Raw genomic sequence first — 225,595 nt, forward strand, 5'->3', positions numbered from 1 at the left:
AATGTGTTCCTGACCTCCTGTGAGGATGTTTGGAAGGAACTTACACATATGCAGGAACACATTGGTATCTCCAGAATGACATTCAGACAGTGTAGTCTGAATTTGCATCCAGGAAAAAAAAAGTCTCCAAGAAAACAAAATTATCTTCAAAGAGATTCCCAAGCACTTGTTGAAAACAGCTTTTTCTTCCTTTAAAATTTTGTTGTTTTAATATTCTTTAAAATAATATATATAATTACATATAATTAATTTTATATATAGTTTAGTATTATAATTGTTAATATAATTACACAGAGCAGTTTAGCTTCTCATTAGCCACTCAAGAACCAGATTTTTGCATTGCCAAACATCCAATCATTTAACAAATATTTTGGGGTCAACTATGTGCTAGGCACATAGCAAAAACAAACCAACAGGGTCCTTACCCTTACAGTGCTTAGAGTCCAGAGGGACAACAGACATTAATCAAGATGTTATACTTGTACCCCACTGCAATGTGTTATAAGTGCTATGAAAGACAAGTACAAAGATCTGTGAGAGATTGAGAATAAATGGTTTTCCTCAAAACAGTTTCCATAATTCCAAGTGAATTTCTTAAAAAGACTAGAGAGCAATCCCTCCCCCTGCCCTATGAGTCTGTAAATAGTCTGTGAATGTATCAGCCCAGCCCTGGTCAAAAGAACCATAGAAGATCTAGTCCCCCTTTCAGAGCAAAACCTAGGGATACTGCCTTTATTTTCTCATTGTGTTAGTCATTATTGTTTTCAAAGCCAAATAGAAGAAGAAAATAAGAAAATAATTCAGTCACAATGTCCTAAAGAGGGCATTGTGGTGGTGCAGTGGTTAAGAGTCCGCCTGCCAATGCAGGGGACACGGGTTCGATCCCTGGTCCAGGAAGATCCCACATGCCATGGAGCAACTGAGCCCGTGCACCACAACTACTGAGCCTGCGCTCTAGAGCCTGTGAGCCACAACTACTGAAGCCCATGAGCCACAACTACTGAAGCCCGTGTGCTGCAACTACTGAAGCCCACGCACCTAGAGCCCATGCTCTACAACAACAGAAGCCACTGCAATGAGAAGCCTGCACACCGCAACGAAGAGTAGCCCTTGCTCGCCACAACTAGAGAAAGCCTGCGTGCAACAATGAAGACCCAATGCAGCCAAAAATAAATTTTAAAAAAATGTCCTAAAGAATAAAAGACTTCCATTTCAAAGGCAAATACAAATGGGGAGATATATTCATTTTCTATTGCTGCTATAATAAATTACCACACATGTAGTGACAATGCAAATTTATTACCTTAAAATTCTATAGGTCAGAAGTCCAACTGGGTCTCACTAGGCTAAAATCAAGGCACTGGCCTTTCTGAAGTTTCTAGGAAAGTATCAGTTTCTTTGCCTTTTTTCATCGTCTGGAGGCTTCCTTCATTTCTTGGAGGCTTCCTCTATCTTCGAAGTCAGCAACAGGTTGAGTCTTCATGTCACATTTCTCTAATGTACTCGCTGCCTCCCTCTTCCACTTTTAAGGACTCATGTGATTAAAAACAGATCCACCCAGATAATCCAATATAAGATCCCCAGCTCAAATTCTGTACCCTTAATTGTACCTGCAAAGTCTCCTTTGCCTTGTAACGTAACATACTCATAGGTTCTGTGGATTAGAATATGGACATCTTTGAGGGGCCATTATTCTGCCTACTACAGAAGGCATGGAAAATGTTGGTAAAGGTGAAAATAAGTAGAGATGCTTCATTCTGTGTGGACAAATAGATACAACGTGATGCCATTTTTCTACTTATGGTGGTTATCTCTGGGCAGTGGAATTATGGGTAATTTTTCTTTATACATCTCTGTTTTCCAAGTTTTCTACATTACAAATAAAATAATTTTTTAAAAAAAAGCATTATATTTTCGTTATTTAGGAGAATGTCTGAATTGTTAGGAAGGGCATGTTGAACTATTTCAGAGTATTGTCATGATGTCTGCAACTCACTGTCAAAAGTTCAGAAAACGTGGGGCTTCCCCGGTGGCGCAGCAGTTGAGAGTCTGCCTGCCGGTGCAGGGGACACGGGTTCGTGCCCCGGCCCGGGAAGATCTCACATGCCGCGGAGCGGCAAAGTTCAGAAAACACACAGATACATAGATAGATATGGCCAAATGGTAACAACTTTTACTCACAGAGGAGTATATATGTGCGTTCATTGCAATTGTAGTTTTCCTGTACATTTGAAATGTTTTATAATAAAAAGCAAAGCTTTAATGGACAGAGATTCTGTGTTGATTTCATATTATTCTAATTATCATTTTCAAGAATAACTTCAGAGTCTAAGAGTAAGAAGATAAGTCACAAAATCAAGGCACGTTTTCTTCGGCAACCATCTTTGCCACTGATACCAAATTATATAATTAGATTCCAGGAGCTAGAGAGATGGACCTGACTGGTTTCACTTGAAAAGGTCTCATTTCTATAGGGATGCTTGTTCGCTGTCAGTAGCCCACTAATTTCTCCTAGCATTTCATGTGTTGTGCTTGTTAACATGCTGGACTTGTACAGAGGAGCCTGGGTTCTCAAAGCAGTATGCCCAAGGTGGGACCAGCTCTATAATTTGACAGGCCCAGTACAAAGTAAAACTGAGGGACCTTTCGTTAAAAAAGTATTAAGAATTTCAAGACAGCAGAGTCCTCAAGCCCCATGTAAGGTCACACATTCATGAAATCAGCCCTACAGAAAGCCCAGCAGATTCCAGCAACAGTCTTCTCCCACCAAGCCTCATATGCTGAGCATGCTCGGTGGGAATGGGGGTGGAGGAAGAGCAGGCACTATAGACTCATTTTACTGCATAGTCTGTTTACTCCATTTCAACCAGTCGTCTTAGGGATGCTTAAGATCAAAGATTCCTGAGAAATCTATGAATTCTCCAAATTATAACCATTCAGTGAGATGCTTTTGACCATTATCTATGACCGTGTTGTACAGTTGTAGGAACAATGCATTTATGTGAAAGAAAAGCTCTAACGGAGCTTATCAAAAGGAAATACAAATAATTACATTAAAAAACGATGATTTTGGGCTTCGCTGGTGGCGCAGTGGTTGGGAGTCCGCCTGCTGATGCAGGGGACACAGGTTTGTGCCCAGGTCCGGAAAGATCCCACATGCCGCGGAGCGGCTGGGCCCATGAGCCATGGCCGCTGAGCCTGCGCGTCCGGAGCCTGTGCTCCGCAATGGGAGAGGCCACAACAGTGAGAGGCCCGCGTACTGAAAAACAAAAACAAAAGCAAAAAAAACCTGATGATTTAAAATGTTATAGTCTTGGGACTTCCCTGGTGGCACAGTGGTTAAGAATCTGCCTGCCAATGCAGGGGACATGGGTTCGAGCCCTGGTCTGGGAAGATCCCACATGCTACGGAGCAATGAAGCCCGTGAGCCACAACTACTGAGCCCGCGTGCCACAGCTACTGAAGCCCGCACACCTAGAGCCCGTGCTCCGCAACAAGAGAAGCCACCGCAATGAGAAGCCCGTGCACCGCAATGAAGAGTAGCCCCCGCCCGCCGCAACTAGAGAAAGCCCGCGCACAGCAACGAAGACCTAGCACGGCCAAAAATAAATAAAATAAAATAAAATGTTATAGTCTTCCTAGAATAAAGAATATACTTAAAATATTTTTTCAAAAACTCACTAGATGAACAAAACCACCACACAGAAAGTCTCTGATATTTTAATTGATAACTAAGTTATTTAAAAACAAACCCAAATGTACCAATAAAAATTCAGAAAGAAAATGCCTCATGTGGCTTTCTGACCCATCCCTTTTATTCTTAAGCATTTGCTGCATTCCAGCTAACATTCTTAAATTGATTATAAAAAGCAAGAGAACGCTTCCAGTAATCAAAAAGGGACTTACACAAGAGTGACAAAAATAAATAGAATTTCTTCTCTTCCTCTTCTTTCTCCCCTTGTCCAGGCTTTTTGCTATTGATATAAAGTATTTATCACTTTTAGGAATAAGACTCCTAGTGTTGATTTTCCCATTTCTGATAAATGATATGGTATTTTTTTAAAGGGCATGCCTCATATGGCTTAGAAAAACATCTGGAAGGATATAGCTAATAAACTGTTAATAGTAGCTAGCCCTAGGCTGAGGATTTGTGATGAGGATAGAGAGGATTTTTACTTTCCTTACTGTTGCTTATATGAATATATGCAATGAATATGTATTAGCTTTATCAATCAAAAAAAAACAAAACAAAACACTAAAGAAAATTTTTAAAAAGAAAAAAACGCAAACAACCCAGCACGTACTTTAGATCTAGCATGGTGATTTAGGATCAGTCACTCAATCTCTTTAAGCCTTAGTTTCCTTACCTATAAAATGGGGTTAATACCACACAGAGATGTCATGAGGAAAACGTGTGGTAAATACACCCTCAAGTGCTCGCTTCTGCAGCACATATACTAAAATTGGAACGATAGAGAAGATTAGCATGGCCGCTGCGCAAGGATGACATGCAAATTCGTGAAGTGTTCTATACTTTTAAGAAACGAAATTGAGTTATTTGTAGTGAGGTGGATGGACCTAGAGTCTGTCATACAGAGTGAAGTAAGTCAGAAAGCGAAAAACAAATACTGTATGCTAACATATATATATGGAATCTGAAAAAAAAAAAAAAAAAGGTCATGAAGGACCTAGGGGCAGGACGGGAATAAAGACGCAGACCTACTAGAGAATGGACTTGAGGACATGGGGAGGGGGAAGGGTAAGCTGGGACAAAGTGAGAGAGTGGCATGTACATATACACACTACCAAATGTAAAACCGATAGCTAGTGGGAAGCAGCTTCATAGCACAGGGTGATCAGTTCGGTGATTTGTGCCCACCTAGAGGGGTGGGATAGGGAGGATGGGAGGGGGGGAGATGCAAGAGGGAAGAGATAAGGGGATGTGTGTATATGTATAGCTGATTCACTTTGTTATAAAGCAGAAACTAACACACCATTGTAAAGCAATTATACTCCAATAAAGATGTTAAAAAAAATACACGTTCAATAAATGTACCTTCTCTGAGCCTCAGGTTCCTTGCCTGCAAAATGAGGGAGCTGGATTAGTTGTCCATGATCCTTTCGAGAGTTAATCTTCTGATTCCCTCTTTTTATTTTCACAGAAAAAGACTGCTGAATGAAAAATAAATGTCTTTACTTGTCTTCAGGTAATTGTTCTTCTTTTATTTCCTGAAGAACCAGGAAGCCAAAAACCAATGAGCAGTACCTCTGGAATGTCTGGGCAACTCCACCCTGGGCACCTGGGAAATTACAGAGTATTTCCACTTATTAGACTCTCCCTGATGAGGAGAGCTTTCCTTATTGTGAAGAAGATTAAACTTCAGTTTCAAGAAGCTAGTGTGTGCCATTAAAAATATTATATCCTCTCAATTTTAATATTTGACTACTCCAGTTCTCCTCTTTAGTTAGTTTACTTATACGTATTTGCAAACCAGATACTCTATTTAAGCAATTATGCAAGTGTTCCATAATTCATGATATCATATGTCATTGGTTAAAATCCAATTAGATGAGTATCACTTAGGGAGGGTTGCATACTGAATGAGTTTACAGAGTAAACTCTGTAAGTTGAGCTGTCTCTTACACATCTCAAATGCTAATGATTGCCTGTCTTTCATGGTACCAGGGTAATAATTTTACAATTCGTTCTTTGTTTTTCTTAGATTGAAAAGTAGCATGGATCATAGCAGTGGTAATAATGATCAGTTTATTAAAAAAGTAAAAACAATAAAGGAAGAGAAAGCTACCACATTGGGAAATACTATCATTCTAAATTTCTCAAAACATAACATGCTTTTTATTTAATTAAAAGATTGTATGGATACAGAATCGTAGAGAGGAACACCCACATGGCTTAGAATTCAAAATATCTCATGTATGAGATGTCTAATTTAAGCCTTTTCTGTGCCTACCAAATACCAGTGGGTGAGGAACGCCTTCATTGCCATTTTAGCATTTCCAGCACCCTGTGTAGCTTGGTGAGATTCTTTACCCTTCCAGGTTATAGCAGTCCTAGCTTTTCTTTGAAAAAAGTGTGAAAAAGCATATTCTATTTAACGTTAATTTTAAGAGATTGTAGTAGAACTCAACATAAAGAGACACTTTTTGTTTCCACATTTATGAACAAGTTTCTCCATATACAAATTAGAGACATTACAACTTGCTCCTTACTGTATGTGGAAGGCTGGAAGAATTCTTTTTTTTTTCTTTTAATTTATTTATTTTTGGCTGTGTTGGGTCTTTATTGCTGCACACAGGCTTTCTCTAGTTGCAGCGAGTGGGGCCTCCTCTTGTTGCGGAGTACGGGCTCTAGGCACGTGGGCTTCAGTAGTTGTGGCACACAGGCTCAGGCTCAGCAGCTGTGGTTCACAGGCTCAGTAGTTGTGGCGCATGGGATTAGTTGCTCTGCAGCATGTGGGATCCTCCTGGACCAGGGCTCAAACCCATGTCCCCTGCATTGGCAGGTGGATTCTTAACAACTGCACCACCAGGGAAGCCCTGGAAGAATTCTTAATATTAGTAATAATAATAGAAACTAACATTCTCTGAGCATCTATTATTTTCTAGGCATCATTATCGTATTTAATCCTAACATCATTTTATTTAATCCTAACAAGACTCCGTGGGGGTACTATCTACTTTTCTTCAAATGAGGAAATTGAAACTTAGAGAAGCTTAATAATTTATAATTTACAGTGCTTTTAAATGGTGATGTAATGTGTGATTCTGAAACCTTGATTTTCATTATTCTACTTTGATCTTCTAGGAGAAAGATGGAAATACTCCGAAGACCACTGCATTGCCTGCAAGTCCTTCAGCAACTGAAACCACTTTTCTGTGCCCTTCTTTCTTGACCACCTCTCCTTATGCTCCAGTAATACAGACCTACTTGTAATTCCCTTAAAGTCCTTTTCTCCCGAGTCTCTGGGTGTCTGTAATGTTTCCTTGGCCTAAAATTTCATTATCCCATTACTATCACACTAGCTGGCCTACTCCTACCCATTTTTCATCTCAGTTTAAACTATTCCTCCATGCTCCCATTCCTCTTGATAAACTCATTACAGCAAGAATCTTATTGTGTCATCAACTAAATTGTAAGTAACTCAAGGGAGTCTTTCTTTTTTAATTGTTGTATTTCCAGAGCCTGTCGCAGTAGCTGTTTCCCACATTCAAATTAAATATTTATAGAGTGAATGAATGACAAGAATGCATAAATGACTTATAAGTTCATGCACAGAACTCATTAGGGGATGTGGCGGGTTCTATATTACTTTACTCCACAGAAGTCTAAAAGTTACCACAAGTGAAAAATTTTCATCCTCTTATATTAAAACTTTTCAACATATCCTTATTTTTCTCCAGAATCAAGTACCTGGAAAGAAAGAAAAAAAAAAGTACCTGGAACATGGTAATAATTCAATACATATCTGCTGAAATAGTGAAGAGTGTTAGAAAAGTACACAAGGTCCTTATAATCTAACATATTCTCTCCAGACTCACTTTGTGCCACTCCTACTTTATCCTGTAATGAGTAACAGTATGTAATTTTCAATCACGTATCAAATATTTATTGAGTTACTATTATGTGCCAGACACATTGGTCCACCATTTCAAATAGCCTTATTCTTTTTCTTGCTAAACCTTCTTCCTGGAAACTTCTGAAGCCATTCATCAAATACCATATTCATTGCCGTTTTCCTACCAGCCTTGTTTCAGTTCATTTACCTCCTGTAGAAGGCCGTCTCTGACCCCTTTAGCACCCAGTGCTTGTTTCCAACTTAGCCTTAATTACATCAAAGTGAAGTTATCTCTGTTTGTCACCTTCCTCTCCCCATCCCTATCTCACAATACTCAGGTGTACTCTCAGAGGGCATGGATTGAGGTTTTGTTCACCTATGTGTCCCCAGGGCCCAGCACAGAGCTTAGGATAGGGCCCAAACCCTGTATATAAGAATTGAAATGCAAAGTAGTTACTCTTTTAGGAGCAAATGGATTACTACCTTGAATTCTCACAAGAAGTGAGTTAAGTATTATCTCCGTGTAATAGATGACAAAACGAGGATTGAAGAGGTTTAGAAACGTGCCCAAGGTCACAAAGTGGTGGAGCCTGTTGTCAAAGGAAACTGAAGAATGAAGCCACCACTGATTCTAAATGAGTAAGACTCACTCCCACTGTCTTTTCTTGAAATTTTCGTTTAGATTTTGCAAAATCTTTCCTTCTTCGGACTAATGACTCCTCATCTACCTTAATGTTTTGAGTGGAAGCAGTCCCCCTTTCTTCATATTAGAAATTGTTCGACCACTCTCAGGAAGCAACGTGATGTTAAACTTTATGAAGTCACATTCATTCCAGGGTTGAATCTGAGTTAGGAGCCCTGGGGTACAGGACAGGCCCAGTGAGAAGAAAGGTTGTTTGAAATGGAATGCAGGGACTAAGAAAGAGTGTTCCTCCGGGCAGGATAACACAGTGAAGACTTCAGCAAGGGGAGGGTAAACCTTGTTTTAGATGCACAAATCCCAAGGCTTGTGGGAATTTAGTTGCTCACACCTAAGGCGGCTGTGGGGGACTGTGCTGCCCACAGCTAAGATGGATGCTAATAACCTCTCCTTTGGATGGGGTTGTTCGCCTTGCTCAGTGGTATTTTCAACGACGACTATAGTGAATAAAATTTAGTAAAAGTAGGCGCCTTTTACCAAGACGCTAAAGTAGGAATTTGGCAAGTTAGGTTTAGAAAACCTTCAACAGGTCAAATTTTTTTCCTGCCCTTAACCAAAATGGTACAGGTCGTCCCACGGTGCTGAAGCGTCTAACCCTTAACTAAGATGGCGTTCGGAGGCTTGTTAAAAATTAACTTGCCCTCTTTTTCTGCCCTTGTCCATCATGGCTTCCGAGGCATCGATCACGTGACTTCCGGACTACGGCGCGGGAGAGAGGGTAGGAGGGCCCTTGAAGGGTGCGCGTTCCCGTGGCGGTGCACCGGGTAGGTTTCAGTCAGAGTCACTATGGCGGCTGGCGCTGGCAAGGTAAGCTGAGGCGGCGGCGGCAAGGGAAGCTGGACCCGTCGTGGCGTCCGGGCGCCCAGTCCCCGCAGCCCGTCCGCAGAGAGGTCGGCCGAGGTCGTGGCCAGTCGCGGGGGCTGGCTCGGGTGGGTTGAGAGGGGCGAAGGCTGAGGCGGGCGGGCACCGGCGGCTGACGGCCGTTTGTTTTCATGTTTGCCCCACCAGATCGGAAAGTTTTCTGCCTCGTCGGGCACAGCCTGAGGGTGTCCCACCGGCCGCGAGTGGTGGAGGCTGCGGCGGACCCAGCCCGGGGCCTCCAGGCCTCTCCCCCAACCTTCGGGCCGGCCTCCCTCCCCCACCTCCTCGTCAGCCCGGAGCTTCGGCTGCCGCCCCTGAGATGCGACCCTCGCGGGGGCGACCCTAAAAGGAGGCGGCCGGTGTGCTGAGCAGCAGCCAGGAGCCCAGGTGTTCGGGGACCAACTTCCTGCGGGTCGAGACCCCGGAGCCTCCCCCGGGTCGCGCCTCGCTCGGTCCGCACCCGCCTGCGGAGCCGGATCCCCGCCCTGGTCGCGGGGACGCCCGCCAGGTGCCCCGGAGTCCCGCCTCGGCCGCTGCCCGCGCCCCCGCCGGTCCCCGCTCCTCGTGCCAAGGACCTCAGCCACCGCCGCCTCGGCCCACGGCGGTCCGGGGACCCCGTGCCACCTCCCGGCCGGCCTCCGCGCAGCAGGGGCAATGCAGACTGTCCCGCTGGCCGTCTAGACCCCTTAGCCGCCCCCATCGCCTCTCGTCCCTCCACTCCCGAGGCCCTCGAGGACGGGCGGTGGCTGCTCAGAGGTGCTCAGCTACACCACCTTTCTTCCGCCCGAAAGGACCTTTCTGGCCGCACCGACCCTTTCTTCATGCTGCAGTGCTGCAACATTTCCGCCACCGAGGGGGGAAAGCGGCCGCGATCCCAAACAAAACACAAGAATTGGTGTGTGACTCATCTGGTTGTATACCTCCAGTCCTCAAACTGTCTTCCAGGAGTTTTCTTGGCCGAAGCTGTCCAATGTTTGAGCCTTTTCTTCCCAGGGAAGAAGATGGACTGAAAGCTGCCGGTTGGGGACTTTTTGTGATCAGGGCCCTGCTGGGTTTTAAAGGAGGTGATGGGGCTTGCGCTGGCTTGTCTTCCCACCCCAGTGAAGAGTTTTTGATGTTCACTGGTTATGCTTAGACAATGTGCAGTTTGCTTTAATTTAAAATTTGGGGGGGGGGATAGGGGTATAGGCTTGTGAAGGGCAGTCCGGATCCGGTGGAACTCCTCTTTGTCCCTGGTAGGAGAGACACCCCAAGTCTGTCCTCGATGCCGTCAGCCTTGGCCATCTTCACTTGTCGCCCGAACTCACACCCGTTTCAGGAGCGTCATGTCTACCTGGACGAGCCTATTAAAATCGGCCGCTCGGTGGCCCGCTGTCGACCAGCACAGAATAATGCTACCTTTGATTGCAAAGTGCTGTCAAGGAACCATGCTCTCGTCTGGTTTGATCACAAGACGGGCAAGGTAATGTCACTACGTTGTCTAACAATTGTTGCTTTTCGTTTCCCTTTGCCCCTTCTGCATAATGAATGTAGGATCCCAGGGCTTGCACCCAGAGGAGACTTTCAGCAAGGCCATGAAACCAACTTTTTGTGTGTCTGGTTCTAGTGGAAATTTGATTGAGGTGGTTGAATGGAAAACAGAGAAGGTATTGTTAATTAAATGCCTCGAGAGGGCGATGGCATCTTGATAACGTGGTCATTTCCAGTGAAATCCCAAACCCTAATTCATTTTAGAAAACTAGATAGCGAAACTTGGCTTCTTGCTTTCAGTCTTTTAAGAAAGGTGAATTTGCAGTTCAGTGCTTGATGAAGCAAGCAGCAGTTCCCAAAGCAATGCAGGGAATCTGCGGCCGGTATTACTCTGGGGCTCAAATGACTTAGTGGTGAGATATAGTTAACACAGTAGCTTTTAGTTGAGTTCAGATCAGGGCTTTTCTAGCAAGGACAGTGTTTGTGTAAATTTATTTTGGAAGATTTGATACATATTTACCTAGGAAGGGATAATTTGCAATTATCAAAGCCAATTTAATTAAGCATGAACAACTAACTTTACGATTTCAGAGTTTTGTTTGCAGGTTGGGTGAACGTATACCAATTGCTTTTGAAAATCACTTTTTGCTGTTCTCTTCAGCGCTTAATAAAAACACTTAATGCATACTTACAGAGGTGATATTTAAAAATCAGTGTTAAAAATTAATTTATTTTCTGAAATTATATCCAGCTCTATCAGTTATTGCATTACCTGGATGTGATAGCTTGAATTTAGCGCTCTTCATTATAAGTGACTATTTTAGCATTTTTATGTTGGCATCCTAATTAACTATACATGTGGTTGCTTATATTGTAAGAATACAAGAAAAAAATTGATTAAGACCCTTTCAATTTTTAAAACTATCTCTGTGTGAGGAGAATATACTAAAGAGCTCATGTTTGTGCTTAAACCTCAAGTTTTAGTTAAGCTACTGAATTAGTTCCAACTTAGAGTAAGTTATGTAAGACTAATAAGAATATCTCCGGTTTCACCTCCTGACTTTTTGGTCCCTCTTTCTGAGTTAAATGATTAAGTCTTTTTTAAAAGAAGAATTTAAGTCTTTTAGAAGAGTACTGTTTTGAAATGAAAGAAACCTGAGCCTCAAAAGGAAGAGAGAAAGCGTTACTTCTGAATTAAGGAATTATTATATAAATCATTTTTCAAAGAAAGGAGGAAAAGATTGCCCAAGTGCTGTGTGCTTGCGTAATATCTATATCCTACTCTGTATGTAGGATAAAAACTAAAAAGTATGTTAATTTTTCTGTACAACACCAGATGCTCATTTATTTACCTGTGGAACAGATCCTTTTTTCTCCCTGGAAAGTAAAGTTTGGGTGCCTGAAAGACCTCATAGGTTACCTATAGTAATTTAAAGAACTCATCTTTCCGGCAGTCAAAATCAAACATAGATAGTTGCCTTAATCAGCTTTTACATTTTTGTCCTTTTATGTCCCTGGGCAACAGTTAAGATGAAACTTAATCAGGTAATACGTTTCTTAAAGTACATTGCAAATGTACCTTCTTTGATTTATTTTGAGATGACTAAGGATAGATCAATAGTGAGTGTTTATTGTATAAATTGAAATATGTTGAAATTTTGAATGAAATTTGTTATTAGAAAACCGTGTCTTTAAAGGATATGCAGCTTATTTCTACCATTTGAACTTTTTTTTCTTTCTAAAACATACTCAGGATGTGAGGCCTTTACTTTAGGGGTAGATATAGCTATTGATTATTTTACCACCTACCACTTAGTCTATTTAAAACAACCTGTCAGATATTGCCATGTGATCAAATTGTTTTAAGAATTAACTATTTAAAGTTTAGGTTTGAACAGACAGTAGGTTGTTTTTTTTTTTAATCTTTTAATTTGTTCTCAGCAGGAGAAATAAGGAAAAGTACACCTACTCAGCCTTTCCTGAAGCATAAGTCCCTCTTCTATTATTTAAAAAAAATTTTTTTCTATCTGTCTATTATTTTTGGCTGCGTTGGGTCTTCCTTGCTGCACGTTGGATTTCTCTAGTTGCGGTGAGCGGGGGCTACTTTTCGTTGCAGTGTGCAGGCTTCTCATTGCGGTGGCTTCTGTTAGGGAGTGCGGGCTCCAGGCGCGCAGGCTTCAGTAGTTGTGGCACGAGGGCTCAGTAGTTGTGACTCATGGGCTCTAGAGTGCAGGCTTAGTAGTTGTGGCATTCGGGCCTAGTTGCTCCGGGCATGTGGGATCTTCCCGGACCAGGGCTCGAACCCTTGTCCCCTGCATTGGCAGGCGGATTCCTAACCCTGTGCCACCAGGGAAGCCCCAGACAGTAGGTTTTGATTGAGCATCTGTTCTGTGCCAGATAGCGTGAGGTACACAGTTACAAAGAAAACCCACAATTAGACCAAATATCATTTATTGTTTTCTCTGTAATAAATTTCCAGTATGAGGATTTGTTACAATTTTATCATAGCAGAAGTCCCTAGGGCCTAATATATTTTCCCAGCAAATTTCTTCGTACAACACTAGAATCCCCTCCTTCTTTAAGCATTGCCTCAGGCATGTTCTTTTTGTTTGTTTGTTTTTTTCCTCAAACATCTTTAAACTTCAGTTTTCTCTTCTGGGGATAATAATAGTACCTACTGTTGTTTCCAGCATTGAGATAATCATGTAAATCACTTAGCACCCTGTTCCTGGCCCTTAATAAGGGCTCAGTCCTTAGAGAAGAGGGTGTTTGGGGTCAGGGGGAAAGGGAACCATCTAGGCAGGTCTTTGCAATTTGCTGTAGTGCTGTGGAATCTCAGGAAGGTAATGAGACATTTTTTTCTTTCATGTGATGGCATAGGTGGAAGTAATTTTTTAAATTGAAACACGTGAAGAACTTTGCCCCAAATTGGCACCTTACCTGGGAAGTGGAAAATTGGGGTAATATGCCCTTTGGTTGACTTTCAATTTGTGAGTGTTGCATTCTGCATTCATCATTATGGGAGAACCATTAAAAGCTGGAAGAAATTATAAACACTTAAAACTTTCTGATTTTTCAAGTAATACATGTTTATTGTAGGAAACTTGCAGAGTGTAGGCAGATGGAAATCTATGTGACATTTTTTAATGCTAAGTTCATGGAATGTGTTATGGTACTTAAAACCTGCATGCTAGAGGGTGACAGGTTTGCCAGAGAGTGGAATTTAATAAGCTTCCCCAAATCATGTACTCAGGGATGTAGCAGTTGGATATTGCCCTGCTTGGTTTCTGGCCCTGTGTATCATCCTTCACTCCTTTTTGGAGGTCAGACTCTTCAAATTAGATGGCAGATTATAGGATGGTCATTAACCCTTCTATTGACTCAAGGTACCACTGAACAAGCAAATCTACCCATGTGGTGGTTACATAGAAGAGATAGTAAGTGGACTGCCTCCTTCTGATTTGGATGGCCCTATTTGATTTGAGGCTTTGTGGACCAGCGATAGTCTAGTGGTGGACACAGTAGTTTATTTCCAGTCTCACTGTAGTTTACCTAGTAGTAAGTAGTAGTAGTAGTTGTCTACTTCCAGGTTCACTTTTTTACTTAAATTCAGCACATATTTTTGGGCACCTGTTCTATCATCATCTGTTTCAGTGGAGAGCATAGTGGTGGGGTGGGGGCATGGGGGGAAAATGATGAGAATTGGTAAGAAATTGTTACTCCTTTTTAGGGGCTTATATTTGGATAGAGAGGGTGACTGAACACCTTGAGAACAGTTGATTTGAGATAAGACAGTGTTATATAAGTTCAGATGGCAAGAGAGTGATGGTGTTTGAATTAGACTTCAAAACAGGAGTGGACAGGTACAGGTTAAGAAAGGGTGCTTTTATGGGTTGTGTTTGTGTGTGAGGGGATGAGGGTGGAATAAAACAGACAGAAGCAAGCTATTTTGAATGATTTGGACATCTTCCAAACACTGAGGAAACTGATTTTGTTGGATAGAAGGTCTTGGATAGTAGCTATGGGTGAACATTCGTTGTATGTGGTGTTTTCATGTTTCTGCCTTGTTTTTGGAATTAGTTTTCAGACCTTGGAGGAGAGGGTCTCTGCCTTATGTGTGTTTCCTATTATTTCTTGTTAAGTAGATGTTGAGTAACTGAAGCTGAGTAGATACCCTGGTGCCAGGTTGTGGAATGCCTTTGTTGCCAAACTAAGGGCATGGACCCATGGGTTATGGAAGGCCCAGGAGAGTTCTATGCCGAGCATTGACATACCAAAACCATTATTTAAGAGTGATAAAACGTCCACGTGTAGAGAGGCCTGGAGCAAGTAAAAACGGGTAACTGTTAGCTTAACTAAACTTATTGTGTACATTGTACCATGCCCTGTTCTAAATGCTTTACGTGTTAACTTATTTAATACTTAAATATCTAAGATAGGTGCTTATTTTTCCCATATTAACATATGAGGAAATTAAGACACAGAGTGATTAGATTAGGTTAACTTGCCCAAGTTCATATAGCTAATAAATGGTAGAGGTGGGATTTGAACTGAGGTTTTCTGACTCTTGAATCCAAGCTCTTAACCGTTTTGCTATTCCAAGGCTTTGTAAAATTTTAGATATGATGTCATGTTGTAGGGGCGTGGGCCGGGTTAATAGTAGGAAAGAAAATGACTAAATGCCAGAAAATGAAAAAAGACAAATGTGTTAACTTGTCTGTTAGGACTTCAGCAAAGAGAGAAGGTCTGTATGGACTGGAGATTTTAGGAAAGGTTTCATGGATAGATGGTTTCATGGACGAGATGCAATTTGAGCTAGACCTTAGGACTTTTTGAATAGGGCAGAATGTAGATAGAGTCAGTCAGAAAGGAGTTTTGGGTGGGAAGAATTGCTCAAGTAAAGGCATAGAAGCAGGAATGATGTGGCACATTTCAAGGACATTGCAAGAAAGTCATTGCAAAGGAGAAATCTGCAGAATTTGACAACCAGGATTGTTTCTTCCTTCTTCCTTCCATATGACTGCAAAGATCCTGGCCTCAGCTTCTGGGGAGAGTGGCAGATCATACATTCATTGATTTTGTTTGTATTATGTTTCAACAGATATCTGTTTTTTTTGTTTGTTTGTTTGTTTGTTTTTTACAGAAGTTACAAAGGTCATTAAGAGCTAGTTTTTGTGAGAAAGACATGTGTTTGACATGTTATATTTAATGTGCATTAATGTAAACGTGTTCAGAAGGCCTGGTTATGTATCCACAGCACGTCATCATTTCCTTCTATGTTACTTTTAACAGTAGTGGAAAGTTAATGAAATATTTTGTCTATTATTTCAAGTTGTTAAAAATATGGTTGGTGTATACACTTAAAACATTTTTGTTCTACTTAGTTATTTGACTTTACTCCTTGGCTTAAATTTATTCTTTACCTTCTCAGGCTCCTGTTTGGTATTTATGTTAGAGCTTAGTATCTATTCTCTTTTATAAATAGGGAGGAGGGTGTCTGTCATTTAGAGTTTTAAGTGAAAAGATTGTGAGATTGGTTCTTAATGTATATCAGTTACTTGAATCCAGAAAAATGGTGGCATTTGTTAGCTGCAGAAATGTTCTAAGGACTCTTTCCTGCCCATGCTTCTCTCACTACCACTACCAGTAGATGAGCAGTTTATAAGCCTGCTCAAAATCTAGGTTGTTTGCCCCTTTAATTTTTTTTTTGCCCCATTAATTTTTAACATGATATACAAAACCTTCAAAATCGGCTCTCATTCCTTTTTTTTTCCAGCTTCGTTTTCTATTACTGCTTTTTTCCTTTGCCCCAGACTCTGTGCAGTAGCTATGTGACAGTGCTCATTGTTCCTAGAAAAAGTGCCATTTTTGCTGTTTTGACTTCCAGAATGCCTTTTCCCCTTCATCCCAGTTCCAATGTGACACCTTCCCTGACTCCCACTGAGGAATTAATTGCTTCTTCCTCTATACCCCCATAGAACTTTGTATATAATTTCGTTATGAGACACAACAAAAAATTATGACGCAAATGCACTATTGCTCTGGCAGATGTGAGCTCTTGAGAACAAGGGAATAGGCACTACATAAATGCTTGAATGAGTGAAATGTGAACAATGGAGCAGTTTCTGTTTCTGCAGACCCTGAGGAGGGTCAAAGAGCAGAAGGTCATTCGAGTTAGTTCTCAGTTTGAGATCATGGACTCAGTTTCCAATACATGGTGTTTGTATAAATCATTACTTATTGAGAATTTGTAATGTGCAAGACACTTTGCCGAGTGTTTTGGTATCTTAGATAATCTTGTGATTGGTGATATTATGAATTTTGAGCCATTACATATATATCCATTCTCATGCAAAATAATACTTTTAAGGGTTTAATGATATTCAGAATGCTTTTTTATTTCACTTGATCTGTATAACACTTAGGAGGTAGGTAGAGCAACCGCAGACTGGCTCCATTTTATGAAAAAAGAGTTTGCTGTTTAGAGGTTATTTGCACCAGGTCATCTCTTAGTAACTGTGGAGAGTTGGAACCAGAATCTAGATTGTTTCCCTCTCAGATAAAAGCCAACTGCTAGACATTTATTCTGAACTATCTTATTATGGAATGAACAATTCTTGTAATGAAAATCTGTCTTTTGCTCTCTTGAGGGGTAATCTAAGCTATTATTTTCTGGAAGTATAACTAAAAAGCTTGTCATATGACAGACTTTCAAAGACTGAGAGAATCTGAGTTAATTATTTCTCTGAGTCAGCTAGCATTTTTTAAACATACCCCTACTACTCCTAGCAATAAATATATTTTTTCTTAAGTTTGCATTCATGCAACTGATTTGGATTTGAGTGTTTATGCAAATGAATGAAACAGCCTTGGAAAAACTTGTGTGCCGTGTAAATTTTTAATTCTTTAAAGAGAATAGCTGACAGGTGTAAAGAAAAAAAGTAAAGTTTATATAGGCACTTGAAAACATGGAAGGCTTTGGTGATTCTGCTGTATTCTTTGTCAAATATGTAATCTGGGTTAGATTTTCATTTAAAGACATAGGAAACTTTGTTTTCTTATTTATTTGCATTAAGGTTTTATCAATACTTTCAGGCTTATGATTTTATCTACATTTATAACTACTGACTTATTCTAGCTGAGTCAAGTAGAAATGAATTTCCAATATGGACCTTCAAGCTATTCTTCCTTTTTTTATTTTTCACTTACAACAATAATGGATACATTCTCATAAAAATTGAAGCAATAAGGACGTATGTGGAGTATATATATGTCCTTCTTCACATAGGTACCTCTTATCCTCTTCCCTTCCTCTAGAAGTAACTTTTGTTATTAGTTTGGTATGTAATTTTCAGAGCTTTTTCTGTGCATTTGTCTACTTGGGTATGTAGATAAGTAAGGTTTTTTGTTGTTGTTACTTTTTTTTCATAAGCAATTGGATCATAATTTTAAATGTACTTTTTAGCTGATGATATCAAGTGAATTATGCTCAGCTTATCTGAAATGTGTTAATATGCTCTAGGTTGTGACCAGCATCCAGACTGCTGTAAAATTAATATCATTTTATTGAGCACTTACCAGGTGGTACACTGAGTTTTATATGCATTATCTCATTTAATCCTCACAACAGACTTTTGAATTTGTTAGTAGTAGTATCCTCAGGATGAGAAAGCTGAGCTTCAGGAAGGTGAAGGAATTTGTTCAGGGTAACACAGAGAGTGGTGAAGTCAGGATTTGAACCCCAGTCATCTGATTGCAGAATGCATGCTCTTGATCGCTCTGTTGCTTGCTACCTCAGCATCTCCGCACAGTTAGTCATTGTTAATCTCATCACCAACCAGTTAGTGAGCAATAGATGAAAAGAAAAAAATATATTGAAATAAAAACCTTATTGTCTATTAACTCATAGATATTTTGGTAGTAAATCTGTGTAGAGTTTTAATTGAAGATCAGTTCCTCAAACAATATTTATTTATTACTTAAAATTTTACAGTTTGAAAAAAAAACTTCTACATGTAAAGATATTAGAGTATCACTGTTCAGATACTATAATATACTAAAAAAGATACTCTTTCATTGGATAATTTTTTAGTATGCTTTATTTTTATTGAGGTATAGTTGATATACAAAATATAAGTTTCAGGTGTACAACATAGTGGTTCACAATTTTTCAAGATTATACTCCATTTAAAGTTATTATAAAATATTGGCTATATTCCCTGTGCTGTACAGTTTATCCTTATAGCTTATGTATTTTATTCATAGTAGTTTGTACCTCTTAATCCATACCCCTATCTTTTCCCTCTCCGCACTGGTAACCACTAGTTTCTTCTCTATATCTGTGAGTCTGTTTCTGTTTGTTATATTCATTGGTTTATTTTTTAAATTCCACATATAAGTGATAATATACAGTATTTGTCTTTCTCTATCTGACTTATTTCACTAAGCATAATACCCTCCAGGTCCATTCATGTTGTTGCAGATGGAAAAATGTCATTCTTTTTTATGGCTTAGTAGTATTCTGTTGTACATATATACCACACCTTCTTTATCCATTCATCTGTTGATGGACACTTATTTTGCTTCCATGTCTTGGCTGTTGTAAACAATGCTGCTATGAACATTGGGGTGCATGTATCTTTTTGAATTAGTGTTTTTGGGGTTTTTTGTTTTTGGCTATACACCCAGGAGTGGAATTGCTGGATCATATGGTAGTTCTCTTTTCAGTTTTTTGAAGAGTCTTCATACTGTTTTCCACAGTGACTACACCAATTTACAGTCCCACCAACAGTGTACAAGAGTTCCCTTCTTTCCACATCCTTCATTGGATAATTTCTAAGTATAGTATGTTTGGAGGTTGTATTTTAAATTATATATGTGACCTCCCCCTATAAGTAAATCTAATTTAGAAAAAAATGAATATATTTGGTTTTTTAACTTTAAATATAGAAATATTAACTGTATTATTAGATGCCAGTTATGTTTCCTTCCACTTCAGAAGTTCAGGGATAGAAGATAAGATCATGCTGTATGTTACTAGTATAGCAATGGTAGTTATGCTTGTAGAATAAACAAAATTTGTAGCTCTGAATTTTTTGGAAAATTTTGCATAGTAAAAAGGAATGATACAGAGTTATCATATAAGCCAGCAATTCTACTCCTTTGTATATACCCAAGAGAAATCAAAACATATGTCCACACAAAAACTTGTACAAATGTTCATTGTAAAAAAGAAAAAAACCAACCCAATGTCCTTCAACTGATGAGTGGGTAAATAAAATGTGGTATACTATATAAAGGAATATTATTTGGTAATTAAAAGGAATGAAATATTGATACATACTACAACATGGATGAACCTTGAAAACACTATGTTCAGTGAAAGGCCACATATTGTTTAATTCTGTTTATATGAAATGTGTAGGATAGGCAGATCCATAGAGAGAAAGTAGATTAGTGGTTTCCAGGAGCAGGAGGTAACAGGGAGTGTGATGGTTAATTTTATATGTCAACTTGGTGAGGCCATGGTGTGCAGTTTTTGGTTAAATACCAGTCTAGATGTTGCTGTGAAGGTATTTTAAAAATGTGATTAACGTTTAAATCAGTAGGCTTTGAATAAAGCAGATTACCCTCCAGAATGTGAGTCTTATCCAATTAGTTGAAGGCCTTAAGAGAAAAGACTGAGGTTCCCCCAAAGAAGGAATTCTGCCTTCAGAGAGCCATCTTACTCAAGACTGCAACAGCATTTCGTCCCTTCTCAAGCCGGCTGGCCTGCCCTGCAAATTTCAGTTGACAGCCCCCAGAATGTTATGTGAGCTAATTAAAATAAATCTCTCTCTCTGTATATATATACATCCTACTGGCTCTGTTTCTCTGGAGAACTCTGAGTAATGTAATACATGGAGTGACTGCTGAATGGGTACAGGTTTCTCTTTGGGATGACCAAAATGTTATAAAAATGATTGTGGCATTTAAAAAAATTTTTAAAAATCGTGGTGATGGTTGCTCTGAATTGTACACTTTAGATTGGTGAATTGTATGGTGTGTGAATTATATCTCAAAATGCTCTTATAAAAAAAGAGGACTGGGCTTCCCTGGTGGCGCAGTGGTTGAGAGTCTGCCTGCTGATGCAGGGGACATGGGTTCGTGCCCCGGTCCAGGAAGGTCCCACATGCTGCGGAGCGGCTGGGCCCATGAGCCATGGCCGCTGGGCCTGCCCGTCCGGAGCCTGTGCTCTGCAGCGGGAGAGGCCACAGCAGTGAGAGACCCGCGTACCGCAAAAAAAAAAGAGGACTGTTAGATGGAGTCATAGGTTAGTGAAAGCAGGTTAGTGTGGAGGAAGTGGAAGAATGTAGAGTTCAGTGTGGATAGTCTAGCAGAGCAGCTTTTGAAGTACTGTGTGGCTTAATTTCTGTCACTAGTTTCTTAGTGTGAATGCCTTACTCTTGGTTAGACTTTTTTTTATTGAATTTAATAGATGGTGTTTCGAAATTTAACTACATTTGTTGAAACAAAAGTCTAACCAAGAGTAAGATATGAATACTGAAGAGGTAGAGACAAAATTTTGGTATTATTGAGAAGCTCTAGTGCCAAAGTCTTAATGTGGGAGTTGAGAAATGGTTGGAAAGATGCAATTTATAAGTCCCAGTTTGAACGTGGGAATCTTAAGATATTAATTTTTCTCACCAGTGCATCTTTTGCATATGCAGGCCTATAGAGCATGGTAAAATATTGTTAGAATGAATGGTGTTGTCTTGACTAGAAGGAAGTAGTCGTTTAAATTATAGTTGAACTTAAACTGGGACCATTCCTAGTCCTTAACAAGTATCTGAGTGTCTCATGTGTGCAGTGTAGTGCCTAGCAGATAGTACTGAAAAATATAGTTACAAATAAGTCCAACAATAGAAGTATCTACGAATCATTGTTTCCAAGGAGCTAAGGAGTGATGTACTCCTTCCCTAGGATTGGGGGCAGCAAATATGGAAGGAATGAAGAGGGCTTCATAGACAAAGTTGTTTTTAAGCTACTGTATGAAGAGTGAGGGTTTACTCTCTGTATAAAATAGAGCAGGGCATTCCAGCCCCAGGGAATAGTGTGTGTTTAAGGCAGAAAAGCCTGAAGAGAATGATGTATTCTGGGAAATGCAAACCCAGAAGTTAGCAGAATTGAGGAGGGGAAAATAGAGCTGCTATCAAATCTTTGGGGTCATTGAACACTGCTGGTAGAAGTTTTAGGGTTGGGCTACCTGAGTTGGAATCCTGGCTCCATTGCTTGCCAGGTGTGTGACCTTGAGGAGTCTCTGTGCCTCAGTTTTCCTCATCTAAAAATGAGGCTAATAGTGAGATTCACCTCATAGGATTGTTGTAGAGATCATGGGAATTCTTGTAAAGCAGTTAGCAGAATGTTTGGCACAGAGTAAGTACAAACAGTCCCTGATTTACAGTAGTTCAATTTAGGATTTTTCGACTTCATGATGGTATGAAAGTGATAATACATTCAGTAGAAACAGTACTTAAGATTTTGATCTTTTCCTGCAAAATGTGGTATGATACTCCCTTGTGGTGCCGGGCAGCGACAGCAAGCCACGGCTCCCAGTCAGCTCTACAATCCCAAGGGTAAACAGCCAGTACACTTAAAACCATCTGTGCCCATACAACCATTCTGTTTTTCATTTTTAGTATAATACTCAATAAATTACATGAGATATTCAACACTTTATTATAAAATAGGCTTTGTGTTAGATGGTTTTTCCCAACTGTAGGCTAATATAAGTGTTCTGAGCATGTTTAAGGTAGGCGAGACTAAGCTGTGATGTTCGGTAGGTTAGGTGAATGAAATGCATTTTCAGCTTACTTACAATGGGTTTATTGGGACATAACCATCATAAGTCTAGGAAGATCTGTGTTCAGTAGCTTGTGGCTATTTTAATTTTTCTTTATATTTTTAGTTGGTGTGTTTGCACGGTAAGACGTGTATGCTTATTTTTTTTAATTGTTAAAAAGGTTTTCTTCTTCGAATATCTGCCTTTCGAGTCTCCTCAACTAAGTTATTTGATACCTTGAAACTTCTTTGAATGTGTTAAAGAAATAGTGTGATACAGTAAAAAAAAAATTTGGTCTTTGTCCCAGGTTCCTGGCTCACAGCTCCTAAAACTCGTGGAATCTCCTGAGTGATAAGAGTGTCTCTTGTATGCTAATAAGATGACTGGTGGCTGGGAGCCCCTGGATAGCTTCAGGATGGTACTGGTCACCAGAAGGACTAAGTGATTGAGGGTTGGAACTTTGGGGCCCGCTTACCAATCTCTGGGAAGAGGAGGGGTAGCAGGATGAAGATTGAGTTATATAAAAACTCTTGAACAGTGAGATTCAGGGAGCTTTTGGTTTGGTGATCACATCGAGGTGCTGGGAGGGTGGCTCACCAGAGAAAACATGGAAGCTCCTAGCCCTTTTCCTCATACTTTGCCCTTTGCAATTCTTTCATTTGACCATTCCTAAATTGTATCCGTGTTGCAAGTATCGGTGACAACCTGGGACTTTTGACTGGCAGTAGAAGTGGGGGCAGTCTTGTGGGACTGAGCCCTTTATCTTTGGGGTCTGACATTAACTCCGGGTAGATAGTGTCAGAGTTGAATTGAATTTTAGGACACTCGGCTTGTCTCAGAAAATTGGAGGAGTAGTGTTAGAAAAGACAGCCACACATTTGGTATCTGAAGTGTTGTGAGTAAAAGCAGTTCAAATAGTCTTCTGATTAATATCCATTGTCCAGTACTGCCAAGTTTGTATGCTTTCCCTGTTAAAAGGAATAAAAATCATTAGCATACTTGGCTTACCTTACTTGAAGATATGGAGTTAAAGGAGTTGAGTAAGTTATATGATGAGAATCTAGTTAATCAATCAGGAAACATGTAAGAGTGTATATGCTATATTAGGCAACATGGGGCATAATGAAAGTATTAAGATATCACTTCAGTCTTTGAGGAGCTTATAGTTTAATTGGGAAGCCAGACCTAGCCTCATAAACAGCTAGGGAAGAATTAAGTTCTAAATGGAATTAAGAGCTCTATGTGATTAAGGTGGAGAAGGCTTGAATTGGACCCTGAAGATTTAGGATAGAAAATAACAGGTGTCGGTCTTCCCTGGTGCCGCAGTGGTTGAGAGTCCGCCTGCCGGTGCAGGGGACACGGGTTCGTGCCCCGGTCTGGGAAGATACCACATGCTGCGGAGAAGCTAGGCCTGTGAGCCATGGCCGCTGAGCCTGCACGTCCGGAGCCTGTGCTCCGCAGCGGGAGAGGCCACAACAGTGAGAGGCCCGCGTACTGCAAAAAAAAAAAAAAAGAAAATAACAGGTGCCTTTGGTGTATAAAGGTCTGCATGAAAAGGCGTAAAGCCAGAGGGATAATCTGGAGGCAGCTGTGTGTTAAGGCGCTCTACTACTGGATTGAGCAGGTAGTTTAGGTTAAATGACAGAGGTGAACTTGTCAGGTTCCATTACAGGAAGGCTGTGGAGGTGGGGCAATAGGGCAGAAATCTTTAGGGAACCAAGTTCCAAGCCCTGGGATTAAGAATCTTGGATTTGTAGTTTAGGGGAAAGCCGTGCCTCCCCTTAACCCAGCCAAATAACCCTACTAACTAAAACGGTATGTTCTGTAGTGGGTTATGAAACACCCATCTGCTTTAATAAGCTGACTTTATAATAAAGTGATTGGAAAGTGGTGAGGATTTGATTCATAGTGAGTAGACAAAATTCGAAGTTTCCAAAGTATGATTTCTTATTTTCAAGATGGTTTCTCTCTTGGCATGTTAAAAGATTGCATTTGTGTGCCTCATTTTAAGGTAGACTTTTTTTGTCAGTCACTTTAAGTTCTGGAATAAACTTATTTAAATACCATTTCAGGGGGCTTCCCTGGTGGCGCAGTGGTTAAGAATCCACCTGCCAATGCAGGGGACACAGGTTCGAGCCCTGGTCCGGGAAGATCCCACGTGCTGCGGAGCAACTAAGCCCCTGTGCCACAACTACTGAGCCTGTGCTCTAGATCCCACAAGCCACAACTACTGAGCCTGCGTGCCAAAACTACTGAAGCCCATGCACCCTAGAGCCCGCACACTGCAACTACTGAGCCCATGCGCCACAACTACTGAAGCTCATGCACTCTAGGGCCCATGTGCAACAACTACTGAGCCCATGAGCTGCAACTACTGAAACCTGTGCGCCTAGAGCCTGTGCTCTGCAACAAGAGAAAGCACCTCAATGAGAAGCCTGTGCACTGCAACGAAGAGTAGCCCCTGGCCGCTTCAACTAGAGAAAGTCCACTTGCAGCAGTGAAGACCCAGTGCAGCCAAAAAAAGAAAGAAATTTTACTTCCCTGGTGGTCCAGTGGTAAAGAATCTGCCTTCCAACACAGGGAATGTGGGTTATATCCTTGGTCGGAGAACTAAGATCCCACGTGCCACAGGGCAACTAAGCCTGTGCACCACTACTACTGAGCTTGCGTGCCTCAACAAGAGAGCCCGTGTGCCACAAACTACAGAGCCCACACGATGTGGACCCTATGCTCCACAACTAAAGAAATGCCTGCTAGAGAAGCCCATGCGCCACAACTAGAGAGAAGCCTGCTAGAGAGAAGTCCATGTACCACAACTAGAGAGAAACCTGCATGCCACAACGAGAGAGAAGCCTGCACGCTGCAACGAAAGATCCCATATGACTCAACAAACATCCTGCTTGCTGCAACTAAGACCCCTCACAGCCAAAAAAAAAAATTTGTCTTTTTTTTTTTTTTTTTTTTCTTAAGTGTCTTGTTAGAGAATATAGACTATCTTTATGCCCTTGGTGTACGGAAGGATACCATAAATAATTCACAAAAAGAACACATTGAAGTAAAATATTGATAAATTCAAATACATTAAAATTAATTTTGTTCGTTAAAATAGAATGAAAAAAATGAAGAAAAACAACTAACAGAAGATAGTTATGGTACATACACTTGTAAAATATTGGTATCCAGAATATAGAAAGAACTTGTCCAAATTAATAAGGAATACAACCCAACAGAAACAATGGTCAAAAGAGACAAATAAGAATTTCACAGAAGAGGAAGAAAGAATGGATAATAAGATCAGCGTAACTAGGGAACTGTAAACGGAAACCTCGAGATACCATTTATACTCATTTTATTTTATTTTTATAAATTTATTTATTTTTGGCTGTGTTGGGTCTTTGTTGCTGTGTGCAGGCTTTCTCTACTTGCGGCGAACAGGGGCTACTCTTTGTTGCAGTGCACGGGCTTCTCATTGTGGTGACTTCTCTTGTTGAGGAGTACGGGCTCCAGGCACATGGGCTTCAGTAGTTATGGCATGTGGGCTCTAGAGCACAGGCTCAGTAGTTGTGGCACACGGGCTTAGTTGCTCTGTGGCAGGTGGGATCTTCCTGGACCAGGGATCGAATGCATGTCCTTTACATTGGCAGGTGGATTCTTAACCACTGCGCCACCAGGAAGTCCCTATACTCATTTTAAAAGTTGGACAGTATTGGGACTTCCCTGGTGGTCCAGTGGCTAAGACTCTGCACTCCCAATGCAGGAGGTCTGGGTTTGATCCCTGGTCAGGGAACTAGACCCCACGTGCTGCAACTAAAGATCCCGCATGCCGCGACTAAAGATCCTGCGTGCCGCAAAGAAGATCCCGTGTGCCGCAGCTAAGACCCAGCACAGCCAAATAAATACATATTTAAAAAAAGATAGCATCAAGTGTGGGTGACACTGTAGAGCACTGGGAACTCTCATACTCTATTGTTGATATGATCAGTTACATTGAGTTTTGAATGTTAAACCAACTTTGCGTTACTGGGATAGAATCCACTTCATTGTACTGTATTATCCTTTTATACATTGCTGGTTGATTGGCTTATATTTTGTTCAGGCTTTTTGCTTCTTTCTTCATGAAAGATTAGTCTTAAATGCTTGTTAGAGTTCATCAGTGAAGTCATCTAGATCTGTTTGTGTCTTTTTGAGTGTGTGTGTGGAATGTTTTAAACTATAAGCTTAATTTCTCTGTTAGCTATGTGGCTTTTCAGGTCTGTTTCTTCTCGCATTAACTTTGGTAGTTTTTGTCTTTCAAGAAATTTCTCTGTTTCATCTTATTTGTTAGATTTATTGGCATAAAATTATAACATTACCTTATTATCCTTTTAATATCTATAGAATCAGTGGTGATGTTACTTACCTCTCTTGTTCCCAATACTGATAATTTGTATCTTTTCTCTTTTTTTCTTTATCTTTTTGGCTAGAGAGTTATCAACTTTACTGATCTTCTTAAAGAATCAGTTATTTTAAATAGATTTTTCTTTATTTTTTTCTGTTATCTGTTCCATGGATTTCTGTCCTTTATTATATCCATTTTTCTGCCTTCTTCGGGTTTAATTTCCTCTTCTGTTTTTTAGTTTCTTAAATTGGAGACTTAGATCATTGATTTAATGCTGCTTCTTTCCTAATGAAGCATGTGATGCTATAATATAACCATTTTGATAAACAATTTGACATTGTTATAATGTTAAACTTGTATATACCTAGTGACCCAGCAGTTCTTCACCTAGATATATACTCTAGAAAAACTTTTTTACAAATCTGTATCAGGAGACATATTCAAGCATGTTAGTAGTAGCATTTTTCATAATAGCAAAAACTGGAATTAATCCAGATGTCTATTGACAGAAATATGTAGATACTTCTTTTAATTTACACCATAGAATACTGTACAGGAATGAACATGAATGAACAATAGCCGTATGTATCAATGTAGATAAATCTCAGAAATTTTGAATGAAAAAAGCAAGTTGCAAAGGAATACTTAGACTCTGTAGCCAGTTAGTATAAAATTTAAAAATCACAATTCTCATCCATACATCCATTTTACTACATATATAGTAATAGAGTGGTAAGCATATTTCCTTGTGAGGGTGGCAGAGAGTGAATACAAAAATAGCTAAATTTTACGTAATATATGCTGGAAAGTGTTAAATACTTTACGAATATATACTTATTTAATTCTCATAATTAAATGAGTACCTGCTGTGAAGCAGGCACTATTATTATTCTCATTTATTAGTATAGGAGCTTATAAATAAGAGTGCAGAAAACTTTAACTTCCCCAAATCATAATGCTAATAAGTGGTAAACCTTATAATCAAACTCAGGCAGTCTGGCTCTAGAGTCTGTACTCTTAACCCTTAAGCGTACAGCTTGCCTCATGGGAGGGGTAGGGAGGGGGTTCTCAAGATAGGTGTTAGGTACATGAATACTTCTTTTATTATTTTTTAGTTGTTATTCATATGTTTGTGTTTATTTTTGTATGTACGAACTACTTAATTAAAATTTTGAAAGAAAAATAACAAAGATCAAGCTATGTGAAATGGAATATAAGAAACATAAGCCCCCAAACTGTGTCCCAAATGGAAGTGTAGGAAGTCAACACTTTTAATTTTCTCTAACATATTTCCTAGATACTAATAGATTATGAAATATTAAAAAATCACGAGTGTGTTGGCTTAGTGGTGATTCATCAGGCTTATACACTTTTTATTTGTTCACTTATCTATAGGTGTTCCATACTTTAATAAATTCTTTATAATAAAAATATCAGATAAGATTTTTAAAATTCTAAATATTTTTTATTGCAGCAACATTACATATTTGTCTTTGTTGAGATGATCACAAGGGCATTATAAGATGAGTTATAAAGTAAGGCTGACTTTTTGAGATTCTGCTTCATTGTGAAGTCTATAAAAAGAATGAGGAATCTGTCTTTGTACTGATACGGAGAATTCTCCACGATATGTATCGTCAGGTAACAAAACAACATGATAGATGAGGCACAGAACAATGTATATAGTAATCTAGCTTTTATGCAAAGGAGGGAAAATAAGAATCTATATTTGTTGTTTATTTGCTTATGCATAAAGAGATCTGGAAGGATACAAGGGAATTAGTAACTGTGGTTACCTGAGAGTGGGTTCGGGGATGAAAACTGAGTTGATCTGAGATAAGGTGGCAGGAAGACTTTTCAGCGTATATACCTTTTTAGTTCTTTTGAAACTGTGCAACTATACCACCTATTCTAAATAAATCAACATCAATTTATTCATTTAAAAAGAAAATATGTTTACTATGGCTCTCTTAGGTAGATTCAGATTTATGTCCTTTTATTTATTTGTTGGCTATAGGATACTTCCATTTCCAGGAGATTTGGTTTTATAATCTCTTGAAATAGTAGAAATTTTGGGAACACTATACCATTAATTAATAAGGGTTTAAGTTCAAAGAGGACTTTTTCAATTAGATTCTCAAAGTCTTTCCAGAATCTCCCCTTTTCCAGTGTTAGTTCTTTGATTATCTTCTGCCTCTTTTGGATGTTGTACATTTATAGGCAGAACCTTCCTTATAATGAGGAGGCTTTTTAAAATAATACAACCTTATATTTAAACAGTTTTATAATTTATAAACTGCTTTGGTACTGTGACTTTGAGCTTTCTGACATCATTTAACTTAAAAACTAGAAAAAGTTAGGGCTTCCCTGGTGGCGCAGTGGTTGAGAGTCCGTCTGCCGATGCAGGGGACACGGGTTCGTGCCCCGGTCTGGGAAGATACCACATGCCGCGGAGCGGCTGGGCCTGTGAGCCATGGCCACCTAGCCTGCGCGTCCGGAGCCTGTGCTCCGCGACGGGAGAGGCCACAACAGTGAGAGGCCCGCGTACCGCAAAAAAGAAAAAGGAAAAGTTAGTGTTTAGATGGCCAAAGTGTTCCTTTTTTCCTTTTTTTTAATTAAAAAATTTATTTATCTGTTTACTTATTTATTTATTTATTTTTGGCTGCGTTGGGTCTTCATTGTTATGCACAGGCTTTCTCTAGTTGCAGCAAGCGGGGCTACTCTTCATTGTGGTGCACAGGCTTCTTGTTGTGAAGCACAGGCTCTAGGCACGCAGGCTTCAGTAGTTGTGGCGTTCAGGCTCTAGAGCTCAGGCTCAATAGTTGTGGCTCATGGGCATAGTTCCTCTGCAGCATGTGGGATCTTCCCGGACTAGGGCTCGAACCCGTGTCCCCTGCTTTGGCAGACGGATTCTTAACTACTGTGCCACCAGGGAAGTTCCTGTTATGTTAGTTTCTGTTGTACAGAAAAGTGATTCAGTTCTGCATATATTCATTCTTTTCCATTATGGTTTATCACAGGGTATTGAAATAGCTCCCTTTGCTAAACAGTAGGACCTTGTTGTTTATCCATTCTATATATAATAGTTTGTATCTACTAACCCCAAACTCACAATCCACCAGCTCCCCCTCGGCAACCACAAGGCTGTTCTCTATGTCTGTAAGTCTGTTTCTACTTGTAGATAGGTTCATTTGTGTCATGTTTTAGATTCCTCATATAAGTGATATCATGTGGTATTGGACATAACCTTTTCTTAATGACCTAATTTACTAATACCATTAGAGGTTATATGTTTTTTTATCCCAGTGCTAAGTGACTTTTTAGATTAGCAGTTTTTAAATTACTGAATTATGCATTTTTATGTGTTGGTTCATCTGAGTTGTTATTTGTCAGTTTTCTAGGTCAGCCATTCCTATAGGAACTGTTTAGGAACAATAACTAAACATTTGTAAATATGAACCGATAAGGAAGCATGTGAACTTTACAGTGCATCAGCTTGGACATCTGCTCCCACACTTCTTTCCTTTCTGGTTATCAAGTGAATATGTTGTAAGTAAAATGGTGTTATTGAAATCTTTGATAAATATATTGGGGAAACCTTTTAGAATAATGTTAAGATATTTTACCTAAGATCAGGTAAAATAGATGGTCATCAGATCTCTTCAACTTTTCTTTACAGTATAAGGTATTTTGATTTCTTCAGCTTTTTTTTTAAACAATATAAGTTATTTTTGTATTACATTTTAAAAATTTTCAGTAACTATGTAACTTCATTTGTTGGAAAATACATAATGGGTACTTACATAGTTCTTTCAGCAAACTATCAGTCAAATTTATCAGTCTTCTACTACCAGGTGCTAGAGATGAAAAAAGAAGTGTCTGCCCTCTTAAAATCATAAGTCTATTTGCATAAGACAATAAAAAACCTTTAGTATAATATTTTATAGTGTCATATGCCTGTGTATTATGATATTATAGAGGAAGAACAACTGATTCAGTGTGTTGATTAGTTTATGCTAGTTATACTGTGGTAATAAACAACCCAAAGAGCTCAGTGCCTTATAACAACAAAGATTTATTTCTTGCTCATGTTAAATACTTAGGTAGATGGCAGCTCCATCCACAGTTGTTCTCCTTTCTGGAATTCAGGCTGAAGGAGCAACTTCTGTCTGGGACAACATGTTCTGGTAGTAGGTATTAGAAGGCGAAGAGCTATTCAGAGCCATGGAATTACAGTTAAAGTTTCTGCCCAGAAGTGGTACATGTCACTTCCACTCACATTTCATTGGCCAAAGCAAGTTATATGGCCAAACATGACATAATTGGGCAGGGAAGTGTAATTAATATTCATTTAGGAAAAATCAGTGGAATAATTGAGTACTGTCATCCGTTCTGCTACACTCAGCTTACTTCCCAACTCAGTGAAAATTATACAGCCTTGGGAGCTGTCAAAGAAGAATGCATTTAAAAAAAAAAAAAGAATGCATTTTAGCAAAAATAAAGTTTTCTAGTCTTTTATGAGTAGTCTAATATCCATAAGGTAAATGGTTTGTATTTCTCTCAGAGAAGAGAAAATTAAGGCCTAAAGAAATTATAATTTGAAGTAGCAATCTTCTTTTTATGAGAGAAGTCTATATCGTTGATACAGTACTTAGTATCTTTTGTGAATAACTCTGACATTGAGTTATGGGGTTTAGTCATAAGTGATGTTTTTTTCCCAGACATCTATTCATCAACTTTATCTTGCCAGTTTATCTGCCTTGTCATGGACTGAATCTGTATTGATCATATTTTAAAATAAAACACTGGGATATATTAGTTCATAGGGTCAAACATTAGAGTATTTATTTATTATTGAGATATAGTTGATTTACAGTTTTATGTTAGTTTCAGGTGTATGATATATTGATTCAAATTCTTTATAGATTAAACTCTACTCAAAGTTATTATAAAATATTGGCTATATTTCCTGTGCTGTACAATGTCCTTGAAGCTTATTTATTTTATATGTAATATTGATAGTTTGTACCTCTTAATCCTCTACCCCAATTTTGCCCTTCTCCCCTCACCTTTCCCATTGGTAACCATTAGTTCTGTATATCTGTGAGTCTGTTTCTGTTTGTTATATTAATTGGCTTGTTTTATTTTTTAGATTCCACATGTAAGTGATAACATATAGTATTTGTCTTTCTTTGACTTATTTCTGTAAGTGTAGTAACCTCTAGGTCCATTCATGTTGTTGCAAATGGAAAATTTTTCATTCTTTTTTATGACTGAGTGGTGTTCCGGTGTGTGTGTGTGTGTGTGTGTGTGTGTGTGTGTCTTTTTATGGACACTTAGGTTGCTTCCATATTTTGGCTATTATAAATAATGCTGTTGTGAACGTTGGGGTGCAAGTATCTTTTTGATTTAGTGTTTTCATTTTCTTTGGCTATATACCCAGGAGTGGAATTGCTGGATCATATGGTAGTTCTATTTTTAGTTTTTTGAGGAACCTCCATACTGTTTTACATAGTGACCACCAATTTACATTCCCACCAACAGTATACAAGGTTTCCCTTTTCTCCGCATCCTTGCCACATTTATTATTTGTGGTCTTTTTTTGTTTGTTTGTTTTGCGGTCTGCGAGCCTCTTACTGTTGTGGCCTCTCCCGTTGCGGAGCGCAGGCTCAGTGGCCATGGCTCACGGCCCAGCCACTCCACGGCATGTGGGATCTTCCCAGACCGGGGCACGAACCCGTGTCCCCTGCATCGGCAGGTGGACTCTCAACCACTGCGCCACCAGGGAAGCCCTATTTGTGGTCTTTTTGAAGATAGCTGTTCTGACGGGTATGAAGTGATATCTCATTGTGGTTTTGATTTGTGTTTCTCTGATGATTAGTGATGTTGAGCATCTTGTCATGTGCCTGTTGGCCATCTGTAAAACATCAGAGTATTTAAAATAGAGAGCGACATAATTACATAACATTTGCTTATTTAACATCTTTTTATTAAGCATCTACTATGGCATGTTTGCTAGCTGACAGGGATAAAGGGGTGAAAAGATATAACCCCTGTTTTTAGGGATTCTGTGTAAGTGGACATGTCTACAAAAAATTACAATTCAGTGAAATAATTGCTTAGAGATACTATTCACATGGACTGCAGTAGAAATGTTGAGGATGGAATGACCAATTGAGAAGGCAATGAAGGAGGGAATGGCTTCTCCAGAGGTGATATCTGAAACAAATCTTAAAAGGAGAGCAGGTTTTAGCATGCAAATGAGGGGGAAGTACATTTTAGGCAGCATGAGTGATAGTTTTATTGGTACTGATAGGAATAAAAATAGTTGGCTTGTTTGAGAAACTGATTTTGTGTGATATCATTTAGGTGAGGAATAGAAGATGAGGCAGAAAAGACAGTTCAGGACGAGGCTGTGAGGGATTTTAATGTCATGCTCCTTTTTCCTTTAGGACAAGTGGTGAGGGGTGCCAAAAGATTTTAAGTAATAGAATTACACGGTTAAAACTTTGTTTTTAGAGCAGCAGTCTTAGTGACAGTATGAAAGACATTGGAATTGTGCTCAGAGGCAAGGAGACCCAGTAGAGTGATATAGTAGTAAGATCAGTTAGAGATAAATTCCCAGAGTGCAACCAAATCATCTGGATGGAGTGAGACAGATTTGGGAGTCACTACCCGATATAGTGAAGGCTGTAGGAAATACACGCCCAGGGAGGTTTGTACATCCTAGAAAAGTAGAAGCTAGGAAAGAACCCTGGGGATGATCAACATTTGAACTGCTGTGAAAGAAAAAGAAAAGAGAGTTGGAAGGGACAACCAGAGAAGTAGGAGGACCAGGAAAGATTGGATTTGTGAGGTACAAGGCAGGGAAGAGTTTTTGAGAAAATACTCGTGTCACCTTTTAAGAGCTGAAAGCAGTCCTTGGATTTGTCAGGTAGTAGTCTCATCAGTGACTTGAGGGCTATTCAGTGGAGTGGTGGGTATGGAAGCTCACTGGCAATGGATTAAGGCCCTCCATTAAATTTAGAGTGAATTTTAAACATTTATATTTAAAATGAACGGGACTTCCCTGGTGGCGCAGGGGTTAAGAATCCGCCTGCCAGTGCAGGGGACATGGGTTTGAGCCCTGGACCAGGAAGATCCCACATGCCTCGGAGCAGCTAAGCCCGCGTGCCACAACTACTGAGCCTGTGCGCCAGAGCCCGCGAGCCACAACTACCGAAGCCCACGTGCCTAGAGCCTGTGCTCCGCAACAATAGAAGCCACCACAATGAGAAGCCCGCGCACCGCAATGAAGAGTAGCCCCCGCTCTCCGCAACTAGAGAAAGCCCATGTGTAGCAATGAAGACCCAATGCAGCCAATAATAATAAATAAATAAATAAATTTAGTGGAAAAACATAATTAAGTTGCTTTGGAGCAAAGGGGTCAAATAAAATATTTTCATTTTCAGAGAGATACCCATTAATGGAAAGATAATAAAGATGTACTGAAATATGTATTTTAAATACATTTTATGAGTTCTAGGATGGAAAAAGTTATTTTGAGCAGGGGGTAGGGGAAGAAGGAGATTTTGGAGGAATGGCTTTTTAGGAATTTTGGCCCAGTGTAAGTATATAGCAGCAGTCTTACTTTAAAAAAATGTACCATTTTATTTAGCATATGTTGTAGTTCTCAACATTAGTACTTTTTTACTTGCACAATGTTTTCTATTGTAAAGCATGCATGTCAAAACCCAAAATCTGCACTGTCACTTCCTTAGTGTAAATCCGGCTTTGCTACTAAGATAATATGCCTGAAACAGAGTGTAAATATCTCAGGATCTTGAAAAACAATTTGAGAATGAAAAAAAAAGTTAAGGTATGATTAATTTTCTAGTTTATGACTATTTAAAAGTTCAGTATTTGCAGCATAATTTTTGGAAAACTATCAAGTGAACTCCTGTATCAACAGAAAGTGCCAAAAATTGCTTAAGCTTTTTTACATAGCATCAAGTTTGCTCAGATTAAATACTCTAAAATTAGTTTTAGTAATAGAAATCTCTCATACTTGAACCAATTTATGTTCTTTACTAAACTTTAGAGTTGACACTGATCTATTTAAAGACATACCTATTTATTAATGGAAAGCGAAACAACATTTCATCTCAAAATTTGCTTGTTCTTTTTTTTTTGGTATTTAAAAATTTTTTTTCTTATTTTTTAATTTTTTGACTGCGTTGGGTCTTAGTTGCGGCACATGGGATCTTCATTGCAGCTTGTGGGATCTTTTGTTGCGGCGCATGGGCTTCTCTCTACTTGTGGTGTGCGAGTTTTCTCTTCTCTAGTTGTGGCGTGCCAGTTCCAGAAAACCTGGGCTCTGTAGTTTGCTGCATGCGGGCTCTCTAGTTGAGGTGCGTGAGCTCAGTAGTTGTGGCGCTCGGGCTTACTTGCCCTGCGGCATGTGGGATCTTAGTTCCCCTACCAGAGATCAAGCCCGTGTCCCCTGCATTGGAAGGTGGATTCTTTACCACTGGACCACCAGGGAAGTCCCAAAATTTGCTGGATATTTTAGATTCAAATAAGGTTCTTAGTAGAGGTAAATCTAAGACAGTATTCAAATGTGAGAAATATAACAGGATGTTTTAGTGGGCTGTCTTTTTAGTGTGTTCAGAGGGAGTTGTTTGAACTTGAACTACAGCTTTAATTGCATGTCTGTTGCCCACAAGTATCTTTTTTAAAAAGAGAGGTGAGGTGAAATGAACTAACTAATGATATTTGTCATTATTCTAACAATAGAGTACTTTGATTTAAAGAACAAAATTTTGTAATAACTGTTGATTAAATGTTTAAATGCAACCTTCTTAGTGATATTTTTATTAAAAAACACCATTTGTTTCGTTGGTATTGATTTTACTATTTATGTGACAGGTATAGAAACTTCTTATACATGTAATGTTTTAAAATAAGATGTGTCTTCTTAACAATTGAGGTAATTTGGTTTATAACATTATATATTTTGCGTGTACAGCATTATATTTTTACTTATGTGTATACTACATTGTGCTCACCACCGAAAATTCAGTTTCTATCTGTCACCATACAGCATACAGTTGACCTTATCCATTTCGCTCCCCCCTTCCTCTTTGGTAACCACTACTCTGTTCTCTGTATCTACATGTTTGTTTTTGTTTGGTTTGTTCATTTATTTTGTTTTTTATATTCCACATATGAGTGAAATTATAGTATGTGTCTTTTCCCATCTGAAGATGTGTCTTTTTTTGATCCTCCATGTAAATTTATAAGTAAATTAGCTGAATCAGGCATTGTTAGAAATTGTTCTTATCGTTGTTATGGTGTTTATCACTGTCTAGTAGTTTTTTCTTGTCTATTATCCTGAATTGAATTCCTTTAAGCTGGAGGATTTTGTTTTCTTTCTGTGTTCATCGTTCTAAGTTTAGTTAGTATTGAATAGATTTTAACAGTTAGGTTTTATATTTTCTGCTTAGATCTCTTAGATAGTGGCTTTATCTATTGTATTTTACTTAAATCATATCTTTGTCTTTAGGGGATTTTATCTTGTGTATTGTGTGTTCCTACAACTTGACCATGATGAATTCTAAGCGTTATAGTTATTTTTACCATTTAAAAAGTTAACTCTTTAGAATTGTACAGACTCATTTATGTTTTTCATTATGCTGGCAATGTAAAAAATAAAAGAAATTTATGATTATGTTTAAGCGTTTAACAGCACAAGCAAGTTATGTAGGCTTCTTATCTGCCTCCAGTCAGTGTGGTATTTCAAGGAAAATTCTTTTCTTCCCTGAAGCTCTAGTTTTAGAGCTCAATTATCTCTGGCTCTTCATTAAAATTCCGTTTCTAGATGTGAAGAATTCCCTAATCTAGATGGGAATTCCTAAAATATATACACAGATTTCAAAGTGCTGTTGATTCATTTAGCCAATATTATTGAGCTCTTCCTGTGTGCTAAGCATTGTTCTAGTTAAACGAAACAAAGTCCCTGCCCCCATGGAGCTGACATTCTGGAGTGCAGTGTGCCGTCATCCGTTTTTCATCATCACCTCAGTCTATTTAGGACAAAAGGGAGTGCTTGATTTACTGACAGGGAATCCAACATCGTTCGGTTCATCTTGTCCTATAAATTTGCTGTGTAAAAGCAATATTGTTAATATGTATCCAAAGTATTCTGGTTAAATTTCAGTTTTGCCCAAAATTGCTAGTGCTCTACAATTGGTGAAGTCTGTCCATATCGCCTTCAATTTTATAAATTTAGACTGTATGTGTATTTTCTTAACCTTGTTTTTTATGTACTAAGTTAGATTGTTTTTTTTTAAAGTCATCAGGGAATCTCTTTAGATGAGTCATTGAATGATTTTGTTTTGGTTGTTATTTTTGTTTTCTCTCTACTCTGAAACTTACTTTTCCATTTTCCTCAGTGTGAATTTTAATAGAACTTTTCGAACTTTTGTTTGCATGACACATACTTTCCTAGTTCTTAATTTTTTTGACTTTTTTGACAGTTTTGACATTTCCATCTTTGTTTCCATTGTTTATGGTTTCCATAAAGACTTTACCTTTATCCTTTAGATTCCACGCCTCATTCTCTCTCTAAATTCATATACTTAGTCATTTTTAAAAAAATAAATAATTTTTTTTGGCCACATTGGGTCTTCGTTGCTGCACACAGGCTTTCTCTAGTTGTGGTGAGCGGGGGCTACTCTTTGTTGCGGTGCACAGGCTTCTCACTGCGGTGGCTTCTCTTGCTTCTGAGCATGGGCTCTAGGTGCGTGGGCTTCAGTACTTGTGGCATGCAGGCTTAGTAGTTGTGGATCGCGGGCTCTGGAGCACAGGCTCGGTAGTTGTGGCGCACAGGCTTAGTTGCTCCGCAGCACGTGGGATCTTCCCAGACCAGTGCTCGAACCCGTGTCCCCTGCATTAGCAGGCGGATTCCTAACCACTGCGCCACCAGGGAAGCCCTACTTACAGTCTTAAATTACCACTTCTAAGCACTTAATTTCAAAATTTATGTCCTTATCATGAATTTCTTAACCGTATTCTTTAGTTTATTTTTAGTTTTTTGATACACTTCAGTTGTTTTTAGTATATTCACAGAATTGTGCAGTGATTACCACATTTAATTCCAGAATATTTTCGTTGCCCCCAAAAGAAACTCTGTACCCATTAGCAGTCACTCCCCATTTCCTCTTCTCCCAGCTTCTGGTGACCACTAATCTACTTTTTGTCTCTATAGATTTACCTGTCTGGAAATTTCATATAAATGGAGTCATACAACATGTGACCTCTTGTGCCTGGTTTCTTTCATTCAGCACAAGTTTTCGAGATTCGTCCACGTTGTAGCATGTATTGGTACTTCATACCTTTTTATTGCCAAATAATATTCCTTTGTAGGGATATATATAACTTTTCATTTATCCATTTATCAGCTGATGGATATTTGGGTCATGTCTATTTTTTGGCTATTAAAATATGCCGGGACTTTCCTGGTAGCGCAGTGGATAAGACTCTGCGCTCCCAATGCAGGGGGCCCAGGTTCGATCCCTGGTCAGGGAACTAGATCCCACATGCATGCCGCAACTAAGAGTTCACGTGCCACAACTAAGAGTTCACAGGCTGCAACTAAGGAGCCCATGTGCCACAACTAAGGAGCTCTCCTGCTGCAACTAAGACCCCAGGCAACCAAATAAATAAATAAATAAATATTTAAAAAAGAAAAAGAAAAATGCCACTGTGAACATATATGTACAAGTTTTTGTGTAGAGGAAGTGCCAAACTGTTTTCCAAAGTGGCTGTACTATTTTATATTCTCACCAGCAATTTATGAAGGTTCAGTGTCTCTACTTCCTGTTCAAACTTGTTATTATCTGTCTCTTTTATTGTAGCCATTCAGTGAGTATTAAGTGTCTCACTGTGTTTTTCATTTGTATTTCCCCAGTTACTAACTAGTAATATTGAGCATCTTTTCATGTACTTATGGGCCATTTGTATACTTTTCTGGAGAAATGTCTGTTCATATCCTTTCCCTGTTTAAAAAAATGGATTACTTATCTTTTTATTATTGAGTTGTATATTCTGGATACAATTCCTTTATCAGATGAATGATTTGCAAATATTTTTCCCCATTTTGTAGATTGTCTTAATGGTGCCTTTAAAAAAGTATTATTGTAAGATACACATAACAGAAAATTTACCATTTTTACCATTTTAAGTGGTATTAAATACATTCACAATGTATTGCAACCATCACCTTCATCCATTTTAAGTACTTTTTTTTCTTCTCAGTCATCCATTTTATACACATCAGTGTATACATGTCAATCCCAATTGCCCAATTCATCACACCCCCACCCCCACCCCCTGCTGCTTTCCCCGCTTGGTGTCCATACATTTGTTCTCCACATCTGTGTCTCAGTTTCTGCCCTGCAAACCGGTTCATCTGTACCATTTTTCTAGGTTCCACATATATGCGTTATGATATTTGTTTTTCTCTTTCTGACTTACTTCACTCTGTATGACAGTCTCTAGATCCATCCATGTCTCAACAAATGACCCAATTTCGTTCCTTTTTATGGCTGAGTAATATTCCATTGTATATATGTACCACATCTTCTTTATCCATTCATCTGTCGAAGGGCATTTAGGTTGCCTCCATGACCTGGCTATTGTAAATAGTGCTACAATGAACATTGGGGTGCATGTGTCTTTTTGAATTATAGTTTTCTCTGGGTATATGCCCTGTAGTGGGATTGCTGGGTCATATGGTAATTCTATTTTTACTTCTTTAAGGAACCTCCATACTGTTCTCCATAGTGGCTGTATCAATTTACATTCCCGCCAACAGTGCAAGAGGGTTCCCTTTTCTCCACACCCTCTCCAGCATTTGTTGTTTGTAGATTTTCTGATGATGCCCATTCTAACTGGTGTGAGGTGATACCTCATTGTAGTTCTGAGTTGCATTTCTCTAATAATTAGTGATGTTGAGCAGCTTTTCATGTGCTTCTTGGCCATCTGTATGTCTTCTTTGGAGAAATATCAATTAAGGTCTTCTGCCCATTTTTGGATTGGGTCGTTTGTTTTTTTAATATTGAGCTGCATGAGCTATGTATATATTTTGGAGATTAATCCTTTGTCCATTGATTCGTGTGCAAATATTTTCTCCCATTCTGAGGGTTGTCTTTTCGTCTTGTTTATGGTTTCCTTTGCTATGCAAAAGCTTTTAAGTTTCATTAGGCCCCATGTGTTTATTTTTGTTTTTATTTCCATTACTCTAGGAGGTGGATCAGAAAAGATCTTGCTGTGATTTATGTCAAAGAGTGTTCTTCCTATGTTTTCCTCTTAAGAGTTTTATAGTGCCCGGTCTTACATTTAGGTCTCTAATCCATTTTGAGTTTATTTTTGTGAATGATGTTAGGGAGTGTTCTAATTTCATTCTTTTACATGTAGCTGTCCAGTTTTCCCAGCACCACTTATTGAAGAGACTGTCTTTTCTCCACTGTATATCCTTGCCTCCTTTGTCATAGATTAGTTGTCCATAGGTACGTGGGTTTATCTCTGGGCTTTCTGTCCTATTCCATTGATGTATATTTCTGTTTTTGTGCCAGTACCATATTGTCTTGATTACTGTAGCTTTTTAGTATAGTCTGAAATCAGGGAATCTGATTCCTCCAGCTCCGTTTTTTTCCCTCAAGACTGCTTTGGCTATTCGGGGTCTTTTGTGTCTCCACACAAATTTTAAGAATTTTTGTTCTAGTTCTGTAAAAAATGCCATTGGTAATTTGATAGGGATTGCATTGAATCTGTAGATTGCTTTGGGTAGTACAGTGATTTTCACAGTATTGATTCTTCCAATCCAAGAGCATGGTATATCTCTCCATCTCTTGGTGTCATCTTTAATTTCTTTCATCAGTGTCTTATCGTTTTCTGCATACAGGTCTTTTGTCTCCCTAGGTAGGTTTATTCCTAGGTATTTTATTCTTTTTGTTGCAGTGGTAAATGGGAGTGTTTCCTTAATTTCTCTTTCAGATTTTTCATCATTAGTGTATAGGAATGCAAGAGATTTCTATGCATTAATTTTGTATCCTGCAACTTTACCAAATTCATTGATTAACTCTAGTAGTTTTCTGGTGGCATCTTTAGGATTCTCTATGTATAGTATCATGTCATCTGCAAACAGTGACAGTTTTACTTCTTTTCCAATTTGTATTCCTTTTATTTCTTTTTCTTCTCTGATTGCCATGGCTAGGACTTCCAAAACTATGTTGAATAATAGCAGTGAGAGTGGACATCCTTGTCTTGTTTCTGACCTTAGAGGAAATGCTTTCAGTTTTTCACCATTGAGAATGATGTTTGCTGTGCGTTTGTCGTATATGGCCTTTATTACGTTGAAGTAGGTTCCTTCTATGCCCACTCTCTGCAGGGTTTTTGTCATAAATGGGTGTTGAATTTTGTCAAAAGCTTTTTCTGCATCTATTGAGATGATCAGATGGTTTTTATTATTCAATTTGTCAATATGGTGTATCACATTGATTGATTTGCGTATATTGAAGAATCCTTGCATCTCTGGGATAAACCGCATTTGGTCATGGTGTATGATCCTTTTAATGTGTTGCTGTATTCTGTTTGCTAGTATTTTGTTGAGGATTTTTGCATCTATATTCATCAGTGATATTGGTCTGTAATTTCCTTTTTTTGTAGTATCTTTGTCTAGTTCTGGTATCAGGGTGATGGTGGCCTCATAGAATTGGGAGTTTGGGAGTTTTCCTTCCTCTGCAATGTTTTGGAAGAGTTTGAGAAGGATGGGTGTTAGCGCTTCTCTAAATGTTTGTTAGAATTCACCTGTGAAGCCATCTGGTCCTGGACTTTTGTTTGTTGGAAGATTTTTAATTACAGTTTCAATTTCATTACTTGTGATTGGTCTGTTCATATTTTCTATTTCTTCCTAGTTCAGTCTTGGAGGGTTATACCATTCTAAGAATTTGTCCATTTCTTCCAGGTTGTCCATTTTATTGGCATAGAGTTGCTTGTAGTAGTCTCTTAGGATGCTTTGTATTTCTGTGGTGTCTGTTGTAACTTCTCCTTTTTCATTTCTAATTTTATTGATTTGAGTCCTCTCCGTCTTTTTCTTGATGAGTCTGGCTAATGGTTTATCAATTTTGTTTTTCTTCTCAAAGAACCAGCTTTTAGTTTATTGATCTTTGCTGTTGTTTTCTTTGTTTCTATTTCATTTATTTCTGCTCTGATCTTTATGATTTCTTTCCTTCTGCTAACTTTGGGTTTTGTTTTTTCTTCTTTCTCTCGTTCCTTTAGATGTAACGTTAGATTGTTTGAGATTTTTCTTGTTTCTTGAGGTAGGCTTGTATAGCTATAAACTTCCCACTTAGAACTGCTTTTGCGGCATCCCATAGGTTTTGGATTATCGTGTTTTCATTGTCATTTGTCTCTAGGTATTTTCTGATTTCCTCTTTGATATCTTCAGTGATCTCTTGGTTATTTAGTAACGTATTGTTTAGCCTCCGTGTGTTTGTGTTTTTTATTTTTTTTTCCCTGTAGTTGATTTCTAACCTCATAGCGTTGTGGTCAGAAAAGATGCTTGATATGATTTCAATTTTCTTAAATTTACTGGGGCTTGATTTGTGACCCAAGATGTGATGTATCGTGGAGAATGTTCCATGTGCACTTGAGAAGAAAGTGTAATCTGCTGTTTTTGGATGGAATGTCCTATAAATATCAGTTCAATCTGTCTGATCTATTGTATCATTTAAAGCTTCTGTTTTCTTATTTATTTTCATTTTGGATGATCTGTCCATTGGTGTAAGTGAGGTGTTAAAGTCCCCCTCTATTATTGTGTTATTGTCGATTTCCTTTTTTATAGCTGTTAGCAGTTGCCTTATGTATTGAGGTGCTCCTATGTTGGGTGCATATATATTTATAATTGTTATATATTCTTCTTGGATTGATCCCTTGATCATTATGTAGTGTCCTTCCTTGTCTCTTGTAACATTCTTTATTTTAAAGTCTATTTTATCTGATGTGAGTATTGCTACTCTAGCTTTCTTTTGATTTCCATTTGCATGGAATATCTTTTTCCTTCACCTCACTTTCAGCCTGTATGTGTCACTGGGTCTGAAGTGGATCTCTTGTAGGCAGCATATATATGGGTCTTGTTTTTCTATCCATTCCGCAAGCCCCTGTGTCTTTTGGTTGGAGCATTTAGTCCATTCACGTTTAAGGTAATTATCGATATGTATGTACCTATTACCATTTCCTTAATTGTTTTGGGTTTGTTTTTGTAGGTTCTTTGCTTCTTTTCTGTTTCCCACTTGGAGAAGTTCCTTTAGCATTTGTTGTAGAGCTGGTTTGGTGGTGCTGAATTCCCTTAGGTTTTGCTTGTCTGTAAAGCTTTTCATTTCTCCATCGAATCTGAATGAGATCCTTGCCAGGTAGAGTAATCTTGGTTGTAGGTTCTTCCCTTTCATCACTTTAAGTATATCATGCCACTCCCTTCTGGCTTATAGAGTTTCTGCTGAGAAATCAGCTGTTAACCTTATGGGAGTTCCCTTGTATGTTATTTGTCGTTTTTCCGTTGCTGCTTTCAGTAATTTTTCTTTGTCTTTAATTTTTGCCAATTTGATTACCATGTGTCTCGGCATGTTTCTCCTTGGTGGGTTTATCCTGTATGGCACTCTCTGCGCTTCCTGGACTTGGGTGGCTGTTTCCTTTCCCATGTTAGGGCAGTTTTTGACTATAATCTCTTCAAATATTTTCTCTGGTCCTTTCTCTCTCTCTTCTCCTTCTGGGACCCCTGTAATGCGAATGTTGTGGTGTTTAATGTTGTCCCAGAGGTCTCTTAGGCCGTCTTCATTTCTTTTCTTTGTTTTTTGTTTATTGTGTTTCACAGCAGTGAATTCCACCATTCTGTCTTCCAGGTCACTCATCTATTCTTCTGCCTCAATTATTCTGCTATTGATTCCTTCTAGTGTATTTTTCATTTCAGTTAGTGTATTTTTCATCTGTGTTTGTTTGTTCTTTAATTCTTCTAGATCTTTGTTAAACATTTCTTGCGTCTTCTCGATCTTTGCCTCCATTCTTTTTCCGAGGTCCTGGATCATCTTCACTATCATTATTCTGAATTCTTTTTTTGGAAGATTGCCTATCTCCCTTTCATTTTGTTGTTTTTCTTGGGTTTTATCTTGTTCCTTCATCTGGTGCATAGCCCTCTGCCTTTTCATCTTGTCTGTCTTTCTGTGAATGTGGTTTTTGTTCCACAGGCTGCAGGATTGTAGTTCTTCTTGCTTCTGCTGTCTCCATTTTCAGTACTTTTCCGTCATCCTGAACAGAAACTCTGTACCCATTAAATAACTCTCCTCTTCTCCCCGAGGCTCTAATAACTGCTATTTCTACTTTGTGCCTCTATGAATTTGCCTATTCTAGGTGACTTATGTAAGTGGAATCACATAATATGTGGCCTTATGGTGTCTTTGTTTTTTTTTTTTTTTTTTTGCGGTACGCGGGCCTCTCAGTGTTGTGGCCTCTCCTGTTGCGGAGCACAGGCTCCAGATGCTCAGGCTCAGCGGCCATGGCTCGCGGGCCTAGCCGCTCCGCGGCATGTGGGATCTTCCCACACAGGGGCACGAATCCATGTCTCCTGCATCGGCAGGTGGACTCTGAACCACTGCGCCACCAGGGAAGCCCCTTTATGGTGTCTTTTATAGCACAGAAGTTTTAAATTTTGAAGTTCAGTTTATCCTTCATTTTAAAAATAATTCTAACAACCCTAAAATTTTAAATTTATATTACTATTTGTGCTTTTGCTATCATGTCTAAGAAGCCATTTGCCTAATCCCAGGTCATGAAGACGTATTTTATCCATTTTTGAGTGTTCTCTTACTTGGCCCTCCCATTTGTATATTAAACATCAACCAATATAAACTGTCAGTGGTCTGTCAGTGGTTTTATGAGAAGGGTTTATTAGATGTTGTACTATTTAAAAATTTTTAGATCAGGATAGTGGTTTCAAACTTTAGAATCTCTTGAGATGCTTACTGAAAACAGGTTCCTCAGATCATTTTTGTACATTTGTAGTAAACATCTAGGAGACTTGGCATCATGTGGTTGAAAAGTGTGGAATTAAGATAGTCCAGCATAATGATAAAGAGCCTGGATCCTGGATTCTGACTAGCTGGGTGTGAATCCTGGCTGTGCCACTTTCTTAGCCATATGATCTTGGGCCAGTCACTTGTTGTCTCTGGGCATTCATTTCATCTCTCAGGGTTGTTGCAAGGATTAAACAAGCTAGTATCTGTGAAGCACTTAGAATAGTTTGGCAATAGTAAGCAGCACATGTGTGTTATATATTGTTATACCCTTTAACTCAGTAATATCATTTTCAGGGACTTAATCTAAGAATATTAACAGATATATGTATAACACTTTCATCAAAGACATTAATTGCAAGAAGTCTTCTATATATATAGTCAGAAGACCTATGGTTAAATATCTTAATGAAATTTATGAAATGTCATTTAGCCATTTAGTCATATTCAAAAAATATTTAATGCCTTGGGAAAATAGTGATTTAAGTGAAAAAGTCAAATTAATATACAACTACTTACAAAGTAGGTCTCTAAACTTCTTTAAACATATGGGGCAGGGCAATGGAGTGTTGGTCTTGTAATGCATATAAATAAATAAGTTAAACTGTTGACAATGATTATCCTTGGAAGCTGGGAGGAATAATTTTAATTTTCTTCTATACTTTACTGTACTTTCTTGACTTCAGTGATAAGTATTTTATGCTCAGAAAAACAAATTAATTTTGAAAAAGACCAGAAGAGGGGAAAAGCCCAGTGTGAAATAGGAAAAATGATAGGAAAATAGGAAAAGCCCAATGTGAAAGAGGATAATAGGATGATAGAAAAATAGGAAAAGCCCAGTGTGAAATAGGAGAGCATAATGGGAATAGGAAACCTGCATCCTAATACTAGTACTGTTATTAAATGATTTTCAACCTTGATTGAATTTTATCTCTTCCTTGGTGACATAGTTTCCTTATCTGTAAAATGAGAAATTGGACTAAAATTTAAAAGGCAGTATAGTAGAATGGTTAAGAGCTGCGAGGTCAGAAGTGGGGATTTAGGGACTACAGCTGAGGAGATCATTACATGGATTCACACGCTAGTTCTTATTTGCTTGGTGACTTCTGGCAAGTAATTTGCCAGAAACTCTGCCTCAATTTTCTTGTTTTTAAAGTGGGGTTAATAATAATACCTCACAGGGGAGTGGTGAGAATTAAGTGAATTAAATCCATGTAAAGGACTTAATATAGAGCCTGGCACACAGTAAGAATTCAGTAAATGTTAACCATTTTTACTGGTATGTAGATCCTTTCTAATGAGGTTATTTATTGCAAATATTTTGAGTCAAGTGAGTGATTCTTAAATTTGTCATTTGAAAGTTTAATCAGTTTTCTATATAGATATTTTTGAGATTGTGGAGGCTATTGATTTGTGAAATAGAATGTTTTAGAGGCCCTGGCCCCCACTCCCAGCTTGCCTTATTTGTTTTGTGTTCTTGTACGGGCAGCTTCTTTGAGGTCCTAAGTTATCTCATCCATGAGAGTATTTTGTAGACCATTTCAGGAGTAAAAATCTCATATTTGATTTTTTTAGTTTTTTTCTAACTCTTTTTGTTCTGAAGCTGATGTGTGCAGCTTAATCTGTCTGTAATTAAGTTGCATAGGCTGTTAGGTTGTACCTATTTTTCTTCAACTGATGTTTCAATTTTAAACTTGAGAAAATGGCATAAAGCCCAAGGGAATGTTACAGCTCAGTTGACTTGCCCATTCTAGAAAAAGCTAACGTTATATTGTAAACTCAGCTAGAAGTTGGTGGAGCATTACCTCTGGTGTAACTCGATTGATGCATAGATGTTATTTAATTTAATCCCAGAAAAAGAATACCCAAATGTTTTAAGAGGTAAATCTGAGTGTGAAAATCACTTTCAGAGTCAGCAACCACATTGAAATTTATTTTTGGAACCCTGAACAAAGACTACAAAAATAGATGACTTTTGTAATATTATATCATTTTCTTTCACTGACTATATGAGATAATTAAGTCTTTGGTGAATAGTGACTCAGCTATTCCATTGCTTGGGAAATTTTTGTCTGTGAACAAGTCACTCTGTGATACCTCAGTTTATAATGGCAGTCAAAATGAAGATGAAATTTGTATTTTAATACACTTATTCTTAGATCTTCAGAAGCTCTCTCCTTTTCTGCATGCAGTAACTGCAGTAGGCAACCCACCATGGGGGGCATTATTTCTGTGTTAGAGAATGAATTAGTAGAGTTAACATTGCCAGGAAGCAAAAGGCAGTAGTTTGACTGCCACAGTTAAGGGATACAATTTGTTACTTATAACAGATATAAGGTATTTTCCTCTAATTGTAATAACTTGTTCATTAAACATACCTAGCTATAATCCTTATAACAAGAGAGTGGTATGTCTTTTGGCTTGATGGGTAAAATAAGCTTGAGACAGCTTTGTGACTCACTGACACAAGAGTGAAAAATCTCTGCCTGACTTCGGAATTGGATTTTATTTTAGGATGAGTTGTTTCTGTAAGTATAGATATGAGAGAGTTCCTATCCTACATGTCTAATATCTTATTCTATCTCCCCATAGATTTAACTCAGTGCTTCCAAATTCCCGCAGCCTATACTTTTTGTATCTTCTGCCACTTGGTTCACGTTAATTACAAAGTGTTTGTATTTCTCCCTCCGTATTTTTCTTTCTGAATGTAAGAATTTATGAACTTTTCCATTAAACTTTTTAAAAATTTATTTATTTATTTATTTATTTTTGGCTGTGTTGGGTCTTCATTGTCGTGCGCAGGCTTTCTCTAGTTGCAGTGAGCAGGGGCTACTCTTCATTGCGGTGTGCAGGCTTCTCATTGCAGTAGTTTCTCGTTGTGGAGCACGGGCTCTAGGCGCGTGAGCTTCAGTAGTTGTGGCTCGCGGGCTCAGTAGTTGTGGCTCGTGGGCTTAGTTGCTCCATGGCATGTGGGATCTTCCCGGACCAGCGTTCGGACCTGTGTCCCCTGCGTTGGCAGGCAGATTCTTAACCACTGCGCCACCAGGGAAGCCCCCTTTAAAATTTTAAATTGTGTTTTGGGTTTGTCGATTTGTTTCAGTTTTTTAAAATTTCATTTTTTCTTATAGAAGAGACTAGTAACATATTTGCTTCTGTGGAGGGAAATTGGGAAACTGTGGGGCATGGGAAAGAAGATGTACTTTTCACTGTACCACTGGACTTTTGGAACCCATTAAATTTTTCTCCCATCTTTTTAAACTTAATTTTATAGAGTAGCATAAACACGTTTACAAACTGTTTGTTTGTTTGATGGGTTTTATTTCTTTTAAAGTTGAGAACACAAAGTTTCTTAAAGTTGACCATTGAATGTTCTGTTGAAGGCATAATAGTAAGTTTACAGTGCTCCTTTATTTATTTATTCATTCATTCATTCATTCATTCTGCTCCGGGTCATAGTTGCACCACGCAAGATCTTCGCTGTGGCATGCAGGCTCTTAGTTGTGGCATGCGGACTCTTAGTTGTGGCATGTGGACTCTTAGTTGTGGCATGTGGGATCTAGTTCCCTGACCAGGGATCAAACCCAGGCCCCCTGCACTGGGAACATGGAGTCTTATCCACTGAACCACCAGGGAAGTCCCTGCAGTCTTCCTTTAAGTGATTCACTTGATCCATAAACTTCAAAAGATGGATCACTGTAATAGAAGTGATGGCCTAGTTCTTCTAAAGGTGGTTTGGGATCAACTGTAGCAAACTAGACTGTGCTCTCAATTTCTTTCTTCACTTCAACATCAGTTTCCTTTCATTCTTCAACACTGGCAGTATTGCTGCGTGCTATTCTATCTCAGAGAAGCATAATAGGGTCACTGTTCTTACTTCTTGTATTTCTTCTTGTGTATAGTAACCGGCTCCAAGATCATGCATACTGTGTCCTTCATAATGTTGGGTCTGCAGCTCTATCAGTATGATCCCCTATACAGATCTGTAATAGGCAGCTGCAATCTTTGTTGCCTCCTGGACACATAGAGCATCCATTCCATCTGACCTAAGCCCAGGAAGAAAATTGTCTTTCTTGTAGTAATCAGTGATGGCTGCTGCTCTCTAAACAGATGTTCCCATTACACAGTGGTTTTTCTCACAGATGAAAATAAACGGTCATTTCCACAAAGTTGCCATGTTGTATGCTTCAAATATAAAGTCAAACAGACCTCATTTTTTCCATTATACAATTGGCCCTCCCTATCCATGGGCTCTGCATCCACCGATTCAACCAACTGCAGATTGAAAATGTTTGGGAAAAAAATTCCAAAAAGCAAAAATTGAATTTTCCATGCACAGGCAACTATTTACATAGCATTTATATTGTATGAGGTATTATGAGTAATCTAGAGATGATTTAAAGTATATGGGAGGATGTGCATAGGGTTATATGCAAATACAATGCTATTTTATATAAGGGACTTGAGCATCTGAGGATTTTGGTATCCATGGAACCAATCCCCCTTGGTATCCTGGAACCAATCCCCCTTGGATACTGAGTGGTAACTGTACTTACAGGCCAGACCAGTGCTCAGGGGAACCTGAGCTCTGACAATGCCCTGATCCCCGTAGAAGGCCTTAGTGTACATGTGTATTAATCCTGCTTTTCCTTTAGCACAACCTTCTCTTTGTCTTGTAAACTCTACAAATTTCTAGGACAGAAAGTCCACAAGTAAAACTAAAGCCATGAGCCCAGTAGGCTGTGATGAGATGATCTATGATTTTTATCCCGATCTCAAGTCCCCCACAAACTTCTTGACATTACATAAGTAACAAAAACCACAAATAACTTTCTGTTTGATTCCATTGGCAAACAGTCTGTATCATCCTGTAGAGTCTGAGTCTGTCTTCACTACCGAGCACTGTTGTGATACGAGGGCCCTCTTACTACCCATGAAGGTCACATTTCTTCATTTCAAATGTACCATCATTTGCACAGTTACGGGATGCCACCAGTGTTCTGCTAGCCATGACCCACAGGAAATGGTGAGAATCTTCCTCTTAGAGGATCTTCCTCCTGAGTGCAGGTCGTGGTGGTGGCAGCAGTGATGACATGCTCTATGCTGGGCCATAGGCACACAGATATTTTTAAAGAGTGCAGAATATTCATGGATGGGCTGCAGTTTTCTTAACTGTTCTTCCATTGTTGAATATTTACATAGGTTCCATCTTTTAAAACTATTATAAATTTTGCTTTGCTGAATATCTTTATACCTAGATCTTTATTTATGTTTTTTATTACTTCTGTAGGCTAAGTTCTCAGAAGTAAATCAAAGGGGACATTGTTTTAAAGCTCACTTCGTATACTTTGCCAAACTGCTTTCCAGACAGGTTGTGCCAATTTACACTCCCATGACCAGCTTGTGAAAATGTTTCTCTTATGTCACTCTTGAACGCACTGAGTGTTATTTAAAATACTTTCTGCCACTTTCATCAGTAACAAGCTGAATCCCTTAAATTTTTATATTACAAAGTTATTTCCTATGTGCGTGTATAATTTCATATATTCTTTTCATCCTTCCTCTGTTCATTAGCCTTTTAAAAACAGCTTTATTGAAGTAGAATTTACATTCCATAAAATTTACCCATTGTAAAAGTAAGTTTAGTTTACTTGAAGTTAATGGTTTTTAGTAAATCTGTAGTTTTGTAATCATCACCATAATCTAGCTATAAAACATTTTCATCACCCCCAGAAGTTCTCTTGTGCCTATTTGCATTCAGTCCTTGATTCCCACATGCAGCCTTAGGCAACCACTGATCTGTTTTCTGTCTCTATAGATTTGCATATACCAGAAATTTTAAATAAACAAAGTCATACTACATGCAGTCATTTGTGTCTGGCTTCTTTCCGTTAGCATTATGTTTTTGAGGTTCATCTATTTTATAGAATGTATCAACAGTTCATTCACTTTATTGCGGATATATCTTATTTATTCAGTGGTTGATGGGTATGTGGATTGCCTCCAACTTTTGGTTATTATGAACAGCGCTGCTAGGAACATTTGTGTACAGTACTTTGTGTCTTTTATTTCTCTTGGCTAGATACCTAGGTGTAGAATTGCTTGGAACCCATTACATTTTATATCATTACTTAGCCACAAAAAATGTTTCTTGTTTTTTTTGCGGTATGCGGGCCTCTCACTGTTGCGGCCTCTCCCGCTGCGGAGCACAGGCTCCGGACGCGCAGGCTCAGCGGCCATGGCTCACGGGCCCAGCCGCTCCGCGGCATGTGGGATCCCCCCGGACCAGGGCACGAACCCGCGTTCCCTGCATCAGCAGGCAGACTCTCAACCACTGCGCCACCAGGGAAGCCCAAGAATGTTTCTTTTAAAGAAAGGATGATAGCACTGTATTTGAGAAGAAACATAAGTAAATGATATAAAAGAGTTAAACTGGAATGATTGGATCAGGCAAGTGAAAAGTTCTAAGAGATGCAGTATGACTGTATAATAATGGAAACCCCTTCAGGATTTATTGGTACATGAGCAACTGCTAGAGCCTAAAACCAAGTGAAGGCAAAAAAAAAAAAAAAAAAAATTAATGAATATCTAAATAAACATTGATAACTACTTTGTTTCCATGAAAAATGAGAACAATGGAAATAGAACATCATTTGCATTCATTATGACAGCAAAATGAGTATATATAACACGCAAAATGTCCTTTGCAATATAAAAGGTCAACAAGATTTTTGTAGGTGGACCAAAGAACTATGCAGTCAGTTTGTTCAAGAGGAATATATGTAGTAAACAGACATCCTTGCTAGTAACCACAGAAATAAATATCTTACAAAATGGTTGTTATATTAAATTAGCAAAATGAAAAATATGTAGTGCTAGTAAGGTTGTGGTAGTGACGTTAGCTTTGTGTTTTGGTCTAGTCCAAGTGCAAAGCAGTGTGGCAGAGCTTGTCCACATCTGTGGAGTAGTAAGATTCTGGGGTAACCTCTGTTTTAGCTTCTTTGAATGTAATTAACATGTTTTAATAGTAAATTAATAAGGGAAGAAGTAAACCAAAAGATAACAGCCACAGATTTCTCCCATGTGCTGAAATCCAGTCTGGTTGTGCTTTTCTCTCTCTGCTCTCTCTGTGACTCACCTAAACTCTGGAGGCACTAACCCAACTCAGCTATTTTTCTCTCTGGCCTGGAGAGCTGCAGGTGATCTGAATCCTGCTTTTCCAGCTTTCACTAAATCCTGGATCCAGTTGTCCTTTAATCCTATGACTCACACCTTGAGAGTCACCCCCACCCCACTCCAAGAAAATGCTTTTAACTTTCTCATAGTGAGTAATAATTCTGTCACATCTTTTCTATGCTTTAATGATTTTGTGTTAGGTGCTCATTTGAAAATACGCTTCTGGTTGATTTTCTTTTTTTTAAAGTTCTTTGCAGAGTTCTTCTGTATGGGTGGGACCAAACACTTATGAGTCACTCCCAGTTAGTACAGTACAGCCATCCAAGAGTAAGTGATTTTTCAGTGTGACAAATTGTCTGCCAAAAAATTATAAAGTAGAGCTAAAATCAAGAAGCAGAAATTGATCCTTGCACTGTTTATTTCCCCCTGTATCTTCAAGTTATCTCTTTTCTTCCAGTGTCAAAAATTCTTTCCATTCCTGACAAATTTTTATTGTATTGGTAATATTTTTCCCTAAGTACTAGCATTATAGGTTTTTACATCATCCATACTTAAATACTTTTCCTTATTATATAAGGCTATGAGTTTTATTGTTGGTTGAGTTTATATAAAGTCGTGGGTGAAGTATTATGTAACAATCAAGAAGTCAGGCATGATAAAAAGTAAAAATTTTCCTATTCATTTTATTATACTTGACAACAATTTTTGGTTTATTAAGAAATACATCACCAATTTTCTTTGTATAGAGCAACCACAAATACTCTTCTACTAAAACTGTAAATACTCTTCTACAAGAGGTAGTGGTGCAACTGTATTTAGTTCTTTAGTCTTTTCCACTCAGATTGGCTTGACTACTTAGGGACCTCAGGAAGAGATGACCTGTAGATTCTACTAATTTTTGAAAAATTAATACAACAGAATTGGAAAGTCCAGACTGTTACGTGATTTGACTTGATTTCTGATCCCCACCAGTGTATTCAGGTCACTACACTATCTCTTTTTAAACTGGTAAAGGTGTTAGTCCTTGGCTGGTTCCCTGGCCTCTTGGTTATTTCTTTTCCTGATTTTTTCTGTAGCTTTTTGACTGTTTTGTCTGAAATTCCTTCAAGCATATTCTCCACTAACTCTCCATAAAGTGTTAGTGTTCCTAAAAGTTCAATCATTGTTTTCCTCATAAATGTTATTTTTGGATCATCTCATTTATTACAATAATTTTAATTACCACTCAGATGCCTCTCAGATATCTTGAGCTCTAAGGTCTGAGTTTTCTACCCATTGCCTGCTTACATTTATTCACTTGAATGTCCTATAGAGGCTCTAAAAACAATATACCCCAAATTGAAATGAATCATTCACCACCCCCTCCCCAGTATTTCCAAATACAGGTAATGGCCTTATCATCTGCTCAGTAGCTCATACTAGAAACTACTGCTTTTCAACACTGAGCACTTAAGATCTGTCCCTAAGCCCGTTTCACTGCTTCTAACACTGTCCAGTTTAGGACCTTGTTATTTCTTTATTTCAATAACTATAACTGGTCTCCCTGCCTTCAGTCTAGTACCCCTCAAGCTATTCCCTCCCTGAGTGAAATGTCAGTTTGATCTTAGTATTTACGTATCTAAACCCTATAGTGGCAAGTCCCCTATCATCTATATCATAAAGGTTGTACTGCTTGATACATCTTAAAAGGCTTGGTGACTGCTCACCTCTCCAGCATGATTTCCTGTAATTCTCAGTCTTGTGCTTCACATGCCACCCCCCCACTATGTTGTTTCTCACCTCTGTTTGCTCATGCTGTTTCAGTCCCCTCCCTTCTCATCTTGATTCACTCTTAATCAGCCTTCATGACTCAGCGTGGGACAGTTCCATCAGAAGCCTTTTCTGAATCCTCAGGATTGGGTCAAGTACCCTTGCTCTTTACTGGATTATTCTTGTTAGTACATGAAACAGTGTAATTTTTCTCATATTAAAAAATTATTATCTTGACCCCACTTTACTTTCTAGCTACTGCCCATTTCTTTGCTTCCCTTTAGGGCAGAACTCCTTAAAAAAGATTTGTCTATATGTACACTTTCTCATTCCCCTCCATCCATTTTCTCTTGAATCACTCTGGTGAGGCTTTCATTGTCCACTACATCCACAGTTCTTGTCAGGGTCATCAGTGGCTTCCAGGTTGCTATTTCCCTTGGTCAATTCTTATTCCTAATCTTCCTTGATCTTTCAGCATCATTTGACATAGTTGATCTCTTCCATGTTCTTGGAAACATTCACAATGTCTTCCAGGACACAACACTTTACTTCACTGGCCATCTTTGAAATTTCCTTTGCTTGGTCTTCATCTCCCTGACCTATAAACTTTGGACTGCTTCAACACTCTGTCCTTGGTCCTCTTGTCTATCTGTAATTGCTTTCTCAATGATTTCATTCTGTCTCTTAACTTTCAGTTCTTTGTATATGCTGATGACAACCACATTTTTATCTCAAGCCCAGACTTTTTCCCCGGACTCTAGATTCATATCCAGCTGCCTTTTTGACATTTTCACCTGATACCTAACATACACCTCAAATTTAATATGTCCAAAGCTGAACTCCTGATACCTCCCTAACCTCAATAAAAAACCTTCTCACATTCAGCCCTTCCAGTTCACATAGGGGCAGTTACAGTTGACCCTTAAACAACATGGGTTTGAACTGCATGGGTCCAGTTATATGCAGATTTTTTTCAGTAGTAAATACTACAGTGCTACACGATCCGAGGTTGGTTGAATTCCTGGATATGGAACTACAGATACAGAGGGCCAGCTATAAGTTAAAAGTTATATGGGAGTTTTCAACTGCATGGAGGATTGGTATCCCTAACCCCAGTGTTGTTCAAGGGTCACTTGTATATCCTTCTAAGTTGCTTGGGTCAAAAACTTTGGTATCCTTCTTGACCCCTTTTTTTCATATTTTACATCCAGTCTGTCAGGAAATCTTGTGCTGTACAAATATTATCATTTTCTGTGTGTGTTGTATAAAAGGTTAATGTTATGCTTTTCCAGTTTTATAGCACTGTTTTAAGGGCAGGGATCCTGAAGACCATATTCATACCAGATGCCTTGATTTGATTTCCCCCTCTCCCCCTCCCCGCCCCATAGAGAACTCTGGTGGGTTGCTGAAGCTCTTCCATTCAGAACTGAGTCCTGTAATCTGAAAGAACAAAGAGCAAGTGAGCTGTTAACCCTCTTAAGTACCTTTCATAAGTCAGTGATTTTACTTCTGAAGTGTGTTCTTGTGTCAAGGAGATGACTAGTTTATTAACCCTTTTGAATTTATTGAACTTTGATCTCCCTTGATGTTTAACTCTTTTTTTTTTCCTGGCAAATTCTGTTTTTCTGTGTTTTTCTCTCTTTGCATAGTTATATTTTTCTATTTGTTTGGGAGTTTGTTTTGTCTGTTTCTTCTTTTCATCTTCTTTCCACTTTCTTCCATCAAATGATGATAATGCGGAATTGAAGATTTGTTAGCCTTATTGAATAAAGTTTTATATCTCTTTTAATATTATTAAAGTTTAACTCTTTAAGATTTCTTTTTTGTGGAGATAAGCACTGTGAATAGTTTGTATACGTTCTTTCAGATTTTTGTTTTCTAATGGCGTATAAGCATGTATCTTTTTTTTTAAGATGAATCTCAATTTCAGGATATTTTATTTTATTATTTTATTTTTTTGGCTGTGTTGGGTCTTAGTTGCGGCACATGGGATCTTCGCTGAGGCACGCGGGATCTGTTGTTGCACTGCTTGGGCTTCTCTGTAGTTGTGGCGTGCGGGTTTTCTCTCTCTACTTGTGGCACACGGGCTCCAGGGCGCCTGGGCTCTGTAGTTTATAGCACATGGGCTCTCTCCTTGAGGTGCGCGAGCTCAGTAGCTGTGGCGCATGGGCTTAGTTGCCCCATGGCATGTGGGATCTTAGTTCCCCAACCAGGGATCGAACCTGCATCCCCTGCATTGTAAGGCGGATTCTTTACCACTGGACCACCAGGGAAGTCCCTATCATTCTTTTTATAAAAGGGATCACTGGGGCTTCCCTGGTGGCGCAGTGGTTGAGAGTCCGCCTGCTGATGCAGGGGACACAGGTTCGTGCCCCTGTCTGGGAGGATCCCACATGCTAAGGAGCAGCTGGGCCTGTGAGCCATGGCTGCTGAGCCGGTGCGTCCGGAGCCTGTGCTCCGCAATGGGAGAGGCCACGACAGTGAGAGGCCCGCGCACCGGAAAAAAAAAAAAAAAAAAAGGGATCACTGTATGTCTTGATATATTTTAATTTCAGTACCCATACCGTTATATTATTTTTGATGATTATGATGTCTGATATTTAATCAGACAGTTTGGCTGGGCATTAGTAGTTTCCAGTTTTTAACTTCTATTAACATGGCTTCGGTACATACTTAACGCATTTGTCATTGTACATGTGTGCATTTCATTGTTTCTATAGGTTAGATTCCCGGATGTGGAATTGCTCAGCCAAAGAATATAAGCATTTAAAATTTTAATAGTTGTTGCTGAATCATTTTCCAAAATGGTTGTAGCAGTTTACACTCTTATGCCCAGTGTATATATGCCCAGTATATTTCCCAGTATGTGAGAGAGCTGTTTCTCCACATTTTTATATTGCCAGAGCCAGGTATCACTATTCTTAATCTTTGCCAAACTGATATTGACCACTTTGATAATTGCCCATCTTCCTGAGCTTTTTGGTCTCTTGAAAGTTTTGGAGTTAGATGCTTGTTTGCCCCTTCCCATACATGTCTCTTTCTCTCTCTCTTTTTTTTTTTAAACAGAAAATTCAAATAGTATAGGAGGGTGTAATGGGAAAACCTCTGCCCTGCCCTAGTAATTTATATGCTACTTAGGTGTCCTAAGGAGCATTTTGAGTTTTGAACTGAGTGAGTTAATGCTTCTGGAGCATTATTCCATGACTTCACTGGATTTCCAACCCTGTCACTCACTCAGGGCCAGGAGTATAGTAGGGCTCTGGTTTAGAAATGGAATTATATGACATCTGTTAAATATCACTTGCTTAATTTATTCAGAAGCTAGTTCACACTGTCAAGTGAGCTGTAGATTGCTAACCTGTGCTATATATTCTGAGTGTATTTACATATATCTGAGGGTAGTAATTTCCTTTTGATATAACTATGATTAGGGAATTCCCTGATCCATATTGTGATGTGTGTTTCATATTTTTTATAAATGGTTTTCAGTCTGTGCTGTGAGACAGAGATTTAGCTGCTTCTTTGCACAGGTTGTGGTTATTTATGGTAATATTCATGTGTAATGGGGCAATGACATGCTATTTTTAACATCTGTATTTGTTAGAGTTCAGCTGTTACTGATTTATTTATATCTCTATCAGCTGTTTACTGTTTAAGTAATTAACTGGTAAATTATTTTTAAGAACTTTAGCTTAAGAAAGGTTATAAGGAAAAGGCATAAAGGAAAGTCTTGCATCAGTTCTCTGAAGAAAGTTTCAGTGATTACACGTTTATGCATATTCTGTGAATTTAGTAATAATAGCTGCCATTTGTTTAGCAGTTACTATGTACAAATGCTGTACTAAATACCTTACATGCTTAACATCATTCATTTAACCTTTACAACAAACACTCAGAGGTACATACTGATATTATCCCCAATTTATAAATAACCCTTTATAACTAAAGGGATGCTCAGAGAGGTTAAATAACATGCTCAAGGTCACACAGTATGTTAGAAGGTGATGGGGCTGGAATTCAAACTAATGTATGCTCTGTTCCATATAGCATATTGCTATTTGGATGTAATACAGTTTGGCCTATCCTATGGTAAATCAAAACTTTATAGCTTCCATTCTAAAGTATGAATTATTTCATTTATTTGAAATGTATTTTAAAACATCATTTGTTACTTGTGTCTATTGGAACTTTCTGACAGGGAATAAATGCTATAGTTTTAAAAAGATGGAATTGTAATGCTGTTCAGACTATGATTTGGACATAGAGGGTTGGGAGTTAGAGGCTTAACCTGGAATAAAGCCTTGAGTCTCTGGTTCAGGTGTAATATTATTTAGTGAGAAATGTTACTTGAACAAGAAATCTTATTTGTTAAGATATTTCAACTGGGGCTTCAGAAAGAAAAGGAGGCTTTTAACAAGTATAGAGTGTGGGTGGGTGGAAGCAAGGGCTTTTCGGGTCCAAGCACAACATAAGCAAGCATCGTACCTGGGGCTTGTGTAGGGAATTGCTAGTAGTTACGCAAGGATGGAATGGATGGTACTTTTAGGAAAAGTGGAAAATCCAGTTTGATACGGTGATTGAGGTCATTATGAAAGATTTTGAAAGTTATCAGAGCTCTCAGATTTAATTTTGAAGGCAAAGGGTCAATAGCCATTTTACAAAGGGAAACAAAATGGTCAGGTTTGTATTTTAGGAAATAAATCTAGCATCAGTGTAGAGGGTGAAGAGTGTGGAAGCATAGCCATTGTCTTTGCAAATGTTACGGGCCTGAGTTAGAGGAACAGTAATGGGGAGGGAAAGGCAGTGTGGAATTGAGAGATTATTCTGAATCAGAATTCCTAGAAATTGGTGACATATTGAATGCCCTATGGGGTTATTGACATTATTACTACTGATAGTATTTGTTGTTATTACTGTTTTGCACTTGCTCTAAGTGACTTTGGAAAGTCACATATTCCATTTTTAGCAGCTGATGGCTGAATTCCTATTCACAGATGCTCAGGAAATGGTGGGTAAATGATGGAATGAGTCGGGGCTATAAATATCACACTCACAAAATATTTATTTAAAATACTTGTTTGGGGCTTCCCTGGTGGCGCAGTGGTTAAGAATCCACCTGCTAATGCAGGGGACACGGGTTCGAGCCCTGGTCGGGGAAGATCCCACATGCCGCGGAATAACTACGCCCGTGCGCCAGAACTACTGAAGCCAGTGCACCTGGAGCCCGTGCTCTGCTGCATCAAGAGAAGCCACCACAATGAGAAGCCTGCGCACCGCAACAAAGAGTAGCCCCCGCTCACTGCAACTAGAGAAAGCCCACGTGCAGCAACGCAGACCCAACGTAGCCAAAAATAAATAAATTTATTTAAAAAAATAAAATACTTGTTTGATGCCTGTTCAGCAGGCATTTTATTAAGGGCTAGGGATATCACTTATCTTGATCTTCAAGGGATTTGCCATGGTCATGAGGTGTCTAATAGACCTTATTTGCCATTCTTACTTTCTGTGTAATCTTCGGGCATATAATTTAACTTCTTACCCTGTCTGTTCATGTGGGATACTACTTATTTCATAGTATTCTGAAGTTTAGATAAGGTTATGTGTATAAAGTGCCTAGCATAGTCCCTGCCATATGCTTGTTCCCTTTTAATCTGCCATGGACATGGAAGCTGGGAAACTCAAATTTATTAGGATTGTTATGTCAAATAGGTGGTAGAAGGTAGTGAATGCATTTCTGAAAGAAATTTTGAAAGTTCACTTTTCCTGATAATTTGGCATAAGGCCTGATTGCTGTTTTATGATTTTATTGTGACCGTAGAGAGGTTACTTAGATGGGTTGCTTGTGTTTCAGCCTCAACCTGCGGATCCATCAAATGAACAAAATCATTCCTAATTCATGTGATGGTTGGTAGAAACATTAGAGATAGTGGTTGTGAAATGACCAGACAAACATAAGTAGCATAGCAGAATAGTTGAGATTAAAAACTTTAAAATGGACATCTCTCCCCATTACTACCTTTGGCAGGTTAGTTAACCTATTTTAGTCCTAATTTCTTTATCTGTGGTATAGGGATAATAAAACATCTACCTCATAGGACTGTTTTAAAGAATAAGTGGAAGACTGCATGGAAAGTAGTTTATCCAAGCATATGGTAAGAACTCAAAAAAACTTGTGATTATTGTAAATTATGTGGTATCTTTTTGACACTGTTGAGCAATTAACTCTTCTTTGGCTTTGCTCTGTGTTTAAAATTTCTGTATACATAGGTGAATTCTGGATATAAGTGATGTTGCCTTTCATGGTAGTGAAAGAAATCAACAACGCTTCTAAAAGAAAAACTTCCCAGCAGCTTCACCTTTGGCCCTTAAAACCTTGGGAAAATGTTTAAGCCCTTGTGTTAAAGCCGTAGGTGGAGGTGGAATTTGAATGTGATACTACTTTCTGTTACTAAATTTCAGTTCAAAATTAAAAAAAGAATTAGTGACTCTTAATTGGGGGCATTACCTACTCATCCCGAGAAACAGTGGATGTCATGAGAGATATTGGGAAATGTCATGAGAGATATTGGGAATAGACTATGTTTTGAATATCTGAATCATGTGGGGGGCAGAAAAATGGGAGCCTCTGCACTATACTCAACCCCGTAAGGGGTTTATTTTCTTTGGTCCCAATAGTCATTTCCCATTGTTTCGTAAATTTCATCATTATTATTTCTATATATTCACTTATAGTCCTCAGTAACTGTTTTCTCTTCTCTTTCAAAGTAGAAGTATTATAATTTTTAAAGAACTCCCCTATGGATGTGTGAATTGTCAAAGCCTTGAGGAGATAAATCTCTTGAAGAATTAACTGTCACTAAAAACAGGGAGACGTGAGTAAAGAACAAGTTGTCTTCAACATTAAAATTATATGCCAACCTGAGTGGTTATGCTTAAAGAATAGAAAAGGCCATCATAATCATTTTGATTACTTTATTAAGCATTTAAAAAAGCTATGAATGTTCTTTTGGGGGGCAGATGTACTATTTGTGTCTTTTAACATTTCCATTTAGCTTGTTTGCCAAATAGACTGTTTCATGTGTGGGCAGTTTTTTGTTTTTGTTTTCCTAAATAAGATCTAGATTCCTGTTTTGCCAATTTTGCTCATCTTTAATGGAAAAAAATTAATTTCTCCTTCTCCCCTACCTCCTAGTGACTGTATAAATCAATATCAACTGTCCTTAGATTTAGCCCATAGTGTGCATTATTAAACAATATGTAGGGCTACATCCTTTAAATATAGTGACCTTGTTCTGTATTTCCCACAAATGTGATCACAATGATTTCCTTTTGTGGCAAACAAGACTGTTATTCTATGGGTGAGGTTTTTTAACTATCAGAGATAAAGAATGGAGGTACAATTATTTTATTGTTATTTCAGCTGACCTCAGGATGGTTTAAGCTAACATTTTGTGAGGAAAATAATGATCTATAAATTATTGTCAGAGTATTTTGTATTTAAAATATCACAATATCCCTTTGCTCTATCCTTAATATGCTAAAATATGTGGTATTTTAATAAATACATGTTTATTTTAGGTATTGACGTTAAAATTTTAACGTTTGAGGTTAAGACCTCTTGGGGTCTAAAAGATTGAGTTTGAGATCAGTATCTGTTCTTTAATTACCTCAGTAGGAGCTTCAAAGACAAAGAAGAATGCATCTTGCTGTGATTAACACACCGTGAGAGGAGAAAATAATCAGGATTTGCCTGTCAACCTATCAATTTTGGGTTATAGGAAATAGGTTAATCTCTTCCAAATTGGAATTTGGTACAGGCTTTCAGTAGCCTCACCTCTCAGAACTGTAGTGTTCTGATAATATGTTTATTTTGCATCTTGCTAAGATTCAGAAATCTAATTTACTTTGTCTTAAGTTCTCAGTGAAGGGTTGTCACAATTTTGTTTGCATATTTTAGAAGGGTGTAATCATTCTAGCTGTGTTTTATATGTTTTGTAATGTTTTCATTAAATTAAAAAAATTTCTCCTCCCCATCTTCTCTACTTCTGTTCTACATAATCGTATCTCTGTTCCTATGTAGAGAGAAATACTTTTGCTTTCTCTTTCTATTATGGACTGGCTCCACAAGAAAGAATTACTTTACAACAAATGTGTCTGGGATGTCACTTGGAGATGGAAAAAGTCCTGGCAATTTCATAACATTTGTAAGACCTTTGGGTGTATATTGACAAATTCATTCTAGTTTACTTGTGAGATTTTATTTTGGTGAGAACATTTTACCACTTTTCTATGTGTTTCCCTATGGCATGTGAATAAAACTTTTATTTCCCCCTTCAGTGGCACAACTTAAAAATTCCAGCCTCTGAAATATGTGGTGCTTTGCTAGTCAGGAAGCCAGGAAGGTTATATAAACAAATCCATATTGAACATGCTTATCAACTAAGTTTGTGTACTCTAAGAAATAACTAAATTGTTGGTGGCAAAAACGTACAAGTTATGGATCTACCTATTTCTAGTGACTCCCACTGTAGTTCATCCTACACACAGCTGCTAGATTATCAGAGCTGTTGGAATAATCTCTCTAAAACAGTATTTTCATCAAATCCTTTAGTAGTAGCTTCTGTCTTAAATCTCAACTCCTAAGTGCAGTGCTCAGGCCCTCTCTTTATAGCTTCACTCTATTTTATATTTCCCCACTTCTTCCTTTGTTTGTTTTTGGTTACCCTCTAGGGCTGGGCCTTAACTGTATATAAATATACTGTAATACCTGTTCCTCCTCCATCTCCTCCTTCTCCTTGCCTTTCATTCAGGTCACCTCTCTTACTCTTAAGTGTCTTGTTAGCAACTGACTGTGCCTAACTTTATTAATCCAAATCCTGCCTCTCAGGATTTTGGTACTTAATGCATACTCTCTTAATTTATTCTCAGTGTAGAGTTGCTCCGTATTTGATTTTATGGATGTGCAGTCTCTCCAGACAGGTGCCAAGTAAACGTTATAGATTAAAATGATTTGCCGTAATAGTGGAGTTAGAGTTGAGATTGGCTCTTCCTATTCTGATTGCTTCAGGAAAACTTCATAAACAAAGTGGGATTTCATAACTTTGGACTCAAAGACCAGAGACTGTTTAGTCTAAGTAGGAGAGAAGGAAGGCGTTGTGGAGGTTTTGAAGGAATAGCAGTGTCAAATCTGTGCTATCTGTGAGACCATGGCAATCTACTTAATATACCTGAGCCTCAGTTTCTTAATCTAGAAAATGGACATGGTAATAGCTACTTGGTAGGATTGTTGTGAAGATCAGAAGTGCTTGCACATAAAAGGCAGTCAATAAATGGTAGCTGTTATTATAGATTAGGGACTTGTGGAGTGATGCCATAAAAAATAATGGAGGAGGAAGCTCCAAAAATTGGTTTTCTTCACCAGGATGACTGTTAAGCTAGCATGAACTGTCTGAAGCAATTATTTTGGAACTCTGGAGTCTAAGCAAACACTTGCAGCATCCAGGGGAGTGCTCAATGAAGAAGAGGGTGATAAATTTCTGAGAATTTCAGTGTTTTGCACAGTGGCTACCGTTTCCATCACCTAGCCCTGTGGTGGGTAACTGTGGGTATGGTGGCCCATGATTCCTGGTGTGACTTTGCTTGTCTTTCAAAAATTGAGGTTGTATGTTTTTGTCACTGCTTTTTTTTTTTTGCGGTACACGGCCTCTCACTGTTGTGGCCTCTCCCGTTGCGGAGCACAGGCTCCGGATGCGCAGGCTCAGCGGCCATGGCTCACGGGCCCAGCCGCTCCGTAGCATGTGGGATCTTCTCGGACCAGGGCACGAACCTGTATCCCCTACATCGACAGGCGGACTCTCAACCACTGCGCCACCAGGGAAGCCCTTTGTCACTGCTTTTTATTGCTGAGGGCCTGGCACAGAGGCTGGCCATTGTTTCAAACCCCACAGACTAGAACAGCTTCCCTGGCATCTGCCAAGGGGATTAAAGAGACAAGACACACCCTTCCTGCCTTTTCTTATTGGATCCTGACATTTAAGGGAATCTCTGTTAGGTCACTGGATGACTATGGAGATGACAAAACAGAGAGTTCAGTGATGATACATGACAAAGAATATAGTCTTTGCAAAAAATTGTTTGGAAAAGTCAGTAAATAAACTGGTGACTGCAGCCTTCATCAAGTAACAACAGCAATCCCTGGGGTGAGGAGAGAACCTGATTTCTATAGTTACCACGTTACAATATTCAAGATGTCCAATTCTCAAAAAAAATTACAAAGCATATAAAGAAATAGAAAATTATGGCCCATTCACAGGAAAAAAAAAAGAAATTGACAAAAGGCATCCCTGAGGAAGCCCAGACATTGGACTTACTAGACAAAGACTTTTTAAATTAACCGTTTTTAATATGCTCATAATGCTGAAGGAAACCATGGACAAATTAAAGAAAAACAGGAGAACAATGTGTGAATAAGTGTGGAAGATCAGTAGAGAGATAGAAATTGTAAAAGTATTAATACAATAGCTGAAATAAAAATTCAGTGGAAGATTCAGTGACAGATTTGAGCAGGAGGAAGGAGTCAAACTTGAAGTTAGGGCAATTGAAATTACTCTGTCTGAGGACTAGAAAGAAAAAAGATGAAGAAAAATGAACAGTACCTAAGGGACCTATGAGACACCATCAAGTATACCAGCATATGCATTTTGGAAATCCCAGAAGAGAGTAAGAAAGGGGCAGAAAAAAATTATTTGAAGAAATAATGGCTGAGGAGAACTTCACAGTTATAGTTCTTACATTTACGTCTCTGATCCACTTTGAGTTAATTTTTGTATATAGGGGGAGGAATTTTGTATATTTGTATACAATTTTGTATTTTTGTTGAGGAAACTGTTCTTTTCCTATTGGATGGACCCTGTTCTTTTTCAAGATTGTTTTGCCTATTCAGGGTCCCTTGCAATTCCATATACATTTGCGGATTGACTTTCCCATTTCTACAAAAAAGGCGATTAGGATTCTGGTAGGGATTGCATTGACTCTTTGGACCAGTTTGGGTAATATTGACACCTTAATATTTAGTCTTCCAGTCCATGAACACAGGATGTCCTTCTGTTTACAGGCATACCTTAGAGATATTGTGGGTTCAGTTCCAGACCACCACAATAAAGCAAATATCGCAATAAAGCGAGTCACATGAATTTTTTGGTTTCCCAGTGCATATAAAAGTTATGTTTACACTATACTGTAGTCTATTAAGTGTGCAATAACATTATGTCTAAGAAAAACAATGTACATACCTTAATTAAAAGAAATGCTGTTGGAAAAATGGCGCCAATAGATTTGTTTGACCCAGGGTTGCCACAGCCTTCAATTTGTAAGAAATGAAATGTCTGTGAAGCACAGTAAAGTTAAGTGCAATAAAACGAGCTATGCCTGTATTTGTCTTTAATTTGTTTCAGCAGTATTTCGTAGTTTTCATTGTACGAGCTTTTTACTTCTTTGGTTAAATTTATTCCTAGGTGTTTTATTTAGATGCTATTATAAATTGAATTGCTTTCTTAATTTCCATTTTGGATTGTTCATTGCTGATGTATACACACGACTGATTTTTCTGTTTTTCTTATAAACTGCAACTTTGCTGAATTTGTTTGTTAGCTCTAGTATCTTTTTTATGGGTTCTATGGGATTTTCCTTGTAGAGAATCTTGTCATCTGTGAATAGACATAGTATACTTCTTCCTTTCCAATTTGGATGCCTTTTATTTCTTTTTCTTGTGTCTGGCTAGAACTTCAGTACAGTATTGTGTAGCAATGGTGAAAAGTAGGCTTTCTTGCCATGTTCCTGATCTTAGGAAGAAAGCTTTCAGTCTTTCACCATTGAGTATTATGTTAGCTGTGGGTTTTTCATAAATGTCCTCTATCATGTTAAGGAAGTTCCTTTCAGTCCTAGCTTTCTGGGTTGTTATTTTTTGTTTTTTTTTTAAATATCATGAAAGGATATGAGATTTTGTCAAATGCCTTTTCTACATCAATTGAGATGATCTTGTGGTTTCATTTTGGTTTTTTCCTTTTTTCTATTAATGTGGTATATTATATTGATTGACTTAAGTTGAACCACTTTGGATAAATCCCACTTTTTCAGCAAGCCAAGCCACTGCTTTTCCATCATGGGTGAGTTCTGAGTTAGGCTAAACAGAGGTGAGAGCCTCTAGTCAGACCTTCAGGTAGCCCCCAGACACGTTAGAGTAGACAGACACAATAATTTGCAATTTAGGTCTGCTCTCTCTGGAACTAGGTAACAGGGTCCCACAGTGGGAATTCAGGCTGATGTCTTCAAGGCTTCTGTTTTACAGGGGGAAGGGAGGGGACAAGGGTGAGGAATGCCACGAAGATTTCCCACTTTTTTTTTTTTTGGCTGTGTTGGGTCTTCGTTGCTGTGCACAGGCTTTCTCTGGTTGCGGTGAGCAGGGTCTACTCTTCGTTCAGTGCACGGGCTTCTCACTGCAGTGGCTTCTTGTTGCAGAGCACGGGCTCTAGGCTCATGGGCTTCAGTAGTTGTGGTGCGCGGGCTCAGTAGTTGTGGCTCGTGGGCTCTAGAGCACAGGCTCGGTAGTTGTGGCACATGGGCTTAGTTTCTTTGTGGCATGTGGGATCTTCCTGGCCCAGGGATTGAACCCGTGTCCCCTGCACTGGCAGGCAGATTCTTAACTACTACGCTACCAGGGAAGTTCCAAGATTTCCTACCATTTTTAAGTTGCCTTATTCTTGATTCAGTGTTCACATGGTTGCTGTAAACCTTTGCTTTCCAAGGCTCTGATGAAGTTGGTTCTGACAGTTTCTCCTTGTTTTTTCAGCCTTTGTGTGGGGATAAGAGCTTGGAGCCGCCTACTCTGTCATTTTGCTGATTTCACTTTCTTCATTTGTTTTGATTCCAAAAAAAATTCCTTCTTTTTATTTCTTATTTCTCTTAAGACATTTTTTGTTATATTTAGTTACTTGTGTCCTTTTAATTTTATACTCATTCCTGAAATGATTTCCCTTTTTTTTCTATTTCTTTTTGAGTTCTTTCACCTTTCCCTGAGTTTTGTAATTGTGATTTATATTTCTTTTTCGTGCCTTGAGTTATTTTCTTAATGTCTTTTAGCTTGTTCTGAAATAGTATAATTTTGATCTGTTCCCGAGATTTGTCTGTCATTATGTGTAGGGAATGTTATTTTGCTCTTTATTATTTTTTTTTAAAAAATAACTGTATGGCATGGGACACTGATATTTTTCTGTTGCTCATTTTTATGTGTAATTTGTTTTCCTGAACTTACAGAAGGGGGTCATGATTCAGGATAAATTTTCTGATGTCACAGAGCTCCTTCTTCTGTTGTTTTTGTAAAATGTTTAAAAATACGATGGCTTCCTTTCCCCTTTTCTACTTTTATCTGGGTCTTTTTCTTTCCTTGTCTCTATTGTCCCTGCCCTGATCAATTTTAGTTCCATACCCAACAGCTTTCCCACAGTGTGGAGCCCTATCCTTGAAGGCAGCTTTGGTTGGTAGGTTGGTTTTAAGAATTTATAAGACTCAGACTGCTCCAGCCTTTTTCAGGATCTACCTCATACTCACTTGTTAGTGGATTGGGCCGAACCTTTCCCATTTTCATCTTCTCTTCTCAAATTAGCTATCATATAGTCCAGTAAATATCTAGTGACTATTCTGAGGTTCTCAAGTCCCTCAAATCCTGCATTGTTTCCATATACACATCCTCCTGCACAGATGCTGATTTCATGAAGGTCTTGTGACTGTTGATGGTTTTCCCCGCTTGTATTTTGAGGTTCATATGGATAATTTGTCACCAATTTTTGTTGCAAACGTTGCCCATGGGATTTTGGTTTTGCTGTCTTAGTCACTTTTTTTGATTTTAGGTGGTGATTCAAGTAAATTAAAAATCTATGATGTATGGAGTCTTGCCCGGTGGTCCAGTGGTTAAGACTCCACACTTCCACTGCAGGGGACAGAGGTTTGATCCCTGGTCAGGGAGCTAAGATTCTGCATGCTGCATGGTGCAGGCCAAGAAAAAGAAAAAAGAAATATCTATGATGTAGTATCTGCCATCTAGAATCCAGAATCTACTCTGCATTCACATTTTTAAAACCCCCCTGTATGGACTTAGAATTTCTGGCCTCTGGCCTGTGGCACATCTCCTGGGTTTGTGCTTTGTTCTGAAGCTTTAATTCAAATGTTATTAATCTATTGGTGGTTGGATTTTTTTTTTATAATTACTATCATCATACCTGTGTGTGTGTGTGTATGTGTGTATGTATTTATTTATTGGCTGCATCGGGTCTTAGTTGAGGCGTGTGGGATCTTCACTGAGGCATGTGGGATCTTTTGTTGCGGCTCACGGGCTTCTCTCTAGTTGTGACATGTGGGTTTCTTTTTTTCCTCTCTCTCTAGTTGTGGTGCACAGGCTCCAGACTGTGTGGGCTCTGTAGTTTGCAGCACACGGGCTCTCTCATTGAGGGTGCAAGCTCAGTAGTTGTGGCACACGGGCTTAGTTGCCCCACAGCATGTGGGATCTTAGTTCCCTGACCAGGGATTGAACCCGCGTCCCCTGCATTGGGAGGCGGATTCTTTACCACTGGACCACCAGGGAAATCCCTATTGGTGGTTGGATATTGCAAAAACCTGTCAACGTAGAAAAGCTAGAAAGAAGCAGTTTATCATTATAGTGGAAATGAAAGCATTTACAAATTGCAGCGAAGCTGAAAGTGATGCAAAATGTATTTGTTTATGGAGTGAAAGAGCAGAAAACTTTCTGAAGGCCAAAGAGCAAATTATGCAACCTGTAAAGAGCTGTGCCTGCGTCTTTGAAGGTAATCGTAATAAGCAAGAAACAAGGAAAAGTGACTGATGGGGTAAGGACAACCTTTCAGTTCAAGGATCACCATCAGTGCTTGATTTGGGGGAGCTTAACCTTCAGTCAGGGGAAGGCAGGGAGTTAATTGAAGATAAAGCCTGAAAACAGTGAAAGTTGAACTTTGGCCACGAGCTACAGGGTTTTTATAAGTTCCGGGCTCCTTACACATCTGCTCAGCATCAAAGTGAATGCCCATAGGCTAATACAAACACCAGAGATGCTTGGGCATTCCTTAGGCTACTAGGAAATAAAGATAGTTAAAGCTTCAACAAGATTTGTTTTTTAGAGTAATTAAAAATTTTCTCTTTTGGGACTTCCCTGGTGGCACAGTGGTTAAGAATCAGCCTGCCAGTGCAGGGGACGCAGGTTCGATCCCTGGTCCGGGAAGATCCCACATGCTGCGGAGCAACTATGCCTGTGCGCCACAACTACTGAGCCTGCGCTCTAGAGCCCGAGAGCCACAACTACTGAGCCCATGTGCCACAACTAGTGAAGCCACGCACCTAGAGCCCGTGCTCCACAACAAGAGAAACCACAGCAATGAGAAGCCCACGAACCGCAACAAAGAGTAGCCCCCACTCGCAGCAACTAGAGAAAGCCCACGCGCAGCAATGAAGACCCAATGCAGCCAAAAATAAATAAATCAAAAAAAAAAAAAAAGCCTGATAGAAAAAGATGTATCAGCATAGAGGAGAAAGATATTTCTGGTTTGAAAGTGACAAAGGACCAACTGACATACCTGCTACGGGAGATGCATCCAGGGACTGTAAGCACTGTCACTTGCGAGTGCCTTGCAAATAAGTTGACTTATTTATACCTATCTAACCTGATAGTAAATAGAATAGCTTCTGTACAATGTAGACTGAATCTAGTGGCAGATTGTTTCATAGAAGGTGCAGAAACATTTTTAATAACAGTTTTTCAAAACACCAAGGGCAGAAGGTTAAATCAGTGAAAATATTTCTGCAGGGAAGTAAACAATTGCAGTCTAGCTATACTCAAGTGTGGAGGCTCAGGGGCATGAGTGGAGGTTAGTGTGGCTGAGAGGGATAAGGGAGGAAAATAGTGTGAGTTAATGAGTTTGGAGAGGGAACCAAGAGCCATATCATGTGGGGCTTTATTGGCTGTAATGGTAAGAACTTTGGACTTTCTTCCAAGGTGTTTGGAAGCCATTAGCTGGTTGAGAGCAGAGGATCAATGAGCAACTAACGTAAATGGTATGTTCAAGCTAAATGAAGGCCAAAGATACCATGGTGTGTTCTGGACATAATACAGACATGTTAGAATGAAAAGAACATGGGTTAATATTGATTAAAAGTTTTTTTAATTTGAAAATTTATGGTTTTAGAGTTAAGAGCTACAAACATGAGGTGTTGAGATATATGTGTGTGTATGTGTAAACACATAGAAAAGCACACACACATTTTTGTTTTTCAAACAGTTTTCTAAACAGTACTGAACCTCATTTCATATGTTCTTACTTTTGTTCTCTTAATTTTTTTTTTTTAAACCACTAGTAACAGCCCACTAAATTGACCTAGTAACACACTAATGGATCAGAATTTCAAGTTTGGAAACCACTGTAAATCTATAATCCCCTTACTTGGCTTGCCAAGGCACATATAACTGAAAATGACCAAACCAGAATTCAGATATTGCCACATTTCCCAAGAATATATTAAAATTAAAAAACAAACTCGTTTATACAGTGCAACAGTAGGTTCCAGTGTAGAAAAAATCTTGAGGATAATTGTTCCTACTTGAGCATATTGCCTGTGCTTATCTCCCTGGTGTGAAATATTAAGGCCTCTAAGTTTCAAATGGATTTGTAAAATATCAACACAATTTTCTTTATTAATGGTCTGTAACTAACTATATAAACTGCTAGCCAAAGTAACAGTTGGTCTCTTTTTGAATTATAAACAGAGACTAAGTCATTTATAGACAGCTTGGTGGCCTTGAAATTGTCACCTAGGAATTAATGAAAAGAAATGTCATTTTCGTATCTTCTGCAAATTGCTTATTCTTCTGTTGTGTTTCATTTTGGAAGAGGGTTTTTGGAAGGAGTGAAGGATAAATGAAACATAAAGGTCAGTGTGAAGTAATGGGGGAAAAATGTCCCTTTTAATTCTGTGATATAAATCCCTGCTTCTGTATTCCATAGCTTTGTGACTTTGGAAAGATACTTGCCTGTGCCCCACTTTTCTCACTTATAAATGGAAATAATATCTATAACATAGCTTTAATGTTAAGGTTAAATAAGGGCCTGGTGGTGCAACATGTATTTTAATAAATATTAGTTTTCTTCTTTCCTTTCTTCCTTAGGAAGGCATTCAGTGAAAATGTGTTGCTAGAATAAGCAGGGCTGGAGAGTGTAGAAAGATGCAAAAAGAAAGGTACATCTTTTTTTATTGGTTGTTCTTTTCCTAGTAAGTCTATTTTGTGTGATCCCAGTTGTTCCTAATTTCTCTTGGAATAGGTAGGTGATAAATAGGTAGGCTTCCTGTGCCTCCTGCTGTCCCTTCCCTTGTTAAAGAAGGAAGATTACCCAAGTGATGAAAGGCAAGTTTGGGGGGGCCAGGAAGTGGTACCTTCGTAGTTGATTCCTGTATTTTAGTTTCTAGTGTCTCCAAAATGTTTATCACAAAGAGTTTACTGAAGTGTTGGGCCTGATACCACGTATGTTAGTTAACTGATAGCAATTAATATAGGTGTTACCTAATACCAATTGTCCTTGCCTGTGGAATAAACAGCACTTCCTTTGACTTAACCCAGAAATCCTAGGAGCAGAGTTACAAAGTCAGAGTGAGATGGAAAGATAAAATTAGAGTTTTGTGTAGCTGGCTTAAAAAAAAGAAAATAACAGCTTTTATTGAGATATAATTTATACCATAAAATTCAGTCTTTTAAAATGAACAATTCATTGCTTTTTAGTATATTCACAGAGTTATGCAACCATCACCACTATCTAATTTTAGAACCTTTTAATCACCCCAAAAGGAAATCTTATACCCATTAGCAGTTATTCACCCCACCCCATCCTACCCTCTGCCCCAGCACCTCAGCCCCTTGCAACCACTAATGTGCTTTTTATCTCTATGGATTTGCTTATTCTGGATATTTCATATAAATGGAATTACATAATATATGTCTTTTGTGACTGACTTCTTTTACTTAACATAAGGTTTTAAAAGTTCATCCATGTTATAGCTTGAATCAATACTTCATTCCTTTTTATTGCAAAATAATATAATTCATGTGGATATACTATGTTTTGTTAACCCGTTCATCAGATGATGGGCATTTGGGTTGTTTCCATATTTTGGCTATAAGGAATAATGCTGCTATGAACATTCATGTACAAGTTTTAGTGAAGACATATGTTTTCAGTTCTCTTCAGTATATACCTCAGAGTAGAATTTCAGGGTCATATGCTAACTTTTTGTTTAACATTTTGAGGACCTTGTAAACTGTTTTCTGAAGTGATATACCATCTTTTCCAGCTGGATTTTAAATCACCCAGTTTCAGGGTTCTAATTTCATATGTAATGAAGGAGAATCTTAGCTGAAATAAGTGGTTTGAATTGATAGGGGAAAAAAATCTACCTGCAGTAGTTTGCAAAGTTGGAAGTATTGATACTATTTTTTAAAAGTAGGTTTGGAATTATTACTACTAATCTTTGGCTCTTTTTTTAAATTTTATTTTTGCAGTTTTATCTCCAAGACACTAAAAGTAGTAATGGTACCTTTATAAATAGTCAGAGATTGAGTCGAGGCTCTGAAGAAAGTCCACCATGTGAAATTCTTTCCGGTGACATTATCCAGTTTGGGGTAGATGTGACGGAGAACACACGGAAAGGTACGGGTATGGATCGATTTTTCCTATTATTTGTCTTGTTTGTTTAATTTTTTATTCTATTGTTTAATGTTACAAAACATTTCATGCTTGCAAAAGCAATTTAAGTACAACATTTTATGCAGTGAAAAGTTGAGTCTCTCACTTTCCCTATCGTTTTTCTAAAATTTTAAATTCTAAAATGTTAAATAATTTATATTCTTTATCACAGTATGAAAACACAGGGCACTGCTGTGTCAGTTAGAAAACAGTTGGCTGTGGTGATGCTGTACTCAACCAATAGGAGCTTAAACCATAAGGATATTTCTTGTTAACTTATTAACAACAAGCCTGGAGGTAGGTAGGTCCAGACTTTGTTCACTTGGCTCAGTGATGTTATCAGGAATCCAGAGGGTCTTACTGTCCTCCCATTCTGTTATCCCTTACATGTTGGTTTTTTACGCTTTTGCTTGTTGCCTCATGGTCTAAGGGTGATGGCTGCAGCCCCAGGCTTTATTTTCCTCACACCAGTGTCCTAGGCAAAAAAGACAAGGTGGGGGCAAAATGCCTTTTTGTGTGGCTCTCTTTTCATGTTTGAAAGAACAATCTTTCATAGACTCCTTCCAGCAGATTCTTTCTTTTGTCTCACTGGCTGCATGGGTAGGTCACATACATACCTTTAACTGTAGCTACAAAGGAGCCTGGGAAGGAAGTTACTTGGCAAAGGGAAGCAGGAGATCCGTGACTGGCATAGATCAATTATGATTTATCCCTTTTGTTTGTGTCTTCATTGTTGCCCCAAACAAAATCAGAATTCTGTAGGCAGCTACCACGAATATAAAATTTCATGTCTCAAGTATTTGAAACTAGGATTTCTCTAGCTAAATAAATTTAGATTAATTTTACAATTCTGAGGCTTTTTGGCCCTACCTAGTTCACTGTTTACTTTATGACCAAGAAATTATATGGCTGAATCATAAAACTAAATAAATAGGAACCAAAAGTATGCAGTCCCACTGTCTCAGTTTAGTATAGACAGTGGAACTGATTGGCAGGTTTCTCCTTTTGTTTCTCTGAGCACACTCTGATCTGATAATACCCTAAGTCATTAGTCTCTGGCATTTTGCACAGTAGATATGGGAACCCAGGGGGTGCTGGTGATGATAGTGTGTGTGTGTACACGTGCATATACGTTTACATACTGCAACTGCAGTATTATTTTTGCTGGGTTTTGTTGGCCTCCTCAGAGTGTTAGGTTTTTTGTTTGTTTGCTTGTTTGTTTTTTTAAGGTGTTAGGTTTTGAAATTTGGATGTGTGTAGGGCCAACGTCTTAGGAATTTTCATTTACAGTTTAAAATAGAAGGGAAAGTTTGTATTTTGATGCAAAATATTGAGTGCTCCTTACTAAGAGAACTCAACTTATGTATAAACATACTGAGAACAGCTGCAGTGGACACTCTGATATCTGCTGTTGCCACATCACACCTCCTCTGCTAGCAAGTCATTCAGCAAACATTTACAGAACCCCAGCTGTGAGAAGCCCACAGAGAAGACAGAATTTGATTACACTGTCTTTCTTTCCAAGGAATATCTATTTTCTTGGCTTGCATTTCTCAAAGAGAATTAAAAGGTGTTAATTGATAGAAGAATGAAGTAATCAAATACATTTAGGAATGCTTAGTTAACCAAAGATAGTAAGGACTTCTCCGACCTTATAACATGCTAACATATATGCAGATCTTCAAGGGGGTGACTGATATAAGATGTAGGTAAGTTCCAAACTCCTTCCCTCTCTTCTTCCCCATCTAGCTGTGGGGGCCACTTTAGAAAATGCTGTAGAAAGCTAAGAGGACAACTCTGAGATTCAGGGTTACTATTAGTACAATATTATTTTGACAACGTAGATTCTTGCAGGCTTCTTTGAAAATTTATCTTTTATGCCAACTTTAAGGAAAGTAAAGAAAAATTTCTTCATCATTTAAAATGTTGTTTCTTTTGGTATTTATTGCCTTCAAAAAGTTGACTTATATTACGCATGGCCTCTTGGGATACAGCTGTGTCACGAGTTGAGTGTTACTGTTTAAACATATGCTTTAAAAAATAAAAAAAAAGATGCTCTATGCTAAACAGTATTATGATAAGCTTTATATCACTTGGAAAATCCTACTGAAATTGTACAACACTACTGGATAACCCCTGGATCAAAGAAGACATCAAAAAGAGAATTTCAAACTATGTGGAAAGGAAAGGAGACTTTCATACCAAAATCCAGTAAATCCTTTACTCAGATAAAAATTCATAATCTTAAATATTTTCCGTGTTAAAGAAGAAAGACAAACAATGAAGGAACTTGGCACTTAGAAGAAATTAGAAAAAGAACAACAAGAAAAAGAAGTTGGGAAGAAGAAATAAAAAAGCAGAAATTAATGAAGTGAACAAAAAACTCTGAAAGGGATTAAACAAACCCAAAGGCTGGATCTTTAAAACAAAACAGTAAAATAAAATAGGTAATTAATAAGCCTTGATTCCTTTATTAGGTTAAAAAATATATAAGGAATGAGAAAGGAGATATAAACACAGATATGGGATATACCAAAAGAATTATTAGAGACTGTTACATGACAAACTATGACAAAGAAAAAAAAAAAAAAAACTAGAGTAAATTAATGTTTTCCTGGCAAAATTATCCCAAGATGTAGGAAACTTTTAAGTTGATTTCTTTAAAAGAGACTAAAAAAAGTTATTAAAGATTGACCAGAAATGGGCATTCACAGCCGAACTTGGTCTTACTAAAGAACAGATAAATCCAATGTTGTTTAAATACTCCAACATAGGTGAAGGTGGGAAGCTCTCAAAATCCTTTGAAGAAGCCAGCAGCCTGTCATTAGTGCCAAATTCTGATACAGATAAAGTACAAAGAAGAAAATTGTAACTAATTTCATTTGTGACAATAGATTAAAAAATCCTGATTAGGGTATTAATAAATTAAATTCAGAAATGAAACTATGTGAGTCTATTTTTGTTTTGTAAATAAGTTCATTTACATCATTTTTTAAGATTCCACATATAAGTGATACCATATGATATTTGTCTTTCTCTATCTGACTTACTTCACTTAGTATAATAATATCTAGGTCCATCCATGTTGCTGCAAATAGCATGATTTCATTCTTTTTTATGGCTGAGTAGTATTCCATCATCTATATAAACCACATCTTCTTTATCCATTCATCTGTCTATGTCTATCTGTCTATGGACATTTAGGTTGCTTCCATGTGTTGGCTGTTGTAAATAGTGCTTCTATGAACATTGGGGTGCACGTATCTTTTTGAATTATGTTTTTCTCTGGATACATGCTCAGGAGTGGGATTGCAGGGTCATATGGTAACTCCATTTTTAGTTTTTTAAGGAACCTCCGTACTGTTCTCCATAGTAGCTGCACCAATTTACATTCCCACCAACAGTATAGGAGGGCTCCCTTTTCTCCACACCCTCTCCACCAATTATTATTTGTAGACTTTATAATAATGACCATTCTGACCCACGGGAGGTGGTATCTCATTGTAGTTTTGATTTGCACTTCTCTAATAATTAGCGATGTTGAGATCTTTTCATGTGACTATTGGCCATCTGTATGTTTTCTTTGGAGAAATGTCTGTTTAGATCTTGGGCCCATTTTTTTGATTGGGTTGTTTTTTTTCTGTTATTGAATTGTATGAGCTGTTTGGATATTTTGGAAATTAAGCCCTTGTTGGTAGCATCATTAGCAAATATTTTCTCCCAGTCTGTAGGTTGTCTTTTCATTTTGTTTATGGTTTCGTTTGCTGTGCAAAAGCTTATAAATTTAATTAGGCCCCATTTGTTTATTTTTGTTTATATTTCCATTACTCTAGGAGACCGATGCTCTATAGTGCTTTTGAATACATTTATAATAAGGATATCAAATTAGATACTTGAAATGATAAAAACTAGTTTGTGGGGATCTGTGAAAGGATTTTTTTGCATCATTGTGCATAATACAAAAAACAATGGAAGGATAATTTTTATATTTCCCTTCATGCAGGTATTAAAAAGAATACATTAGTATTATATGAATTGCAGGGATTTCTGTAAGATATATTGTTGAGTGAGGAAAGGATTACTTTAGTAATTTCATTATTTTTAAAAAGTATCATCAGTCTCTGTAAATGTACATTTATATGCATGTGTTTATGTATGATTTTATGAACATGGGAAAACATGGAAGAATGCATACATACTAGTCATTAATGTGAGTCTTCCTGGAGTTTGATTGGAGAGGAGGAGTAAAGAAGAAGTGGGAGCCAAATTAAAAAGGGCAAGACTAGCAAAACTGAAATAAAAACCCTCTAGGATATATGACATTTATGTATTTGTATAAAATAATATATGTGTAAAAGGAAATTTAAAATATATATATAAAATATATAAAAGTGTTTTTATATTTGTTTGTATGTATATATAAATCAGGATTTTTGTTAAAAATGTGATGAATCTGAGGTCATTGAACATATCAGTTCATATTAGTGTGTCTTCTTTTCCAAGCTCTCCAAAACAAGCTGATTTTGATGTTTGGCTTTCCACACAGTGTGGCTTCAGGGAAAAGACTCATTGGTCAGCACTTTAGTAATACCCTGCCCTATAGATATAAAATGTTATTGCAAACAAATAGGATGACTTTCTAATATATATATATATATATATATTTTAATTTAATTTAATTTTTTTTTGCGGTATGCGGGCCTCTCACTGCTGTGGCCTCTCCCGTTGCGGAGCACAGGCTCCGGACACGCAGGCTCAGCGGCCATGGCTCACGGGCCTAGCCGCTCCGCAGTATGTGGGATCTTCCCGGACCGGGGCACGAACCCGTGTCCCCTGCATTGGCAGGTGGACTCTCAACCACTACGCCACCAGGGAAGCCCTCTAATAGATTTAAAAAAAAAAAAAGAAAGAAAGAAAACGAAAAAGGAAGGGAGAAAGCCAACCTATCAGATCCTCCTGGAATGGGAGCCTTAACAACCCGATTGCTGGCCACTCCTCTGTTCACAAACCCACAAACTGCTCAGATGGCATGAGTTTTCTGGGTCATACATTACAGTAACCCTCTGTTGCAAATCTTGGGACCATTTAGTTCTATAAACTTCACATATAACTCCAGTTAGCTGATCAGTCCAGGTCCCACTTTACCCACTCTGTTCCTAGGTTAAGCCTCTATGAACAAAGGGCCTGTTATGAGTAAGGCAAATGGTATCTTCCTTTTGCTTTGTGCTACAACTGCACTGAATTGCTTTTACTCCCCGCAGTAGGTCTTGCCCCTTCTGGCCTTCAAGCCCTTGCACATGATCTTTCCTTCACCTAGAAAGCTTTCTAGGCTGAACAAAATGCCCTTCCATGTCCCTGTTGCACACTGTACTCGTCCTCTTTGTATGGTTGCCTCCCTCACTAACCTGTAAGCTGTTCAAGAACAGGCAGTGTGTCTGTCTTCATTGTAGACTCTCCACACTTAACCTGGCACATATTGGTTCAATAAATTTTCAAACGTCTCATAACTCTTTATCTGCCGTTTTACAAAAGTTCTTTCTACCACCTCATCTCAACTAAGATTTTGACAACCTTCCTCCTAATCTGGAGGCTTATATGAGGATTGGGTATTGGCAACCTTCTTGTTACCCACTGCCCTTTTTATTCTGCTGTGACTCAGTTACCTCTCCTTAACCTGTCTCAGCTTTAATTTCCTCATCTTGTAAAAGGGGACTCATGATACTACTAACTATCTCAAGGTTTGTGGTATAATATTGAGTGTTCACATTGTGGCACAGTGTTCAATGTGAACACTGGAAGAGTGAACATAAAGTGCTTAGCTCAGGGTCAGGTGCTTTAATTATTACTGAAACCCTTGCCAATCATTTGCACCATCTTTTTTTGCCATCAAGTTTGCCCATCTTTCTCAGTAGCTTCAGCCCCAGGCTTCTTTACCCATCTGTCCTTTGGAACCCATCATTGGTATTTCAGAGGTACTCTCACCAACTCCTTGACTACTCCGTGATTTTTGGCCATGCTGTTTTGCTTATTTCTAGCTCTTGGAAACTTTCACCATAAGCTTTACATACTTCCACTTTCCTGCTACTAGCGGAAATCACAAAGCTGATTCAACACAGAATGTGCCAAATTTGCCAGATTGACTGAGAGAATCTGTCTGATGGCATGGCAGTCTTCTTTTGTTCATTTAAAAGATGGCTTCTCGGGCTTCCCTGGTGGCGCAGTGGTTGAGAATCTGCCTGTCAATGCAGGGGACACGGGTTTGAGCCCTGGTCTGGGAAGATCCCACATGCCGCGGAACAGCTAGGCCCGTGAGCCACAACTACTGAGCCTGCGCGTCTGGAGCCTGTGCTCCGCAGCAAGAGAGGCCACAATAGTGAGAGACCCATGCAACGCGATGAAGAGTGGCCCCCGCTTGCCGCAACTGGAGAAAGCCCTCGCACAGAAATGAAGACGCAACACAGCCAAAAATAAATAAATAAATAAATAAATAAATAAATATAAAAAATAAATAAATAAAAGATGGCTTCTCAACCCAGGATATGCACCAGAATTAACCTGCAGAGCTTTGTAAAGCTACACATGTGTGGATCCCACCCTTCAGCCCTAAGAAGGAGACTTGTTAGGTGTGGGACCTAGGCATACCTATTTTTTTCTTGTTGTTTGTTTCCCTTTGTATGTATGTATGTATGTATGTATTTACATCTTTATTGGAGCATAATTGCTTCACAATGTTGTGGTAGTTTCTGCTGTATAACAACGTGAATCAGCTATATGTATACATATATCCCCATATCCCCTCCTTCTTGTGTCTCCCTCCCACCCTCCCTATCCCACCCCTCTAGGTGGTCACAAAGCACTGAGCTGATCTCCCTGTGCCATGCAGCTGCTTCCCACTAGCTATCTATTTCGCATTTGGTAGTGTATACATGTCAGTGCTACTCTCTCACTTTGTCCCAGCTTGTGTTAGTATACGGTATTTGTTTTTCTCTTTCTGACTCCCTTCACTCTGTATGATAGACTCTAGGTCCATCTACCCCACTACAAATAACTCAATTTCGTTTCTTTTTATGGCTGAGTAATATTCCATTGTATATATGTGCCACATCTTCTTTACGCATTCATCTGTCGATGGACACTTAGGTTGCTTCCATGTCCTGGCTATTGTAAATAGTGCTGCAGTGAACATTGTGGTACCTGACTCTTTCTGAATTATGGTTTTCTCTGGGTGTATGCCCAGTAATGGGATTGCTGGGTCATGTGGTAGTTCTATTTTTAGTTTTTTAAGGAACCTCCATACTGTTCTCCATAGTGGCTGTATAAATTTACGTTCCCATCAACAGTGCAAGAGGGTTCCCTTTTCTCCACACCCTCTCCAACATTTATTGTTTGTAGATTTTCTGATGATGGCCATTCTGACCAGTGTGAGGTGATACCTCACTGTAGTTTTGATTTGCATTTCTCTAATGACTAGTGATGTTGAGCATCCTCTCATGTGTTTGTTGGCAATCTGTATCTTCTTTGGAGAAATGTCTATTTAGGTCTTCTGCCCATTTTTGGATTGGGTTGTTTGTTTTTTTTGATATTGAGCTGCATGAGCTGCTTGTTGATTTTGGAGGTTAATCTTTGTCAGTTTGCAAATATTTTCTCCCATTCTGAGGCTTCTCTTTTGGTCTTGCTTATGGTTTCCTTTGCTGTGCAAAAGCTTTTAAGTTTCATTAGGCCCCATTTGTTTATTTTTGTTTTTATTTTATTAATATGCAAATTTATTTATTTAATTTTGGCTGTGTTGGGTCTTTGTTGCTGCACGCGGACTTTCTCTAGTTGTGGAGAGCGGGGGCTACTGTTGTGGTGCGCGGGCTCCTCATTGAGGTGGCTTCTCTTGTTGCAGAGCATGGGCTCTAGGTGTGCGGGCTTCAGTAGTTGTGACGTCAGGGCTCACTAGTTGTGGCTTGTGGGATCTAGAGTGCAGTCTCAGTAGTTGTGGTGCATGGGCTTAGTTGCTCCACGGCATGTGGGATCTTCCCGAACCAGGACTCAAACCTGTGTCCCCTGCATTGGCAAGTAGATTCTTAACCACTGCGTCACCAGGGAAGTCCTATTTTTGTTTTTATTTCCATTTCTCTAGGAGGTGGGTCAAAAAGGATCTTGCTGTGATTTATTTCATAGAGTGTTCTGCCTATGTTTTTCTCTGTTTTATAGTGTCTGACCTTACATTTAGGTCTTTAATCCATTTTGAGTTTATTTTTGTGTATGGCATTAGGGAGTGTTCTAATTTCATTCTTTTACATGTAACTGTCCAGTTTTCCCAGCACCACTTATTGAAGAGGTTGTCTTTTCTCCATTGTATATTCTTATCTCCTTTTTCAAAGATAAGGTGACCATATGTGCGTGGGTTTATCTCTGGGCTTTCTATTCTGTTCCATTGATCTATATTTCTGTTTTTGTGCCAGTACCATACTGTCTTGATTACTGTAGCTTTGTAATATAGTCTGAAGTCAGGGAGCCTGATTCTTCCAGCTCTATTTTTTTTCCTCAAGATTGCTTTGGCTATTCGGGGTCTTTTGTGTTTCCATACAAATTGTGAATTTTTTTCTTCTAGTTCTTTGTTTATTTATTTTTTAATTTTTGGCTGTGTTGGGTCTTCATTGCTGCACGCAAGCTTTCTCTCTCTAGTTGCGGTGAGCAGGTGCTACTCTTTGTTGCAGTGCACGGGCTTCTCATTGTGGTGGCTTTTCTTGTTGCAGAGCACAGGCTGTAGGTGTGTGGGCTTCAGTAGTTGTGGCACGCAGGCTCAGTAGTTGTGACTTGCGGGCTCTAGAGCACAGGCTCAGTAGTTGTGGTGCATGGGCTTAGTTGCTCCGTGGCATGTGGGGATCTTCCCAGACCAGGGCTCAAACCCGTGTCCCCTGCACTGACAGGTGGATTTTTAACCACTGCGCCACCAGGGAAGCCCTGTTCTAGTTCTGTGAAAAATGCCATTGGTAGTTTGGTAGGGATTACACTGAATCTGTAGATTGCTTTGGGTAGTATAATCATTTTCACAATGTTGATTCTTCTAATCCAAGAACATGGTATCTCTCCATCTGTTTGTATCATCTTTAATTTCTTTCATCCGTGTCTCATAGTTTTCTGCATACAGATCTTTTGTCTCCTTAGGTAGGCTTATTCCTAGGTATTTTATTCTCTTTGTTGCAGTGGTAAATGGGAGTGTTTCTTTAATTTCTCTTTCAGATTTTTCAACATTAGTGTATAGGAATGCAAGAGATTTCTGTTCATTAATTTTGTATCCTGCTACTTTAGCAGATTCATTGATTAGCTCTCGTAGTTTTCTGGTAGCATCTTTAGGACTCTCTATGTATAGTATCATGTCATCTGCAAGCAGTGACAGTTTTACTTCTTCTTTTCCGATTTGGATTCCTTTTATTTCTTTTTCTTTTTTGATTGCTGTGGCTAAAACTTCCAAAACTATGTTGAATAATAGTGGTGAGAGTGGGCAACCTTGTCTTGTTCCTGTTCTTTGAGGAAATGGTTTCAGTTTTTCACCATTGAGGGCGATGTTGGCTGTGGGTTTGTCATATATGGCCTTTATTATGTTGACGTAGGTTCCCTCTATTAGGCATACCTATTTTTAAAAAGCCTTGGGTTGTTCTTTTGGACAACTAGGTTTAAGAACTCTGCTCTGTTAAGTTTATGGCAACTGTTTTATGTGCTTTCCCTTATCCTCAAGTCCCAGATTTCCCTTCTCATGTTGTCTGCTGTGAATCTCTACTTCCTGGCTCTGTACCTGTATTTCCAGCTGCTTGCTTGGTTGGTTCCTCTTGAATGTCCTACTTTCACCTTATAATTACTCTGTACAAAGCCTAATTCCCACCTTCAAACTAGAGCAATCCACTAACTTACCAATTTCATTTATTGCTCCAACATTCTGTAAACACTCTAGCTTAGAATATTGGTATCTTTTCTGAATTCTGTCTCTTCTTTACCTTTAGCAGTTGTCACCTACACCATTTGCCTCCCTTCCCTGCTACTACTTGTTTTTCCTGATGCCAACCTAGAATGTTACAGTAGCTCTCCACTTCTGGCCACCATATTTTGCCAACCCACTGCCTCCAGAATATTCTTCTGTTACAGCTTTATTCATGTCACTCTCCTGCTTTTAGAAGCCTTAAGTTGCTGTGTCATACTGTAGAATAAAGTCTGAAATGCTTACCTGTACACTTGAGACCCTCAAAAATGTGGATCCAATTCAACCTTTTGATTTTATTTCCCATTACTTCCCTTAATGTATGTTAAGCAACGTTATTTAGAGGCAAGAGGGAGAAGAAACTCTTTTTGAATACTAGCGCTGCCACTTGCCAAAATCGGATCTCAAGCAAGTTTAGCTTCTTTGACTTTAGTTGCCTCATCTGTAAAAACAGAACATAAAAATAACTATTTACGTGGTTTGTCATAAGTAGTTAACATGTATAGTGTGCTTAGCACCCTATACATGTTAACTACTGGCACCTAAAGGGCCTTGAAATATATTCTTTACCCCCTCCCGCCAATCTCCTCCAGCTGCCCTCATTAGATGTGCAGCTCTCTCACATCCTTCTCGTTTTCTTTTTCTTTGCTCATGCCACTCTCTCTGCCTTTCCATTTATAGCTTTTGAAATCCTATTCTTTTTTTTTTTCTTTACCCTCTTCATAAATGCCCCTGCCCTTGTCCATTTCAAATTCCCACAGTGCTTTATAGCATTTTTCCCCCTTTGTTGTTATGTTAGAAATTTCTAGTTCTGTCTACAAACTGAATTGAAATCTCAAGGACAAGGACCTGGTTGTAGTCCTCTTGGTTTTTCCTGTCATTCCCAGCATGCTCCTTTGTAGCCAGCATGTTTTCAGTGAATATTGAGCCAACAGGTAAAGCCAAAGAACCAACCAAGTCAAAAGATAAACCAACAAGCAATATCACTCCAAGAGAAATAAAGTAGCAAATTAATCCACATACCTAGAGAAAGGATTCCTCCCATCAAATAAATAGGTCAAAAGAGGACTTCTCTGGGAAATAGCTGACTCTGAATCTAGGGCAGGAAATGTATAAATTGAATTTATAAGATTTTTGTTATATCAGGCAGCAATGGAGTTCTCTAAGACTGCTGAGTTTCTGTTAGAAGGACTCAGGAATTAACGTGGAATTTTGGCTGATTAAAGATTAGATAATTTGAGTATCAAGCAATAATAAGAGCAGTGGATTGAAATATGTCAAATATGTTCAAATCCATAAAGTTACAATGAAACTAAAAAAGAAAAAAAGATTTGATCACCTCTGGAAGAACTTAGGAAACCCATTTCTCATTCTGAAAACAGAAGAATAAAGCATTTGTGTTACCTTTCCTGTAGGAATTATACCTGAGATAAACAAGTAGTGGAAGAAAATGTTTCTTTTAATCACTGAACTCCAGCTCACAAATGAAGACAGGATGATAGAATATCAATTCAAAAAAAGTTTTTCTAAGACAGTCTCTTCAGCAAGTGGTATTGGGAAAGCTGGACAGCCACATGTAAATAATGAAGTTAGAACACACCCTCACACCATACACAAAAATAAACTCAAAATGCCTTGAAGACTTAAATATAAGACGTGACACCATAAAACTCCTGGAAGAGAACATAGGCAAAACATTCTCTGACATAAATCGTACCATTGTTTTCTTAGGTCAGTCTCCTAAGGCAATAGCAAAAGCAAAAATAAACAAATGGGACCTAATCAAACTTATAAGCTTTTGCACAGCAAAGGAAACCATAAAGAAAATGAAGAGACCGCCTACAGACTGGGAGAAAATATTTACAAACGATGCCACCGACAAGGGCTTAATTTCCAAAATATACAAACAGTTCATACAACTCAATAACAAAAAAACAACCCAATCAAAAAATGGGTAGAAGACCTAAATACACATTTCTTCAAAGAAGACATACAGATGGCCAAGGGGCACATGAAAAGCTGGTCAGCATTGCAAATTATTAGAGAAATGCAAATCAAAACCAACAGTGAGGTACCACCTCACACTGGTCAGAATGGCCATCATTAAAAAGCCTACATGTAACAAATGCTGGAGAGGGTATGGAGAAAAGGGAACCCTCCTACACTGTTGTTGGGAATACAAATTGGTGCAGCTACTATGGAAAAACAGTATGGAGGTTCCTTAAAAAAAGAGTTGCCATATGGATCTAGCAATCCCACTCCTGGGCATGTATCTGGAGAAAACTCCAGAAAACCCATAATTTGAAAAGATACGTGCACCCCAGTGTTTATCGTAGCACTGTTTACAGTAACCCATGTACCGTAAACGGAAGCAACGTAAATGTCCATCGATAGATGAATGGATAAAGAAGATGTAGTATATATACACAATGGAATACTACTCAGCCATAGAAAAGAATGAAATCATGCCATTTGCAGTAACATGGATGGACTAGAGATTATCATACTAAGTGAAGTTAGTCAGATAGAGAAAGACAAATATCATATGATATCACTTGTATGTGGGAATCTAAAATATGACACAAATGAATTTATTTACAAAACAGAAACAGACTTACAGACATAGAAAAAAGACTTATGGTTACCAAAGGGGAAAGGGGGTGGGGGAGGGATAAATTAGGAGTTTGGGATTAGCAGATACAGACTACTATATATAAAATGGACAACAAAGTCCTACTGTATAGCACAGGGAACTATATTCAATATCCTAAAATAAATCATAATGGAAAAGAATATGAAAAAGAATATGTATGTATATGTATAACTGAATCACTTTGCTGTATACCAGAAACTAACAAAACATTGTAAATCGACTATACTTCAAGTTAAAAAAATTTTTTTTCTTAATTTGAAGAGTACTTGTCTATCCAGCTAACTTGCCCTGTCTCTTTTCTAACCTTAAAAAAAAAAAAACAGTCTTAGAATCAGAAGCTTTATGTAGCAAAAAATACCAGAATGAAGGTTTGGTAACTTTCGTTTTAGATTGCAGTCAAAAGGCAATTAGAGGGACTTCCCTGGTGGCAAAGTGGTTAAGAATCCACCTGCCAATGCAGTAGACAAGCATTCGAGCCCCAGTCTGGGAAGATCCCACATGCCTCGGAGCACCTAACCCCGTGCACCGCAACTACTGAGCCTGCGCTCTAGAGCCCGCGAGCCACAACTTCTGAAGCCCATGCGCCTAGAGCCTGTGCTCCGCAACAAGAGAAGCCACCGCAATGAGAAGCCCGCGCACTGCAACGAAGAGTAGCCCCCACTCTCCGCAGCTAGAAAAAGACAGAGCACAGCAATGGAGACACAAAGCAGCCAAAAATAAATTAATTAATTATTTTTTAAAAAGGCAATCATATGAATAATTTCCCATCCTGGAAATGTTAAAACCTCTCATTTGGGTCTTGTTTTTTTTTTAATGTTTCTGGAGTTTTACTTCCCGTTACTGCCGGTCATCTCAAGAGACCCTTCAACCTACTCAAGTAGATTGTAGTATTGACCTTCCTACTCAATGCAGGGAAGGAGACAGAACCAGACTCCAACATACTAGTAGTTTCAGTCTCCCAGTCCAGGGTCTTAAACAGTTTTTAAACTTATCACAGTGAACATTGGTTCTTTAAGTGGTGTATGTGTAAAGAGGTAATAGAAAAGGCTGACTGTATATCATAAAGTAAATATATTAACTCAAAAGCAAAATAAATAATCTGTATAAGATAATAGAGAAAGAACTCATTTAAATGGCAGTCAGCTTGTATAGTCTTAATTCTGATTTTTAATTAAGTGCCATAAATACAGCAGGTAATTGCAGATTTTTCTCTGCAGATACCTTGTTTTCCCTCGACACATGTTTTTCATGTTTTAACATTTCTGAAATTTGCATTTAGCTTACAATACATGTGTACACTTAACGTGGCAGTGTCCCTACAGCCTCCTTACCCCGCCCAAAAAACTTTAAAATTGTGTTTTACAATTAATTTTGGTTTTGAATCTTGGCAGTATGACAGTAATAATGTTTCTGGATGAATTTCGAGAGCAAAGTTTGTTTTAAAAGTGCTTCAAAAATGCTTTAGGGGCTTCCCTGGTGGCGCAGTGGTTGGGAGTCCGCCTGCCGATGCGGGGGACACGGGTTCGTGCCCCGGTCCGGGAGGATCCCATGTGCCACAGAGCAGCTGGGCCCGTGAGCCATGGCTGCTTAGCCTGTGTGTCCGGAGCCTGTGCTCCGCAACGGGAGAGGCCACAGCAGTGAGAGGCCCGTGTACCACAAAAAAAAAAAAAAAATGCTTTAGAGCAGTATTTTCCAAAGTAGTTTCTTCATAATACCATGTATACCGTGTATGTTATACCATAGTGCCAGTTCCAGTGTTCCTAAAAAGGGGAGCGGGGATTCTCAATGGTCAAATAAGTTTAGAAAACACATATAACCTTTAGAGTTTCATTATGGACAAAAAGCCCATTAAGCTCTGAGAAAGCCTGTGGTTTAAATAAATAAAAACTCTTTAAATGTCTTTTAACCAAGTATTTTCCAAACTCTGCTGACCCCAAAATCCTTTTTTGTTAATACCTGCTAGCACTCCATTTTAGGAAATGCTGCTAGGTAGAGTCATTAATAAAAGTATTAGAACGAAACATTTTTGCCAGGTTGCTTTAAATACTTGCCTTTTGCGAATTGAAAAGATTACTAACATTTCTATGCATCTGTTTACCTAGTTGTCACAAGAACCTTTCCAAAGGCAGGCATGACTAGACTAGATTATCAGCTTAGTCAGACATGATCTTTAACTGCTTTCAATAGTACAGCAACCTCGAACTGCCCAGGTAGTATTAGCCCTTGGTTCATCTCACATTGGTACATTGCACCACCAGGGAAGTCCCCAAAACCATCAACCTTTAAACTATGAAAATAATTTTTTTCTGTGGAAGAAAGAGAAGCTCTGTACAAGTACTGCTTTTGAGATTGAGAGGTTTTGTCTCTTGATATCTTCAGAAGAAGGAGGAAGTAAGAAGCAATGGTAAGAAGCTGTCTTTAAGACTTCCCTGGTGGCGTAGTAGTTAAGAATCCGCCTCCCAATGCAGGGGACATGGGTTCGAGCCCTGGTCTGGGGAGATCCCACATACCGCGGAGCAACTAAGCCCATGCGCCACAACTACTGAGCCTGCAGTCTAGAGCCCGCAAGCCACAGCTACTGAGCCTGTATGTTGCAACTACTGAAGCCCGTGAGCCTAGAGCCCGTGCTCTGCAATAAGAGAAGCCACCACAGTGAGAAGCCCATGCACCGCAACAAAGAGTAGCCCCTGCTCGCCTCAACCAGAGAAAGCCCATGTGCGGCAATGAAGACCCAACGCAGCCAAAAGTAAATAAATAAATAAAAAGCCTTTAAAAAAAAAAGAAGAAGCTATCTACAAAGTGACTGATATAATGTTATATAAAGACGTTTGGAGGTGGAGGAGGAAACAACCACCGAAAAAACAAAACCATAATTTTGTTTTATTTATTTATTTTTTTTGTGGTACGCGGGCTTCTTACTGTTGTGGCCTCTCCCGTTGCGGAGCACAGGCTCCAGACGCGCAGGCTCAGCGGCCATGGCTCACGGGTCCAGCTGCTCTGCGGCATGTGGGATCCTCCTGGACCGGGGCACGAACCCGCGTCCCCTGCATCGGCAGGCGGACTCTCAACCACTGCGCCACCAGGGAAGCCCCACAAAACCATAATTTTAAATACTGAACTGGGAACTTCAGACTTCAGTTCTAGCCAACAGCTCTGATACTTAATAGCAGAGAGTTGTAAAAGCAATTTAACTAGTCTGAGGTCTTGGTTTTCTTGCTCATAAAATGGGGTATTGAATGGCATATTCCAAGCTGTTATTATACAGAACTTTAGAGTTTTGTGAGGTATGGATAGGAGTTATAGGTTGGGGACAGGAGATTGAGGACTAAGGGCTAAATTTTAAACTGGGTACTAGTTGTGCTTAGGGTTTTGTTTTGTTTTGTTTTTTGTTTTTTTTGCGGTACGCGGGCCTCTCACTGCTGTGGCCTCTCCCGTTGCGGAGCACAGGCTCCGGACGCGCAGGCTCAGCGGCCATGGCTCACGGGCCTAGCCGCTCCGCAGCACGTGGGATCCTCCCAGAGTGGGGCACGAACCCATGTGCCCTGCATCGGCAGGGGACTCTCAACGACTGCGCCACCAGGGAAGCCCCACTAGTTGTGCTTAGGTTTTGATGCTAGCATATAGAGGAGAAAGTGCATCTCCCCCTCACCCCTACCCCGACCCTCAATTGTATTTCCATATACTCCAATGACCTTTGGTTTGTTGTTGCTATAGCATTGGACGTTAGGACACTTTTCAAAGCAATTTTATCTGTGATTCTGCCTTGCAGTTGTGATTCATTATAGATAGGAATGCATTTCTCCAGGGGAATGAATATTGTTAAACCACCAAAATTATTTTCGTTTCTGGAAGTTATTATATTTAAGAATAAAATATATGTTTAGACATGAGAGGTATGAAGGTATATATTTTTATACAATTATTTTATCCATCTTATTTGTTTGTTTTAACCAGTTACCCATGGGTGTATTGTTTCCACAATAAAACTTTTTCTACCAGATGGTATGGAAGCCCGGCTCCGCTCAGAGTGAGTATAATATAGAGCTATGAACTTTTTGTATTAATTACATTGGTTAATAATATTCTAGATGATAGTATACTGTTTATACTTCAGGATTATTCTAATAATGTTAGAAAATTGATGTAGTACTTTTGGAATATAATGTACTACAGTATAATTGCTTTTCACATTAGTTACAAATGTAGTAAATAATAATGTGTAAGGAGGCACAGTTATTTTGTTTCCAAAATTAACTTTATAACTTATATTTGCTGGAAAATTAGTTTTTTAGAATATTTGGAGTATGTAAGTTATTGATGAGTGATAATTGTATTCATTTTGATCTGCATTTCATATACGACTTCTTAAACTATGGTTGCCTCTGAAGCTAATGCCAGTGTCATAATCTTAAAGGACTTTAAGGATGTTGACACAGTTAGTAGTCTATATTGGTGGGAGTTTTTGGAGGGATTTTCCAATTCTGTATTTTTTTCTTTTTTTAAATGAAGCAGTGGAAAGGTCACTTAGACGAGGACAAACTTGAGAGGGAAAAGTTACTCATAAAATGCAAATGTTAAAATGTAAGCATAAATACATTTTGATCTTGTACTTTTCACAGATTATTATTATGAAGTGTTAGAGGGAGCTAAACAGTCTTTAAACTTAAGCAGTTTTTATTTTGAATAAATAAACATGAATATTGGATATGGTAGAGGCTTGTTTCTACACCCAGCATAATATTTTCTGTCCTACAAAAGCAGAAACAAATATCTGAGGGTGGGAGGTTGAGAGCAGCAGTAAGTTGAAGGTGAAGTAGAATAGTGAGTAGGAAAGAGAGAGGGAAAAAGGAAGCAGAGAGAGATCCTCTTATTACTATGATAGTGCTTTCATTAGAATTATTGTATATTATGCTTCAGTTGGAGGCTACCAATTTGTTTTTTTTTTAAACCTTTCAGGATATCTGAATAAAACAGAAAATTTAAAACATTTTGTGTTTTGGGGGGTTTTTTTGCGGTACGCGGGCCTCTCACTGTTGTGGCCTCTCCCGTTGCGGAGCACAGGCTCCGGACGCGCAGGCTCAGCGGCCATGGCTCACGGGCTCAGCTGCTCCGCGGTATGTGGGATCTTCCCGGACCGGGGCACGAACCCGTGTCCCCTGCATTGGCAGGCGGACTCTCAACCACTGCGCCACCAGGGAAGCCCTTAAACATTTTAAATTTAAAACGTTAATCTGTTCCCTGTTCTAAATTATAGTTTAATTATTAAAAATATAGTTAACTTTGGGAACATTAATGTGACTTAGCTTTTAATATGAGTTAGTCAAGAGTTAAGGTTTTAAAAATAAGAGTAACTATTAATCAACTAATAACAAGTGGCTTCTTAAAGACCTGGATGTTTGTATTTGATAATGAGATTTTTCTTTCATGGATTCAAAAGCTTTGAGCAGCTGCATAAAGGGCCATGTCTGTTCTCAGCTTCCATCCGATAGGGCATATGAATTTTTTCAAAGTCTACATCAGTGAATTGTGTTCCTATCCCTCTTGTTCCCCCAGTGCTTTTCATCTTTGTCCCTTTTTCCTTCTCTTTGTTTGGTTTTTCTTATGTGGTTAAATGTTAGCATCATTTAAAATTTCGCTGCCAGTTTCATTGTGTGTAATCTGGTTGACTTTCTGGAGAAGATGAATTTTGAACAGGCAATCCTCGAGCTGGAGGAAGATCAGAACGGTCTTTAGAGGTAGATAGTGTGGTTCAAAGCCCAACTCCACCTGTTCTCTGACTTGATCAGGCCTCCCTTTTCTCATTTGTAAAATGAAGTTAATAATAGTACCTATTGAGCAGGAATTTTATGAGGAGGATTAAGCAAGACTAAAGAGTTTAGTGTAGTACCTGGTGCATAATGAGCACACGATGAATACTGTTTCTTTTATTGTAATCTAATATTTTCTAGCAATCAAGATGCTTTTAAGTATGCCAGAATACCATTTAATATTTTTAAGGTCTTCAGTAGGTATACCGTTCTCAAAAAGCTGATTCTTTTTTCTTCCTTGATTTTTATTTTTATTGCACAAATAATTTTCAAATAATAAGAAACATAGAAAAATTGCCTATAATCCCACCACCCTAACACTAAATAAGTTTTCCTTCTACAGTTCCTTGTTGCGTATGAACTTTTTTCCATAACTCAAACAAAATACACCTGTATCCACAATAGTTTCTGTAAAGTACAAATATATATCAATTATGGAATGTTCTGCTAGATTTTTAGCCTTTTGTTTATCAACCAGATTTTCATGAGAATGGAAAATTTTGTACTTGGGTCACTGAGAAAACTCGTTTAAAAAAAAACAAAAACAAAACCTCCTGGGACTTCCCTGGTGGTCCAGTGGTTAAGATTCCATGCTCCCAGTGCAGGGGGCCCAGGTTCAATCCCTGGTCAGGGAACTAAGATCCCATATATTGCAGCTAAGCCCACGTGCCACAACTAGAGAAGCTCGTGCGCCACAACAAAGAGCCCAGGCACTGTGATGAAGACCCAGCACAGCCAAAATAAAAAACAAAAAGCTTCCATTAATACCATTTGCTTCTATTTAGACTTTCTCAAGTTCATTTCCCTGTATGTGCATATCTACAGAGAAAAGGTATATACCCAAAATGGCTATATCTGGGTGCTGGCATTGGGTAGTTTTTATTTATTTCCTCATGCTTTACTTCACACATTTTCCCTAGTCAATATGTATTACTTGTATAAAATCAAGAAAAAGAAACTTATGTTTAAAACGTCTATTCCATTTTTATGAGGCAGAGGAAAAAACACTAAAGCTGTATGTAATTTTTTAAACCTTCATTAGGCACCAGATTTGTTAGGGCCTTGTATAGGTTCTGGGGATGCAGAGGTGAATTGTTCAAAGTGCTGAGAACACAGATGTGAAATCAAAGGAGTAGAGCAGGGGATTATGGTCTCAGTGGGAGTCTCTACAGGATACCATGGGAGCTCAGAAGGGAAGTGAGGGCTAATACTTAATATTCCATTTTATTCACCATCTTAGTGTATTTGTGACTAATTAAATTGAAATATTCTTAGGATGTTTGCAGTTACTACAATGGAATCAGAATTGTCATCCCTATTTTTAAGTCCTGCAAGATCAGTTTGTCGGCAACTTACACGTGATTAACCTGTTGAATCTAGGAACTTTACCTAATCAACCATCAAGCAGACCATTACCAGATTGGCCTCTAGGATATGGAGTGAGGAGCAACTGGTAGGGGCCATGGGTGGCAGTCTTGCTCTGTGCTCCATCTACTCACCCTACCAACCCACATTACAGTATCTTACAGTGCTTGTTAAGACAGGAACCCTGGCTTCCTTAGCGGCTCTGTTCTCATGGGAGCGGTAGTAGTGATCAAGTGCTACTATGTCTAGGTACTTTTTTAAGCTCTTTACTTCTATTCACACATTTAATACTCACAGTAACCCTATGTGGTTAGTTTTATGATTATCCCCATTTTATGGATGAGGAAACTGAGACCTATAGTGGTTAGATAACTTGCCCAAGATTATATACCTGGTAAGTAGAGCCAAAATTTGGACCCAGTCAGTATAGCTTCTGAGCCTGCATGCTTAACTGCTACACTGTACTGCCTCTTATGTACTTTATAAGGCCCAAAAGGCAATTAATACCAATTAATACTGTGTTACTGTTTAGTTTTAAAGTGATATACTGAGTTAGATTCATAACTACATGTAAGCTTTCAGTGTGTGAGGTGGCTGGGTAGAGAAGAGTAGTACTAATGTTTTGGTTAGCTGAAGTTGTTCTCCACTAGAATGTATTTTCAAATTATAGCCTTCTTTACAGTAGAACTTTGCTTTTTAAGGCTTTCTGTATAGAAGTATTTAATTTTAAGAGAACTTAATTTACACATTCTAAAATTTTAAATGGATAATTTAAGGAGTGCTTCCTTTCTGTTTAGAAGTTCTTATAACCAAGGAATTCACCATAGCCCTCATTAATAGTAGATCCGGCAAGGGCATTTAATACGTTTTGGATTTTGAATTTGTGTTTAGAAATACATTAATGTGTAAAAGGTTTGTGTATTTATTACCTTGTTTTCTAACAATTCTATATGTTTATGAAGGATTAAAAATAATTCACATTCTTTTAATTATATGAAAACAAGTATGTCAACTTTGGGGTTTAAGATATTCTTGTACTGTCACACTCTATTTCCTCTATTGTCAGGAAGTTAGATAAAAATTCTAAATTTTACTTTTCAGTGTCATCCATGCTCCATTACCAAGTCCTGTTGACAAAGTAAGTTGCTAATGATTATTTTTTCCAAACTGGTTCAGCTATATTGCTTTTGAAAATGTTTCTGTTTGTTTGTTTTTAATATGCTTTACCTAGAAACTTATTTCTCTTTTGTAACAAAAATACAAGAATGCATATAGCTGTATAGTTATTCTAGCCTGATCTTCAAAAACTGGAGAATTTAGGATGGATGTTTCTTAGGACAAAGCCTTTGTTATCTCAAGTCAGTGGCTGACTCTAGACTAGAAGCATTTGTTTTGTGCCTAGCCAAAGGTAAGAAGTGTTAGTTACTACTTTTTATTCTATAATGCATTTCTGTCTAGAAATATTTATTAAAGCTTTGCACCCAGATAATTTACTCAAAACATACCTACACATGGAAATAACACAGAAATATGGGCTTACAGAAATTTCTCTTTAATTGTTCTTGAAGATCAGTTTTAACTTGATTTGGACAGAAACTTTGCAGTAATTACTTGTTAGAAAATATTTTTCTTTTGTTCAGAAATAATGGTGTATTAAACTGTAGATATTATTGCTAAGTAGCAAAAAAACAAAAGATCTCTTGTATCTTTTGGCATTAAAGTGTATGTTGAGTTTTCTCAGTAAAGTAACTAAACTATTGGGAAAAACATTTTACTTTTTTTTCCTTCCATTTGGATAAAGAATGAAAGCCTACCTGAAACTGAAGTTCTCTGTTAGATTCCTTTTTTAGAAGTAAAAGTGGTTAAACATCAACTTCAGCAATACCAAGAGTCATTTCAGAAGTAAATAATGGCCTTGCTGATTTAGGACTAACTTTTAAAAAAATAATGCCACCTCTCTGTCTTCTACTTAGCATATTAGTAAAAATAGACTTTCTGAGCTTAATAAGGAACGATGCTGTTAACATCACTAATAAGTTAACATATAAGGCTTGGGTAGTGTTGAGAATATGGAATGAATGATACAGCAACTTGTTAGTGCCTTTTTTTAAAAAAAATAATTCTGTGGTTCTATATTCCACACCCAGGAGAAACCCTTTATAGAAGTTATTTCTTCCAATACTCTTGAGTTCTAAGCATTTTGGCTGTGACTTTAATGTTTAAACACTATTATTTCCCATCTTTTTCTTCTTAAAACCTACCTACAGTTTAAAGGAAAAAAAAGAAAAGACCTTTTTTCATTGCCTCTGGCCATTGGACAAAGTATTGTATTTCGTGCCCTGCTTCTCCCCACGTGCCCACATACAAATATCATTTTGAAGATGGCTACTTCTAAACGAATTGTGACTTGTTGACATGTTGAAGAACTATTTGACAATGAATTTTAAAGGGGAAAAATGTAGATCTGTTGATTTAGCAGGTATTATTTCTGGGTAAAGAAAAGGCTGTATTGCCTTTGTGCCGTAAGTTTGTGATTTGGTTTATCAAGGAATGTTTTCATGGGTAGCACTTGTTGCACCATCCTGCTTGTAAATCCCAAACTGATCAGCATAATACAATACCATTTATAAATTCTAGACATGGAGCAGAAATATTTTGAAAACTAAAGAAAATTGTTCATTTGAAAAATAATTTTTATTTTGCATATTTCAGTAAATAGGCATTGCAAGGACTTGATTTGGCTTTAATGTCTTCTGCAAATATTCTGTGTGACTGTCAATGGTGTATCATTTTGTTTCTAGGTTGCTGCTAACACTCCAAGTATGTACTCTCAGGAACTATTCCAGCTTTCTCAGTATCTTCAGGTAAAATATATCTTGAGAATTCTTAGTCTTTAAAAGCAGAACTTAGATTTGATTTCGCTAGTTCACAAATATAGGCTAAAGAAATACTGGCTGGATACAAGTACAAAAGAAATACCTTTTTAAAGTACAAAAAAAATTTAAAATAGGTCTTATAAAAAAAAGGATTTAAAAAATCCGATTTTTAAGTCTAGAGAAGATAAGGTTCTGTACAAGAGAAGTTTTTTTCTTCACATATGAAGAAGTTCCACAGTTGTTCTTTATCCAAAGGTGACTTTTAAATAAAATTAAATCTGGACAGATTTTGGTTGTTATTAATGAATATAATAGCAAATAATATGAACTGTTAAAATATTAACTATTAATAGCAAATAATTATGTAGTACTTACTATATGCCAGACTCTAGCAGACTTTAGCACTTTACCTATATTAATTCATTTAATCCTCACAAAATTCCTGTAAGGTACATATTTTATTCCCATTTTTATAGATGGAGTAACTGAGGGTCACGGAAGTTTAAATAGTTTGCACAATATCACACACCGAGTTCTGTGGTTGAGCTGGGATTTGAACCCAGACAAGTCAGACCTAGAGTCTCTCTCTTAACTGCTGTTCTGGGCTGCTCAATCTGTAGAAAGATCCCTTGGTAGGGCAGATACTTAGAATGGGTTCCTGAAGAAGTTAACGCCATATTTAAAGAGCCATACAGATCTCTAAAAAGAAAACAAGTGGTTGTTCTTTTTTTTTTTTTTTTCCCCCTGAGTTTGGTAGATTTAGACCGGATTATGGTTCTTATTTTTCTAGTGAGGGAGCATGATTAAGGAAAACCCTGAATCAGGAGTTTAGAGATTGAGGTTTTTATCTTGGCTCCTACTCAATGAGTTCTGTGACCTTGGGTGAGTCAGTTTACATATGTAGGTCTTCAGTTGCCTTTTGTTTAAAATGATAGGACCAAACCAGTGATCCTGTGTCCCTATATTCTTTTACAGGTCAATCACTAAGAGCAGTTCTACCTCAGTTAAGAATGTACACATCTGTGAAAATTATCAATGCATTAATCAGATCTTACCTTCCACTGGGCATAATGTAATGGTGGATTGAAAAGTGGTTTTACACACTTGCAGTTTAGTAGAGTATTTACGAACGTAGGTAGACTCTAGCCAGAATTCCCTGGATTTGATCTTTGGCTTTAACTTCTGACCTGTTGGGAAAGTTGTTTGTGCCTCATTTTCCTCATCTATGATATGTGTATAATAATAGCACTTACCTCACAGAATTGTAAAGAATAAATGAATTAATGCAGGGAATTCCCTGGCAATCCAGTGGTTAGCACTCAGTGATTTCACTGCCGAGGGCCCGGGTTTGATCCCTGCTTGGGGAACTGAGATCCCACAAGCTGCAAGGGACTTCCCTGGTGGTCCAGTGGTTAAGTCTCCGAGCTCCCAATGCAGGAGGCCCAGGTTCGATCCCTGGTCAGGGAACTAGATCCCACATGCCGCAACGAAGATCCTGTGTGCCACAGCTGAGACCCAGCGCAGTCAAATAAATAAATACTCAAAACAAAACAAACAAAAAAAAAAGAATTAATACATGTAAAGCACTTAGAACAGTGCCTGGCACATAGAACGTATGCTGTAAATGTTAGTAGTTGTTTACCATTCAGTAGGAAGTCACATTAATTGACCTAGATCTCTCTTATTTTTTTTTTTAATTTATTTATTTTATTTATTTATTTTTGGCCGCATTGAGTCTTCATTGCTGCGTGCAGGCTTTCTCTGGTTGCAGTGAACGGGGGCTGCTCTTCATTGTGGTGTGCGGGCTTCTCATTGCGGTGGCTTCTCTTGTTGCGGAGCACAGGCTCTAGGCGCATGGGCTTCAGTAGTTGTGGCGCATGGACTCAGTCATTGTGGAACACGGGCTTAGTTTCTCCATGGCATGTGGGATCTTCCCGGACCAGGGCTCGAACCCGTGTCCCCTGCATTGGCAGGTGGATTCTCAACCACTGCGCCACCAGGGAAGCCCAATCTCTCTTATTTTTAGAGGTAGAAGAAAACTTTGAGATTAATCTGGTCTAACCTTCACTTTTCATATGAGAAATATGGTAAAATGATTTCCCAGGGCTATATACTAGTTACTAGTCAACATGGACTGTGAATCTAATGTTCCGACTCACTCCAGTACTCTTTCCAACTTTCTTGTCAGTTCTTTGAATATTCATAATGGCATAATCTTTCACTGTTCTTTTTCTAATTCTTTGAGGGAAAATTATACTGGATTGTCTTTTCTGTATACGTCTTTTTGAATTGCTGAAGTTCTAATATAAGTTGTAAATCTTTTGAATAAAAACTGAAATAGATGCATTTCATGCCTTAGCACTAAAAGCCCATTCCTGGAAGTGTTAGATTTCTGTTAGGATGTGGTTCATGGAGTTATGAAACTCTAAATGGAATTGAGTAAAAAAGGAGAAATTACACCATCTAGTGGAAGTAGTGGTTGTTTGGTGGCTTTGTTTTTAAGTAAAACTTTTTGCAGCATTAGTGTAACTTCCTGGATATTAGGAATGTTTTAGAAGTTTAAAATAAACTTGGCACCTAGTCCCTTTTAAGTGTAAGCTGTGTTTTAATGTGTGTTCTGAGGCGGAATGACTTTTATTAGATTCCTTAATCTGTACTTTTAGAGTTATATTAAAAAGCAGTACCTCTGGGGCTTCCCTGGTGGCGCAGTGGTTAAGAATCCGCCTGCCAATGCAGGGGACACAGGTTCGAGCCCTGGTCCAGGAAGATCCCACACGCTGCAGAGCAACTAAGCCCGTGCACCACAACTACTGAGCCTGCGCTCTAGAGCCCACGAGCCACAACTACTGAAGCCCGCGCGCCTAGAGCTTGTACTCCGCAACAAGAGAAGCCACCGCAATGAGAAGCCCGCACACCGTAACGAAGAATGGCAAGCCCGTGCACAGCAACTAAGACCCAGTGCAGCCAAAAATAATAAATAAAATAAATAAATTTATTTAAAAAAAAAAAAGCAGTACCTCTGACTCTAATTAGACCAAATTTTCCCTAATCATTATTTATCAAGGATGCGGAGAGCAACAAATGAATGCTTTAAACCTCAAATACTATGTTTGAAGTATATACTTCTCAGTTGAGGTGGCTCAGAGGTATTATGGTAGTAAATGTTCTTCTTGGGATAATGACAGAAATAGAAGAAAGTGAATTTAAAGATGTGCCAAAACCGCAACTGAATGCTGTGTGAGCATTTTCACCTTGACTTCCAGTGATGGAGACCCTCTTAACAGCTATCAAATGTTAACAAGTGACCTAGAAATAAGGCTTTGCTTGCCAGTGTCTTTCTCTGTAAAAATATTCCTTTGGAGCTGCCAAATAGTTATATAACTCTTTGACCCCTTAATTACATTGAACTAACACTTGGTGGACTCTTACTTATATTTCGCATATTCGACTATGGCTAAGCGTTTTACAGTCACAGAGAGAATTAGAACACCTGAAAATGGAGTAGACTGTGAGAATAAAGCTGTCTCTCTCTTTATATATATATATATAAAACACTGTGTTTATATAACACTTTTAAAAGGAAAAATTAAAAGTTATTTCTTTTGTACATGTCTACTGATGTAGCTAAGCTATTATGAAGTATCTTTGCTGCTAACCAGATTGTTTGGATTTAGTTTGGAATGAGTTTGTTCTCACCTCGCCCTCTCTCTCTCTCTCTCTCTCTCTCTCTCTCTCTCTCTCTCTCTCGCCATACACACACACACACACACACACACATACATCTTTTAAATGTGTATATGTAAAATGCAGGGTTAAAGCATTTGTCAGATTTTCTACTCTAGGTTTGTTTTTTTTGTTTGTTTTTTTTTTGCGGTACGCGGGCCTCTCACGGTTGTGGCCTCTCCCGTTGCGGAGCACAGCCTCCGGATGCGCAGGCTCAGCGGCCATGGCTCACGGGCCCAGCCGCTCCGCGGCATGTGGGATCTTCCCAGACCGGGGCACGAACCCGCGTCCCCTGCATCGGCAGGTGGACTCTCAACCACTGTGCCACCAGGGAAGCCCTAGGTTTTTGATTTTTTAGACTCTTGTTAATTACAAGTAAAAAAACAAAAACAGATGACCTGTTTTCTGTTATAGTGGAAGTTGCAACTAGAGCACCCCTAATAGCACTACTCACAGCTCAACAAATGAGGCTATAATGATGTGGCCTAAATATATTTTACAAAGTAGATTTATCAGATTTGAAAGTAAGATACACTGTGGGTTGTAATATGAGAATATTTTCAGAATGTGCTAAAAATTGATTACTCTTCAAAGGTATCATGCTGAGTTTATTAGAATTTCTTTTGTGATTTATAATATTAGGAGGCCTTACATCGGGAACAGATGTTGGAACAGAAGTTAGCCACACTTCAGCGGCTACTAGCCATCACCCAGGAGGCTTCAGATACCAGTTGGCAGGTATTCCAGTTGCCTTTATATTCAAGAAGCATTTAAGCACAGTTTAATATCCCTTAGCTGTTGATTAAGCTAAAACTAAAATTTTGTGGCAAGCAAAGTTATTTCCTAATGAACAAATAATGAACATTTAGCATTTTTCAGTGGATGTTGGTCAGCGTTATGATTTTAGATCTTTTCTGGCAGTAGCAACCTTTTTGATATTTTTTTTTTATTACTCTGGGATTTTACTGATATTTAATTTTTCATCAACAGGCTTTAATAGATGAAGATAGACTCTTATCACGGTTAGAGGTTATGGGAAACCAATTACAGGCTTGCTCCAAAGTAAGTATTAATCTCAAGTACATAAAGAAGAATGCGTAGTTTTTTTATGTGGCTTCATGTCTTTGACTGTCATTTTGAATACATGCAAAAACGTTTATACATTTTCACCATTCTTTTTAATCTTCTATCATTATGGGAAATTTCAAACATACATGTAAATAGAAAGAACTGTATAGTGAATACCCATGTACAGCTCTCTCTTTGTTCCATCATAGTTGATATTTGTTGGAGAAACTGGGTCATTTGTTCTGTATAATTTCCCTCAATCTGGATTAATATTTAAACATTCTTCTAGCTCCTCCTTCCACACCATAAATTCGTAGTTTGACCTACAGATTTAGATCAACTCTGATGTAGGCTCAACTTTTTTTTTCTTTCAACACTTCGTAGATAATATTGTGTACTTTCACCAGGAAGCACCATAGTGTCTAGTTGTCTTTCTTTTTGAGATATTAGCAGTCTTTGATTATCCTTTCCTAGATCCATTCTTTTATTAAGGGTTGCAAAAATCGTGATGTTGTAATTCTATCTTTCCTTCATTTACTAGCTGAGTTACTTCTATAAAGAGAAACTTCCCCGCATAAACCATTTTGTTATCCTGAGATACATTTTCTTTAGGCAAGGCAGGATAAATGATTTTCTCCCTTTATTTACTGGATTTCAAAATAATGGTTTGGTTCCTTTTCATCCACCAAAGAATGACCAATGAAGTATTTTTTTTTACCCCAACTTAGATTTAAATATATTTCATGTGTATAAACCTATTTCATTTGTTTTCCTTATTGATTCCCAGTTATCCCACCTTTGGTCTATAGGAACTTCTTCAGGTTGGCACCTGAGTTCTTTCGGTAGAACCCTGGTAGACTTTGATAGCTTCCTGCTGTCATATCAGACAAGATAGTCCATACTCATCTTTTACATTTCCTGCCTTAGACGTGGAATCAGCTTTTTCCACAGGGTGCTGTTATTCCATTTGGTTTAGTTATTATTTTAAAATGCTTGACCCCTTTAGAGGTAAGAGATTATTTTTGCCCATAAATGTAAATGTTGTGGCTTTCAGAGAATATGGCAAGTAGAAGAGTTCATTCATTTTGTATACTTGAGAGAAATTTTCAGTTTATTTCGACCTTTTTTTTCTGTTGGAAGTGTGAATTAATATATTTGTGAAGGCATAATTTATTAATGCAGCTTTTAAATAACAGCTTCAATTAATACAGAGTGAACATAATTTGTGTTTGGAGGTACCTTAATATAGAACTCAAAGAGCATTGCAATGTGTTGTTTTTTTAAATGGAAAATACTTTAAAAAATAACTTGGCTATAATTATAAATATTTTTTAATCCTAGAATCAAACAGAAGATAGTTTACGGAAGGAACTTATAGCATTACAGGAGGATAAACACAACTATGAGACGACAGCCAAAGAGTCCCTGAGGCGGGTTCTTCAGGAGAAAATTGAAGTGGTTAGAAAACTTTCAGAAGTTGAGGTATTTAAATTTAACAAATACTAAATAGTACTATGATTTTAAAATTTTAGCCTAAAAGTGCTAGCATTTCAGGACATTTCAAACTTGGGTATTATTATATAGCTAGAAAATTTTTCCTGTCTGTCTGGTGGGAAGGAGCAGTATGCTGTTTTCATTGTCAGGAATTCTCAACATAACCCTGTGAGTTCTGGTGCTTATGGTCTCTAGTCAGTGGTTGAGGAAATAAAAGCCTAACCAGGGAATTTTACTATTTGCACTTTGGTTAGGATTCAGCCTCCACACAGTGGACCACGATATGTGCCAGGGAATTGATCTCATTTCACATAGTTTTGTTTTTCTTCCAGTTGAGGATAGTCAGTGTAAGGTAGAGAGCAACACCACTATTCTTACTTTACCCATCCTCCAGAGAGGAAAATTGTGCCTGTTTGGAGGTTCACAGGGGAAATTATCTCTGAGGTCCTTTCTAGGTCTTTTAGGAATAATCAAAATGTGATTCTCATTGCTTTAAAACAACATAATTGATAATATGGGTTATTCTTTCGAACTACTGGAAAATTACCACAGAAGTTACGTGTTACTGGATTTAGTTAAAATGTCCATTGTAAACTAAATGGTAAACATATTTTAATATAAGGATAGTTTCTATAATGGCCCCATCCCGAAGTGACTGATTCACTGTCATGTCATTAATATGACATGCAAGGAAAGAAAATTGCTAATTGTCTTCTAATTTTATTAAATTGATTCTGTGCACATTATTAAACTTGCTTTCAAGAATTGATAGGCTTAAAATATTTTCAAGGCTAAAACTCATAACCAATGGCCTTTAAAAAGTGTAATTATGGGCTTCCCTGGTGGCGCAGTGGTTGAGTCCGCCTGCCGTTGCAGGGGACACGGGTTCGTGCCCCGGTCCGGGAAGATCTCACATGCCACGGAGCGGCTGGGCCCGTGAGCCATGGCCACTGAGTCTGCGCGTCCAGAGCCTGTGCTCCGCAACGGGAGAGGCCACAACAGTGAGACGCCCGCGTACCGCACAAAAAAGAAAAAAAAGTGTAATTATATAAAGTATTGTCCTTTTCTCCCTTCCCGTTTTTTGTTTTTCCAAATTCTTGGTATTTTCTGTTCTAGCATGTAAATAAAGTAAATTGAAATTCTTATGTTACTTAACTCAGCTTTATATAAAGTCCAGGGTAGATGCTGATTTAGAACAGCCCATAGAGTTACACTTTTTATAAATTGAATTTAGAATGTGCATTTATGCTATATCAATTGCCTGTAAATTTGAATTACAGCGAAGTCTGAGTAATACTGAAGATGAATGTACCCACCTGAAAGAAATGAATGAACGGACTCAGGAAGAATTAAGAGAATTAGCCAATAAATATAATGGAGCAGTTAATGAGATCAAAGATTTATCTGATAAATTAAAGGTAGGTATTTCTCAACCTAGAAGTATGTAAATTAATCGTCCCTAATACACTGGATAGCGTAAGAGTTAGTTATTGCTGAATAGTTGTTGATGTAAAATTTGGTAATGGTTTAAATTCATAGTAAAAATCAGGTGCCATTTAGCCCAAACCCCCTTACCACAGATAACTGAAAGTTTGTAAAAGCTGACATATTTCCTTTGGATGGAAATAAATAGTACTTCATAATAGGCATTTTAAAATATGTAACAGGAAATAGATGAGAGTCAGCAAAACCCAAGATATTTAGACTTTTGAAAAACTGGAATCTGCTTATCTTTCGGGTGTCCTAAAATCAGGGCCCAGCTATGTTAGTGCTAGCACAAGCCCAGAGAGAAACTTGGAGTGATTCCTTCCAGGGAGGCCATTGGCTTCACTTCAGCTGCATCTCCTTGTAGCTATAGGACATTTAGGATGAGGACAGACCAGACCATAGGTAATGCCAGGTTGGTCCTGTAAAACAGGGGTCCCCAACCCGCGGACCGCAGACCACTAATGGTCTGCGGCCTGTTAGGAACCGGGCGACACAGCAGGAGATGAGCGGTGGGTGAGCGAGCGAGCGAAACTTCATCTGCCGCTCCCCATTGCTCACATTACCACCTGAACCATCCCTACCCACCTCCATCTGTTGAAAAATGGTCTTCCACACAACTGGTCCCTGGTGCCAAAAAGGTTGGGGACTGGGACTTCCCTGGTGGCACAGTGGTTAAGAATCCACCTTCCAATGCAGGGGACGCAGGTTCAATCCCTGGTCAGGAAACTAGATCCCACATGCATGCCACAACCAAGAGTTTGCATGCCACAACTAAGGAGCCCGTGGCCGCAACTAAGGAGCACATGTGCTGCAACTAAGACCCGGTGCAACCAAAAATAAATAAATTAATTAATAATAAAAATAAATGTTTTAAAATGCTTTTTTTAAAAAAAAGAGGTTGGGGACCACTGCTGTAAAATGTTGGAACTGAGTTTGTGAAGACGCATCTTTATATAATTCAAACCATGAATTGAGTGGCTAGAAGATACACATTTGTTAGAGAAGACCAGAGCATACCTCCCCTTTGTGTGATTGGTTAACCTATAATAGCTTTAAATATTGGACTTGTTAAAAAGAGGTCATCTTAAAAAGTTCTTGTAATCATCATTCATTTAGCTAAACGTAATTTTGTTTAAAATTTCAGAATAAGTTACATTTTAGAACTTACAAACTAATTGGAACAATAGTAATTTCATGGGAAACCGTTATTTCCCTCTTGAAAAATGTGTTTTTCATTTTGACCCCTATAATCTCCGTATGTATTGAGTTTGCTTGCTTGCTACAAGTTTTTCTCTCCTAGGTGATATGGAGGCATGACACAGTGCATATCACTTTTGACATCATTTTGACGTTTACAGATATGTTCTATAATATAGAATATTCTCCTTAGAAGTTTATGTGAATAAAAGCAGTCCTGCTTTAGACCTCTTAAATCAAGGTTCGATTTTATTAAAACAGCTGAATTTTCTTTCTCTTTTTCAACAGGTAGCAGAGGGAAAACAAGAGGAAATCCAACAGAAGGGACAAGCTGAGAAAAAAGAATTACAACATAAAATAGATGAAATGGAAGAAAAAGAACAGGAGCTCCAGGCAAAAATAGAAGCTTTGCAAGCTGATAATGACTTCACCAATGAAAGGCTAACAGCTTTACAAGGTAAGTTAAGCTAATCCAGAAATAGATTTGATTTGATTTTTTTCTTTTTATCTGTGAAATATCTTTTTCTTGGACTTTTATTTACAGTACGGTTAGAACATCTTCAAGAGAAAACTCTTAAAGAATGCAGCAGCTTAGGTAGGTGTCACCAAATTTCTTATTTAAAGCTGAATTTTTATTATTAAATTTTTGATGTTTACTGTCTCACATTGGGTACTTATTTCTTTAAGAAGGATGTTTTACGTATTAGGTGTAAAGTATCTACCCTCTTTCCGAAAATTTCCTTTAAAAATATGCTTGATTGCCACCAGTGGGCACCATCGTTTAGTCCTTGAGATGAATGAAATTTCTGCCTCTGAGACTGTCTGCTTAGAGATATTTAAATAAGAAAAACACATCAACAGCAGGATCCTTTTTCTTTTGAGGTTCACTGGCAGCTTACTAAGCAGTTGTAGGTTTTCTCTGAGATGATAGAAAATGGGAAGTTGAACCCTTCTTGTAAAAATAAATTTAAAGTGTTCTATCAGTCTTAATGTAAGTAGGGATACAAAATGCCATGGTTACACTTGAGACCAGTTTTAAATATTACTTTCTTTGATCAGGCAATGATACACTGTCTTAATCCTAGGGACACAAGTTGATGACTTCTTACCTAAAATAAATGGGAGCACAGAAAAAGGTAGTGTAAAAAACTTAAATATTTTTCTTTCATGATATCCTTTTACTATTTAAGCAGGATAGAGAAGTCAGGGTTTTTAGGTTTTAAGTGTTTGGAATGAAAAGCATGCTGCTCATTGACTATTAAATCCCATCTTGTAAAAATCAAGCTTCCCTTTATTTTGTAATTCTTAATTCTGTGATCTATGGTTAGATATCCCTTGTTATATGGAAATTGCAATTATTCAAATAACAAGAAAATGATAATGTTCAACTTTAGTACTGGCTTATATAACATAGTATGGCTTTTTTCCCCCACTATATTTTCAAAGACGACACTACCATTTTCTTCCATCAAATACCGCTTCCTGGGGATAATTGGCCACCATTTTTTAATGTTTGTGCACCCCCTGCCCCCTGCCCCCTTCCTGGCCAGGAGTTTACTTCAGAGGCCAGTGAGCCTTTGAACATGTCATAGAAATTGCTCTCTTTATCCGTCTGTTTCATTAATCAGAGGTAACAGGGTCAGTCATTTCTGCCATCTGAAAAATAAAGTCTTTATTTGTTCTTGATACATGACCCTTCTTTCTGGATAGCTTGGGTTATCTCTTGCCAAAAATGTACAGCCTCTGTTGGTTTTCTTAGTGCAACATGGGGTTTCTACTCAATGGTTTCTATATTCCTTTAGTCATTAAGATTCTTCCTACCCACCCCATTCACCCAACGTTAATTGAGCACCAGCTGTATGCCAAATCCTGTATTGGTTGCTTAGAGTACAAAATGAATAAAACTGTTTTCTGTGTTTACAAACCTATGTGCCTCTCAACTCAGTTTTTATACAGAAGTTGGTGGAAGACATCAAGGTCGATACCCAAGAATTTCTTACTAAATACTTTTTCCATGTATCAGGGGATATCTTTATAGTTCTTGGGCAGCAACCAAACTCTGCTAAAGTTAGGAGATGCTCTTTTGGTTTGTTTTGATTCAGTTTGGTTGGTTGGATTTTAATCAAGAACTGGCATAATAGGCTCAGGTAATCATGTATATGTGAGCTGCAAGATCGAGAGCTAAATACTCTGTATATAACAAATCTTGAAACTCTAAATTTTAAAAATGTTTCATTAATCATTGTTATTTGCCTATTTTATGTATGTTTTGTGAAAATACATTGACATTTTAAAATTTCAGTTTGAGTTTCAATTTGAGACTTTTTAAAGGTGTAGTTTATATTCATTGCACCACTATTACTAAAGTATATTTAGCAAACATGTAAAAAGACTTAATCCTCATCTTCTAAAAGCTTCTCATTCTTAAATGAATTTATATTTTCTGTTGTCGTTACTTTGCCCTTTTTTCTCTTTCTGGCATGTACACTTCTTATTCAAATCCATCACCCTTTTGATTTGAGCATGTATTCATGGATAATGTTAGTGTTAACTCGAGCTGGGAACATTCTATTCCTTCAGTTAAGAATCTTTCTATATACACTGACCCATCTTTATACTATTTAGAATTGTCAAATTACTGCTTAAAATTTTTTGCCAATTCCAGTTGATTTAGATGAGAATAGTTGTAGACAGCTCCTTGATTTAAAACTGAATAAGGGGACTTCCGTGGTGGCGCAGTGGTTAAGAATCCGCCTGCCAATGCAGGGGACACGGGCTCGAGCCCTGACCCGGGAAGATCCCACATGCTGCGGAGCAACTAAGCCCGTGCTCCTAGAGCCTGTGCTCCGCAACGAGAGAAGGCACCACAATGAGAAGCCTGTGCACCACAATGAAGAGTAGCCCCCGCTTGTGGCAACTAGAGAAAGCCTGCGCGGCAACAAAGACCCAGTGCAGCCAAAAATAAATAATAACTATATTTATTTTTTTAAAAAGAATCTTTTTATATACATTGAACCATCTTTATACTATTTAGAATTGTCAAATTACTGCTTAAAATTTTTTGCCACTTCCAGTTGATTTAAAGGAGAATAGTTGTAGACAACTCCTTGATTTAAAACTGAATAAGGGGACTTCCGTGGTGGTGCAGTGGTTAAAAATCTGCCTGCCAATACAGGGGACACGGATTAGATCCCTGGTCCTGGAAGATCCCACATGCCACGGAGCAGCTAAACCCGTGCGCCACAACTACTGAGCCCACGTGCTGCAACTACTGAAGCCCATGCCTAGAGCCCATGCTCCACAAGAGAAGCCACTGCAATGAGAAACCCGTGCACTGCAACGAAGAGTAGCTCCCGCTCACTGCAACTAGAGCAAACCTAGAGCAACAAAGACCCAATGCAGCCCCCCCGCAAAAAAAAACACTGAATAAGATATTTCGGACACTTTAGGGTGCTCCTTGCTATGATTATTTTTCCCTTGCTGGTATTTGTTTTTCTGGTAGTGCTAAATTGAGTAGGGTGAGAGTGAATAATAGAATGCCTTTAAAGAAACTGAGTAGTAAATATCTGGATATGCACAGAAGATTCATACACTGGATTTAGTTACAAAGTGGATTTTGGAATAAGATGGGTCTATTCTGAATTATTTATGATATAGTAAGAAGCCAATTATCAAGTATTCAAATATTGCCAAAGTCCACAATCATAATGTGCTATCAGATATGATTTTAACTAAAATTACTCTTTAAATAGAGCAAGAACCAAGTATGGTTATAAGAGAATATTTCAAAAATGTCTGGAGAAATTAAGATTAATAATACTTCTCCACTAAATCCCATTTTTGAGATTACTTAAATCTAAAGTAGCTGCTATAAGCACAGTTTTGTACTGTAATTTTTAAAATGTTATAAGCATATTTTAAATATATCTTAGAAGGTATAGAAAAGCTCTGTCTAATAGAACTATTCTGAGAGCCACATACATAATTTAAAATTTTCTGGTAGCCACATTAAAATTATAAAAAGAAATAGGTAAATTTTTAGTAATGTATTTAATGATATATTTACTTTAACGCACTATATCCAAAATATTATTTCAATATGTAATCAATATTAAAAGATTGCAAATGAGGATTTCACATTCTTTTTTCCTTAGTAAGTCTTTGAAATCAGTATATATTTAATTTACACTGACAACACATTTCAGTTCAAACTAGCAACTTTTTAAGGGCTCAGTGGCCACATGTGGCTAATGGCTACTGTACTGGACAACACAGGTATAAAAAATCAAAACCCATAGGTAACTCATGTATAAATAAAACACATTTTAAGTGTCATGATTCTCTATTATGTTTCTGTATCTGCTTTTTCTTTACATTCCTACAGCTCTATTTAGTAGCACAGGACACACCCCCTCCCCTGCCCCAGTACTTTCAGTATCTGATTCTTGATTCTTGGTTTGGATTATCAGTGACATCTTTTGTAGTTTTTTGCAAAGTGAAATTCCCAAGGTCCTGAATTCAAGTAATGAAGTGTTAAAAGTGTCATGATCCAAATCCTTTACATGTACTACCTGAAAGACTTTCCTCTCATGTATCTTAGGAAATAACCTTTGTGAAAGTCACATGTATATTTATCTTTTTATATTAACCTTGCATTTTATCCAAACTAGTATAGTAGATATTTTAATGTAGAGTCCAGATAGTAAAATCAGAGTAGGTAAAAAGTTTGATTTTTGGCTTGGTATGTGATGGTGGGATGTCCTGCATTAATAAATTTCATCTGAAGTCTTGTGATGCTTCTCTGAAATTTGGTTTCAAATATATATTTTTTTAAATATGTTTTATAAAGTCCTTTAGTTAGACTAAAATTTGGTTTTACTGAGTTTTCATATTTAACAGTGATATTGTACAGTTTTTTTGAAAATGTTATATAGCTTACATAGGATTTATGTAAACAACTTTTTATTTTGGTAATTACTATTCAACTGAAGACTCCTGTTTTGGATTTCTTGGCTGCAATTGGCAAATGCTATTTATTAGATTTTTTTTTTTAATTTCTAATTTCTATTGCAGTTAGCCTTTTTTTCTCTTTTTCATTGTATTTCTGTATAACTGTATGTAGTTATATATATGTATGTGTTATATGTAGTTACAACTGTATATAACTGTGTATGTGTGTTTATATAGAAATATATATCGGCATACCATGTAAGTAGATAAAGGATAATGAGGGATTTGAATATGAAGGTAAAGAAGAAGGCCATCAGTAAGGGTGTCAAGAGAGGTTGTCCAGCCATCAGAGTAGGAGATGCCTGCCTCTTAAGCAAAGTTGAAATGATGAGGGGTGAGGCCAGGTGGAAGATAAAAGAAGCTTTTACAGTCAGAGTGGTACTGACTCGTCCTCTTTGACAGGTTTTTGTGTGTTTACACCTTCTAGATAGTCATCATGTTGGAATATATTTTTAACACTTGAACTTCCAATGTCTGTTTGGTAGTTTTGAAAGATACAAATACGTACTTGAAGGATGTTGTCCAGATTTAGAAGTTAACTCTTTGAATCAAAGTAAATAAAGCTTATTGTAAGAAAAGGGCTGAAACATTTATTAAACTACTGTGTTAGGTTTTGATTCTCTTTACTTATTGAAAAAAAAAAAAATCTGTTTGACCTGAGCGAAACCATTTACCAAGCTCTTATTTTAAAATGTACAGGCATTGATTTTAATCATTTAGGCAGAGATAACAATGTAATGATTTGATAGTGTATGAAGTATAGATTAAGTGACTCAAGGGGAAAGACTACTAGTGAAATGAAAGTGTAAAAATTAAAATATTATATCAGTTTCTTAAAAATTTTAAGGCATTTTATGGTATTCTTAAAATATTTACTGTTTGCCTCTTAACTAAGATGAATATCTTTGAAGGGGGACTGTTGGAGAACAGTCATTTGAAAATTAATTCAGTAAGAACAAATATAAAGTTTTTTAATTATTTAAGGGTGTTTGTTAAGCTCTCAAGAAAAAGATGTATTTTAAAAGTGGGAGGAGCTTTTTAAAGCAATATATTTCTATGGTTTTCTTGAGCTATTTGGATAGAAACTGCACCTTTAAAAGCTAACCATTTGGGGTACAGATTAAGATTATATGATTATAATTTTCAGTCATTTAACTTTAACTCCAAAATATGTCTGCTGTTAGTATTAAAATATATTAAACTTTTATTAATCTTATTCAGTTACCCATGTTAATACATTTTGGTTTTCCTACCTTTGCTGTTAGTTTTCAAAAACAGCAACAAAAACTGTATCCTTAAAGGTGTTTCTTTCTTTATTAGAGCACTTGCTTTCAAAGAGTGGCGGGGACTGCACTTTTATTCATCAATTCATAGAATGCCAGAGTGAGTACAGAGTATTTTTCACATTGATTTTAATGAAGTCAGGGTCTAAATTGAAAAATGAGAGGAATAATTAACATCTCAACGTGTTTGTTATGGTAGAAGTGCACAAAGGCCATCTTCAGACAGCAGTGGTTCTTTTCATACTGTTTCTCTCTTTTGAGAAAAATGTTTCTCTTGTATTTGCCTTCACGATGGAGGTGAGCATTTCATATTGCCCACAAAAAAGAGGCAGTTTCAAGCTTTTTAAGTAAAAAGCATTACTGAGTAGGGAATAAAATAGAATGTCAAGCAACGAAACCTCTGTCTGGATACTTAGGAGATAGTAATAACGTTAACCTGTTTTACTTAAGTTCTAGTTCTATCACAGATTTGGATTTTGAGATTCTTAGATAAATATCTTAAATGATTAAATGAAGTCACAAAAATAGTGATTTCGTTTGGACACTCAGTTCTGGAGATAGCCCTTAGGGTAGCAAGAACTTTCTAGAGAAGAAGTAGTAATAGATTGTCCTACAGTGTGACATCTACTACCTACCCTGGGGAAGTTGTACAAGGCTAATTTTAATAATATTTAAAAGATGACAGGTTGGCTTTTGAGGTGATTTAGAACAAAAGAATTCTGAATGCTGAATTCTGAACAAAAGAATTGTGTATTCCATCTTACTTGAAAATCATGTGACTGCTTAAATCCGTAACAATCACAAGGTTGTGTTATTCTCTTAGTTTCTTAGTAACAATTAAAGGTCACTCTGTGTAATAAAGATTCATTGATAAAATCTATACTTTTTCCTATCAGACACACATTTTGTCAGGCATTTTTTCCTTCCTGTTTGCTCTCTCTTTGAAATGAGTGGTTTTCCAAGTATTTATGCTCATGAATTCATTTTATGGGTGTGCATGCATGTGTGGTTACTGTTCCACCCTTTGCTCCCACCCTGCCAATCTCAAGAGCATTCGTGGATCGTAAGGGTCACACCTCGTAGTTATAGCAGGCACAAACTCAACAGATCACATGTTATACTCCTTAGAGATGCTTTAAGGAAACATGGAATTTCATTTAGTAGTTTTAGAAGAACTTCTGTTTTTGTCCATTTTAGAGACTATAATGTTGAATGTAAGTTTAATATTACTTTGAGCCAAATTGTTTAATAAATATGGCACATTTCTTTGTTTTTTCATAAAGCAAAGATTAGTGCATCTTTTTGTTACCTTCTGGTTACTAAATCTCATTTTTACAGTCAGCAGACACAGGGATTGGGGCAAAATAATTGGTACCCACTGAAACCAACTAAAAGTGGGATATGTAACCTAAAATATAAATCTTTAGGAGAAGGGTTTTATGCTTAGTTATGTGACCATTTTAAAATAAGTTATTTTTATTTTGAGCTTTTGGGATTTATATTTTGAGCCTAAAGAAATAAGAACAGAGAACTATCAAAATAATGTTTTACTAAGTTACTGTTTGCAAAAATCATTTAAAGTATTATTATAAAATGTTTAAAATATTTAGCTGTAGTTTTAACACAGAGCAATGTTTGTTTTAAATAAAGAAAAAGATGTTTGGAGATTTTTATTGGGTCATAGTTATGGGGGCAAATAAACATTCAGAGATTGAGCAGAAGTTATATAAATTACAGCAATCCCCTCAGTGAGGATATTAGCCAATAAAATAATGTTTACAAGGGCTATGTAATGGCATGGGTAAATGCTAAATGTGATACACAGAGGGGAAATGAGAATATAAAACCCTGTTTTTTTGGACAAAGAGTGAACCAAAGAACAGAAAAAATAAAATATAAGCATTCCTAGATGTCTGAATCCACTGGGTTCTTAAGTATAAATAGTGGAAGTTTGGGTTGTAAATTCAGGTAGCTAGGGATATAGCTTGTTTTCTGAATCTGTTTGGTTCCTGAGTTTTGGTGGCAAGTAGCAAGAGCTGTATCTCAAATTTTCCAAATCTGTTTGGCTCCTTAAATTTGGATAGCTGGAGCTGGCATAGTAAGGGTTACCTCTGGTTTGATTTGTTCTCATTTTCATTATTTTATGACATTTTTATTGTTTGATGACAGGGTGCCATTATTGAAATTGTCGTGCTTAATAAGTATTATGGCAAGCTAGGCAAATTCAGCAAAAATCTTACTCAAGTGAACTTTTGAAACAATTTTGGATTATTTTTTGACAAGCACACATAAACTTTTTTGCCATTATTTTCATTGATAGGCATCTTGAACTGATTTATGATCTTGACAATGAAGTGTATATTCTGTGAGCAGTAGTACTTCATATTTTTGTTTCGTCTTTTAAAAAGCAAATATTAAGTGTCTAGGTCTCATTATTTACTATGCTGTATAGTGTAAATTCACTTGGTGTTTTAAAAATTAGAAAGCAAGTAGTTCACTTCCATGGGAGTCATCATGCCTATTTTATTATTTTTTTATTTTTAAAATTTATTTATTTATTTTTGGCCATGTTGGGTCTTCATTGTTGTGCACGGGCTTTCTCTAGTTGTGGAGAGTGGGGGCTACTCTTCGTTGTGGTGTGAGGGCTTCTCATTGCTGTGGCTTCTCTTGTTACGGAGCATGGGCCCCAGGCATGTGGGCTCTGGAGCGCAGACTCAGTAGTTGTGGCGCATGGGCTTAGTTGCTCCGCAGCATGTGCGATCTTCCTGGACCAGGGCTCAAACCCGTGTCCTCTGCATGGGCAGGCGGATTCTTAACCACTGCACCACCAGGGAAGTCTCATCATGCCTATTTTAAATATATTGACAGATTTTCTTTTCAGTTTATGTGTATGACTCCGTAAGAGAACAATTTGGTTGTTGGCTCTCTCCATTTATAAGGTGATTTTGAAAAAATTAAATGGGTCGGAACACATTTCAATTTGTTTTCCTTTTATGGTAAAACAGATTGTTCCTTTTAATTCTCTTTTAGGAGAAAAGCTTTTTTTAAAAAGTATTTATTTATTCATTCATTCATTTATGGCAGCATCAAGTCTTAGTTGCGGCACGTGGGATCTTCCGTTGCGCGCGTGGGCTCCTTGCTGCACCGGGCAGGCTTCTCTCTAGTTGTGGTGCTCAGGCTCCAGAGCACGTGGGCTCTGTAGTTTGCAGCACGCAGGCTCTCTAGTTGACACACCAGAGCTCAGTAGTTGTGGCGCGCAGGCTTAGTCGCCCCGCAGCATGTGGGATCTTAGTTCCCCGACCAGGGATGGAACCCGTGTCCCCTGCATTGGAAGGCAGGTTCTTAACCACTGGACTGCCGGGGAAGTCACTAGGAGAAAAGCTTTTATTCTCTGGCATAGAGATTGGATTTTGAACAGATTTAAATATAACCTTTTGCATAATTCCAGAACTGTGAAGTAAATTTTCTATATAAAAATACATCATATAAAATCTAGAATTAACAAGTAACTTTAATAAAACTTACTAAAAAGTTTTCACAAATTTTCTTCTTCAGAGATTCAGGCATGAAGTTTGGTTTAAGCAGAACTCCACATACCATGTTCCCTGCAAATTTTAGTCACTCAAGGTTTACCATATAAACTTTAATGAATACATTGAGACTTTTGTATGCTTGCTAAAGATGCTTTCTGAGTTAAAAGTTGTACATCTCTAAATCTGTTTCATACATATTTTGTGAATTCTGCCACTTGATTAACTTGTATGCTGAGTGAAAGGATGAAGGGTGTAAAAGGTAGAGAAGCTAAGGATGTAGAGACCTGCCATCACTTGGTGGGCATGGAGTGAAAAACAGCCTTCTCTGGACTGCTTCCTGCCCCTTTGATTTCTCTTGCTACTGTTTGTCGGGGTGTCTGGGTGCCAGAGAAACTTTCCTCTGAGGTCTGCTTTGTAGAGACAAACTGCCCACTCCCCCAAGGGCATCTGCCTTTTGATGATGGAGTTAAGAGTCCTATGAAATAAACCTCATGTCTTTGTATTCTTAATCCGTGCTTACTATGCGAGTTAATCATTTTTACTATCATATTAGGCAAAAGTCTAATTCTCTTAATATTTCATGTCTTATTTTTTTTCCTGATTAAAAAAAAAATTCTCTCCCTGCCTCCCACCCCCATTTTGAAATTACAGTCACTATCTGTGTATGATTCTCTCATTCCATCCTCCATGCTCTTAGGGCTTTGCTCTCACATAGAAATTGCCTTATTTGGAGTAATGCATTGAATGAGTGTTGCTCTTGTGACTGTTTACTTTTCATCACTCTATGAGATCAGCCTCTCTAAACAATTTCAGGCTTATTCTGATTACATATTGTACTTGAAACAGAGTTTTAAATTTTCATCTTTTAAACTTTTATTTCTCTAAGCCAAAGCAGTTTATTTATGCCAAAGAATAGAAAACACTTGGTGTGGTTCCCTTCTCTTAGTAGTTAATGTCCCCATTACAGGAAAACTCTTGAGTTTAAACTAGATGTTGCTAATTTTTTATTTCTTTCTTCTTAGAGTAGTTGTCCAATGTAAGATATATTGGAGGGTTTTTGTTTGTTGTTTATTTGTACCAACCATCTCCCCAGTCAGCTAGCTTTCCAATATTTCTGCCAGATTTTCTTCCAGTATAATTGCACAGAAGATAGTCTTAAATTCATGCCAGTAGTGTTTTGGTATATAGACTGTTCCTTTAAAAAAAAAATCCATTTCTGTATTCTGGAAATTGGTTCATTTCGTTGAATTTTAAATCTGTCATTGAATTCTAATTTTTTTTTCTTTTGTTCTTCCTTATTCTTAGATTTTAAGGCAAACAGCCTCTGGAACTGTTTTTTTTTTTTTTTGGAACTGTTTTTAGGGAAAGGCAGATTATCTTCTGTAATAGGAATTGCTTTAAGTATTTTGCTGCAGAAACAAATAACCTTGTGAAAAAGTCTCTATTATTCACATTAGCAACCTCTCAGAGTCACCCTGTGCAGTTCTAAAGCTTCCTTTCTACTATGTGAGCTGCTATTCTCTGAAGGGAAATAAATTGTTGGCTTGATGTTGAATGCTGATTGTTAATTTTTACTTTGGTTGTATCTTGATGTTAATTCTTTTTTTTTTTTTATGAACTTATTTATCTTATTTATGTATTTTTGGCTGCGTTGGGTCTTCGTTACTGTGCACGGGCTTTCTCTAGTTGGGGCAAGCGGCAGCTACTCTTCGTTGCAGTGCAAGGGCTTCTCATCACGGTGGCTTCTCTTGTTGCGGAGCACGGGCTGTAGGCGCGTGGGCTTCAGTAGTTGTGGTACACGGGCTTCAGTAGTTGTGGTTCGCGGGCTTAGTTGCTCCACGGTATGTGGGATCTTCCCAGACCAGGGCTGGAACCCGTGTTCCCAGCATTGGCAGGCAGATTCTTAACCACTGCGCTACCAGCCCCTTGATGTTAATTCTAATCTCAGTTTCTTAGCTGTATTTCCCTTAATGACCTTCTAAGTAACTCATTTTCGTTTATGATGTTTAGAGGTGGATCAGAGGAACCTTTATGTGAATTCTGATTTGGTCCCTCATTGGCAGTATGACTCTGGGTGGTATGATCTCTTCAAACCTCATTTTTCTCATTTATAAAATGGGATGGTAGTACCTACTTCATAGGATTATGAGAATTAAATGAGATAATGTTTACTAAGTGCAATTCCTGGCACACAGAAATACGTGTTAACTAGAAGGTAGAAAACTTTTGCAGGGGCGTGGGGCAGAGTTTGGAGAGGGTGTTAGTGGGAGCTTTCATGTTGAAGTAACTTGTTTTCCTCCTTTTTATTCCCGTTTTCAAGACAGTGAAAGCTAATTGATCTAGCTTTCTTGCTCCTGTTAAAGTAATATGTTTCCAACAATCTAGGGATTGTCTAACTTTTAAATTACCAATATGCATGCCATTTTAAAAATTTGGTCTCAAGCACATTATTTTGATGCCCTAGTCATAACATTTTCTTTTTAATGAAATCTAACTTTGAGATTTAGAAATATTCTCCAGGTTGGCATTTACAACAGCAAATTATGCAGTTCTTTTTTATTCTTCTACTTTTCTAAGATCCCTAGGGAGCTGACATCCGTATATGATAGTACTGTTTGAGTTTATCTTCTGCTTTCAATTGGTTGTAGCTGTCATGTGAGGAAAATGGCTAAGAACTAGGCACACCTGTGCTCCCTTTGAGCTTCTTTTGTTTGCCTTGTTTATCACTTTCATTTTGCGCCACATAGTAATACAGATAGTATATAATATATTTTTATCAGCCAAGAAATAAATTTGGTTCTCTTCTATTCAGTCTTTTGACAATATTAGGCAGTTTTTGCAATTCTGTAATATGTTTTCTGACTAAACAAAGTGCTTTGGTGGTGGTTCTCAAATGTTGTCAAACTTATACCCATCAGTTCTTTTCCTTGGTAGGTTCCCTACAGAATGCCTAAACATGTATATCAGGCGCAATTCAAGAATGTCCGCAGCAGCAGTATTATTCACAGTAATTCAAAACTGGAAATAACCTGAAAGACCATCAGTAGTTAAATGGATAAAAAACACTGAGGTATATAGGATGAATAAAGTTCAAAACCACTAAAATTATATTATTTAGTCACACATATTTGAGTCGTATGACTATAAAGAAATGCAAGAAATTAAATACCACAGAAGTCAGGATAATGCTTACCTCATGGGACTTTGATTGGAAAAGGCAATGTGGAAGGCTTTGGAGGTGGTGGTTAGGTTCTGTTTCTTAGTTTGGGCAGTAGTCATACAGACATTAACTTTTAAAAAAATGTTATTAACCTGTACTTTTGTGTTTTATGCCCCTTTCTAAGTGTTGTTTCATAATAAATATGGTTTTAAAACAGGGGAAAATGAATAATAATATCTCCAGAGTAACCCTCAAAAAGAGGGAGTTTTAAAAAAGAAAGAAAATCTTGGGGACTTCCCTGGCGGTCCAGTGGTTAAGACTTTGCCTTCCAATGTAGGGGGTGCAGGTTCTATCCCTGGTTGAGGATTAAGGTCCCACATGCCTTGCGGCCAAAAAAAACAAAACATAAAGCAGAAGCAGTATTGTAACAAATTAAATAAAGACTTTAAAAATGGTCCACATCAAAAAAAAAGAAAGAAAGAAAGAAAATCTATCTTTCATTTGTGCTAAGGCAAATAGTTCTTTCAAGACCTGCAGTTATTATTATATGGAAGTTCTTTTATGTCTCTGAGGGGTCTCTGATTTTCAGTACTTCTTAAAAGAGTTGAGGTCTCCACCCCAAGTTTGAGAACTAGCGGTTAGAAACTTTTTTAAAAACAATATTCTTTTCCTTAAAACTTTAATCACAGGCCACTAATGATTCACTAGATTGGTAATATAACCTTAATAATTTAAATAGTGATAATAACAGCAGGTAATTATTATCTAGAGCTTAATACTGGTACTGTTCGAAACTTTTTATATGTATTTAATCCTTAGTTTTTTACAATGAGGAAAATATTCAAATAATTTTTCCAAGTTTGAACTCTTTAAACATAAATGCCTAATTCATTCATTCAGCAAATATTTATTAAGCATCTACTATGTATATACCAGGCATTATTTTAGCTTTGGGAGGTATAGAAATGAACAAGACAAAGATAGCTTTACCTTCATGGAATTTACATTCTCTTGAGGAGATAAAAACTAATAAACTAATAATATGTCAGGTAGTGATAAATCTGCTGAAGAAAAAATGGAAGGTTATAAGGCAATAGGGAGTGATAAAAGTATTATGTAGGACTTGAACAGATTTGGGACTAAGCTGAGTGAGTTGTACATGTGTCTGCAGAAAGAGTGTGTGAGATGGAGAGAAACCATATGAAAACCCAAGGCAGGTCTGAAATTGGAGTTTTAGAATAAAAATGCCTTTAAAAAATAAATAAAACGCCAGATAGTAAATATTTTAGGCTTTGCGTGTTAAAAGGTCTCTGTTATAGCTACCAGACTCTGCCATTGTTGTGGAAAGCAGCCATGGACAATATGTAAATGAATGGACCTGTCTATGTTCCTATAAAACTTTATTTACTGAGGCAGCAGAAGGCTGGATTTGGCTCTGTGGGGCCATAGTTGGCTTATAGACCTTGTAGATCATGGTAGGGACTTAAGATTTTATTCTAAAGGTGAGAGAGTTTTGAGCAATAAATTACTCCTAATGTGTGTTTATAATTTTTTAAATGTGGTACTTCAATCTTCAACATCCTAGAGAAAGATTGGAATGGCTTTCAGAACCTGTGTTTATACTATTTCATTATTTGCTATATTCATATAACAAGCTTTTGTGGAACCTGTATTATGTGACATAATTGTGTTGAGAATTAAATTATTAATAAGATGCCTCCCTGCTTTGACTAGACCCTAAATTCCTAGATTTATCACATTTATCTTGGTAATCCATGAAGAGTACCTAGTACTGTATCTTCTGCATAGTAAGTACTTGAAGGAATGAGTATATTCCTCAGAGAGTTTGTAGTATGTTGGGAAAGGTGGACATAAATAAATAGTTGTAGTATAGCTTAATAGAGATACAAATGAAGAGCTATGGAAGAGGAGAGTTACCAAATCCATATAGGAGAAAGGAAGAGAAGATAGATTCAGTTTTGAGGGGTGAGATTAAGTTCCTGTGGGATTTCTGGGTGAAGATGTTTGAGAAGCAGTTAGGCATTAGGGTTCTGGGGTGTGAGAGAGAGAGAGCTAGACTAGGCATCAACATTTAGAAATTATTCAAGTGTAGCAGGTAGTTAATGCTATTAGAAAAGAATTTTTGAAATCTCAAAGACTAATTTTTTCTTGCTTGGAAGAACTTTAAAAATTTGTATTCTGCTTTCCCCCAGTACAGACAAGTGCTGCATTGGAAACCTTTGTACAAGCCTCTCTCTTTCCAGTGTGATATACAGAAGAGGGGTTGTGGGGTCAACGGGCACGTGCTTTCAACATTTGGATAGTTCCTGCCAAATTGCCCTCTAAAAAAAAAAAAAAAAATGATACTGATTTACACTTCCACTGTGAAAGGGCACAAGATTACTCATTTATCCACTCCTCCCAGTACTGAATGTTTGCCAACCTGATGGGCAAATAATGCCGTGGCATTGCGTTAGTGGGTAGACCAAGAATTTTTCATGTTTACTGGACATTTGCATTTCTTGGCCTGTGAATTCTGTGTTCCTGTTCTTTGGCCTTTTTACTCTTGTGTTTGATTTTTTCTTACTCATTTTTGGAAGGTGTCATATCTTTGCTTTCTCCACAGGCTCTTTCCTCATTTCTTGTTTTATTTTTCTCTGTAACTGCCATCTGACATACTATTTGTTTATTTTTTTATTGCCTGTTCCTCCCCGCACCATTAGAATGTAAGAATCAGGAGGCAGGGATTTTGTCATTTGTTCATTCTAGTGTTTCCAGCACCTAGGACAGTGTCTGGCATATAGTAGGCACTCCCTAATTAATTGTTCAATGAATGAATTAATGGAGTGAATAATAACCTTTTTTTAAAATAAATTTATTTATTTATTTATTATTTATTTTTGGCTGCGTTGGGTCTTCGTTGCTGCATGTGGACTTTCTTTATTTGCGGTGAGCGGGAGCTACTCTTCGTTGTGGTGCACGGGCTTCTCACTGCGGTGGCTTCTCTTGTTGCGGAGCATGGGCTCTAGGCATGCAGGCTTCAGTAGTTGTGGCGCACAGGCTCTAGAGCACAGACTCAATAGTTGTGGCGCACGGGCTTAGTTGCTCCATGGCATGTGGGATCTTCCCGGGCCAGGGCTTGAACCCATGTTCTCTGCACTGGCAGGCAGATTCTTAACCACTGCACCACCAGGGAAGCCCGAATAATAACCTTATATCTGTTATTTGTTTTTCAAATATTTTTTCCATGTTTGCACTTGCCCTTTTCCTTTGTTTATGGTGAGTTTGATCATATAGAAAGTTTTAATTTATATGTCAAGTCTATCACTTTTTTCACACGAGGCTTTTGAAGTCTACATTTTGCCTACCTCCCCTCCCCCTTTTTAAACACTGTGTTCCCTTCATTCACTTCTCCCACCTCCCACTCCCCTCCTCTGGCCAGCCATTAGTCTGCTGTCTGTATCTATGAGCTTGTTTTTTTTTTTTTTTTTTTAAGATTCCACATATAAGAGAGGTCATATGGTCTTTGTCTTTCTATGTCTGACATAATTCACTTAGCACATTGCTCTTGAGGTCCATCCATATTGTCACAAATGGCAAGATTTTATTCCTTTTTATGGCCGAATAATACTCCATTGTATATACCAACCATAATTTCTTTATTCATCCATTGATGAACACTTCAGTTGTTTCTTTACCTTGGCTATTGTAAACAATGCTGCAGTGAACATGGGTGTACATATATCTTTTCAAGTAAGTGTTTTTGTTTTCTTCAGATAAATACCTAAAAGTGGAATTGCCGGATCATATAGTTCTATTTTTAATTTTTTGAAGAACCCGCATACTGTTTTCCATAGTGGCTGCATCAGTTTACATTCCCACCAACAATGTACCAGGGTTCCCTTTTCTCCACATTCTTGTTACTTCTTGTCTTTTTGATAATAGCCATTCTAACAAGTGTGAGGTGATATCTCATTGTGGTTTTGCTTTGCATTTCCCTGATGATTAGTGATGTTGAGCATCTTTTCATGTACCTATTGGCCATCTGTATTTCTTCTTTGGAAAAATATCTGTTCAGATCTTCTGCCCAATTTTTAATCAGATATTTTTTTGTCTTTTTTTTTTTCTTGCTGTTGAGTTGTATATACAGATTTAGATCATATAATAAAAGAAAGTCAGAGAAAAGCTGAGAAGGAAGGAATGAGCAGGCACATAAAAGAAGTAGAAATGAGTAGTATCCTAGAAGTCAAAGGAAAAGAGTTTTAAAAGGGAGGCAGTAAACTTTTGATTAAATATGGTGAATGGATCCATTCATAGTAAAATATTATAAAAGACATAGGACACAAGGACAAGGGGAATGAGAGTAGAGACTAATTTTAGAAATATAAAATGATCAATTGAGTGGTAAGAGATTTTGGAGGATGGGAAGTAAATTCTTAATGAATAAGAGGTTTTCTTTTGAGATAATGAAAATGTTTTGGAGCTAGATGAAGTTGGTGCTTCTATATTATTGTGAATATACTAAATGCCACTGAATTGTTCACTTTAAAATTAATACACTATGTGAATTTAACCTCAGTTTTTAAAAACAAGACCATATACTGAGGTATATGAAATTTAAGAACACCAGGGATAAAGAAAAGATTCTGAAAATTGCCAGAGAGAAACAAAGGATCTCATACTGTATTATTCATCATAATAAACTAAATTATAATGTAGCAACAAATAAATCCTGAAATCATAATGGCTTAATTCAACAAACATTACTTTTCATTTATGCTACATGTCCATGGTGAGGGAGAACACTCTGTTCTATATTGTTACTCAGGAATCTAGGCTAATCTGAACACATAGTTTCTAGAGTGGGGGGAGAACAAGTGTAGAAAAATCCTACTGTACTCTCTTTTAAATGCTTTGGCCCTGGCTAGAACCGGTTACATGGACCTTCCTGAGTGCTAGGGACTTGGAATGTGCAGTCTTCTCAGGTGCCCAGAAAGGACAGGCAAACCAGGCATTGCTGAGCACAAGAAGCTTCTACAGTGCATAATGAGGAACAAGAGTCAGACTGGCATTAGACTCACCTTCCAGTATGAAGCTAGAAGATAGTGGAATAATGCTTTGAAAATTCTGAAGGGGGCTTCCCTGGGGGCGCAGTGGTTGAGAGTCCGCCTGCCGATGCAGGGGACACGGGTTCGTGCCCCAGTCCGGGAAGATCCCACGTGCCACGGAGCAGCTGGCCCCATGAGCCATGGCCACTGAGCCTGCGCGTCCGGAGCCTGTGCTCCACAATGGGAGAGGCCACAACGGCGAGAGGCCTGCGTACTGCAAAAAAAAAAAAAATTCTGAAGGAAAATTATGTCCTGTAGAATTATGTATCTGTCAAACCAGTCAAATGTGAGGGTAGAACACTAACATTTTCAGAGGAACAAAGTTACAAAACATTTACCTTCTACCCACCCCTTATCAGGAAAATTATCAGAGGATATATTACACTAAAACAAGGGAATAAAACAGGAAAAGGAAGATTTGGGATCTGGGGGCAGGGGATCTTGTACAGGATACACCTCAGACTGGAGCAGGGAGATTAAAGGGCCGGGAGAAGGGAGAGACAGGGATATATAATGTGATAGACTGCCTGATATGTTTGAGGATATTGAGAGTTTTATGGTTCTATAAGAACTTGGGCTGTGTTTGAGATATACTTTTAAAAATTAGCAAAACAAAAGAGGGCATTGTAAGTTCCCAAAATAGTAAATGTTGTACAAGGAAAGAAATATAATTATCGCATATTATATGACTCAGGTATAGATAATAGTCATAATATAAATACTGATTACAGATGGACAAAATTTAACTCTTATGAGGATGATAATAGGATCTGAGAGCATAATCGTCTGTAAGAGATTGTCAGTAAATAATGCCTAAAATGGAAAAATTCAGAAATAGCAATGTATTATTTAGAAATATAAATGTAAATACCAGAAGAAATGGCTAAAAGTTAAAAGTTGTGTTTGTAGGAAGTGATTTTTCAAGAATGGAATGGAGTAGGACAGAGGATGGGTAAGACAGCTTATGTTACATACCTTGTAGGGTTAATGCCTTTTAAAATTATCTAAATTTATTACTTCGACTTCCTATTTTTCAAGGAGGCAGGAGCAAACAGTGCCACATGCTGCAAAGAGCCTATGTTAAATGAAAATTAAGAAAAGGAACCATGGGCTTTGGCAGATAGGTTATAGTGATCTTGGGGCCGTTTCAGTGGTTGAGTAATGGGTGTAGACCAAGTTGCAGTGAGTTGAGGGATAGAAGAATAGAGAAATTTCACATACTTCAAAGTGTAAAATGAAGGAGACCAACTGACATATAGAATCAGATAATGGTGTATACAGAATAGATATATTATCCTCCTGACTGAAAGGCAGAATATGAAAATCTGACCTTAAATAAATTATAAAGAAACTACATTATACATTTGCAGAGACTCCCCCATAAAACAAAAGCAAAAGTTTTTTTTAAATTTCTTTCAGTAATTAGCTCTTCTAAAATTATTCATTTTACTGAAACATGTCATATAGGCATCTCTGCTAAATTGTGTCAATAGGGAAAAGTAAACTGTTAATATAATATAATTTGTATTACTTCTTTATTTAAATGAAATACCTTCTCAGAATTCCTTTATTTCAACTTAATATCCTTGATTTAAAGAAGGTTGCTTTGTTTGTTCTGAGTCCTTTTTTTAAAGTTCAAGGCTTTTAAAATAAGGTGAAAGCTAATGAAAGCTGAAAGCAGTTCAGTTCCCTTACCCTCGGATTTCTGCATTAACCTGATTCATCTAGTATCATTCCAGTTCTCTTAGTTCCCCTTCCAGGTTCAAGTTTTTGTTCAAGCCTAGTCATGGGAGTAATGTTATCATCTTTAAATTTGGTCATGGAATGTGTTACACTGCCCAGCTCAGGGAAGTGCTTGCTACTCAGTTTGGGCTTCGATAGTAACGTTTATTTTCTTTGGCAGAGAAGCTGATCGTCGAGGGGCATCTAACCAAAGTGGTAGAAGAAACAAAGCTTTCAAAAGGTTCGTTTTCTGTGGGTTTCTGTGGCATTTTTCTGTGGGTTTTGACAGCTCTTTTGGATGATGAAGGTTAGTATACATTTCCAAGGTCATAGTACTTTAACCATCAATTTATGTCTTACAGCTCACAAAATGGCAATCTAGTAACAATATCAGATAATAATATAAAATAGTTGGAGTTCTGTTTTAAGAAGGATATGTTCATCAGAAAGTTTCTTTTTAAATGGGTATATATGTGTGGGGTTTTTTTAATGCTTGGAATAGGTTTCGTTAGGTATTAAAGATGTGTTGCAATCTCTCTGTCTCACTTCCAGCATTATTTTCAGCTTTGATCTCAAAATTTTAATCAAACGCAATGTAAATCTTTTTTGAAACAGGTGAAAAATGCTTGCAGTTCCATTTTGTTGGTTATCATACCTTTAATAGTCCTTATGATATTTAATATTATCTTAATTGTTAGCATTTCAATTTGACTTAAACAAAAGTGATTACGTAGAACCTTATATTTTTTAATGAACAGTCCTGTAATTGCTTGAAGTAATTTATTCTGTTGATTCTTTTCTGTTACAATTGTCAGGCTTAGAGAAGAAAAGTGAGTTTTAAAGCATCGTATTGTCAAGTCACTTTTATGTATAGGGAAATTGTGCAAATAAATTTAGTGGGATATGCTCATTATTCATTCTAGGACTTTCATCAGAAGAACATACCAGTATAAAATTTAAAACTAAATTAACAATCATTTTGGTTAGCTAAAACAATGAGTGATAAAAGTTTGCAATACTCCATTTCATTACATTTTGTTTTATGAAAGTAACTGGATCCACTTGGCTTTTAAACATATTTAAAAGGATAGTGTTATTTCATATATCTGGTGGCTTCCATTTGGAATTTTGTGCATGGCAGATGCCATATTTGGAGAAAGAATGCATAAAATATGCATCACTAATATTGTTCTGGCAAACAGGCATTGAGTTTCAGAACAGTGAACTATTTTTAGTACTTATGGCAATTTATTTCATCTTATTAAAGTGAGATGAGAACAGATTTTAAAATAGCTTTTACTTCACCACCTAAATACCTATTCAGATTAGTTGGCTAAATAGCCAATACTTTGATGTAGAAGTAGAGCCTTAGAAAAAAATCAGTGCTTCTTATAATTAAAGTATCTTGCTACCCAAGTGCTTCTATTTAATGCATTCTGAATTAGAATATATTTCCTTGAAATTATGTGATGTCATTATTGAAAATCTTATGATTTCCTTTTGAAATCTGGCTATAAAATATGTATTTAAAGTTTTAAAGAACATGCTTTTTGACCTAGCAATTTCACTTCTAAGTTTTTATCTTAAGGAACAAATTGGACAAATGTGCAAGCGCATTTGTTTGTGTTGTTTTAAAGGCAAAAAAAGGAAAACATAGGTGTCCAATAATAAGGGCATTTATTAAATAAATTATGGCAACTAACTCCATGCAAGTGAATAGAATACATCCTTTAAGAATGATAATACAGGGACTTACCTCGTAGCGCAGTGGTTGGGAATCTGCCTGCCAATGCAGGGGACACAGGTTCGAGCCCTGGTCCGGGAAGATTCCCACATGCTGCAGAGCAACTAAGCCAGTGCACCACAACTACTGAAGCCTGCGTGCCCTAGGCCCCACATGCCGAAACTACTGAGCCCACGTGCTGCAACTACTAAAGCCCACGCGCCTAGAGCCCGTGCTTCGCAACAAGAGAAGCCACCATAATGAGAAGCCCGCGCACCGCAAGGAAGAGTAGCCCCCGCTTGCCACAACTAGAGAAAGCCTGCACACCGCAACGAAGACCCAACACAGCCCCCCCCCAAAAGAATGATAATACAGGGAATTCCCTGGTGGTCCAGTGGTAAGAACTCAGAGCTTTCACTGACCAGGCCCGGCTTCAATCCCTGGGCAGGGAACTAAGATCCTGCAAGCTGTGCAGCGTGGCCAAAAAAAGAATGATAAAACAGATGTTTTATGTACCCAGAGATATTTCTATCAGCAGTCAACATTTTACTGGTACTTCCCACAGATAGCATGCAGAGGTACAGTAATCCTTGTGACAAACTAGTTGGCTGAAATAAATTACATTTTAAATGCTTTATATCTGGCTCTACAGTATTTGCTTTTGGGTTTGGCTGGATTGTTTTATTTTTTAAATGCTTTCATTGCTGATGTTTTTAATGGAATGATATTTAAAACTGATTTTAAATATCAGTTGTTGGAAATTGCCAATCACCAGCTGTTACAAGCCTTGGTGGTATTTCCTTCAGGTATTGCACCTAATGAAAAATGTAATCATAAGTTGCATATGCCTTCTATTTAAGTCCTAACTCAACTTGCAGTTTACAGTAGATTTCAAGGTGGAAGTAGAAAGAATACAGAGTAGGTCAAACAGTAGCTTTTAATTCCAGGTTCTACTAGTAACTAGCTATGTGCCCTCAGGCAACTTACTTTAGCTCTTTAAACCTCAGTTTCCTCATTTGTAAAATGGGATTGACAGTATATAACTTAGAGGATCTTGTGGGAATTGAATGAAATATTGCTTATAAAGCAGGAAGCACTGGTCCGTTGTCCAACAAATGTTAGTTCTCCTTTTTTTTTCCCCTTGATCCTTGACCTTGCTTTCTTTGCAAATAATGGTTCCAGTGGTGTAGGAAGTGGTCTGTGTTTGTCTTGCCCATCCGTCATTATGTCTGCTTGAAGATATAGTGAAAATATTCACCTTATTGTAGACTTGCCAGTTTGGGAACAGTTTTGGTATTGATGTTGGTAGCCGTTCCTCCATTTACTTCTATATACTATTGGTATGCATTTTAATGATTAAATACTGCACAGAAAATCAGCTAGTAAAGACTTTTAATACTGGAAAGTTGGGTGCTGCTTCGTAGCTGAAAAGTAGATGTTTTGAACAGTAGAGACTCTACCATTCATTTGTTGTGTCCTGTGTTTCATCTTGAATAGATTTTGTTTGCCTCCATATAATAACTCTAGTATCAGGACACAACAATGGTGAACCATGACTTGACTTACTAAAAACTTGCCTTCTTACTCAAAGTAAAATTGTGTTTCTAATGGTCCTCTTTTTAGCGCACCTACTATGTACTGTGCACTGTTCTATGCAATGGGATTATAGCAGTTAACAAAACAAAAATTCCTGTACTCATGGAGCTTATATTCTAGTAAGATCTTAATGGAAGATAGTCCCACCTCTAAGGCAATTTTACCTTCCTGGCTACTACTCCAAATAGGAAATAAAATTTCCTTCTAAGACAGAAGAATACTTTTGAAAATGCGTTCCTCTTGGTTTCCCTCTGTATCTTGATCATAAAATTGCCAAGAATATTAAAATTAGGAAAGAGTCATTTTTGTCTTTTCCTTTTTGTTCCCACAGTGGTTTCTTTTCTTTCTATATATAGACAAGATGTGTTAGCCTGCCTTATTTGAGACTGTAACTTAGTGATCAAAACTAGTACATTCAGAAATGTCTGACTATAGTACACTGTGAATGCACCAGAGGTCACAGATTAGATTCCCATGGACCTCAGTAATCAGTGACTTCACTTCTAATCAAAACTCACTGTCGGGGCTTCCCTGGTGGCGCAGTGGTTGAGAGTCCGCCTGCCGATGCAGGGGACACGGGTTCGTGCCCCGGTCCGGGAAGATCCCACATGCCGCGGAGCGGCTAGACCCGTGAGCCATGGCCTCTGAGCCTGCGCATCCGGAGCCTGTGCTCCGCAACGGGAGAGGCCACAGAGTGAGAGGCCCGCGTACCGCAAACAAAAAACAAAAAAGAACAAAAAACTCACTGTCTCTTCCCAGTTGGCCTTTGACTAGAAATGGCAGTGAGAAAGGAAGCAAAAGGCTTCTTGTAATCCATCACTCATTTCACAAGTGAAGCCATAAGTTCTAATGTATTCTTATATGGAATAGCTTAGTTCTTATTCTTATATGGAATAGTTCTTAATGGAACAAGTTATATTTTAATATTAATTATTTTGACAGTATTGGTTTTAAATATGTTTCTGACTTTCTAAAATGAAAAATATCTTTTGATTTAGTTGATTATGAAAACAATTATATGTTCGCTATAATTTTTCAAGCAATGTATAAAACAATGTGAAGTTAGAAAATAAATGTTCGTCCCTCCCTTCAGAAATGACCATGGTATCTCTGTTGTAGATCCTTCTAGACTTGAATGAATATATACAACAAAAAATTCATAGCTAAGTGTATAGCCATTTTCAGTCTAAAGGGGGTCATCTTATACATGGCTTAACAGACTTTAGTTTTACTTAATAGTAGTGAATATATCTTGGATATTTTCCATTCCATAATGAACAATGCTGCAATGAACGTCCTTATGTATATATACCATATGTTGCCTATTATTTCCTTAGGAAAAGTACTAGAAGTGGATGTACACATTTAAATTTTTGATACAGATTACCGCAAACAGTATAGTTAAGTGCGTAACATTATAAAAAGTAATTATATGTTTAGTGAATTTATAATCTCAGTAAGGAAACAAAATATATGTATACACAGAGAATGATATAAAATAGAACATGATTAATTATAAAACCCTATGTCCCAGAGAAGATAAATAAAAAGGAGCAACATGCTGGAGAAATGAAGACTTGCTTAGAGGTAATGGAGCTTAAGCTATATCTTAATATAGCTTGAATAGGCCAGGTAGTGAGAATGGTCCTTGAGTTTAAGGAAACATCAACTCAAGCAAAGAATTTCAGACCTGTGGTTCAGGTACAGTAATACTTTCTTTAGATATAAAAGGCTGTTAATTTTCTTGTTTTAAATGTTACTTTTATAAAAGACAATGGTGATTTTCTTAAAAAGAGTTTTTATCATGAGTATAAATATTACTAAGGCAACCTAACTAGTGTTTTTATATAATAGAATCCTTTTCTTTCATCATCTTCATGCAGTATCTACATTGTCCTGGGAATTTTGCTATATTTGTTGCAGGTCTCTGAATACTTTAGCAAAGCTTGCTTCATTTTTGTTTCCAGTTGGCCAGTGGACAGCCTTGAACAAAAGCCCCAGCCCTCCTCTACACAGCAATCATGATCCACATTATAATTTAATATGAGCTACGTGTAATAACCAGCATTCCATTTTGGACTAGAGTGGTGAAGAAGTAAGAGATTCAGTGACCTCAGTTAATTTTAAAAGTATTTTGCATACCAGTAGATTTAGAGCACTCATAGCCTGAAGCAGTTTTATTGATATAAGCTATTTAATTGTAAAGAGATTCTACTTTTATTTATTTATTTATTTATTTCTTCTTAGAGAACCAGGCAAGAGCAAAGGAATCTGATTTATCAGATACCCTGAGTCCAAGCAAGGAGAAAAGTAGTGACGACACTACAGGTGAGTTTTAACCTAATATTTATAAATCTGTAGATGTTATTGTTACCTACCAAGCAGTTTAGGTATGCAGGTTAGTGTGGGTGGAGATCTCAAAGTTTGTGTTTGGGGGAAAAAGCAATACTTCTATTTATCACGTCACTCCCTTGAATCTTGGATAAATTTAAAAACTACTTTCAATGATCCAAATACAATAGCTGTATAAATTTCAGTTTTTTATTTTGGTAGTGATAGCTTGCTAATAGAGTTTACTGTTTATAATTATCTTTTTTCCCCCCTCTGTAGACGCCCAAATGGATGAGCAAGACCTAAATGAACCCTTTGCTAAAGTGTCCCTATTAAAAGGTATTTTAACTTGTTTTTAAGACATTTTAAACCAGGGCATCAGATTCACCCTTTGCCACAAAATCATGTATTATATGATGTTTTAAGCTTTAGTTAAAACTAAGTTTTAACTTAAAAGATTAAGATAGGTTCTCTAAAGTATCAGGAACTAAAATTTAAAATGTTGATGTTGGTGCCAGTGCTTTAAAGAAAAACATTTAAGTTGTAAAATAGTTTGTATCAATCAAAGTTATATGAAGGCAAGGCAATAAGTGGTAGAATGTGAAATACAGCTGTGGTTTTTTTGTGTTTACCTTGATGTCTCTGATAGAAACTCATTACCACTTTTAATGTAAACTAAAAATAGATTAAAAATATTAACTTTCTTGAAAGAACTACCTGTTTGCTCTGTTATCATATGGTAGCAGTTGTAAATTTCCTCATTTTCTGGCCCTCCTCATTCTCCAGTAAATATCCCCAGGTTCTTAGGACTCTTCTAGAAATTTTGGGTGGGGCTAAGATGAGCAGTGCATATAATAAATTCTTTCACTTGTGTCACTTCTAAATAAGAAGTACATTTATTTGATATTTACTTGTTTAGAATGAAATGGGTAGGAATTAAATTAGCATTTATAAAAGTATTTTTAAAATAAAGTGTCTGGGGGTGGCTTATTGATAAATCTGTGATTGTCAGCATTTAGTCTCCTTTTTTTTTGCAATCATGACAACAGCTGCTACACCAAAGATTCACTTTTAAGTGTTTTGATCCATTTCTCATTTAGAGAAAATTATTATTATTTTTTACATCTTTATTGGAGTATAATTGCTTTACAATGTTGTGTTAATTTCTGCTGTACGACAAAGTGAATCAGCTATATGTGTATACATATACCCCCATATCCCCTCCCTCTCCCACCCAGCATTTAGTCTCTTTTATAATTGCCTTATTGTACACAAGAAAAGTTGACATATAAGTTCAGCTCACTAGGTTACGCATTTTAGTGGCAGTGGACCAATACCAGGCAACTCTCGGAAATTAGCAGCAAAAGCAGCCTGTGGAGGTTTCTTTGTATAGAAATGCCTTTGCTTCTGGCTGGGCTATTAAGGGATCTCCCAGTACAGACCCTAAGTTTTGGATTATATAAGGAAGCCTTAGTTTCACCCTGCATGATCCTGCTGCTCTCCTAGTTGTATAATGATTGGGATTGGGGTTGGTTAACCAAGAGATTACCCAGATTCTCTCGAATTCCTTAGTCTGGGCCTCATGGCCTTCTCTTTTCTCCCCCATGGATACTGAAGCTGACATGGCTCTTTGAGCCACCTTTGACTGAATTCCCGTACCAAGGGAAGCCCTGAGGATTACTGGCCCGGGCAACCAACTGCCAACCTGTTTTTAAGTATGATAATAGTTTCCAGTATTCTTACCGATCCACACTCTTCTCAGGTGACCTTTGGGTTTACGAGACATGCCTTTTTTCTAGTGTGGTAATAATAAATCTAAGTTAATGTGTGTACAGGCCAGAAATCTCATCTTGGAGCATTTCTGATTCTTCTCAGAAATGTAAGACCATTAATGCATAGAATGTTGTTGCTGATCCTGAAAAAGTTTGGGAACCTTGGGCCTTTGGGGGACACACAGAAACAAGAAGGGAGGTGAATGAGGAAGGGACACCCGTCGTAAAGAAGTAGCTGTTCTTATGATCTTTTTTTACTGTAGAAATCTCCCAGAAAGCTTTTCAGCAGCCAAATCCAGATTGATTTATAAGTAGTAATTTTTTTTTTTTTAGAAAAAAACAACATCAACAGGAGTTTAATAACATGTATACCTCCTGTATACAAGGGAGTTACCCAGGAAAACTGAGTAACTCCTGTAAATAGTGTTTATGATTGTGTTAATTATATTCAACTGCTTTAGTGCTTTTGTAATTTTGTGTGTCCGTCTGCTTTAGATTTTATTTTTATCCTCTTCCCTACCACAATGCCAGATATTTGGAAAAACTCAGATGTTTGTTGAATGAATAAATAATAGACCTCTTACATCAAAGTTATAAAACCACAAGAGCATTAGGAAAGTGACAGGCTCTAGCCAAGAGGCTAAGAGCCAAAGATCTCTGAGTTCTGACCCAGCTCTGCCATTGATTTGTGGGTTTTTTGTTTTTTTTTTTTACTTATTTGTTTATTTATTTGGTTGTGCTGGGTCTCAGTTGTGGCATGTGAACTCTTAGTTGCAGCATGCGTGTGGGATCTAGTTCCTTGAGCAGGATTCAAACCCGGGCCCCCTGCATTGGGAGCATGGAATCTATTGCACCACCAGGGAAGCCCCTGCCATTTATTTGTAATATATCCTTGGGCAAATTGCGTAACCCCCCTGTGCTTCAGTGTTTTTTCGTTTGTTGGTTTGGGGAAAACCAACTTCATAGGATTATTGTGAGGATTAAATGAAACAGTACAAGTAGATCACTTAATGTGTTGTTGGGAACATAACATGTTAAGCCCCATAATGAAGATACTGTTAATAATAATAATAACGATGGTGATTAACAAAGGCAAACCTATCTGGGGACTTCGCTGGTGGTGCAGTCGTTAAGAATCCACCTGCCAATGCAGGGGACACGGGTTCAAGCCCTGGTCTGGGAAGATCCCACATGCCGTGGAGCAACTAAGCCCGTGCACCACAACTACTGAGCCTGCCCTCTGGAGCCCGCGAGCCACAACTGCTGAGCCTGTGTGCCACAACTGCTGAGCCTGTGTGCCACAACTGCTGAAGCCCGCATGCCTAGAGCCCGTGCTCCACAACAGGAGAAGCCACCGCAGCGAGAAGCCTGCCCATTGCAATGAAGAGTAGCCCCTGCTCACCGCAACTAGAGAAAGCCCGTGAGCAGCAACGAAGACCCAATGCAGCCAAAAAAATTAATTAAATAAATTTATTTTTTAAAAAAAGGCAAACCTATCAGTTAAAGGGTAACTTTTCATTAATTAAATAAGATTGTGGGATTTAAAAAAGTATTTCCTACTTTATCTTTTAGGGAAAAGCAGTTGTTGGTTGTGGATCTTTCCCAATTAATAATGTATTAATTTGTTTATTTTGCCAGATGTCAGGGCAAAATTTTTTTTAATCCTTGAGTACAACGGGAAGGCTAAATTATATCTGTAAAAGTGCCCATGATATAGGCTAGAGAATCAGACTCAAGGAAGAGGGTATAAAAGGGGAAGTTGTAGGAGATAGAGACTGGAAAACACAAGGTGTATGTGGAAGGAGGGTGGGTGTACGAATGCTACTGGTAATTGCTTGGAGTGCCATTGATGAAAATAGGTTAATTTCCCTAACCTTGCTTTCAGTTAAGGTGACAAAAACAGAACCCAAAAACTTTCCTTACACTTCTGTATGATTGCCAACTTTTGTTTAATGAAGTGGTATTTTTATCAACACCTCTTGAAAGATTTTGCAGCTTGATTTTAAGAATAGAATTGTTGGGCTTCCCTGGTGGCGCAGGGGTTGAGAGTCCGCCTGCTGATGCAGGGGACACGGGTTCGTGCCCCGGTCCGGGAAGATCCCACATGCCGCGGAGCGGCTGGGCCCGTGAGCCATGGCCGCTGAGCCTGCGCGTCCAGAGCCTGTGCTCCTCAACGGGACAGGCCACAACAGTGTGAGGCCCGCGTACTGCAAAAAAAAAGAATAGAATTGTTAAGTCAATCAGTAATTAGATAAAGAAAAATCACCCGTTAGAAGCGGGAAATTTTAGAAGAGTCTCCAAGAAACAGTCATCATAGCCCTAATGGTTGTTTCATCCATTGTTTTTCTTTGTAAGAGTTGTGTAAATTCTTTTTTTTTTTAAATAAATTTATTTTTGGCTGCATTGGGTCTTCGTTGCTGCGCGCGGATTTTTCTCTAGTTGCCGCGAGTAGGGGCTACTCTTCGTTGTGGTGTGCGGGCTTCTCATTGCGGTGGCTTCTCTTGTTGTGGAACACGGGCTCTAGGCGCGCGGGCTTCAGTAGTTGCGCCTTGCATGCTCAGTAGTTGTGGCTTGCTGGCTCTAGAGCACAGGGTCAGTAGTTGTGGCACTCGGGCTTAGTTGCTCCGCAGCATGTGAGATCTTCCTGGACCAGGGCTCGAACCCGTGTCCCCTGCATTACCAGGCAGAGATTGTTAACCACTGCGCCACCAGGGAAGTCTTAAATTCTTTAAAATAATGTATTTACTGACATTTATGAGAAACACTTGGGTTATGCTTGAGTATATGTGGTTATGTTTTGTTGTCTGTGTAATTAGATTCACTAGACTGACACAATTTTTCTCTTAAATGAAGAGTATAAATTATTAGAACACAGTATTATTAACCTTGAGAGTTGTAGAAAGTAGCCCCTTTATTTTATTCATTGAAACCCTATGCCTGGCTTCTTGAACCATTATTTTCAAATTTTATTATTTCCTTTTTAAAAAACAGCCAATCTTTTTTTAGAATTATAATGTGCTACCTGTCATGTTAGTCATCTAGGGTTAGGAGAAGAATCTAAAGTAGATTAAACATTCACCATGAGATATTAATGAAATGATGATAGCAGTAGTAATTTTTCCTGAAATATTATTTTCAACCAATTTATGCCACTTTTGAGAGAAATAAAGCTGTGGCTTGATCCACAGGTTTTTATATGCTTGAAATCATTTCCCCAAAAAAAAGACAAAAAGGAGACTGGAATTCAGTCCAAGCAGTGTCTAATGCAAGTTTGCTCTATTTAGGGAACTGTGCCAGAGACTCCAGTGGTTTCAAAGTCTAATAAGACTCTCTTTGGGACTTGAGGAGTTTCTAGACAAATTGGCTATAGAAGAGGTATAGATGATAAGCTGTTTCTTGGTGGTTGTTGCCATTAGGAGTCAAAGAAAGGAGAAAGAATGTCCAGATTTTATATTTGTTCCTTTCTGTTTATCTTAGAAGATGGGGAGGAAAGGCGATTCATGGAAGAAGTATCATTTGATATGACCCTGAAAGTGTGTCATACCACATGTGATGTATTCAGTGACAAAAAACTGAACCTGAATCTGATCAAGATTCTAGATCCAACTGCCAACTTGCAGGACGTATAAATAACTAGGGACATAGTCTAAATGATGTGGTGGAAAGACAATGTGATGTTTTTAGTTTGGCACATGTTGAACAGGAAGGTTTTCCATATGTTCTGGTTTGCCTGAAACCTTTTTTTTTTTTTTTTTTGCCTGAAACCATTTATACCTGTTGTCCCAGCATAATTATTAAAAGTTCTTCCTTTCACGTTCAGAAGTTTTGTATTGTCACCCTCGGAACCAGAAATGCAGTTGGAAGTGTGATACAGAAACTAGGACTGGAATGCCATTTTCATTTAATTCTGTGACATTTATTGGCCCAGGAGATACAGAGATAAGACACATGTGGAGGCTACAGTCCTATGGAGTAAGGAGACATGTTGATAGTGTAATGAGTGTTTTAATAGGTGTGGTGAAAACTTTGGAGAGCAGAGCTAATTTCCTGGCTAGGGGCAGGGGAGGGGTGGAGCAGTAGTCAGAACGGGTTTCCCAAATGTGTTGGTTAAAGATAAGTCAGGGTACACCAAGAGGGAAAAGGGAGCCATGCCTTTCCTTAAAATAGTACTGGCATTTACAAATAGGATTAATGTTTAATGTAGGAATAACATTTACCAGTAGGAAAGTGTGGTACAACACAGGCTGTGTGGGGCAGATGTGAAGAAAGATAAGACTGGGTCAGAAAGAAGTCAGTAACAGTGTTTGGGAATTCTCTGCATAGGGATGGACTGCGATAGCAGGGGGAATTTATAGAGAAAGAGAAGAACAATGGGAAGGACAAAGGAGCCGACAAAAGACCCAGTTGTCAAGAAGGAACCCGGCTGGTCAGAAGGAATGGCAAAGGGGTGAGAATCAACAGTAAGAGGCTGCTGCCAAAGTTAAATTCATAGGCTACCACCTAGGACTATCTCACACGACTACACATATCCAGCAAGAAAGTGGTCTTCCTCCACTGTGAAGGTTCTCACCAACCAAGCCTGCAACTAAACTACCAGACTTTCCAAAGGAACGGGTGATAGTAGTAGAAAGAGGATGGCACCCACCTGGCCAGCTGCTTCTGCTAGGTCACTTCTGTCAGTTGCTGAGGTAACAGATGTTATGGCTACATTAGCCTTCAACAAACATGCACGTGCAAAACAGAACTCAGGCAGAAATGTTTTGATTTGGCCCTTTACCACGTGGTTCAGAGTATCTCACCCACATTTAAAGCAAAGGTCAGATTTTAAGTTAAATCTCCAGTCACTCTTCTGAAGAAATAGTGACAACAAATTTAATTTAGAGTATCACGTATTCTGTGTGCCACGGCTGGTTGTTTGGTGGGTTATTGTGTGGTGTAGACCTTTTTATAGGATTTAGCCTTAGTCTGAGAAAAGCTGGTTCCTGGCCCAGACTATACACCAAGCACTTCTAAAGACATGATTTGTGTTAAAAGGAAAGCAGATTCCGTTAATCTTTTCACCTCATCATAGTTTCTAAAAAACATTTATTTCCATTTGACTTGCACATCTAAATAAAATGAGTTTTTATTTAGCTCAGTAAGGCTTTCATTTATCTTCCTTTTTTAAAAAATAATTTTATTCATTTATTTATTGGCTGCCTTGGGTCTTCGTTGCTGCGCATGGGCTTTTCTCTCTAGTTGTGGCGAGCGGGGGCTACTCTTCGTTGCAGTGCACGGGCTTCTCGTTGCAGTGGCTTCTCTTGTTGTGGAGCACGGGCTCTAGGCGTGCGGGCTCAGTAGGTGTGGCTCTCGGGCTCTAGAGCACAGGCTCAGTAGTTGTGGTGCTCGGGCTTAGTTGCTGTGTGGCATGTGGGATCTTCCCAGGCCAGGTCTCGAACCCGTGTCCCCTGCATTGGCGGGCAGATTCTTAACCACTTCGCCACCAGGGAAGCCCCGGCAGTGTAGGTTCTTGATCTCAGTAAGAAAATTGCTCTAGTGTCACAATGCAATATAGAATGCAGAAGGGGAAGATAGGTTAAGGATAAGAATATAGGGAGAAATGATTGCTCCAAGATTGTAGCATTAGGATTGGTAATTTCAAGAGACCTATGAAAACTTTCAAACACAAGAAAAATTAAAGAATGCCAAAAACTTCCATATGTGCCCATCACCTAGATTCAGCAATTGTTAGTATTTTGCCATATTTTCTTTATTTGTTTATGTATATGTGTAGAAATTATTCTTTTGACTTTTTATTTTGATATAATTTCAGACTTACAGAAAAGTTGCAAGAATAGAACAAAGAACCTCATATACTCTTCATCCAGATTTTCCAACTGTTAACATTTCACCCTATTTGCTGTTAACATTTTACCAAATTTGATTTATCCATCTCCCTTTCCCTCTTCCTTCCTCCTCCCTCTCTCTCCCTGAACCATTGAGAGTAAATTGCAGGCCTGATAACCTTGCTCCTAAATATTTTCATGTGTGTTTTCTGTTTCTCTTCCATAACTACGGTATAATTCTCAAAATCAGGAAATTAACTACAAGCTGATATATTACTATTATCAAATACACAGACCTTATTCACGTGTTGTCAGTTGTCTCAATAATGTCCTCAGAAAATCCTGAGTCATGCGTTGCATTCATCTGTCATGTCTCTTTAGTCTCCTTTAATCTGGAAGAGCTCCTCAGTTTTTCTTTGTGTTCCATGACATTGACATTTTTGAAGAACCATGGTCATTTTCTAAAATGTCCCTCAGTTTGGTTGTATCTAATGTTTCCTCATGATTAGATTAAAGTTGTGCATCTTTGGCAGTAATATAACAGAAGTAATTTTGGGCATCGTATCAGGAGGCACCTGATGTTGAATTGTTCTGTCGCTGGTGATGTTAACTTTAAATATCCTGTTACTCCTCAAACATTTATCTTCTTAGCTCTAATGTCTCCTTATGATGATTGCCTGGATCATTTATTATAATCATAGTTGCCAAGTAGTGATTTCATAATTCTGTCATCCTTCTACATTTATTAGCAAGCTTTCTACAACATGGAAGAGTTTTCTCTTCCCTTCCCTTTCTTCTTTCCTTCCTTCCTTTCTTTTTCTATATCAGTGTGAATTTATGGATTCATGTTTTATTCAGTGGATTATCATCTGTCACTGTCATTATTTATTTTGATACTCAAATTGTCTCATGTTTGGCCAGTGGGAGCCCCTTAAGTCTTTTTGGACCCAATCATTCTTTGAGTCCTTTCTTACTTTCTGACACAAAAAAGATGTTCTACATTCATCTTGTACTTAGATTTAGTCCTGAAATCAGCCATTTCTTCACAGAGCCCTAGTTTTTTAAACTAGAGAATGGTATTTACAAACCAAGATCTGAGTATATGGTGTGTTTATTACTTCTAGGCCCACTTGAGTGGACACAGTTAAGAAATAGATGTATGTATATTCATATCCATACATACATGTATGGCTATATTTACTGCCTCACTTGTCTATATTTATTTCTATATCTGTTTATTTTTATGCATTCAAATCTATTAGAGTCTATTTTATACATTCAGATCTTCTAACTCATACCTTACACCACACAATTAATTGTCTTTCATATTTCCATATCTGTCATTGTCTTTCCCAATAGTGAGAAACCTGGATGCCATTATCTACAATTTATGAATTTTTAAAAACATTTTTAGAATATACAGAAAATAGTTTCAGAATTACTAACCAATGCTTCTGTGGGAAAGAAGCCTATGTGTAGATTTGTTTTCTCTTGGTTATAAAGTTATTAACATGGAACAGTAGTTCTCAAGGTTGGGCAATTTTATACCCCCAGGGACATTGGGCAATATATGGAAACATTTTTGGTTGTTACAACTGAGAGGCAGTGCTATTAGCATCTAGTGAGTTGAAACCAATGAACCTACTAAACACCCCGCGATCCACAGGTCAGCCCCAAAACAAAGAATTATGTAGCCCAAATTGTCAAAAGTGCTTAGAAAAAAACCCTAACATACAAGTAGGAAAATATCTACTGAAGGATATTATGTAGATATTTTTTGCCAAACCACTTGAAAGTAAGATAAAGGCATCATGATACTTGCAAATGATATTTACATATACTTTGCAAATGATGCAACCAACAAGGGCTTAATTTCCAAAATACACAAATAGCTCATACAATTCAATAACAGAAAAACAAACAACCCAATCAAAAAATGGGCAGAAGACATAAATAGACATTTCTCCAAAGAAGACATACACATGAAAAGATGCACATCATCACTAATTATTAGAGAAATACAAATCAAAACTATACCTCACACCCATCAGAATGGCCATCATTAAAAAGTCTACAAATAATAAATACTGGAGAGGGTGTGGAGAAAAGAGAACCCTCTTACACTGTTGGTGGGAATGTAAATCGGTGCAGCCACAGTGAAAAACAGTATGGAGGTTCCTCAAAAAACTAAAAATAGATTTGCCATGTGATCCAGCAGTCCCACTCCTGGGCATATACCCAGTTCGAAAAGAGACATGCACCCCAATGTTCATAGCAGCACTGTTTACAATAGCCAAGACATGGAAGCAACCTAAATGTCCATCAACAGATGAATGGATAAAGAAGAAGTGGTATATATATACAATGGAATATTACTCAGCCATAAAAAAGAATGAAATAATGCCATTTGCAACAATATAGATGGACCTAGAGATTATCATACTAAGCAAAGTAAGTCAGAAAGAGAAAGACAAATATCATATGATATCACTTGTATGTGGGAATCTAAAATATGACATAAATGAACATATCTACGAAACAGAAACAGACTTACAGACATGGAGAACAGACTTGTGGTTGCCGTGGACGAGGTGGGGTTGAGGAGGGAAGGACTGGGAGTTTGGGATTAGCAGGTGCAAGCTATTATATATAGGATGGATAAACAACAAGGTCCTGCCATATAGCACATGGAACTATAATCAATATCCTGTGATAAACCATAATGGAAAAGAATAAGAAAAAGAATAAATGTATGTATACCTGAGTCACTTTGCTGTACAGCAGAAATTAACACAACATTGTAAATCAACTTTTTTTTTAAAAAAAGGATAAAGGCATCATGATACTTCCTGCTTTAATACTCCCAAGAATAAGGACGTTGTCCTACATAATGACAATTCCAGAGATGGGCAGCTAGAACCTTTGCAGCCCCCAATGTGTGATATTGAAAGAGAAGTTTTGTAGTTGCTGTGACAATGCACCTGCCACTGGAAAATCTCTCTCACTCTCTCTCTTTGCCTCCACCCTTACCATGACTGTTTGAAGGAAGAGTTGATAGAATGGCTAAAATAGATGAACCTAGAGTCAGATTTTTGACAGAGAGAAGTAAGATATGAGGATGAAAACATGTGTTTGTAATATCTAAGACCTGGAGTGATTACACTGTGAAATTTTATTCTTAATTCTTTTTTGATAGATTGAAGTTGTTATGCCTGAGTTGTTTGTAAACCAATGTAGTAGTCAAATAGAATGTACTAGAAGAATATGGCCTACCTGATGATACATTTATTTCAGGCAGTGTTCAGTAGTAGAAAGTTCTAATACAATGAAAGATGATGAGCAGAGTGACTAAAGACAAAAGAATTAGGGGAGGGAGCTTATTTGAGATGTAATGGTGGCTCTAATTTATTTTGATAAAATCACTTAGGTTACATCATTTACTAATTAAGCAGGGCTTGGCTTCCCTGGTGGCGCAGAGGTTAAGAATCCACCTGCCAATGCAGGGGACACGGGTCCGAGCCCTGGTCCGGGAAGATCCCACATGCCACGGAGCAGCTAAGCCCGTGCACCACAACTACTGAGCCTACACTCTAGAGCCCGCAAGCCACAAGTACTGAGCCCGTGTACCACAACTACTGAAGCCTGCACACCTAAAGCCCGTGCTCCACAAGAAGAGAAGCCACCACAATGAGAAGCCTGCGCATGGCGACTAAGAGTAGCCCCCGCTTGCCAAAACCAGAGAAAAGCCTGTGTGCAGCAACGAAGACCCAATGCAGCCAAAAATAAAATAACTGAAATAAAATAGATTTCTAAAATAATAATAATAATTAAGCAGGGCTTCCCTGGTGGCGCAGTGGTTGAGAATCTGCCTGCCAGTGCAGGGGACACGGGTTTGAGCCCTGGTCTGGGAAGATCCCACATGCTGCAGAAGTTAACTAAGCCCGTGTACCACAACTACTGAGCCTGCGCTCTAGAGCCCGTGAGCCACAACTACTGAGCCTGTACTCTAGAGCCCGCGCGCCTAGAGCCCACGCTTCACAAGAGAAGCCACCGCAACGAGAAGCCCGTGCCCCGCAACGAAGAGTAGCCCCCGCTCGCCACAACTAGAGAAAAGCCCATGCACAGCAACAAAGACCCAACACAGCCAAAAATAAATAAATTAATTAATTGTAAATAATAATGATAATTAAGCAAATATTTACTTGTTATGTATGTAGTGTTGAGGAAACAGTGATGATGAAGGGAGCACAGTGGAGCTTTCAGCTTAGTTTTTATTTTGTATTCCACAGCTGGGGAAATCATACTAAAATATTTTTTCTTGAAGAAAAGTTTCTTTCTATTTTTGCATTTCCAGTTAAGTCCCAAGTGAAAATTTTCTGGCTTGTTATGAAGAAATTTCAAAATTGATAAAGAAGAATAGCATTATGAACATACTACTAAATTTCAAACCTTGCATAAGCTCTACATAAGCCTTATATAAGTGAAATACATAATTTAGTATATATTAGTATGTATGTTATAGTACCATTGCCATGAATTACTAAAATAATTTAATCATATTTGTGTTCTTTCTCCAAGGTAAAATGACTAAAATGCTTAATACAATTTGCTTCTAAATTTTATTAAACTTAGTTGTGCTTTGTTGTTAACTATGCATGTCCAAACATGAGAAAGATTGCTAATCTTTGGTTATAGAGATTATGGTATGATACTAACTCTTGCTTTTAAAATAAACGTATTTTTGTCAGATGACTTGCAGGGTGCACAGTCAGAAATTGAGGCAAAACAAGAAATTCAGCATCTTCGGAAGGAATTGATTGAAGCCCAGGAACTAGCTAGAGCAAGTAAACAAAAATGCTTTGAACTTCAAGGTGAGATCAAGATTACTTTGATTCTTTAGGGGATGTGAAAGCAACAAGATATAACTGAATGGCCCCAAACTTCCAAGTCCAGAGGCATGGTTACCTTCTTCCAAATCTACAACTTTATTAGATATGTGATCTTGGGACATCACTTATGCTCTCTGAGCTTATGTTTCAGATCAGTAAAGTGAGGAGAATTACAGTTGTACTACTTTCTTGTGAAGATTAAGAAAGGCCTGAGGGCTTCCCTGGTGGCTCAGTGGTTGAGAGTCCGCCTGCCGATGCAGGGGACACGGGTTCGTGCCCTGGTCTGGGAAGATCCCACATGCTGCAGAGCGGCTGGGCCCGTGAGCCATGGCCGCTGAGCCTGCACGTCTGGAGCCTGTGCTCCGCAACGGGAGAGGCCACAACAGTGAGAGGCCCGTGTACCACAAAAAAAAAAAAGAAAGAAAGAAAGCCCTGTACCAATGAAAGATCTTAAAAGTTAATTACACATTAAGTACAGCAAAAGGAAAAAACATAGAAATATAAATTTCTATGTTTTAGTTATACCTAATATTAGCTACTCAGTATAAGATAAGGGAAATTTATATTCCCTGCAGTTTTACAGTGGATTCTTCAGTATGTGAGAGGAACCAGGCAAGGTTAAGGTATAGAATTTTCTAATGTCCCAACCGATAAGAGTCATAGGCCAGTTGGAGTCTGTGCTATTCCCTAGAGCTTACATTTCTATAGCGTTCATAGCAGTTACCTAGTTGCAGTCAATTAGTACCTTACAAAGTCTTAGAATCCTCATGTTCTCTAAAATGGCCTTCCCGACCAGGACAAAGATTTGCTTCCCACGGGGAACTATGAACTTCCTGTCAGTAAGTACTTACTATGTACTTGGCAGTGAACATGAGGATTTTAAGTCTGTTTTTCACATTTAAGCTCAAAATCCTGATTAACAACTATTAAGAATGCTTCTCGGGGCTTCCCTGGTGGCGCAGTGGTTGAGAGTCCGCCTGCGGATGCGGGGGACATGGGTTCGTGTCCCGGCCCGGGAAGATCCCACAGGCCCGCGTACCGCAAAAAAAAAAAAAAAGAATGCTTCTCAAGTAAAGAACAGCACATGTTATCTTGGCAATACAAGGTATAGACAACTACTACTCGGTTGAATACATTTATTACTTACTACTGTTTTGTGCTCCTTAAAAAATCTTTAAACTACCTAACTGCTAACACTGCTAACACTGCCTAACTTTTGTTTCCTTCAATGAGGTTTAGGAGAGAATTTCTTAGAACTTTCCAGCTGCTCAATTCTGAATATTTTCATTAAATCACAGAATTAGAAATACTGTGCTTTACTTTCAGCTCTTTTGGAAGAAGAAAGAAAAGCCTATCGAAATCAAGTTGAGGAATCCAGTAAACAAATACAGGTTCTTCAAGGTATGGAACACCGGAGGCTATTTGGGCTTGTTACTGTTTGTTTGTTTGTAGCAATTCAAAAGAAATGGAAAGTAAGAATGCAAAGGGTTCCCATTTTTCAAGGCTTTGGTTCTTCCTTAGAATCTGAGACTGTAACTGGGCTCTTTGTGGCCCCCTTTTTTTTTTTTTTTTTTTCCCCCCCCCCTTTTTTTTTTAAGGGAAGATTTCTTAGTACTCCAGTAGTACCTCCCACTTGGAGTGGGAAGAGGAAGATTGAAGATATGGATTTGGTAAGACTGTCATTTTCTGGGTTATGTAGTGACTTACTACAAAGGAGCCCTTCAGACAGGAAATCAGTTTGAGTAGCTCTGCATCAGCACTTTTAGCTTGTTGGTGATATTATTTCTAATGCTCGTAGCACACTTGCACTGCAACAAGAATTATTTACCAAATGGAATAGAACAGTGGTCCCTGCACTCCCTTCATTGGTAAAGGCTGCTCTTCATATCCACCATTTTGCTATCTCTTTGTATGGGCTATCACAGGGTCATTACAGAAATGACCCGAAAGACCCCTGCCTGTCAAGGGTTTTCTTCGAACCAGAGCTCCTGGTACTTTGAGATTATAATTGTGAGATACTCCAGGAGATGTCTTTCCTGTGCCACAGTAAAATTCCTAAAGTAAAATTAATTTGCCTTCATTGTCAAAGAAGGAACCAATGTTATTTTAAAATTTTAGTTTGAGAGGTATGGTAAGAAGAAGTTAAATAGACAAGTAATTTCCGTTGACACGAAATGGGGAGTCATTGTATAAGGCCTATGATATTTGCCCTAAAATATCCCAAAGAAAAACCAGTCTTTTGGGTTTTCTTATTTTTGAGTGGGACATGTGAGTTATTTTAAAAAATTGTATTACGGTCAAACAAGAATTTCTAGGGTAGATTGTATATCTTTTTAAATTGAAAGCTCTTTACACTCTTATAGTTTAATGCCATTATCCATTAGTTTATATAAATCTGATATGAATCTATACTTCCATCCTGTATTGTGTATGGGCAATTATCCCTGAAGGTTCTATGATGTAGTGCTTCCTTTTGTCTTCAAGCTGCCTTATGTGGGCATCATTGAATGCTCTCTAGTGCCAGCATGTATATTTCAGGATTTTATCCACAAGTCCATGGTCATGTTATCCATGGCCATTGTGTCTTTTCAGATCTTTGAACCTGTTACCTCTTAACGTTTCCCACAGACTTAAAAGGTCTAATATTTTCTTTAATGTTTATTTATTAGGCAACTTCTTCCTACACAAGCCTTAAATCCTCTTAATTATTTTAATTATTCTTCTTTTCTACCTACAGAACTTTTTATACCTATAATTTTCTTGTGTTATTATAATCAAGACCAGTATTCTAGTTCTGAACCAAGTATGATTTTATACAAATTGTTTCCAGTTCAAGTCATTGAGGACAACAAGACCAGATCCTTAAAAAATATACCTCTTTCATTAGGCAATATTCATTAACTTTATTAATTCATTAATTCAACCAATGATTCTTGATTGTTTACTCTTCTAGTATTGGGGATAGCACACATGAGATGTACAGTCTAGTGGAAAAGATGAATAAGCAAATAAGTATATAATGTGATGTCCAATAAGGGCAGAGTAAAGGGCTAGAGAGTGACAGAGGGCTATTTTTAGATAAGCCATCAGAAAAAGCTTCTTTAAGGAATTGACATTTGAACAGAAAATTGAGTCAAGAGCATCAAAGGTTTTACTAATGCTTACCCTTTGACCAAGCAATTCTATGTCTACAAATTCACCCTAAGGAAAAAAAAAATCAAGATTGCTTTATAAGGTGTATTGTCTATAGTAATTAAAATCTGAACAGCCTCAAGTGTCTAAAGTAAAGGATTAGTCAAAAAAGTTAGTATAGCTGGTTTTTGTTATTGAAATATATTCGTCAGCAGCCGCATGGAGAACATTGTATTTATTATGATCCCTCCCTATTTTTGTTTTTATATGTGTATAAATGCATAGAAAAAATCTAGGAGAGGAAGTACCAAATGTTAGAAACAGTTTTCTCTGTGTGGGAGAAATAAAGGTCGCTTTGGGGGTTTTTTCTCTTTGTATTTCTGTATTTTGACTTTTTCTGCATTAAACATGGATTGCTTGTACAGTTTAATCAAAAGCAACAAACAGCTCTGACAGCCTGGGCCATGCAGTAACTACAGTCCCATATGGGCTGTTCTTTTATTCCCAATTACTATGGACTAAGAAAATGATGAGTAAATATACTTTTGTAGCCCAACTGCAGAGGTTACACATCAATATTGAGAATCTCCGGGAGGAGAAGGATAGTGAAATCACCGGCACTCGAGATGAATTGCTTAGTGCCCGAGATGAAATTTTACTCCTTCATCAAGCAGCAGAAAAGGCTGCCTCTGAGCGGGACACTGACATTGCTTCTCTACAAGAAGAGCTTAAGAAAGTACGAGCCGAGCTTGAGCGGTGGCGGAAAGCAGCATCTGAATATGAGAAAGAAATCATGAGTTTGCAAAATACTTTTCAGCTTCGATGTCAGCAATGTGAGGACCAGCAGAGAGAAGAAGCAACGAGGCTACAAGGTAAGAAATGTATTTTACATAAAGCTCTTAACTCTTGACAACGATAACTTTATAACTTGTGGAAAATAACCATTCAGGCTAGTTTTGTCTTTGACAACGATTGGTTGTATAAAGCAGTGTTTTTATATTGGGGCTATAAGCATTCTTCAGGTCTGTAAGCTTTACAATAAATTGAAAATCTTTACAATTTTACATTTTATTTAAATACTGTTAAAAATTATTTGTCTTATAAAACTGAATTGAGAAAAAAATATTACTGAAGTTCAGGGTGATGGGAACTTCCCTGAGGCGCCACTGCGAAGTAACAGGAATCAAAGAATAGCCATGTAAAATCTAAGTGTTTAAGGGAAAAAATAGTTATGTTCCTATATTAACAAATGTGTTTTGGGACTATTTTAGGTGAACTAGAGAAGTTGAGAAAGGAATGGAATGTATTGGAAGCCGAATGCCGTTCTCTAAAAAAGGAAAATGTTTTGCTATCATCAGAACTGCAGCGGCAAGAAAAAGAATTGCACAAGTATGCAAGAACTCTTTTTTAGGTTCAAAATGTTCTTTATCTTTAGATTTTCATCTAAATTTTAAGTTTAATTTTGATACTTAAATACCTTTTTGGAGCAAAATATTCAGCCAGACTCTTTTTGGCTATCTGGCAGGTTAACCACACTAAATGAGTACTTCAGCACTTTTTGTCCTGCCATCACTTGCATGTCCTTTCCTTTTGGTGTACTTATGGAATATAGATTCACTAAATGCCCCTTCTCCGCACCAAAAGATAGACAAAAGATCTAAACAAACGGATCTAAACAAACAGACAGCAAAAGATCTATGATTGAACTTGCCCTTTAAACTAAATCATAATAAATTTCAAATACAAGTTTGTTTTTCTTTCTTGCCAATGATCCCTTTTGTTTATAAGGGTGATCAGGAGATGGCTATGATAAAGAATTGATACTGTTGAAAGATACAAATCCAGCTTTTGAATTTCAAACAGGGTTATATAAAAAGTAACAATATATGAGATCAAAAATTTGCTAAAACCAATTAAATCTTTCTAACATCTATTACCTTACAGGCAAACCAATGAATGTAATAGATTTATTCCAGCAAATTTAGTGGAGTCCTATTTTCTCATCAACACTTGTTGCATAGTTTAAAATTTATTTCTTCCTTAAAAATTTGATCCATTCCTTGTTTTTTATTTAAACAATGTTTACATTCTAATTCAGATATGAAAGTAGTACGTGTTTATTATTGAAGCCATTCTTTAATCCATCTCCCTCCCCAGAGTACACCAAAAATGGAAGTCATTACTCTCTTGTTAGCCTTGTATTTATACTCCTGAAGAGCATTAAGATTAGCAAAAACTCAGTGACCAAGGTCAGTTTCCATAGAAAACAAGCTTTAGGGAAAAATGATAACGAAAGGACGAGATATATCAGAAAATAGTATTCCTTGTTATCTCTTATTTTAAAAAGGTGGGACCTCCCTGGTGGTCCAGTGGTTAAGACTTCACCTTCCAATGCAGGGGGTGCGAGTTTGATCCCTGGTCAGGGATCCCACATGCTTCTCGGCCAGAAAACCAAAACATAACACAGAAGCAATATTGTAACAAATTCAATAAAGACTTTAAAAAATGGTCCACATCAAAAAAAAAAAAAATCTTAAAAAAAAAAAGTTATTTAACCCCACAGGACCTCAATTAAAAAAAAAAAAACAAAGGCAACTTTAATATCGGTTTTACATTTTAAAAATCAAGAACTAGTTGAAGGAGCAAGATGTGCTGACTTATTCTCTAAAACGCCTTACAACATCATGTGGTCAATATCAGTATCTTTAAAGCATTTTTTTCTCTTCCAGTGTCATACCTTTCCATAGTCTTTTCTATGTGTATTACTTTCTGAATGTTTAAAGATAACTAATAATAAAGAACAAAACAAATGTTTGTTTTTTATGTAAAAGTTTGTGAAAACAATTTCAAAATATGAAAAGGACAAAATAAAGGCCCAAAACACAAACAAACAAATAAATAAATGGATGCTCTCACGCAGACACACACGCACACGTTTGTGTATGTGTATGTACCAACTGCTCATCTGTGTGACAGAACATGTGGGCAAAGTGTTTGGTATAAAGTGTGTGTAAGATGATACCGACACTCAAGTTCTTCATATTTGGGATACATTTGGATCTTGGTGAATCCATTTAGTTTCCTATTCTCTCAAGCAAGAAATACTGATATTTGGTTTCCAGTACTGATTATCTTAAATTATTCTTGTTTTGGAATTTTTGATACTTTAAAGATTCAGACTTGATCCCTTATTTTTGAGATATGATTAATTGGAATCTGGCAGATTGTTAAATGTTTTTTTTTTAATTACTTCAAATTTTGTTTAAATGTTGAAAAGCAACCTTACGAACTCCTCATGAGTTAGAAGCATATGGTTTAATAATATTAGGCCCCAGAAGCGTGGAATATATTCGATCATTGGTCAAGTTATCTGTCTAAACTCACAAAAACTATTTAAGACATTAATTCTGTTTTTTAAACTTTCCTGATTTAACAGTTCTCTAAGTTAATTTGTTAAGCCCCCCCAGCATGTAAGTAGTATTTAGAAGCTAGTCTCCCTTTACAGTGTCTTACATGCCATATAGTTCCTAGCTATATTGCCCTGACAACATCACACTTACACCCTACGATCTGCCTAGCATCTAATCAGCATGGGATTTATACTCTATAGTACTTCAGTTACAATATTGAGTCTGAGTCTTATGATCCATCCTGAGAGCATGTCTCGAAAACCTTATCCTCCTTTAGCTATTTCTGTTGCAAATGGGAGCCAAATTCTTTAACACAGCTTCAATATACAGGTCTTTTGTTCTTTGTTGTCCATGGTGTAGAAGGAATTGAACAAAGAATTTCTATTCCTGCTTATCAAGCTGTTTTCCTAGTGTGTAAATGGGACTTTTTTTTTACATCAGGTTGTAACAGCAATCATAGAATTTAAGCTGGAAAACAGCCTCAGGAATTATTGAGTTCTGTCTTCTTGTTTGACAGTGGAGGGCACTGAGACTCTCCTTGTGTTATTTGTGTCTGTGCGAATGGTGCCTGGCACAGATCTCAGAGCTCAGGAAATGCTTACTCAGAGAATGAAATGGCACCAGTTAAGTGACTTGCTCAACATCCCACAACTAAATAGTGGCAGATCTGGGGTCTAGAACCCAGACTCCTGGTTCTTTGTCTTGTGCTTTCCTCCCCAATTTGGTGTCTTCTCATTTCAGTAGGTTTATCTTTACTTAAGTTGGAAGTGGCTCCTAAGGTTTAAGTTTCTGTCTGCCATCCTATTTGTCAAGTACTTAAAGAAAATAGTTGGAATATGTGCTTTCTTTTCCTGTAGAAGACCTACACTGAATCTTTTTATGATACAGTTAATATAATGTGATATGACAAAATATACTAGTCACCTTCTATTTTTACAATTTCAAACTTTGTGTGTATTTGATTATCTGAAAATAGGACACAGCTTTAAACTTTCACTGTTTTAGTGTTTTAATGCTTTTACTTATTGAAAATATCATTCTTTTTTACACTTTTCTTTCCTCATCTGAAATCCACTCCATCCCTCCTAGTAAAATATATAAGAAATTGGACTTCCTGCTGTGTCTGATTTCTACATGAATAACTGTCAATATTTATGTTGCAGTTCTCAGAAGCAGAGTTTAGAGCTTACCAGTGATCTCAGCATCCTGCAGATGACTAGGAAAGAGCTTGAGAATCAAGTGGGATCCTTGAAAGAACAGCATCTTCGGGATTCAGCTGATTTAAAAACTCTTCTCAGTAAGGCTGAAAACCAAGCAAAGGATGTACAGAAAGAGGTAAAGCGAAAAGACATTATGAGCCCAATTATCGTTGGACTTAAAGCCAAAAGCAAATCAGATATTCATGCTAGTTAGAACTAAAGGGAAGCATTACCTGTCACAGAGTTGATACTGGGAGCATCTCTGGTGATTTCTAGCTGTGTATCATGATCCATATATAGAGAATTCATCAGTAAGCTTTGGTCTCAAAAATATAAATATACAAAATTACGTTAAAAGTTTTTCTCTACCAGTTAGTTGACCTATATGAGAAGTCCTTTGTACCAGATTACTTAATTCACTGTTTATCTTTCAAAGACAGTATCATATTTAATTTAGAATACTTTTGGAAAGCTAACTGGGGCCACACCATAATGCTGTCTAAACCCCTCAGGTGACACTGGCCTGAAAAGTTGCTGATGAGAAAACTCAGCTCATACCCAGCCAGCCAAACACATGTTCTGTGACCGTTTTTTTGGTGGCTTTAAAAAAAAAAACCGTGTTTAAAATGGTGAGGGTTGATGTTGGAGCAGAGACCCCACCCAGGCTTTTCCTGAGCAGAGCCTTGAAGTTGAGGGTGGGGCAATCAGAGCTGCGATCAGTCCTACTGGCCTTATACTATTCCCTGCATTGACTTCTGGCCAGCTTAGGGGATGGAGAAGGCTGATGCATTTTCATCTACCCGGCAGGGCTCACCCCAGTTGTAGACCCTCTTAAATGAAGGATTTGTTTTAAACAGAAGGAAGTTGAAGACAACTCTTTGTCTTAAATAACAAATTTTCCCAAAATTGTTTTTAGAAGATCTGTTTAATCAATGTAGTTTTCCTTTGCACTTTTCTTTCCCTGTAGTATCCTGAACTTGGAAATGATTGTTGTTCTTCTGTCTTCATGTTTGTTCCTAAAGAAAAAAACTGTAACATTTTTTATTCACATGTGGCCATATTGATTTTGTAATATGTTCATTTTTTATCTTCTTGCTAAGGATATGTATTTTGGGAGAAATCTCATTTTATTTGGTTGGAACACAAATTTTGTGCCAAAGTAAATATACTAGTATTTAATACTGTAAGCACTTTGTGTCCTTCCAGTCCACATGCCATAATTCTTTCAAAATCTGGGAAGAATGCTGTGGTTGGAAGATAATTCTGTTGTATGTTACTCTGAATGCGTTAGCCATTTTGTTGCATTATTTGTTTGCCTGTTTTTGGTCACTGAGCAATCAGTGCGAAATGCTTTAACTGTTCCCACAAATGGCAGTGGCATGTTGTCACAGCATCTAAATTGTTGGTAGCTTTTGGATTGCATTAAATGCAGCACATTTAAAAATATGTCTGATCTTGTCAGTATGTTTCTTTTCTATTTTCTTGTTCAATGTTTTCATTGTGAAATGAAGTGTAGTCACCATACCATGCTCCTTTATGATGTGAAATTGCTTTTCTTTCCGTTTGTCCTGATGTCAACTATGGGATACTAGTCTGTAACTAAAACCTTCTTTAATGAGATTCTTATATCTGTGTAATCCACTGCAAATGAATTACTACCTTTTATTAATGCACATATATTCCCTTTCAACATTTCCCCTTTTTCTCCTTTCTCTCATAGAATCATAATGTGCACAATATAATGATTATGTATCTTCAGCACTGTCACAGGTTAAAATATTACAAACTAAGCAAGCCCAGATATGATTATTTTTGTGAAGAAGAACCAAAGGTGCTGGTAATATTGTGTGGTATTTCCCTGTTAATCAGAACTGAGCTCATTTCTCATCTCTGAGTTAGAAAGCAAGATGGAGCAAAATGATATCCAAGGGAGGTGTGACACTAAGGCTTCAGAAGGTGACCTTTGTTCTGACAATTAAATTTTATATATGTGGCAGCTTTTGTTTGAACATTTAAAAAAGAAAAAGTACCTGAGAAAAGTAAAATTTAATCCTCAGTGTTAAGAGAAAAATAATGGTATACCATCTTTATATTTGACTTAAGAAAGCATCTATATATTTTGATTTAGTAGGAATATCTGTAATTTGAGAATTCATAAAACATTGAGCACACAAGTCCACCCTGCAAAGACTGACTCAGGAAAGTTGTTTGGCTTCACCATCTTGCCCTGGGGCCAGAGTCCTTCCCACCCACTCACAAGCTGAAGGTAAACAGCAGGATCTTCAGGACTAAGCTGCCTTCCTGTCATTCTCCACAACTCCTGGAACAGAGAAACGATTAAGTGCTTTGGTATAAAGGGCAGGCTGGATGTAAGAATGGTGGAAAAGGAAAATGAGGGAAAATTTTGGTCAGCAAATCACATTTCACTTATTCTTTATTAGTCACTGTTAAGAATCATATCACTGCGAATTGATTATGTTCTGAGAGACTTAGTGCAGAGACTAGTCTAGGTACACTGAGTTTGCTTTGGCAACCTGCCGGTAACCTTTTGCCTCTGGAAGGAAGTCCACAGACCCCACAAAAAAAGCTGTCATGAAGTCCATGAATCTTACTCCTTAGTTCATTCTCTGGCATGCTACCCAGACTTGTTCTGGGAACGTTGTTAGGTAACAGAGAGTTCCTTTCATATTTTACCTCCCTCTCTGTACCCGTGTCTTTCTTCCCACTTTATGGTGAACTCGCTGCTGACCCTAACCCCCTGCCTCCACCACTTCTGATTAATGTTTTTATACATTTGCATCTGTAATATTTATCTTTGGAGTGCATAATGATGAGCTCCTGATTAATCACTCCAAGGTGTTTGGATTATTCAGAAGCACCATATAAATGTGTCCTTTATTGAGAAATTTCTAGGATACAGGCGGAAAGGAGCTATAGACTTTCCAACCTCGTGGGCTGTGTTTAGGGAAGAGGAGGAGTCTTTCTGGTATGCCAGACCTGTGGTATATTTATTTTATAATCAGCCCTTGTCTGTCTTTCTTCCTTCTAAAACCTTCAGAAATGGCAAAGTGGGGCAGTGGAGGCCGAGACAAAGGCACAGCCAGCAGCAGAACAGTCTTTGCTCTTTGACTGAGAGCCCAGCTTGCATGTAAGATGCAATATCTAGAAGTGAAACCAGTCTAGCATTCCTGCCTTCTGGGGCATTTAAAGTAGGGGCAAACCATACCATGTTTTGCATTAATCTGACCTATGTTCAAGGGCTAGGTAGTGTGTCTGAAAGTCATATTATATATAGTGAACTGTTTTCCAGAGCAGGAAGTGGCATGTTTCACTATGGAAAAATATCAGAAACAGATTTTTAAAAATTATTTGTAATTGATGCTTATAAGTCTTAAATAGAGAGATAGAAATGTCCCAATCATAGTGATTGGTGCCTTAGATATATTTCTTTGCTTCATTTGCCTAGAAATTCCTTATCCAGAACACTTTAATACCCAATGATGCCGGGTAAAGGGAGGCCTAATGAGAGTTAATACTTTTTACTTCGAGACTAAAATAGCTTGGCTGACATTACTTATCAGGATATAAACTCAGACTTCCTAACCTTGCCATTTAATTAGGCTATGGAGTTTTTCTTCACTTGCTTTTCTTTTGCTCAGTTTGGAATTTTACTTTTCTCCTCTAATTCTCTTAGTGGAAAAAGTGACCCCTTATATTAGAAACAGATGACACAGTGGTGACTTCTCAATTTTTTTTAACACCAGGGCCACAAAATTCTTACATAGAATCAAGTAAACATTAAAGGCTTCTTATTATTAGTGCAAGTGATTCTTATTCTCCTTATAACAAAAAGGTTTGTGGTGTTGCAGGTGACTAAACAGGGTCTGGTATATAAGCCTGACTAGACGCATAACTTCATACCCATTTTAAGTTGAGTCTGCACACTCTTTTTTCTTTGCCTTTAGTATGAAAAGACACAGACTGTACTCTCAGAACTGAAGTTGAAGTTCGAAATGACTGAGCAGGAAAAACAATCAATCACAGATGAGCTCAAACAATGTAAAGACAACCTGAAGCTGCTCCGAGAGAAAGGAAATAATGTAAGTCTTTACAAACTTGGCTTAGCTTTGATTGAGAGGCAGGTGAGAGACCTGAAATTGATTCTTCAGAGGACTTTATTACTGATTTGAGAAACTAAGACCTGTAGTACACGTGAACTAAGCTTTTCATTATGAAATTCCATGATGGAATCATTGGGCTGTCAGATTTTTGAGTAAGAATTTGCCCCTTTAACCTGTACACCTAGAAGAGCCTAAGGACTACCTGGAGGAAGAGCCTTGTTTGCAAAAAGATAATTTACCTAAGAACTGTCAGCTTTTCCCAAATGAATCTGAAGTTCTGTCACTAAGGCTTCATCTGGTTCTTGTTTTTCCCCCTCTGGGAAACAAAGCACTATACCACCAGGGACCCACTGAAGAAAGAATGATACATGACGATTCCTTAGCATTTGGCTGTATCAAAAAATGGAGACTTAATGATGGTTTTCATTTTGTACTAATAATGTTCTCACTAAGGCACATTTCTAAAAAGCTTAGTGTCTTCTGGGCCTCCTATAAGTATTAGGAAGTATTTGGTGAGTTTCTCTAGGGGTGTGTGTGTGTGAAATTGGAACATTTTGGTATAAACTGAGTTTAATAATATTAATTTGTATTTTATTTGCTAGAGAGGCAGATGGTCTTTTAAAAGATGTTGTACTAAATAAATGTTGTGTTATACGTTTTAATGATCATTGCCTTTGTGGGCCCTAATTGATGGATGTTCAGTGTGGTTGATTGTGCTCTGACTTATTCCAAACCCCTGTCATGGCTTGGACACTGCAGTGGGCATGAGCCGCATACTTCCTATGGAGAAAGGCACTCTGCTTAACTTGCAGCACAAGTACAAAAGAGTAATGTTGCATGGCCATCCAGTTACACAGTCACACTCAGAATGCTTATGAGTTGTGTCCAACTGTTCTTTGCTAAAGAAAGTCCTAGTTTGTTTTTTTCTAATAAAGACTTGTTGCTTAGGTAGAAGCCTTTCAGAAATTTATGAATTGGGTATGGAGGCTTTATGATAAGCAAAAATGGATTGCATTTATTTTGAAAATGTCAATTACAGAACTCTTCTGAAATCAGATCATAATGGTTTGGTTACTTCTCTCTTTTGTGTTAATTCATATCTCTCTGATGATGGAATTTCAGTCTACCTTCTACTAAATTAACCTATGAAGACATCTAGGATAATCAGAATGGATCCCTCTATATGATTTAGAGCCTATTTGAAAGTAATGTTGCTATTATTATTTATAGTTATGCAAATAATTTACTTTAAGGGTAGATTTCCTATTTTTATGACATTAGACTTATGGTAATGACATATTACTCTGTAATAACACTCATTGTAGTAATTCCCTTCCAATTTAAAAAATTACTGGGAATTCCCTGACAGTCCAGTGGTTAGGATTCCACACTTCCACTGCAGGGGGCACAGGTTCGATCCCTGGCTGGGGAAGTAATATCCCACATGCTACGTGGTGCAGCCAAAAATATAATAATAATAAAATTAAATTAAAAATTACTTATATTCTTGTAACATCGCTGAAAGCCCTGAGATTCAGCTGCCTGTCTTTATATACTAAATGTTTCTCATATGTTGTGTCAGATCTCTTGCTTGATTTAGAAAAATAAATGCCATGCATCACAGGGCATTTATTTTTAAGCTTGAAAGCAATACTATCTCAAGCAAAAGAGTTTTGGTTTAAAAAAAAACAAAAGGTTTTGATAGAGGGATAAAATAAACCTTAGCCATTTCCAAAGGAGTACATTGTCAAATAATGGTTTCTGAGTATGGAACAAAAATAATGTACTGTCAAGCAGAGCATCAGCTGGTGAGGTATTTTCATTGCTCTGTCTTAACGCGCTGCATTTCATTAGGGAGTTAGGGACACCCACATTGCCTCCAGCTGTTCCTTTTAAACTGGTAGTTTGCCAACTTACATACCACAGTCCATCATTCTGGATTGTATTAGATGTCTTTAAAATGTCTTTCTACCCTCCCTCCCACCCCCCTGGGTTCTAAATCATCTTATCTGATTTTTTTATAGCATAAAATGATTTTAATATCCCTTCCCTTCTTTAGCCTTCCATATTACAACCCGTCCCAGCCGTATTCATCGGCCTATTCCTGGCTTTCCTGTTTTGGTGTTTCGGTCCATTGTGGTAGAGAAAGGTACAAGCACTACTGTTGAGTCCTTGTCTGTTTGTTCCCGTCACCTGTTTGTGCCATATTTGTAATATAGTGCATGGCAAAACCACACAGGTATTTTGTTACCTGAAGCAAACCCTTCATTTAGTATGCTATGTATTGTGTCATACAAATGAACTGAATGATCAACTAATCATATAACATATTGTCTTGTTTCTTTTGTAGTAAAGCTAACCATGAATTAATTCCAACCTAACCAGATGTTAATATGCTGCCTTTAACTGAGTCTTTGTCTCTAGCAAACCGGAGTAAACTGTGAATTGCTGCAGCTTAGTACCCCCTTCCCAATTCTATGTTTAATCAGCTCTGAATGAGAAATGAAGAGTTTGCCTCTTTGAAGTTTTCAGCAAGCTTTCTTCCCCCTCCTCCCTTCCCTCTTCTTTTCCATGGTGTAGAGTTTCGTTGTTTCAACCCTTTGCCTATATTACACTGTGGCTAAGAAGATGAAAAAGGATGAGAGTGGCATAATGGACCATTGGCTCACAATCTCAACCTCAGTATGCATTTACTTGTGAGAGTATCAGCCTGTCCCATGTCTTTCTGATCCCTGGTCTACAACATCACAATATTTCTTTAAAAGCTAGCTTTCTCAATACAACTCAGAACACTAGTGAAAATAAAGTTTTCAAACAAAGCAAATTGATATTGTAAAGCCCTCTGATAGAACAGCCCATCCATGCTCGCCTCCAACAAGCATACTGGTTAGTAGAGCATATGAGATGATCACGTGGCATTATTACCCTGGACATGGTCTTTACCAAAAGCATCAGATAAGCAGGGTCCCTAACATCACTTTGCCATCTTGAACCCCTTCTGATTTTGTCTTCTGTGGTTTAAGATTAGAGGATCAAAGCTTAGACCATTTTCTTTCTATCACCTTACCCACCAGCCCCTTATATAAAACTATGCCAACATGTGAGTCTGGTTTTTATCAAGAAATAAACATTTTAGGCAGAAACATACTCCAGGCATTTATGGACATCAGTTAGCTGCAATATGTGGATACCGGAGTAAATAAAACAGGCTGAGCTCAAAGAGTTTCTTAGAGAAGTCACTATTAGGCTTCAAAGAAAATTGAAAACTGCCCAAGAGTTTCCTGCAATGTATTCGGCTTCCACACAATGGTCCTCTAAAACAGCTCCTGCTATTATGGCTCTCCTCACACCTACACTCCCTCACCTTTTTTTCTTTTTTTAAAATGTATTCTTATGCAAAGATAAGGTTTTTCTAATATTCTGTTAAGTATTCAGGACTCTCTGGAACCAAGGGGTTAATAGGTATGAAAAAAGAAGGGAGAATGTGATTTTGACTCTTGGTTTCTTTCCACACAGAAACCCTGGCCCTGGATGCCCATGTTGGCTGCCCTGGTTGCGGTGACAGCCATCGTGCTGTACGTGCCAGGTCTGGCCAGAGCTTCTCCATGAGAGTGTTTCTTGAGTCCGTACACCGTCCTCCCTCTAGAAGCTGGCACCACACTCATGCTGGGGACAAACCAGAACCATTTTCTTCCTTTTTACCTCTTAAAACAGCAGAAGTGCAAGAATACAGCTGTAGGGTCATTGCTTTAAATTATATAAAATGTATCTGTCTATAAAGAGGATATAAAATTGTGACTTTATTCTACTGTAAGCAATAATTTGCTTGCAATTTTTCATGTAATTTTTAAATTAGTATGTTGAAATTCTGAATATTATGGTGGCCTAAAGTAGGCTTCTTGGTACACCAAATTATTTATAACATTAAATTTATGGGTATTTTACTCTGAATTCTAATGGCCAGATAACTCATTTTTTTTGATTCGATAACTACCCAAACCAAACAACTGATACATACATGGGAAGAGAGGCCCTGTGTGCTCAGTGCCTATCAGTTTGAATATATACACATATATATATATATTTTTTACATATTTACGCCATTTTTACTTGTTATAAAACCACTGAGCTATTGGGAACAAGACTTAGAGACAACTGTTTGCGTGGATTTTTTTTTTTTTTTAAGGAGAAATACACTTGGAAAATACTCTGTTCTAGTGATAATTTGGGGAATATATGCACGTTTGTTCAGCCTTAATGTGACTTGATGATGTGGAGGACATCAACTTTGAAAAACTTTCCATGAGAGTGTGTATTTTCTTGAGCAAACTGAAGTATTTCTGGGAGCAAAAACATAGTAATTATACAGTTTCAGTGCAGTAAACCAAACTGTTGAGTCAATTGGAATGTAATTTATTAAACCTCATGTATTTAAAGAGATATTTTCTTTAAAAGCCAAGTTACTTTCTCATATACAGCATTTTAGGAAGCATGACTTTTTTTTTCCTATCATCTCTTCCTCCAAGCATGTTTAATTGAAGAAAGAATTAATATCTCTTTAGATAAGCTTTTACTGACTTAATTTGGTTAATGATATTTCAAAGCTAATTCATGTTCGAGGTGAGCTGTTGTTACCTACCAACAGATTTCCTGGTTGGGGAGGCAAATGGTTATTTTCTTTTTATTGTTGTTAATTGGGACGTTCTGTTAATGAGAAGCACTATTCCCAAGATTAATAGTGTTCCATGCACAGTAAAGCACCTAAACACTGCTTGATGTTACAAATTTAAAACACGGAAGTGAAGGTTTAGCTATGGTTTTTGTGCGGCACCACAGTTATGTCAATGAAGTTTATATAGGTCATAGAATATCCTAAAGTATCACATAGTTAAATTTTTCAGTCAGTGAAAACTGAGAGGGAATGTCAGTGAATTGGCTGGAATGTTCTGTGGCAATCCACAGGCCTAGCCAAATATTGAAATAGAAGTTTAGGATATAATTTGCCTTGTAATGTTTGGCAGTCATTGTTTATACTTTAAAGGTTATATTTTAAGCCATTTGGGGTTTGCTGTTGGGAGGATCACTAGATTTATGGAGGAATTAGTCACAAATGACTTGTAGAAAATACTGTCATATAGTTCCTTTCATCATTTTCTGTTGCAGGAAGCCACTCCACCACAGAATGCTAATATGCCAGTGGTACCCAGTACCTCCTGTATATAGGTTATTGCAAATATTGTTCTGAAATGCTTAACTTCAGAATTACATTTTTTAAAGTAAATAATTGTTTTAAATCTATTTTGTAAAGATATAAAGTACAATAGAATTTCTGGAGTACAGATTAAACTATTTGCACTAACACACGTGATGTGCATGATTTAATAAAATAACTTTACTCTCCCTATGCATTTTTGAGTTGGATATCATTGAAATTCTTAGTACTGACTCTACTATTGTATTGTTAATAGTCTTTTCATGAAATGACTCTTTATGCAACATAATGTACGTTTGGTGTTCTTCAGGGTTTAAAAGAAAACACTGAGCTGTTTCCTCCAGGTTTTATTAGCCTTTTATTTAACTTACTGCTCTAATTTTTTTCCCTTTTACTATGGTTATTGTTAAAACGTGACTCACTTGCCAGACAAGTCTCTAAATGTAAAGTCTAGCATCGATATTTACTTTATTCAAATTGAATAAATGGGTTTTTGTAGTGAACTGCCAGTTTTTCTTAAGAATATAAACGAGCCTATTCATAAGCAGTACCCCCAGTTTTGTTCAGTTTACTTTCAGGTTAAATAAAGAGTAGGATTATTCACTTGTAGTGATAGTCATTAAGAAGTTTTAATCCTAGCAGTTAAGAATTGAACAACCCGGGCTTCCCTGGTGGCGCAGTGGTTGAGAGTCCGCCTGCCGATGCAGGGGACACGGGTTTGTGCCCCGGTCTGGAAAGATACCACATGCCGCGGAGCGGCTGGGCCCGTGAGCCACGGCCGCTGAGCCTGCGCGTCCGGAGCCTGTGCTCCGCAATGGGAGAGGCCACAACAGTGAGAGGCCCGCGTACCGCAAAAAAAAAAAAAAAAAAAAAAAAAAAATTGAACAACCCTATAACACATTTAAAAATTATATTAAGGTGCTACGTGGCTGGGTCAGAAAATGAAAAGAACGTGGTGTTTAAAGCTAAAACATCCGTATTGGCATACTGGCTCTGCCTTAGGCAAATCATTTGTCTTCTCTGAGTCTCTACTTCCTCATTTATAAAATGGAGAGAATAATATCTCTATTTTTAGTGGTAGTATGAAAATTTTAAAAATAATGTATGTGAAGTGTCAAGTGGTAAATAAATACTGCAAATATTTAAGTTTTAGGTGAACCAGTACAGCTATTTAAAGTGAATTGATTGACTCAACTGTTGAGACTTTGTGTGTGAATGAGATAGAACTGCAGTGGAATGACTCCTAAGAAAGCATCCAGCCCTGTTCATCCCTTTTATAGTTGTGTCTTTAGGAAGTAATATGCTTAGTTTGAAAATGAGCCAATTGCTTACAACAGTTTGGAATTCCTGTTGTGACTGCCTTCAAGAGCAATTCCGAGTCACATATGAAAACCAGTCACACTGCTGCATAATCAGAGGCTTTCAACTAAAAATAGTATTGCCTAGCTTGATCTCACTTCAATCACCAGACTTGACCCCCAGTGACTTTTGGCTGCTTCCAGTGATTACATCTACTATCAAAAGGATGGAAATCTGTTACCAAAGAGGAAAAAACTGCATACAAGTCAACTGTGTTAAAAATGTACAGCCTTCCTCCCAAAAAATTCACGTCTGAAAGTTTATTCTGAGGGCATAATTGTGTGTTCAAAATTTTAACTACCAGGACATTTAGTGCAGCATTTTTCTGTAATAGTGATGGGTAAACAACCTAACTATACAGCAGTGGGTCATCGGTTAAATAAATTAATATTGCCACGCTACACATTGCTGTGCTTGCAGAGTATGTGGGAATATATTCATACTATATTAAGAAAGAGGTTACCAGTGTAGAATAACCTTGGTTTTGTAAAGAAAAAAAATGTAGACATACAGGATATGTTTATAGCAAGAGGACTCAGAACGATTTTTTATCTAGGCTACACTAGTGCTTCTATCTGTATGATTGAGGGTCAATTCTGTTCCCTTTTTATGATTTCTGATTTATTTTTAGTGGTAAATATATGTTGCTTTTGTAAATTAAAAAGCTATTTGGTTTTGCTTTAAATTAGAAACAAGCAGAATTCTAAGTTGCTTTTCGTAATTGAATGAGTACCTTGTCAAAGTACCTACGTTTAAAGGAGTTAATGTTCATTTGCACTTACGAATTCTGGTGTGTTCATTTAAACATCAGTCTTACAATTTTAAACATGCTTTGTACATACATACGTAGAATCAGAATACTGGAAGAGGTCTTAGCAATTCGTTCTCACCGATTTGCCTATCAGGGAGAAAACCCAGAGAATTTTTGACTATGGTCAGAATTACAGTAAGTTACAAAGTTGAGGATGAGGATGATTATTTTTTTGCTACTCCATGTTGTGTCTCCAGGCTTTGATGGCTTTACATCCATTCATTTAGCAAATACTTTTTGAGTGTCTGATGTGAGACATTGTGCCAGGTTCTGGCAATATTCAGTTCCTGCTGTCATAGAGCTTTTGGTGTAGAGGAGAAATACAAGCAAGGAAGCAGGCCAGTCACAGTACAGGATGCTAGAGGAAGACATAGGAACCTGTGGAACCATAGAAAAGGGGTGCATTTCCTCTCACCTTCAACCATCCAACCCAGAGACATCTGGCTGCAGAGCCAAAGGTGAGTTTTCCTTCTAGGTAGTCTGGGGAACAGGACTGGTTTCTCTAGAAGTACCTGAATTTACAAACCACTAACATCTGAGATTGATTTTCCTAGAATTGGAAAACATTTTTAAGGTTTTATGTACTGTCCTGGAGTTTTGCCCTGTAAAATGGTTTGAACTGCACCTTGCAACTAGTGAAGGATTTATATAGAGATATAATTTTCAGCTGTACAGCATTATAATTCAACATCTATATACACTACAAAGTGATCGCCACCACAAGTCTAGTTACCATCCATCACCATACATTTAACCCCCTTCACCCATTTGCCCATCCACCAACAGCCTTACCCTCTGGTAACAACTGATCTATTCTCTGTATCTATGAGTTTGTTTTTGTTTTATTTTGTTTGTTCATTTGTTTTATTTTTTTAGATTCCACATATGAGTGATATCATACTTTGTCTGACTTATTTCACTTTAGCATAATACCTTGAAGGTCCATCCATATTGTTATAAATGCTGCTCCACATTGTAGCATTTTTTGTTATGGCTGAGTATTACTCCATTGCGTATATACACAATATCTTCTATGTCCATTCATCCAACAGTGGACACTTAGGTTGTTTTCATATCTTGGCTGTTGTAAACAGTGTTGCAGTGAACATAAGGGTGCATGTATCTTTTTGAATTAGTGTTTGTTTTTTTTTTTTTTTTTTGCGGTTCGCGGGCCTCTCACTGCTGTGGCCTCTCCCGTTGTGGAGCACAGGCTCCGGACGCGCAGGCTCAGCGGCCATGGCTCACGGGCCCAGCCACTCAGCTGCATGTGGGATCTTCCCGGACCAGGGCACGAACCCGTGTCCCCTGCATCGGCAGGCGGACTCTCAACCACTGTGCCACCAGGGAAGCCCTAGTCTTAATTTTTTGAAGACACTCCATTACGGTTTTCATAGTGGTTGTACCAATTTACACTACTACCAACAGTGTACAAGGGGTCCCTTTTACCCGCATCCTCTCCAGCATTTGTTATTTCTTCTTTTCAATAATAGCCATTCTAACAGGTGTGAAGTATCTCGTGGTTTTGATTTGCATTTCCCTAATTAGTAATGTTGAACATCTTTTCATGTTCCTGTTGATCATCTGTGTATCTTCTTTGGAAAAGTGTCTGTTCAGATCCTCTGCCCATTTTTTAATCGGGTTATATGGGGGTTTTTTTGTTGTTTTTGTGGAGGATTTCTTTTCTTAAACAGGGGAAAGTGTCTTCGACCAGGGTGTGGATTGGATGGAGCCAGTAACTCCTGGCACATGAAGTTAAGTGTTCACCATATCTTGTTGCGTGTGTTTACAGTGCTGCTCATTCAGCAAATTAAGCAGCTATATATTTCTTCCTAAAGATTTCAACCCAGAGCTTATACGATTTGTTACCCTGTTTTACAAGGACACTGAGATAAAGCCTATGAAAAAGTGAAAAAGACAAGAGCATTGAGAATAAGAGCAAAAGGGACTGGGGGGGTGGGTGGTTGATGGAGGAGTAAAGGAACGTTTTCTGGTTATGCTCCCACCTGTCCACAGTTGCTGTTCACTTCATCTTTTCATTTTGACCTCTTGAATTGGCCAGAGTACATCTAGGTAGCCCGATTTCATTTAGCAGAGATTCAAACTTCTATGAAATTACATCCTAGAGGGTTTTTTTAATCCTAAATTTTTATTTATTTGTCTGATCTTGTTCCACATAGAATTTGAAGCAGGCATGTGTGTTTGGACAGCATTTTTTTCCCTCTTAAATGGCAGGGATCCATTCCTGCTGGGCTGAGAACGCTTTCTCATGGCAGGCTGTTTAAGCAGATGAAAGAACACCAATAAGGAAGGAGCACCAAAGGCACTTGAAAAACCTCAACCATTTCCACTTCTGGAATCACAGGTTTCCACTGTAAATTACTTCGCTGTTCGTAAATCTTTTCATAGTTACGCCATTCTGGTTTTGGTTGAAAACTTGTTCTGAGATGATTAGCCTATGCTTATTTAACCTTCCCCCATACCCTCCACCCCATATACTCCATAACTAACTTTCAGAGAGTTAATGTGTTTTGGATATTTTTTACAACTTTTTTTTTTTTTTTTTTGCGGTACGCGGGCCTCACACCGTTGTGGCCTCTCCCGCTGCGGAGCACAGGCTCCGGACGCGCAGGCTCAGCAGCCATGGCTCACGGGCCCAGCCGCTCCGCGGCATGTGGGATCCTCCCGGACCGGGGCACGAACCCGTATCCCCTGCATCGGCAGGCGGACTCTCAACCACTGCGCCACCAGGGAAGCCCTGTTTTGGATATTTTTAACCAGATTTTTATTTTCCTCAGTGTATATAGAGCTAATCACATTTTCTTCCACAAACGAAATTTGGTAGTTTTAAAGTGGGACATTCTAATTTAGTACTTCATGTATGTAGCTAATAAAATCAGACACACAAAAATCCATGAGAAGAGTTTATTTAGTCATGTAACTTTAGACCAAAAAAAAAACGCTTTGTATTTTAAATACTTAAGCCAAAAATTAGGTGGTGAATTATATGTGTGCTGTGTCCACATAAAGCCCTTGTTATCACTGAAGATGAGTACATACTGTGATAGTACCTGGAGTAAATAGAACCTTCGACCCGCTTAAATCATCTGTCTTTGAATACTTTTTCTGGTCTCATTTTATAGCAAAGTCCTCAAAATTTGTTTTAGTTATCCATTTCTATATAACAATTTATCCCCAAATTTATCGGCTTAAAATAGCAAACATTTATTATCTCACACAGTTTCTAAGGATCCAAGAGCAGCTTAGCTGGGTGGATCTAGACCATGATCTCTCTTGAAGTTGCAGTCAAGCTGTTGGCTGGGACTAGAGGATGCGTTTCTAAGCTCATTCGGATGGTTGTTAGCTTGAGGCTCCATTCATTTTCTCACCAAGGCGGCCTCTCCATAGGGCTGCTTCGAACAGCAGCTGGCTTCCCCCAGAGCAAGGGATTGAAGAGAGAAGAGCACAAAGGATGGAAGTCTTTGAATCTCTGAAGGGATGTACCATCACTCTGCCACATTCTGTTGCTCACACAGATTAACCCAGGTACAATTTGGCAGGGTTATCAAGGGCATGGACACCAAGAGGCAGCAGGGATTGTTGGGAGCCAGTTTGGAGACTGGTTTCTCACCTGATTTCCCATTGGGAGACTTCTGAATTGTTGGAAGACTTGATTTTATAAAATGTATCAAAGCAAACAAAGAGACTAAGGATTACATTCTTCCCTTGTATAATTGATGTATGACAGACATGTTGTAGAAATTCCAAAACAAGAGAGTACTTGGGAAATTCATTTCTTTGGATGACAAATAATCAAGCTTGTGCTTCCTCAAGATAACTGTTATACCTACAATTTAAATTTAGAAGTTTTTATCAAGAGTTTCCAAAGTAGATTGTTCTCTTAAAACTATGCCCTTTATCTTCCACCACTGTATGAAAAGCTACAGGGACAGTTTTTACTGGACACTCTGGGCAGATGGACTCTCTTCACAGCTTACCCCTCTTTCCGTGGGCTATAGTTTATAATTGCCAGTTCCTTCTCTGTCTTCCACACTAGACTATAAACTCCTTGAGGGCTGCAGCTGGGGCTTTACTTGTTTTGGTATAGCTAGAGACTAGTATAGTGTACAGCATATATTAGGTACTCAATAAAAAGTTTTTGGATATAGGAAGTCATATCCAAGTCTGAAGATGGACTTGAATCACTGCTTTCTGGTTGTTAGTGGCAGCCACTGGTAGATCGTATGATGGTGCTCCCGCTGGTCTGGAATAAAACCAATGAGTGGCGGCGAACATTCTGTTACCGTGAATGTAAATTTGACTGGGAGGACCTTGTTTTGTACAGACTTTAAGCCTTATTTAAGGTATATGCTTAAATAACAGTGAGAAGAGCTGCACCTAGTTTTTACCAATTACCAAGTAGAAAGGTACTGAATAAGCATTTATTTATGCCCTGCCTGTTTCAATAAGGTTTATGGTGATCTACACAGATACCTAGAGCATGGAATAGCGTGCTTAAAATGAGCAGGGGAAGAGGAAAGAAGACAGTAAGACAAGAGTGAGGATGTAAAATTGAGCCAAGACTGAGAGGGAAAAAGATTACTTCATGCCACCCAGCACATGTGGCTCTAAGCTTTCTAATAACCAAACCAAAACTCCTGGTCAGTGTCCATAATATTAATAATAAATTATTTCGAAGTGTGAAAAGTAAATAGGAATTTCCCTCAGGGCTTTTTAAAAAAATGCATACTGGGCTTCCCTGGTGGCTTATTCGTTGAGAATCCGCCTGCCAATGCAGGGGACACGGGTTCGAGCCCTGGTCTGGGAAGATCCCACATGCTGCGGAGCAACTAAGCCCATGCGCCACAATTACAAAACCTGCGCTCTAGGGCCCGCAAGACACAACTACTGAACTCCGCGCGCCTAGAGCCCGTGCTCCACAGGAGGAGAAGCCACCACAATGAGAAGCCCGCACACCTCAACGAAGAATATAGACCCCGCTCGCCACAACTAAAAAGAAAGTGTGTGCGCAGCAACAAAGACCCAACGCAGCCAAAAATAAATTAATTAATTTTTTTAAAAACACATGCTGTGTTCCACTCAGTTTTTCTGTGAACCTAAAATTGCCCTAAAAAAGTTTTTTTTTAGTGCATTCTATATGATATAGGGAGTTCTGCGTATCTTCTTTTCAAAAGTATTCAAAGTAGATGAAAAAGATTAACATCATTTGTCAAAAGTGGGAAGGGTAGGGCTTCCCTGGTGGCGCAGTGGTTAAGAATCCACCTGACAACGCAGGGGACACTGGTTCGAGCCCTGGTCCGGGAAGATCCCACATGCCACGGAACAACTTAGCCCGTGTGCCACAACTACTGAGCCTGCGCTCAGAGCCCGCGAGCCACAACTACTGAAGCCTGAACTCCTAGAGCCCATACTCCGCAACAAGAGAAGCCACTGCAATGAGAAACCCACGCACTGCAAGGAAGAGTAGCTCCTGCTCGCCACACCAGAGAAAGGCCCACGTGCAGCAGTGAAGACCCAATGCAGCCACAAATTAATTAATTTTTTAAGAGGCACGCGTGGCAGAGTTTAAGACTTGTTCATTTGGGATGACAGGTACATGGGTGTTTCATATGTTGTCTTCCATGCCTTGTATTTGAAGAAAAGAGTTCTGATTAAATAGACCATCTCTATAAGAGTGGCATATTTTACCTATGCAAACTCCACTGTGACCAAAGTGTTGTCTCTGGTTGGACAGGTGTCAGTTGAGTAACCAAAAATCACCAGTTGAGTAACCAAAAATCACTATCTTTATTTTGCTTTGTATTGTGCCTTTTTTCTAAATAGATGTTTTAAATTCATTAATACCATATTTTGAAATGCTGTCATTCTTGCGGACTAAAGACCATGTTACAGGCTTTCAGCAGCTGAGCCTCAGGCAGGCTGACAATAGTCCTGATAATTGCAGCTTTGGCCGGAGTTGCTGTGAAAGTGAGAAGGAATTCCTAATCAAGCAAGTTCTTTTGTGTCGTCAGCTAAGGAGATCACTGAGCCAAGCAAGTTGCTCTTGGCCTCCTAGCCTCCCAGAATTCTCTGCTCCTGGCCTTCCCTAGAGCAGCAGCCTCCTAGTTTTGTGGAGGTATTGGCTAGGGCAGTTCCTATATGGAGCTGGTGACCAGCAGTCTTTTTTTTTTTTTTTTTTTTAAATTTTTGGCTGGGTTGGGTCTTCGTTGCTGCATGCGGGCTTTTTCTCTAGTTGCGGCTAGCGGGGGCTACACGTTGTTGCGGTGCGCAGGCTTCTCATTGCGGTGGCTTCTCTTGTTGCGGGCTCTAGGCACGCGGGCTTCAGTAGTTGTGGCTCGTGGGCTCTAGAGCACAGGCTCGGTAAGTTGTGGCACACGGGCTTAGTTGCTCTGTGGCATGTGGGATCTTCCCAGACCAGGGCTCAAACCCCTGTCCCCTGCATTGGCAGGTAGATTCTTTTTTTTTTTTTTTTTTTTTGCGGTACGCGGGCCTCTCGCTGCTGTAGCCTCTCCCGTTGCGGAGCACAGCCTCCGGACGCGCAGGCTCAGCGGCTATGGCTCATGGGCCCAGCTGCTCCGCGGCATGTGGGATCTTCCCGGACCGGGGCACGAACCGGCGTCCCCTGCATCAGCAGGCAGACTCTCAACCACTGCGCCACCAGGGAAGCCCTAGCAGGCAGATTGTTAACCACTGCACCACCAGGGAAGCCTGACCAGCAGTCTTAACGTAGCCTCTTCTAGTATGTCTGTCCAGTGACAGTGGACCAAACTGGGTGTTCTAGGGACTTCCCTGGTGGCACAGTGGTTAAGACCCCGCACTCCCAATGCAGGGGGCCTGGGTTCGATCCCTGGTCAGGGAGCTAGATCCCACATGCATGCCACAACTAAGAGTTTGTATGCCACAACTAATGAGCTGGTGAGCTGCAACTAAGGAGCCCGCCAGCCTCAATTAAGATCCGGCGCAACCAAATAAATAAATAAATAAAATATTAAAAAACAGAACACAACAAAAAATACAAACTGGGTGTTACAGTCTGCAGAGAGGGATTGACTAGAAAGCAGCGGAGGCCACCTGCTGCTTGACTCCAGCTGATTATATGCCATGCAGGACTGTTGTTAACAGCTTCTGAATTTTCAAGAGGAACTGGAAACTGGACTTCATGTTCATTTTCCAGATGGGAGGGGAGAATGCACTGTGTGAAGCAAATGAAACATGTCTGCAGGCTCTTTTTGGCCAGTGTGACTAACTAGCTGGCAAGCTCTGTTCTAATCAAGCCTAGATTTGTAAAGCATCAGAAATGCCTTATGCCAGGGTTGGACTTAGAACAATAAAATGTTCCAGAAATTTGGAACTGGACATAGGGTTGCCAACTTTTTTCTTTTGCCAAGCAATAACATTTTAAATTTTTATTAAAAACGAAACAAGCCACAGCTACTATTTACTTTCACTCTAAAAAATAGAATGCACGTAATAGTAGTGTTCCACAGTTCCTTATGAAACCCTGGAAGCCAGATTTGTTTTGGAATTGAAAGTTTTTACATTTTGAAAGGTAATGTGGGGATTTCCCTGGTGGCACAGGGGTTAAGACTCTGTGCTCCCAGTGCAGGGGGCCTGGGTTCGATCCCTGGTCAGAGAACTAGATCCCACATGCATGCCGCAGCTAAGACCCAGTGCAATAAAATAAATAAAATAACTTTTTTAAAAAAGGTAATGTGGTACATACAATACTTCATAATATGTAAAATTTCTGCAGTGAACCATATGAATATTCAACTAAGTGGAATAAGTAAAAGCTATAAATAACCATGTGTCGGTTCAGGACAGGATTATCTGCCAGTTGAGTTTTGGTGCCAAACCAAAGACTGGGTTTTCAGAGCTTTTCGGACTCTGGGACCTGTATCAAAAAAGGAACAGTCCAGGCTTCCCTGGTGGCGCAGTGGTTGAGAGTCCGCCTGCCGATGCGGGGGACGCGGGTTCGTGCCCCGGTCCGGGAGGATCCCACATGCCGTGGAGCAGCTGGGCCCGTGAGCCATGGCCACTGAGCCTGCTCGTCCGGAGCCTGTGCTCTGCAGCGGGAGAGGCCACAGCAGTGAGAGGCCTGCAAAGGAACAGTCCTTTCAATGGGCTAACTTTATGAAGCCCTCAGCATGCTGCCCTTATTTTTCTCAGGTCCCCCTAGACCACTGGAGACTGCCCTGAGGGTTGGACGTTTGGGAGATTCTGCTGTGGGCGGAAACAAATCTTTATACGCTTCCCCACTTTCACTTGGCTCCCTTGTGCAACAGGGAGCACATGACCACATGGGGCAGCATTTCATAACAGAAAGTGTCCCTTGCCATCAGAGTCCTAAGTCCGTGTTTCTCTAACTGCACCCGTCCTAGTTCTGATCTCTTTGCCACCCAGAACTCACCTCCTCCTTTCAGGACTTCTCTTCTGCTAAGGAATGCACCTGCCCAGGCTGGCCTAAGGCCCAGTGAGCTGACTCCCCCAGCTGTCCGTGCCATGTGACAAGGCAGAGTGCAGCAGTGCTTTGTCAGGATTTTCAAAAGTGGCTCCCAGAAGGATCAGCAGTGCAAAGAGTGTGGTAGGATTGGTCAGTTCAAAATAGCTTCCCCCATGCCTCCTGAGGAAGCATTAAATGTTTGAACCACTGAGTCATACCGATGCCTCTCCTTTCAGAATCAAATGACTTCTCCAGGGAGCAGCTTGAGAAATTTGCAGGGGGCAAGGCTCAGACAGGCCTTGAAGGGCAGGAAAGATTTGAACTTATTGCGGACATTACAGGAAGGCATTGCAGGGGGAAGGTAGGAAAGTGGCAGGTGTGTGAGTGGTTTCACACACACTGGAGCTAGGCCTGGAGGAAGAGCCGGGTTTGGGGGGACACCAGGAAGAGGGGATTTAAGGTGGCAGAAATGGTTGAGACAGCGGGAGCTGGGTGTGCAAAGGCTGCCCCGTTGCAGGGGAGGATTCACACTTTTGGTTGTGCAGAACTGGCTTCAGCAGAAAGGGAAGTTATCATGAGGCCGCATTCTATGCAGGGAGTTTCTCTCTCCGTCTCTCCCAGTGTCCTTCAAAAATACCCCAAGCAGCCTCCCTGCCCTCAGGCCCTGGAGGACTTTTTCTGTGACCTTTCTCCTCCCCCAGCACTTTCCACCCCAGGGGTCACCTGTGTGTAGCTTCGACCCCCCATTAAACTGTGAGCTCCTAATGGCAGGGCTGTGCCTCAGTCGCCTTTGCCGCCCTCCAGCACCATCACACTCTGCCCTGTGAGTTTTCACATTTTCTCCACGTTGACCCCGCCTTGACCTCCCTGTGGGGAGGTACCAAGTTTCCCCTTCCGCCTCCTACAGTCCCTTCCAAAGATTCCAATCTCAGGCTCTGGGCATTTACTGCATTTTTATGATCAAAGCTCTTGTCCAAGCAGGATGTTTCCCATACCAGGAAGCTTACGAAGGTCCAGTGTGACCAATGGGAAGAGGAGGAATGAGATGATTACAGTTTTCTCCATTTCCTGGGTGAGTTCAGCACAAGAAAAGGAATTAGACCCTTAGTTCAGCTTCTCTAAACACTAAGCTGAACGCGTTAGTTAATTCAGCACACATACCCTTCTTTTTCTTTGTAACTTTTTATTCTGATGTGATTTCAAACTCAGAAACATTGCAAAAATAGCACAAGGAGGGCTTCCCTGGTGGCGCAGTGGTTGAGAGTCCGCCTGCCGATGCAGGGGACACGGGTTCGTGCCCCGGTCCGGGAAGATCCCACATGCCGCGGAGCGGCTGGGCCTGTGAGCCATGGCTGCTGAGCCTGCGCGTCTGGAGCCTGTGCTCCGCAACGGGAGAGGCCACGACAGTGAGAGGCCCGTGTACCGCAAAAAATAAAAAAATAATAAAGTCATAAGAATAGCACAAGGAGCTCAACATTTACCGTTCACCCAGATTCACTGACTGTTTACACTTTGCCCCATTTGCTTTATCACTCTCTGTGTATGTGTACACTAACACATACTTTTTCCCTAAACTGTCGGAGAATGTCAACTCTTCCATCGTGTTCCTTTTCCTTAGTTTGTATTCCCTAAGAACAGGACATGCTCTTAGCTTTTAACTTTTTTACCGGAAGTGCTGGTTTCTTGACCCTACCGCGGTGCTCACTGACTATGGGAGGATTTAGTCACAGAGTTGTCACAGCATCCTTTTCCTCCTGACCAGACCCTGCAGGGACAGAAACCCACACCAAGGTGGGGAACTGGGTTGTCTTCTTGGAAAAGTTGACCTGCTGGTTCTGGGTGAAAAATGCAAGCCTTGTCACAGCTTCAAAGCCAAGCACAACTTGGGGAAGGTGGCATAGATTTAACTGGTATCAGACCTTGAGGCATTTTTACTGTCTGTGTGGTGCCAGAATCGGAAAAGAAGTTGCACAGTTGCGCTTGTAGAGAAATTTCTCTTCCATCTTAGCACTTGCTGCTTCTGGTAATAGTTGCAATCCTCACAGCTGACCTGAAAGTTGTCTTTCTGCCACCATCATCGGTGCAGGGGTCCTTAGATCCCTCCTGCTCTTAATCAGGTTCTAAGAGATTCTGGAATTCAGAGGCTCCCAGAAGAGCAGTGGGTAACCTTCCTCTTTAGGGTCCCACCTTTGTGGTCAGGCCTGGTGGACGGATGGACAAGCAGATCAACTTCCTTTTTTCTCTCATTATAAAATTAATACCTGCTTACTGGGGAAAACAAATTTAGAAAAATATGAAGAAGGGATACAGATCAACTGTAAGCCTACTATAGTTCTGGTGTTTATCTTTTCAGACTCTTGGTGCATCAGGAATGAGTATCGTGTTGCTAGGAACCCACAATCTGGGGTCGTCAGAACTAGATATAGTTCTGGCTCTGCCGTTATTACCTGGATAAGGAAACCAACATTTGAGGTACAGTTTTCTCATCTATAAAACGGGGTAATAATAGTACTTGGTTAAATAACCTAATGCATGGCAAGGGCTTAGTCCAATGCCTGGCATAAAGCAATTGCCAAGAAATATCAGTTCTAGGCAATGAAAAATGACTCATGGCAGACCACGGTGGTTTGTTCATTTCAACAAATATTTTTTGAGCGCCAATTGCATGCTAGGTATACTGCTAAGCACTAGCAAGTTAACCAAACAAAATCCTTATCTTCGTGAAACTTAGATTCTAGTGGAGAGAGAGAAAGAGCAAACTTGTATATGTGATAAAATGTGTCATGATCTGATGAACGATCTGCAGGAAAATTCAGCCTGATGCGGTGATAGGAGCACCGTCAGCAGGCTGCTGTTCCAAGTGGTCAGGGAATTCCCTGGTGGTCCTGTGGTTAGGACTCAGCACGCTGGGGAACTATGATCCCACAAGCCGAGCGGCACAGCCAAAAAAAAAAGTTGTCAAAGAAGCCCTCTTTGAAAAAGTGGTGTTTGAGCAGAGGTCTGAAGGAAATGAGGGAGCTGCGTGAATATCTAGGGGAAAGAACATAATCTGGCAGACAGAGCAGCTTGAGCAAGAGCCCTGAGGCAGGAGCATGCTTGTCATGTTTGAGTGCAAGTGAGGAGGCAAGTGTGGAAGGGAGGTCAGACAGGTAGTGGGGACCCAAGCCCTACGGGCCACTGAAAGGATTGTAACTATTTCTCTGACTGAGATGAGGACCCCAGGGAGGGTTGAGGAAGAGGAGTGATGTAATCTGGCCCTCGTTAGATCTCAGTACTGGTGTGTCACTTTTTTTTTTCACTTTAGTGAAAAGCTGTACACTTTAGTGAAAGCCGGACTCTGTCAACTAGTGACCCCAACCCTGTGGACCCCACCCTCCCTGCAGCATCACTCAATCCATAGCCTGCCTCACACAACGCTCCCCCCTCCACCCAGACACCCCCACACACCCCAGATCTGGGCAGGAGTTACATCCGGAGACCTACCCAGGTGCTTCCAGGCTAGGCCATACCCCCAGCCTTACTGTAAGCCTCTTACTAGCTGGAACAACCAGTGGCCAGCATCGACTGAGGTCTTGCCATGAGCCAGGCCCTTACCTAGGAGCTTGTTCAGCCCTCACAGCCATCCTGCCGGGCAGCCACTCTCAAATGCCCTCACGCAGCTGGCATCACGACCCATTAACCCGCACAAGGTCTTGAAACGAGCAGGCGAGGAAGCCGGGACCCCAGCCCAGCCTGCCCAACTTGCAGGGATGGGGACGGTCATGGACAAAGCAGTGCCACCCGGACAGCAAGCGAGAAGGCTGAAGGAATTGATGCTCCCTCCCCAAGCTCTTGCTCTGTTGAGAAGAGGCCTGAGGAAGCATTTTGCAAGTTTGTGTAAAGCATGACGTAAACATGAGGGCAGTCATGAAGATGATTGTTGTTTGAAATCCCAGGTTCTAGTTTGGCTCCCAATTTTTCTGATAGCTGCCTCGTCCCAGACGTTGGCAATGTCAGCCCCAAACACCTGAACTCTCCCAAATCTCAGCATATTCACCAGCTTCTCCTTTGCTTTGCTTGAAACAAAGCAGGTCTTTTATAAGGCGAGGTGGGAGTGTGGGGCAGGGGAGTGTGGTGGCCTTGCTTTGGGGAGCACGCTTTCACCTCCTTCCAGTTCATTGTTTTCATACAAAATTCCAGACGCACAGGGCAGGCAAACAGAAGTCTCATTCATAACCAGCGGGCCCTCAGGCTGCTATGTTCCCTGCCTCCTTCCCCTTGCCTCTCATTTCAGTCTTCTGTTGAAGTTGTGATCCACAGAGAGCCATGCAGGTAGACTCGGGCCGAGCAGATTTTGCATGTAGCCTGATGGGAGCAGAAGGCATCATCCCCTTGGAGGCCATGTGACATGGTAGAAAAAGCCCCAGATTTGCTTTTGCCGATGGACTAGAGCAGATTCCAGGCGGGTTCTGCCAATCACTAGTGAAATGACCTTGGACAAGTCACTTTCCCCTCCTCCTTTGAAAAACGTGGTTCTCAGACTCTTTCACAGTCCAGTGTTCCTGACAGCCGCTACCTGTTCATGAACGTTGACGCCGTGTGCCTCCTTCTTCCCCGTTTGGTTAAGTTGGCACAGAGCTGCGCGTGAGGGCTCCTGATGGCTCTGCGAAATCATATCATGGGTTAAAAAGCCTGTCCTTGCGTAAGACACACATTTCTGATTTCCCACCGCTTTCTCTCTTTCCAGACCAGGCCCCGCCCCTCCCTGTTTTAGTCACTTGCAACTGGTAAAACTACAAACTGCACTGCACGTACATTTTTTAAAAGGCTTAAGTCATGGACTCCCTCAGCGCCACACCTTCTGGTCGGCACAGGGCACTGCGCTCCAGACAGGGCTGGGCAGCGGGGAGGCGCCAGCCCCGTGGGGTGGGGCTTGGGAAGGTGTCTGATCACAAAATCCAAATATGTAATGTGTTGCCCTCTTTAGGTAAGCATTAATTTGGTTCTGGTGCACTGGAGGAGGTGTGGGTGACTGGTCTGCGGGGATTTGCTGGGCGATTAAAGAGAACAAAAACAGAAACGTGCACTTCCACACAAAGTGGGCTGTCTTCAGGGTGGCGGTGGTCTCTGGGGAATGGAATTTGGGGAACCTTTATTATGTATACTTCTGTGGTCTAAACTTTATACAATGAGCATGTATCAATTTTAGACCACGTTTCATAAGTCTAAGATGCCATTGCTTGAAAGACACCATTATTTTATATACTACCATGAAGAAAAACCACTACCAAATTACATCACCAATATCTGGGTTTTTGAGATGTTAAAATGTGGTGGTGGGTGGGGGGGAATTGTGCATCTTAGAATTCGTGAAATGCAGTAAGTTTTGTAAATTAAAAGATATTTTCCATTTTGGGGAAAAAAATTACTTAATTGCTTTCACCTCTCACCCTCCTTGCTCAGAGTGATTTCCTCAAAAAAGCCAAGGGAGTTGCATTTGAGGATGACTTAATTTTTTTTTTTTTTTTTTTTAGCATTTATGTGCCAGTTTTACACCAGGCCCTTTGTGAGGTGCTTTCTCGGCCCTGAGTCCATCGAGGCTTCCTGGGAACTAGTGGGAAAGGTGGTAATTTTCCTAATAAGGAAGCTGATGGTCAGATTCTTATTCCTGATCACACAGCGAGTAAATGAAGGACACGACCTCAAACCCAGCCCGCTGCCCCGCTCGCATCTCACCACCTGCCTCAGCCCTGAAGGTGTCATGAGAAATGAGACGAGCCTTGGTAACAAGCCCCAGGATGAAGGACAAGGCACCCGACTCCCAGGCCCACCCTGTGCACCCTGCTCAGGGTTCAGGGGGAGCTGACTTCTGCCATGCAAACTCTTCACTGCCAGCCTCAGTGAGTCAGCCTCCAGATGACCTCACTGTCCTCAGTGGGCTGTTTGGCCGTCTGCTTCGTGTCACGAAGCCCCAGCCCCCAGCACCTCTGGCACGAGGTTACTAGTATTTTCTCTGCCCAGCTCCTCAGATGTGGCCAGGATTGGAAAGGTCCCCTCTCCCCTAGCCCTCCACCTCTCAGCTTTCTGTTGCCAGGCTGCCTCTGCCCTCCAGCTGCTAAAAAAGACCAAGACTGAGAGGGCTGTTTCCCTGCTGCCACCATCTGGGTGGAGTGCCATCCACAGGGGGGTTCGGCCTGGGCGGTCCCCGTGTCCCGGCATCCCATTGCCTGGGACAGAGGGATGGGCAGTGGGGGCCCGTGGCTTAGCAGACCATGGGCAGAGTGAACTGAAGTAATAGTTCTGTGTCTATGCCATGGCAAAGTGTCATTTTCAGAAAGGTTTGCATACAACTAGGTAGTGACCACATGTCAAAGATTTATTTAAGTCATTAATGTGGGAACCAGCAAAATGACAGGGCTGGTTGAAGAGATTTGAGAAAGCGACTGTATTAGTTTGCTGGGGCCGCCATAGCAAATTACCACCAGCTGTGTGGTTTAAAACAATAGAAATTTATTCTCTCACAGCTCATGAGGCCAAAAGTCCAAAATCAAGGTTGTTAGCAGGATTGGTTTCTTCTGGAGGCTCTGAGGGAGAATCTCTTCCGTGCCTCTCTCCCAGCTAATGGTAGTTGCTGTCAATCCTTGGGGTTCCTTGGCTTGTAGACACATCACTCCAGTATCTGCCTCTGGAATCACGTGGCCTCCTCCTGTGTTTATCTGTAGTTTACAAATCTCCCTCTCCTTATAAGGACACCAGTCTTTGGATTTAGAGCCATCCGAATCCAGTATGACCTCATTTTAACTTGATTACAGCTGCAGAGAACGTATTTCCAAATAAAGTCACATTCATAGGTACCAGATGTTAGGACTTGAACATCTCCTTTTGAGGGACACAGTTCAACTTGTAACAACAAAGTTACCTAACTCATTTTCCATTACTCAGCATCACAGACCCCCGGCTTCTTGGGGCAGTTTGGGGTGCTAGAAAGAGCAGAGGCATGGGTAACTTTGGTGTCTGCTTTGATTGGTCTCGGGTGTTCCTGGATTGAGTGTAGGCCTATTAACAAGCCTCAGGGGAGAGCAAGGCATCTCCTTGGCAGAAGTCAGTACTGCAGGGGACATAAGGGGAGCTAACTTCCAGAGGTCAGCTCCCAGCCCCACGCCTCACTGCGTGGGGCTCTGAACATTCCTCACCTCTCTGGGCCTCAGTTTTCTCATCTGTGAAATGGGGGTGATAATGGTACCTGATTCACAAGATAGTATTTAGTGCTTATGAAGCTCTGAATAAATGTTCACTATTGTTATTATTAATTCTAGTTACTCGCACTCACAGACTCATAACTTTGCTCCTTTTGGGGTGAGAAAGGCTGTCCTACTGAATCTACTGGAAAGTTCCCCTTCCCTCCTAGGCCTGGTCATTGCAGAAAAAAGAAGTTTATAGTCTGCCTCCAGTCTCCAGAAAACACAGCAAGGTGCTGATTAGAATGAAGGAGGCCTGTCTGCTTTTCACCTGCCCAGGTGATTGTAGGCAAAGGCCAGCCCAGCCCCCAGCCTTGCTTCCAAACTTGCCCTGCTTCTGGGACTGAGCTCTTCTCTGGGTGGTTGCTCTGGGTCTAGTGTGGAAGCTGATTTCCCTGGTCACTTTTAAGTTGGTGCAGCTGGCAATGTCCTTTTCAGATGCTGGTGAACCACGGTGAGTTTAGCAGGGGGGTTTGGGGCCCAGAAGCTTTCCAAAAGGTTGGAAACAAGAGCCTTTCCAGCTAGAACTAGAACTGGCTGGGCCTGAGAGAGCAGGTTAGAGGCCTGGCCCTTGCTATCCAAGCTGCGGTGGGTGGGGGAAGACCTCTCTGCATTTAGTGAGCACCTCACACACTGGTCCTGGGAAGAGAGGAACTCCTGCCCTCTGCATCCAGATCCATACTCCCTCCTTGGGTGGCCCCCAGGGGTAGCCAGCACATGGCCACTCCAGGCCCTGAGTAGTAGCCATCGCTGCTGCTACTTTGTTTCTTTTTTTTTTTTTATGAGTTTATTTATTTTTGTCTGCGTTTGGGTCTTTGTTGCTGCGTGCAGGCTTTCTCTAGTTATGGCGAGCAGGGGCTACTCTTCGTTGCAATGGGCAGGCTTCTCATTGCGGTGGCTTCTCTTGTTGCGGAGCACGGGCTCTAGGCACGCGGGCTTCAGTGGTTGTGGCTCGCGGGCTCTAGAGTGCAGGCTCAGTAGTTGTGACGCACGGGCTTAGTTGCTCCACAGCAGGTGGGATCTTCCCCAACCAGTGATCGAACCCGTGTCCCCTGCATTGGTAGGCAGACTCTTAACCACTGCACCACCAGGGAAGTCCTGTTGTTTTGTTTCTGTTTTTGTTTTTTTTAATTAATTAATTTATTTGGCTGCATTGGGTCTTAGTTGCGGCATGCAGGATCTTTCGTTGCGGTGCACGGGCTTCTCTCCAGTTGTGGCACGTGGGCTCCAGAGCACGTGGGCTTAGTTGCCCAGGGACATGTGGGATCTTAGTTCCCTGAACAGGGATCGAACCTTCATTCCCTGCATTGGAAGGCAGATTCTTAACCACTGGACCACCAGGGAAGTCCCTCGCTGCTGCTCCTTTGATTATTGTCTGTGACATGAAAGCATGGGCTGGTAGGACCACAGAGGCCCCTCCCCACCCAGGCCTCTCTGACCCTAAGTTCATCTGGGAGTTCTCTGAGTTCAACCAAGAGGAATCAGGCCCCACACTCTCTAGGTCCCCTCGCAGACATACCTTTTTGCAAGTGTTCCCCTTTTTAGGCCTGGGAAAGAGCAGGGTCGTTCCTGGGCTTCTAACTTTTTTTTTTTTTAAAGAGGTTGGGGATTTCTAGAAAAGGCAACATTATAGAGCCAGAAAGCAGACCCGTAATTGCCTGGGGCTGGGAGTGGAATTGACCGCAGATGAGCAAATTGGGTAATGGAAGTGTTTGAAAACTGGCTTGTGTTGGTGGTTGAACCCCTGTATAAATTCACTCATCAAACAGCATTCTTCCTATGGGTGAATTGTATGCCATATAAATTACTCTTTGATAAAACTGTTTAAAATGTGTATAGGGCTTCCCTGGTGGCGCAGTGGTTGAGAGTCCGCCTGCCGATGCAGGGGACGCGGGTTCGTGCCCCGGTCCAGGAGGATCCCACATGCCGCGGAGCGGCTGGGCCCGTGAGCCATGGCCGCTGAGCCTGCGCGTCTGGAGCCTGTGCTCCGCAACGGGAGAGGCCACGACAGTGAGAGGCCCGTGTACCGCAAAAAGAAAAAAAAAAAGTATATATACATATATATAAGTGTGTGTGTGTGTGTGTGTGTGTATATAATGAATTCTTTTAAAACCACAGTTGGTGTGGGATTACCACCTTCTCGTTAACTCTACAGAATGTCCTCAGTCAATGGCTGTGAATTTGAAAACAAGTGGAGGGGGAGCAGAATTGGAGGCCATGGGCTTTATGTGACCTAGGGCAGGTCCACAGTCTGTCCGGGCCTTGGTCCCCCCACCGTGACATCCTGAGTTGACGTGCTTAGATGGTGAGAGGTGCCAGGGTGTTGGAGCCTCTGCTGTGACTCCCTTGCCTGGCTCTCTTGGTGCTGTGGGCTCTCCCATCGTACCAGGCGCCACTGTAAGCTTTGCCTTTGCCACAGAGCACCTCTGCCTTCCTGTCTTTGTGCAGGGAATTTCCTCCCTCCAGCCCCAAGGAGCAAACACGCGGTCAGGAACAATTGGAAAATCTGGGTTAGGCTGGCCTCATTTCCCCCTAAGCCTGGCCCTTTCCCTTGACTTGGACCAGAGACGCAACCCAGAGAAAACCCCCTCACAGATCGAATGGCTTAAGCACCTACTGGGCATTTATATACTTTGCAGGCTTTCCTCTCTCCTGGCAGTCCTGACAGGTGGCCTCACATGAGATCAGAGATAGAGAGACACTTGCCTAAAGTCACAGAGCTGCTAAGTGCTGAGTTTCCTGCTCCTTCCACTAGAAGCCACTTCCTGGAAGGAGTCCAGGCTGCTTGCTCAGGTGGAAGCTGAATGAATTGGTGTTGTCAGCTTGTTTGGTAATTGCCTGTGTCCCTCTCCTGTGCCTCCATCATTCTCGTCAGAATGCCAGGATGGCTCAAGTGCCACCTCCTCTAGGAAGCCTTCCCTCAAACCTCTACCCACTCACCCAGAAAGTTATGATACCCACTTCCTCTGAGTGCCAGCAGCCAAGAGCCAGAAGCACGTCAAGTTCCTTTCCAGAAACTGTGAGTAGCTCCATCTGGAGCATGACAAGAATGATGCCTTGGCAGTCGGAAGAAAACCTGGCCTCTCCCCAAAGGGCAGTGGGAGCTACAGCAGGGGTGGGACAAGCAGATGTGGCTTAAAAGAGGGTGGTTCTAGCTGCTGGGTGGAGGATAGTTGGATCAGAGTGGAGCCAGGTGGGAGGCTGGGGGGCCACTGAGGAGGCTGCAGCCTGAGCCCCTCCCAGAGGCATGCTCCAGTGGGAGAGCGTGGCCCCGCCCCTCCCTTCACCTTTGTCCTCCTTCTTCACCCTGTTCCCTTCCCCTGTCCCATTCCCTGGGCCCCAGAAGTGCATGCTTATCTGATAAACTCCAGGGAGTACTCCACTGAGTGCCCTGCTGCTCCTACCAGAGTTTTGGGCTGGTTCCTTCTGGAAATGATGCCGAAGGGCTGAATGGCAGACCCTCGGGGCAGCATGAAGAGAAGGGGAAGTGGAGGGGCTCTGAGCTCCCAGGTTGGGCTGGGAACAGTCCGTAGGCCAAGGGAGAGCTGTGAAACGGCTACTCCTGGCTGACTCAGACCCTCCTGCCCTTCTTATCAGGCCTGAGGAGCGATAGGGGGCCAGTTCCTGGACTGCGGGTTCTAGGCCTTTGTTGGGGGCAGCCAGGAAGTGACTTGTGGGTTTTGCTGCGCCTTAAGGAGTGAGGCTGACTCACAAGGGTGGGGGTCTGGGTGTGTTGGGTCCACGGGGTGGGAGGCGGGTGCAAACGCCAGGCCCTTCCCTGGTGGGAGAGGGTCCGGCCTCCACACCCACCTCCTGACAGCTGGCCACAGACCGGAGGAGTCCTTGCCCTGCTAGCTTAGCATGGGAGGGGTGGCCCAGGGCGTCTCCTCTATTTTTCAAGCAGAAAATATTTCCAGAATATTCTTCTTCCCCCAAGGTGTTGACTGTTTGCTAAGTGCCAGACACTAGACTAAGGGCTTTGCCTGTACTGTACCCTTTAATCTTTACTCCAGTAAAACCGCTGGGCAGTTGGTGTTACACTCTCCACGTTTCGCAGATGAGGAAACCGAGGTTCAGAGAGAGGAAGTGGATTGCTCAGATTTATGCAGCCAGGAAGCTGCAGATTCGGGATTCAAGCTGGGTCCAAAATTCAGAGACAGCTCTCTTGAAAAACCAAAATAGGTCGGGCAGGGAATGGGCATCAGGAGTTTTGTGAACCCCCGGGAGCCATCCATAGCTTATACATCCAGTCCTCAAAGGAGCCACAGAAGACATCTGCCCCGGGGGATCCTTCCTAGCAAGGTGGACAGGGTTCTTCCCCAGCCCAGTCTGTTCGTCTGTGTGATGTGGTGAGAGACTGGCTCAGGTGTTTGCCACAAGCTAGACGGGGAGGTGAGCAGCCCTAGGTCATAAATGAGCAGTTGGGTGACTCTGCTGTGGGGCAGGCCTGTCTTACACACTCTTAGAAGTGGGAGGAGGCAGGGTGCTTGGAGATGAGATAAAAGAACAGGAAATTCCCAGCCCAGTGGGAGAGACAAGGCCCTATTAGTCAAGACAGAAAAGCAATTCCAAAAAAGGGAAGGTTCTGATCTGTGTCACTGTCTATGTGTCAGGCCTCTGCCCCTCAGCATTTCTTAGTCAGGTTTGACGTTGAGCTCTGCTTGCGTGCTGGACGCCTCAGGCTCATGTCCTGCCAGCTCTCTGGCCCTGGTGGAAGGAGAGTCTCTGGCGGAAAAGTCCCAGAGCAAATTCTGACTGGCTTAGCTGGAGCCACGTGCCTCCCTGAACAACATCCCAGTGGTCTGGGGTGGGGTTTTATGATTGGCCAAGCCTTGTCTCCCATGCCCATCCTCACCCTGGGTCTTCTTGTGGGGCCACAACAGCAGCAGAACCATACAGCGTGGGTGGGTGGTAGAAGGGGAGATGGAGGCAGGCAAAAGACAGGCGACCCCAGCGGCTAGCTGCCCACCCATCTACCCTTTCCACACAGGGGCTCTTCCGGGCCATGCCTGTCTGGCCAAGGATGCTAGAGGGTTATCAACAGGGAGGGGCCCCTGAGTGTCTTAGTTAAGTCAGAGATGTTCAACCTCAGCACCACTGACTTTTTTTTTTTTTTTTTTTGCCTCACTGTGTGGCATGCGGGAACTTAGTTCCCCGGCCACAGATCAAACCCGTGCCTCCTGCATTGGGAGCATGTAGGGAGCACGGAGTCTTAACCACTGGGCGGCCAGGGAAGTCCCACTATTGACATTTGAGGCCAGATAACTCTTTGTTGTTGGGGACTGTTCTGTACGCTCTAGGATGTTTAGCAGCATCCCTACATGCTAGAATCAGTAGCCTCTTTCCCATCTGTCACTTGGACAATCAAAAACGCCTCCTGACCTTGCCGAATGTCCCTGGGGGAATTGCCCCTGGTTGAGAACTACTGACTTAGATGATCCCAAAGGAGATCTTGAGGTGAGGACCTCAGGAAGCTGGGAAGTGGACGGGAAGAAGACGCTGATGCTGAATGTGTTAAAGAGCAGGTTATCACTGTGGGGCTTAGTCCTGAAACTGAGTCCCCCTAAAACAGAGTTCCTCTGCCGAGTTTATGATTAACCTCTCTATCCAAAACTTTATTCTCTTTTTTTGTCCTACCCCCATTCTCCTCAGAATTGAGGTATATCAAAGAAAAGGGGGGACTGAAACCAAGTAGGACTCTGCAGGGCCTTCCAGATACAAAAGCCCCTCCATGTCCCCTGTTTCTTGTTTATAGAGAAAGCTTTAGTCTCTAGACCTTCCCTGAGTTCCAAATGGCAGGCACAAGAAGTTAACAATTAGGGAAGTGAGGGAATAGAGGAACAAAGGAAAAACAGTCAATCAACAAAAGTAATGCTAGGGACTTCCCTGGTTGTCCAGTGGTTAAGAATCCGCCTTCCAATGCAGGGGATGCGGGTTCGATCCCTGGTCGGGGAACTAAGATCCCACATGCCACGGAGCAACTAAGCCTGTGCGCCACAACTACTGAGCTCGGGCACGTCAACTAGAGCCCACGCGCCACAAACTACAGAGCCCACATGCCACAACTAGAGAGAGAAAACCCACACACCACAACTAGAGAGTGAAAACCCACACGCCACAACTAGAGAGAAGCCCACGTGCCACAACAAAAACCTGATGCAGCCAAATAAATAAATGTTAAAAAAAAAAAAAGAAAGAAAAGTAATGCTAGCTTAAATGATAGCTCAGTGATAAAACAGAGTCCTAGTTCCTCCTCAGGGGCTACACATAGCAATCTGACACGTATCTGAGTTGTTCTGCAGAAACTAAGACCCCCCTCGCAGGTGGAGGATGGCGACTACATGCTGAGCACAAGCACTTAGACCCCAGACAGGTTGGAACCAGAAGCTTGACGATTGGGATTCCTGAAGCATCACCTGTTACCTCACCACCAAATAGAAGAAAGTCTATGAGCTGATCACACACCCTGCAGCCCTCACCCCTAACGTTGCCTTTAAAAACCCTTCCCTGAAAGCCATCAGGGAGTTCGGGTCCTTTGTTTGCTGCATGTTGGGTGAGCAGACCTGAGTGTGGTCTGGTTACAGCCCTACAGGGGAACACTGGGAAATGGTGGGGAACACTGGGAAATGGTATGGAACAGGCGACTCAGGAACCAGGGAGCTGGAGTATTTAGGCATCTGCCGTCAGTCCCCTTGAGGACACTGGGATGGAGCGGGTGTTAGTTCCAGGGCATGTCAGGCCTGCTGTGTGACACAGGGTGGCCCCTAGCAACTCAGAGAAAGCAGGTGCTGCCAGTTGAAAGTTGGGCAGTGGTGAGGGACAAGCGGATATGGGAGCACACTCAGTAACCCTGAACAGAGTTTCCTGTTCCTTCTTGCCTTGTTTTTCCTCTTCTAGCTGACATAGCCAGGCCAGGATCTGCTTCTGAGGAGGGTCTGTGGGCCGGCCATGCCTTCAGACCTCTTCTGGGAGCTTCTTTACTCCCAGGTCCCCATGCTTAGTATTGTCTTTCCTACTGCTCCAGCCCCATCGGTCAGTTAGAATCCTGATCCTGCTATGTCCAAGCTGTGTGACCTCAGGCAGATTTCTTAAGCTTTCTGGGCTTGGATTACTCATATAAAATGGGGCTAATGACATCTGATACATGCTTTCAGGGTTATGAAACTGAAAAGAAATAATGTGATAGACACACAGCTGACATCACTGTCCCTCCTCCCATGAGGAATCTGGGTGTAAGCTTCCCCAAAGGTACTGAATGAGAGCAGGGCTGGCAAGCACTGCTCAGGGCAGGGTGGCCATTCAGAGGAAGACTGGTTCAGCGGACATGCTAGACAGGGAGTCAGGAGCCCTGCGTAGAGCTGCTGGCTGATTACAGCACCTGAGGCAGTTGTCCCAGCCTGAGCGTTGTGGTCCGCACCCACTGATTCCTCACCTGAGCCCTGGGCAAGCTGGCGGTGCAGCCTGAGGGCCCTTTGTCAGGCTTCCCACTGTATGACCTGGGACAGCTCCTCCACCTCTCTGTGCTTTTTCCTTTCTGAAAAATGGAGATAACGTGGCCAAAGCTGAATGAGATCATCACGAAATCTAACACTTATTAAGTCCCTGCTGTATGCATGTTTATGTGACTGAATCACGAATCTCTTATCGCCATTCTGCAGAGGCCTCAACCGAGGCTCAGAAGAGGTATACTGTCCGGCTCCTCCCAGGCACTTGAGAGTCCACTCTCTGTACCCTGAGGCATCGCCCACCCCGCCCAGCACAGTACCTGGTCCCATCAACCAGCTCCCATTCCTGAGTGCTCACTAGCTGTCAGGCACTTTTTTTTTTTTTTAATGAAATATTTTCATTTCAAAAAGTTACGTATTGGCTTCCCTGGTGGCGCAGTGGTTAAGAATCCGCCTGCCAATGCAGGAGACACAGGTTCGAGCCCTGGTCCGGGAAGATCCCACATGCCGTGGAGCAGCTAAGCCTGTGCTCCACAACTACTGAAGCCCGCATGCCTAGAGCCCATGCGCCACAACAAGAGAAGCCACTGCAATGAGAAGCCTGCGCACCGCAACAAAGAGTAGCCCTGTTCACCGCAACTAGAGAAAGCCCGCGTGCAGCAATAAAGACCCAACGCAGCCAAAAATAAATAAATAAAAATTCAAAAAAAAAAGTTATGTATTGAAGGCATCCTAAAACTTTAAACAGGATCCTTAACAGGACATCTAAGCCTACGGAACAGACAAATAAATACGCAAATCTGCCCCACGCCCTGGGGCTAGCACTGGTTGTTGGACACTGGAGGGAGGGTGTCCTAGTGCAGAAGAGTCTCTGAAGTCATATAAATATAGAATACTTTATAGTAGTAGGTCAGCATTAAATACTAGTCACTGAACTTTCATAAGTTGTCTCATAGACTGAAAAAGTTGTGTACATCCAATGCATAGAGATAGTCCCTCCCCGGCTGGCCCAGCCTGTCAGTGTACAGACATGTGAGTGATGGGAGCTTCACAGCCCAGACAAGCCCACAGGCCTTGTCTCCGAATCCTCCCAGAAATACTGCAGAGTCAGTACTATTAACACCCCCATTCTAGAAAAGAGGAAACTGAGGCTCAGCAGGGTGAGCTGACATCATGCTTGTGAATGACAGATCTAGGGCTTGAACTCAGTGCTACACAAGTAATCAGGCAGCATGAATGGACCAGTCCTGGATCCAGGCCAGCTAAGGAGGAGCCAGTGGCCTCAGCATGGAGGAGACACCTTCTCTGTCAGGATCTGAGACTTGGTGGCTGTCCTTGCCCAGAGAACACCCAGCAGCTGGGCTGGGTGTCTGCACTCCAGGAGGCTCCAGGCTTTGTGTTCCCCTGACTCAGGCTCAGGAGAAAGGCTGGGGCCAAGGTCTGACCTGAAGTGCCAGCTGGGCCAGCCAGGAAGGGGCAAAGCAGACTGTGGGCAAGGGCACCACCTCCCTGCAAAATCTGCCTCCTGCTGTCTCTGGAAGGCAGCTGTGCCGTTAGATCCTGGTTGAAGCCCTGGAAGAGGTTTATGGGTTTGTTACCACCTCTGTGAAGCCCTCCTGGACTGTCCTATGGGCCAAGACCCTCCATTTCTGCTCCTACTGTCACTTAAAGTACCCAGCTTGCACTGAAATCATCTGTGGCCATTATACGGATTTTTAAGCTGCTCCCTCCTCATCCTACCTTTCAGGAAACGCAGAACCCCGGGCCGAGCTCGCCTCTTCTAGCCTGAGGATGGAGTGGGAGGAGTGGGTAGGGGAGTGGTGGGTAGGGGTGGTGGTAACAGGAGCTGGCATGGGACCAGCGCGCCCTGACCTCATCACATTCTTGGAGCCAGGGAGGGGGTGGGCCATTCCCCTTCCAGCCTCCCAGAGTCTGCTGCTGTGGCTTGTGGGCGGGCTTCCAGACAGGAGAAGGGCCCCAAGAACCCACTGTCTGCTTCCACTTGGGAAGGAGAGTAGCACAAACCTCAATTCAAGTCTCCGCTCTGCCTTGTTATCTAAGCTATCTGAGCTCAGTTCCCGTCTATGAAATGGAGATAACAATGATACCTAATTCCTGGGGTTGCCTTGAGGATTAAATGAGATATTTTAATCTTTTGCATAGTTCCTGGGGCATTCTTTTTGCTCAGTAAATATTAGCTACCCGGAAAGCTAAAGTATTTAAAGACCAAGGGTTCCTTCCTTTGGCAGTGGGGGCACCCAGCACCAGAAGAGTTGGGAGAGGCAGGTAGCGGCCCAGCCCAGGCTCTGGAGACAGGGAGCAGCGTGGTGCTGTCTGAGGGCTAGCAGAGCCAGTGGGTGAGGGTACAGGCTTTGTAGCCAGACTGTCTGGATTCAAATCCCAGCTCCACCTGTTACTGTAATGTTGGGCCAACCACTTAATAACCACTTCTGTGGATCTCAGTTTCCCCCTCTGTAAAATGGGGGAAATAATACCAGCTTTCTAGGTTATCATAAGAATTAAATAACTCCTACATAAAGCACTTAGAACACTGCCTGGAACACACTAAGTCTGGCCATTATTGTCTATATTATTTGAGTCTGTCCAGAGTCGTCCTCATCCATCCCCAGTCATAATAATAACTTCAACAGCCACAGTTAATTGTCCTCTCGTTTATACATTCTCTCAACAAACCCATGACACCATTCTCACCTTCTAGGTGGGCACAGTGAGGCTCAGGAAGTCTGGGTAAGGTGCCCAAGATCACACTGGTAGAGACAGGATTTGAACTCAGGTCTCTGACTCCAGAGCCCACACACTTAGCCATTTACTAAACTGCACTTTTATGGGAACTGCAGGGGGCTGGACACCCAACTCATCAACCCTCATAAACAAATAGACCTTGACACAGTGGCCCAGCAAACACTGACTGTACTATTGTCCAGGTGCTGTGAGTGTTTAGAGAGAGGGTCCAGATGCAGCCTTGGCCCCAGGACCAGGTAGGACTTGGACTGGAGCATTAGGAGGGCTGTGGTTTCAGGTGGGAGCAAAGGTGTGGAGGAGGGGCCAGGCAGGGCACAGGTGGGGCCACAGCAAGAGGCGTGGCTGGGGATAAAGTCAGAGGCAGGGGAGGGGGCTGGCCAGCCTCCAAGTGGAGTTCCAGCACAAAGCAAAAGGCTGAGGCCCAGGGCAGCCTCAAAAGCCCTACTGTCCCTGCCCCTCAAAATCCCAGCATTGGAGACCCAAGGACATAACAGATGCCCTGCTCAGACTCAGCCTAGAACAGGGATCAAGAGAATGGCCAGGGCGCCTCAGCCCTGCTTTCTTGGTTTGTTGTCCTCTCGGCGTGAACACACCCAACATGGCAGCTGGCACCCAGGGCACACCCAGCGCATGCTCCCTGCCTTCCTCCCTGGCACAGGAGATGGAGTGGAACCCAGTCCTGACACAGGACTCCCTCCAAAAACAAATCCAACCCACCATCAGCAACGAAAAATTTATTGGCGGTTTCTTAGGAATTTAAAAGGCAAGTTTCCTAGTAGAGCAAGACTTCCTGAAAATCCTACCTCCCATTGCAGCTCCTTCTCTAGGAGTTGTTTTCCTGAGGCCACAGCTTCACATCTCCTCTCCTCTGCAACTCCAGCCACTCCTCTCCTTGCCCTCAAAATCCCAGTTGGCCTGTAGCCTTCCCACATGTACACTGAGTGCCATTAGCAGGACAGGCTACATCGTTTTGCAGGGCCTGGTGTAAAATGAAAATGTAGGGGCCCTGGTTCAGAGAGTATGGAGAATTTCAAGATGGTGACAGCAGAGTATTAAATTAAGTGCCGGGCCCTTCCAAGCACACGACCCTGTCGACTGCACGGGCAGCACGCCCACGGAGCTGACCCTGGCCTTTAGTGTGTGCCCTGCATGGACTAGAACGTCAAGTTTCATGAATTTCAAAGCTAAAATCAGGGGCTTCCCTGGTGGCGCTGTGGTTAAGAATCTGTCTGCCAATGCAGGGGACACAAGTTCGAGCCCTGGTCCGGGAAGATCCCACATGCCGCAGAGCAGCTAAGCCCATGCACCACAACTACTGAGCCTGCGCTCTGAAGCCCGCGAGCCACAACTACCGAAGCCAGTGAGCCACAACTCCCGAAGACTGCCCACCTAGAGCCCATGCTCCGCAACAAGAGAAGACACCGCAATGAAAAGCCCGGGCGCAGCAACAAAGACCCAATGCGGCCAGAACTAAATAAATGAATTTATTTTAAAAAATAAATAAGTAAAAATAAAGCTAAAATCTGAGATTCCACCACCACCACCACCACCACCACCACCAGAAGAAAATCATATTTCGAAGACGGCTGCTCTGGGCTATACCCAGCCCACCCTCAACTCTCAACTGCTCACTTTCCAGGCTGCGTTTATTCCCCCAGTAGAAAAGTTTGAGGTCTTATATTTGAACTGATCATACCTTTTGCAAAGTGCTTTCATATGTTCTTTACGAGAGAGAAATTATCATCTCATTTTATGGTTAGGCAAACTGAGATTCAGAAACTCTGCACTCGAGAGCTGGCATCTTGCTGGCCAGTAGCATATGTGGCACCAAAACAATAGGCTCCAGACCCCCTCAGCCTGAAGCCATTTCCCCCGGAGAAAACATCTGGACACCATCTAAGGTGAATGAACAAATGCAAACCTCAACACCAAGGGAATTAATTTTATTTATATGGTAACAGCAATTTCTCATGTTGAAACAGCCTCAGCCAACCCCAGACAAACACCAGGCCTGAATCAGACCTCCATCAGCAGAAGTGCTGATGGAAATGTGGGAAATGTCCCCATCCTTCCGACTCATAACGCGCAGTGCTCCTGTAACCACAGACCGAAGAAGGAAAAAGGGGACCTAAGCTCCTGTTCCAAAAGGGTATAGTAGGGCTATTTGTTTTGTTTTACTCCTCATTAAAACTTGAGAAATCTTTATTTTTTTAAGTGAACTTTTAATTTTGGAATCATTTTAGATTTACAGAAAAGGTGTAATGATAATGTGGAGAGTTCCTTCATCCAGTTCCCCATTATTAATGTTTTATTACCGTGTGGATTTGTCACAGCCAAGAAACTGACACTGGCACTCAGCTATTAACTAAACTCCAGGCTTGATTTGGGTTTCACCTGGATTTTTCCACTAATGTCCTCTTTCTGTTCCAAGACTCAATCCAGGGAAGCACATGACATTTACTTATCATGGCTCCCCTTTAGTCTGTGACAGTTTCTCCCTGTTTTTCAAGACATGGACAGTCTTGGGAATTCCCTGGTGGTCCAGTGGTTAGGACTCCACGCTTCCACTGCTGAGGGCCCGGGTTCAATCCCTGGTTGGGGAACTGAGATCCCGCAAGCTGCGCTGCCAAAAAAAGACATGGATGGTCTTGAGGAGGAATGGCAGGTCTCCTGTCCAATGCCCACCAGTCTGTGTGGTTTTCTCCCCAGTAGACCTGGGTTATAAGCTTTTAGAGAGAACACCACAGAGGTGAAGTGCCCTTCTCATCACATCCTATCAGGAGTCCATGGCACCCACATGACGCCGCTGGTGAGATTCACCTTGAGCTTGTGGTTAAGGTGGTGTCTGTCAGGCTTCTCTACTGTGAAGTTACTATTTTTTTCACTTTCCAAACTCTACTCTTTGGAAGTGAGTCTATAAGTCTAAACCACCCTCAAGTGGGACAGGGCAGGAAACCTTGATATTTTTAATGTTAATTTAATTATCTTTTTTTAAAAAATCCTGGTTTAAAGTACAAAAGATACCAAAGGATCCAAGGCAAAAATTTTCTCCCCATCTCTATCCCTGAAAGTAACAATGTTACCATTTCCTCATGAATCATTCCAGAGGTATTTTATATGCAGACAGGTAAATATACATGCTTTGCTCCACCTTTTTTACACAAAGGTAGCACGCTGGCCACACTATTCTACACCCAAGCATAGTGAGACCTTGTAAAGCACACAAGTTGTCTGACATGATGGATGATTAAATAAATTACATTACTGCAGAGCAAGGGCCTGGCCACAGCTACCAGCAGTTACACAGGTAAATAGTATCTGTTCTCATGAAAAGGTAATATGTCAAATGAAAATAAAATCAAGTGCAGAGTACATATGATTTCTATTGGTGAACGCTATCTTTCAGGAGGATAAATTTCAGAAGAGGTCACAGGAGACCAAATGCCTGAGATAAAACAGAAGGCTAGTGAGTATAATGTTTTGCTATATATAAAAGGAAAATAAAAAGATGGGGCTGTGAGCTTTGGGGGAATGCAAACTCGAGGATCCCGAAGCCAGCCACTGGTGGATGGCAAGACCTTGTCACTCTTTTCCTAGTCAGGGAGGGAAGGGCTGTTTGACTTTCTAGAATCTGTCTGCCTGGATGGAGGGTGGTTGCAGTTAATTGCCTTGTGGAAATAAGAGTAGAGCAAACACCCCACCCAGGGTGGGAACGGGATGTAGATTCCTCAGGCCTGAACTGTCAGGCTCCAGGCCACACATGTGTGGATGCCCCACAGCCCAGCAATATCCACAGCCTGCAGGATGAAGTGCTGCCTTTCAGCCTGGCACCTCTTCATTCATTCATTCATTCATTCATCCATTTACCATCCAATCATTTATCCATTCTCCCATCCATCCATCCATCCACCCATCCAACCATTCATCTATCTATCATTCATCCATCCATCCATTCATCCATTCTCCTTTCTACTCGTTTGTTTCCTTTATTCACTCAGCATTTATTATGTGGCTGATCCTTTGCCAGACACAGGGATACAGCTGTGGCTGAGATGGACCCAGGCCCCTTCTCGTAGAGTGTACAGTCTGGTCCAGAACTAACCCAGTTTGGGGAGTGCATCAAAATCTTGGGCATTTTAGGATCACAGGGGACTTCCTTGGGGTTCCAGTTGTTGGGACTCCGCACTTCCACTGCAGGGGGCACTGGTTCGATCCCTGGTCGGAGAACTAGGATCCTGCATGCTGCGTGGTGCAGCCAAAAAAAAAAAAAAAAAAAATCACAGAAGAAGGAACTAAGCCAGCCTGTGGAGCAGAGCTGCTTCGTGGAGGAGGTGACAACTTGGCTCAGTGGGTGCTAGTCAGGCTTGGGAGGCCTGAAGGGAGAAAAGGGAAATTTCAGATGAAGGAACAAGAAAAGGCCCACAGACCGGTACTAGCACCCAGTAACCAAGCCCTTGCCTCAGTCTGGACCCTGTGCCAGGCTCTTAGCAGTCAAAACTTCACTTCAGCCCACAGGAGCCCTTTGAGGGAGATAGTATGATCTCCATTTTTTCTAGCTTTATTGAGATATTATTGACATACAACATGTAAGTTTAAGGTGTCCAGTGTAACGAAGGATTACTACAGGAAGGCTACTTAACACCCCCATCCTCTCACATAATTACCACTTTCTTGTGGTTATAACATTTAAGATCTACTCTCTTAACTTTCAAGTATCTAATACAGTATTGTTAATTACAGCCACCATGCTGTGCATTAGATCCCCAGAACTTAGTCACCATAAGGCTGGAAACGTGTCCCCTGTGACCAACATCTCCCCATTTCCCTCACTCTCCAGCCCTAGCAACCACCAGTCTACTTTCTATTTCAATGAGTTCAGCTTTTTACATTCCACATGCAAGTGAGAACATACAGTATTTGTCTTTGTCTGCCTTATTTCACTTATTATAATGCCTTCAAGGTCCATCCATATTGTTGCAAAAGGCAGGATTTCCTTTTATTTTATGGCTGAATAATATCTTAATCCAGTCATCCACTGATGGCACTTAGATTGTTTCCATGTCTTGACTACTGTGAATAATGCTGCAGTGAACATGTGGGTACAGATATCTCTCCTAGAGAGTGATTTCATTTCCTCAGGATATATATACCCAGAAGCGGGATTGCTGGATCATATGGTAGTTCTTATTTTAATTTTTTGAGGGATCTCAAAAGGTAAACCTCAGTTTACCTTCCCACCAACAGTGCACCAGAGTTCCCTTTTCTCCACCTCTTTGCCAATACTTGTTATCTCTTTGACGATAGCCATTCTAATAGGCGTGAGGTGACGTCTCAGTGTGGTTTTGATTTGCATTTCTCTGATGATTAGTGATGTTGAGCATCTTTTCATGTGCCTGTTGGCCATTTGGGTATCTTTTTTTTGAAAAGTGTATGATCTCCCTTTTAAAGATAAGGATGCTGAAGGACGGGGCTGAGGTTTACCTTCTTTTCTGTGTCTCTCCCTGGTGCCCGGTCCAAGGCCTGACATACAAAATGTGCTCAAGAATTGCAGATTGGCAGAATGGCATGGGCTGGAGACTGTATATTGGATGACCCCATTACTAGGGAACCATGAATATGTCCCTGAAACCCTCTGCCCATAGCTTCCTGGTCTGTAAAGCAGGGATACTTTCAAAATCAACATCTTTAGAGCACTTGTGTGCTGTGCTGGAAAAAGCAGTAAACAACACAGAGTTCCTGGCTCCAGGAACTTCTGTGGAAGGATCTGAAAAGTTAGCAGGAAGTTATAATCCACCACAGCAAGATGATTTGCTCTGAGGGGGACATACAGGCACTGGGTGAGCACAGCTTGAGTTGCTATCAGAATTAATGAGATAATACACACTAACTAGAGAAGTCAGTGGCTTCCTGTGTGCTTGGCACTGTGGTGAGTGTCTTACATGAACTAACTTGTTTAGTCATTACAATTCTACCAGGTCGGTATGATTATGATCAACACATGTACTAAGAGGAAGTTAGTGGAGGCTCAGAGAGGTCAGGTAACTTGCCCAAGGTCGCACAGCTGGTGAATGGCAGAGCTGGAATCAGAGTCCAGGCTGTCTGGTCCTTGACCACAGACTCTCCTGGATCAAGGAGACTAGCAGGTAACACTGAATTTTCCTCTTCTGTCTCTCAGAAGATAGATAAGTTCATATCTACAGATAAGTTCATATCTACAGATCATGGAACCAGGGGGCCCCAGGATTAGAGCAGTACCTCAAAAAAAAAAAGGTCTATTTTTGGAACTTCAAATGAGGTCAAGGCCTGTCCCGAATCCCACGTTCTGAGCAGCGGGCCACATTCTGTCAGCTGGACTTCTCGAGGGTTTAGAGCAGAGAGAGGACTGGGAAGATGTTGGGTTGCAGCGTCCCAGAGCTCTGGCCTGATGTCCAAACCAGCCTTGTTCCTTGGGCTTCAGGCCTTGCCATGAGGTACCTGCCGGGGCCCTGAAATTGGAACAGCCTTCATCCCTCACTGCTGCGGGGAAGTGCCTTTGAGGCCCCAAGTTGCAGTGACTGCAGAGTAGCTGGACTTTCTCCATCTTTCAGGACTACTCCCCACTTTTCTTTCTGTGTCCACCCCAGCAATCTGAGCATTATTCATGCCTGAAATATCTCAGAAAGCCACAACAGCCCTGCCCTTCACCCAAATCCACACAGCCTCATGGCCTCTGTTCTTTAAAAGGTCATCTTCCTCCCTGCCTTTACCGATGGACCCCTTACCCCGGGCCCTTCACACCTCACTGTTTCACTGCACAGGCACATGCCTGTCATTCCGTCCCCCATCAGGACTTTGACCACAGACACCACCTTCCTATCGGCCTCTGGGGCCCTGGGCTGCCGAGCTGGTCTGTCAGGTACCTGTGGGGATCTGCTAACATTTCCACTTCAGCCTGTCCTGGAGAAAGTACATGACATTGCGTAAGAGCCTCTCCCACCTGCTCTGAGGGGCCCAGAGGCTCGGCCTCAGTCCTGGCCCTGCCCCTTTCCAAGACAGGGGGAGCCACACTCTTCGGGGGATGCCACTGTGTGTGTAGTCCCCAGAGTCCAGGCTCCCGGGTGGGATGGTCTCTGGTATGACTATAGCACACGCTCAGCACACACCCAGACCCCCTTCAGCTTACGCCGGTTACTTCCAGCTGCTGGCGGCCAAGCCCTTCTGCCTGATGACTTTCTGGTCACCTGCTCACTGGGTGAGTGCTTTTCATAAACTAACTTATTTAGTCATCGTAAGTCCACACTCTGCCTGTACATCTCGAATGAACAGCGCCCCCTCTCCCAGTAGCCCTCCACCAATAACTGATGGTAAAGCCCCCAGCTTCTCCCCTTTCCTCGTCCCAGGAGCAGCCCCTCATTAACGCACCGTTTATGGGCTTCCTTCCTTGCCTGTCTCACCTCTCACCTCCCCTGCTAGTGCTTCGTGGGATCACCTCCCAAATAAATGTCTTGCATTTGAATCCTAGAATTGGGTCTGCTTGCGAGGAAACCCAAACTAAGACAACATCTAATTTCCAAAATTTATCGAGTGTTTTTGTGCCAAAGCACCGCGCTCAACACTTCACATGTCTTGAGTCATTTAATCCTCTGACAGCCAGGGCTATGAGGTAGGGACCGTTATCATCTCCATTTCACAGATGCAGAAACTGACTCAGAGCTGGGGCTTGAAGCCAAGCGGCTCCTCCCGTGACCCTGTCCTGCAGCCAGCCTGAATTGCTTTCGGTTCCTCAAACGACTCTACTCAGTCATCTCCTGCCCTCTGCCCTCTGGGGCACAGGGAGGTTAAATCACTTGGTCACAGCAAGTTAGAGGTTGAACCACATGGGTTCAAGAGCAGGCTTCCAGGCTGGGAGTCCTCACACTTCACCCCCGTGGTAGACGAACAGTAGTCCCTCAAGAAGTCCACGTCCGGACCCTGTGACTGTTACCTTCTATGGCAAAAGAGATTTTGCAGATGTGATTAAGTGAAGGATCTTGAGATAGAGAGATGATCCTGGATTATCCACATGGGCTCGATGTAATCACAACAGTCCTTATAAGAGGGTATCCTCCACCTGTGTCTTTCAGACAGAAGACAATGTGATGACAAACCAGAGGAACAGAGAGGAAGACATTTGAAAATGCTACACTGCTCCCTTTGAAGATGGAAGCCAAGAGATGCAGGTGGCCTCTGGAAGCTGAAAAAGGCAAGGAAACAGATTCTCCCCTGGAGCCTCCAAAAGGAACCAGCCCTGTCATCACTTTGACCTTAGCCCAGTGAAACTGACTTTGGACTTCTGGCCTCCAGAACTGAAAGAGAATACACTTGTGTTGATTTAAGCCACTACATTTATGGTGATTTGTTACAGTAGCCACAGGAAACTAATGCAACTACTGAACCAGCCCGTCCCCTACCAACTGCTCGGATGTAGCATGGTTCCCGAGAACAGCGGACACCTGGTGGGCACATCATCAAGCAACGGGCAATTGCAACCCATCGCAGGGGGTGCCTGGGGCTGGGAGCACACAGAAGGGCCCGTCTGGTCTGAAGGGTCAGGGAAGACTTCCTGAGTGCCAGCTTGCTTCAGCCTAGGCTGGGAGGAAAGGGAAAGGGTGGGTGCTGAACAGAAGAGGAGCGAGTGCAAAGGCCAGGAGGTGAGAGAAAGCTTAATCATTTGAGGAACTGAAATGATTCCATGTGGCCAGAGCTTGAGGGAGAAATGGTAGAAGCCGTGTGGTGCAATGGTTAGGAGGGCGGGCTCCGTAGGTGCTTGCGTGTGAGGCCATGCCTTGCTGTCTCCCAACTGTGCAATTTGGGGTAACTTGGCCTCTCTGTGCCTCAGTTTCCTCACCTGCCTGATGGTATTTTTTGTGTGTATGTTCCTATTTTCTTTATCTTTATTAAAAAATTTTTTATACAATTTTTTTTGGCTGCATCGGGTCGTTGAGGCATGCGGGATCTTTTATTGTGGTGCGCAGTCCCTTCGTTGTGGCGCTCGGGCTTTTTCTTTAGTTGTGGCACTTGGGCTTCTCTCTAGTTGTGGTGTGCAGGTTCTCTCTTCTCTAGTTGTGGCACGTGGGCTCTGTAGTTTGTGGCACGTGGGCTCTCTCGCTGAGGCTGCAAACTCTGTAGTTGTGGCACGTGGGTTTAGTTGCCCCGCAGCATGTGGGATCTTAGTTCCCTGACCAGGGATCGAACCTGCGTCCCCTGCATTGGAAGGTGGATTCTTTAACACTGGACCACCAGGGAAGTCTCTATTTTTATACAAATTTTATTTTTTAAATTTTATTTTATTTGTTTTATTTTTGGCTGTGTTGGGTCTTTGTTGCTGCACTTGGGCTTTCTCTGGTTGCGGTGAGCGGGGGCTACTCTTCGTTGCAGTGTGTGGGCTTCTCATTGGGGTGGCTTCTCTTGTTGCGGAGCATGAGCTCTAGGCACGTGGGCTTCAGTAGTTGTGGCACGTGGGCTCAGTAGTTGCGGTGCGTAGGCTGTAGGGCACAGGCGCAGTAGTTGTGGCGCACAGGCTTAGTTGCTTTGCTTAGTTGCTTTGGTCTCCCCGGACCAGGGATTGAACCCGTGTCCCCTGCATTGGAAGGCGGATTCTTAACCACGGCGCCACCATGGAAGCCCTTTCTACAAAATTTAAAGTCTACTTTCCATTTACAGTTACTACAAAATATTGGCTATATGCCTCGTGTTGTACGATACATCTCTGAGCCGCTCTTACAGCCGACAGTTTGTACCTCCCACTTCCCCACTCCTATACGGCCCCTCCCACCCCACCTGATGGCATTTAACTCACAGAGTTCTGTGAGATTTAAATACATCTACAGGACTTGGAACAGTGTCTGGCAGAGGCGGGGCTCAGTAAATCTGTCCTCGATGCCTCCCCATATCAACAGTGAGGTAGCTGCCTGCACCCCCCAGGCGGGGTGAACGTACAGTCCAGGGCTGCGCACGGGGAGGCCCACGTCCCTCAGACTGTGAGAGCGGGTCAGGCTCAGCAGAGCCAACCAGCATCAGCCCTGGACTTCTGCTGGAAGTTCTGGGAAAGAGGAGCTCTTTCCGGGTTGGGGCTGCCGAGAAAGTGAACCTGGCGCAGCTGGAGGGCGGCTTCATCACCACGTGGGGAGGCCTGCCTGAGCAGGAAGCCAGCAGAGGGGAAGGCAGAGCCCTGAGGGAGAGAGGTGGATCTTGAAGGTGTCACTTAGGCCCCTGGATCCAGACACGTCTGAACCACCCCCTTGGACTGTCTGGTTACAGGGACAATCATTTCTCTTTTTGCTTTCAGACTTTCAGCTGGGTTTCAGTCACCTGCAACCAGGCGAGTCCTGACTGACTAGTGTGTGCTCAGAAAACACTCACAGACTGTGACTGAGTGAGCCCTCTGAGTTTGGGGTGACTGCGTGGGAAGGGCCTCGCTGCCCTGTAGGACCATCCAGACTCGGAGGGATTCTGCATTTGGCCTGGGAAAGCACCCTTTCCATTCTCCGCCCCCCTGCAGGGCCTGGCATCCGAATCTTGTTAGTCCTGTAGATGTATTTGGAAGTCCTCCTTCCAAAGGAGGATGAGGCTCAGGGCAGGTGTGCAGCTGGCTGAATCCTAGTTTTCCTCTACCTGAAGCAAACCTCCCTCAACAGGGAAGGTCTCAGGTTCTGCTTGGAGCTGGGAAATGGGAAAGGCGGTTGAGTGCTAAAGTCCTGGAATGAACAGCCCACGGGGTAAGATGAATGCTTTTATCATTTCCATTTTACAGATGAAGACACTGAGGCAAAGTTACCTGTCCTCAAAGCTGGGGCTCACCAAACAGAGCTCAGAACTCTTTCTTGCCCCAAGACATTGCTTCATCCTCCTTAGCCATTTTCTTTCTGGTAGTCTGCAAATTGTTTCGGGCTTTCTTGCCCTTTCAAATCCGGATACTCTAATTCCTTATAATTACTCATGCCTTGCACTTAGGTCACAAAGAAGAATGTTTGGCCATACCTGGGTCTGTGTCTCTGCTCTATGCTGTACAAGATGTGTGTCTTCGGGGAGGGGGAAGGGTAAGCTGGGACGAAGTGAGAGAGTGGCATGGACATATATACACTACCAAACGTAAAATAGATAGCTAGTGGGAAGCAGCCGCATAGCACAGGGAGATCAGCTCAGTGCTTTGTGACCACCTAACGGGGTGGGATAGGGAGGGTGGGAGGGAGACGCAAGAGGGAGGGGATATGGGGATATATGTATACGTATAGCGGATCCACTTTGTTATACAGCAGCAACTAACACACCAATGTAAAGTAATTATACTCCAATAAAGATGTTAAAAAAAAAAAAGCTGTGTGTTTTGGAGCCAATGTCTTCACCTCTCTGGGCCTTGGCTCCTTCACCCATGGCAGTGGAGATGGCAAAACCTACTCGCAGCCTTTTAATGAGGACTGAGTTAATACATGTAAAATGCTTAAAACAATTAAGTCCTTTTGAAGTGCTCAATAAATGGCAGCTTTTATCATTCATTTCCTTCAGAAACTATATTGTGTAGTATTTCTTGAAATAAAATAGAGAAAAATGTCGCCCAAATAAATAACACAACTTTGCAATATCACCTATCTTTTCTCTTTTTGCTTTTTAATTTTGCAGCCTTCATCCATGTTGGCAGAGAAGCAGCAAGAGGATGGGGTTGGGGGGAGGGCTGGTGCTTCCTGCTTCTGGCCACAGCAGGCGAGCTAGTATCAGGTCACCCCTCCTGTCGAGAGCACCTAGAAATGATTGAGAAGGACAAGGGAGTTGTAACTGGGGAGTTGCTTTTCCCCTCAAGGAGTGTACTGACTGGGGCAGCTGAGAAGCTGAGAAGCTGGCAGGGCTTTGGTGTCTCAAGGTCTGGGGGAACGAAAATTGGAGTGAGGACTGACCCATGGTGGCGGTTCCTTAATAAAACCCCAGGCTTGAGGTGAGACTCTAATAACTGTGATTAATGCATTCAAGAAATTAGAAAAGAATTTCAGCAGGAAACTAGAAACTATAAAAAATAATTAAATGGAAGCCCCAGAACTGGAAAATATAATACTGCAATTAAAATTTGTAGTTGTTGGATCACAGGTTCCAAGCCACTGCCTAGTTTCGGTCCTAGCCCCAGCCTTTACTATTTACAGTGCTGGTCCTTGTTTTTCTTTTATTGAGAAGCAGCTTTGGATGGTCTTCTGGTCACTGATGGTGATGGTGATGAAAATGATGGCAGCTACCACTTCCTGATCACCTGCTATGCTCAGCCCTCATTACCCACGTGATTTTGCAAGCGTGAGGTAGGTATTATTATTATTCCTGCATAACTCATCAATGCAGAATGGGAATTTGAACCTGGGTCTGAGTCCAGGATCTCTGCCATGCCTGGACTTCCCATGGTCTCCTGGGAGGCAGTGTGGTGCTAGGGCCCAGAGCATGGGCCCTGGAGTCAGACCTATTAATAGGATGCTTGCTTAACCTCTCTGGGACTCAGTTTCTACTTCATGGAGTTGTGTAAGGATTAAACGTGGCAATAGATGTGTGCTCAGCACCAGATGTCATGATTATCATTGTTGTTACTAGAGTTTTGCATTCTAGAAAGCCATCTGGTCCAGTGGACTCCCTCTGGTCCTAACCAACTTGGGATCACATGGCCGGTCAACCATTGAGGCCAACAGAGGTGTAAACCTCTCACACTTGGAGAACGGGGGACCATCAGAGACCTCGTTAAGCTTGGCCAGCCATGTTCTGATTGTTCTCTTGTTACTTCTCAGTGAGCTTCTGTAGCCAAGAGCTTTCCCAGTTAGGCTCCAGTGATACTGAGGAGAATGCTGTGGTTACCGCCTTCTCCTCCCCTCCCCTCCCCTCACTGTTAAAGATCTACATGGAGCTTTTGGACAGAGGACTGACCTCCAGCTATTTTGGAAGGGCCTATCGTCTATCAGGGCTGATTCTGGTCTGAGCTGAGAGTGTATTTACTGGCCAAAGTCTGCTCCAAACTAAACATGCCATCACATTCCTCGCAGCCTGTAACCTCCATGGGGAGAAGCTGGGGGCCATAGTGGAGCGAGGAAACCTTATCTGATTCCATTCCAGCAGGATTCCGCTTCACTTGGTGGGGGACATGGGGGAGAGAAAGGAACAGATAGTCTTAAAATGAGCTGAATTAAAGATCACATTTGATGCATTTTCTGCAATGATAGGTAGAGGAGACCAGGGGATTTACAAGTGAAAAAGCACACATTTTAATGTGGGTGTGCCTTTGCTTTTTTCTACTCATAAACTTAAAAAAGGCTTGTTTTTTTCTTTCCTTTCTTCCTTCCTTCCTCCCTCCCTTCTTCCCTCCCTCCCTTCCTTCCCTTCCTCCCTCCCTCCCTCTCTTTTCTTCTTTTCTTTTCTCTCTTCTCTTCTTTGTTATGATATACTTACAGTAAGCGGCACATATTTGAAGTGTATAATGTGATGTTTTTACACACCCACCCACACACACCCATAAACACACACACAAATATATATTCATGATACCATTATTATGATCAAAATGAGGAATATATCCATCACTCCACAAAGTTTCCTCATACTTTTTTGTAATCTCTCCCTCCCATCCCTCCCCACTTACCCCCTACATCCCCAGACACTCACTGATCTGCTGTCCAGTCACTATAAATAGCTTGCATTTTTTAGAGTTTTACATAAATGAAATCACACAGTATATATTCTTTTTTTGCCTGGCTCCTTTCACTGAGCATAATAATTTTGAGATTCGTCTATGTTGTTGTGTGTGTCAGTAGGCCCTTACTTTTTATTGCTGAGTACTGACTAGTTCATTTTATGGATGCACCACAGTATGTTCATCCATTCACCTGTTAAATGGACCTTTGGATGTTTCCAGTTTTGGGCAATTACAAATAAAGCTGGTACAAACATCCAAGTACAAGTCCTTTTATAGACACATGCTTTTATTTCCTTTGGGTAAATTACCTGGGAGTGGAATGGCTGGATCATACGTTTAACTTTTTAAGAAACCGCTCTCCAAAATGGGTTTACTATTTTACATTCCCACCAACAGTGCATGTTTCAAAACATTTAAGGAAGAAAGAAAGTCGTTAAGGTAAAAAGTAAAACTTCTTATAATTCTACCTCCTAGTGATTGTCCTGCTTAACTGTTTCCTATAAATCCTTCCAAGGTTTCTTTGTTGTTGTTTTTTTTATGCACATACAGAGCCAGACTGAGACACAGAGGTGCCCTGGGCAGGCTTATAATTTGGCATCCCCTCAACTTGATATTTTTAAAATAGTGGTTCAAAATTTACTTAGGCAGGATGTGGAGAAACTGATTTTCTGTTAATAAAATAGATCATTCCTCTTTCTTTTTGAAACAAAGAATTTATTACATACACAGAATGAAATCTGACCTTTTAACTTACTTGGAATTGTCCTGGAATTGCAGTCGTCCAAGCAGTCAGTTTCTTTTTTTTTTGGCCGTGCCACGTGGCACGTGGGATCTTACTTCCCTGACCAGGGATCGAACCTGTGCCCCCTGCATTGCAAGCACGGAGTCTTAACCACTGGACCACCAGGGAAGTCTAAGCAGTCAGTTTCTTGGGGGCTGTATTATGGGCTAAGATTCAGGTGACGCACTAACAAATCACTAGGTCTCGGGGAGGCACACATCTCTGACCAAGGACTAAGCTGACAGACCACGGACCTGAGAGAATCGTCGCCTAGCTGAGCTGGACTCTGGCATGGTGGCACAGCCTAGAGTTGCTCCTAGTGCTGAGGAAGGGAATGTTCTAGTTTCCCCCAGAGGAGGCTATTTCCCTCTGAGCACTGGTTACCACAGGTCTGTCCCGCGTGGAAACCTGAGTTAACCGGCACTGTGTTTTGATCTAGTTCAGTGCTGTTGGGGTTCCCCTTCTAGACTAGCACCCTAATAGGCTGCCTGGCTGATCAACTCTGTGCACATATTAACGTGTACTAGTGGTTTTTTTTTTTTAATGTGTATACAAATTGAATCATACAAATTCATTTTGATCTGTAACTTGCTTTTCTTTTTCCCCACGTAACAATAAGTTCTGAGATCCTTTTACATCAGCCTATGTAGATCCATCACATCCTGTTGTAAAATGTGGCAAGGTGGTCCACCAGATGGATGTACTGTAATGTGGGACTTAGCAACTTTCATGAGCACAGGAATCGCCTTGGGGATCTTGTTAAACTGCAGCTTTGGATTCAGCAGGTCCAGGGTGGCACCTGAGGTTCTGCACACCCCCCGGTACTGCCCGAGCTGCTGGCGGGACCACACGGAGGAGCAAGGCTACAGTGCATATGAGGGACCCACCAGTGAGGGGCACGTGGCTGTTACAGACAGTGCAGTAAACATCCTTGAATATCCAAAAGGAGCCCCAGAGAAGGCTTTAGAGTCAGAAGACACAACGTTGAGCTCTGACCCTCTAGCTAACCACGTGGCCTGGAGCCTCCTTCCCGGCAATTCAGTGTCTCCACTCTCTTAGACCCTAGGGATAAACAGTCCCTGTCCTTGAGTGCTCTGAGAGTAATACTACTAATCCTGGCCCGTGGAGCGGAGGGAGTGGATGAGATAAGGATGGAAAAGGGCTTTGTCAGCTGTCCAGCCATCCACAAAGGGGCAGTTCTGTTCCAGTTGGAAGACAGACTGGGCTTGCCAGGTGAGCAGCGGCTAGACAGGGTTTTCTTTAGCTGAAAAGTGCCCTGTGGCATTTGTCTGCACTTTAAAAAAACAAACCAGACCTACACATAAATCTGCCAAAGAAGCCAAAGCCAGACTGTGTGGAGGAAGAGGGCCCAGTCATTTGCAAACTAATTTTTCTTTTTTCTTTTTTTTTGGTGATTTCAGCAAGTCTGGGGTGCAGTATGGGGCAGTGAGTTCCACCTTGGGCTGGGAAGGGAAGGCCTCGAGGGAGGAAGCCAAGGTTCTCAGCAGACCCTGACTCCCGCACCTGCTGAATGAACAACACAGATGTCCAGTGGATAGTGGCCACTGCCTTCATTCCTTTGCCATCGCTGGACAAACTGTGCTCCTGGAAGTCAGGGCTGTGGGCTCTGAGAGCCTGATGAGCTTAGAGACTCAGAACTGGCCTCTGGAGTTGGTGAGACCAGGGTTTGAATCCAGAATCTGACACCTAATTCCCAAGGGACTCTGAGAAAGTGAACTGATTTTTTTTTTTTTGCAGCCTCAATTTCCCTACTTGTAATACTGGGCTGATAACAATAGCACCAAGCTCACAGTGTTCTTGAGAGGATTAAAAAAGATAACTCACGGACATGCTTAGCTCAGTACCTAGCACTAGGAAGTGGCCAGTTACTACAGCTGTGGGATCAAAGGAGAGAATAGAGCTAAAACCACAGTCATGTAGCCCATTGTGTGAATCCAGTAAAGAATGGCTTTCGTGATCACTGCTCTGCCCATTTTGATTTCCACCTTAGGAGGTGGGTGAGTGGGGTGAAGATCTGTGCCTTCTCCCAGCAGCCACCTCACCTAATCTCAGGGCAGGGCTGGCTAGTGGGGCCCCTGCACGCTGCTGCTGCCTTTTGCCACCTTTTTTGGGGAAGGCCAGATCTCCCAGCAGCCCTCCCCGCTCTCCCCACCAGACTGGGCTTCCTTCCAGCACCCCACTCACATGGTCCCAGGACCTTTGCAGTCGGGGCTGGCAGTGGAGCGTGAACCCTCCCACTTCTCCAGGGAGCTGCGAAGAGAACCAGCTCCTCTTTCTCTAGGGGGTGGAGACAGAGCAAATATTCTCGTTTACATTTTGCTCTCATTCTTTCTGGCAGGGTGTGGACATTGGTGTAAAATTACAGCTGAGAAGGACCCTGCCCTGGGGGAAAGATGCATCTGGGGGGAACAGAAATTTATTTTGCAAGTCCTGGTTCTTCGTCTTTGCCTCTGTTCCCTTTGGAAAGCAGGCTTCTAAACCTGGAACTTTCAGTCTTCCTCTTTGATGTCCACTCACATTGTCACATAATCATGACAGTAACAGGAGTATCAGCTCACTCAGCTGACATGTACATGCTAAGTGCTATACATCTAGCTTCCCATTTGTCAGAAACTCCTAGGAGGTACATTGTTAATGTAGATTACAGGTAAGGAAATAAAGTCAGGGGCAGCTGCAGGTCCCTGCTCTTAATCATGACTATTGCCTTTCTTAGTCTTTACTTAGTATCCAGTCTCTGTCACTCTGTGACCTTAGGCATATGACTACTCCTCTCAGCCTCAGTTTCCTTACCTGTAAAATGGGGATAATAACAACACCTCCTGGAGTTGTTGTGATGATTAAATGAGAATAACACTACTTAAGAAGCAGAAGCTTCTGTTATTATTATTACTATTACAACTATACTACCACTATTATTATTACACCTCTTTTTTTTTTTTAATTTATTTGGTTGCATTTGGTCTTAGTTGTGGCAGGCAGACTCCTTAGTTGTGGCTCGCCGGCTCCTTAGTTGTGGCACGCGAACTCCTTGTTACGTACGGTGTGCACGTGGGACCTAGCTCCCAGACCAGGGATGGAAATTGGGAAGCTCCCTTTTACTTTTTAAAGGGTACTTAATAACTCTTTGGTATCATTAGAACATTTAAAGTTACAGTGTGGCTCTCATCATACTTATGTTGGACAGTGCAGGCTCTGTTAGGTCTTAAAACCCTTGCATCTTGCAAGGGGACAGAGATGACAGTTGCCCTCCTTCAGCAAGTGAAAACAGCAAGTAAACTTCAGCATAAAACAAGCATTGGGACCACACAAGCTGTGAGGGTGAGGGGACTGGGGGATGGGCACACTTTTTCCAAGTTGGAGGGGAGAGATGAGAGCACTCTTGACGGAGAGACTGCCTGAGCAAAGGCCTGGAGGTGGGATTGGAGGAACTTCTGCACACTTGCCTGGGTAGAAGAGCTCCCTCCAATCCTACTCCCATGGGCTGACCTGGCAAATCGCGCAACTTTGAGAAGCAGGCTCACAGTGCTCCAACCTTCCACCCGATGTTCGTCTTCAGGTACAGGTAGACTCTTCCTTGTGGATGTCTGTGAATTTGCTGTTGTCTTGTCAGGTCCATCCTGACATGTAGGGGTTACTGCTCGACTTATGTTTTCTTTGTCAGTTCCTTCTGACTGGGATCTCGCGGGGCTGGAACAGATTGGTGTCAACATCTGTGGGTAACAGACATGGAGAGGAGCCTTGGCTTCTTACAGAGACAGACTGGAGTCTGGGAAAATGCAGCTAATTCTAGATTTTTCAGCGTCTGGTTGAGAAGTCTCTGTTAATTTTGCCCAGTTTTCAGTTACATTTATTGAGCGCTGATGGTATTCCAGGCACTCTGCTAAGAGTTTTGCTTGCATTATTTAATAACCCCAGGAGTTGATGTGTTGGCTCCATTTCCCGGATGAGAAAACACGCTTGCTGAGGTTATTTGTTCAAGGTCATCGAGCCAGGATAGCCAGAATTCACACCGAAAGCCTGAGCCTTTCGCTTCTCTACACTCTTCCATTCTGGATGGTTCTACCAAGAAGAGATCAAAGAAGCCTAGGAAAAAAATTTAGAAAACAGATTGGGTGTTTGAAGTGAAGGCCTTGTCAGCAAAACTGTGGAATGCATTGGCTAAAATGCTCCCTGCAGAAATGCCTGCCCTGAGTTGTTCAGCCCTCATCTTTTATCACATATTGATAAAGAGCCATTTGAAGACCTTGTCTGCTTCCTCTCCTTGTCACCAAAGCCACTGACCACCCTCCTCCACCAAGGTTGCTGAATCCCCTTCACTCCCCATAAACTGCTTCCTAGGGGACTCTTAAGTGTCTTCTGATTGACTGGAGAGAATCACCAGCTTCATCCTAAGACAGGGATGTCTCAGCTCAGAGTGAAGTGGACTGGATATTTAGATGCAGAACTTATTTAGTTATGTGTGTCAAGACCTGGTGAAAACAGAAATATCTCATAAGAAAGGAGAACCTTAGTACATTATCAGCTGCCGAGTGAGCTGAGTTGATCCCATTAGCTCCAGTCTCACCTAGCAGGGAGGAGGTCCCCTTCGGAGTGAGACGCTGGCTGATAAGTTTTGATGGATGCCTTTGGATGGAGGAAAGCATGAGGAACCAGAAGCCTTGGGCATGGGGTAAGTAAGATTACCTAAACTGCCTCTAGTGAATCTGTTGCTCAGATTGTGTGGACAAAGGCAAGGCCCAGGCTGGGAACAGCATGGGGTCTTTGAGGTATAGTACAGACTTCGGCGTTAAACCCAGGTACAAGTCCAGCTTTGTCTAGTGCTTATCAGCTGACCTCCAGCACATGTCTTCACTTAACCACTAAGGAGGGGAATGAGACTTCAGACAGCTACTGATCCCAACAATGGGCCAGGGCCAGGCAATACTGTCTTTCCCCCAAGGTGGTTTTGAGCATTTCCAGTGCGGCAATCTGTCTGAAGAAAGCACTTCACCTTGTATACAAATGACCTGTTACAGAATGTCACCACAAATCTGCTGACTTCTCCTAGGGCTGGAAGCCCTTGATATGTATTCATCCTGCCCAACCCCTCTTCCCAGCTGGGTCCTTAAAAGAATTAGAGGGGGCTTCCCTGGTGGCATGGTGGTTGGGGGTCCACCTGCTGATGCAAGGGACGCGGGTTCGTGCCCCGGTCCGGGAGGATCCCACATGCCGCGGAGCAGCTGGGCCCGTGAGCCATGGCCGCTGGGCCTGCGCATCTGGAGCCTGTGCTCTGCAGCGGGGGAGGCCACAGCAGTGAGAGGCCCGTGTACTGCAAAAAAAAAAAAAAAAGAATTAGAGGAAGATGTGACTGTGGATAACCTGAGATGACAGCATGAGAAAGACTCTGCCTGATGTTGCTGGTTTTGAAGTTGGAGGAATAGGCCTCAGACAAGGAATTTGGGAAGCTTCTAGAAGTTGGAAAAGGCAAAGAAATGGGTTCTTCCCTAGAGCCTCCAGAAAGGAATGCATCCTGCCAATGCTTTGATTTTAGCTCAGTGAGACCTGTGAGGGACTCTAAACTACAGATAATAATGTATGTTTTTTTTGAAGTTTGTTTATTTATTTTTGGCTGCGTTGGGTCTTCGTTGCTGCACGCAGGCTTTCTCTGCGGGCCTCTCCCGTTGCAGAGCATGGGCTCTAGGTGCAAGGAATTCAGTAGGTGTGGCACACGGGCTTAGTTGCTCTGCAGCCTGTGGGATCCTTCCCGACCAGGACTCAAACCCGTGTCCCCGGCATTGGCAGGCAGATTCTTAACCACTGCGCCACCAGGGAAGTGCCAACAATGTGTGGTTTTTTCAAAGACAAAGTTTTGGTAATTTGTTACAGCAGCATTAGGAAACTAATATACACAGCAAATTGTTGTTCATTTCTATCAGTACCATTAAGCTGTCTGTGATAGTTGATTTATACTTTTCTCTCCTATTAGTCTATGAGCTCCTCAAGGTTAAATTATAAATTTTTCTTATTTACCATTGGTTGGCAGGCGCTAAGAAGGCTGGCACACAGTAGGCACTCAATAAATGCTATGAATGATATTATAATTCATATGAGTTTAGTTAAGATGAAATGTAAGTTGTCCATTTCCTTCACAGTGTCCCCAGCGCCTAACACAGAGGCTGGCATACAGCAGGAGCTCAATAAAGCCCTTATTGTACCTTACTGAACCTGTAGGTGGATGAAATACCCCTCCCCGCCAACCCCTCCCCCGTGAACCAGACGGCCGTCCCTGCCCATTCTGTCCAGGTTCCTACCTCTGCACGTCCCCTCACTCTGGGACCGGGTGACCCTCTCCTGGCGGGTCTCCCGCCTAGCTTCCTTTAGCGGAGGCTGTGAGCACAGAGCGCGGCGTCCCGGGACGCCTTGCAGTTCGCGGGACGCAGTGCCCTCTTTGAGCGGCAGGGGGAGAGCGTGGCCCGGGAACTCCCGCCAGAGGGTTGGGACGGGGCGGGGCTTCAGGGGCGGGTCGGCTCAATGCGCAGGCGCGGGGCCAGACGCCTCGCGCGGCCACGGGCAGGCGAGCGCAGAGCAGCCTCGGTCGCGGCTTCGGAAGCAGCGAGTTCGAGCCCCGCTCCCGCTCCCGCTCCGCTTCGGTTTTTCGCTTCCCCGGCCCTTGGGCCTTCCTACGCCCGTCCCCGGCAGCTCGCTGTGCATATTGCTCTCTCCGCCGCCAGGATGCCGGTGACTGAGAAGGACCTGGCGGAGGACGCGCCGTGGAAGAAGATCCAGCAGAACACGTTCACGCGTTGGTGCAACGAGCACCTCAAGTGCGTGAACAAACGCATAGGGAACCTGCAGACCGACCTGAGCGACGGACTGCGGCTCATCGCGCTTCTGGAGGTGCTCAGCCAAAAGCACATGTACCGCAAGTACCACCAGCGGCCCACCTTCCGCCAGATGCAGCTCGAGAACGTGTCCGTGGCGCTCGAGTTCCTGGACCGTGAGAACATCAAGCTCGTGTCCATCGGTGAGTGCCCTGGCTGGGCCAGGCGCCGGCGATTTACATCTCGCGCCCCCGCGCGTGCGACCCCGCGGGGGCTGAAGCTCCCTGTCGCGCGACCCCACGGCGCCCAGCAGCCGCGGGCTGAGTGTGGGCTCCGAGGCCGGGGGACGTCGTCCCCGAGGGATGAGGACAAATGGACCCTAGGCCCCCTCCCGGGAGCCATCCCCTGGGGTGCTGCTGTCGTGTGAGAGTTCCGCGCCGTGCGCCCCGGCAGTGCGTCTCTGGGGGGCGGTGGGTTGAAGGTTCGGGCTGGGGCCGCACGGGGAGAGGTGGGGCTGTGGCACTTCTCTGCACCTGGGGTGCCTCTGCGGGAGCTGGGGGACTGGAGACCTCTGGTCCGCCGTCCCTGGGGCTGGGGCCCTAGTCAGACGCTCCCCGGAGTGCTCGCCCAGCTGCGCCCAGGCCGCTGCGCTCGGCGGCCGCGGAATGGGCGTTGGCTCGGAGGCCAGGTAGGGAGGCCTGGGGAGGGACTGTTCTCTGAACTTGGGGCCCTCCCGCCAGGTGGAGATGGGGACCTCGCCGTCGCCGAAAGGGGTGGGGGCCCCGAGGTGGGAAGGGGAGCCTCGGGGGGGTGTGTCTTCCTCGCTCCCTCTGCTCCCAGCTCAGCTCTGGCTCTGCGCCGCGGCTGCTCAGCCGCTGAAGGTATAATTTAGAGATGGTGGTGGTCACAGTAACTGCCGCCCTGTAGGGAGTCCCAGCTAGTGCGCAGCCTTCTAACAGGCTTCCAACAGCCTTATTTCGGTCCTTACACATGCTGCGAGCTGGGGCGTCATTAGACCCATTTTACAGACAAGGAGGTCCAGAGGGTTAATGGGCTTGCCCAAGCTAGCGAGGGTCTAGCGGAGAATTGAAGGAAGTGGGTGACAATTAAAGGAGACTTTGCCTTCCTCTCCCCGCCCTCCCCACACCAAGATCTTCCTGAGAGGAGGGAGGGAGTTGGTGTCGGGTTCCTCTCCCCCTGGAACTGGGGAGGAAGAATGAGAGTGAGGTCCCACTATGACCTGGGCTGGTTGAGGGCTTCGGGAAAGGTCACAAGGCTGCTGAGGGTGGAGGCCGTGATGGGAGGGGCAGGGGGTGTGTAGTGTGCGAGTGTGTAGAGTGTGTGTGCAGAGCATGTAAGTGTGCAGAGAATGTGTGTGCACCTATGTTGTGTGTGTGTGTTCTGCTAGGTGAGCCTCTTGCCAGGGAGGAGCAAGGGCTGGGTCTCAGGTCTGTTGCTGAGGAAACCAGGCCTTAGAGTGACCCCCTGACAGGAAGAAAGGGCCATGGGTGTGGCTGCTGGGACTTTCTCCTGCCTAGGACGGGTTCCCTTTAGGCTGAGCCTCCTCCGTCCTCTCCCCCCCGTCCTCCCCCACACCTGTCCTGGCAGGTAGGGCTGCTTCCTGGGTCCAGGCAGCTGCCACGGCCCAGTCAGCCTCCCCATCGAGGGCAGCTTCTCTGCAGAGGGAAGCCGGGTGGCACGCTGTCTGTCTTATTTTGTGGGCCCATCTCGTGTAACGAGGGAAGGAGAACCTCAGATTTCTGTTGGAATTCTTTTCCTTTGCAGAAACCAGCTTTCCCTCGGAGGAATCTCAAGGGCTGGCTGGGCTCAACTCGGATCTCTTCTTTGCTTTAAAACTGTATATTTATTTAATTAACTGAACAAAGAAACTTAAAGTAAAGCAGGAGTATCCAAACATGACATGAAATCTCTTTAAAAAGCAAAACAAAACAAACAAAACCCAAACCACAGCACCAGAAAACCCTGGACTGCCTAACTTGGCAACTGTTTATGGAGGCCGCAGCTGCCTCCAGCATGGCTTCCCATCAGTGCCCCGAAATTGGGGGTCTCATTCTAGACTTTTTCTGGTCCCTTACTTTTCCTCCTTGATCCTCATGATTTTCATTCCTGAACCCAACCAGGCCCTAGCGTCTTCCATCGTCCTGACAAGCCAGGGTTAGCCTCCCCTTCCCTGGTTGTGGCCTGTGGACTTTTGGCAGCTTCTTGCTATGGACCTCTTCCCACCATAATTTACATCATTTTATTTTATTTTTTCCTTTGAAATAATTTCTTGGATCATATTCTCCAGGGTGGCATTCATGGGTCAAATGTTGTGACCACATTTATGACTCCCGTCATTGGCTGCCTAAGTGTTCTCCAGAAGGACCTTACAACAAACAGGTTTTCCAGCCTCTGGAGGCTGGAGGGAAACCTGCCAAGTGCCAGGACTCCTGAGCAGGTAATGCCTGAGGCCTCTTCCCTCTGCTCCTGAGGCTATGCTGGGTAAAGGCCCTTCAGAAAAAATTCACATCCAGCGTGGACTTCAGTTCAAGCTTTCACTGCCTATGCTGTGTTACATTGTGCTGACAGTGACACGTGCTCCAATTTGGGGGCACCCACTCGGTGTTAAGTGTGTTCTGTTCATCACCCACCCCATTGATCACCACCTTGAATCCTTGAGTTCTGGTTTCCTTGTCTATATGATGATCTGCTTTTAGCAAGTCCCTGGGAGGGTCAAGGGCTTGCCCCAGTCCTGGCCAAGTGCTTAGAAAATGTTTGTTGTTATTACTGTGCTGGTTGTTACTGTTAGTATGTCCATTTAAAGTTGGGGAAACGGGAGGGAAGTCACTTGTGGAGGTCACCCAGCTGGTAAACCAGGTCTGCCGAGTTGTTGAAATTGAGCCTTAACTGACCTACCTTTCAGTGTCAGAAATGAGTAAAATACAACCAGTTTCCCGCCTCAGAAAGCTCATGTTAACACCAAGTTTTGCAAGTCTGGGGTGTTGGGGTTGTGGCTGGACATCCACACGTTGAGCGTCTGGCCTCGAACAAAGCAAGGCCTTAGGTGAGGGATGAGGTTGGTCCTCTGAACTGTGATGAGGGCCCGTGAGATGAGTGTCGTGTCGGGAGGTGCGCAGACTCAGGTTGCATATTGCATCTTGTGTTGAGGTGAATTTGCTGGGGGAATGGCCGCCTTGTCTTCACTGGTTTTTTTGGTCTGTTTTTTTTGAGATTTCCTGCTACTCACAGGATAGCATTTCACTTCCATAATCTGGGAAGATATCTTTGAACTAATACAGGGTTTTGTATACTCTGGATAACTCCCAACAGTATTTCATTGTGGGAATCATTAGAGTTGGGTTATAGGCGCCAGCTGTGTGACATGAGGTGGTCAAAGGTTGCCAGAGCACTGTGGCTTTTCTGCCTACAACTCCCCGAAAGACAGCCCTGGCTGTTCACGTTTGTGATTCCTTGTAAGGTGGGCCCATCCTAGGCTCCATCCCCAAGTTAAAGTTCCTTCTTATATCCTGGGCAGTTCATAGTGAGGCCTCAGCATATTTTAATTCTAGTTGTCTGCCAGGAGCTGGCAGCTTTATTTACTTGTTTTTCCAAAAGCCTTTCTGCAGCACAGCCAACTTGGAGAAGAAGGGGTCTCCCAGCCCAAGAATGACAATCAAGGCAGGCTAGAAGTTTGGGTGGTGTGTTTTGGCTTGATCCTTTACGAAAAGGAATTCTTTCCTTTTTAAAGGATGTGGTCCGACCCTGATGTTTGCTTAAGGTACCTGTGCCAGGCCAGCACCGCAGAGCGGGCGGGGTGTATGTTCCCAAGACCTCGGGTCACCGGGTGGAGTTTCCAGGGTGGTGGGTCACCCAACCACTCACCCTGTTTTCCTTCCTTTTGTCCCACCCCGACCAAAATAATGCACAAATAATCCTAAATTCTGCTCTTTCCTGTAACTACTTAGCAAATGCCAGTGTGTCTTTCAGGCAATGTAGTTCATATCCAGAGAATGCTTAAAAAGTAGCAAAGTAGCATGCTTTGTCAGAATTAACAAGTTCTGGGCCACTTGGAACAAAGTAACACATTGGTGTGAGCTAATTAAGAGCTCTGATTCTTGGTTCAAATCCTACTTGCCTCGAAGTAGCTATTAAGATATTTCTGTGCACTGGTCTCCTTATAACTTAAATGGGGATAATAACTACCTCCTTTAAAAGTTGTTATAAAAACTAAACAAGCTCATATTTTTTAAAGTGCGCTGAACAGTTCGTGGCACATAGCTGGTGCTGTGTGTTTGTTAAATAAGTAAGGTGCTGTCCAGTAGTAGTCTCAAAAGTCACGCTGGAGGGTTTGCACGCTGAAAGGACATTTAAAATCGGCACCACACGGGGGAGACCAGCTTGGTTGGCTAATGTTGATTCCTGTCGCTGTAATAGGGTTATGGACTGCCCAGAGGCTGTCCCCTCTTTGGAAGGGGGCGACCCCTGGTTATGTTGTGGCTGCCTCCAGGGCCCATTCACACCAGCTTTGTTTCTGAGAGGTGGATGGGAGCTCGGAGCGGCTGGTCATTCCAGCCTCCCACCCGTTCAGGAATCTCTGGGCCAAATCATTTCCAGATGGCAGTTGGGCCTCTGCAGGCTCCCCCAGCACCGGTGGGGCCAGCATGCCAGTCATCAGCCGCCTTCATTCTTGGAGAGTCTGTGGTGAAGGAGAGCTTTGATTTGGAGCCAAGTTACGTCTCCTGGGCACTCCCCCTTCACCCTCCACCCGGGGAGGAGGGTCCTCGTTCTGTGCTGTGAGGCCGTGTCATGGGTTAGTTAAGGATGGCTGCCTTGCTCCTTGGGCAGCGGATGCTCAGGTTCAGAACCTTTGGGCCCTGCTTGTAGTGGCTGCGTGGCCAGGGTACCTCGTCATCCTGCTTTCTCTATAAGCAGCCTTCGGGTCAGCACGTACCCGAAGCTAGTATAGTCTGAAGCTAGACTGCCAGGATTCTAATCCCCACTCTGCCCCCTAACAGCTGTGCAACTCTGATCCAGTGCATTAACCTTTCTGACCCTCAGTTTCCCCATCTGTAAAATGGAGGAGAATAATAGTTCCTATCTTAGCATTGCTGAGAGCATTATATTTGATTTGCCTAAGTTACAGCATAATGCTGGTGTTGTCATTATTAGTATAATGGACTCTGTCTTCCATCTATCCTCTGGCCAGTCCTGCCACTGTCATATGGTGTGTTAGCTATTCCCTTCCCCCAGCTTGGAACCTCTAATGAAGGTGCCCCCCAAGATCCTTTTTTTCTTTCTTTCCTCATTCAACAAGAATATGAAAGATAAACCCTGAGCCAGGCTCAGTGCTAGGGCCACAGGAATAATGCGAGTCATGTCCCCGGCTTGCCTTACACACTGCTGAACACAGAGGAGAGACAAGTCATCAGGGAGTGTCCTTCGCAAACCTTCAGGCACACATGAATCATCTGGGAACTTTAAAATGTTGGTCTGTTAAAAATGTCGGTCTGATTCACTAGATTAGGGGGGTGAAGCCTGGATTCTGCTCTTCCAGGGGGCTCCTAGTTGCTGTTTGTGGACCACCCTGTGAGTAGCAAGGATTGAGATGACAAGCCCTCTGGGGAGGAAGGGCACCTTCCCTCAGGCTGAACTGGGCTGTCTGGAGGGCTTCCTGGAGGAAGGGGCTGTTAAGCTGAGACTTAAAGCTTTACTAGAATAAGGCAGGTGAGCAGACAGTTAGTCAGGTGAGCACAGGAGTAGAAGAGTGTGTCAGGTGGAGGTTGGAGGGGTGGTGGAGAGGTAGGCAGGGGCTGACTCACAAAGGGCCTTTTGAGGCTGGAGGCTGCCAATCAAGCATCTTCCTTGAGGGGGCTTGGGGTAAGGTAGGTGAACCCAGCTGAAATGGATCATCTAATCTGGGGATCTCTTCACTGTTGCTCAAGTCATTCCTGCCAAGAAAAAAAATTGAGCCCTGTCCTCATATATGTACGTTTATAAGCTGTATACATATGCCACCCGTCAGTCTGTATATTAAATGTTACTGCAGTAGAGCTTAGTTTCGTTTTAGATAACAAGTCCAAACAGAAGTTTTTCCTGTGCTCCGATGGATTACCTTGTGCACCCTTGGGGTACATATACACTATTTGGAGGCCCTATGAGGGCCTGCATGTCTACATTTTCTTTTTCTTTTTTTCCACATTGTTATTATTCTGCATTTAGGTTTCATCTTTAATTGTCCTCTGTTAAAGAGGTAGATCTAAAATTATAACCCCTTCCCCCAACAAGTTGAACCAAATGAATAAATCCAATGGAATGAGCCATTTCCATCTAAATGCATGCTATTTCCTGCTCTTAAAAAAGATTAAAACTGCCTTTCATGGTGTTCTACTAGAAGCCATTTTACATTACTGTTGTAAATCTAGTTCTTCTTTAAACATGTTCGATAATCACCAGATTGACTCAGGTTATTGGATGGTAAACAGCAGTACTTTCTTCTTTTTGGGCTTGAAAAGTGGCCTGGAATTTATAAGGTGCCTAGCTACTTTTCTTGGGAAATTGAGTCCATGTTGTAGGAAGCGAGTTTATTTTGACGGTGTTGACTTCCTCCTTTCCCCCATCATCAAAACCTGGCACAGGTGGACAGCTTGGCAAGGAGGACACCTGTGCTCCTCTGCATATTCCTTGGCTATCCTTGGTACCAAGAATGCACACGATGATGCCATTTGTGTACCAAATGGCAGTGTGTGCACACGCATCCTCTAACATATTCAGTAGTATCTAGCGTTTCCCCATGCCTACTGTGTGCTAAGCATTGTCCTGAGCGCCATACCTTTATTACTTCCAATCCTTATTATGAACCCTGCAAAATGAGTGGCTTTATATCTATTTCCATTTTATTGTTTTTGTTTTTGTTTTTTTTTTCTGCGGTATGCGGGCCTCTCACTGTTGTGGCCTCTCCCGTTGCGGAGCACAGGCCCGGACGCGCAGGCTCAGCGGCCATGGCTCACGGGCCCAGCCGCTCCGCAGCATGTGGGATCTTCCCGGACCGGGGCATGAACCCGTGTCCCCTGCATCGGCAGGCGGACTCTCAACCACTGCGCCACCAGGGAAGCCCTCTATTTCCATTTTATAGGTGAGAAAACTGAGGCTCAAATATGCCTCACTTCACATGCCAGGTATTATGCTTGCCTGCATTAAACTGTACAGTGCCTTTAAAAAAATTTTTTTTTAATGTTAAAGTTGGGTTTCACACTTGTAAAGTAAAATAGATATATTGTAGTGAGAGATTTTCTACTGCTTTAGTCCTGTTCCTTTTTATTTTGCTTGAAACTAATCATTTGAACTTGATTAATGTGAAATTGAAATTTCCTTCTACAAAACAAAACTTTTGGGGGCCGATTTGCTTCACTGTTTCCGGTACCATAGAGCTTTAATGGGGGTCTTCTTCCCAGTTCTGGAGACAGCTCTCTTGTTCCTTCCCTGCCTTTGTTTGGTTTCCAGGGGCAGTGATTTCACTGCAGGTCTGGACAGCAGGGACCAGCTGAAGGTCTGCTTTGGGGAGCCAGGCAGGGCTTTCTTTGAGAGGCCTGGAAGGCAGAGGTGAGGAGGTGCCTCCTGGCTGCAGTCCTGTGGGGTTTGCAGTGCCCACCACTTATGGGTGTGGATGGGTGGAGTTTGTTGAGGTCCAGCTATGCTGGGAGATCCTTGGTGACAGTCGACATTGGCACAGCTGTGCTCTTTCAGCAGTGACCCCACCCCACATCGTTTCCTTCTGCTACCTGTAAACATTAAGCGGCAGGAGGGTGTGTTGGAGTGTGCTTGCCGCTGAGCAGAAGCTTTCTTTCCCGGCTGGCACTCGACCTTTATCAGTCTGGCAGCCCTGTTACAAATGGCTGCCTGCTTCCAATCCAAGCCAGCGGCTCCCACTCACGTTCAGGGAGACTTGTGGGCAGGTCCGTTGCTGTGCACCGCGGCACCGAGCTGTGTGCTCCAGGGCTGCACTTGTATCCCCAAGGGCTTCTCCTGCAGCGCAGCTCCTGAGAGAGCAAGCTGGTCTGGCCGGCCGTCTCGGTGCTCAGCCTCCCCAGAAATTGCAGGGCTGGCTTGTTGAAAGGTCTGGGCGTTAACACAACACTCCTGTTCTCCCTCTCTGAAGGCCCTTTATGCTGGCATGAATTCCTTTTCTCATGGAGATCTGAAAGCTCTTTTGACTAAATGGGTCACCTTTCTGGGTATTTTCATAAGGCTGGTCAGCTTTTGCCATGCCAGACAACTTTTCTGGAATTTCCGTTCAGATATACAGGCAACCAAAGAGGTTGGATTATTTGGAACACTGTGGAATTTTGGCTTTCGAGCTACAGGGAAATGGGTGGGGATTGTGGCAGAGACAGTGTAAATTCGCTGCGTCCCATAAATTAAGATTTTGAGATTAGAAGAGGCAGGCAGCAGTCAGCTTTCCTCTGACAAACAGGAGTGGTGTTGCTTTCTGCCTTGTGCTGCTTGTGACCCAGGCAGCGGCAGGCCTCCCACGTAGCCTGGGGGATGAAAGGATTCTCAGTGGCTAACATCAGATTCCTCCAATCTCTCCTGCAACCCCCAAGAAAATAATCAAGTTCTTATCATGCTGGTACTGCACTGCTTGTGTGCACCTCCCTGAAGTGGTTTATCAGATATTCCGGGGAAACAAGAATTATTTGGCATTCTGCAGCCTGCTGGGAGCATGGCTCAGCCTGGTGCTTCTTGCTCAAGAACAAAGCTATTGTTCCCTTGGTGGGGTAAAGCAGGCCAGAGGTGGCGGACCAGGCCCTGCCATCCTAGGGAACCTCAGGTGCTGAGGCCTTGGGGCTCAGACCCTACAAGGCCTTTGTGACTTGGCAGTTCTGTTAATTGAACAGAGTTCTGGGTTCTGTTTATAAGATTCCTTGTCAGAAGAGGCAGAGGCTGGAAGGCGAGGGTATGCTGCTTGTGGGACCGGGAGCCCCTCAGTGCAGCTCCCAAGCCATCCGGGGGCAGAACCCAGAAAGTGTTCTGGGAGAAGGAGCCTTGGTGGACCCTGGCTTGCAAGCACCTGGGCAATGGCTTGTCACATTCCTCATCTCCACTAAAAGAGGCAAGCTGGCACCTGGGGAATGCCTCTCCTGCTGGGGAGTCCTTTACAGGAAATGATCTAGGTGTCACGTTACGCTTCCTGTGGGGCACGCATCTCTCACCATAATTGTCCCTTTTTCTTGGCACTTTTGTTAGACAGGCATGGGGAGTCACACCCGAGGTTGGAGGGCGTGAGACCCTCTCCTGGACACCCACAGCTCCCCCCTCCCCCAGTGCCATTCCATTTCATGGCTTACTAAACTGTATTGATCTCCTGACTTGCCTGTGTTGTTCTCCCACTGGGTCACGACTGCTCCAAGGGCAGGCGCTGTATCTCTTGTTTACCTCTGGGGCTCTGAGCTTGGCTCTTAGTAGGAATATAATAAATTTATCAAATAAATAAACAGCCTCTAGCATAGATGGTTTGAAGAATAAGGCTGGTACTTTGACTTGTTTGCAATATATTTGCTTTCAAAAAATGCAAAATCATAGTCCTTTGCAGCTTATAAAGAAATGGGAATTATGTGAAGCGGACAACTGGGTGTGGGGTCCCAGTAGAACACCTCGTTTTTTGGGACAGTGATGCTGAATTTAAAGAACTCAGCACTTCATAGTCATTCTTGACTTAGAACATCTATGATTTATGTCAGCTGATAGAGAACAAGGCCTTTTCCGGGTTGACATGTGAGGCTCAGAAATATGAATTTATAAAAGGAAGCCACTGAGAGTCACTATGATCATAGTAATAGTTTTGTTAATAATAGTGAATATAGGGCTTCTCTGGTGGCGCAGTGGTTGAGAGCCTGCCTGCCGATGCAGGGGACATGGGTTCGTGCCCTGGTCCGGGAAGATCCCACATGCCATGGAGCGGCTAGGCCCGTGAGCCATGGCCACTGAGCCTGCGCATCCGGAGCCTGTGCTCCGCAACGGGAGAGGCCACAACAGTGAGAGGCCCGCGTACCGCAAAAAAAAAAAAAAAAAAAAGTGAATATATGTCAAGCACCTATAGTACCAGGCATTGGGATAAATGTTTCTCAGTAATAGCTAAATGAAACCTCATCGCAACCTGGAGCGGTGGTTATTGTGGTAACCCCCACTATACAGACAAGGAAACGGAGGCACGCCCAGATCAGCTAGTGAGTATGTGGCAGACTATGACTCAAACCCTCACCTGAGATTTCAGTCCCCAAAGGAAAGCCATCAGCTCAGCATGTCTTCGAAATTAACTTCTAACAAGTTATTTAATATTGAACACTTCCATTTGTAGTTCTTTGTAAAAAAAAAAAAAAAAAAATTGCAAGAACATAGAGAAATATAAAGAAAAAACATCATTTGTGAAAAATCTTAACCAATCTTTTGCTGTTTTTAGGGAGTTTTGCTTTCAGCGGCCTTTTGGTCAGAATGGGGAAGAGGGAGATGCATTTTCTCAGGAAAAAAGAGGCTGTGGACTGGAAACGTTCTGTGAAATCATTTTGGTCACACGGATGGTTGTAATAAGATTCATCCTTGAGTTATTGCTGAGCTGTGGCCAGCATTAAAATTGGAGGTCTTGGTTGAGGTTCATCATGGTTCGCAAATCTCCCTTCATCTAGAAATATGTTTTGGTCAACCACGGAGTGGGGGTGTGCCAGCCACTTCTGTCTCTTAAAAGCTTTTAGGACCAACTTTTAGTGGGACTGCCAGGGTCTCTTAATAATAGTTATTATCTTTGGATACATTGTGACCTTCTCTCATGATTAGCCCAGCACAGAAATTCTTTTACCTTTTAGTTGCTAGGCTCCATTAGCTGTTCAAATATGTCTCAATTATGCACCATAACAATGCAGTCGGGCAACTTGGTTCACCCTTGTCTGCCTGGGAACTTTTAGATGTCTGAAGATTATCTGCAGCCCTGAGGTCTTCATTGGTTTTTTGGAGGCATCATTTTTTTCAACAGCCCTCAGGACACCAGGCCCAGGGAATCATCCTGTCTTGGTCTCCTTTGAGGCAAAGGAGATAGAATGTAAACCACTTTTAGTACAGATTGAGCCATTTCCTGAGGGTGCTTAAGAGTATGGGTCCATTAGACCCTGCTGGGAGACTTGGGGCAAGATGCTTGACCTCTCTGAGGGTCTAAGCCCCAAGCTATATTAGTACCCCACTCTTGGTATTATTGAAGATAAATGATACATTCCCTGTAAAGCATTTGATGCAGCCCTTGGCGGACAGTAAGGGCCCCATAAATGGTGGTCATTGCCTTCCTCCCCCCTCCCTCTCCTCCTAATTCCTGGGCCTCTGGTGGCCCCTTCTGACTGGAAGAAGGCATGGCCTAACTGTTTTGTAAAGGGTAGGTGGGTGGGAATACACCAATACATTGGTCAAATATACCTCATACCTAATAGGCTGTTTTTAGACGAGGAGGTGGCCTCAGATTTTGAGGGCAGGAGCCATTGGCCAGTGGCATTGTCTGGTCTTCCGGCCAAGCTTCCTTTAAGGATAGAAAACAGGTGCCAACTATTCTTGACATCTTCCTCCACTTTCCCTTTCTTCCTACTTGGCTAATGGAGCTGTTTTTTAGCTAGCTCATTTGCCCTCCTTTCTTTCTTTAATCCTTCCTTTTTGTCTCTTAGCATGTCATTTGCTCCCATTTTTTTCTTTCCTGGTGTTGCTCTCGTGGAAGTGGCTGTAACGCCGTCCGGAGTCCAGGGGATGTGCTTGCTCATGCGTCTGAGTCTTGGCTCTGCCCCTTGAGAGCCGTCTGACCCCAGCTTCCTGTTCTGTCTGTAGGAGCCCGTCTTTTGTGTGCAAACTGTGATAATAGAGTGCTCTGCTTTACTGAGTTCTCGGGTATAAAGACAATGTGCATCTCTAGCCCTTAGTCAACGACAGCTGCTGCTGTGGTGGTGTTAGCATTGCATTATTACTGTGTAGCCCTACCCCCTCCCACTTACCCTTTTCAGGCCTTAGTGGAGGAGGATGAAGAGGGGGCAGCCATGCTGGAGAGGAGGCTGTGCTGACTGCCTTGGGCACTTTCAACCTGAAACCAAGCAGGTTAACCCAGCTGCTCGTCCACCCCCGATCCCACTCCTGCAGCCTCCTGCCCTGGCCCTGGGCACCGCCTTCCCTTTCTTCTGGTCTTGGCCCTTTGACATCTGGGACCATGGTGGGGCTGCCTGCACCGCCTGCCAGGATTTGTGCTGTCCTGGGTGTGGTCTTAAACCTAGCACTGTCTAACCTCTTGTCGTGGAGCTGGCGACAATAATTTTACAGTAGTGCTTGGAAACTGTACTGCTGGGGTCACACCAGCCTGTATCAAGGTTGCTGGGTTGGGGTGAGCGAAGGTGGCTGGCAACAGCAAATTCTGTGGCTCCTGAGACCAGAGGATGTGGGAGGTTGGGGGGCGGGCATCATTCTCTGTTCTTGTCAGGGATACGCTGGTCTTTGCCCAGACAGGCCGAAGGGATCTGTGTCTTGTGTAACCGCGTGCTTCCCCCAGTTGCCCCTTGAGTACAAGCTGCCTGCTCTGTCGTTGGCTGGGCGATATTTCTAATACTGCGGCCTTTTAGGGGAGTGTCATTTTTAGGTCATCTTTCGTGGGGGCAAAGGGAGCACCCAACACCTTCCCCAAAGGTAGAGTTTGCGGGGGTTTTACCTGAGTGAGTGACGAATGCAGATTTTCATGTTTTAATACTGGGAAGATATTAGTCAGCCTGGGTACTGTTTCCACATGACAGAGCAAAAATTTAAATCATTACGCAAGGGCTTTTGTTTCGCCAGCTATTAAAGTTGACCATCAGGCGTTATCAATAAGATCAGCAAGTGTTAGTTAACCCGCTGTGCTTCTGGAGACCAGTTTCTGGTCTTGGAAACGGCCCAGAGCAAGTTGGATTTGGCAGGATTTCGGGTCCTAGGCAGATGGCAGGACCTAGACACTGGATCCTAGTCCCAGGCCTGCTTCTGTCATCACTGGGGCCTTGGAGAGGCTCTACCTCTCAGCGTGTTTCCCCATCTGTAAAATGGGAGATCTGTCCCGTTTCAGTGTTCCCCCAAATTCAGTCATTTGTAGAGGAACCACCTTTATTATTTTTGCCATGTCCCGTATCTCTATTTCATTTTCACTCATCACCACCCGCCTCCCCAACCCTGCGGTTGACTCATTTTTAAAACAAATGTATTTGAAAAGGAGACTTGGTGTCACTATCATAATGGAAAAGCAGTGTCACTAGGTAAATCGAAGGTAACCATAAATAAATCCAAAACAGTGTTATTACATCGCAGCTGGTGATGTTGCCTGTTCTCAGTGGGAGGCCTACTCTTTCGGTTAAAAGGAAAATTAGCCAAAGATGGAGAGGCGTTCAGAGTAACCTACCCGCACACTGAGCCTTTGTCCTTGACATACTCTGAAGGGTTGAGAGAGAATTGGAAGGGGAATAAAGTTTTCTCTGTGATGCAAAGGCACTCTGACAGAGCATCACCGGGAGCTCAGAGTAGTAATGTATAGATGCTTTGTTCAACAAATACTTGTGGAGCCTTTACCGTACACCAGGAGCTGTGCTGGAGGCTAGGAGCATAGAGGGAATTGGGACTTGGAAGAGTTGTTAAGAAAATGATTTTTTTATAATTTGAGTTTTTTGAATGAGCAGTAAACCTATTTCAGTCCAGAATGATTCTAGAGGAACTAAATATATTGAACTTGTATCATTGTTCTTATAGTATTAAGATAATGATCGGTCTTAACCTTTTATGTAATGATAACCAATTTTACCTCCCTAAAGCCTGGTTTGAGTTAGAGCTCCCTTGGAGCCCATGTCAATTGTAAGTAGATAAGATAAAACAAAATGGCCTGTTATACTCTTTGCAAACCATCCCCCCACCCCTCCATTAGCATGTCCTGTAGTTTCTGCAAAGCAAGATAGACACCAAGATTGGATCTCTGAATTACCTCAGGTTAGTCTCCAGGAATGGAAGGATTCTCTGAAGTAGTGGGGTTTGAGGCTGAGTCTGATTTTCCTGTCCGTGTGCTAGCCGAGGGCACCACCTGCCTCCCTTAGGTTTCTGGGAGGAGGGAGGTCATATTTAAGAGTGAGGACTTGGGAGTCAGGCAGCTCTGGAGTTGAATCTGGGATTTAGTGCATGATGTAGGATTGAGTTACATGATTTCTCTGGGTTTACAAGTGCTCAGTGTTCTCACCTATAAAGCGGGGATAAGCATAGTTTCTACCTGCAAGAGTGGGTGTGAAGATTTAATGAGCTATATTTTGTAAAGTACTTGCCACATGGGAAATATTCAGGAAGTGCTGAAGTCCCTTACTTTTCTGATTGAAAGGGTCAGGGCTTTACTACTCCAGGCAGGTGATGAGTGAGGTTAAAGGGAGATGTCAGATTTGGGGTTTGGGTAGTTCATGCTGATTGGCTTAGATTTGGGACAAATGGTGTCATGACCCCTAAGACATTGTGTATGGGTCGAATCTGGATGAAATGGATAGCAAGAACAGCCCTCAAGGCGGAAGTGGGGCAGTAAAAATCCTTTCAGCTGCAAGGAATGGGACCCCGAAGTGGCTCGCTTACATCAAAACTGATTGACTCATGTCATTGAGCCTGGACAGTGTGGGTTATAGGTTTGTGAGATCCAGTGACTCAGTGATGTCATCAAGGACCTAGGTTGTTTTTTGTTTTAATATTTATTCATTTGGCTGCGTTGGGTCTTAGTAGTGGCATGTGGAATCTTTTCGTTGCGGTACGCGCCCTTCTCTCTAGTTGTGGCGTGTGCGGGCTCCAGAGCACGCAGGCTCAGTAGTTTTATGCGCGGGCTCAGTAGCTGCTGTGGCGTGTGGGCTTCGTTGCCCCGCAGCATATGGGATCTTAGTTCCCCGACCAGGGATCGAACCCACGTCCTCTGCATTGGAAGGCGGATTCTTAACCACTGGACCACCAGGGAAGTCCCAAGGACCTAGGTTCTTTGGGTTTCTGCTCTCTTGGTTTCATTGATCCTAAGGCTGGGACTTCCCTGGCAGTCCAGTGGTTAAGACTCCACACTGCCAATGCAGGGGGTGCAGGTTTGATCCCTGGTCGGGAAACTAAGATCCTCATATGCCTCACGGCCAAAACATTTAAAAAAAAAAAAAAAAGGATCCTAAGGCTGATTCCCCTTGTGGTTTCCCATAACAGAGATTAGCAGAGACTTCTTCCTGTGAGGCTGAGAGAACAGTTCCCAGAAGCTGGCAACAGATCCTACTTATGTCTCATAGGCCCAAATTAGATCACATGGATACTTTTGAACCAGTATCTGGCAGGGGGGATAGATTGCCCTCAGACCATGAGGCCTTTTCTAGAGTTGAGGGTAGAGTCAATTCTTGAAGGTACACAGGTCCTATTGGCAGGGGTAGATCCAGACTCCTATCAGAACTCTTCCAGGAAGGGCAAAGGGGGCTGGATGCTGGGTGAGCCTGTTGTAGTGGGTGGTATCAGAAAAGGGGTTGGACTTGCTTGGGGGAAAGGAGGAGTGTGATGGGGAAGATGTGTCTTATTCCATAGGCTTCTTCCTCCATCTCTCTGCCTCTCCCAACGCCTTTGTTTTATACCCAGGGGCCATGCCCACACCCTCTTCTCCCTCCCATATACCTTTGGTACGCCTTCCTGCTTCTACAAGACCTCCTCCATGCTGATTTATTGTAGGAATCCAGCTGATTGTGTATCATTTGTAAAATAGAAATAATTTGTGAAACATTTATTGTTTTTTCCTAGTTAAGAGTAATATATGTTTTTGCATAGAAATGGGAAAATGCATAAAAATAGTAAAAGAGGAAAAAAAGCTTATAATTTCACTGTCCATAGGTAACAAGGAATTGTTAATATTACCTTCCGGTTTTTCTCTACAAGTATGTATATAACACATTATAAATAGCTTAGGAGCCAAACTGGATGTAGTTTTGTATTTCATTATTTGATGATAATTTCTTTGTCATCAAGTATCACTTAAAAACTTGATTTCTTATAACACTCCATCATAAAGGGCATATCCTTTTAAAATAAATTATGTCAATAAACATGGAATACAAAGCAATAAAAATAAACTAGAACTCTGCTTAGTTTGGGTTCTCCTGAGAGTGGTCTGGATACAAGGACCTGCACCCAAGTAGAGGTGCCTTTTTGGGGTGGGGTGATCCCAGGAAGTAGGAAGGAGGGATGGTGTGTGAGACAGAGAGGTAGAAACCAATATTAAGGTGAATTATCAAGGTCACTGCTGTGGGCGGCAGGGACTCAGTTCTGCTGGAACCTCCTGAGAAGTGTACAGAATGCCTCTAGAATTGTTCACCTGGAGAAGGACAGGAAGCTGGAGACCCACCAGCTCCTCTTCTCTCCATCTCATTCATGATGGAGACATGAACTCCCTCGAACTTCCAGGCGGGGTGCCCACTGCATGCCAGCTCTGGGGGGGGCGGGGGCGGAAAGGGAAAAGAAAAGCCGTGTGCTTGCATAGGTAGGTGGTCCTGGGGAGGAGATTTGAGCTGGCACAGAACTGCCCACCATATCTGTGGCTGAAATCAGACATGGGCCAAGGGGATAGATGCAGGCATCAGCAGCAGCATCTCCAAGCATATCACCTTGGATCAGTTTTACAATGTCGAGAAGAAAAAGCAAATTGAAGAAAGACAGATACTCTGTGATACTGTTTCTATAAAGTTTTACATAGGTAATAGAAATACAGCTATGTTCACGGGAATGATCATTACCGCTTTGGATAGTGGTTGCCTAGGGTAGGGACGAAGGGTGTACAGACATGAAGGGGTGTGCAGGGGCTTTTAACTCTTTGTAACATTTTATTTCGTCAGTTGCATGGTGGTTGTATTTTATTATGCTTCTCGGTGTGTGTGTGTGTGTGTGTGTGTGTGTGTGTGTGTGTGTGTG

General features: G+C 40.9%; 2 protein-coding genes and 2 non-coding genes across 26 annotated transcripts in view; 3 read left to right on the plus strand and 1 right to left on the minus strand.

The window, feature by feature from the left end:
- The first annotated feature begins 4,433 nt into the window (after positions 1-4,433).
- On the plus strand, positions 4,434-4,538 carry LOC114908229. The gene has a single exon (XR_003796919.1). It is a non-coding gene; the product is annotated as a U6 spliceosomal RNA (small nuclear RNA).
- A 5,770-nt stretch (positions 4,539-10,308) lies between these two features.
- Positions 10,309-160,098, plus strand: SLMAP (sarcolemma associated protein). 23 transcript variants are annotated; one of them, XM_029243648.1, is made up of 24 exons: positions 10,369-10,600; positions 72,447-72,600; positions 89,202-89,274; positions 93,521-93,557; positions 95,221-95,283; positions 99,661-99,756; positions 100,009-100,080; positions 101,428-101,568; positions 102,861-102,998; positions 104,554-104,722; positions 104,810-104,860; positions 105,351-105,401; positions 110,596-110,658; positions 124,263-124,322; positions 129,648-129,728; positions 130,011-130,070; positions 142,077-142,199; positions 143,544-143,618; positions 145,901-146,221; positions 146,621-146,738; positions 149,923-150,094; positions 153,924-154,058; positions 156,139-156,228; positions 157,596-160,097. In XM_029243648.1, exons 1-23 carry the CDS (start codon positions 10,403-10,405, stop codon positions 156,220-156,222), a joined length of 2,535 nt encoding a protein of 844 aa, XP_029099481.1. In that variant the 5' UTR covers positions 10,369-10,402; the 3' UTR covers positions 156,223-156,228; positions 157,596-160,097. The 23 variants fall into 23 exon arrangements, with proteins under 23 accessions (XP_029099484.1, XP_029099499.1, XP_029099481.1 ...); XM_029243670.1 differs by lacking the exons at positions 10,369-10,600; positions 156,139-156,228 and adding exons at positions 30,163-30,356; positions 71,061-71,131 and having other exon boundaries at positions 72,447-72,594; positions 157,596-159,483; XM_029243669.1 differs by lacking the exons at positions 10,369-10,600; positions 156,139-156,228 and adding exons at positions 69,298-69,501; positions 71,061-71,131 and having other exon boundaries at positions 72,447-72,594; positions 157,596-159,483.
- Positions 160,099-201,856: 41,758 nt separating this feature from the next.
- On the minus strand, positions 201,857-201,929 carry TRNAC-GCA. Its single transcript has one exon. It is a non-coding gene; the product is annotated as a tRNA-Cys (tRNA).
- Positions 201,930-208,360: 6,431 nt separating this feature from the next.
- The window catches only part of FLNB (filamin B), a 139,186-nt gene continuing 121,951 nt past the window's right edge, over positions 208,361-225,595 (plus strand). The window contains 1 exon segment of the mRNA XM_029243905.1: positions 208,361-208,824. Coding sequence (XP_029099738.1) covers positions 208,533-208,824 — 292 coding nt within the window. The 5' untranslated portion in view covers positions 208,361-208,532.

The sequence above is a fragment of the Monodon monoceros genome, unplaced genomic scaffold (assembly GCF_005190385.1).
Source record: "Monodon monoceros isolate NGI ecotype Baffin Bay Population unplaced genomic scaffold, NGI_Narwhal_1 Super_Scaffold_3, whole genome shotgun sequence".
Taxonomy (NCBI): Eukaryota; Metazoa; Chordata; class Mammalia; order Artiodactyla; family Monodontidae; genus Monodon; species Monodon monoceros.

Excerpts from the sequence above, each read along its gene's own strand:
- SLMAP (XM_029243646.1), top strand. The coding sequence starts at position 10,403 with ATGCCGTCAGCCTTGGCCATCTTCACTTGTCGCCCGAACTCACACCCG. Across the intron at positions 110,659-124,262 it reads TCAATTCATAGAATGCCAGA|AGAAGCTGATCGTCGAGGGG; the intron begins GTGAGTACAGAG and ends TTTCTTTGGCAG. Across the intron at positions 146,739-149,922 it reads CAAGAAAAAGAATTGCACAA|TTCTCAGAAGCAGAGTTTAG; the intron begins GTATGCAAGAAC and ends TTTATGTTGCAG.